The 288,358-nt window shown below is 40.1% G+C and overlaps 1 protein-coding gene across 1 annotated transcript; it reads right to left on the reverse strand.

Annotated features, from left to right (window-relative positions):
• Positions 1 to 30,667: 30,667 nt before the first annotated feature.
• On the reverse strand, positions 30,668 to 239,969 carry LOC122114036 (phenylalanine--tRNA ligase, mitochondrial-like). The gene is made up of 3 exons (XM_042687149.1): positions 239,806 to 239,969; positions 168,558 to 168,709; positions 30,668 to 30,954 (listed from the first exon to the last, which is right to left on the reverse strand). The coding sequence occupies exons 1-3, from the start codon at positions 239,908 to 239,910 to the stop codon at positions 30,816 to 30,818; spliced, it is 396 nt and encodes a 131-aa protein (XP_042543083.1). The 5' UTR covers positions 239,911 to 239,969; the 3' UTR covers positions 30,668 to 30,815.
• Between the last annotated feature and the right edge of the window lie 48,389 nt (positions 239,970 to 288,358).

The following is a 288,358-nucleotide window of genomic DNA, read 5'->3' on the forward strand; positions in this document are numbered from 1 at the left end:
AGCAAGCTACTGTTCCCAACATCCCAGCCCAGAAGGCTGGAGTCTGAGATTTGTGTGCAAGTATTAGGTCCCACTGGCACTGCAGCAGGAAGGTTGCTTGATAGCTGCTTGGGTCCAAAGATTCTTTCCTGGGGAAAGCCAGGATTGTGGAAGACTACGATGGGCCAGGGGAGGGGGGAGGCTCGAATGGGGCCCCTGAGTGATTCATGCTCACTCACTAGCTGCTCCCTTCAGCCCTCTTGCCCATCCACCCCCAGAAGCAGAGGTGTCCACAGCAGCACTGGTGTCCTCTCAGAGCATTTAGCTCAAAATTACATAATCTTTAATTTTCCCCAGGCCTGTGGCCTGTCTGTCTGTGCTCCAGCCACAGTGGCAAGGACAGGATGAATTCATTTGCAAAAGGACAAAACCTCCAGCGGAAAACAAATGCAATGTACCTCAGTAAATGGGAGCAGCTAGAAAAAAAAGAAAAAAAGGCCCAGAATCCATTGGGGACCCGTTGCCATAGGAACTGGCGTTACAGCTTGCTTCCGATAATTAATGGAGGGTTTTGCTATTACAGTGTTCTTGAAACTTCGCTTTCCCCTGTGCTGCACTGCAGAATGCAGCATCCGCTCCCCATTCATAAATATTTCATGACCACCGGCTGCTGCGTCTCATCGCCAGGATAACTCTCAGTCCAATCCACCCCTTGCCAAACCCATGTTGTCCCACAACAGTGCCGCTTCCATTTCTCCCTCTTGCTTCTGCAGTTGTCATTTGTCTGCTTTGAAGTTCTTTGCAGTCCCAAACTAAGTCGGGTGGCTTTCATTGGGAATTTGCATTTTAACTCCGGACATCTATTTCCTGGGCCTGTCTTAAAGGCCAAAACAGGACTTCCTTCCCCAGGGGTATCGCTATGCTCAGGCCCTGCTGGCTTCTCTGTGTTCCCCTTGATGGAGTCCTGAGAGGACACTGGGACTAGTATTTAGATCTGGGAGGAGCTGGCTGAGCCTTGTGTTTCTCACTGTTGAACAGAGATGACACTGCCCTTCAGGGCTGGAGAAAGGCTGACACAGGAGGGCATTTAAGGCGCCCAGCCTGGCCACCTGTAGATGGACCCACATATGGTGGCAGTTGTGTGTTCTCTCAGATTTCTTGGTTTCGGCTGGAAGAATTAACACCCATGTTGTCTTAAATTAACCAATAAAAATTATATATATATATATATATAGGTAGTGAACATAATGTTTTGATAGATACACTATTGAATAGCTAAATCAAGCTAATTTACATATGTATTACACTTTACAGTTTTCCAATATAAAATATACTGTTATTAACCATCCTTACATTTTGAACATACATCTCCTGAATTTATTCCTACTGTCAAATTGAAATTATTTTGTTTGTTCACCAACATCACTGCTTCCCCTAGCCTCTGGTCACTACTACTGTAGTCTCTTTCTATAAGTTCAATTCTGTAGACATATAAATGAGACCACTCCCTTGTGATGCAGAGTTGTCAAATTCATAAACATAAAAGAGGATGATGGCTCCTAGAGCTCTGTAATGAACACAGTGTTTCAGTTTGTGAAGATGAGACAGCTCTAGAAGCATGGTGGACTGGATCTCTAGCCATGTGAATGTGCTTGTTCCCAGCTTGTTCAGGGGGAAAAATTAGATGAGGAAGCTGAGGAGGAACGTGGCTTCTCCACCTGGGGAGAAGTTCTCACCCCACTCCCATGGCCCTGGAGAGCTTGCCTGCTCAGGGGCTTAGCCTCTGGTTTTCCTTGGTTCTGAAGTTGGTTGGGTCTAATCTATGCTAGGGCAGAGAGGCTCTGGTCTAACTTTCCAATCAAATGTCTTTTTCACACTGGGCCATCTGATGCATTTCCAGGTCAGCGCTGCCATCTGAGACCAGCTACCTCCCAGGAAAACATCTGTCCTTCTGGGATAGGTCAGGGAGTAAGGAGCAGGAGAAAGTGGAATGGAGGATCCAAGGAGGGTTGGAAGCAGAGCATGGGAGGTGTCCCAATCGTGGCAGGTGTGAGAGTGAGGAACACCTGACACTGATAGAAGAGCAGCCAGCACAGCCCCTCTCCCTGTGAAGCATGCCTACAAGCTGCTCATTGCGACACCCCGTCTCCTCGCCGGAAAATTCAGGCTCAGTGTGTGGCTGTAAGACTTCACAAGTTTCTGAGGAGTCTGAGTGTCCAGGTTATCAAGAAGAGGGCTAGCATATGCCCAGAAGGATCGCTCCGTTTTCATTCACCTGTTGTTCTGGAAGGATATCATCTTCATCTGTCCTACCATGACGGCTTGGGTAATTTTAATGAATGCAAATTTCTTGACTTGGAGTTTGGAATGCTGGGAAAGCCAGTAGGAAGATGGCAGCATTTGGTGACGGCCTTCTTGCCGCACCATTCCACAGTAGAATAGTGGAAGAGCAAGAGAAGGAGAGGAGGCGGGAGGGACTCAGGCCTGTGAGGAACCTACTCCATTCACAAACGCAGAGCTCTATGACTCATTCACCTCACATTAGGCCACACAATATTACCGCACTGGAAATCAACTTCTAACACATGAATTTGGGAGACACACTCAAACTGCAAGTCCCCAGATAACCCTCCAAGTCATATAGCCTGTGATTTCTTTACACTGTCATTGGCTGAGAGGCATGTGCTTCCCATCTCTTTTAGCCACAGGAGGTGGTCAGGTGTGAAGGATCCCCTGGAGGGAAGGGGGCTGAACCATATCCACTCCTAGACAGAGCAAACCCCTACTCCTCACAAGTGTTGTTGTCTGGGAGAAGCTAGACTGGGTGAGAATGTCCAAAGTGGCCTGGGTGGGCCAGGGATGCTAGAATTCAGTGGGGGGGGGGGAAGACTTTTGGGCTTCTGTTGAAAGAAGCAAACACAAGCAGTGGTAAATGTCACTTGAGAGACTTTCTAGAAAGATGAAATTGATTTTTGGTCAAATGAAGACCACTAACAGGAAGGTATCACAAAGCAGAGCAAATGGCTGGTCATTTAACCATTTCCCTATTGCTCTTGAAATCAAAGCAACTTTCCCTATGTAGAGAAACTGTGTAGAAATCCTCAGCCTGGGAGGCGTGATGCTCAACACTGGAGGACCTCCAATGCTGGAGGACCACCCAATGGGCTGTTTAAACACTACCTCCACTGAGTCTGATTTCAATGGCCTTTAATGGCCTTTAATGGTCATGAGTGGGGGTTGTATGCTAACCAACTGACCAGAGGATGACAATGGTGGACCTCTAGGCTTCAGAGCACAAATCTAAGATGACAGCTGTTTAGGTCCCAAACAATCCCACTCCTTGTTATTTACCCAATGGAGATATTAAAAAGAACTATGTCTGTAACAAGCTGTTCACAGTGTATATGAGCAGACTTGTTCATAACTGCCAAGCCTTGGAAGCCACCATAGTGTCCTTCAGTAGGTGAATGAGGAAATGAACTGTGCCGTTTCAAGAACATTATTCACCACATAAAAAGTGCTATCAAAGTGTGAAATGTATATTAGAAACTTAAAGAAGCCAATCTAAAATAGCTACATACCGTATGAGCTCAACTATATAACATGCCATAAAAGAAAAATGATGGAGATAATTAAGGAGGGGGGGAGGGTGAATAGGCTGAGCACCTGGGACTATTGAGAGCAATGAAACCACTTGGTCTGACCACACAATGGCACATCATTCCACCTTTGTCCAAACTCACAAATGAACTACCCCAAGAGTGAATCCAAGTGTACACTACAAACTGTTTGTGGTAATGACAAGTCAGTGCAGGTTCATCAACTGTAGCAATCTGTTGGAGAATGTCATTGTGGAGGCTGTGCCCATGTGAGGACTGATAGACAGCCATGTCTTCTGCATCATCTCATGCAGGGCCTGCTGCATGTCTGAGACCTGTTATGAAAGGTCAGAGTAAACAGATATGGCCAGCATCTGGCCTCTAGGGATTCTTTTAACTGCAGCAAAGTAGCTCTAGTCCCCTCCAATGCTGCCTCCATCAACCTCCATTCTTGAATCTGCATGTTCTTATGTGATACCCTTATACAGAATTCAGTGACCTCTTTAACTGTAATCAATAGGGCATCCTTCTTCACCTTCTAGAAATGAGGTCCCTCCAGTAGCAAATGCTGAGGTTAGCTGAGTTATGGCATTTACTAGTGTTACCATCTCTGCCCCTTCTACTGGTCCCCTTGTCTGTGATGCATAAACATAATAGTATCCCACCCTCATCAAGATTGTTAACAACGCCTCCTGTATCAACAGCCACTTGAACCTTCCGGCCAAGGTCCCTGGGTGGACTGTCTGAAAAACTCTGGTGTGTGACAGCAGCATTTTACCTCCTTGGTACTGCTGAGGCTTGGCAAGGTCATTTCTGAGCTGAATGGGAATCCTACGGGTGTGGTCTTCCATGGTTCCCATCTGTACTGGTTCCCACTCAGAAGTCCCCGCCCTGCATCTGACTAACTGGAGAAAGCTGTTAAATATGACTTCATTGGCACAGTGGTGAGGAAGGCATCAGAGGCTCCCCTCAAGAGTAGCTTAGGCCATAACAATGGCCATGTTGTCTTGCACAGATTTTACAGACACCCATTCTTCCATCTTCAATGCTGGGGTCAACCTAACCCTCAGCCACCACTTTATCAAATGAATCCAGTGGCAGGAAGTTGGGCCAATGCAGCAGCCAGCCCCTTCCTGCCTCTATTTTTTCTTGGTCACCATGAGGTACCCAGGTCTTCTTTACCAGTGCTCCTGCTTTGATATGCTGTGCTGCCACAAGCCCAAAGCAACAGGACCAAGTGATCATACACTGAACCGTTGGAAACTATGAGCCAAACAAACTTTCCCTCCTTTAAGATGATGGTTCAGGTATTTTGTCATTGTAACAGGAAGCTGACTAGCACAGTAAGAAGTTAAGACATAGGGCAAATTGTTTTTCAAGGCCATTTGTCCCCATTCTTCAAATCATGGATTCAATAATTCTTCTGGGTTGCCTGATTGTAGAGTGGAGTGGCTTCCAAAAGAACACAGCCTCAGGAGGTTACATTTAAACATTAAAAAGAAACATTCTTGTCTGAGTTTTTGAGCAAGGAAGGTTTGTTTTGCAGTCCTTTTCTGTGGAGAATAATTACTAATCATCAACATCATCACTCCTTGTTCTGTGGGTGGACTACTGCTAGGACCACAGGGTGCTGCAGGCCTAACGAGTTGCCCGAGGCTGTGGCCCTCAAGATGTGGAACCCAGCACAAGTTGGAAGTCCCTGGCCTGCCCAGGAGAACCACTGGGTGTTCAAGAGGAAAGAAAGACCTGAGGGCAGTGGCATCCAGAGCTCCAAGGCCAGAATCCCTACAGACTCTGCCTTTGCTTCTGCTCTGCTCAGTTCTTGGTTCCCCAGAAGGCACACAACAACAAGGCTCACAGAAATAGGCTCTTCTCGCTCAGGAAGTTGACAGCTTCAGGAAATCGTTAAAAGAAACAGCCAGTGTTACAATTTTGGCAAAGTTCTAGGCTTCCCCCCTCTCCCCATTTTAACTGTTAAAATTCATCTCTGACATTGCACAAACGAAAGAAATCAACAGCCTCTTATCAGATCCCAAATCTGTCAGCCGATGTCTACCAGCCGCCTAGAGCCAAAAGTCTCTTAGCACATGTGTGCCTTGAGCTGAACAGGGACAGGGACAACAGTGCAGACAGTTTTGCTCTGGCACCTTGGTTCCCAAACATTTGCTCACTTAGTGCTTAGGAGGCAGTGATGCCCCCACCGCCTTCCATCTCCATTCCAGGAGCTCCCAAACTCAATCCAAACATCTCCCTGACAGGCTTCAGCCTCCTCTTTCTGCAGACACCTGCTGCAAGCCCATGGCTACACAGCCAGTGGCCAAACTCCCTACATTTCACTCTTCTACCCATACCCAAGTGGGGTGGAGCCAGGAGTATTGGTGAGAAGCCCCAGATATCTGGCCAGGTTTGGCTGAACCAGGAAGAGGAAGAAGCCCTATATTCCCTAGGGCAGGATGAGCCCAGTGCCATCTTAGGTTGAGAGTTTTTCAGAAATGAGTATGCTGGAGAACACTTACTGGGCTAAATTGCTCCTTGAGCCAGCCCAAGGAGGGTCTGACCCTGAAGAGATCTCCCTGAGACACATGGAAGGAGACACGAGTACCAGAAGGTAACTTTCTTTAGAGCAAGTTTGGGATAATCCATCTGTGTAGCCCTCAGCTTGAAATAGAAGTGGTTCCAATATTAATAAGCATCATTTATGGGACCTCTACCATATGCTAGGTCCTTTATATGTAAATATATCATTTGATGGGTGCAAATTTATTATTCAAGTGAATGGGAAGAAATAGCTGGAAAGTTAAGGAAATTTCCTAAGGTAGCAAGAGTAGTAAAGGTGTCGTATCTTTCCTTTAATAGTTGCACTGATTAATAAACAAATGTGATGAATGAATAAATGAATGGACAAATGAGTAAGTGAATTGAACCTCTCTTTTTCCATCTATCTGCCTATCTGTCTGTCTGCCTGTCTGTCTGTAGATTAGAGGAGTTTGGTCTATTAAGGGGGGGCCCACTACCTTAGCTCAAGTGAGAGCCAAGGTCTCAGGTGAGGGGTGAACGCTCAGGGAGGTACCGAAAGCAGGAATTTCCTCTTCTCTTCCTGTGGCCTTTGAACCCCACGACTACTGTGGGGGGGAGCAGAGCCAGAGTATGGCATCCGAGATGCTGCAGTGTCTCAAGAAAGACAAGGAAAATACCTTAATCCATTTTCTGCTGCTCTAGCAAACTGGTAATTCATGAACAAATGTCAGTTTATTTCATTCACAGTCCGGAAGCTGGGAAGTCCACAATGTTAGCATCTGACAATGGCCTTCATAGTGTATCATAACAGAACAGAAGGACAGGGAAGACAGAGAAGAACTTGAGCTGGATTTCTTTTTATAGGCTCCTAAGTCCACCATAACTAGCCCATTCCCATGATAACTAGCACACTCTCAGGGTAAGCACGTCACCCTAGGATAACTAGCCCACCCAAGATGCTAGCCTGTAACAACACGACTGCAACCATGAAACATGTGACCTTGTCGCATCCTAAAGGTCCTGCCTTGCCATACTCCTCCAAGAGCAACTTAGTCCCAACCAGGAGGCTGAGGTCTGAGGATCCCCATTCAAAGCCAGCCCAAGCAGACTCTTATCTCCAGTTAACCACCAAAAAGCCAGAAGAGGGGCTGTGGATCAAGTGGTAGAAAAAGCTAAGGGAGAGTGCTCTGGTTCTGAGTTCAGGGATGGAGGGCCAGGTATCTAAGCCATAGTACAAGGGATCTCTGTCTAAACCATCAAAAGAAGAGGTCACTCCTAGACATTGGCTGCTTATCCCCACCACACAGAAGAGCTGTCACTTGTAGCTGTGGCAGCATTCTGTCTACTGAGCCTGCCACTACAGTCTCAGAACAAGGGACAGATGCAAGGGCTGTCCTGATTGGCCTGCCAGCCTCTCCAACAGGACTTTTGGCCTTGCCTTTCCTCCCAGGAGAAGACAGTAATCTCTCCCAGGGTAAAACCAACAATGATCTAGGCACCACTCTCTGAAGGACATACTACCTCTCAATGTCATTTCATTGAGGACCAGACATCTCACACAGGAACCTGCAGAGGACAAACCATACCCAAACCATAGCAGCTCCCATTCCACTTTCTAAAGAGGAGTTTAGAAATCCAAGTTGGTGTCAATCCCAGGGAGTTAACAGGGACATCTTAGCCTGACAGCCTCCTACTCAGGAGAGTTGGGAGGAAATATGTCCATTTTACTTCCCTTGGACTTGAATACTCAAAATTTAAATTTGATTCTCTGTCAGTGTGTTTTCTTTGTCTAAAAGTTTTTCCACAAGCTGGGGCCAATGGCTCCTGCCTGTAATCCTAGCTACTCAGGAGACTGAGATCTTTGGATCTTGGTTCAAAGCCAACCCAAGCAGAAAGTCCCTGAGATTCCTATCTCCAATTTACCACCAAAGAGCACGAAGAGGAGCTACAGATCAAGTGGTAGAGCACTAGCTTTGAGCAAAAAAGCTAAGGGAGAGTGCTCTAGTTCTGAGTTCAAGCCCTAGTACTGGCACAAGAAAATAAGTCAGGACAACTCCTTGCAGGGCCTTATAGAATTTAGGATGAGCTACTTAACAGCAGGCAGCATAATCAGCCCCTCCCGCCCATTCCAGGACCGCAGACCCAAACCTCCCTGGTACTCCCACTTTCCAGGGACCCCTCCAGTCCAGCTCCAGTCCCTGGAGCTCATGCATGGAACAGAGTGGGAAGGGAGCGATGTGTAGGAGGCCAGACTTTACACCTTCCTTCAGAGGAGTCATGCTCATCTACTGAAATGCAGTCCATGCCATGTGCCCCTCACCTTTCCACTCCAGGGCGGCTGGAGAAAGTGCCGCCCTCTCAGCTAGCTTAGGGGCCTAGGATGATGACTGAAGGTAATGTGAGACCCTCGAATGAGGATATAAGAACTTGAAAGGGGCAGTTTGCAGAGTGCTATTTTAAGATATTAATGACAGACAGAAACAAGAAAGACAGAGACAGATCAGAGAGGGAGACTGTGTGCTTAATGATATAGGACAGAGGTAAAACCCAAGTAAGTCACTTCTGTGTTCTTTGTTTTTAAGAAACCTTAAATATTAGGAAAGGGAAATTCATAGAGCATCTTGAGGAATTGCATAGGTGCTGTGGTTTGGGTGTTCAAGGCTTCTTCCATAGTCCCTGGTGCTATTGGAAAGTGGTGGTAGAACCTTTAAGAGGCAAGGCTGAGTGACAGGAAGTTAGATCACTGATGAATGTCACCCTTGCATGGGATATCAGGATGATACACTCTCTCTCTCTCCTCTCTCTCTCTCTCTCTCTCTCTCTCTCTCTCTCACACACACACACACACACACACAAACTTCTTCTCCACCCCCCCTTCCCTCTCAATCTCCTACTTCCCTTGATCCCTGGATAACATACAGGTGAGAGGTGAGTAGCTTCCTTTATCACACATTCCCACCATGCACTGCTCCCTCCTCACAGGTCCCAAAGAATGGGCCAACCAACTGTGGATTGACATTTCCAAAGCCATGAGTCAAATAAATCTTTCCTCTCTTTAAGCTGGTTTAGCTCAAGCATGTGTGATAATAATGAAAACCTGATTAACCAACAAGCTTTAACATTAAAAAAAAGTCCCTGCCACCACCTTCCTTTCTCCAAACTCAGGCATACCTCTTCAAGAGGCAGGTCAGCTCTAGAAAAGAAGAGCCATGTGAAATGTCCAATCTGATAGAACCAAGGTAGAGACACAGGATTTTCTGCCTCTGGTGTGGCATAGGGGTGGATATAATTAGGTGTCCACTAAAGACATCCCAGAAGCACCGTGGATGTACTAATGACCAAAGACCAGTTGGAACACCCCATTCCCCCATGGCCAATAGCGCTTTTCTCAGTCCCTTAATTATATCCCAGTTCTGGGGAAGGAACAAGCATCATGAAGCCAAGATGTTCATTTGTTTGGGGGAGAATTGGTGGGACTGGGCTGCCATGATGCTTTTAATGTTCTGAATTGAAGTTCAGAGCTGGAAAATGCATTCTAGAAAATGTGAAAAGGTATATATTTTTACACACCCAGTTTGTGATCCATAAGTCAGATACTATTGGTGATAAATTCTGCTGTTCTGTCTCATTAGTCCAAAACTGGAAAGAAAGTAATCATTGGTTTCTGAATACAAACTACAGACAACACACTTGATAAGAAGCAGCAGCTCCTAAAGTTTTGATCTCACAAAGTCACATCTGATAAAAGACTGTAGCCCAGCTAGGGATTCGGCTCTGAGGCTCCATGAGGCTGGGTTTCAAGGCTGAGAAAAGCCAACAGGGGTGTGGAAATCCAGTTAGAAGGGGTGAAAGAGGCTTCTGAAATTTCTCTGAGCATAGAGAAATGACACATTCCTTGGTCCTGGAATTTGCCTACCCTTAGGCAACAAAGCCCTGCTGGGATTCAGCATGTGAGTTTGAGACCCCCTTGTTCCAAGTGTCTGACAAAAAGAACACCCAAACATCATAATCACCCTTTTATGCCTCCATGAATGTATCCCAATGGGGCCCCATGAGTTTGGGTGGCAGGGACAGTTGACCCTCCATGGGCTGTAAGTAATTAGATGCTATGGAACACACAGGTGGTTTTATTTTGTTAAAGCAAAGTAGAAGCAAATGCACCACAGAGAAAAGATCAAGCCCTGAAGTCATAGAGAAAAAGGAACAGACCAGAATGTTCTGTGTTGTGATTGGCACCCCATCCCTCAAGTTAACAGTTAAATTGTCTTTTAAAGTCATTTTCACTTTTTCCCCCCTGGTTTGAACTAATTCTATCCAGACATCCTGCTCAGATTCAGGACTGTTAACCTGGAAAAGAGGGGAGAGGGAGGTCTCCTTGGTAACTCGTTTGTTCAGGTCTGGAGCTGGAGCTTCAGGTGGATCTGAGCTGAGTACTTCTGAATCTTCGGAATCTCTCATTGCTCTGCTCCCACAGCTTTGCCTGAGGGCATCCAGAAAGGTTTAGAAAGATTAGCACCCAACACCCTGTACTCAGAGGACAACCTATGCCAGAGTGACACGGCCCTGCTTCTCTCCCTCAGGATCTTTAAACTTGCTCACTAACGTCTGCTGCAAATCTGCTACTTTTCTTTTTTTCCTGTTTTATCCTCAAGTCTCTGTCCAGTTCATCATAAACTTCTTGCTAGTAGTATCCCTTGACTCTGAAATTTCCACCTGGAGTTCAGCCCAAACAAACTAATCTATAAGAAATGCTGGGAAGGTGGCTCAGTGGTAGAGCACTTGCCTTGCATGCATGAGGCCCTGGGTTCGATTCCTCAGCACCACATAAGCAAATAGAAAAAAGCTGGGAGTGGGCTGTGGCTCAAGTGGTAGAGCGCTAGCCTTGAGCTGAAGAGCTAAGGGACAGTGTCCAGGCCCAGAGTTCAGGCCCCACAACTGGACCTCCCTCCAAAAAAATTTAAATTAAATTAAATTAAAAAAAAGAAATGCCATTACAGATCAGATAAATTGACATACATCCATGGAAGGGAAGGGAATCACAGAGACAGCAGGACAAAGGGTGAACGAATGCAACAATGATGCTCACTTGACACTATGTTGGAAATGAACTTTACAACTTGGGAGGAGGGAAATAAGAAGGGGTCAGCAGTAGAAAAATGAGGGAAGGCTTAACAGTGTTTAAAAAGAAATGTACTCGTTACCTTACTTATGTAACTGTAACTCCCCTGTTCATCACCTTTAATATGTGTGTGTGTGTGTGTGTGTGTGTGTGTGTGTGTGTGTGTGTGTGTGTGTGTGTGTGTGAAAGAAAGCCATTACATATGAAGATGTTCACTGCAACATTTCTTGTGCTGGTGACAGATGGCCTATGACATATAAAATAACAGGAGAGTGGTTATATAAATTGTGGTATATATAGGCAATATATTATTTCATAGCCAAGAAAATTATAACCAACACTAAGTGCCAACTGAGAAAAACACAGTTCATAAATCATGAGTATTACAAAATACAAAATAACCTTCAGACCTGTGAGAAAATAAACCTTGGTTCCTTGTAAGCTACCAAATTTCAGGCATTTTGTTACAGCAGCACAAATGAATTTAGACAGGTATAAGACAGGAAAAAAAGTTGTAATATGAAATATGAGAGAGATGTTGTTTTTAGTCATGTGCAGTCATAGGGAAAGCTTGGCCATCCACACCAGAAAGGGAGCCCTCACTAGAACTTAACTATGGTGCTTCCACCTGCTAGCATGAAAAGAAATAAATGTCTATGCTTATAAGCCACCTAGAGTATGGTAATATGACAGTTTGAACTAAGACAGCATTTATACTTGGTTCTCTGGGGGAGGGTTTTTTTTATTGAGGGAAGGTTTGTGCTGAGGATTGAACCCCAGGTCTCACATACGCTAAGCACCCACTCTACCACTGTAGTTATTACAAGAGAAATATTTTCAAGCCAGACACTGGTGGCTCACACCTGTAATCCTAACTACTCAGGAGGCTGAGATCTGTGGATCATGGTTCAAAGCCAACCTGGGCAGGAAATTCCATGAGACTCTTCAATTAACTACTCAGAAAGCTGGAAGTGGAGCTGTGGCTCAAGTGGTAGAGTGCTATCCTTGAACAAAAAAGCTCAGGAACAGTACCCAGGCCATGAGTTCAAGCCCAAGACCAGCACCAAAAGCTAAATAAATAAAATATGTATATACATATAATTTTTAGTTAACATTAAGGAACATCAGACTTTTCTTTCATTCTAAAGGATCAGTCCTGATTGTCTTCACATGTCCAAGGGAGGAGAAAAAATAGTTCTGTTCCTCTTGGGGCAGGAAGACAATCTCACCTGACACTGGCCTGTCAGGTTCTACCTCACAGGGAGCACAATGAAGGCTGTACCTTCCCAATCCATCTTCATACTGATAATCAACATTTTATATCCAGCCAAGACCTGTCCTAGGAGCACCAGATTCATGCATTGACTATGCATCTGACTCGAAGACATCTCAAATTTAGTAAGTTCAAGTCAGAGCACAAACTATCTGCTTCCTACTGTAGCAAGCCATGAGCCTCTTCTGGGTGAAGACTCCTCTTTGGCCTATTGAGCCCAAGTTGGCAAGAATTCTGCCAAGCCCCTTTAGCAAGACTCCCTACCCTCTGTCCATTGACCGATGAAGAAAAGTGGTATGCAGGAAGCTGGAACATGTTTTGTTAGGGGAAAGGTCAGTGGAGAGAGGGATATAGATAATGGAGCAGGGCAGGGTAGGAGAAGATTTATATTCAATGTACATATGTAAAAATGGAACCACATAACTTGCGTGCATGGATGGAGTTGGGAAAGATGGAGGAGAAGAATGGAAGAAGGGGACATCAGCCAGGATACACTGTACATATGAACCAATTTGCTGAAACACCTTTGTACAACTCCTTAAAGATAAAGGTAGTATGCACATAAACACACACACACACACACACACACACACACACACACACACACACACACACACAGAGTGTTGTATTGTTCCTCTTTATAGTAAGACACAGTCTTGCAGGCTGGCATCAAATTTTCCATCCTCCTCTCCCGGCCTCTGGAATTCTAGGATTATAATTATGCTCAACATGTATAATTTCAGTATTTTTTAAATGATGGAATATGAGCTCTTTACGTTATTATGTCTTCTGTGCCATTTGGTTGGTTATAATGTCCAAAATTGCTGATATTGTTAAGTAGGACAAGTAGGGGGAAATGGGTGGTGGAGGCGAATGGGTAATCATAAGTTTGAGGACAGTCTGAGTTACATATCAAGATACTATCTAAAAAGCAAAACAACAACAAAGAGCAAATCAGGTTAAGACTGAGCCAATCCAAAGAGACAGCAACAGGGAGCAGGTATGTATTCAGCCTCCTCACCCATAGGAACTGCTTTTTCAGGTATAGGTATTTGCAGCAAATAGGGAGTAAGGAGTTCCTCTCCCCCACATTGGGCCTGTCACCTCTGAACAGATATTGCTTACTCTCCGGGACCTTTCTTTACTCTTAAGATGGAGATAATGTCAGTCTTTGTAATGTAAAACTTGCATTATTGTACCAAAGTCTCAGTGACTGAAGACACTACCCATCTTCTATGGGCTACATTGTGCCTTGCCCCGAAATTCACTTACTGAAGCCCTGACCCTAAGTACTTCAGAACGAAGTCATACTTGGTAACAAGTATGATGGCACACACCTATGCTCCTAGCTATGCAGAAGGTAGAGGTAGGAAGATCACAGTTACCCAAGCAAAAGCACAAGACCCGAAGCACAAGAAACTGAAATGAAAGGATCTGGTGCATGGCCCAAGTAGTAGAGCACCGGACAAGGAAGCGTGAGTCCTTGACTTCACACCCCAATATTGCGGAGTAGGGAGGTATCAGGGAAGAAAATAGAGCAGCTCTCTATTCTTTCCAGAATTTTACTAAACTATTTCGAATATTTAAATACTGTTTTACAAAATACAATCTGAGGTGTTCCAACAAAGTTTCCTCATTTGTACATTTATTCACCAGTGAGTCGCTGTTTGACATATTCATAAGTTTGAGCATATGGTATCTAGATTATTTTATATATGTGTTTAGTCTCATCTCACTGAGTTTTTTATTATTTATATTAAGTCCCCCAAAGATGTCTTCATATAGTATTAAGAAGACATCATGAAGTAATTGAATTGGATAGATCTATAGCTGAATGAAATTGAAAATCACTGGGTTGGGGTCACATTTATTCTAGTCAGAGTTGATATTACAAGTCAACGTGATGGAGTCTAAGCAAGATATATTCCTGATGAGACAGTGTGCATGTTGTGTTTTGTGTTAGTAGATATGTGTGCACAGACTTCTGGACAAAAAATGTTACGGAAGAATTTGAGGGCTCTGGCCAGGGACAGGAACAGCGAGAAGCTGTAATGGTATTTGTCTGGCTTTCCCACAGGGCTTCTGTAAAAAGCACACCCTCGCTGCCTTGAGTGCTCTAAGTTGGGCACAGATTCCTAAGGGCTGTGGCTAGAGGGAACCCTAATATCTTCCAGGATCATATTCTTTGACCCCGGTGTAATTAAACTAGAAACTGACATCTTAAAGATCCTTAAATAGCTACAGTGGGCATTTTTGGCACCACGGATGAACTTTCAATATGAATTGCAGATTAGATCATAATATTGTATCAACATTAAATCTCTAGATTTTAACAACTATACAGAAGTTACATACAAGATTCATCTTGTTTTTAGGAAACACACAGGAGTATCTGGAGGTACGATGGCGCTGTCTGAGAGGGACAGAGACAGGGAGCTACAAGAGGGAGAGGTAAGCTGTGCATGAAGCACAGAGGGGAGATTATATTATTTTTGCAACTTCTCTGAATAGTTAAAATTACATCAAGATAGAACTTTTCTTAAAAACTCTCTAATCCTGGGCACTATCCATCTCATTCCCTCCAATATCCTTTTAGAATGGTCTCCGTTGGGGATAAGAGGCCAGGGTACCCATAGCAGGCCACATTTGTCATCCCCTCCTGAAGGCACGGAGCAGTCACCTGCCATCCAGGGCAGACCATGTCCCTGCAGCTGCCCCGACTTATGGGTGCCATGCCACAGTTACTGGGTTTCTTAGTGGATATAGCCAGGTTTAGATGTTGCAAATTAGAGAGAGCCAAAAGCAAGGGTTAGTGTCCACTAGACAGCTGCTATTGTCGTCTTGTTCACAGTTTAGAAAACTCTAGATAGGAAGAGCAATGAGCCATTGTCCTTGAAGAAAGGGTTTTCAGGTGGTGAAAGAGTAGGAGTGTTTAGAGGCATACAAAATGGCAGGAAAAAGTGACCTTAGTCTGAAAACCCTTTCAAGAGCTAGGTTTGCTGTGACCTGCGTCAGGGCTGTATTTTACAGAAGAGGTCAGGAGTGTCGATATTTCTAAAGCTCCACATGCCGTACTTTAGATATGATCGCTGTCTCAGTCAGGCATTGTCTGTGTACCCTGGCCAAGCTGGACCACCTCCCAGCCACCTTCTGTGTCTGAGACATGTCGCCCTGCTCTGCCCTGCCCTCAGTGGGAGGCAAACCTGGCTGAAAATGTAGACAATTTGAATGCAGGAAGTGCCTACTAGCCTCCCTTGTATCATGGATGAAGCATGACCCAGCCTCCCTCAGTCAGCTGAATTTCTCAGAGTTCAGCCAGCCCCAACCTCTGTCAGGCAGCTGGAGCAGCTGGCTGCAGGGGAGGGAGCCTCTGCCTTCCACCACTGAGCCCACAATATCTGCAGTGTGCAACCAAGTCCTCAAGTGCTTGGTCTAGAAGAAGCTGTTGCTTTCCCGGCCACTCTGCAACATGCCAACATCCTTTTTTATTTGTGTGTGTGTGTGTGTGTGGTGTATGTGTGTGTGGTGTGTGTGTGTGTGTGTGTGTGGTGTGTGTGTGGTGTGTGTGTGGTGTGTGTGTGGTGTGTGTGTGTGTGTGTGTGTGCTGTTACTAGGATTTGAATTCAGAGTCCTGGGCTTACTCACAGCTGATGCACTACCACTTGGGCTATGCTTCTAGTCCAGCATTTTAATGGTTAATTGGAGATGGAATCTTGAAGATTTTTCTGCCTTAACTGGCCTTGATCTCTGATCCTCCAGGTCTCAGCCTCTGAGTAGCTAGGATTACAGAAGTGGTCTACCAGCACTCAGCCACTTTAGCCACATTTTAATTCCAACCTGGTGGCATTATTTTCTTTTTTTTTTTTAAATTAGCTTACTTTGTTGTTGTTATAGAGGTAATGTATAGAGGGATTATAATTACATGAGTTAGGTAATGAGTGCATTTCCTTTTGTACAGTGTCTTCTGATCCCTCACTCTCTCCCAAACCCATTTTCACGATGGTAAACAGCCATCTCCACTAGCTAGTTCTGGAAACTTTTTCCCCTTATTTTGGGCAATACTGGGATTTGAACTCAGAGCTTCATGCTTGCTAGGCAGGCACTCTACCACTTAGCCACACTCTACATCAAGTCCTGGAACCTCTTCATGACCACAAATGGAAACCCAGTGCTTATTAAGCAGACACGTTTCATTTCTTCTCCCCCTACAGCAAGTGAAAACCACTAATTTGTATGATTTTCAGTTCCAGATCTTTTTTTTTTGTCAGTCGTGGGGCCTGAACTCAGGGCCTGGGCGCTGTCCCTCAGCTCTTCAGCTCAAGGCTAGCGCTCTACCACTTGAGCCATAGCGCCACTGCCAGCTTTTTCTGCTTACGTGGTGCTGAGGAATCGAACCCAGGGCCTCATGCATGCAAGGCAAGCACTCTACCACTGAGCCACCTTCCCAGCCCCAGTTCTGAATCTTTTGTATGAGTGGAATTATATGTTCTGTGTCTTGGTTTCTTTCCCTTAATGTAATACTCATCTGTGTTAGAGCATGTATTGGTGCTACATCCTTTTTTACAACTGAATAATATGTGCACATATTATTTTTAAATCCCTTCATCTGTCAATGGACATTGGCTGTCTTGGTTTTGTCAGTTGTAAAGGGAGCTGCTATGAATATTCATATGCAAGTTTGAACTGAATACCATTTTCATCTAGGAATTTTCAGTTCAGAATGGGACTACTGGGTCATATGCTACGTTCTACTTATTGAGGAAATGCCAACTATTTTCCCCAGTATACTCTATACATTTATTTTCTCCTTCAAATAGGCAAAATTTCTTTTGGTTGCTTGCAACAAAGAACCCTTATGAGTATAATAAATTTCTCACCGATTGGGAAGCTGAAGCACAGGAGGATTGAATGGTTTGTCCAAAACTCTTGGTTGGTAGGGAGCTTAATTCTGGCTGCAGATCCTTTGATGGCTTACTTGTGAAACTCTTAATATTCCTCTGCATCTCATTTCTTGTGGGAGATCGTGTGGTGGTTCTCAATAGGGGTCCCTCATGGCCCAGGGATCGTGAATTAGTGTCAGGGCTCTGGGAGCTCTTTGACTATTTCATGAAGTGTAATGGGAATCCCACTTTCCCACAATGAAGCTGCTCATATTACCTAAAATGTCAAGCATCTTTGCTTTGGGCAAGAATTAAATCACCCTGGGGTGCTACTAAGGGTTACCGCCTGCTGATCAGAAGGCTCTGGTTGGCAGTTATATATATCTTTGAATAATTTTTTAAACTGGGGGAATGAATAAATTATTACTTGACAAATGTAGTTGTTTGGCAGGTGAAAATCCATTAAAACCTGAGGTCCTTAGAGAAGAAAAGTACACACCAATTTCTGGTTGGTATAGAAATCACGAAGCAATGGGAACATACATATTCTTGGCTGGGCACCTGGCACTTTGCCTCTGGCCCTAGTTTCTGCCACCAACAGCTCTGACCTGTGCGACCTCCATCAAAAACATCTCTTCACCTCCCATCATCTCTTTTTATCTCTCATTGTCTCTCTTCCTAAAACTTGGTCCAGCCATTACAATGACCCTAGTCTATGCCTTGCCTCTAAGCCTGTGGTCACCCATAATTGCTTTCCTAACATTTAGTTTGAAAAAATGACCAAGGGCTTAACATTATGATTTCTGGTGATGCATCCTATCCCGGAGAACAGTACAGCGAGAAGCCCTATGGGGCTCAGGGGGAGTCTGGACCACGCACTCCACTTCTATGTGTTCAGCACCACAAAGAACATAGACCTTACCATGAGTTATGGGCATAAATAAATTAGCATTTGTAAAGAGCTTTAAAACACTCGAAGGAAAGGCAGTTGGCAGTGAGTAAACATGCTTCCCAATGCCAGCTCCGAGGGCAATGTTTTACATCGTGAATACTAATGTCATGAACTGATTAATCCATACAAGCCTGTCATCACCCTCTTCCTCTTTCCCCAAACCTGTGGCAGAAACACCTCAAGGCATGAACTGTGGGAAGCTCAATGGTGCTTAGTGATGTCCCGTCCTTGGGCCCCAGGCTTGACTCCACTCCCCACCTGTCCGTGGGCTCTGAGACAGAAGCTGTTCTGGCCACACTGTGCTCAGTTTGGACTCTCAACTTGAGCTTGACGAGTTCCCTGAGATGGATTAGCTCCCTCCCAGTGCCCCGAACCACCTTCCATTTGAACAAGCAAACACAAAGTGGAGAAATAGAAATGGCACCAGGCCTGAGATGTGTGTATGGAGCCCAGTATTGGCCGAAAGGACTTGAGGGGTGGATGAGAAATGCTTCTCCCAATAGTAAAAAGAAATTCGTGCCAGGTGCCAGTGGCTCATGCTTGTAATCTCTAGAGACTGAGATCTGAGAATTATTGGTTCAAAGCCAGCTTGGGCAGGACAGCCCATGAAACTCATCACTGATTCACCAGCAACAAGCCAGAAGAAGTACAAGTGTGGCTCAAATCGTAGAGCACCAACCTTAAGTGACTGAGCCAGGTAAGAGTGAGGCCTGAGGGCCTGAAATCAAGCCCCAGTGTGCGCACACACACACACACACACACACACACACACACACACACACACATATACACTTCATGAAGAAGAGCTAAGACCCTTGCTTTCTTCTTTGCAGATTCTGGAGGCTGTTGTGTGAGGATATGCTGCTTGGTGCATCTGCAGCCCCAGTAAGAAAATGAGAGAAGACGTGGTCAACCAGTACAGGGGGCAAAGTCAAAAAATTGAAAGTGCCTGGGTCTCAGCGGCAGTGTGGCCCACAGCACGAGCCCTGGCTCCTTCAGGCTGCCAGCACTAGGAGATAATTGTTTAAACCAGTGTGGGGAGAACATTCTGATTTTTATAGCAAAGCCACCCAAGTGGGCTTCAAAGATTCATCTCTAAAATAGCGGTCATGAACACCATGGTCTCTAAAGTTCCAATCCAGATAGACCTGGTATACTTTCAAGTACCACATTTCTCCAGAACCTTCCAGACCTCACAATCCCTTCAGTGGGGATGGCAGCTCCCCGGAAGTGAGCCCACAGTCAGGTTTTCTTTCTCTGGTTCATTGTCTGAGGTCCTAAATGCTAGCGGTTTTAGCAGCCATTATGTTATTTAATCTTTCTGGCTACCTAGTGTGCTATCCAACAGGTGAGGCTCTGTGAGGTAAAGGGCCCCGTGTCCAAAGTCACTGCTCTTGAACATGCATCTGCCCAAGTCCGTAGCCCAAGCTCCTAAACACTTTGCAAATTGTTTGGAGTTTGGAAAATGCACGTAAGTGACCCTGCTAAGCCCCAGTGCTCACACAAGGCAGGGATTGTACCAGTTCACAGCCCTCCTTCTGGCCCAGGCCAAGTCACCAGCAAACACCACTTAGAGCCTTGCTGGGTTACCAGTTAGTGTCAGCCAGGGTCTAGGCTGGATCAGCACAGCGCGACCATGACCTCAGCAGAGCCAGTCAGCCCTGAGGCACGAGGCAAGGAAGCCAGCACAGTTTAGCTTACCTTGTTCCACGTTCCCTGGTGGGTGGTCTGTGGGGACCAGAAGGTCCATGTGCTGGCTCCGTGGCCTGTTGGGCAGGTGATTAATGCCCACTGACAGGAGTGGTGGCCTGCTGCCTTGGCCAGGGAGTGGTGATTTGCCAGGTGCTATTTCTCTCATCAAAGGGGGTGAGTGGGATAACAAGACCCAAAGTAGTTCCCTCTGGCAGGGGCTGAGGCTTCATTCTATCATTTGAGTCTGAATTACTGCAGGCCAGGTCAGGCTCTGTTAGGAGCCTGCCAGAGGACAAGTGGAAAGAGAAGAGGAGGCGGGGGGAGGAAGGGAAGGATGGGGGCAGGGAAGAAAGAATGAGGAAGAGCGAGAGAGGGAGAGAGGAAGAGAGGGAGAGAAAGAGAGAAGGAAGGGCATGACAGAATGAGAGGGAAGGAATGGAGTTCTGTCCAGCTGCCCGAAGCCAGGGCATTTGAGACAGGCAAAAATGACAGTTCTTTGGGCATTTACTGAGATTACCCTGAATTCTCTGGGCCTTTCGAGACTTCCTTTGCCTGAACCCACCTGAAGATGCAGTGGTAGCAGAGGGCCACAGTAACACCACAGCCACAAAAACACATTTAGTCTTCTGCCAACAGTGTGGAGCAAGAGCCAGCAGGAGTCTGCAGTGCCTTGCTCTGTTCCTTCTATTCCTTCCTGCCACTGAGCAACAAGTTCCTGAGGACTCCAGAGGGCCGTCATCTGAGGATGCACCCAGGTAGGTGAGCCTCTGAGAAACACTCCTATGCAAAGATCACTTGTGGGCAGAACTCTCCACATGGACAGACTCTCCTCAGCTGCTTGCCTCAGTTTGAAACTTACAAGCTTGGAAGACTCCTCTCAATCTCAGCGGTGCATTCTGCAACCTCTTAATACTCTGCTCAGCTGCCCGTGCTGTGTACCCCTCAGGGGCTGCTGGATTGTCCCCGTTCATGCAGGTTACAGGAAGGCTAAGCATCTCTGGGTAGATTTGCTAGACTGACAGCCATCATGGACTAAACACACCCCTGCCTGCTAACCGTGGGCACTCCCTAGGTGGACTGGGCATCTGGGCTGGGAGCCTCTCTGCAGAATCTTAAAAAGAAGAAGTGGCACTTTGCCTCAGATGATGGATTAGGTGCTGCTATGACAAAAAAAAATCTAAGCCTGAAGCCAGCTGGGTGCTAGGGACATGAGAGAATCCATAAATGAGACTCTAGTGGGTGGAATTTCCCTCTTCCCTGTCTGCAAGCTAGAGGCTGAGCCTCAGTGACGGGCAGTCCCACACTGCCTGATTTAAAGGAACACATTATTAGGGCAATGGTCTTTCCAGCTCCATAGGACACATATGGATCATAACAGGTCTTGCTAGATGAAAATTCAGATTTAGCAGCTGGGGGAGAAAAGCAGAGTTCTACACTTCTCATCAGCTCCCTGCTGATCAATGAGCCACTCATTTGATAGTAAGATGTTTCTGCCTTAAGGAGGAGGTCAGGACCCTCCTGTTCCTAGGGAAAGCAAAGGGGCTGCCAGGTCCCTGTGCTAAAGAGCAGAAATCAGAATGTTCCAGTTTAGCAATCACCAAAAGCCACTCTCCGTTACAAATGGATGGTAAGATCTGCTCTAGGCCCTTCTGCTGGCGGCTGCCAGCCAACTCTGAGTGGTCACTGTCCTTGGGGAGAATGGAAGGGTATATGGGCTGCTGGCTTCAGAGTGGTCTCATTGCTCAGAGCCAGCCCAATTTGATCCAATCCCGACTGTGTTTCTCTTGGGAAATACCTTTGGAATGGGATTTTGTTGGGTATTATGGCAAATATATATTTAACCCTTTTCTCACAGCTTCTGCATTGAGATGTAATTCATATGCCATTAAATCAACCTTTCAGTCTACACTGCCGTTTTTTTTTCAGATTGAAAGAGCTGGGCAACTGTCACTATCTATCTAATTCTAGGATATTTTCCCAACATGAGGCATTAAGGAAAATTCTAATTCACTCATGACACATATTGCGTGAGAACTATGAGCCTCTCGTGTCTGAGCTCATGTAAGGCTTTCTGAGCTATCCCATGAGCCTCAGTTTTCATTTGGGGAAACTAAGTCACCAAAGCTCAGAGCTGTTCAAGGTCCCCAGCTAATCCATGGCAGAATCACAGCTCACACCCAATAGCGATATCATTAGCCCTCAGCTGGGCAGTGGGCACTTCTCAGCTATGGGCAGCTGGTCATTAACCTGAACAACTCAGATACATTACCAAGGGAACCAGGCCCATGTTCAAGAGTGCTGTTGGTGTCTCCAGCCCATGACAACTAGGTTCACGGTCTCTTCTTCCTGTGGGAGAGGGCTTTCCTGTGGGGTTGAGAAGCCTGGGCAGAAGCTGTGGCCTCATTTTTGAGGTGGAGGATAGACACAGGATGCTATTCTTTTTGTTGCTGTTCTAGTGCTGGGGACTGAACTCAGGGCCTGGGTACTGTCCATTATCTTTTTCACTCAAGACTGGTACTCTACCACTTGAGCCACAGCTCTCCTTCTGGCTTTTTTGGGGGGAAGGGGGAAGGGTTCATTGGAGATAAGAGTCTCATGGACTTTCCTGCCTGGGTTGACTTTAAACCAGGATCCTCAGATCTCAGTCTCTTGAATAAATATGATTATAAACATGATCCACCAGCACCTGCTGAGGACATGAGTCTCAACAAGATGATAGTCCAGCAGGAGTCGAAGAGCAGCCTGGGTTCATCTAACCTTGCAGCTCTGGCTTGGGACTTTGGAGAAGCCACATGGTTCAAACAGAGGCACCATCTTGGTTGTTGGGTCACCTTTCCCCACTCCTTTCCATGCCTGAGCCACTCAATGTGAGCTGGACCAGAGGATGGGAGACAGGTCCCATTGTTTCTCCCCATCTGTTCTTTGCTTGCTGTTCCACTCTGTGACTTCCTCCTCTTCTTCCTCATCCTCAGGGCTGTTAGAGCACTATACCTAACAGCTCATTAACTCAGAATAAGCTTGTCGCTGGGGTCTTCCCAGAAGCCCTTTCTGCCTATCTCTTCTGGAAGCCCTGCTCCCTTGGCCCTGAGTTGTGGAGCTGTAGTGCTTATTTCATTGTGAGATGTAGCATGAATAATTTCTCTCTCTTTTATTGTGCGTAATTTACATACAGTAAAAGGTGCATATCTTGAAGCTATAGTTAGATGAGTTTTGACAGATGCATTCATCCATGTAAACACATACTCTTCTCAAGATAAAGAACATTTCTTCCTCTTCTCCACCCCTTGTGCCAATTGCAGCTGATTGCTTCCCACTGGCATTTTCTACTATATATTCGTTTTGTGTCTTCTCTAACTCCATTTGTGCTTCTCTCTGATGACTAATAATGTGGACAAGTTTGGGTCTTATTGGTCATTCAAAAATCATTTTTAAATTGTATTTTGTATTGGTTTTATAAAGGTGATATACAGAGGGGTTATAGTTACACGTCAGGTCAAAAATCTTTTTTTAATGAAGAAGTTAGATAAAGTCTGTTGGTTGTTTTGTTGGTTAAGGGCTTGGGTACTGTCCCTGAATCTTTTTCACTCAAGTCTGATGCTCCAACATTTAGAGCCACAGCACCATTTCCAGTTTTTTGGTGGTTAATTGGAGGTAAAAGTCTCACAGACTTTCCTGCCTGGGCTGGCTTCCAACCATGACTCTCAGATCTCAGCCCTCTGACTAGTTAGGGTTACAGGTGTGAGCTCCTGGAAAGTATGCTTTACTTAAAATAGAACAACAAATATAAAAACAAAAATCCTTTAAATTTGTTAATGGAATTATTTGCATTATAGGTCTTCTTTGTATAATCTGGATTTAAGTCATTTGTCAATTATATGTGTTACAAGTATTTTTCCCAGTCTATGGCTTGCCCATTCATTTGTCACTTTTTTCTTCACTAATGCTTTGTCTTCTCAAAAAAAATCCTTGCCTGACATTGGAAAGGTGTTCCCTTCTTTTAAGCTTATAATGTTTTTAGTTTTAATATTAAATTTAGTTCCCTTCTCTTCTTTCACTTTCAGTGCTTTGACTCCCTATTTGTTTATTTGCTTGCTTGTTATACTAGGGCTTGAAATTAGGGCCTCTCAATTTTGCTTGGCTTTGTTTTGTTTTGTTTTCACTCAAGGCTGGCACTCAGCCACTTTAGCCACACCTCCACATCTGGCTTTTTGATGGTTAATTGGAGATGACAGTCTCATGGACTTTCTTGCCCAGGCTGGCCTCCAACTGTGATTCTCAAATCTCGGCCTCCTGAGTAGCTTGGATTACAGGCATGAGCCACCAGTGTCTGGCCTTAGTAATTTAGTATTTGTGATAAAATACAGTTGTCTCTCAGTGTAGCTAGGGTCTTGTTTTTAGGACTATCCTCTTCCCATCTTGGATATCCAACCCAAGGATGCTCAAGTTCCTTATATAAAATGGGTAGTATTTGCATAGAATCACACACGTTCTCCTATGTACTGTCATCTCTAGATACACTGTAATGCATTGTGTATATAGTTATATATATTATATATTACATACTAACTTTATGTAACTATAATAGTATATAGTATATATACATTATAGAATATAATGTGTGTATATATATATAGAGTGTATGATAGATTCTACTGTATTGTTTAGGAAACATTGACAGGAAAAACATTTGTACTTGTTAAGTATAGGCTAATTTTGTTTTAGAATACTTTTACTCCTGTATATCTGAGGATATGGGACCCATGGAAATGGAGGGAAGTCTGTGTAGATGACTTCAAATGATTCACTCTCAATAGCTTAGAAGGCAGGTAAACATCTCACAGATTCCTTTATAGTCTCACATGCCTTGCATTCTGCAGTCCTCTCCTGGCTGGAAGTGAAAGGGGGACCCTGTGGCCAGCAAACCACAACCTGCAGGTAGCCCTGGCAAGCACAGTGTTCTGAGTAGGAACTTCTCCTAGCTAAAGCTGTAGCAGAGACTAGGCTGGGAAGGGGCTGCTGGAAAGGAAACACATCAGCTTCCTGTTCAGATCCATCCTGGTTGCTTCACCAGCCTCAGTGCCTGCCTTTATTTTTCCTAAATGTTCTCTTCATCATTTTGACATGAGAATGGCAAGACCTCCTTACACACACACACACACACACACACACACACACACACACACACACACACACACACACACACACACACACACACACACACACACACACACACACACACCCCTGACTTCAGTTTGAGCTATGAATGGCCCTTACTGCACACACACACACACACACACACACACACACACACACACACACACACACACACACACACACACACACACACACACACACCCCTGACTTCAGTTTGAGCTATGAATGGCCCTTACTGTTTTCTGTGTAGACTGTAAAGGGTGTCAGGTGTCATCAGGCTGGTGAATGCCTTCTTGGTTTAGTTCTCAAGGGATGGTTGACAGAATGGAAAGCCAGAGAGCAGCCTTACAGAGAGGAGCCTTAAATCATAGCTCTACTACCCACCAGTGGGAGGACCGACCCAGGGTCGAGGATAGACCTTAAGTTCCTAAATGGAACTTACATGGACTCTCCCTCCTGAGTTTTGGTGAGTATTAAACACACAATTTTCTTAATTAGTTGGCTGTTCACATTTGAGCAAATGTATAAGGCTTTTCTGAGGTGGTTATCTCCATCTCAGATCTGAGATGAAGTCTGAGTGGATTAAGAATATCTACAGCAGAGCTGGATTTGGACCCACTCTACCGAATACAGCCTGAGCAAGACAGAGCACCAGAGCAGAGCACCTCATCCGAGTGGCTTTGCTCCTTTGAGTAGGGTACTATCTTGCTTTGTTTGGTGGCTTACAAGGAGGCATTTCTAGGTGCAGAAGCCACTTAGAAAGAGTCAAGATGCTCTCGAGTGAGTGACTGCCAAGGTCAGGGGCAAGCTCTCATTCTCACTGGATCTCACAACCTCTGGGGACCTTCCATTGCACCTGTAGGGCCCGATTGCTCAGCTCTGCTGTTTCCTCTGCAACTCAGGAGCTAGCCTTTCCAATTCTGACAGTTTTCTGGCATTTCAATGGACAGTTAGTAACCACTCTGAGGATAAGGAGGTGCTTCCAGTGTTTTCACATGGAGCCCTTGCTGGCCCCACAGCCCCAAATCATAGGCCTTGAACCTCACTGAGTGGCTCCTGTGGTTTGTCTGCCTGCTGTTGCTGCTAGCTTGGAGACTAAAGCCAGGTGCCGGTGGGGATGACACTGGTGGGGATGGTGGTGGCTCACCATCCTTTGCCAGGATTGCCAGGGTGCAGAAGGAAGGGCAAGCGAGTGATGGGAGGAACATGAGGAAAAGGTAAGAGCTGTCAAAGGTCTCTTCTGCAGTCTTGCTCTGCAGCATCTCCTGGGGCATGACCATATCTCACCTGGAAATGGGAAGTTGTGTGAGGCGTGAGGGTAGAATTGAGACAATGCATGGCAACTCTGGCAGGGCTGGGCCATGTTGCCTTGTTCATGGTTCCACCTCTTACAAGGGAATGGTGGCCTCTACTCCTTAATGGGCTGAAGCAATGCAGAGAGCCACACCTGAAGACCGTGAATGAACCCCTGCCTGGTATTCTACTAGCATGTGACTGGTGTTGACAGAGCCTCCACAGCCGCAGCTGCCCAGGGATCCAAGGGGCATTGGTTCTGGGATCCTCCAAGGATATAAGCCCCTGGATGCTCAAGTCCCTTATGTGAAATGCTGTCGTATTTTCATAAACCCCCACACATCATCCTTTATACTTCAAATCATCTGTAGATTACTTATAATACCCAATATAATGCAAGTGCTGTGTGAACAGTTATGGTTTATTGTTTAGGGAATAAAAACCAGGGGGGAAAAAAACCTGTTCCCATTTAGTAAAAATGCAGTGTTTTGTTCCTCAATATTTTCTACCTGTGGATGTGAATGAACAGCTTCTGACCTGAGGACAGAGACACCAACTGTGTGTAACCTGCAGATGGTAAAGGGCCCAGGGCCCTGGTGAGTAGTGAATGGCTGCCTAGAGCTATGTGAGTAGATAGTCGGGGATGGAGAGCTATGGCATGGGAAGTGAGGGTGCACATGTGTGCCATGTGGCATCTGGGTGAGCAGAGCCTGCTGCGGGGCACTGAGAGGCTGCTGATGCGCTCTTTAATCCACTCAGGTATGTTTTAAAGTAATTTTTATTAGCACCTATTGCACAAAGCACTCGCTTTATAAATGAAAATGACAGGGCCTTCCATGGGGAAGGGCCTTCATTTTATTCATTGCTAAGCGACCCTGATGGCTCTGAGATGAATCACTTTAGGGCATAGCATAGGGACAGGTCCAGCAGGCCCCAGAGAGGGAAAAAGCAGAGGGGGAATGATGGCACAAGTGGCTATTGGGCCCCTGGGATTCCCACACCTGCCCCTGCCCAGCTCCAGTGCTCACAATTTATCACTGACATTTGAGTCACTGGCACTGCTGATCTCAGTGTACTGGTGTTTTTCGAAGCTTGCTACAAGAATGAGTAACCTGTGCACTCAATTTCCAGTGCCAGGTTGTGGTCTTGGGGATCATTCTTAAAAGGGATGAAAGCCCTCACACGGAACTGGGTTTCCAGAGACCAGGTATCACGGCACTTCTAATGATCAAGTCACCACTTGCTCAGGACTTCTTTAAGCAGGCCTCTCCGGCTTTCCTTTAGATATTGTCATCTCAACTGGACTCCGATCCTTAAGTGAAGGCTCTGAAGAGCCCAACCACCTAAAGGCATGCTCATGATGTCTGATACAATGTGAAGTTAAGGAAATGCTCCTGAAAAACTCTGATTCTAGATCACACTCTGCACCAGTGGCTATGATGTCCTGAGCAAGTGTCTTGTCCCTTCCAGTTCCGGGCCCTCATGTACAGACAAGAGGACATCCTTGGAATCTGTTCTGGTGCTAAGAGACTCTGTCTTCTAAGTAATCATGAGAAAGGGTCTCTTACTGGGTGCTGTTTCCTCAGTGTGGCACATCAGTCCTCAGCATGGGCATTGTTGGACAAAAGAGGAAACCGAGCCTCTCCAGAGACCATAGTGATGGCTCTGGCATCAGGCCCCAAGTGCATATGGGCTCGCGTTTCTAGAACTGCAAAGTGGCTGCTCACATCATGGATCAAGTTATTCTCCCTTTCTTATCTCATTTCCCTGTGTGAATCCTATGAAGACATCAAGAGCTAGGTGGTGCCTTGGGCTCTCTGATGGCAGAGAAGGTCCACTTCCCACACAGTGCCAGTGGGCCGGAGCCAGGAAGTCAATTTAGACCTGGAAACTAACAAAAGCAGAAGGAAGTCTTGGGGAGGAGAGGGCACAGATCCTGTATCCTACTGATGCTTGTTCTGACAGATACTCTTCATGTGGCAGCCATAGGTTGGAGCAAGAGGCCTGCCCCCACCTTGCTGTGTATTTGAGCACATTCTGTGACTTCCTTAGGTCTCTGCCCTCTCACAGGGTAACTTTAGGTAACAGTTAATTATGCATCATGAAAGGTTGAGAGGAATGATTGAGAAACCAGGCCCCAGAATCACTTATGCCCCTGGCACAAGTATGGCAAGTATTGTTCAGGTTAGCAAATGCATGGTATCCACCAGTCATAGGGCTAAACAGTTGTCTGGAAACAGCCCAAGACTTCAACAGAAATGACTGCCAAAAGAGGAATGGCTAATCGCACTATGTGTTTGCACTCAAGTCACCCACCGCTGGGATCTCAGCAAGGGAGCCCCAGGACCCCAGGCAGGCTTTAGGCTCCAAGCATAGGGTATGGCTTCCCTAATTCACTTGAAAATCCAAGGGCAAAGTGCACATTAATAACTCAGAAGATGCAAGAAGCGATTAAAGTCATTGCTTCCCTTCGGAAAGCAGCTCCCCCACCCCTCCCTGATAATGGCCACCCCTCATCAAATATTTATCCCAGCACTCACAGTCCTCCAGCAGCCTCCAGCATCTTGCCAGAGACCAAATCTGATTATGAAAACTGGTCATGAGTGAAGCAGGCAGACTACAAAGCGCCTGCGATGGGAAGGGGACATCAAAGCCCCAGATTCTCCCTTAAAGGTCGGCTTCCCAAAACAGAGGCCTCCTGCTGGGCCAAGCCTGGAAGGGAGCTGGAGAAACCAGCTCTCTGTGTGCCTCCCAGAGTCGGGGTAGCTCCTGCTTCTTTCTTTCCTTGGCAGTGGAGCTGGGGCAGAAGGCAAGGCACAAGCCCAGGGCCAGAGGGCTGACCCAAAGGCCAGGGTTGATGAAAAGTAAATAAATCCCTTGCCTGGCTCAGAGTGTGACTCCCTTCACTTTCAAGGGAGGCCCTGGCATTTCATTAGTGGCCTCTTTGAAGTCTGCCCTTTGCAAAACAAAGAAGGGAGAAAGGAATGGCAGCTGATACAGAAGTCTTCCTGTCCAGGCCGGCGTATCTTAGAGATAGTGAGGTCTGTTTCCAGCCAAGTGAATACCGCCAAAAAGCAAGTCACAGGCAATTTTGCTTTCCCAGTGTATGCAGTTGTTATTTTTATGCTATATTATCATCTATTAAGTATGCAGAAGTGTTATATTTAAGAAACTCTGTACTTGACCTTAATTAGAAAATATCGCTAGGTCAGCAGCTCAGGAGGCTGAAACCTGAGGATTCTGGTTTGAAGCCAGCCCAGGCAGGAAAGTCAAGAGATTCTTATCTTTAATTAACCATAAAAAAAGCTAGAAGTGGAGGTGTGGCTTTAGTGGTAGAGTTCCAACCTTGAGCAAAAACACTAAGGTACACAGACCAGTAATACAGGTCTTGAGTTCAAGCCCCACTGCTAGTCCATGCATGTGCATGCACGCCTGTGTGCACATACACACACACACACAACTATACCACACCACACCACACAGAATTGCTAAATTGGGCACTAGAGCTTATGCTTGTAATCATAGCTATTCAGGAGGCCAAGACCTGAAGGATTGCAGTTCAAAGCCAGGCCAGGCAGAAATGTGTTTGTGAGATGACTTCTCCATTTAACCAACAAAAAGCCAGGCTAGAGGCTTGGCTCAAGTGGTACAGTACCAGCCATGAGAGAGCAAGCCAAGTGAGAGAACAAGAGGCCTTGAGTTGCAAAGGAAAGAAGGAAGGAAGGAAGGAAGGAAGGAAGGAAGGAAGGAAGGAAGGAAGGAAGGAAGGGAGGGAGGGAGGGAGGGAGGGAGGGAGGGAGGGAGGGAGGGAGGAAGGGAGGGAAACATTTCTAGAACTTGCAAATGACCATCTTTGCGATTGGGAAAATGAGGCTGGTATGACAGACTTGTTCCACATGGCATTGCCACAAAGCTTCAATTTGTAAAGTATCTTCAAGTTTGAAGTATCTTCAAACTACAATAAAACAGAGCCTACAGAAATGAGGTAAGCCTATATGTTTCCAGTTTCTGATGCCCCTTTGTGTGGCTTCACTCAGTACATGGGTAGAAGAGTCTGTCAGGCAAGAAATCATGCCTGGTGCTTAATGCAACCCAGGGACCAATTAACCACACTGGGAGCCAACCAGCAGAGTGTTTCTAAGAGGAATAGGAGGAAACTCTTATATTACTGCTCTCTGCCCCCTTCCCCCAAATGAAAGACAAATGCTGTGTCAACATTTTATCAAGAGTGAGCCTTTATTCCTGAAAGTCCTAAAACCTACACATTTATCAAAAGGTAACTGATGTTCTAATTCCAAACAATGCCTTTTCTGCTTTCAGCAAATGCTGGCACCATGGCCTGGGTGGGGCGGCGATATCAGAAGCGGCCCTCCACGCCCAGCAGCTGCACCACAGCCTCCTGCACAGCCTGGTGGACACTGCTGACCTCTCTCTGGGACAATGTCCTCTCCATGTGGCGGTAGGTGATTCGGTAACAGTGGCTGGTCCTGAGTGTCCTGGAAAGGGAAAGAGAAGCATGTGGGTGATGACCAATGTGGGCGCCAGGACCAGACCAGACTTCCGGGGCTAGTGAGGCTGAACTTGGGTGCAGCACTGACACCCAGCTCAGTGCAGAAGCATCACTTACCAACAAAGATCCACAGCTTAAAAATGTCAGGGTGGGGTGGGTGTTGGTTCAGGGAACCATTAGCTTGGATAATGGAGACTGCTGGCTGGCCCCACTGGGCATCACAGTGCTCAAGGAGCTTCCCATAGATTTGATGTCCTTAGTTAGGGAGTCTTTTTGTATTGTCTTTTAAGGAGTTGCACAAACATTTCAGTTGATAAGTATGCTGCATCTTGGTCAGCATAACCCCTTTTATCGTATTTCCCCGTCTCTCCCAACCCCGCCCATCCCCTCACACTGCCTGGCTCCATTTTCACATGTATTAAGTATTGTGACTGCATTGGACCACCCTTCCCCTCCCCATTGATCCCGTCCCCGCCTCTTGACCTCAAACCTCCCACAACACATGTTCCAGCTTCCTGGTATTCATTTTGTTAAACAGTACGTTAGTTGTCTTAAGGAGTCACAGTCCTGGAATCCTCCCCTGCTGATACCATACTATAGTTAATATATCTGCATGTATAACATGACCCTGTGCATGTTTACAGGTGTAGCATATGAGAGAAAACATATAACCTTTGTCTCTCTGAGTCTGACTTACTTTACTTGGCATAATTTTTTTTTCAGGTTTATGCCCTACAAATGGCATACTATTCTTCTCGATAGATGAACAAAACTTACACACACACACACACATATATATGTATATATATCACACTTTCATGATCTATTTGTCCACTGAAGGCCACTAGGGATGGGGGAGAATCTTATTTGGCAGCCAGAAGGCAGAACCTGGACTTCCTCAGGTGATTCTGATAAGCAGACAAGGTTTGAAACCAATGCCATCACTTCCCTCTACCTTTTCCATGGCGCAAAAAGAGACTGTGTTTGCAGGGCACTTGGCAGCACAGGGGGCCTGAGGCCAGGCTGGGGGAGGGGAATCTCACCCTCAGCATGCCTGTAGGCCACAGGAAACCCTGGAAAGCGTATACCAGAGATGCCGTACACACATGTGTGTCACACATGGGCCATGCGGACAGTGACTTGAGTGTCCTGCTTTATTACAGTGGTGGAGGCCTGGTTGTCATGGTCACCTGGGTAATTCTGGAATGTGTGGGGTGGCAGTGGGAGGGCTGACAATTTGCATGGCAGGGATCTGACACCTGCCTGATCTAGGCACTGACATTTCTCTTCTGAATAATGAAGGCCCAGGCAGTTTCTGAGCCACAGGAACTCCTTGCCAGCTGCTGCAACCTCGGCCTTTGGCCTCAGGTCAAAAAGCTGAAGCAGCTGGACGCCGGTGGCTCACACCTGTAATCCTAGCTACTCAGGAGGCTGAGATCTGAGGATCGCAGTTCAAAGCTAGCCTGGGCAGGAAAGTCTGTGAGACTCTTATCTCCAATAAACCACTAGACACGGGAAGTGGCGATGTGGCTTGAGCTGAGGAGCGCAGGGACAGCACCCAGGCCCTGAGTTCAAGTCCCACGACCAACAACAACAACAAAAAAAGAAGCTGAAGCAGAGCAAGAGACCCAGGCTGAGCTCCTCTGTCTGCCCCCAGCCTGTGCAAGAGAGGCCAGAAATAAGGCAGGCTAGGCCTTGGCTTCTCCAGAGCCCTGTATGAAGAGGTTTCAGGTGGGTTGGCATCTGGGTCACTCCTTCCCTACAGGAACACCTGACAGTCCCATGTTGCCCTCTGAGCCCACAGCCTTCACTTCAGGGCCTCCTCATACTTCCTGAGTCTCACTGGCGTCTCTTTTCCTTCTCTTTCCCAGCCTGGCGTGGCCATCCTGTTCTGCTCTTTCTCACTCTTACCTTGAGCCTGCTTCCAGAAAGCCAGAAGGCCAGGCCCCTGGGATGTAGGAGCTGGGCCGGCAGAAGCCAGCATCTCAGCCCTGTAGCGCCTCAGAGAATCACCCCGAGATGCCCATGACCGCGCTGGCTGGGACAGCCTCATCCCCTCCCAGGCTCAGACACAAACCTGCTCTGGATCCCTCTTTCTTTTCCCCGCCCAGCTCAGGCTATGAACAGACGCTCTTCAAGGGTGGAAGGTCCTGGTCTCCTCAGTCTCAAAGAGTGTTTTACCATGAAAGCCACAGGCTCACAGAGTGGTGACTCTCCCAGCTTATCCATGACTAGGTAAGAAAAAAGGATTTCTTCAATGGAGGGGTGTCCGTGATAGCTAACCCTGCATTTGAATCTTTTTTCTTTCTTTTTGTTGGTACCTGTTTAAACTCAGGGTCTTGAACTCATTGCTTGTTTTTTCTGTTGTTGTTGTTTTTTTTTTTTGCTCAAGGCTAGCACTTTACCACTTGAATAACACCTCTACTTCTAGTTTTTTGCTGGCTAAGAGGCTCATGAACTTTTCTGCTGGAGATGGCTTTGAACAGAGATCCTGAGATCTGCCTCCTGAGTATTTAGGATTACAAATGTGAGCCACTGGCACCTGGCTTTGAAACCTTTTTTTTGGTACTGGGGATCAAACCTGGAAGGTTGAGCCTGCTAGGTGAAGCCTTTTATTAACCCTAATGCTCCTCAGTCTTTCACCTGTCTGACCCCATGCCCCACAGGGAGAGTAGCCCTTCTTATCTACCATACACTGGTCTGAACGCTTTGCACACATTAATTCATTTAAGCAGCAAGCTCCACTGGGTAAACAGCATTATTGTCTTTGTTATGGAGCTGAGGAAAATGGCACAGACAGCATAATGAACTCATCCAAGCTCACATAGCTCATAGGTGCAGTGCTGGATTGAAAGCCAGGCAAAAACCTATAGTGGGGTCTTGAAGTCTTCAAGACCCACTATGTTCAAAACATTAAGCATAGCATTGCCACATGACCCAGCAATTGCTAGGTATGTATATGCATACGCACACACATATGCAAAGTATGTGTATATTGTCAGCATTATACCCACCTTTGGTCCTCAGCTCCTCCCTTACCCGAGTTTCTCTCTGCCCTGGAATTCCCGCTCTGCAGCTGGCCACGTACTCTTTCTCCACCTGAGCACCCACCTACCTCACTTCCTGCCCCCAGACCCTCCTGACACCTGGACAGGAACAGGTGCCATGTGCTCCCTCTTGGGGGAAATATGGTTCCTCTAACAAACCTTGTAATAATCTTTCTCCTATGCCTGCCTACCTCTGTGTGGTCCCTGGGATAGATGTGAAGGATCCTTTCATATAGATGTGTCTATGTACACACACACACACACACACACACACACACACACACACACACACGTATGTATGTATATCCGAAAGAATTGAAAGCAGGTGCCCAAATAAAAACTTGTGCAAGGGGCTGGGAAGATGGCTCAGTGGTAGAGAGCTTGCCTTGCATGCATGAGGCCCTGGGTTCGATTCCTCAGCACCACATAAGCAGAAAAAAAAAGCCAGAAGTGGCGCTGTAGCTCAAGTGGTAGAGTGCTAGCCTTGAGCTGAAGAGCTGAGAGACAGCATCTAGGCCCAGCTGAAAAGCTGAGAGACAGCGCCTAGGCCCAGAGTTCAGGCCCCATGACCGGACCCCCCCCCCCCAAAAAAAAAAAGTGTGCAAGAACTTTCAGGTAACTCTATACACAATCATCAGAAGGTGGAAATACCCATTAACAGCTGAATGGGCATAAAAATGTGGTATTTCCATACACTGGAGCATTATTGGGCCATAAAACAGGAATACAGTACTGAAAAAAATTAGATACAATGTGATGAACTTCAAAACCCTAATAAATAAAGCCAGATACAACAGATCATGTATTACATAATTCTATTTCTAAGAAATCTTCAGAATAGGCAATTTATAGAAAGATTTGTAATTAGCAGGGATGGTGGGAGAAAACAGGAGGCCTTCTTTGGAATGATGACACTGTTTTGGTAGTGCAGTGGTCATGCAGTGTATCCTGTGTGTTACATGACATTCAATTGTACACTTTCAAAATGTATAATTTTATATTACATGAATTTTATTTGAATAAAATTAAACCAGAAACAAAATCTAGGCAATCTGGGTTCAGAGCTGAACAATTGATCATCATACTGAACAGCTACATCAAACACACTTATCTATTCCTCTAACCTCAGTGCTGCTTTTTGGGTCGAGAATGTTCTCCCAAAGGCCCACTTGCTGCAAGCGTTGTCCCCAGCTCAGGGGGAGGAAGTTGGGTCACTGGGGGCATGACCTCAAGGGGGATAATAAACCTCAGCCTCTTCTTCTTCTTCTTCTCTTCATGCCCTGCCACGAGGCAAATGAGCCTCTTGTACCATGTGCTCCGGCCATGAGGTGCTATCAATGCCCAATGCAATAGAGTAAGTAGGTCATGGACTCAAAATTTCTAAACTGTGGTCCCAAATAAGCTTTTCTTTTCTTGTTTTGTGGTACTTGTGGAAGTTGGGGCCTTGCATTTACTAGATAGTTACTTCACTACTTAGACCATGCCTGAACCCATTTTTTTTTCCAAATAGGGTTTCAGCCTCAGACTGCAATCTTCCCACCTATGGCCTCCATATGGCTGTGATTGTAAGCATGAATCAACATTTCCAGCTTGTTTCTTAAGATGGGGGGGAGTCTCACTAACTTTTAGCTGGGCTGGTCTTGAACTTTGATCTCCCTGATCTCTGCCTCTAAGTAGTTGGGATGACAGGCATGGACCACCACACAGGTCTTTCCTGCTTACAGGCCCATTAGAAAGTGGATTGGGGAGTTAGGTAGTTGGGAAAATAAGAGAGTGGAGACTGAGAAATCAGTACAAGCCAGGTGCTGGTGGTTCATCATGCCTGTAATCCTAGCTACTCTGGAAGCTGAGATTTGAAAATCAAGGTTCAAAGATAGCCGAGGAATAAAAGTCTGAGAGACTCTTACTTCCAATTAATCATGTAAAAAGCTGGACGTGGAGCTGTGGCTCAAGTGATAGAGCCTCAGCCTTGAGTAAAAAACCTCAGGCATAGTACCCAGGCCCTGAGGTCAAGCCCCAGTATCAGCACAAACAAACATAACACTTTTCCTTCTACTACATCCTTTGGGCACAGAGATGATGTTGTTTGTCCTGTACCAGGCTGGGCATAACAGACCTGCAAAAGGAATTCTTATTGTTCTGCCTGCTGAGGGCTTAACAAACAGGGCACAAGGCAGCCATAAACATCCACCTACCAGCTTCTGAATGAGTTGTGCTACCCAGCTGTGTGTGTGTGTGTCTCCGCCCACTTCAGTTGTTCTTCCCAGCCTCTCATTCACACCTCTTCTAGGAAGTCCAGTCGTCAAGCCAAGTCCAGAAGCATGACTCAAACCTTTTCTCTGCTCCACTGTGACTACCAAGGCCCGCCCACCTCTACCATCCTTTACAAGTCCAGCTGCTCAAGCAGAAAGAGAGCCAGGACCGCCAGGCAGTCTGTGAGGGGCTGGCAGGATAGAGGGACAAACTTGCAAGGAGGGACCCTGTGTTTTGGCACCTCCTCTTCTCAGTCCTAACTTTAGCCCCCAAACAAGAATGTGTAGGTGTCAAGAACAGTCAGGTCTGGATCAGTGATAAAGATGTTTAAAGGACATCCAGCAATCCCACTACTGGGTATGTATCCAAAGGAAACAAACTCATTATGTGAAAGAGACACCTACATTCTGTTTATTTCAGCACCATTCTCAATAGCCAGTATATGAACTCACCTAAGTTCCCATCAGTGGGTGAATGGGTCAAGAGAATGTGGTAGATGTCTACTTAGTGGAATACTATTCAGTCTCAAAAAAGGAGCAACCTTCTCATTTGTGGCAACATGGATGGATGAATGTGGAGGACTCTGTGCTAAGTGAAATAGAAAGATATGCATCTGTTCTCTTTCTCTCCATGACTGGATTCTAAAAAAGCTGATCTCATAGAGGCAGAGTAGAGGGACAGTATACCAGACTGGGGAGGGCATGATAGAAGAGACTGGTAGACAGATACAAAGTTGTAGTTGGGGTGGTGGGACAAGTTCTGGTATTCCTTGCAGGATGAAGATAGTTAAAAACACACTGTATTAATAATGCACAAACGTTCTCATCACAAAGAAACAGAACCTGACTGCTTTGGTGGAGCTCCTGGATGGCCTGATTTGGTTAAGGTATCTCATATACATACACCAAAACATCACAAGGCATGAATGCGTTCATTTTTATGTGTCAACTTAGTCCTAACTTTAAAAGCTATGTAATAAGCACCATCCTTTCTTGTTTTTCTTCCTATGTGATAAAAGTAACCATCACCAAAACTATAGCAGAATACTAGTGCTCCAAGTTCAGAGCATGCCAATGAGGATCTTTCTTCTTAAAGGACTCAGGGTTATGGAGCTTCATTGGAAGGAAGGAACAGTGGGTCAGAGAGCAAGCAAGGAAGGGAACACTTCTCTTATATAAGCACTCAGTTCACCCTGGCAACCGAACAGGATCTGAACTTGAAATAAAACCCTTTCTTGCCATCCAGCCCAAACCCAGCTCCTACAGCATCCACAATAGTCTGCCTTGCCATCTGTGGCAGAGCAGCTACTTCATGTTCTTGGATGGCGTGGCCAACACCTCCCAGAATAGACCGTGCATGGCCATGGGCACTGCAGACGCCACCTATTCCTTCAGGGATTACTCAAGATGCAGACCCAGGGGAGTTCCACTTACACAGTGACGAAGCTGGGTTTCCCCAGCTGGCTCTTCTGCTCCCCGGCTTGTCTGATGCAGAAGCTCGGTCTGGAGCCCACATCAGCACACCGTGACAAGGTGAGGGGTCAGTTCCATGCACCACTTCTTGAGATGGTGTGGACTTAAAGCAAGAGGCCCAAAGTTAGAAGACACAGGGTGGAGAGGGACTAGTTCCATATTTCTCTTGCCATCAGGAGATGAATGGGGTGAGGTGGAAAGAAGAGAAGCTGGCTGTGGTTAAATCTGGCTCCAATTCCTGCTCCATGCTTCACTCCCTGAGATCTGGAACAGATTATGTAACTTCCTGTGACTCAGTGACCTATAGAGTGAAGCTGACAATACTAACTTTCTAGGGCTTGTGAGAGTCCTCACAAGGGAGGTATTCCTGTGCTAATACAGAGCTCAGCATCTCAGATGACTGCTTCATACAGTCATCATCCCTTGTCAGGAGTGGTAGGGTCATATTAAGAACTGTGGACAGCATCAAACCTGATAGATACTGTATTTTCCCCCCTATTTCAACTGCCTCTGGTGAAATGTAAGGTATAAATTAGGTATATTAAGAGATTAACTAGGGCTGGGAAGGTGGCTCAGTGGTAGAGTGCTTGCCTTGCATGCATGAGGCCCTGGGTTCAGTTCCTCAGCACCACATAAGCAAAAAGAAAAAAAGCCAGAAGTGGTGCTGTGGCTCAAGTGGTAGAGCGCTAGCCTTGAGCTGAAGAGCTGAGGGACAGCGCCCAGGCCCAGAGTTCAGGTTCCACGACCACCCCCTCCCCCCCCAAAAAAGAGATTAACAAGAGCTGGAGGCTGGTGGCTTACATCTGTAATCCTAGCTATTGGGGAAGCTGAGATCTGAAAATCACAGTTCTAAGCCAGCTCAGGCAGAAAATCCATGAAACTTTTATCCCCAATTAACCAGAAAAAGCTGGAAATGGAGGTGTGGTTCAAGTGGTAGAACACCAGCCTTCAGCGAAAAAGCCAAGTGGGAGAGCACGAGGCCCAGAGTTCATATACTCTCACTCAAACAAGAGTAAAATACAATGACAATTATGTAGTTAAACTTGCCAGAGTTGCTATGCTTTAAGCATTGCATCATTGTTAAGTAAAGTCAGGTCTATCAGAACACAAGCACTGTGGGATGCAGTTGTCTGAGAAGGCTGCTCAGTGAGGAGTGGCCTGTATATACAGCCTGCATTCGCTGGACAAAGAATGCCCTGAGTCCTGGGTGGGGCAGAGTGGACGACATGAGATTTCCTTGAGAGTCTCAGAGCAATGTACAATTCAAAACCTATGAATTGTTCAGTTCTGGACTTTTCCATTTCATATTCTTGGACTGTGGTTGTCAACCTCAGTCTGCTGCCTATTCATGTGTCCTACAATCCTCCTGCCCTTGTACGGCTTACTGGATAGAGGAATACACTTTTAAGGGTTGCAGGGGTGGGGTGGGGTAGTCATACTTGCTGTTTTTCTTTTAACCTTCTTAAATGGACTTGGAAAATGTGTCAGTCTGAAGATAGCAAGAGCTTTCTTACTTGGGAGCATTGAAGAATAGTGAGCTTTGGCTGGAAACATTAAGTAGAAAGAAGTCAGGGAGAATGACGGACTTGCACAGAATTGAGGATGATTTAAATAAATATTTGGAACAATGTAAATATTTTTCCCTTGTTACTTTAACTATTTACAAAAATGCCAAAAGGGAAGGGGAGATAATGAGATTTTGACAATAAGACTTAGGGTCTGGTGACTATTAGTGAAATGTTCTTAGGTTTTTTTTTTTTGAGGCAGAATCTCACTATATTATCCTGGAAGTTGTGATGAAGCCCAGGTTGGCCTTAAACTCCAGATTCTCCACTTCAGCCTTCTGATTACAGTTATTTGCCACCATGACTGCTCCTTCTTTTTAAAAAGCAAAGTACTTTTTTTGATTAACACTATAATGTATTAATATCCAGACTATGTACGGAACCCAACAACAACAACAACAAAAGCAACTAATCCAATTAAAAATGGGGCAAATGAAACCAAGTGCAGGTAGCTCACATCTATCATCCTAGCTACTCAGGAGGCTAAGATCAAAGGATTATGGTTCAAAGCCAGTGAGGCAGAAAACTCTATAAGACTCTTATCTCCAATTAACCACCAAAAAGCCAGAAGTGGATGTGTGGCTCACGTGGTAGAATGTTAGCTGCTAGCTTTGAGCAAAACCAACCAACCAACCAACCAACTAGGGACAGTGCTCAGGCCTTGAGTTCAAGCCCTAGGACTGGCACACACATATATACATAGACACATACACACACAAGGGCACCTGATTTGATAAGACATTCCTCTCAACCCTCTCAAGAAGCAAGATAAATAGGTAACAGAAAAATGAGTATCAGTTGTCATGAAGGAAATGTAAATCAACTACAGTGAGATACTACCTCACCCCAGTTACAATGATACTTATTTAAGACAAACAGGGGGACACTCCAAAAAGAAATGTATTCATTACTTGACCTATGTAACTGTAATTACTTTGTACATCAGCTTTATAATAACAATAAAAATAAACAATAAAAATAATAACAATAAAATAACAATATAAACAAAACTGATATTGCTATTTATGTAGCTAAAGATTAGAGAGCCTCGGGGCTGGGAAGGTGGCTCAGTTGTAGAGTGTTTGCTTGCAAGCATGAGGCCCTAGGTTCGATTCCTTAGTACCCCATAAGCAGAAAAAGCCACAAGTGGTGCTGTGGTTCAAGTGGTAGAGCGCTAGTCTTGAGATGAAGAGCCCAGCATTCAGGCCCCACAACTGGCAAAAAAAAAAAAAAGATTGAGAGCCTCTACTATGGACACTGGTGGCTCAAGCCTGTAACCCTAGCTATGCAGGAGGCTGAGATGTGAGGATTGTGATTCAAAGCCAGCCTGGCAGGAAAGTCCATGAGATTCTTATCTCCAGTTAACCATCAGAAAACTGGAAGTGGCTCTGTGGCTCAAGTGACAGAGTGCTCGCCTTGAGCTGAAGAGCTCAGGGATAGCAACGAGGCCCAGAGTTCAAGCCCCACAACTGATAAAAAACAAACAAGCAAACAAACAAACAAAACCCCAAAACAAACCAATCCAAAAGAACAAATGCTAGCAAGACTATATGCTCTGGGGTTTCTGTAAAAGCTGGAGTAGTGGTTTCCCAGGTATGGGAAGTAGAGTCTAGGATTCCAGCCTAAGCCTTGCAGTGACTGGGTAGACTCTGGGACCTGTTTCAATTCCAGCATCCTAAGAGCCAACTGTCCAGCTTCAGGACATAAGCAACCCTCAGCCAGCATTTCTAGACTCACTTACTTGAGATGAAAGGGAAGGCTGAGGCAGGTGGAGGCCCAAGATGAATTTCTGATGCATGATACCAGGAGAGAGGATCAAGCAGCTTCATAGGGCAGAGAGTAGCTTGGCAGGACCCCTAAGAGCCATCTTGTAGCCAGAGATTTTGAACTGTGTAGAAGATACTCTGTGCCCCTTCTGATCTTTTGCCCCCTTCTCCATACACACACACTAGCCCTAAGAGATTCCCAGTTTCATTCTCAGAATGCCTGGCCTAAGGGACTCTTCGGAGCCTGTGTCCCTCCAGTTCACAAGCCAGCAGACAGCAAACTTCAGACTGCTTTTGATTGTTGTTGCTCCAGGCTGATGATTATTTCCCAGAGAGATTTTGTCCTGTGGAGTCAGTTGCAAGAAACTAGACCAAAATGTTGCTCTGGCAATTTCTGCTTTGGGAGAGACAACTCTAGTGTAGGCTGTGACAGAGGCAGGGCCAGGGGCGAGGAGAGGGACACTAGCTGGGTCACTCCTGCCTGCATGGCTCCCACTCAGCTTTAGTTGGCAACTTAAGAGTTCCTTAGAGATACACGATTTGCAAGCATGAAGTCCTTCTAACATCAAATGCTTTGCCAAGTCCATGGGAAGGTTCAAAGCACCCTCTACTCCCTCCAATTTCTAGCACTCGGGGGGGGGGGGGGGGTGGGGGGGGCGGGGGGGGGGCGGAGTTTTGTCCTGACCCCCTGCAGGGTGGGCTGTGGTTCTGAGTCCTCATACCCATGGTATATGGAAATAACTGCTCTGGGGAACTTTTCTTTTGGCCTGTTTCAGAGCGAGGCCTGTACATCTACTTCTCAGCTACAGAATCTTGGGATAATCCTTAATCTCTCTCTCTCTTTTTTTTTTTTTTGCCAGTCATGGGGCCTGAACTCTGGGCCTGGGCGCTGTCCTTCAGCTCTTCAGCTCAAGGCTAGTGCTCTACCACTTGAGCCACAGCACCACTTCTGGCTTTTTCTGCTTATGTGGTGCTGAGGAATCGAACCCAGGGCCTCATGCATGCAAGGCAAGCACTCTACCACTGAGCCACCTTCCCAGCCCTAATCCTTAATCTCTGATCCAGGTTCTCATTCTGTGTTACAGAAGACAGACTCATGACTAGATGAAAAAATTATATAGGAAAGTTGTTTACAACAGTTTAGGCTTTATAGACAACAACTGGTATTGCTATTTATGTAGCTAAAGATTAGAGAACCTATACTTTGGCTTATAAAGACCTGAATGACTATAGAAAAATGGTCTGAGCTTTGATGGATCACTAGAGGTACCCTGAGAACACTTGCTTGGAGAAACAGGCGACAGATATTGCATCCCTCCATTTATATGAGGTGTCTAGGGAAGTTGAGTCAGAGATACAAAGTAGACTAGAGATCACCAGGGTTGGGGGTGGGAGGATGTGATGTTAGTGTTTAATGGGTCTGGTTTCTGTCTAGGGAAATGCGAAGTTCTAGAGAAGGATGGAGGTGATGGTTGCACAACACTGCGATGTACTTAATGCCACTCTTAAGCATGGCTCAAATGGCAAATTTGATGTTATATCTACTTGCTCATAATAAGAAATGAATTCAGTGAGGAATGTAGGCCTAAAAAACCTAGTTGGCTATTAGTAGAAAAGGAAGTTAGGAACTGACATTATACAGAGAAACCAGAGCTAAACACACATACAAGATGATAGCAGGGATACAATGATTGCTTTCTGACCTTCCTCAATGGAGCATCTCATGATCTACTACCTTAGTAATCAAGATGCCTTGCTTACATTTCCTTCTATGCATTTTCTTCTAATCATTTGTATTTCACCCTAGGTCACACTTGGTCGAGATCCAGAGTAGCTAGGAGTATTACATGCCTGTGGTCTAGAGCCCAGAACATCATGGGTGCTGGCCTTGTCTCCACATACCAGCGTATTTCCAGGGTCACCAGTAAGAGAATAGTCTTTTCTCAAATAGGTAAAGAATGATGAAAATACTTAGCTTTATACAGAAACTTCTAGGTTATCATTAATATACTTCACAAAAGTAAATGAGTATTGTTTTATATGACATAGATGATTTTAAATGTTATTTTAATAAATAACTTGCATTATAATTTTGTTCTTTTTTAGGGACAAACTCATGTTTAGATGTAGTGTATTAAACACTTGATGGAGTATATAAAAAATGTCCTCTCATGATATTCTAACAAATTCTTTTTAGTTATTCCATTGTCTTCCAAACCATTCTCTTATGTTTCTAACAAAATTGGTGTGATAGACCCATTTGCACAGATTTCCATAGTTCTACTTTTTGGCTCTGTGGAAAATTTGAGAGATTTTATTTTATTTCTCTGACTTAGATCTTCAGAGTTAAAGTTAGACAAGCTAACTAACTCTCAGTATGTGTGGTTTTAAGGTAGGTACTCACGTGTGTTGGCATTGGTTAAGTTACTAAATGGAAGGTTTGTGGCAGGTGAAGTGTTATGTTTCCAATTTAGTCAATTGATTAGCACTTATTCATTCTGTGCTGAGGTAGGCATTGTGGAAAATACAAACAGATATTTACTTGACCAATACATGAACTTTCATAGTGTCTATTAGGTAAATGACACACTGGTGGTTAGGGGAGAAGTACTCCAAAGTAATAAAAAGACGAACTAGCCTATCATCACATGCCACATAACATTTCAGTCAATGGCAAGCCACATATACCACAATGCTCCTAGAAGACTATATCTCATAATGACAACACAGCCACCTTCATTTGTCGAAGTACACTCTGTGTTGTCTACACAATGACAAAACTGCCTGAGACATATTTCTCAGAATGTAACTGTAACAATAAGTAACATACTTAACTATCACAGTCTACTTGGGTGCCACTCATAGATGCAAAGACAGATAACTGGACAAAGATACAATTTCAAATGATAACTGTAAACAAATCAGAAGTCAGAAAAAAACCCTTGGCCCTGTCGATCATTAAGCTACCATCCTAAACAACTGGAGCCGGGCTTGGTTCCTATAGGAATCATCAGAGAGGGTGGAAGATCTTGTTCTACACATAGGATAATTAAGCTACCATCCTAAACAACTGGAGCCGGGCTTGGTTCCTATAGGAATCATCAGAGAGGGTGGAAGATCTTGTTCTACACATAGGATAAGTGGCAGAAGAAAATGCAGAAACAACCCAAGGAAGAGGAGTGGTCTGATGAACATTACCTCATATCCCAGAACTGCCAGAACACATGTGCAAACAAATATGCTAGCCAGTGGACATAAAAGGCAGAAGGATTTCAGACACAAGAACAATCTGAATAATGCTTAAACAATTAAAATATTCACAAGTATTTACAATGATCACATGAAAGAACATTATGAAAAAGAGCAACAGGTCTGAAAGAGACCTAAGTAAAAATCTATAGAAATAAAATTAGAATTGTAATTAAAAAAATGAGCAGGAGGCATAAATAGCAGGTTAGAAAGAACTGAACAGAGGATCAGTAAACTGGATGTGAGGAACTATTTAGAATCTAGTAGGGAGAAGTACAGAAACAAAAAAAAATTGAAAAAAGCCACAGCCATGTCTAAAATATCAGGACTAGAGAGGCAGAGGCAGGAGAATCATGACTTCAATGGCAGCTTAGGTTACGGTTACATATCTGAGAGAAATTAAGGAACTCATAGAATATGAAGACTATAGCACAGAAGGATACAGTGAAAACAAAAAGGCAGTATCTGTGAAAAAACCCTGCATTGTATATATTGTAATAAAATTATAGAAAACCTACCAAAATGAGATGATTTTGAATATAACTAGAGAGAAAAATGAGAAGTTACAAAGGAAGGACAAGGAAATAGACTTTCTAGTAGCTATAAAAAGGTCAGGTGGTAATGGCATAGCACCAACAAAATGTCACCATATATTATAGCTGGCTGAGCTGTCATTCTGGGATAATGGCAGAATTAAAATAGTTTCAGACAAAGTAAGACAAGAATGACAAAGTTTATAATTCAAATCTCTTCATTGCATAATATATTTCAGGAAGAATAAAACAAAACTCAAAAAAAAAAAAAAAAACCAAAAAAAACAGGGCCCTATGGCATAAGCCTATAATTCTAGCTACTATGGAGACCGAGATCTGAGGAGGAGTCTGCGCAGGAAAGTCTGTAGGATTATCTCCAGTTAACCACCAGAAAGCTCAAAGTGGAAGTGTGGCTCAAATGTAGAGCACCATCCTTGAGTGGAAAAAACTAAGGAATAGCATCCAGACCTTGAGTTCAAACCCTACTAGTATCTCTCTTTCTCTCGCTCTGTCAATCTCTCTCTGTCTCTGTCTCTCTGTCTCTCTCTCACACACACACAGAAGCCAGCAAAAGCTAGCAACAGTAATCCACTGACTTAGATGCGAATCCAGTGAAAACTCGGGATGAGCTAAGGCTGCAGATTTAGATGTCCTTGTTTTCTAGGAACAATATACATTTCTGATGGTATTCCCAGAAGTGTCCTAAGTTGGTGGAAGTAGCTTAGGAAGATGATTTTCTGTCCTATCAGTTTCCCCAAACATTGATTGACCAATAGAACACCCTGTGAAGCAATATAGCTGCAAGGCTGTGAGCCCACGTCTAGGATCAGACACATCTGTTCTCAGCAGGCACTGGGCAAATGACTCTATCTCCCAGTTGTGACACTTTAAATGGAACTAACAAAACTGCTTTATAAAGTCATATATGAGGATACATTCTGAGAATGCATCTTCAGGTGATTTCATCACTGTGTGAACCTACGAGGGTATTAGCCAACTAAGGTGGTTATGTAACATAATCTTATGGGATCATCATATACTGGCCCATGTTTGACAGAGATTTATCACTGTGCAGCCCATGTCTGTATGTGTATGAGAACCTAACATAGTAAACACAAATGCGCAATGAAAGGAGGTTAGTTACTATGGCTAACAATATAAGCTTTGTTAGTTTATTTGTTTAATGAGAAATGTATACTTTTCCAAAAAGTTCTGCATCCCTGGATATACTTAAAAAGAACAAAAAGTTGGTGATGGGTGATGTTTGTAATCCTAGCTATTCAGGAGGCTGAGAGATTGACATCAGAGGATGAGTAGTTTGAAGCCATGCTCTGTAGAAAAGTCTGCAAGACTCCATCTCCAACTAACCAGCAAAATGCCAGACTGGAGGCATGACTGCTGGCTGAGCACCAGCAGTGAACAAGCAAGCTGAGAGAAAGCATGAGGTTCTGAATCCAAGCCACAGTACCAGAAACAAAAAGAACATTGACATTAATGGGAATTTTGGTGCCTTGTACCAAACAGTTTACAAACATACCCATTATGCCTGAGCCCTCTGTGTGCAGGACACCTGAACAGGCTCTTATAGTGCCGTCCAACTGGTTTCAGCTGACTGCTGCTCTTCTCTAGCATGACAGGGAAGTGGCTGGGGAGTCTCCCTTGAAACACTGTGCTGACCATGTTTGATTTGGAAGACAGATCCTGGTTGGTTTTGCATTTGTGAATTACTCTGCAGTCTGGCCACAGGAAAAATCAAAACAGCAGAGAGAGACGACAGAGCTGCTCTTCCCTTTTCAACAGAGGACAAGTCATGAAAGGCAGATGCATAGAGAGGTTCTGGTGGCAAAAGAAAGGTTGGATTGCTGCCAGCTTGTGCCCCAGTCTGTCATTTCTAGCATTCACAAAAGATGTTATTTGCCATGGCCTCTAGGTATATCAGAGGTCTATTCCAACAATAAAACAGGCCAGTGTCCAAGGAGAAAGCTGCTAGAGGCTTCTAATACCTTCTTGGCAGACACTGAGTAGAACACTATGGCTGGAGTAGTAGTTTAAAAAAAAATCCTACATCCTAGAGAAAAAAAGCTTGAGGGACCCTTTTCCTCCTTCTGCCTCAATGCTCTCAAAATATGACTGCAGGGACTTTTAGGTGCTGACATAAAGATCCTACCTTGTCTTGGGCACTTTCACATGGGTATAGCACATATTTCCCAAGCTCTCTTATGTAAACAGCATTATTCCTTAAGTTATAGTCAGAATGGAAGGGGAAACAATGGAAGGGACTGGGAGAAGTGCTTCTCTGCAGAGGCCACTCTATGATGCCACACTCACCCTTCCTAGGGTGGGTCTGGGTGAGAAAGGCACAGGAAATGAGCCATGCATAGGTAAAGGGGGCTTGGGTTTCTGTGACATGGGTTTTCGCTCAGCCACCTGTAATCTTGAGCAAGTGCCTAGCTTCTCTGGATTAGGTGATCAATGCTAAAGACCTCTGGCTCTCTCTTCAACTCTCTAAGCATCAGTGTCCAGCAAGGACAGACCAAAAACACACCTGGGGAAAGTACCTTCTGATGCCTGTTCTGACCTCCCTGGATACAAGTGCTGCTGATAACAGACAAGCAGACCCATCCCTGGCAGACTGGGCTTCATGACAAGTCAGACATTGCTATCGCTGTTCTGAATAAGCAGCCACAAAGCTGCTAATTGGATTCAGCAAGCTGCTGAGTCACTGTCGTGTAAGATCAAGTCCCTCAGAGCTGCAGATGAGGCCCATCCTGTCAGCAGCTGAGAACGTGTCTTTGTGATTCAGAACAACAGGGGTATGCAAGAGCACACCGTAGATCAGCTTCTACAATTTATGACGAGTAATTAAAATCTAACAGACCACAATTAGAAAGCATCCACCACAACCTTATTTTGCTATTTGTCTTTTAATTAAATACATCCCATGATTTAGCTCCAACTCTGTACAGAAAGCCAGCGCCCTGATGTATTGGTTATGACATCTTCTTGGAGAAGGAGGGTAGAGAGCTAAGCTAAGTGTTTCCTATAAATCACTGATCTTTCCCTTCTCGGGATCTTTGCACATCACAAGGGAGATATTAAATGAGGCTGGCCCTTCAAAACATTACCATGGGCACAGGATGTGTTCAGGGGAGCCTTGAAAAGGGAAGCCAGGGCAGAGCCAATGAAAGGAATTATTTTTTTAAATCTTCTTATATTGACAGGGTGATAAACTAGGAGAAATGTACCATTATGCCATATAAAAGAAACATTTACTAGGGCACTCTGGCATAAACTAGGGTGGAAGAAATAATTTCTAAATGGAAAGAAATTCATAGAGTCCCTTTTTGTGTTAGCAAGGGCTTATCACATATAAGCTACTACAAGGAATATCACAAATCAAGCAAAACCTAGGTCACTGTGTGGACTCCTAACCGTGGAACGTGGATGGGCAGTGAGGTTCCTCAGGAAGGCCTGTCTTCCTGTGCACAGCTAAGGGTGCTCCCAGATGGCACAGGCTTACAGTGCAAACAGACAGGCAGAGGACATTTAAATTGTCTGCTGTGTTACTTGGAGTTGGACGTGGGTAGACCTTCCACTCTAGGAGCCCAGGAATGTTTCCTGATTGGAAATGAATTTGTAGACTGTCTTTTGTAGGGTTTCCCACTAGAATGAATGCTGGTGAAGACAAAGTTGAGGATCATGGTTGTCAATAAAGACCTGCTGTCTGGGAATATTCTATTGCCCATCAAGTGCCCAGGACAACCCAATCTGATCATCTTCCTTCTTTATGTCCCGTCCTCACCTCTACCACATCTCCCATCTCATCAGTTCCTGGCTCCTCCACAGGTTCTGCTTGGAAAGTGGTTCCAGGAGAAGAATCCTGCTTTCTCTCTAAGAGCTCCCCACCATCACCATGTGTTGAGACACCTGACACCTGTCTGGGCCCCAAGCACCCATCCCTCACTAACTCAGAGACAGTTATGTTACTAGGGCCCAGCACAAAGCTCTGCTCATAGGAAGATGCAGGTGCTTGCTAGATGGCAAGTGAGCAGCTCTTCATACCATGAGAAAGGCCCCCAAAGGGCAAAATCACCATAACCTCCCCAGGACCTCACCTTCTCAGGAGCTGTTCTTCGGGGCCAGCTGGAGTTCACTGATGGCAGTGCTAAGTGGATCCAGCAACAAACTGTGGGCCCTGTGTATTTCATGTTCTCCTGTTGTACAGATAGAGGAGAAGGAAGCAGTAGCCTACCAACAGTGGTATCTAGCATACAGTTTTGGGACATGGAAGGTAACTTTCTATAGCCTTTTTGCTTTATAAATTTTACAAATGCAGAAGGATATCTTGTTGGAATGAAACTTGGAGAGAAAACACCTGTCTTCTAGGACCTTCAGTTCAGAAGGCTTAGGCAGGCTGGCGTTGGAGGCCTGCTGCAGCACAACTGTGCATCTCCAAGAGCTCATGCTGCTTCCTTGTTCTCACTGGCTGATGAGAATGTGGGTCAGAACCTGGCCAGACCAGGAACCAGCAGCGAAAGGCAACACATGGAGAGGCCCATGGTAGACTTCACCATCTCTAACACCTTCTATCCAGGCTAGGTGGTTCTGATCCTCCCTACTCTCACAGTAGTTCTCTTCCAACCCACATTTGTAAAATTACAAATCTGATAACTTTGCATCCCTGCTTTCAAAAACTTCATTAGGTTGCTAATGTTAAGAAAGAGACAAAGAAGTCTCTGAAGGCCTGGTCCTGGCCCACTGTATCACTCCTAAAGTCCCTTCCCACTCCTGCAATTGGAATCTTTTTTGCCATTTCTCAAGGTCTTCTCTCATGCTGCTCTCTCAGCCCGGATGATGCCCCAAAGGACAGACAGCATAAAGGAGAGGTGAGGAGAAACAAGATGCAGGGTTCAGCCAGGGTTTAAACTCAGGACCTGGGTGCTGTCACTTAAATTTTTTTTTTTTTGGCTCAAGCCTGGCACTTGTGCAACACCCTCCATTTCTGGCTTTTTTACAATTAACTAGAAATAAGAGTCTATTGGATTTTTCTGCCTGTGCTAGCTTTGAGCAATGATTCTCAGATTTCAGCCTCCTGAGTAGCTACTTGAGTCAGGCATAAGCTACCTGAGTCTGGCAGTAAAGATATACTTTGATATTCACCTGTTGATGATTTACTCAATTGTACCTCAGTTTGGCAGAGGAAGAGGTATACTGGTAATTGGTCTCCTCAAAACATCAAAGGCATATGCAAATTAGGAAGTTTTATGAAAAGAATCAGGTTCAGAAGTAGATAAGATACATAATAATAAATCTATATCTATTAGATGTTTTAAATATGAACTGACCCCTAACTAAATTCAATAATTAAAAAAAGAGAGAGGCTTTAGGAATCTAAAAGATGGGTTGATAACTGAGTATATTTTAGTAATCATCAAGAAGAGTTATTTAGTTACGAAGTGAAGGCTCACATTGTCCTCCGACTGTCCAGACTGTATATATAGTTTCACATGTGACTTTCCTCCTCACAGCATCCTACAGGGCATTCTCAGCTGCCTCTCAGAAATCTACTGTATCTCTGACCATTGTAGCATCCAGACTCTAAGCTAGTCCTTGTGATTCTTGCCACACGGCATTCAGTTGGTTTGTGTAATAATGGCTTCTGGCAGTAGGACAGTAGCTTGCTTACTTCAAACTTGTCAAATTCTTTGCACTGATTTAGAACATATTTTGAATACACCCATTTCTTGCTAACTCATCACCATTATCAAGGGTTTAGCTGAATTCTTACAGTGGTCTAATAATTGATCTGCCTTCACTGTTGCCTTCACAGAGTAGCCAAAGTAATGACATAAGTCATATAGTGCCATGTCTGCTTCAAGTTTTGCAAAACCTTCCTACTTAGAGCAAGAAGCAGCATTTAAATACTGAGATCCTGGTTGTCTGCACCTCACCATTACTTCTGACTTCATTTCCTATAACACCAGCACTCTCTCTGGTTGAATTACTGTGGGCTCTTGGTTGGTTCCCATGTCCTCCCATCTATCCTCAAGCTTGTGGCTCACTGCCTCTAAACCTTTGTAACTACTTTTCCCCTTGCCTAGGGGAGAAAAGCTCCTCTAGATTTCCCCAGTGCTCATTCCTTCACCAGCTGCAAGTCTACTCAGTGGTCATCATCTCAATATGCACCAAGTCTTCCCTCAGCATCTCATTTAAAAACTGTACACCCTCCCCATTACAATTCCAAACTCCTACACATTATTTATCTGTAGCTCACCACTGCAATGTAAGTTGTAGGTTTATAGTGCTTTAGCCTCTGTTTTTCTCACTATGAAGCTTCTAAGCCTGTCAAACAGCAGGAGGTTAATAAACAGAAGATTTTTGACACTGATGAGTATTTAGTTGATATGTGCTCTTTTGGGCACTGAGTAGACAAGGATGAAAATGAATTTACATTGGACTTGAACTCAGGGTCTGGGTGCTTGTCCCTGAGCTGTTTTACTGAAGGCTACCACTTGAGCTGTAGTTTCACTTCCAGCTTTTTGGTAGTTATTTGGAGATAATAGTCTCATGGACTTTTCTGCTTGAGCTGGCTTTAAACTGCAACCCTCAGATCTCAGCCTCTCAAGTAGCAAGGATTACAGTCATGAACCATCAACACCTGGAAAACCATTTTCTCCTTAATCAGGAGCAGGAGAAGAATGTCTACTGTCTCCACTTCTAGAGCAGTAAGGCAAGAGAAAATCATAAAGGAGATCCAAATAGGGAAGGAAGAAATAAAACTATCACTATCTGTAGATGACATGGATCTATATTTAAAGAACCGTAGAGACTTTACCCCCCAACTCCTACAGCTGATAAATAACTTTGGCAAAGTAGCAGGGTATAGACTCAATCTACAAAACTCAGTAGCTTTTCTGTATGCCAACAATGAGAAGATCAAGAGTGAAATCAGGAAAGCAATTTCATGTGTAACAGTCTTCAAAAAAAAAATACTCCCAGACATCAACCTAACCAAGAAAGTGAAGGACCTATATAGTGAAAACTATAAAATTTGGAAGAAAGAGCTCGGTCCTAGTGGCATACGACTCTAAATTGTTTTTGAAGAAACTGAGAAAGACATTAGGAGGTCAAAAGACTTTCCATGTCTATGGATTGGCAGATTAATGTCATGAACATGGCAATACTGCTTAAGGCAATCTACACATTCAATGGAATACCCACCAAATTACTAATTTCATTCTTCACTGAGATAGAGAGAACAATCTACAAATTCATATAGGACCACAAAAGGCCATGAATTGCGAAAGCAATCCTGAGGTGGGGCGGGGGGAATCTGTGTTGGAGGTACAACAACAATTTCAGACTTCAAACTTTACTACAGAGCTATAGTAGTAATGGCCACAGCTTAATACTGGCACAAAAACAGGCCCAAGAACCAATGTAGCAGAATAGAAGACCCAGAAATAAACACATAGACCTACAATCATTTAATACTTAATAAGGGAGGCGTTTAAAAATGTAGGATGGAAAAAAGCCTCTTCAATAAATGATGTTGGGAAACAGGATATCCACATGCAGAACACTGAAAGTGGATCCTTACCTGTACTAATAACAGTTCAAAATCAAAGATGTCAATATAAGATTGGAAATCATGAAACTACTACAAGAAGGATAAGGGGGAACACTAGAATTTCTTGGCATAGGCAAGAGCTTTTGGTGTAAAGTTCCAGGGGCTTAGCAAATCAAAGAGAGAACTGACAAATAGGATTGTATTAAACTAAGACATTTCCGAATGGTAAAGGATAAAGTTAATAAGGTAAAAAACAGCCCAAAGTGTGGAAGATCTTTTCCAGCTATACGTCAGACAATGGAGGTTTGATATCCAGAATATACAAAAAGCTAAAAAAAAAATACACCCTTAAAGAATTAATAAACCAATTAATGGGCAATGGAGCAAAATAGAAACTTTTCAGAAGAAGTAAAGATGGACAACAGATATATAAAGAAATTCTTAACATCTCTGGTCATAAGGGAAATGTAAATCAAAACAACTGAGATTTCCACCTTGGTTAGAATGGCTATCACAAGAATACAAACAACAACAGATGCTAGCTAGCATGGATGTGGGGAAAATAAACCTAATACACTTTGGTGGGAATGTAAATTTATTCAACCACTCTGGAAAACAGTTTGGAGATTTCTCAACAAAATTTAAACACAGAACTACCCTATGATCCAACAATACCACTCTTGGGCATTTATCCAAAAGAATACAATCAGAATACAGTAAAGCACAAACCATGTTCATTGCTCCACTATTCACCATAGCCAAGTTATAGAAACAGCACATATGCCGCTCAATGGATGAATGAAGAAAATGTGATCTATCTACACACACACACACACACACACACACACACACACACACACACACACACACACACACACACACACACACACACTGGAATTTTATTCATCCATTTGGAAGAATGATATTACATCATTTGCAAAGAAATAAATAAACCTAGAAAAATTATGTTAAGTGAAGTAAGTCAGGCCCAGAGAGACAATGGACACATGTTTTCACTCATATGTGGAAGCTAGATCTAATTCATAAATATACAAGTAAACACATATGGGGTTATGTACAAGCTTACACAAACATGTTATTTGCAGGGGAGAATTTTTTTTTTTTTTTTTTGAGTCCGGTCGTGGGGCCTGAACTCTGGGCCTGGGCACTGTCCCTCAGCTCTTCAGCTCAAGGCTAGCACTCTACCACTTGAGCCACAGCGCCACTTCCAGCTTTTTGCTTATGTGGTGCTGAGGAATCGAACCCAGGGCCTCAGGCATGCAAGGCAAGCGCTCTACCACTGAGCCACCTTCCCAGCCTGCAGGGGAGAATTTAAATGGTATAATTCCTTAGAAAAACGCACAGTCCAACACAATGTATACTAGGAGACTGGTACTTGAAAGGTGTATGTGTGGAAGTCAAGTGGAGGGAGTTAGAAAAATGAAGAGAGGAAGGGCAGGAGACTATAGTCATAAAATCCAATGCATATCCTCCAAAACTAGGAAAAGCAAGGGAACGGTTTGGGTTCGGAGAGATAGGGGAGAATGATAAGAGGGATGACATCAATAAACACTGTACTTACAAACTGATTTGTTGAAAGGTAACCCCTTTGTACAACTACTTAAAGATAATAAAAATATAATTAAAAAAATCTCTTCCAGCCACCACCTAAGGACCACTTGGCGGTCACTGTCTTTGTTCGCAAGGGCAGGCTCTAGCTGTGTTTAGCAGAAAGTCTGGCTTTGGGCTGGTCTCAGCCATATAAAAAGATAATTATGTGCTAGCTGCCTGGGAATGTAAAGTCTAAAATAGATTAGTGATTAAAATAATGAAAAGAGTCATCTTGGCTGGAAGATATTTTTTGTCTTTTGAATGGAAGAAGAGCCAACATGTAGACTGATGAATGCCTCTCGTAGTCACAGGCAACCAGGCTAAAGCCTGATCCTGTATCACAGGTGTCTAGGGCTCCTTTCAATGGTGGCTGCTTGGACTCCATATAGTTACAGGTCTCACTTTGGTACAAAGATGGCTCTGAAGCCACCTGACCTACTTGTTCTTATTTGCAGCAAATGGACACGATGTAATTTCTTCAGACCTTTTTGTCCTGATGTCTTTGAAAAGAGCTTCTAAAGAATCAATTACAAGAGCCATAAACAAACAGGAATAGGCATCACCTACATGGAAGATGTATGAGAAATCAGATCATTGAAGCCAGCCATACAATTCCATGTATCTACCTAAGTGGTCCACCACAAATTCAGACGTGTCCTGGCCCTCACAAGCAAGGCTTATGCCTGTGCCCCATGCAGAAGGGTAAAGGGGAAGGTCATGGGGGAAGGAGGACAGCTATCCTTTGCCCAGGGAAGTTTGGAAACCACTCCTTAATATTAGATTTCTAGGAACTGGCCTTACGGGCCTTTTTCCATGAGATTTTGGCACCATACCAGCAGAAGTAGAATAGGGCTAAGAATAGTGTCTTTATATTGCCACTGTCTTAACTCAGAGAGTCAGATTTGTGCTCTTTCCTAGGATGTCATTTTGATGGTTTATTTGTAGTTGTTCATTCTGATGTAAGTGATACCATTATTTCCCTAAAACTACAAACACTACAGAGATAGGCAATAATGATACAAGGCTGGGAGACCCATTCATATGGTCACTGCTATTTCCTTTCTTCACTGCCATGTAATTGCTGAACCCAAACAGTTCCTGACCGTGGCATTATCTTTACAACTGCTCATTATGCCATCTATTTACATTTTATGCCCTTTTCTGCACATGTGTTATATTTAGTAGTAAAAAGGAGTAAAGATTTAATGTGCTGACTCCCATGTGGTTTCTGTGGCTGTGTGCCAACCACAGGATTGCTCAGGAGCTCAGGGCACAGAGCTGAGGCCGCTGAGTACTTGCCCTGAGCCTTCATGCATTCAGGATCAAAGACAGAACAATGGTGTCCTTCCTCCACCTCCTAGTAAGCAATTGACTTCTAGATGACATGTTGGTCAGAACACAGGAAAGATGGAAATTCCTGGGCAGGAGGCAGAGGGGTAGGAATCAGACAGAAGTATGTCTGTATCCCAGCCCTGCTACCTACTACTTCCATGAACTGAGCTCTGTAAAGCCTCAATATCTTTTGTATATGAAGACTATGATAGTACTGATCTCAAAGCGGTGCTAGAATGGGCCTTATACCAAGGCTAACATTCTGTAGGTTGTGGCTATCAGTACCCTCAAATTCAATAGCTTCAAAGAATGCAGAGTGGTGTTGGTAAGCATAGGGTAGGTGACTTCTGCAAGCTTGCTTGCTGGCTCTTTTTCAGCTCTATTCCTCTACATAGAGTAGCATAGTTCCCAAAACTGTGTTGAAAGGTCCAGCTTCCTGGCCACAGGAAAACAACTTTCCTGAGCTTTTTTCTTGAGAGCAATGAAACATTACTAGAAGCGCTTAGAGACCTCAAACCTTCCCCTCAAAAATCGCTGATCTTAGGTTACCAGCGATTCCTAAACCAATCCTTCTCAAGTCCTAAGTGCTGTGCACTGATTGCCTTTGACCAGGAGGAGGAATTACAATTAATGTTTTAATGTTGGGCTGCCAGTAGGTAAGGGTGGCAGGATGCTGAGGGAGAATACACAGTAAGGGCTACATAATTTTCCTAATATTTAGCACCAATGAATGAAAAAAATTACTCTGTAACTGTATAAACAACGTGCTTATTAAGTCTCTGTTGAGAATAGGCCTTTGTTTTTTACTTTCTCCAAGAATTGCTATAGTTTAGATCTTAAATGTCTCCTCTAAAGGCTCATATGCTAAAGGGTTGGTCCCCACGTCATGGCAAGGCTAGAATGTTGTAGAAACTTCAAAGAGATGGGGCTTAGTGGGAGATGTTCTGGTCAGTGGGGGTATGCCCTTGAAGGGGATTGTGGGACACCAGTGTCTTCCTTTCTCTTCTGGCTCCAGGCACAAGGTAAATGACTGTCTACTATGTTCTCCTTGCCATCATGTACTGCCGTATAGTCCTAGGATATGGTTAGCTACATGGAATGTAGCTAATGGCCTCCAAATCTGTGAGCCAAAATAAACCTGGTCCTCCTTATAAGTGAATCAGCACAGGTACTTTGTTATCGTCTGGGAAAAGTGACTAGCCAACTTGAAACTCAGCATGCTTTCAGGGTATATACTTTCTAATCCTCCATAGTAGCTACCAACAATCATCTCCTTTACAAAGCCATCCTAGCATGAAAACAACTTCAGTACAGTATGAGCTTTTACTAAGCTGTTTTGATTACTATGGCTTTGTAGTAGAGTTTGAAATTTGCTATTGATATTCCTCCAGCACTGTTCTTTCTGCTAAGGATTGTTTTTGCTACTTAGGGTCTTTTATTGTCCCATATGAATTTTTGGGTTGCTGCTTCTATTTTATTGAAGAATGAGGTTGGGATATTGATACGTATCACATTGAATTTGTAGATAGCCTTTGGCAGTATTGCCATTTTCATGATGTTAATCCTCCCAATCTAGAAGCACGGGAGGTTTTTCCACTTCCTTAGCTCTGCTTTAATTTCTTTTTTCAGGTTTTTAAAGTTTTTATCATAGAGGTCCTTTACTTCTTTAGTTAACTCCTAGGTATTTTATTTTTTGTGGGACTATTACAAAAGGAGTTGCTTTCCTGATTTCAGCTGCACTCTTCTCATTATTGGCATACAGAAAAGCCATTGATTTTTAAGGGTTAATTTTATACCCTGCTACTTTGCCAAAATTTCAAATCAGCTTGAGTAACTTGGGAGTGGAGTTCATGGGATTCTTTAAATACAAGATCATGTCATCTGCAAAGAGGGAGAGTTTTACTTTATCTTTCCCTATTTGGATTCCCCTTTATGTTTATATTTTGTCTTATTGCTCTAGCTAGGCATTCTAATACTAAATTGAAAAGAAGTGGAGAGAGAGAACATCTTTGTCTCATTCCTGAATTTAGAGGAAATGGCTTTAGCTTTTTGCCATTAAGTATAATGCTGGCTGTAGGTTTGTCATACACAGCCTTTATTGTATTGAGGAATGCTCCATTGATTCCTAGTTTTTCCAGAGCTTTCATCATAAAGGGTGTTGGATTTTGTCCAATGCTATTTCTGCACCTATTGAGATAATCATGTGGTTCTTATTCTTGCTGCTCTTGTTGATGTGATGAATTATATTAATTGACTTGCATATATTGAACCAGCTTTGCATCCCTGAAATGAATCCTGTTTGATCATGGTGTATGATTTTTTGATGAGTTAAGTTTTGATTTTGTTAAGTTCTGCATAGATGTTCATCAAATAAATGGGTCTATAGTTCTCTTCCTTTGATGAGTCCCTGCCTGGTTTGGAGATGAGAGTTATGATGGCTTCACAGAGAGTTAGTGAGCTTCCACTTTCAATTTCATTGAGGAATTGGAGGAGTATTGGTACTAGTTTTGAAGGCCTTGTAGAATTCAGCTGTAAATTCATCCCATCCTGGGTTTTTCTTGGGTGGGAGGTCTCTTATTGCTGTTTAAGGCAGGCTTGTTGCTGACTGAATGCTAATAAGAAAGTATCATAACGTCATTACAAAACATGACTTTCACTTTCTAATATTCAAACTGTCCTGTATAGTTGTAAAGAAACAACAAACTAGGAACACCGATGAAGCACTTCTGTAGAGCAAGACAAACACTTTCAGCCACTGCAAGAAGGGTGATGTAAGCTGTTGCTTCATCTGCCATCCTCCAGAGCTCATCGCCAATGTGCCCACCACAAGGAAGGCTGCACATCCAGGGTTAGGGACAAGGTAGAGGAAAGAAGGCTGCTACATCATGAATACCACTAACTCAACAATCACTGAGCAGTCTGTGCTGGGATACTCTGGATGACTGTGGATCCAGTGGAAGGCAAAGTGGAAGAGCAAAACTGAAGAGATTCTAGTCTTAGTGGGATTTGCTTAAATTCTTTCTCCTCAAGTTTAGAGTGAGTTTTATTCCTATCAGAGTGGAGAATTGGTAGATCAATTGGGTTGGGATGCTTGAAGGATATGCTCAGAGGCTGGAGACGGAGAACAGCCACTTCCTGAGTGTCCCAAGAGAATCCTGCTGGGGCCTTTAAAGGACCTGGTTGGTTGAAAAGTGAGCTGGTTAGATGAAAGTTGGCTCTTCTTTTTTTTTTTTTTGGTCCAGTCATGGGGCCTGAACTCTGGGTCTGGACGCTGTCCCTCAGCTCTTCAGCTCAAGGCTAGCGCTCTACCACTTGAGCCACAGGGCCACTTCTGGCTTTTTTCTTTTTGCTTATGTGGTGCTGAGGAATCGAACCCAGGGCCTCAGGCATGTAAGGCAAGCGCTCTACCACTGAGCCACCTTCCCAGCCCGAAAGTTGGCTCTTCTTATACCTAATTCTGCAGGTTGTTGTGCATCCTCTGCCTCTAGGAGGCTCCTGGTAAGGAAAATGTACTTTGAAGCCAAGAAGGGCTAAGTGTACCAGTACTTGTCTTTTCAAAGTCTCTGTGTATAAAATACTAAGGGCGATACAACTGAAACCCTGAAAGCCAAGGTTTCTGTGAAGATGGCCCTCTCCCTGTCTTGGAGACTATCCAGTTGTATTCTGGTCCTCTCTCTCTCTCTCTCTCTCTCTCTCCCCCACCCCTTCCTTCTCTCTCCCCCCTTCCCTCTCTTCCTCCCCCTCTCTCCCCCTCCCTCCCTATCTCTTTCTTTCTCTCTCTCTCGCTCCCTCCCCCTTTCTCTTTGTGCTGGTCCTGGGGGCTTGACTCAGGACCTGGATGGTGTCCTGAGCTTTTTTGCACAAGGTTAGCACTTTACCTCTTGAGCAATAGCTCCACTCACAACTTTTTTGGTACTTAATAGAAGATAAGAGTCTCACGGATTTTCCTGCACAGATTGGCTTTGAACCATGACCCTCAGATCTCAGCCTCCCAAGTAACTAGTCTTCCCCCTCTCATTCTCCTTTTTTCCTTCCGTCTCTCTTTCCCTTTCCCTCTCTTTCTTCCTTTCTTTTTTTCCTTCCTTCTTTCCTTTATTTTTTTTCTTTGTGCTGCTCTTGGGGCTTGAACTCAGGGCCTAGGCATTGATGCTGAGTTTCTTTGCTCAAGCCTAGTGTTCTTCCACTTGAGACACAGCTCCATTTCTCTCTTTTTGGGTGCTTAATTAGATATAAGACTCTTACAGACTTTCCTGCCCTGGACAGCTTCGAACCACAACCCTCAGATCTCAGCCTCCTGAGTAGCTAAGGCATGAACCACCAGCCCTTGGCTATTTGGTCCTTTTTTGAAATCAGGGCAAAGCACTTGCTCAGCTAGCTTAGTGCTTGGTCAGTTGGTGTACTCAGCTGGTACTCTACCACTTAAGCCACACCTCCAACTCATCCTTTTGTTGGTTATTGTCTTTTTTTTCTTTCTTTTTTTACTTTTTTTTTATCGTGAACATACTGTACAGAGGGGTTACAATTACATGGGCAAGATAATGAGTACATTTCTTATCAAGCATTGTAGCCTCCTCCTTTGTTTCCCCTTCCCATCCCTTCCCATCCTCCCCCCATCCCCCCCCACAATCCTCCCCGCTTCCCCCCACAAAGTTATAAAGTTCATTTTCGACATAATGACTTGTACATTTCATTGTTACAATGGGTCCACATGTATCTCTATTTAAACGACTTGTTTTTCCCCTTCCCCTCCACAAATTATACCAACATCAAATACAGTGAAAACAGGGGTTATACTGTGGGGGAGGGACATACAAAGCAACAAAGAAATAATCTTATAAATGTGTTAGAAACAATCGCATAAAATAAAAAAAACATTTGAATACATATCTTAGGGTTCATTTTCCTAATATCACCTTATCTGACCTTTTCTGCTTGACTCATACATATACTAGATATTGCAAATAAGGGAAACCATGGGACCTATGTTTCTTTGGGCTTGGCTTACTTCACTTAATATAATTTTTTCCAAGCCTTTCCATTTCCTAACAAATGGGGCAATGTAATTCTTTCTGAAGGAGGCATAGAATTCCATTGTGTATATATATCACATTTTCTTGATCCATTCATTTACTGAGGGGCATCTGGGTTGGTCCCATATCTTAGCTATAGTCAATAGTGCTGCAATAAACATAGTTGTGCTGGTAGCTTTAGTGTGGTCTTGTTTGTAAACATTTGGGTAAATGCCCAAAAGTGGGATTACTGGGTCATAGGGGAGCTCTATGTGGAATCTTTTGAGGAACCTCCATACTGCTTTCCAAAGTGGTTGAACAAGTTTACACTCCCACCAACAATGAAGTAAGGTTCCCTTCTGTCCACATCCCCTCCAGCATCTGTTGTTGTTAGAGTTCTTGATTATAGTCATTCTAACTGGGGTGAGGTGGTATCTCAATGTTGTTTTGATTTGCATTTCTTTTATGGCTAGGAAGGTTGAGCATTTCTTTATGTGTCTATTGGCCATCCTTCTTTCCTCTTCAGTCTTTAGCTCACTTATTTATTGGGCAGTTGTTTCTTTGAGGATTTGTTGTTGGGGGATTTAATTTTTTGAGTTCCAGGTATATTTTAGATATGAGACCCTTGTCTGTTGTATGGCTAGTGAAGATCTTCTCCCAATCCGTAGGCTTTCTATTGATCTTGCTAGCTATGTCCTTTGCCATGAAGAAGCTCTGCAACTTCATGCAATCCCATTTGTCCAACCTTTCTTTGATTTGTTGTGTTTCTGGGTCTCTATTAAGAAAATTTCGGCCTGTGCTAAGGAGACCTAGGGTTTCTCCTATTCCATCCTGTAATGTTTTCAGTGTCTGCTTTGACTTCGAGGTCTTTGATCCATTTGGAGTTGATTCTGGTGCAGGGTGATGTATAAGGATCTAGCTTTAGTTTTCTACAAGTAGTTAACCAATTTTGCCAGCACCATTTACTGAAGAGGCTGTCTTTCTTCCATTCACTTAACCAAAGAAGTGAAGGACCTCTAGGATGAAAACTTTAAAAACTTGAAAAAGGAAATCAAAACAGAACTTAGAAAGTGGCAAAAACTCCCATGCTCCTGGATTGGAAAGATCAACATCGTGAAAATGGCAATACTTTCCAAGGCTATCTACAAACTCAATGCGATACCTATCAAAATTCCAACCTCATTCTTCAAGGAAATAGAAGAGGCAATCCAAAAATTCATATGGAACAATAAACGACCCGAATAGCAAAAACGATCCTCAACAGAAAGAACACTGCTGGAGGAATATCAATACCAAATTTCAAACTCTACTATAAAGCCATAGTAATCAAAACAGCTTGGTACTGGCACAAGAAGAGACCTCAGGACCAATGGAATATAATTGAAAACCCAGAAATGAACCTACAGACCTATAGCCATCTAATCTTCGATAAGGGAGCTAAAAAAATTGTTGGCTATTTTAGAGTTAGAGTCTTGTAGACTTTTTCACCTGGGCTGGCTGGCTTTGAATTGCAATTATATACATATATATGTATATATATATATATATATATGCATTTTTATATTTATCTCAATCTTCTGAGTATCTAGGATTGCCAACCTGAGTTCCTGTTACCCAGTGCAAGTGCCTTTGTTTTTATAAAAACACACTAGGATAGCCTTCTGCTTCTTCAATCTTCAAAAAATCTCTACCACTTACCTACTTCAAGGAGTGTCATTTTTTAAAAAATCAAGTAAGGACTGCTAGCATGAGAGTTCCAGAATATTAATTGCTATTGGTTTCATTACTGTTTTAATTGATTTGAGTGTGTGTATGTGTGTGTGTGTGTGTGTGTGTGTGTGTGTGTGTGTGTTTTGCTGGAAATAAAACTCAGGGCCTGGTATATTCTGGGGAAATATTCTACCACTGAGCTGCTATACTCCAGCACCAGTTTTCCTACTTTAATAGATTATACTTTCACAGGCATAGTTTACTGTTCTAAAATGAAAAGGCTTGAAGGGGCACTAACCCATGACTTAGGAAGTCTCAAGACTTCTAATGCCTTGAGACATGTGCTCTACCAGTACACAGAGGACAGACACTTGTGTGCTCAGAGGCTTTGCCCTGCCCATCACTGTGGACTTTGAGTGATGATTGAGAACATGGATTTTGCTTTGGGAGAGTTAATGTTTCTAAGTCTTAATTGCTTTGCCTATGAAATGGGTTAGCAATAATCTATCTTGGAAAGTTGTTGAGAAGATTAAAATGATGCAAGCATGTATTTAGCAAAGGGCTAGGATAAAGACCCCAAGGATAGAAGGACTTGGACCTAACTTACCTCTTCTGTCGTTGCTTGAACATGCTGAAGGGAAAGGCAGCAGTGGTATAAGCCATCCCCATTTGGTCAGGTTTGGTAAGGGAACTCACTCATTTCCCTCCTGAATCCAAAGCAAGGATGCTAACAGAAGATCTAGACGAGAAAAGCTTATATATGTCTTGTGGATGCTTCCCACTGAGCTGGTCCCATGTCCTCTGATCAGGCCTTCAGTGAGCTCAAGGAGGCCCGATCCCACAATTCCTTCTATGTAATTTTTCATCTATTTTAAATGTAACAAACTACTGCTTTGATTTTAATTACATTTTCTTTTATGTAAAAATCTGTTCAATAGACCAATGTTCTTACTTAGGTAAAGGTGGAAATACCTGAACTAGAAAATAAGATTCTTGTTTTTATACATATAAAACTAGGTGTAGATCTCATGGGTGTTGTGTTGAGGGCAGACAATCCATGTAAAAAGATGGATCATACACAGTATGAGTCCATGCATCTAACATGACAAAGTTACAGAGATGGAAGTAGACATAAAGATGTAAAATAAATAGTGGGAAAAGGAGGTGGTTATGACTAAAAAAGGTGATTTAAAGAGGTAATTTTCCTGGTGGAACGCTGTGAGCTATGACATCTGCTCTGATGAATTGGTGCTGAGACCCTATGGCTTGTTAAATATTTTGAGTATTACAGCTATTCTTATCAGATTTTATAAGTGGAAACAACAACAAGAACAAGAACAACTTCATGGCTCTTTGGTGAAAGTTTTTATGTTTTCAGGAGTCTTAAACTTGTATTTTTTCTCTAAATGTAGGGTCTGTGATAAGTTTTTTGAATTTAACTGTTGGAAAGAAATCTGTGACTAGCTTCGTGACTTGTAACCAACTCTTCTTGCTGCTACCATATGGTGTTTCCTTTAATAAAAACATTTTGCAGAAATAATGATAAAAATTACTTTAAGCTTTTATAAAAGTTAGAAGTTCTGGCAATAAAAACACCCCTTGTAATGATGTAGATAACTTTGTATCTGGTAAACAGGAAAAACTCTGAGTTCCTTGCCATTTTCTTCTAAAAAACAATGATACACTCTGTTGTCATTCATCATAGGACATATTCAGATTCTCTCATTCATTGACCTCACTTTGATTGCAATAATGCACATTCAGAAATCCTATTCTAGTCATAGATGTTTTGGGCTCCTACTTCCTTTTAGAAGTTGCAATAGAACAATATATTCTTTCTCTTCAGAGTGCTGGCATACACTGTTCAGTTCTGATCAGTTCAGTGACATTCAGCAAGAATAAAAAAAAAAAACTGATCTGACTTAAACAATTTAAAAAGTTTTCTGAAGACATGAGGACCAAAGCAGCTGTTAATACTGCCTTGAAGGATCAGAGCTCCTCTTTTCTCTGTTCCATCAGCTTTTACACACGTTTGTCCCCCTAAGGCCTGCAACATGGCTGCTTCATATCAATACTGCACAGGAAAGATGGAAGAAGGGCTGTCTGGAAAAAGGTCAAAGGACATTGTTCAAGAATTGTACTCATTACCTGACTTATGAAATTGTAGCCCCTCTGTATAGCACCTTAATAATAACAATAAAATTACTCAAAAACTTCTGATTATTCTTACTCACCAAACCTAGGACTTCTGGACATGTCTAAGTCAAGCAAGTGTTATGCATGAGGTCAGTTAATCAAGATGATTCTCCACTCACACTCCACCCAGGAAGAGGGCTCACTTGCCTTCCTATAGGATCTGACTTTCAAAGAATATTCTATTTCTTGTTTCCTCCATTATCTATTAGAGTTGTCACATGGTTTTGAGTGTATACATGAGGTGTTGGTTGTTCAGTTTTACTTTAGTGGGGGAACTCTGTATTCTTCCTTTCTGCTACCTCAATTGCATTATGATGTCTGGATCCGTGCTATTTGCTTTCCTTTCTTTACTTTAATTCATAAGGAAAATGAAAATGGAGTTAAGTTTAAATCAGTGACCTCATTCACAATGATTTGGCTGTGTAGAATGGCAATGGTAAGAAGAGAAAGAGGGATGAGGGAGGTGGAATGCAATTCTTCCTACACTACACAGCCACTGAAGCAATAGATTGGTTTGTTAGATACTTAGCTAGTCTCTTAGATAACTCGCCTTTCTGGATTAAAAAAAGAAGTGTTCTAGCATCTATGATGGTTTTACACTTGTAAGAATTGAATTCATACTGGTCTATTTAAAGAACAGTAGCCATTTCTATTACAGATCGCAAGGGTGCATATAAACAAAACAAAACAAAACAAAATCCAGATCCTTTGAGGTAAAACTAGAGTTCCAAGCTCTTAGTTTTTATTTTAAACTAATACTATCATTTAGACTTTTTAGATTTTTCTATTATTATTATTATTACTACTACTTTAAAGGTGATGTACAAAGGTGTTACAGTTATGTAAGTCAGGTAATGAGCATTTCTTTTGGAACAGTGTCACCTCTTCTCTCATTTTCTCTCAGTTTTTCTCTCCTGATCCCCCTCCCCTACAAGTTGTATAGTTCATTTCAATACAGTGTCTAGTGAGTAACACTGCTGCATTTGTTCACCATTTGTCCCTCCACTTCTGTGCTCCCCTTACTCTCCCCCAAACAGACAAACTTACATACAAGACAAAAGGTACAGAAATCAAAAGCAGCAACGCAGGAGAGATAGAAAAAAGCAAAGTGACAAAAACCCTCTTGTTTCCATTTCTTGGAGTTCAGTTTGAAAAACATCATTTTAATCTACAAAATAACCAGCTGCATGACTGGATTTAGCCCATGTGAACCAAACGTGTTGTGTGTCTTTTCAAAGGCAACAACTTGAGAGGAGGGGGGAGAGGTTGAGAGAAGAACAAGACAACTGTGTCAGCTCTCCAGAGTTGAGAACCTTACACTTGTGCTAGCCAATCTCTAGAGTACCCCTGAAGATCTTTACATTCTAGGTTCCTGCCTTATGTTGTCCCTCCCACATGGACCAGAGCTGGCCCACATGGTCAGCAGAATAGGCAAAGGTGATGGTGTACAACCTCCAAGCTAGGCTTTGAACAACATTGGTAGTTTGACTGCAGTATTATGAGACTAGAGCCAGAATTGGGCGCTAGCTTGCTCATCCACCAGTTGACAGTTAAGTGTCTGCTGGGTTACGCTACTTTGTGTCAGTGTAGTTCACCTACCACTGTTTCCCTTTCTAATTAGTTCAAGACAACATCTTAATATTGAGAATAGTTTCCTACAAAAGAATATCAATGCTGTCAGGACACCCAATCTTCCTTGCTATTTTTAGCAAGTCAACATGAGACCTCACAAAACAATGTCACCTATGATGCCAGCCCACAGGGTGGAGTCCATAGGCTGGGGTGAAAGACACTTGTCAAATGGTGCATTTGAAAGGCTAGTGTATCACTACTATTGATTGCACTCACTGACAGTTACAAGATTCAGCACTGTGCCACAGTGCGCTACCAGAGTCAGGTTGAGTGGCCCTAATCCACAAATCTGAAATTAAAAATGGCCCCAAACCTGAACTTTTTGAGTGCAGACATGATGCCACAAATGTGAGGGTCCTGTTTCATGGACAAAGTAGTATAAAATACTGTTTAAAATTATTTTCAGGTCATGTGTTCATGATATACATGAAATACAATGACTTTCATGTTTAGCTTTGGGTTTCATATTCAAGATATCTTATATGTTTCTGCAAATATTCCATATAGATCTGAAATAATATAACATTGAAGCTGGGCACTGGTGGCTCACACCTATAATCCTAGATTCTCAGGAGGCTAAGACCTGAGGACCACAGTTCGAAATCATTCCAAGTAGATAGTCTGTGAGACTCTTATCCTCAATTAACTACCAAAAACAGCCAGAAGTGGACCTGTGCATTAAGCAATAGAAAGCTATCCTTGAGCACAAAATCTCAGAGACAGTGCCCAGAACCTGAGTTCAGGCTCTAGGATAGGTACACACACACACACACACACACACACACACACACACACACACACACACACACACACACACACACACACACACACACACACACACACACACACACACACACAGACACACACACACACACAAAATAAAACATTCTAAAATATTCATTTCGACATTTTGTTTTTAAATTAATGACCAAAAATATCAGCAAGAATCCCAAACTGAATATACTTATGGTCACAAGTATTTCAGACAAGGGACACACTCAACCGTCCTACAGAAAAAGGTCAGCTGGGGGTGTGGAATATACTATTATCATAGCCACATGACCCTTATGTGCTGGAGTTCTGCCTATTTCATCTGTTCCTCACAACAAGCCCAAGGGAAATGGGAGTCCCATGAGGTCAAGTAACTACAGCAAGAAATCTTGGAGCTGAGGAAGCAAGGATCCAGTCCAGGAGCTGTCCCAACCTCTTAATCAATGAACTTCCCATATTTCCCTTGATGCAGTCCATTGAGGTCATCTGGTGAGGGCCTCCATTAGCTACAGGATTGTAGGAGGAACAGGTGGAAATAGCAGACAGAATCAGAGGATCTGGCATTGAAGCCTAGTTCTACTAACTAGCTCTGTGGCCCTATGTAAGTTACTTAACAGGTGAGGTTAGGTAGATCACAATTATATGATAGGGCAATGCTGTTAAAACATCCCTTGAAGCTAACCTGAAAATATACATTTCTACCTTAAAAAAAAACCTAATGATTAATAGTACTTTTGGATTTTAATACAATCTACAAAGTAACCAGGTAATATGTTTGAGGATAATATAGAATAAATCTTCTAGGAGCCTGCTTAGTTTATTGAATCAGTCTTTTTGTTGTTGTTGTTGTTGCTGTTGGTTGTGGGGCTTGAACTCTGGGCCTAAGCTCTGTCCCTCAGCTCTTCAGCTCAAGGCTAGCACTCTATCACTTGAGCTACCGTGCCACTTCCAGTTTTCTGGTGAGTTTATTGGAGATAAGAGTCTCACGGACTTTCCTGCCTGGGCTAGCTTTGAACCATGATACTCAGATCTCAGCCTCCTGAGGAGCTAGGATTATAGGTATAAACTACCAGCACCTGGCTTCAGTCAGTCTTTTTTAAAAGCAACAACTATAAGAAGAATAATCTATCCTCAGATGCATACACTATACTATACTTACAGAGTTACAGTTCTCTATTCTATCTGTCTGTCTTTCATTTTATATACTGGGTATCCACTTAGCTAGCCTGGTTTTTTTTTTTTTTTTGCTTTTTCCAGGGCTGGGTGTGTATCTCTTTCTGTCTTTCCCTCTCTCTATGGAGACTCTCCAGGTTTCAATGACCTATCTTTACTTCATGTTAGGTTCCCTACGTAGAACATGAACCAAATAGAATACCAATATGAAATGATTATTAAGCCTGAATAAAATAATCTCTGCAGTATAGTTAAAATACTCTCTGGCCCATAATAAGGGCTATGGTTTTGCTTGTGTTGCTGATGCTTGATCCCAGGGTCTTGTGTGTGCTGGAGTGGTTACTGACAATGATAAGATTCACAGCTATACAGTGCCCTTTCAGATTCATACTGTCTATCATGGGTGAGCAGTCCTCATCCATAAAACTGAAGTTCAAAATGCCAGTTCTTTCACAGAGCCACAATCCCAGTGTTAATAAGTGCTATATAACTGTCAGTGGCATCACCATCTCCTGGCTCTTCTTCTCAGAAGAGGAATTCTGGTCTGAAGAGTCAGCTCCCAGAGCCAGCTCAAGAAGAAAGCCTTCTGTATGGGAAGACAATATCCACAGAAGCCTGACTCTCCCTTATGTCCTCCTTGTTTTATCTCATGGTGCCAAGTAGGCATGGGGCCATGGTCTGCTCTTTTTCCTAAGGGAGAAGAGTTGGCCAGGGCCTTATTTCCCAGGAGGATGGGCATTGCAGACCTTTGACAAATGACCTCCAGGTAGGGCCTTGAGGCTGGTTTGAGGGTTCCTGCCCTCCTTTTGCTCTTTATGCATAAATCTGCTGCTCAAACTTGCTAAGATGTAATGGCCATTGTCCACAACTGATCTTGATAATCCCAAGTCTTTTAGCTAGCATGCCAGCTTGTCTTTCTTGGATCCTGTGCTATTTACCTGATAGCTATGGTAGGACTGGTATTTCTTGTGGACTTACAAACCTAGATTTAAACACATCAACTCTGTCAATTCTCAGGATAACTCTAATGACTATGTTATTTTAATATCTATCCAATACATGAAGGAAGTAAAGCTGAGAGGTTAGGTAATTTCCCAGAGATACCAGCAAAAAGGGCAGGCTGGGCATGCATATAGCCCAGGCCTCCTGGTTTCATATACATCAGTGTACAGTAGCTATGGTTCTCTGGCTTGGTTTCATAGCTGTGGGAAAACAAGATGATATAGTACAATGTGGACTCCATGGCCGTGACCATAAATAAACCCAGCTTAGGGCTACAAATCTTCATATATGTTCTTGGGCAGAGGTGATTAAATACTGGAGGATCAGTATTTGAAAATCAAGGAGTGGTGGGGGAGTGGTATGAAAACAAAGTAGTGAAGATCACATCTGGGTCAGGGAAATTCTTTTGGTACTTTAGAAAAAGATAGTAGTTAGGATGGAGGGAAAAAAATATATGACATCTTTTTAGAGTGAAACTCCCTTCCTTGGGCTGTGGTACTGCACAGGTTAAGGAAAATGTATGTGCACCCCCTGCTGAAATCTGAAATGAGTTAGGACCATACCACAAGTGACCGATGGAACTCCAATTTCCTCTGTTGAGAACCAAATCCCATTTTCACTGGTGGGTATTTCATTCATCTTTGGTTTTTTTGGTTTTTTAATTACACTGCAGAAAGTGTGACTGTAATTTCCTCTCCATGTCACCGCAGCAGCATTCATCAAGAAGCTTTTAATTCTACCCAACAATTGCTTCTCTTCCAAGCTCTCATTTTCATCTCTGCACAGGCAGAAGGGCAGCATTTTTTGACCTTAGGGTTAATTATCTGCAAATAAGTTAAAATCACACAAAACCTCATCCTGGGAGCAGTGAAGCCAAGCCTAGTCTTTTACATTGCCGGAGCTTCTGATGGTGACAGTGTGGGAGGTGAGGTCAGCTTGCATCCCACACCTTGCTGGTTCCTCATCCATACTGCAGGATGGGGCTGGAATGGTCTATTTTTCATAGTCTAGCCTAGTAGTTGGCACACAGGAAGAACTTGATAACTGTTCATGCAAAAGATGTGACTGAAGGAGAATGAAAAGAGATCAGGCTTTTGAAATACTCATTTTTTAACAAAAAAGTTATGTTTATGATACAGTCCCTTTCCTTTTTTTTTTGTCCTTTTCTTTTCCCCTTCCCTCCTCTCTTGCTATCCCTTATTTTTTTTTTTTTTTTTCAGTACTGGAGACTGAATACAGGGGCTCCTGCTACCATTTGAACCACATCCTCAGTCCTTTTGCTTTCAGCTTATTTCTCAGAGGATCTCATATTAACTTTACCCAGTCTGCCCTTAAATGGTAAGACTCGTACCACTGCTTCCCAAGAAGCTGGGACTACCACCATACCTGGTTCTATTTCTGGAAATGGGCAATGAGGAGATCCATTAGGGGTTGCCAAAGGCCACATGGGATAGAAGCTCAATGTGCCCTCAGATTTTACCTCTTTCCTCCTAGATACTCCTTGCTGGACAGTACCCATTTTTCCTCCTCCTCAGCAAGAATATCTGCTCTTTTTCCAACTTCTCAAATACTTTTTTGTTGTGTCCACCAGTTCTTTAATCATTTGTACTTTAATTCCATAGCATTTCTGAGGGCCATATATGTGAATGACAACTAACCACTGATAAGTGACTATAAACACTTTTCCAAACCTTAACCTGCTGAATCCACTCATTTTCCATGTAAGGCTGACTTCCATAGAAGGGGATCCCTGCTCTGAAGTGTGTGTGTGGGGGGGGCGCTTTATGTGTCTGTGATGCATACCATATGAACATGCTTGCACACAAGCATATGGAAATGTTTTGGTAGGAAGGGTGACTTAAATTTAACCCTAGTGCTAGGTATGTGTATGTAACGCTGGGATTCACTAGCTTTAAAGCGATCTCTGTCCAACTAGAATTATAGGATGTTGGTGGATTTATTTTCCAAGGATGTTAGAGGTAGTAATGTATTTCCTTACATGAAGAAGCCTGACCATGGGGTCAGAGGAACTAAGTCTCCTTCTATTTGAAAATGCCACACGGCACAGTGGCACACACCTCTCTCATGATATGTATCTTTCCCTCTAGTAGAGTCATTAAGGACTGTTCATCCATTTTTGCATTCTATACAACTAGTGCAGTGGCTAGCCCATGGCAGGAGAAGAGCAGTGTTTGCTCTACTACATGGGAGACATTTAATCCAATGCGGAAAGAAGGACCTACCTGAAAGAAGCAACACAAAATTGGGACCAGAAGACAGAGTCTAGGACAGAGGAAGATCTAGTGAGACACAGTAGGCCCCCAGGAGCAAGAAGCAGCTTTGAAATCCTGTGTCTACAATGTGACTAATGGGACCCCACAGGAGATGAGCAGGAAAGTGGGTGGCAGGGAGTGTGAAACTCCAGGCCTGCCCTCTTGCAGAAGTTTTCCAGGATGTGCTATATGTAGGTCTGATATGACCTGAGCACTTGTGGTCCTGATGACACATGATAGGATTAATCATGTCAGGACAACGAACAGGGAGATGACCTGGCCCTGATTAACAAATGCTGAAGCCATGGGAAGGACTAGAGGCCCTATTTTTATGCTTTTCAATTTTTAGTGGAAAAAGAGGTTAGTGAAGACAGAGATCAAACAGTGCCCCAACCTTAAAGTAAAGTTATATAGTCTAGGATAGAATGTCACTGCAAAGGGACTTTGAGCTTCAAGTACATAGTCTGCTTAGCTTTTGTCCATCTCTTCCCCATATACCATGACACTTCTCATCAGGGATGCTCAGGGAACAGCAACAAAACTTCATTAAAAACCATACTCCTATGTATGAACATAATTAATGCATGGGACTTCTAGCTTCAAATGGAGAGGGCAGGGCCCACAGTTAGAGGAACTGTTAGGCTTCTCACACCCTGTAGGGTCAGGATGAAACTGAGGTCATGAAAGTTCTATAAAAGAGGAAGAAAGAAGCTGGCACCAGTGGCTCACGCCTGTAATCCTAGCAACTCAGGAGGCTGAGATCTGATTGCTGTTCAAAGCCAGACCAGGAAGGAAAGTGTAAGACTCTTATCTCCAATTAACTGGAGTGGTGCTGTGGCTCGAGTGGTAGAGTGCTTGCCTTGAGCTAAAGAGCTCAGAGATAGTGCCAAGGCCCAGAGTTTAAGACCCACAACCAACAAAAAAAAAAAAAAAAAAAAAGAAAAGAGGAAGGAAGAAAGTTAGGGAAAAGAGAAGGAACAGAAGAATGAAGAGAAGAAGGAGATTATCTTCTTCTGGATAGTGGTTGGTGGGGTCTACCCAATCAAACTAATCTCATTTCCCAGGTTCCTTCTGCCTCTTTAAAAATCACCTTGGACCTTGGATTTTCTTCTTCTCATGCCTTTGTGTAAAGGCAATTTTTTTTTTTTTTGGTCGGTCATGGGGCTTGAACTCTGGGCCTGGGCGCTGTCCCTCAGCTCTTCAGCTCAAGGCGAGTGCTTTACTACTTGAGCTACAGCGCCACTGGACCTTGGATTTTCTGAAATGCCCCAAGTCTTTCACTTTCTCCGATGAGTTCACTTCCTTAGACTCATCAGCCTACTTGGGGAGTCACATGATCAGCTCTATGCACATGTTTCAGGTCTCATTGTTTTCTCTGGACACATGAGTGTGTAGTCATTAGCACTGTGGCTTTAAGACCCATGCTATGGGTTTGTATGTCAGCTCTGTCACTTAGCAGCTATGGGATGTTGGCCAACTTACTTAACTGTTCTGGGCTTCTAATTTCTCATCTTTAAGTGATCACTTAGGTCTGGCTGTGAAGATTAACGTTGTTAACCCATAGAAAACTCTGAGAACAGTGTTTGGTAGATAATAAGCACACAATAAAACTGGTAATTATCATTACTGGTACCCAATGATTAGAGGAGGTAAGATTACTGCTAACAAGAGAACCATTTAATAAGAGTGAGTAAGTAAAGACTTAGCTTGTGTCTTCTGAAAGACTGCCAATTCTTGTATAATCTGTCCTTTGTGATAAATATTTTCGTCACTTGGAATAGAAACTTATAGAAGGTTAAATCCTTTCCCTGGCTCTGTGCTTGGACTTCTTTACTGAGTAAAACACATTACTGTCCCCTGACATCTTTGGAAAAAAAAACCTACCAATTCCAGTCGGACAAAGGTCTCTATAATCTAGTGAACCCCTTGTCTACATATAGCTAGTCATCTTTCCCACTAAAATATTTCCCTCTAAGCATGCCAATGGCATACAAAGACTCCTCAAGTGCAGGGACCCCTCCAATGGAGGTCACATTTCCTTCAAACAATACATATTTATAGTCACATTTAGAATGACACATAATATACTTTGCTTCTATTCTTAATTCCTATGAAACAAGACTCCCTTAGTACCATTTCCTTGTAACTACGTATTTAAAGGCTTTCTGTACCTTGTAGGAGACAGCTATTTCTTCTCCATCTACCTAGACTTTTGAGCATGTGCAGAAGTTAACTCCTTGAGCCTTCTTTGTCAGTTACCTGCAGCTCTGAAATTCTCCTGCAAATACCAGTCATCTTGGACTGATGCTTTGTGGGCTTAGAATCTGCTTTTGCTTCAACTTCACCCCTTCACCTCCATGTTTATCCCACCTTACTTAGACGCAGGTGCTCCCATAGGATCTGTCTTTGACCATTTTCTCTTTTCTGTTTATCCTTTTGTTTCATCTAAGGACATGATTCTAATAATCATCATCACAGAGAACACTAAGCTGACCTCTTCTGTGAGCTTACCTTTTTAAATGCCTGCTGAGCACCCCAGAGATTTCATGTGTGCATAATGCTGGCTTAACTTGATTTGAACTGAGCCCCCTTCTTTCCTATTTGCTCTTTACCCCAGTTCCATTACTCTGATCACAACTGACAAACATCAACTGCTCCTAGCAAGTCACTGAACATATTCCAATGCAGTCTCTTTAGCTTTCAGCTTTCACCTCCTACTCAGAAACTCCAATCCATTGCCATTCTCTGCAAAGTCCAGTCTAATCACAGTCCTGCTCCATTTCCCCCTAGGTGAACTCTTTTCCAGAGGTTGGGAAAGTGAGGATCAAAGAGGTTCTAACAGTTAGTTGCAGAGCCAGAAGTTAAATTTGAGTACAACTAGCTCCAATATGCCATACTGTCCTACGGCTGGCTAATTAGCCACACAGACAGATAAGTAGACCAGGCAGATAAGCAAATTAAGAAATAATATGCTATGGGTTGAATCTGAAATGCTCCCCAAAGGCCAAGTATTAAGGTCGTTAGCCTGTGATGTTATTAGAAGGCAGGGTCTGAGAAGAGGTAGTGAGGTTACTGAGGATATGCCCTTGAAAGAGATAGTAGGGTCCCAGATCCCTTCTGCTTCTTTTTTGCTCCCAAACCATCAGAAAGTGAATAGACCTCCTTGATCACATGTTTCCATCATGATATTGTGGGCTGTCACAGGACCAGTGGCAACAGAGCTAAGTGAACATGGACTTAAACCTTTGAAACTGACTGTGACCCCAACAAACCTTTCTTCTTTTCAGTTATTTATCTGAGTTATTTTGTCATAGCAGTGAAAAGCTGATTAGCATATACTAGAGGGTGCTAACTAAGAAAAATGTGACACTGCCACTTAGGTTGGAAAGTTTAAAAGGGTGGACTGCCTTGGTATGATTTTGTAGACCGGGGATTCTTAGAAGAGGGACTGAATATTTTCCCAGTAGGGGACAGCTAGTTGTCTGGAGGTAAGGGGGTGTGTCTGCTAAATACCCAACAATGCACAGGAGCACGGCCTGTTCCAAGATGTTAGCTGTGTTGAGTTGAGAACTCTGCTTCTGAGGGAAACAGGTGGAGGGTACGTGAAGGAACATAGCCATTTTATATTTGAAAAAAAAATGTCTCAAAGGCAAGAAAACAAACGATAAGAGCAGGAGTACAGAGGCACATGTAGGTAACTGGATGCCTGACTTCAAGGGAAGAGAAAGAGGCTGAGGGCAGGACAGACCTCTGCATACAGAATAGTCTGAAGCATTGTGAAATGGTCTAAAAACTCCCCAGGAGAAAATACTGATGAGCATATGGCCAACTTGATGTATACTGACTTCTCTGAACTAGTTCTTGCCCCTCAGTGTTAGGTGTCTGCCCTCAGCCAACCATGATCCTCCCCAGTATCCGCAGTCCATACTCCTGGCCTTGCCTCACTCCCAGAGGTGGGCTGGTCAGGGCACCCTGCCCAAGGAAGGACTGGACAGCTACCTGGACTAAGTGGCACCTCCTGGGCTCATTCATGAGCACAAACTCTTCACTGTGGTTATCCTGAGAGGAAGGTGAGCCAACATACATTCAATGCCAACTCTGAACAACAGCTGCTTGGGGCCTGGCTCTTTCCTGCAGCAGGAAGATTGATTCTGCCTGGGACTAAATTCCTGCTTTGCTTAAGTGCCCTTTCTGTTAAGCTGTGAAACATGGAAATAACAGCCAGCAGCTATCTGCATTGAGTGAGCATTGCAAATGCCCAAAGCCATGGTCACAAGCATGCCAGCCATTGCTGGAGAAGAGAGACATGTCCTGTAACAATATTCAAAGTCACTGGAAGAAGAACTGGTGAGCTCATATGGGGATTGGAGGGAATCACAGCCTCAAAACAGCAGGCTCTGCAATCTGTGACAAAAAGGAAGGCCAGGGAAATGGCAAACAGTGGAAAATTTTGTCAAGAGCTTAGCTCATTTTGGCTATTTTCTGGGGAAACCCAACCTCAGGGGGTTCCCGACAGAGTCTGCCATTTCTAGTCTTCTAACCCAGCCCCCACTATAATGAACTCTGTGTACAAAGCCTCTTTGTGATTTAAACCACTCTGCTGCCAGTTATAGCTATGCACAGTACACAATGTATTTTCCCTGTCCCATACTGCAGGCAGAGAATCATGTGAGTATATTCTCAGCTTTGCCAATAGCAAAAGTCATTCTGAAGATGGCATTCTTTCTAGAATTATTCCCATACCTCCTTACCCTTCCTTATCATGAATAAACAAGCCATTTCAGCTTTAGTAAACCTCAATTCCAAAACAGGCAAAGCAAACACACAAAGCAAATAAAAACTCTCAATAAAGCTGTAATTCTCTGAAATTCCTAATTTCCGTCCAAATATCATTAAGTAAAGCAGCCGAGTCCCTTCAAAGCACATTTGCAAGCCATACCCAGGCCATTCCCAGCTGTTAGATTATTTGAAATATATCCAAATTATTGGATGGAATTGCAAGCCAGGCATAATTCCTCCATTTAAGTTGCCCATGAAACTGTATCCTTGTGACTGGCAACTCCTGCCACCATTGGAAATGAACAAAGAACACAAATGATGAAACATTAATGACCAATCTGCAAATGTTCCTGGACCCCTTCAGTTCACCATGGGTTCCACAATGCAGCATTCACTCATATCTCACTTTATTCTTTCAATTATTTGACTTCCTTAAGTGCCCACAGAAAGCTAAGCTCTGAGCAACCTTTCACCTCCATCTCGGCCCTCTAACACCATCATTCACCTGGCTGCCCTCACTACTGCATTCGCAAACCAACCTTTGCCTTAAACCAGGACGATCATTTAGAAGTCACTCTGCATTGGCAATCCCTGTGTTCCATTTACAATTACACACATGGCAATGAACAAGACAGAAGAGAAGCTCCAGGAAGTTTCCTAGCTATTGCAACACACTGGAGGGAAATGTACTTGAAAGTAAGATCCTGGCATCCTTCAATCTGGAAATCAGACTCACTAAGCCTGTATAATTGATAAATATGTATGATATCAAACATATAAAGAGTGCCCACAAGGACACACACACACACACACACACACACACACACACACACACACACACACACACACACACACACACACACACACTGCAGGCAACACAGTGCTGAGAAGGATCCAGACTCATAGCAGTTCTTGCCACGCAGCTGTGGGTGAATGCACTTTCTTCAGTGATGTGAAACCTACAGGGTAGCACTTCTGATGTTTACTGAATACAGAGTTGCTGACCTGGCCTTTCCAATGGTCTGGTCTCTCAGTATCCCACCATCACCTCTGAAAGTGCTAATGGATATATATGGCACTGCTGCCTTGGAGGAAGTAGCAGATGCCAATGGAAGAGGCAGACAGGAGGGAGACATAAAGGCCAGGCAGAGGAATGGGGTCCAACCTCAGGGAGAAGAGAACTGGAGTTGACCAATGGATGATGGTTCTATTAAATAACACTAATAACAGTAACAACAATCCCAGCCAGCCCTACAGTAGCCACCTTGGCCAGCACTGATCACTAAGCAGTTGCCTAGTTAGTGATCTTAAGATCTAGCCACAGTCTAGAGTATTATCACTCCATTGTACTGACAGTAAACTGAATAAGTAAACTTATTCTTCCTAGGTCATACCATTTGTACCTGTCTTTTACAGCTGGAGTCTGAATGGAGCTGGTTTAACTGAGACAATCACTGTAGTAGATATGGCTACTACCATTACCTCAAGTTCCTGGGAAAAGCTGTGCATACACTGGGCCAGGACCAGCTCTCTCTCAGGCACTGGTATGGAAGCCACGGTAGGAATTTCTGCTCACAGAGAAGACACTGCATTCTGGGGCTATGCAGGGCAGAGGGGACCTCAGCTAGACATAGCTTTCACAATGGCTCTTGAGCTGCTGACATCCTCCATTCATGTACAGCAGTCTTTGACAAATCCACAACCACCTAGGAGTGGGAGGGTAGGGGTATTTGGATCTAGAATCATCACAAGTCAAATAAAAATCTGAGCAGGGACGTTCTGTTTTTGTAGATACCAATAGACTGACTCTAAAATTTATATAGAAATGCAAAGGCGCTAGAATGCTTAAATTAAGTTTGAAAACAAACAAAATATCAGAGTTTGAAAGATATAAAGAAACTGTAATCAAAGTGCCATAGTATTGAAGAAAAGATAGATGCATAGAGAAAATGAATGGAGTCCAAGTATATTTTAGATATGAGACCCTTATCCGTTGTATAGCTAGTGAAGATCTCTCCCAATCTGTTGGCTTTCTATTGATCTTGCTAGCTATGTCCTTTGCCATGCAGAAGCTCTGCAATTTCATGCAGTTCCATTTGTCCAACCTTTCTTTGATTTGTTGTGTTTCTGGGTCTCTATAAAGAAAATTTCGGCCTGTGCCAAGGAGACCTAGGGTTTCTCCTATTCTGTCCTATAATGTTTTCAGGGTGTCTGCTTTGACTCTGAGGTCTTTAATCCATTTGGAGTTGATTCTGGTACAGGGTGATATATAAGGATCTGGCTTTAGTTTTCTACAGGCGATTAACCAATTTTGCCAGCACCATTGCCAGAACTGAAGAGGCTGTCTTTCTTTTTCTTTTTTTAGCTCCCTTATTGAAGATTAGGTGGCTATAGGACTGTGGGTTCATTTCTGGTTTTTCTATTCTATTCCATTGGTCCTGAGGTCTCTTTTTGTGCCAATACCAACCTGTTTTGATTACTATGGCTTTGTAGTAGAGTTTGAAATTTGGTATTGATATTCCTCCAGCACTGTTCCTTCTGTTAAGGATCATTTTTGCTATTTGGGGTCTTTTATTGTTCCATATGAATTTTTGGATTGCCTCTTCTATTTCCTTGAAGAATGAGATTGGCATATTGATAGGTATCGAAATCCCTCAACAACAAATCCTCAAAGAAACAACTGCCCGATAAATAAGTGGGCTAAAGACTTAAAGAGAAGCTTCTCTGAAGAGGAAATAAGAATGGCCAATAGACACATGAAGAAATGCTCAACCTCCCTAGCCATAAAAGAAATGCAAATCAAAACAATATTGAGATTCCGTATCATCCCAGTTAGAATGCTATAATCAAGAACTCTAATAACAACATATGCTGGAGGGGATGTGGCCAGAAGGGAACCCTACTGCATTGTTGGTGGGAGTGTAAACTTGTTCAACCACTTTGGAAAGTAGTATGGAGGTTCCTCAAAAGGCTCCCCTATGACCCAGAAACCCCACTTTTGGGTATTTACCCAAATGATCACAAACAAGACCATATTAAAGCTACCAGCACAACTATGTTTATTGCAGCATTATTTACCATAGCTAAGATATGGAACCAACCCAGATGCCCCTCAGTAGATGAATTGATCAAGAAAATGTGATATATATACACAATGGATCTATGTCTCCATCAGAAAGAATGACATTGCCCCATTTGCTAGGAAATGGAAAGACTTAGAAAAAATTATATTAAGTGAAGTAAGCCAGTTCCAAAGAAACATAGGTCCCATGTTTTCCATTATTTGCAATAACTAGTATATGTCTGGGATAAGTAGAAAAGCTATGTACATATGGCCATATAAAATGAAGTTAAATGAAATGAACCCCAAGATAGGGACACAAGTGGTTTCTTTCTTGCTTGCTGTTGTTTCTAATGTACTTATAAGGTATCATGTGATTTTTTTTTGTTGTTGTTGCTTTGTATATTCCTCCCTTACAGTATAACCCCTGTTTTCACTGTATTTGATGTTGGTATAATTTGGGGAGGGGAAGGGAAAAAACAAACTGTTTATATAGGGATACAGGTTGGGTTGACCCATGTAATAATGAGATGTACAAGACTATGTTGAAAAACGGACTTTACAATTTAGGTGAGGTGGGGGGAGGGAGAGGGGAGTGTAGTTGTGGAGGTGGGAGGGAAGGGATGGTAGGGGAAAAACAAAGGAGGAGGCAGCAATGCTTGATAAGGAATGTACTCATTACCTTGCTCATGTAACTGTAACCCCTCTGTACAGTATTTTCACAATTAAAAAAAACTAAAAAAAAAAAAAAAGAAAATGAATGGAAAGGAAAACCAGAAGTAGAGCTACACCAATATGGTCAATTGAATTTTGACACAAGTAAGCATGCATTTAAATGACAAAGAAGGATATTTTCAATATGGGGTGGGATAACTGAGCAGTTACATGCAAACTCAAGAAAAATCTCACCATAAATCATATCTTGTACCTAAGCATAAATTACCTTAATAAATGTCAAGAAGAAAATCTTTGTGGTCTTTGTCTAAGACAAAATATGATCTAAGAAAGAAAATGAGTAACTGAATTTCAGTGAAATTAAAAATGTGTTCTTTGAAAAATAGGATAAAGAAATGCTACAGATTAAGTGAAAATATCTGTAAATCACAAATCTCATGATAAACTTGTAGTAGAAATATATACTAAAAATTCTTAGAATTAAATAAAAGGAAAGCAAATAATCCAATAAAAATGGACAAAAGACAGGAACAATTCATTAAAGATGTACAGATGCCTAAAAGATACCTGAAAAGATAAGCAACAACATTTGACATTAGCACACTGCAAAGTAAAACCATAACATTCTATCACTTTTCCTAGTAGATGGTTAGAAACAAACAAGCAAGCAAGTACATTTAAAAAACCAATGCTAGGTAGGATGCTGAGAAACTGAACCTCACATTTTGCTAGTAATAATGTCAAATGCATGGTTACTTTGGAAACTTTAAAAAAAAACTTAAATACACGCTTACCATTGACTCTAGTGATCCCCACTCCTCAAAAACATCTGCATGGGAATGTTTATAGGAATTTCTCATACTGTCCCTCAACTGGGAGACAGAAAAACTGGTACATTCACACAGCAGAAAACTAAGCAATAAAAAGGAAGAAATTTCTGGTATCCACAGTAACATGAATGCATCTCTAAGGCCTGATGCTAAATGTACTAAAGAAGACATCTATCTATCTATCTATCTATCTATCTATCTATCTATCTATCTATCTATCTATCTATCTATCTATCTATCTATCTATCTATCTATCTATCTATCTATCTATCTATCTATCTATCTATCTATCTATCTATCTATCTATCTATCTATCTATCTATCTATCTATCTATCTATCTATCTATCTATCTATCTATCTATCTATCTATCTATTCTATTTATATAACATTCTAGCAAAGGCATAAGTATAGTGTCAGAAAACAGATCTTAGGTTGCTACTGGCTAACAGTGAGAGGCAGGTTTGCATAAAGGTTAGGTAAACTTTTATATCATGGCTGCAAGTGAAGTGATTACAGGATGTTTGTAAAAACTTATAGATCTATCCATGAAAAGGAATGCTTTTAACTGTACATAAATATATTTAAGTTTTCAAATGAAAAAAACTAAGGAAGTTAAAGAAAAATTTGAATTCACTGGGGACTTAAGACAAGTCCGCTGCCTGTCCATCCTGTCATTTTATAATAGTATGATTTCCTCCAGATATCTAAACCTTAATATGCAGCCACTCATGGAAGTCCAGAACTAGTCTCTTTTCTTTTCTGTGCACTCCATACAGAATGAAATTCCCCCACTTGATCCTGGCTCTTGATCATTTTCTCTTGATTCCAAGCTCCACGCTAAACTGCTTCATTCATACTGTGGGCTGTAGCTTGGGAAATCTCTCCTCTGTGCAACTCAGGCATCACATTGCCTGCCCCAGGTACTAACGTCCCACTTTGCCTCTTCTGTAACAGGGATAATGTGAAGACACACTGGATCCATAACTGAACACCTACCCTGTGCCAAGTGCAGCCCAGGTACTTTATCCTACATCTGGTACTCCACACAGCCATCCAATGAGATGAATAAGTGCTACAAATTCCCATTATATCCATACAGAGTGCATTCAGAAAAAGGTGCTAACCTTGCCCAATGTGTCAAGTCCAGCAAGTTGTACTGGGGTTAAAACTCAGCTCTCTGCACAACCTCCAGAGCATGCCTGCCACACATAGTTTTTGGTTAGTTGCCTGCTGAATCAATGCATAAATGAATTTCAGAAAGGGCCAGACATATATACTATTGCAGACTTGATTTAGAATTGATCTGTGGAAATTATGGGGAGGCAGACTGTGGCTCAATATGGAGAGTTCCCTAATGAGTTCGATTTGCTATAAAATATTTCAAATGGCTGTACACAGGTGCTGAGGAGGTCAGTCAAGCACATGTGCGGGACACTCAGGTGCTCCCATCAAGGATTGTCCCTAGGACAGCACCTTGCTCCAGCCTTCCTTTCCCCAAAACTTGGGTGTGAATCTGAAGGGTCTCATCTCCTTGGTTTGTGAGACATTCCAGAGATTCGAAGTTTGCTCTCTGGACACCGCACAGACACTGGGATGGTAACTACAAAAGCAAGTGCTGGTTAAAGCACTGGAGTTCCTGTCATTGTTTGCTCCAGTCCCTGCTAGCTTCTCTCCCTCATGGGATCTAGAAGCAGCTTGAACATTTTGAATCTGGCAAGGAGAGCACTGCTAGTTGCTTCTTCCAGTCTCTCCTAGCAGACAGGCCCGTGTCTAGTCCATGCTTAGAAAAAAGGGTCTAAGTTAAACAAGCTGCCTAATCGGGCAGATTCTACATCTGACCAACACAACTCCAAGTGTGCATCAGTGGACAAGTCCACTGAAATTTAAAGCCCTTGCTGGAAGCAGCCCAACATGGCCACTGCACTACATGGTGTTTCCACTATCCTGGGGGATGTGCCTGTCACCAGCAGGACCCCCAACAGAGGCTGCCTGCTGTGGCTGCTTCTGAAATTCATTTCAAGACACATTTTGGCCCAAAGCCCTGGAGCCTCTTTTCAGGAAGAAAGCATGAGGCCTCCCAATTTCATTTTTGCTTACTTACTGCTTGTTCAAAGCACAATCATCTAAGATAAAAATATCACCCTCAGGCAAGGAAAATTTAATTCAAACATTCTTAGGAACAGATTCAACAACCTTTTCCTCACAAACAAAACAAAAAAACAAAGCTGCTTCAATCTTAGTTTTCCTTAGTTACATAAAGAAAGAACAGAAATGGATAGAAGCAAGGAAGATACATGGAAGAACTTCTACCTCCTTGTAGATGTGACGGAGACTCTGGAGCAACAGCTGACAGGCTTCATCTTGAGAAGTGCACTCTCAGCAACAGTGGGCGGGGCTTGCCACCACTAGTCCACATTTAGATGAGGACACAGGCCAGAAGGGGTCCCCAAGTTGTTTAAGGCTACAGGCTATTCCTGTTGTTTTCCAATCTAGCAGCCTTCCCCCAGGACCTACAATCTTACCCACAATGCAACACTTAGTATTTGCATAAATATACTAGCTATCTAGACTAGCTGGGAAGTTGACTTTTGGTACATGAAGAGATGGAATTTATGTAGATATGAGATCAATTTCTTTACTCTTTTTTTGGGTGGATGGGTGCTAGAGATAGAACACAAGGTCTAATATATACTAAGCAAGTCTTTCTACCAATAATACTCTAGCCTTTCTTTTTATATTAAAGCCAGGAGCAATTATTTAGGTCATTCACATTCCATGGTTCCCAAAGTGGCCTCAGAAGTGGCTAACTGTATGTCCAGCTTCTGCTCATAAGAAACTAAAACCCCGCAGCAACATTAGTGGGCACCACAGCTCAAACCTCCATGAGGACCTCTGTTGCTCTGTAGAGTCTCCCCAACCCACCCACCCTCGGAACTTTTCTCTCTGAATGCTAATTTATTGCTCTCCAATTTGCTTATTCTATAGCTTTAGCACAACTGTGGTAGTGTATCAGTTGGTTTTTATTTTATAAAACATCTGTAAAACATGCTATGATCTTTGTTTTGTTGTTGTTGTTTGTTTTTGGTCAGAGGGCTTGAACTCAGGGCCTGGGTACTGTCCCTCAGCTTTTTTGCTCAAGGCTAGTGCTATACTACTTTGAGTCACAGTGTCACTTCTGGTTTTCTGGTGGTTATTTGGAGATATCAGTCTTACAGATTTTCCTTCCCTGACTGGCTCTGAACTGTGATTCTGAGATCTCAGCCTCCTGAGTAGCTAGAATTACAGGTGTGACCCACCAGTGCCTGGCTTGGGAGTTATTTTTTAAGTTATATTTTTGGCTTTACAACTTGCATTCAGAATTTCAAATCTAACCATAGTCACCTACAGAAGAGAGGAGGTGGAAGGGGAGTGAGATGCAGGCTCTTAGGGGCCACATGGCCACAGGTGGCAGTCACCTTTCATGTTAGCGCATTCCTTCTCAAGAGCATCTCTTTGGCACTTAGAATACCACTCAGCTTTGACTTGGGTTGCTGAAGCCAGATCTGGGGTACTTCACCAATCTTCTGTTGTATTATGCTCCCTCCTCATTTAGCTCAGAACAGTGGTCTTTCTGTCTCTGAACATTCTCAGTGTCTTCTTGATTGAAGCCTAAGTTGAGCTGTCTCACTCTCTTCTTCTTAGATTAAGAATAAATATTACTTCCTCTCAAAAGCTTTTCATGACTATCCAGCCAGAAATAGACCCTCTGCCACAGTGCCACATTTTATTTTGGTCACAGCTCACCCAGCATTCAGTGTTCATTATCTCTCTTCCCATTATAAGAAGATATGGTAAACTGTATCCTGTACAGTTCCTCAAAGACTGTTCAGTGGACCTCTGAGGAACCTCAAGACTCTTCTCCAGATATTTATTTATAGGTTGAAACATTTTTACAATACAAAGGTTTATTTTTCATTGGACTGAGACTCACACTGTTGGTGCACAAACAACAGGTGGATGAAACTCCTAATGTCTACTTGGTAGGTAATATAATCAAAGGATTATGTTTGGAGGTCAGTCCTACCACAAAAATTTACCATGCTCCATGTTAACCAATTTGACTAGGCCTTTCATTCCCAGTGATGTAGTGAAGGACAAGCAGGAGGATTGAAGCCCAGGCCAGCTATGGAATAAAGTGAGAGCCTACCTCAAAAATAACAAGATAAAAAGGAGTTGGCTCAAATGGTAGAGCACCTGCTTTTCACAGAAAATAAAGCCTCATGATGTCTTAGCTCAATCAAAACAGTAGTAAAGACTGTTAGTACAGTCATTAACTTTTTAATTATTATAGTTATTTTTACCACCTCATAGTTACTGTGAAAAAAATGCACAATAATTTAAGTTTCACCCAATAAATCTAGGGAAAATATTTTAAAATAGCCATTGAAAAATCAGTAAAATTAAAAAATCACTTATATTCAATCTCAATTCTTTAGCACCTGCATTTAAAAAATATTCTGGGTCATTAGATGAGAAATATGCAGTGCGTTTCTGCACAGTGAATTTGTCACAAAGAAATCTAAGACCATTTCATTTGTAGGTGGAGCTACCAATGATTTTCATGGAGTACCACTTTTATTTGAGAGATATAACCATGATGGCAGAGATTTTCTAATATTGAGCCCACTACCTCAAGAAGTGATAGTATTTAACCCATGTTAAAATTCAAACTTTCTTTTTTTATTTTTCAAAATTCAAACTTTCCAGTAAAAAAAAAAAATCTGAATTTTGGAAAACAAGTATTGAGCAAAACCTTTCACAACAGCAAGGCATTCCTAGTAAGATTTGTAGTACTATTAATGAATTTGATTTTTTTTTTTTAAAAAATCTTGGATAAGAACAATTCCAATATCTAGAAGGCATCCATAACTCAATGAACCTATTTCCAATAAACTGGTACATAGTATCCAAAAATCATACGTAAGTACAAGATCCATTCAAATTGCAAGACTAATGGATTTCTAAAAAATGTTTTTTATGGGGCTGGGAAGGTGGCTCAGTGGTAGAGCGCTTGCCTTGCATGCCTGAGGCCCTGGGTTCGATTCCTCAGCACCACATAAGCAAAAAAGAAAAAAAAAGCTGGAAGTGGCACTGTGGCTCAAGTGGCAGAGCGCTAGCCTTGAGCTGAAGAGCTGAGGGACAGCGCCCAGGCCCAGAGTTCAGGCCCCACAACCGGACCAAAAAAAAAAAAATGTTTTTTATTGAAAAAATAGTGTACAGAAGAGTTACAGTTACAAGGTAATGAGTACATTTTCTATCCAGTATTATTATCTCCTCCTTTGTTTTTCCCCTACCATCCCCTCCCTCCCCACCTCCCCCCTCCAAGTTGTAAAAGTTCGTTTTCAACATAGTGTCTTGTACATCTCATTGTTACCATGGGTAAACCTATATCCTTATTTCAGCATTTTGTTATTTCCCTTCCCCTCCCTAAATTAGAAAAATGTATATACAAGATGCAAGGCATTGAAATCAAATACAGTGAAAACAGGGGTTATACCAGGGGGAAAGAACATACAAAAGAAACAAAAAAATCACATAGTACATGTTAAATACATTAAAAACAATAGCAAGAAAGAAAAAAACAAGTTGTGTCCCTATCTTGGGGTTCATTTCACTTAATATCATCTTTTATGGTCATATGTACATAGCTTTTGACCTTTTCTACTTGTACCAGACATATACTAGTTATTGCAAATAAGGGAAAGCATGGGACCTAATCTCAGAGCCTATTAGGATATTTCTCTCCTTTCAACAATATATCTGTACCAAGGTTGGATTTTCTTCATAGCCCCTACTGCAGTAGCCTCTATGCAGAAGCAAGGCAGGAGGCCAGTGTCTTCTGTACAGGCAGACAGGAAAGAGATGCATAAATAACACCATTGGTATTTATATTAACAACCAAAGGCGTCATTATTATTTAATTAAGAAAATATTTAATTTAGAAAATATTTTGAAAATGTCACTGTGGTAGTTTTCCAAAAATTACTATAGTAGATCTCACTAGATCTAGTACACAAGCTCTCTGGGATCTTAAGAAGATCTTGGCATTATTAAACCTAATTTATTCTTGACATTATTAAGAACACAAGGGGAGAGGCCTAGGTACAGTGGCACATGCCTGTAACAACACCACTCGGGAGGCTGACACAAGGATCTTGAGTTTGAGGCCAGCCTGGGCTAAATGGCAAGACTTTGTCTCAAAAAAATGAGGAAAAAAAATCTAAAACAAAACAAAAAACAAAGTAGACATAGAAATCATCTAGTGGCTTATAAATTCTTATTCTCTGCCTAGCACCTGCCAGGTACTAGATAAATGTTGGACAAATATACTAGACATTCTCTTTAGTATTTGCATTTTGAAACTTCAGGAGTTTCTCCCTAAATATCTTCTGATTAAAATCTAGAAAATCTATTGGTCTTATTTTCTTGGGAGTCATAAAGCCTGGCGCTCAAGTGCTTGTCTAATATCATGCTATTGAGAGGAGGGCCCAGTTGCAAGACACAGAGGTCTCCTTATAAACACTGTGAATGTCAGCAACTACATTTTCCTTTCTTACCTTTTCTAAAAGTAAAATTGAAAAAAAAGTAGAAGCAGTTTAAATGGATTTACTTTAATCCTGGCATTACACCAGGGCTTTTTTTTTTTTCTAATTTTGTGCATTTTGAATGTAGGGTGAACTAGCCATACTGCATGCTAAACAGAAGCTTAACTATTATTTAAACATTCCTCCTTTACAGGAAAGCACGTCAAGTTTTGAGTGACCCTGAAGCTCCTTTCTGGAAGTCTGGAGACACTGTGGTTATGTCAACTTCTGTGGTATACCAGGGAGAGACCACCATGGGTGTGCATCATGCTAACAGAAGCCAATTTGGAAGCTGTGTCGTGTGACAGTAAACACACTGTGCTTTACAAGACTCTTTCATATGGACTGTACCATGAAAAAGTCAACTACAAGTTTTTAGATGTGCTGAATGATATTGCAGAACTTGAATTTGGAATTACTCTGGCTTGCAAATGTATAGTTTCCATCAGTGTCACAGACCAGTGAGTGTCAGCCGCAGCTTTCAGCTGGCCACATCCCCAGAATCTCTCTAGATTCCACATAAAGCTGGTCTTTGTGCTAAAGCCTGAATGTTCACACAGAGGTACTGAGAGCAGTACTCTTATTCTGTCTTCCCTGAGGTTTCCTGGCAGGAGTTCTGTTTCCTAGTTTCATGTTAGTATCTAAGTGCTGTCTATCAGCTACAGACAGCCTTTGTCTTTTAGACACCTCTCACTGAATCAGCAGGTAAGGTTGAGGTGGAAGCAGATCTCAGCTCTGGACTTTAAGGCAGATTAGGAGTTGCTCAGTTCCCATGCAACCAGTCAGGAACATTCCTGTGATCTTCCAAAGTAAGACTGGTGAGACATGGTATCACTTCAGAAGGACCAAAGATTATTAACAAGAAGATTCTAGAAAGAATCTCCCTATTTTTGCAGTACATTAACCCAAATTCAACAAATTGGAATTTAATGAAATCATTTTATTTTCAACTCTAAAATATAGAGCCACACAGCCTTGGGCTGAGTATCAGGCTTCATAGTGTGAGTAGGAATGGCTGTTTTCCATTAGCCACTTAGTGGTGTGTTCATGAGTTGGGGCAGAGGAGAGGAAAGATTATATATAATTTTTGGTTTAGTTGAATAAAAGTCTTTGGTTGTATAAAAAAATGCAGCTTGTGAGGGAGGTGGGGTGGGAAGACATGGTAGGGGAAAAACAAAAGAGGAGGTAACAACGCTGGATAGGAAATGTACTCATTACCTTAAGTCATGTAACTGTAACCCCTTTGTACGCTATTTTTACAATAAAAACATATTTAAAAAATAAAAATAAAAAAATGCAGCTTGCATTATGAATAGTCAGTCACCCTTCAATCCGATTTTCCAAATGTCTTCTGTATGTTGTGGTCCTTTTACCTGTATGAAGTCATCATCAAATGAAGTCACTGGACAGCTCTCAGCAAAAATACTGTCAACACTGGCAAAACAGGACATCTTCAGAAGCAACTATGCAGTGAAAATAGCTGATATTCCCTTCTTCAACATTTACTTAGGTTGCCTTGCTATGGGCTAGACTGAGGGTGTACTTAGATCCACACACTAATATAAAAAAGCATGTTGGGGGAAAAAGTGGGCAAGGATACAGGGGAACTATGACAGATGAATGTGAAAACTGTTTAAATGTGCAGGCTGCATTTTCAAGATCCTAAATCAAATGCCATCACAGACTCTTTACTAGCTATATATGACATTAGGCACAATATTGAACCAGACGTAAAATGGGGAAAAATACAGGTTTGTAATGGATCAAATGAAACCAATGCAGTTAAGCAGTGAGAACAATGTGTGGCACATCCAAGATGCTCAGTAAACAATGAGCGTAACTCTGGTCTGCTGACTCACGTGGCTTCTGCAGGAGGAACCTTTCCTCAATACCACAGTCAGGGTGCTGACCACAAGGATGGATGCCCAGTGGATGTGCACACAAGTCTTTCTAATCTTTCCAGACTTTTTTTTCTTGTTATCTTTGACATTTTCAGTTTATGATGCTTGTTATCAAGGTAGTGTCTTCAGAAAGTTGTGTGTGACTGAGAAAGAGATAGAGATAGAGAGAGAGAGACAGACACAGAGACAGAGAGAGACAGACAGGGGGGAGAGAGAGAAACTTAAGATAGTTTTCTTTTGGTTTTAGGCTATAAATGAAGATTAAGAGGAGTGATGAGTTATAAGAAAACCACATGGGTTATTAACTCTGGCCTAAAGGCCTGGCTTTTCTACCCATTGGCCACCATTGTGAGAATGGCAAAGGGTAAACCCTACCGATGATCTTCCCCAACTCAACCCAGAAGTGGCTCATTTTTCCTCTAGGACCTAGCAAAATTGTCTGCTATGGTCCTCACTCTTATACCCCAACAATATAGTCTCTTGTATTAACAAAGTGCCTTGCTCCTTTTTAACAGTAATAAAACTCTAAATAAACCCAGTGAGCAACATTATGATAAATAGTTCATAAGTAGCATTTTGAAAGTGCAGGGCATACACATATACATAGAAGCACATACACTCTCAATATGCTCTCAACATAGAATTGCATTATTTTCTCCTATTCAAGCTAGCTTCCAAATACATTTTTCTTAACATTAAAATTTTGATCTGTTGTACTGTACACATAAACTGTACAAGGCAATCAAATGTGGATTTTCACATATGGACCAAATTTGGAAAACACAGTAGAGCAAGACAGCAATATGGTCTTCAGCTCTGCTCTCTAGGGTTACCACTCAGCTGGGCAGGGGTCATGCTTCTCCTGGGAAAAGCAGCCAGGCCAGACTAACATCCCAGGTCTGTGACAGCCTGTGCAAATAATACCAAGCTTCCTGTGGCTAGGGGGTGCAGCTCAGGGGTAGAGTGCTTGCCTAGTATAGGAAAAGCCTTGGGTTGGATCCTCAGAAAACAACTAAGGAAGCAAGCCAGCAAACAAAACACAAAGTTGCTGTGAAAGCTATCTTAAAGCACTGCTGCTCAATGGTGTTCTTTCTACTTTCAAAAGTGGTCCTTCACAGAGAAGACCTCCTGTGGTCATGTGGGAATTAGTGTGGCATCATTGATGCTGAATCGGTGTAGGTGTATATGTTCAATGTATGGCCAGGTGACAGACAGCTATTTATAGTGAAAAATAAATGTGGGTTAATTAAATTTATTTTCCTCAGTGTTGATTTCTCTAGATTTCCTCATCATTTGTAAAGTAAGCAAGTATGTTCTACAAAAGAATGAAAGAAAAAAGAAATGGAGGGAAATGATTGCTTTAACCATGTTGGACATTTTTATGGTGTCTTATTATATTTAAAATAACTTAGCAGGTACTTAAGAATTGTTGTGAATATTTATTATCTTTGTTTTAAATGTTATTTAGTTGCTGTACACAGTTATGTAATAAATTTTTCATTCTTTAGTTTTAACAGTAACAGCAAAATTTACAGGTAGTCACATTTTTCCTCTTACTAACATCTCACATTGGTCTGGCACACCTCTCACAACTAGTGAACCATGCTTTAATTAGGTTTTATATACATTTTTCTAATATATCTTTTTGTCTGCTCCAGAATTCCATTCATGAGGTCTTCCAAAACAGGCATGCTTTCAAGATTTCTAAGAAAAATCTTTAAAACAATAGCTAGGAACATTATGCCAAAAGAAGGAAAGCTACCAACATGACTTCCCAATCACTGAAAAGCAGAAATACTGCTGAGGAAATCTGTAAGCATTTGATGATGCACATCAGTTTTCCTCACATGGTAGATGGTCCTGGGGTTCATAATCCAAAACCACTAAGATATCTTGCTCTGTCCTTCATTCAGGTGAACGGGAGGGGAGTAGCATTCCTCCCCTAACTCAAGCCTCTTCCCATCTGGATGGAGGTGCTCCATCTGGCTTCTGTTCCAATCCCCATCCCTACTACCTATGCCTTACAGCTTAGCCAAAACAAGAAAGCAGTTATAGAAGTGAACGTGTTTCTCCTCAAAACACTCTCAATTAAAAAAGCAACCATAAATGTCCAGGGCATTAGTGACATCTGTCATAGTTTTCGCAGTATTTGTCTACTTCACAGCCAGTGAAGAAGTGTCCCATTAAGGCAGATGAGGTCTCATGGCATGTTTTTTTTTTTTTAGTTAATTAACATGCTCACCTTTAAAAGTGAAGGGTTGTATGTGGGAGTGTGTATGGAGAGACTGAGGGGTGCTGTGAGCTCAGCTTCAGCAAGACAGCTACTCTAAGTGTTTCCAGAAGACCAGTATCCATAGATCTTACAGTGACTGGGTAGGCCCTGTTCATCCACATGCCCTTCAGGGTAATTGCAAGTCACAGCTATGGATTCTCACCTGCAGGTGACCACAGGACAAGTGGTAGTTCAATGATCATTTAGCATGTAAGTAACATACACCTAAGTGACACAGACTTATGAAATCACATTCTAACAGATTGAAATTAGCCCAAAATAACAAAACTCAATCCATTGCAAATATAGATTCAGGTTCAAACCTAAATCTACATTTGGAAATCCTATATGCTGCACAAGTCTAAGGGCTGAAAGCTTCTAAATGAAGCCATTACTTTTTGCAATAACTGTTACCATCAAAACAACATACAGAGTCCTTCTACATGGTATTTTAGTACCCTGCAAGACTACTCTCTGCTCTACAAATACACACTTCCAGGCCTGCATGCTTTCACTCTACCCAAAGTATCTTTCTTGCCTGCCCACTTGAACCCTCTTACTCATTCAATTCTCACAGAATTCATTACTTCATTATGGCAACAAGAATTTACAGCTAATGCTGGGTTCCCATGGACAAGCCCTAACCACCTTATACAAATTTTCTTTCAAGCTTGGAATGTGAGGTACTTGGGGCAGGGAATTTGAAAAATGTACGTGTGAACATGGTGGGAGCTCTGGGGTCCAGACTCGAAAATGGAAGGAAACTAAACATCTCTGCATTAGGAGAGCCCTTTCAAGCCAGGTTGACGTATGCTTGTTTGCAGGCCCTTTCCCTTCCTTGGAATTAGGGACCATATTATCATGACCTGCTCCCAAGAACTCCATGTTAAGTGAGAGGGAGACTGATACTGCACAAGTCCATTACTGTGCCCAACAAGTTCTGGGTTCTAGCCTGATCTTCCCACCAAGTATTCGAAGTGAATTGAACAAGTCTGAGGAGTAGGGTTGAAGAAACCATCAAAACTGACTCCACCCAACCCATGGTACTATTCACACCTCCTTCAGGCCACATGGTTATAGGTGTTGAGGTTTGAACCAGCGTCAAGGTTTTAGGATGTGTAGTGGCTTGCTGGAAGCCCTGAATCTCATTCTCAGAAGCTGAACTTGTTTTTCAAAACTATATAAAATGGGAATAATGGCTTTCCCAAGTGGTAATGACAAGCTACTTTTGAGTGGCCACATGGCATGGAATTGACCCATGTTGCTCGCTGTAGATAGGGACCCTCAGGAAACTGCACAGACACACTCATTTCTGAAGCAAATATAGCAACAAGGTGATGCTATCCAGCAGGTCTCTAATAAAAGAAAGCAGGAAAGAGACACATCAAGGAATAGGAGTGAGCATGAACAATCAAGTACTTGAAGCTTCTAGGCTTATTGTGCCTCTGTTAAAACAAAAATAAGACATTTTAGTTCATTAAGGCATGCTGGAGAAAGCTGAGCTGTATTGGCTCAGTTTTTTATTAAGGTTCTGCTAACTGGGCCTCAGAAACAACAGGAACTTCATAAATGGATGGGAAGACCGTGGTTTCTAATATTGCATTCAGTTCTCAATAAGCTGTGTCAAAAAGCCCCGTGGAGCCATGCACTGGTGGCTCACACCTGTAATCCTAGCAACTCAGGAAGCTGAGAAATGAGGACCACGGTTAGAAGCCAGCCTGGGCAGGAAAGTCTCTAAGACTCAGTTCCAATAAATCTCAGAAAAAGCCAGAAGTAGTATGTGGTTCTAATGGTAGAGTGCTAACCTTAAGCAAAAGAAGCTCAGGGACAGAGCGCAAGCCCCAGGACTGGCAAACAAACAAACAGACAAAAAGTCCTCTGGTTGTCTAATCTAGCACCACTTTTGGTAAATCTAAGGCTGGGGATGTAGTAATAGAAGTTATAGGAGTTGCCGCATGCATTTCTCTGTCATGAAAAAGCTTAAAAGTATGGTCTGTTAGCCACTGGCTTGTTCTAGCTAGTAAGATCTCATTCACAGCAAAGTAAACAGACTGTTGGAAACCAACATGCAGCCCTGGGTTTAAAAGACTGTCCTTGGGTGACTGTCAGAACTCCTTCCAGCTAGGTCCAGTGGTCCTCAAATTCCTAAGAAGTCAGCACTACTGAAGCAGGATGTGAGGGAAATTGAATAAATGGGATGCCAGTGACTAGGTTTAATTCAGTAACTGTTGACCACTCATCTACAGTGTGAGAGGAATATGATGGTGATCAACATAAAGATTCAGGCAAGAGATATCTATTGGATAGCTATCTATTGGATGAGGAGACAAATGTGTCTGCTGACCAAAAAAAGCTAAGAGAACTGTTATGAACAGGGGTAAATTGCAAAGTGCAATTGGGGTGCAGAGGTAATGTGAGCCCTAAAGACAAGAGCCATGGCACCTGAGATGAAATGGTATTTCACTGTGTAGCCTAGATTGGCTGGATCTCATAAGCCTCCTGTCTTAGCTCCCTGAGTGCTGGAATTATAGGCATGCACCATAATATCTAGCATTTATATAATAATATTAGAAAAATATCTTCTACTCAACTCTTGCCAGCTGTAGCTAAGTCTTAGGCTAGATTGAGACTCGGCATCTAAAGAACACGTGAAGGCCTCTGTCTTATGTGCAAGCAGTTACTATATCATGATTTTTAAAAAGTTGAGTGCCAGATATAAACAATTTAGCCATTTGCAAAGTAGCTATTACTTTTGCTGCAGTCCGCTTTCGAACCTTGAAACATGGTGTCTGTGTTGGTCAGGAATGGTGAGCTTGCCTGTCTATGGCTTTACCTCTAGTTTCTATATTCACACCAAGGTGAAGACATACCTCGGTTCTTGGTGACAATGCACAGAACAGTTTTGCCAACCTGAGGTGGTCACCTACATTTGCATGCTTCCATTTCCTTGATGTACACTGGGGACAGCAATTGTACCCATGACGTAGGGCTAACAGTGTTCCAGGAGGGAGTAGGTGAAAAGTCAAGCTCAGAAAAGAGAACATGCATCATTGGTGCTAACTATAGCTGTGGCCCCACTGTTACAAACACACCATTTAGTCCACAAAAGGCAATTACCATCAGATGGCCCATGAACAAGTGTCAGTGCCTTGGTTAGACAGTGATAGGATGGAAGTCAATACACAAGTCACAGGGGATGCCTCACTGTGGGAAGAAGGGACATCTGGGACCAGTCAGATCTTAAGTACATGAGCAGAAAATTCCCCACTCCAAAGCTTCTGGAGGACCATGTATGACTTGGTGGAAGACAGCAGAAATGAGCTTCTTGTTGTATGGACAGTGAAGATATTCTCCCAATCTGTGGGCTTTCTATTGATCTTGCTAGCTATGTCCTTTGCCATGCAGAAGCTCTGCAATTTCATGCAATCCCATTTGTCAGACCTTTCTTTGATTTGTTGTGTTTCTGGGTCTCTATTAAGAAAATTTTGGCCTGCACCAAGGAGACCTAGGGTTTCTCCTATTCCATCCTGTAATGTTTTCAGAGTGTCTGCTTTGTCTCTGAAGTCTTTGATCCATTTGGAGTTGATTCTGGTGCAGGGTGATATATAAGGATCTAGCTTTAGCTTTCTACAAGTAGTTAACCAATTTTGCCAGCACCATTTACTAAAGAGGCTGTCTTTTTTCCATTCTAATTTTTATCTCCCTTATCAAAGATTAGATGGCTATAGGTCTGCAGGTGCATTTCTGGGTTTTCAATTCTATTCCGTCCCCCATGGCATAACCCCTACTTTTACTGTATTTGATGTCGGTATAATTTGTGGAGGGGAAGGGAAAAAACAAATCGTTTAACTAGGGATACAGGTGGACCCATCGCAACAATGAGACGTACAAGTCGTTATGTCGAAAATGAACTTTACAACTTTGGTGGGGGGTGGAGAGGAGTGTTGGGTGGAGGGGGGCGGCTAGAGGATGGGATGGGAAGGGGAAACAAAGGAGGAGGCTACAATGCTTGATAAGAAATGTACTCATTATCTTGCCCATGTAATTGTAACTCCTCTGTACAGTATTTTCACAATTAAAAAAAAAAAAGAAACGGGCGTGTCCATGCAGTTTCCTGAGAGTCCCTGTCTATAGCAAGCAGCATGGGCCATCTCCATGCCATGTGACCATACTGGTGCCCTCATAAAAGTAGCTTCTCATTACCAGGTGGGAACTGCCATTACTCCCATTTCACATAGTTTTCAAAAACAAATTCTGCATCTGAGAATGAGATTCAGGGCTTCCCGCGAGTCACTAAGGGTCCTAAAACCTTGATGCTGGCTCAAGGACTTACTTTAAAAGACATTTACATTTTGGATAGTCTGAACCTATTTTGGAAATATCACATTTATTAAACTTTGAGGGTACAATGACAGGTTTTCATCCATGGAAACCCACTCTCTGGACTGCAACTGCACAGAGCTTAATATCTGAAAGTTTGCATCTTTCTGTGTTTTTCTGTGGTCATCTGAGAGCTCATCAGGAAATATTAAAAGTCAGAGTTGCTAACTACATTAGACAGTTATAGATTATACACAAACATGTAGTAGAAACACAGAATTGATGTTTGACTCTAGTAACATTTATGGCTTGAGAGTCCTAACACAGATGAGGTTTCCTGTCCTAGGGCTCCCAGAGGTTTCAAATTCTTTGGAGAAGGAGCATAAACTCCACAGATAAGTTGGCTTTTGATACCACCTGAACTTTATTTTATAAGAACTTAAAGGAAAATAATTAGGTTCTTCTTAGATTCTTGTGAAAGTTTCTGAGCTTGAGAAGACCTCATTCCAAATTGAAGCAGAAGGATTTCACAAACACTGAAAAGTTATAAAAACCCAAACTAGAGCCTATGGGAGTTCTGAACCCATCATATGAATTTTTCTAGTATTTCTAGGTATGACTATGAGATAAGTGATATCCTGGTCCATTCCCAAGACACTGATAGGGAGCCCTGCAAATTAGCCCCTCACTTCCCAGTTCCTAAGCCCAAAATCTTTGGGGATATGGCAGTGCACAGAAGGGCAGGGAACCCTAAATTCATAAAAAAAAATCTTAGCTATAAACCTAAGTACAGGTATCTCTGACAAGCTTTATGTTGTTGCCTTATTTCATTTTTAGGAGCTGTCACACTGGGCATTTTTAAATGAATAAAACCTCCCAAACCCATCTCAGGGATGGTCCAACAGTAGTCAAGATCTCCTATACCTTCTAAAATTTTACTGTAAGAATTACCTTCCCACCAAATTCTGGAAATATGTATAATTCTGATTAGAAAAAGATTCCCATTATCAAAGATAAAAAGAGGATAGATGCAAAGGGTTTTCTGTATTAACTCTCTTTAATAAATACTTGAACTAGCCAGACCATAGATGTTATAAAACCTTCCAGTTAACTGAAGCTAATCAAAACAGACATCATTATCTCTTCAACCATTTCCCATGTGTAAAGTTCTTTTTAAAGTTGAATAAAAGCTACTAGAAATGGGATTTAGTATACATTTCACTAACAGAACATTTTGCAATAATTCAATTTCTGGTATTTTAGTTTAAAAGTATGAGACAATTACTAAGAAGGAAAAATGCTAAAGTACTTTTTACTTTGTTGTTCTTCAATTGCTTAGCCTTTAGAAAGGTGTACTTGTGCGTAGATATATGTATACATGCATATATACACACATAGATACCTGTATATATACACATACATATATCTATGTGCATGCATGTATATATAATTTAAAAGACCTGGCTTTTTGGATATCTTTTAGAAATTACACTCCAAATTCCAATTTGGAGTGATGCTAAGAACAGTACAATAAACCAAGGCAAAGAAAGGCTAGGCTAGGTTAAAAAAATGGCCAATATAAATTTCAAAAAGGCAGAAAAGCACATTAATGCACAGCTATAATTCTGTATCTGACCAGTCACCCATCTATTTTCCATTTACATTATTGCTCCCAAGGTCTATTTTAATATTTATTATATGTGTTAATAAAAATGAGTAATGAAGAGAACCACAACTCAGCCCATGCCATGATTATTAAGGCACAATATAGAAGTTATTAGAACAAAAATTTTTATTTACTCACAATATCTGTGGATTTACAAAGTTAACCACACCCTGCTTTTGACTGCTTTCATTTTAATGATTATTTCTTCTGCATTTCTGGTATTTATCTAGGGACTGCTGAAACTGAAACTGTGGGTCCTTAATATGGATGGACTCTGACACTGATTAACAGACACAGCCTGCTACCTGGCTTATGACCTGCCATTAGGCCTTTATTCTACATCACATACAGCAGTGTGTGACATCCCATTCCCAGAGAGAGGGCAGCACCAAGGTGCCCGCCTAGCTTTATTTCTATCCATAGTCAGGTTGACATGACTCTTGATCTAAGGGCCTCATGCAATGGGCAGTGGTGCCCTGAGGGAGAGATGACTTAGAGGGCTCAGGCAGATAACGGGTTTCCACGTGTTTGACCAACAGTCTCTACAGACAGAGCCACATGTGGGGCTCTTACTCTCCTGGGGCCGCTGGGCTAAATCTGGGTAATCCCGAAGAGTTAGTAGATCTGTGTCTCCCAGAGCCAGTGCCTGTGGCAATTGCATACTTGTTACAAACTGGCAGGCCATTTGTCTGCTGCAGCTCACCAAATCCCACGGATCCTTCTGGGCCCTTTACAGTAAGCTTTTCATACCTTGAACCTTATTTAATGTTTATGTGGAAAAGCAACTGCTACCTGCTGCACTCATAAAAACCTGTGGAAAATTAACAGCTCGTATGAGCTGAAACACAAAAGAAACCTCTTTTAAGGGTACTGGTAAAGGAAATACTATTTCTGAGCAAGGTTCTAAGTAATAGATGTGGTAACAGATGAGTTTACTCTGGAAAGAGGGGTCTCCATGTGCAGCCTGGCTGAACCTTTTGTGATGACTTCATGTTAGTTAGAAGAGTATTTAAGGGGTCAAGAATCTTCATGTCTATCTCCTGATGTATCTGCAAATACATCACTGATTGCTAGTTGACTTGATATAATGAGAACAATTAAAATCAGAAGACCACTGTCATTGTTGTGTACATTTTAAAAAGGTTCTCAAGGTTAAACAAAACCAAGGACATTGATTTTATTCAAATAAAAAATAAAAAGGAATAAATAAAATCACAATGAGGGTCCTTAGGCTGTCATATCAGGACTTAAATCTTAGTAGCAGAAAAATATTAATGTATAAAATATATAAAATTATAAATATTTGTATCTCTGTGACCTAGAGCCAAGTATTTCCAAAGCAAAATTTGCATATGATTATCTCAAGCTACCTCTAGACATGAGAAAAGGGATATTTTGAGGGGGTAACATTGTTCAGTGGTAAGAATGTATACTTAGCAAGCATAAAAAGGAAGAGGAAAAGAAGGAAGAAAAGGAGGAGAGGGAAGAGGAAAAAACAGAAGAAAAGAAACATACACAATGTTGACTTCTGGTAATATGCTAAAATGCTTCCTCTAAAAGCATAGAGTGTATTTGGGGACCAGAGGCCAATCTGATACTGTTAAGGAGGAAGAAAATGGGTTTATGGTTCTGTACACAGTAGAGGTGGATATAAATGCTGTGTAGTTCCCGAACAGCAAAGGTTCTCAAACTCTGTTGACCTAGGAGCTTTAAAAGATGTGCAAGGTGCCGGGCGCTGGTGGCTCACGCCTGTAATCCTAGCTACTCAGGAGGCTGAGATCTGAGGATCGCGGTTCAAAGCCAGCCCGGGCAGGAGAGACCGTGAGACTCCTATCTCCAATAAACCACCACAAAACCGGAAGTGGCGCTGTAGCTCAAGTGGTAGAGTGCTCGCCTTGAGCTGAAGAGCTGAGGGACAGCGCCCAGGCCCAGAGTTCAAGCCCCACGACCGACCAAAAAAAAAAAAAAGATGTGTAAGGTTCCACTCCAGACCTGAGGACTGGTATTAGCAATTATAAAGCTTTCCAGGTAATTAAAAATGTGGCCAAATTGTAGTACTAGGGCTGTGGATACATGCTTTCAAACCCTAATGTGCACACCTATCTCCTGGGTGATTGCCACCTTGCAGACTGTGATAGGAGGTCCACAGTGGGTCCAGGACCCCAACTGATGCTCTATTGGTCCATGCACTGAGAAGCAAAATTATAGGTAATGGCAAACTACCAAAAAATTCTGCATAAGGGAATGATGTAACTAAAGCTAAACTTTGCAGAATTAGTCCAGCATTCTTTAGCATGAGTAGATTGAAAGGGTAGGGAATGAAGTAGGAGATGAGACCACCTAGCAATGTAATGAGAAAGAGCATAACCTGAATGATTCTGGAGATTCAGAATATGATTCAGGATGATATGTAACACTATCATCTTTAATGTTACCACGCAAGGGAACATTGCAATGAAGTGACCTTATAAAGGACCCTATAACAAATACTATAGTCCACTTGCTCTGTGATCCTACCCAGCGGTCTGTTATCACCCAGTACAAGGCCAGTGTGCATGCCAGTACTGGTGAGTTCTCTAATCCTTCCTGAAAAGACCCTTTTATACTTTCTAAATACAGGGGTCATTGCTTGTGCCCTGCTCTACACCCCTGCCCCCCGCATGTAAGACTCTAAGAGCAAATTAGGGAGGAAGGGTCCTAGGGGTGGCTATCTGAAAAATATACTTGTTGGGTGGAGATTTTCAGGTAATTTGCCATTGTGGCATAAGGCTGGCTAATTCAGACTGATATGCTAATCAGGTGGCTTCCCACCTAGTCCCAGGAACTTGGTAGATGGGAGCTGAGGCTCTTAGGGCTGAGTTTCATTTACTTGAAGATCCTGATCCTAATAATCTCTCTGACCTCCAGTATCTTGGGGGAATCCTGGCAAAGCCAATTTTTTTCCTTTGCTTCCAAAGTTTTCAATGTCAGGAAGACATTTCCAAAGCTACTGCCCTTGAGTATAGTGTTTGTCCTTTTGACCCTGGCCATGAGAATCCTGACAGTTACCTTACTACTTGGCTTTGCTTTCTACTTCAATCCAAACTCCATCTTTTACATCCACACTATTCTAGTGAAGGAGCATAACATGAATCTGCTAAGAAGATTCAAATAAAATCTGATGACTTGTTTAATTAAAAAAATAAGTGTTGCTTTTAAGTTGAGGATTTAGCTTGATATTCTTAACAGACCTCTCAGTTTGTACCAAACCAAAGACAGTTCAGAGGGTTCTAATGTCACTCAGCTAAACTTCACCCTGAAATTAGATATTTGAAGTCTGCAAATGAATGTAAAATGGGATTTGTGTAAACACAGTATTGAAATAATGACCTAAAACCACTTCAAAGGCAAATTTTCAATTCTATCTTATGACTTGTCTGGGTTTGTTGAAAGCCATTTCTCCAGTGAACAATGTTCTAGGGAAGTATTGTGTATCTCAGTCTCAGGTAGTGGACAGAATATTGCATTGAATACTTGGTGTTTGAAAGTTGAATTAATCAGTAAACGGGACCCAAATTTCTCATTGTTAAAATAAAGGAATTAGAAACCTTCCCCCCCCCCCCCCCCCCACAGAAAAGGGTCGTGAATGCAGGCCAGGCTGTCCTCAAAATTGTGATCCTCCTGCTTCAGCCTCCCAAATGATGGGTTTACAGGAATGAGCCACCATGCCCAGAAGATTTTTAAATTGTTTTGTTTTGCAGAGCTGGGGATGGAATCTAGGGCCTTATCCATTTTAGGATGTGGCTCAATCTTGGCTAGAAATCTGTTTACCTTTCAGAGAATGGCTTGACTCTAATTGTCCTATCCATTGGTTTTTTCCCTCCCATAACTTCATGTTGTTGTGTGACCAAATGCTAGAGAAAAGCAATGTCAAAGAGGAAGAATTTATTTTGTTCACAGTTTCAGAGGGTTAGTCACTTGACCCCATGTACTTGGGCAGAACATCATGGAGATGGGAATGTGTGTGAAGGCTGTTTACTTCCAGGGAGACAGGAAGTAGAGTGAGGTGGGGAGGGACCCAGGATAAGATAGAGCATCCAAAGACTCATACTCCCAATGATCAACTTTCTCCAACCAGGTGCCATTTCTTAAGGCTTCCAGAACCTTTCAAAACAGTGCCACGAGTAGGAAATAAACCCTTTGGGGAAGACCCTTGATTTCTAAACCCTAATATAATCAATTGAAAAAAAATTCACAGTTCATTCTAATGAATCATCAGTTCAGCCAGTTTCTCTTTATTAGATACAATCTTGCAGTCCATTATAATAAAAGCCCATGTGAGGTTACTGCTATTTTTCAGTGAATTGGTATTTCTGACAATGAATGTGTCAGTTTGGTAAACACACACACACACACACACACACACACACACACACACACACACACACACACACACACACACACACACACACACAAAGGATTAACAAATGCAGAACTGAATACAATTCAGAAAACTGTTTTAAAAACCCTATTTTTTTTTAAAAAAGATCTCTATTAGTTTGAAAATGTTATCTAGCCAGAGATTCACTCTCAAAAGATTTTTGTTGGGTTTGCTAAAATGTTTAAATTTTTATTATTTATTAAGATGGCACTATTGTTCTCTATGGTTTGCTGAGTTCTATCTGTCAGCATGGGATGATCCATTTACAGCAGATGATTCTGCTTCTTGCACACAGAATCTTAATAATGTTTTCCACCGTGGGTTTTTGAAAATTATTGTATTATAAAAATAATATATGCTCATAGTCAAACTTTTAAGTTTTATGGAAGTGAAAGTGAAGACTAGAAGGTATTCCCAATTTCAGTTTTTATTGTAAAGAAAACTGTTAATTTTCTTTGCATCTCTAGATTGCCTATGCACAAACAGGTTTTCATTTCTACAGACAGAAAATACAGACTAATAAAGTACAGAATGGTGCACAACTAGATTCTTTCACTATATCTATCTTCTTTACTTATTGGTTCATAAAGCACTTCATAATAGCTGCTTGTATCCCACAGTATGGGCAGTCTATAATTTAGGTGATCATCCCCATTTAATAGCAGTTTCTGGCATTCTTTACACATTATGATGAATATACACTTGTTTGCATACATGTATTAAGGTATTTGAGGAATAAACAAATTTTGAGCCAAAAAGCATGTGCCTCTTCAGTTCTGATATATATCTTCTGCTTTCCAGAAGACCTGTACTGATTCACACTTCTACAACTAATATGAATGGATAGCACCTGGGACCTCCCTCCACATTTGACAACACTTAGGAGCCATCCTTCGGTATGGATTGGCTCCAAGACCCCCACAGACATCTAAATTCATAGATGCCCAAATCTCTTACATAAAATGGTGCAGATCTATATAAATTTGCATACATTCTATGTATGGCCTCCTACATACTTTAAATCATCTCTAGATGATTTATAACTAACCCAGTGCAAATGTTAGCTAAATAATTTAGGGAATAACAAGAAGAAAAAAAGTGCATCTCAGCACTGATGCAATTCCCCAATCCTCAGGTATTGTGGATCAATGGTTGAGTCATGGATGAAGAACCCACAGATGAGGGCCAAGTTCAGGGGCAAAAGCTTAACAGACCTTTCCACATCCAACAGCCAAACACATGTATTTCTTCAGTCCCGATGTGACAGCCCCATTTCCTTTGGCCACTAGCACTCTGTATTCTGAACTGTCACCAAATGATTCAACTTCCTTATTTTTTTAAAAGAAAATTAGCCTATTACTATGGCCTGAGTTCTTTCTTCCTACCTTACTACTTTGTTACACCTTGAAATCCAATTTTTTGGTACATCTTGAAGAGCAGAGGCCTTAAATTTTTATGTAGATATATTCATCACTTTTCCTTTATAGTACCTGAGTTTCCTACTGGGTTTATTATTCTGAGAAAGGAAGCACTGCTTCTAATTTAATCTCTGTAAATGGTGTAGAGTAGTTGGAGAGGTTGGCTCTATTACTTATATATGGGGTGACCTTCCGCAAGTTATTTATCCTCCTAGAACTTCAATATCCTCATCTGTGAAACTGTGATCATAAAAGCTACCTTAAAGATTATCACTGAGATGCAATAAAACCACGTGGTTGCAACTGAGTAACAGTACATAGAAGTACTCAAGTGAATGGGGGCTTTGTCTCCCTGTACTTGGAATACCAGGATCATGTACCAGTATCAGTGATGAGGGCTGGGCTTGTGGTGAGCTTGTGGTCGGTCCTCAGGAGTGTGGAGGCAATACTGGGAACAGCAGCACCTGGCTGTGACCCACCCTCACAAAGCATGAGTAATGCCTAGCACAGGTCTGTGGCACTTCTTGGGAATCAAAGACATTTTGGTCATTTGGAGATGTGAGCTGAAAAGGATAGAGAAATTCCACTGATGACCATATTAGCACACAGCTCTTCAGAAGTTCAGTGTCTTTAGCTTTGCATTCATGAGAATATCTTCATGAGAAGATATTGTTCAAGAGCAAAAACAAAACAAAAGGAACTGAAACAAGATACAAAAATGTAATGGCAATCTGGGTACCAGTAACTCATACCTACTCCTAGTTACTCAGGAGCCTCAGATCTAAGGATCTCAGTTTGAAGCTAGTCCAGGCTAGAAAGTCCATGAGACTCTTATCTCCACTAAATTACCAGAAAAGTCAGAAGTGGAGCTGTGGCTCATGTGGTAGAGCACTAGTCTTAAGGAAAAAGAAGCTTAGGGACAGAGCCCAGGGCTTAAGTTCCAGTCCCAGGACTGGCATTCAAAAAAAAAAAAAATGTAATGGCACTTCACATAGGAGTCCTCCTTGGTCAATTCAGAACTTGTAACTCCCTTAGGTTATGGAGAAAAATGCATATACCTTTGATAAGAAAAACAGGCTAAGCCAGGTACTGGTGGCTCATGTCTGTAATCCTAGATACTCGGGAAGCTGAGATTTGAGGATTGAGGTTCAAAGCCAGCCCAGGAAGGAAAATCTGTGAGATTCTTATCTTCAATTAACTACCAGAAAACCCAGATATGGTGCTATGGCTCACAGTGGTAGAGTGTTAGCCTTGAGCAACAGTTTAGCTCATTGACAGTAGGGCTATGGCTCTGAGCAAAAGAGCTCAGGGACAACACCCAAGCCCCAAGTTCAAGACCCACAACTGAAAGAAGAAAAAAAAAACCCAAATAGGCTGAATGTTTATACTCAATCATCTGTCTAATTTTTCATGGCTAAAAAAGAAAAAGAAAATCTCCTTCAAAGAACTTAGCTAGTTAAAAAAAAAAATCTTAGTTTAAGCAATTTTCATAGGAAAAATTCAATTCTTCTGTAACTTTTGATTACTGAAATGTACTTTCTATTTAGAAAAATGAAAATGGCTTAGATCTAATATATCATGATGTAACAGACTAACAGTGGCACAAGCTTTTTGGAGAAATTTCAATTTCAATTATTTTCAAGAAGCTAAAAAATACTTGTGAACCAGTATGAACTTAGTGTCCAGGGCTACTATTCAGGTACCACTAACCTTAGCTACTGGATCATCAACTACAGGATTAGCAACCTACCTTAGAGAGACACAGGCTATGTCTTCTCTCCTGGAAAATAGATGGTCTTAATGACTATTCCCAATATCAGAGGACAGGAGAGGACAGCTATGTAACTGCCCAGGTGAGGTGACAAAAATACATAGCTTCCTTTGCTTATGAATCATTAGCCATCCCACAGGGGAAGTACCAATCCTGAGGCCAGAGGAGAAGCCATGTGTTCTGCCCAAATTGCAGGGAGTCCCAGGTGCTAGCTAGTGTTCTTCTCAACCTAAGTTCCCCCAGAGAAGAGGGACAAGAATCCACAGCAGAAGGAAGTAAGTGCTTAACATCTCAGACTTCTGTGGGTTTACTACACAGTAACAGATAACTAGATTTCCACGTGCAAAAGTAAATTATTGGATATTGTTGTGCCCAATATGCTTGTTACTCTTCATTTTGCAAAACAGATTAAATATGGTTTCTCCTCGTAGGGTCTAACATGAAACACCAGAATCGAGAAGAGATAATTTACTATAGATTAATCAGAATCTATATGAATTCTCATTTATGATGGTAAAAACAAAAAGGGAGTGGAGTTGGGGTGGTTAGGGTTAGTACATAAGGGTTGGAGAGTGGTGGTAGCAATGTAGTTGCTTTTATAGCAAGTTGTTAAACATTGAAGCCCACATACAAGAACATAAATGCAGAATACATATAGTATGTGACATGTTCACAGAGCTCAAAAATCAATATATTAGTACATAGTATATAATATGAAAGTAATATATTTTATGCTGGCATTGATTATAGATTTTTTTATACTTTATAAAAACAATTTATCATTTCTCAGCTAGTGTGGGTGTTTCTATTTCTAGACACTAAGCAATAGTAAAAATTGAAATCCCATTAGCTTCTGCCTGTATTTTTTACCATAAAGTTTTCAACCGTCTCAAATCAAAGGCAATTCTGAGGTTAACTTTAGAGTGCCCAGCCTGGTGTGTAGTGGTGTGTGAATATTTCATCAATGGTTCTTGAGGGACAGAAAGGGGAAACCTAAGGCCCAAAGAATGCAGACAGCTTGCCTCAGGAAACACCAAGGACTCTTTACTTTTGAAAGCTGAGGCTGATACAAGTTTTAAACAACCCAAGAAGGTTATGGAGACAAATGTAAATCTGAACCCGTGAGTCTTGACTGAGAGCCCACCAAGCCCAAGTGCTAAGCTAGTCACTGGCACCCAGCTAAGTCACTGCAATTTTTAATGGATATATAATACTCCAACATGGTGATATACTCAGTAAGCTGCTCAGGCATTCTTCTTTTAGGGCATTTGTGTATGAAAAACTGAGTGAAAGTAAAAGTGCCACTTAAGTTGAAGGTAGAACATGGTATCTTTTTAACAGAGTAGTTTCAGCCCTGACCTAATGTGCCACCAGCCTTAGAGTGAGGTACAGATGAGGAAAGAAGACTTTTAAGAAAGGCCATGACAAAGTCTGTTTTCGTTCTTTGATCTGCTGAGGGACAGTCAGCAGTTTGTTAGCAGATAGATCTAGCAAAGTTAAAGGGGAAAGATGATTTGAATGTCTTGGGGAATCCCTACCTTGCATGGTGAATGTTTCATAAACTGCTGCAGGCTAGAGCAGTTTTCTCCCTTTTCCTCTGTGTGTGTGTGTGTGTGTGTGTGTGTGTGTGTGTGTGTGTGTGTGTGTGTGTGTGTGTGTGTGTGTGTGTGTGTGTGTGTTCTGGGGTTGGTTTCCTTGATGATGAACTGGAAGAGCATCTTCATTTCTAATTGTGAACCAAACCGAATCTCAACTTTTCACATCACATTTACACAACATCCAAGCATATACAAGTGCGCTGAGCACAATCACTAGCTCTAAGAATTTCCTGGGGAACAAACAGTATCAGGGACCCCCACTGTGTGGAAGTCAATCTCATCATGCAGCATGAAGAGAAAATCACTATACATATACCTGATTGCAGCTGCTTCCATACTAAGTTGGAGGTTGGAATCCAGCTTTATAGGGAGAGCTATTATTTAGGGAAATATTTCAGTGATTTTTGTTGTTAGGAAAAGTAAAGCTGTCTCAGGGTCTGAGTATTTGAAACAGAAGCAGCCAAACTTTCCTACATAACTGAGCAAAAGGGAGCCATTGTAGGAAACTGTTCTGGAGGAATCAAAACAAAGAAACAGGAGTTTTAGGGAGATCAGACACTAAGTGTGAGCCAGGAAAAGCCAGTCTTTCCTCTGAAAAGAGGCTGTGTCCTGAGGTTACCCTAGCTACAGGGTAAAGATGGTCAAGGAAAGTGTTGATGGTGACAAATCACTGACAAGCTGTCAAATCTGCCATGTAAAAACTCAACTGCAAATACTTTCCACAATTTCCAATCCTTTGAAAGCCACTAAGCTGTTTAAGGGACGCTGGGGAGAGAGACAGGCTGAAGTGATAAGTGATGTATACAGAAATCAACAACTAGGGGGACAATAGGAGAGGGCCAACCAACAACTAGGGAGACAAAGAGAGGGCCAGACCCAAGAATGTAGGGCTGGGGAGCAAAGGACAAAATTAGCTGGGAGTAGTATGGGAAAGTACCCCAGGGCATGCTGGGGAATGACAATTTACTGTTTTCATCTGGATTTTGAAGGAAATGGTGAGGGAAGGCTGGTGACTCCAGGGAACATCTTGGTGATAGCTGCATTGTGGAGGCCCAAGTCAGGCACTGGAGGACTTAGTTTTAACACCTTGAGTAGGTATGGTCTCCAAGAAGGCAGGAGTTCACCCCTAAGAAGTATAGCCTGAAGGAAACATTAAAGAGAAAACCGCCTGCTTTGTCACCTCTGTCTTTTGGGCTTCAACAGAAGGTCAGTTACAGCATGTCATCTTTCCACTAACAAAATAATCTGTCAGGGTATTTCCTAAGGACAAGCCTCTGGCAGGATGTTCCTAGAACTTAGCTCACTATTCCAACCACAAATCGATGTGTTTGAGACATTCTTTCTGATCCAAGGGGTGCCACTTCTGGATACAGACGAGGCTGTGGCCCAGTACAATGGGTTATCAAACAGACAGTAGGCAGTGAAGTGCAAGGCAGACAGTCCATTTCTGACATCTGATAGAACTTATAGACAAGTCCTTGGAAATTTCAGAGCTTATTCCAAAATTCTGGAGAACGATGGGTTGAAAACAGAACATTCTCTTTGTAACTCACAGAAACGAGGCCACTCCTCTCTCAGATATTATTTATTTAGACACTAAGAGGTTATCTGTGGTCGCAGTTTAGGCACAAAACAGACACATGGCTATAAAAGTGCCTTCTCAGTGTGAACCTGGCACCTCTAAGAGATGCCAAGGCCTGTGGGCTGATCGCTGCTGGCAGGTACCCTCTGCAGAATGGAGAGCCAACTTCCCAAGGCGCCTGTCTCAGATTTCCCATCTCCCTCCCATCCTATGTCCTCTGAAGTCTGTAAAGGATAGTGACCATAAGAGATGATGGAAATGCTGTTTTATACATTTGTTAAGTCTATAAAACAGACATTTTTTGTTGTCAGAAAACAATTTATCTGCAATCAGATCTCCAGAAACAGAGGCATTTATGTGGAATACAGTAAGAACAAGGGATGCAAGAGGTGAGATACATAGCACATTTAAGATACTGGCTTCTTTGAGAAAAAGAGTTTCACAAACTTCCATTCTACTCATTCAAAAGTCTGACAACTTTCCTACTGAAACTTCTCATATGAATTCCTGATCTCTACTATTGCCATCTGGTTTTACCTGAAACTCAGCTCAAAATCTAAAAGGTGCTGGGCATGGTGACTCATGCTTGTAATCCTAGCTAAGGAGGCCAAGGTCTCAAGATTTCAGTTTGAAGCCATCCCAGGCAGGAAAGCTCGTAAGACTCTCCAATTAATCACCAAAAAGCTAGAAGTCTAGCTATGACTCAAGTGACAGAGTACAAGCATTAAGTGAAAGAGCACCTAGCCTGAGTTCAAGTCCTAGTACCAGCATAAAACAAAAGCAAAAAACCCCAAACCAAACCAAACCCAAACCTCTAAGATGCTTCAGCTCCTTGGTTCCCCTTGAATTACTTTTCTCTTTGTTTAACTTTCCTATTTTTTACATCCATTTCTTGCAGTTCTCACTGTCACTGTGAGAATCTATGCACTCATTGGAGTGACCTGAGAAATCTCTCAGGGAGTCTTCACAGGTTCATTCCAGGCTCATTTACTGTGCAACTTCTTGTGCGAGGCAGGCACAGGACAAAATGGCTACCCATGAGAATTTCTCAATCATGTGACTTAAGAAACATATTTCAGTTCTGGTAGAATGGCAAAAATTCTAAATATAACCTAAAAGTAATAAAAGTGAGGGAAGGGGTGGGGTGGGAGGAGTGTGTAAGAATGTTAAAACAGGGGGCTGGGAAGGTGGCTCAGTGGTAGAGCGCTTGTCTTGCATGCCTGAGGCCCTGGGTTCGATTCCTCAGCACCACATAAGCAAAAAGAAAAAAGCTGGAAGTGGCGTTGTGGCTCAAGTGGTAGAGTGCTAGCCTTGAGCTGAAGAGCTGAGGGACAATGCTCAGGCCCAGAGTTCAGGACCCACAACCGGACCCCCCCACAAAAAAAAAAAGAATGTTAAAAGGGTGGTATTCATTAGGAGACAGTATATTCATAAACTGCTCTGCTGAATGCCAACTTCTTCGTATACCTACCAAAAGAAAATATTTTTTTTAAAAAAAGAAACATATTACAAGTAACTACAAGCAAGACTAAAAGACATTAGTCTTTGGGTAATGGCCTCTCAATTGGGTACCTCTAAGATAGGATCCACTCTGTCAGTCCTTACTGAAGCCAGGTTACTTCACAAAGCAGTTTCAAAAGCCCACTGTCCCTAACAAGGATCTACCTACTACCTGTAGGATGTGCTCCTGTACAGTTGATGGCTGTTCTACTATGCACTGGTAGTTAGAAAGTAGTACAGTTTGGCTAACTGAATTTCATTATGTTGGTTTTCACCAAGTTTTTAAGCTATTGTGGAGCAAGTTAGAAGCAGGGCAAGGCATTAGTGCCTTGTAACAGAGAAAGGATGGAAGAGAGCACAGTGGAAAGGGAATCAGAAGATGAAGAAAGGCTAAACACAAAGGTTACTTAAGTTCACAGGTCTCTATATGTCCGTCCTTTTGAATTATGGTTAATTCTAGTGGCAGCTTATAAAGCATGCCCATATAAAAACAAAGCAAAACACATGGGTTAAGCAAAACTATTTTAATTCACAGATTGATATAAAAGCAAATCATCTTCAGCTATATGAAGTTCATTATGCCAGGGTGATTTAAAATTTAGAATATTTAAAATAATGATAAAAATTACATATCAAGAACAGTTTTAGATTTATGTCTCCGAATTTGAGACCAATTTCTGAAGTAATTCTTTCAGTTAATAACCATCTCTTTGTTGTCCTAGGAATCACTGTATTTTTTTTTTCTCAAATTGAAACTTTTTTTGTTGTTTTTTTTTTTGGTCTGGTTGTGGGGGTCTGAACTCTGGGCCTGGGCACTGTCCCTCAGCTCTTCAGCTCAAGGCTAGCGCCTACCACTTGAGCCACAGTGCTACTTCTGGCTTTTTTTTTTTTTTTTTTTGCTTATGTGGTGTTGAGGAATCGAACCCAGGGCCTCAGGCATACAAGGTAAGCGCTCTACCACTGAGCCACCTTCCCAGCTCCTCAAATGGAAATTTTTTGTACTAGGTAAATATTGAGATAACATTTAAGGTGGTTCAAGTTTGTCTATATCGACTGCATGAAACAGGACTATCGCAGAGTGAAGAAGGAAAAATCTTGTCAGCATGAGATGAGGTGAATGTTGAAGGTCAACTGTAAGATTTGATCTTCCCAATATAAAATAAAATCATAGACTAAGACCTATTAAGTTTGGGAGAACTTAATAGATAATTGAATATAACTCCATATAGAATTTTAAAATTGCTTCATGACTTTTCCATAAAAAATCCTACTTGCAATCATGTAATATATTGTCACAAGGCAAGTGGCATACATTACCTCAATCTGACATTGTAAATGTCCTGACAGCTAGTTCTTCTCTCTGCAATAGTCTTATTAGGATGTTACTGAGAATTAAAGCAGGTTACAAACTAGGACAAAACAGGCATGTGTGACAAAATATATTGTTAGTCTCATGAGTTAAAAATGGATGATTATGTCAAGCACCAGTGATTCACACCTATAATCCTAGTTACTTGGGAGGCTGGTATCTTAGAATCAGGGTTTGAAGTCAGCATCAACAGACTCCTATCTTCAATTAACCTGCCAAAAGTCAGAACTGGAGACATGGCTTAAACGATAGAGCATGAAAGTTAAAAACAAAAACAAAAAACAAAACACCTAGCCAAGAGCAGGAGGCCCTAGTACTGGCACAAAAAATATGAAAGATTACATAAATTGTCATCCAGTTCAATATGATCCACTGTATCAAGCAAACAAAATGAAACTGAAGGCTAGGACCTAATCTGAGACTGTAGGAAAGAGAGAAAAAAGGACCAAGTAAAATCATCAATAAAAGACAGGGACAGAGGCTCTCATTCATCTGAAGTCCAGATGAAGTACACTTCTTTGATAACTGAAGCTTACATCTTTAGGTGCTGTTAAGAGCTGCTGCACAGACATAAGCTGTATTCAATTAAATATGTCACAAAGTTGAGTGAGGTTGTGTTGACTGCTATTTTATTATTGTTCATATGAACAGTTGTCTTTATTTTCATTTATACTTTAAATGCTTCCTTCATTCAATAAAAAAGTGAAATTTCCCTCAGGTAGGAGAAAAAGAATGTTTCTCAGCACAAGTTCAATATAACATATGCCATAATTGTGGCCAAGATGTTGTTCAATACAGGGGAGAGGAGATTAAGAAAACATTTTGTGTGACATGCAAAAAGGAAATGAAAGTGAATTTCTCATTGGGTATGTTAACCAACAAAAACATTGTGAAGACAGTGTGCCTGCTTGTATATTAGTCTAGATTCATTCCTCTCTGAACTTTCTATTGTCCTGTTTGGCTAAGGATTAACCACCCCAGGCACTTATTCTAAACTTTTCCTAATGCTTTCTAAGTTATTCTTTAAAAATGAAATATGAGAAGCTTAGAAACATGAATCTAAACCAAAGTCATGCTATGTGATTACTACATTAGTTCTGTGATTTATCCTAATATAACAGGATGCTTTTAAACATTGTTTTTGGTATATACATAACTAAATAGTTACTGTGGACAACACTATGTTAATATAAAAACATATTCATATAGATGTATATGGCTTTATCATCACAATAATTCTGGTAGGTTTTATTGAGTACAATTTGTCACTCCTCTTAGAATTTCTTCTTTTGAAGAGCCACATAGGCTGAAGACACATAATAATCAAGACCTTATGCTGACTGAGAGCATATGTGTTATTACCATCTAGTCTCTCTTTCTCTCTCTGTCCCTATCCAACAATAAGTATGTTATACTTTTTAAAAGATGACTAAATAGGTGGATATATACAAGTTCATCAAATACCCTTCTTCAGTAAATATTTACTGAGCACCAATGTTGTGGAATATTTTTATTGTCTTTTCTCCTAAAAATATAGATTAGGGAACTTTTCCTCCTTGTGCTGTGCTATGGACTATGTAAGATAAACTCTACCATGGAGCTATACATTTAGCCCTAGAAAACATTAAAATTCCTTATAAAGACTAGGGACAACAACAACAACAAAACACCAAGCCAGGCACCAATGGTTCATGCCTATAACCCTAGCTATTCAGGAAGCTGAGATCCAAAGATCACAGTTTGAAGCCAGCTGGGCAAGAAAGTCTGTGGGACTTTTATCTCCAATTAAGCACCAAAAATGTTGAAAGTAGAGCTTGTGGCTCAAGTAGTTAAGCTCTAGTTTTGAGCAAAAAAGCTCAGGGACAGGGTCTAGGCCTGGATTTCAAGCCCGACAACAGCACAAGAAAGAAAGAAAGAGAAAGAAAAGAAAGAAGCTGTGAGCACTGAGATAGATTGGGGAGGGGAGAGAGAGATAGATAGATAGATAGATGGATAGATAGATAGATAGAGAGAGAGAGAGAGAGAGAGAGAGAGAGAGAGAGAGAGAGAGAGAGAGAGAGAGAAGTTGCTCTGGTCCAGCTTGCCTACTAACCATTTGTTGTGACTCTACATATTTTCCTTGTCTCTGTTGGTCTCAAGATTTCATTTACATAGTGAAGGAACTAGACTAAACAATTTCTTTAAAAAAATCCCCATGAGTACAAAATGCCACCATTCCAAATACGGAAGTGTTTTATAATGTTAGAAAGTGGCAAAAATAGTTTTCCCTAAAGAACTGAACAATGCTGATTTCATGTAGATTATGAGTGTTCCTATGTGAGAAGGTGGCTACCTGCCAACAGTCACTACTGAAGAGTTAAGAGTCTAGGCTAAAAGAAATTAAGAACACACAGAACTGTCATGAAAAAATGCAATGACCATAAACATTTTGCAAACATAAAAGACAACTACCAAAGTAGTTATCTACTTATCTACTGTTGCTGGGAAACAAGAAATCCCAAGCCTATGGCTTCAATGTGGGTCCAAAACCTCCCATCCAGCCACCAGTATCCTGTAGAACTGGCTGACTAGAACCAATATCTGACCAATAGCTTTAAATCTTAGTATTTCCACCAAATACATCTGTTACAGGAAGTTAATTAACTGAATGAGAATATCTAGATGTGAGAGAAGTTTGCTATTTAGGTCGTTACCCATATTAGGTTCAGAGGCAAAAAAAATGAGGTATAAATGAATCAAGATGCAACATTTTTTTGATTTGTGACATCTGCTTTCTTATTTCTTCTTCTTCTTTTTTTTTTTTTGGACAAAATGTACTGACAGAAAATAGTCACTTTTAAACTGACAAAGGAAAAAAAGGAGGGCATATCCCCAGGGCAAGTGATTTTTAAGTGAATGACTGTAATACATAACTGAACCTTGGGCTCACTTCATCATTTTGGTTGGGTTGAAAACCTATATGATGATTCTTATTGATGACTTACTTAAAGAGATAAAATAATTAAAGACCACAAGCTTACTCTTTCTATTTTCTGGATAGAGATAAAGATGTATTAGTTGCTACAATATCTCCCATAATCCAAACATACTGAAGGGTTGAAAGAGCTGGGGAGACCATCATGTTGACAGGTCCGTGTACTAAATCACTTATTTCCAAAGCTCTGACTCTACACTGCCTATAATGAGTGACACTGGCTTGGTAGTGAAGCAGAGTCATTTCTTGGAAAGTCCCCATGTTTCTTCTCCCTGCCACTCATTTTCACAGAGTTGGCATAAATTCAACTAGCATAAGCTTAGCTGAATTCTACATGAATGACAGTGGACTCAAGATTCTTTGCTGTGCAAGTCCCACTGAAAAAAGAAAATGATTACAATTGTATCCTTGCTAACATGGATCGTATCTTGCTTCCCCACATGCATCTTCCAGTGTAGGCAGGCCCAATCATGAGGCCTTCTTACTGCAGTGCTCCAAGAAGAAGATAAGAGAAAGCACAGGTAAAGTTGGGTGCTGGTGGCTCACGTCTGCAGTCCTAGCTACTCAGGAGGCTGAGATCTGAGGATCACAGTTCAAAGCCAGCTGGAACAAGAAAGTCCATGAGACTCTTATCTCCAAATAACTACCAGAAAACCGGAAGTGGTGCTGTGGCCCAAGTGGTAGTGCACTAGTCTTGAGGGAAGTGGTGCTGTGGCTCAAGTGGTAGTTCACTAACCTTGAGCTGAAGAGCATAGGGACAGTGCCCAAGCCCAGAGTTCAAGCCCCACAAATAATAATAAAAAAAAGCACAGGTAGATATGGTAGATATAGCTCCTCCAGATAGCAGGAATAGGGAAGAAGAGGGTAGAGGGAGAAGCAGTTTACTTCAGTTGCATAATCATAATGGATAAGCAACTACTGAATAAGCACCAGGCATAATGCATTCAGCAAAATGAGACATGGCCTCTGCCCTTATGGTTATAAATTTATTTGGAAACTAGAACCTTCATGATTCTAATCATCATGAGTGTAAGCAAAGGATAATTCTTTAATAAGCTCGTGTTTCATCTCTTGACTGGGAAGCTCAACTTGGGTACTGGGAAGATGTACTTGGTGGTAGACTGACTTGATATTAAAGTGTAAAGGTAGATGAGATAAATTTCCTTCACAGTTACAAGTTCTTCAGGTTTTCAGTAATATTAATTACTCACACCTTTCCCTGATAAATGGTTACAAATTCGGTGTCACAGCAGGAGCACCTCCAGGGACACATTAATTGCAGTGGCCTATCTCATTCCATTACTATATGATAAAAAGATGTTTTTGCTCCAAAGGCAAAATATGGTATCTCCAAACTCCAGGGCAAGAACTGAATTGTTAGTGGCAACCAAACTTAGCTTCTGTCATGAATCACTGTGGCCTCATTCTGACAGGAGTAGTTGCAGCCCAGTCCCAGATTGTACTGAGCAATCACTCAGCTAAGAGTGAAACCACAGATCTATTTTAAAGTGTGTATGTGTGTGTGTGTAAAATCTTTATATTTTTCCTGTTTTCAGAGCTTCAATTAAATCTTTGCTTTGCCTAAAATTTTTGTAAAGTTAATTTCCTGAAATTATGTAGCCCTAATATCTTGACCATTAATGATGTAAGTCATTTATTTCTATGGCCAAAGTTTGAGTAAAACCTAGAAAAGGGATTTTTAGAAGAGTCTGAATTCAAAGGAAGCAGCCATGCCTTAGAGTCAAAAGGCTCTGTCATGGCAACTGTCTCATAATTGGACTGGATAGTCAGGTTGTGACCAGGGGATGCTGAGTTAGGGCAGCTATTCTAGATGGAGTCCAAAGGTGGCTTCTGGGAACAGTGGTTAAGCCTAAGTGGCTTTGCACTTTGGATTTGGTGAAGAAAACTCGAACCTCCTGTGCATTTCCCAGAGTTCAATGCTGTCTTCTCTTTCTCTCTAATTTCCCCACTGAAGGAGTGTTGCTGTTTTCCAACTCCATTTTCACTTAGCTACATACTGTCCCCTGAGTTCATTTGCTTTTCCTCCTTCATATTTTTCCCAACTGCTACTTTCTCTTGAGCAAGTAGAACTTATTTCTAGAGTAGAAACATGATTTCTTTGTGGAAAAGTAGGGCAAATGCTTTCCTTTAATCACATTTCTCATGATGATCAGAATTATATATTTCTTTCCCTGTGGTGATCTCAGTGATTTCTGGCTTTTATTCTTGGATAAAAGTGGACAGTTCAAATGACACTACCTCTCAATGTGCTATGATTTCTCCCATGGGTGTCTCTGCAATGTCTTTGGTAGAGTCAGCTACCTAACTCAGAAGAGCTCTTTTTGAAGAGTGTTCACTACCTGTAAACTTTTGAAAAGGTGGCACATATGTCTGGTTCTTTGAGGAAGTCTTTCGTACTTGTTCAAGAACACGCTTCCAAGCTGGATGACCAGGAGAAATAATACTCAAACTCACATTGTGCTGGTTGGAAAAAGGGAGTAGGAAGAGAAGGAGCTGCTATGATCTCAGCTATGGTCTGTAGAGAAATCATCCATATCACTGTGATCTGGGAATTAAGGCTTCCTTGTGTAACTTCAAGGAGTTTCTGAAGTCTGAGAGAACTGGAGAGAGCCCCAGTCCAATGCTGGCTGAGAATTCTTCTGGCCATACCTCATCAGTCCAGTATATCAAAAGCTCATTAGCCAACCACTTTCAATAACAAACTCATCCAATTCTGGGGACAGGAAGAGACAGAGTGGGAGTAGTTCTTGCATCATGTTCTGAAAGCTCGGCCATGGAGCCTCATTTTGCTTTCTGAGGAACTCATGGATGCTGAAACTTCCTCCTCCTCAGCTGTTGGACAGCAACAGGCCTTAAATTGGTTAAATTTAACTATAATAAACATGCTGTAAATGAATTCTATTTAACTCTAACAGCCACCTCAGGGTTTGTCTTGAGATGGAATAATTTTAGTTTATGCTACCCTAAGTCCCCTAACTAAGGCAAAGAGTAATTACCTAAGGATTTACAATAATGAGTTCACTGACACTCATTATTTATTATAGTGTGAGAACACTCCAATCTTTTATATAGTTAGGCACAGACTGAAGACATCTGAATGCATAGTCTTGGGCAGGCATAATAAAGATACTAAAAATAAAAAGTGTTCCAGGTACCTATGAATTCAGCAAAATTAGCTGATTGCACCCTTCATCAAGAATTAGTCCCAGGAGAAGCCTTAGACCATCTACTAAATATACTGCGTACTATACTGTCTATTAAATATACAGACAATGTAAATCAGATGATAAAGTTTTCAGAAAATAAACCAAATGGAAACACAAAGTGTGTTTATTAACAAAAAAAAGTAACCAGCACTAGTACTTGAAGTGCTAAGGAGGAGTCTTATTTATCCATGAAAGCTAGAGGAATAGTTTGTTTCTGAAACTGTCTACAAGTATTAACAACTTATCCAATATGCCATTTCTTATAAAGAATATGTTATATATTTCATTTATTCTGAATAATCTCCCCATTAAAACAAATTCGCATTTATTCAGTCATCTCTTACACATCTATGTATCAATCAGGGACTACATGCTGTAAGTATAAGGACCAACAAGACATGGTCTCTATTATCTGGACTCTAACAGTTTCCCCATAGCCCTGTGAATAGGTGATTTCCTCCAGTATAATATGTGCAATGATGAGTGGGATAGACTCCCTGTTGTATATGCTATTGACTGGAATTGATTTACAGTAAGTGGAAAAACTCACATATAACTTAGATAATGACCAAACCACCAATGGCAACCTCTGAATGCCCTTTGTACACTTGCATTGTACAAATGCCGCATTTGGGGCATGATCATCCACGCATAGGCACATATAACATTAACATTCTGCATTTACTTTTCATGTGAGTGTTTATATTTTCTCACATTCTAAGAGGGGTTTAAAGGAGCTTATGACAGAAAACATTGAATAAAATGCTTTAATGTAAATAAAGGATCAACACAGCAGGGTTATACTGACACTATTCCAAGTCTCTGAGCCAAACTCAATTCTGCCTACATCTTTCCCTTTCCCTTTCAGAGGTCATGAACCATGAACCATGCAAGCAGGTAACATAAGAGCTCTGAGATTAGCGTGAGGTAGAGGGATCCTTAAGTCAACTTGGACTATTCTCCTTCATCAGCTCTTTCATTCACGCCAGTCAAGATTGCCCTCAGCACCAATGCTTTTGTTCTGTTTCTCTTGGACTTGAGCTCACATGGAGCTGAGGTGACAGGAAGGGCAGAATTTGGAAACACTAGTCATGATTACAAAATTAATGTATCACCACAGTATGAAAGTCAGCATTAGTACTTCTGAGACCAGGATAAAGGCATGCAAAGGGCAAGCACAGGTGCTGACAAGCAGCCAGGGAGCCTCTCTCCTCAGTAAAGGAGAAGGAAAATCACCAGGCGCAAAAATTATTTTAATTTAAAAAATGTTTTTATGTTATACTTTAAGTAGTTGTATAAAGGGATTTCAACTGTGAAATTTCTTAAGATTAAATTTACCAGGCTTGCTGACTTTATTTTATTTATATATTTTTTGTGCCAGTATTGAGGTTTGAACTCAGGGTCTTGAACTCTAGTGTGATTTTTCACTCAAGGCTGGCACTCTACCACTTGAGTCACACAACCATTTCCAGCTTTTTGCTGGTTAATTGGAGTCTCCCAGATGTTATTTCCTGGGCTGGCCTTGACTGCAACCCTCAGATCTCATCATCCTGGTAGCCAGGTAAGTGACTTTCTCCTAACCATGAACTCATACATTCTTCACAAATGGTCTCATAGAAGGGTCACAGTGATGTAGTGGCCAACAAATTTATGAACATACATGCAGTGACATGCTATGGCTGTTTCTCACAGAATCTGTTGATGGAAGCCAAGTGAATCACGTTTGAGAACTCATGAGGGATGGAAATGCTACTTACTAAAGACCTCAATACCACAGCATGGGGCTGGGAAGGTGGCTCAGTGGTAGAGTGCTTGCCTTGCATGCATGAAGTCCTGGGTTCGATTCCTCAGCACCACAGAAGCAAAAAGAAAAAGGCCGGAAGTGGCGCTGTGGCTCAAGTGGTAGAGCGCTAGCCTTGAGCTGAAGAGCTGAGGGACAGCGCCCAGGCCCAGAGTTCAGGCCCCACGATCAGACCCCCACCCCCCAAAAAAATAACACAGCATGTTTGGTGTTAAGAAAATAATGCTAGCTGGGTGCTGGTGGCTCACGCCTCTAATCCTAGCTACTCAGGAGGCTGAGATCTGAGGATCGAGGTTCAAAGCGAGCCCGGGCAAGAAAGTCTGTGAAACTCTTATCTCCAATAAACCACCAGAAAACCGGAAGTGGCGCTGTAGCTCAAGTGGTAGAGCGCTAGCCTTGAGCTGAAGAGTTGAGGGACAGTGCTCAGGCCCAGAATTCAAGCCCCACGACTGACAAAAAAAAAAAAAAAATGCTTTCCTATCCCAGGATTCTTTTCTTTGGAGAAAAGGAATTGACATTTGTTTGTGTTTTCAGGCACTGAAGAAGGTATGTTATTAGAATATAACTACCTTGAAAATTATATATTCTTGTTATCACTGAGTGAAAACAACTGAGGCCCAGGGAAATTAAGTAAACTAATAAAGGTTCCATGGAGAAGAAGAGGCAAAACCAGAATTCAAACTTGAATGTCTTCAAAGCCATCCATCTGTGCCTGAGCTGTTTCTACACAAAGAGTAACAGATGAAATGTTTTGTCTGAATCAAGAGTGAAAACCATCTAAAAAAAATCCATATAGTTAAACACATTTCAGGGATCCTCTTCCCACTGGTTTCCCTGGCTGTTTGATTGAAATAACAATTGGTCAGCTCCTTCTGTGTCCTGTGTTCATCTGGGGAACCCTAACACTGTCCTGGATATCAACTGAGCTACAACATGCATGCTATCTGTTGCTACACAAGAGTGAAAAATAAATGACATATTTGCTTCTGTTGCTGTTTATAAATACAAACGGAAAACAAACTTCACCCTATATAAACAAGTCATCACTGTTTAGAAGTAAAATTCAACAGAACCGAAGCTACAGAACCCAAGATCATCCCTTAGGAGCAAAAGCCAAATCTACAAATCTCTCATTTGTTTTCCTAGATGCTAGTTACGGTAGGTGTACAGAGACTTCTGAAGGATCCAGGAAAAGAAACAGCAAGCAGGAGCACTCTGATTGTGGGCATTATAAAACAAGGGCTGGGAAACAATCAGGTGAGAGACTGTGGGGACACTGGGTAGCTTAGGAAACCCACATACCACAGCAACCTGCCACATTAACACTAGAAAGTATTTCTCTTGTTTGAAGAGTCAGTCACCAATAGCCAAATATTTTCAGAGGAAATAGCATCTGTCTTTCCCAACCCACGATAGGTAAGGTGAATTTTCCTACTGCACACACTGCCACAAAGAAACATTGGCTGGAAGTTGCCAGTATCTTCACCCCACTGGCTGTTTCCACATCTTGTTGAATGACAGATTTTGGAAGCACAGTTTGAAGGTTTGTCACACTCTGATATTCTGTGATGCTATGAATTTAGCTGCTGGCTCTAAATTTTGTATTTGGTAAGGTTTTTGTTTTTATTTAAGGGGTAATTTGTAATGCCATGTCACACTTTTTTTTTCTTTTCCATATTGTGATTTTGTTGGATATGATCCTTATGACATTTGAATTATTTTGTCTCTCTGTCTTTCTTTGCATTGTCAGTGTCTAGCACTGTGTATGCCTGGTACATAGCAACCTGTTATGTGCTAAATGGTCATTAGGTTGATCTCTTTCTCTTTGCAACTTGCATGTTTCCTGGAGTTCTGGTGCTATAGAGAAGAGGTCTCAATACAGTCCTTGTAGAATCAGACTGTTTGGTCTCTTGATGTGAACTTATGAGGGTACCTAGGTGGTTTCTCTTCCAACTCAAAGCACTTTTGGTGTACTGCAGTAGTCATTGACTAGCAAATGTTTGTATCTTGTTTTATATAAACAACAAAGTAAGTAAACAAAGAAAAATGTGATGACGTTTAATTGTGCTCATTTTCAGTAAGAAATAGACATAAGTATTCAGTAAAAACTAGACATAAATCATTAGTTTCTTTTTGTACAACCCACCTATCTTAGTAGACGAGTACAAGTAGAAAAGAACCAGTATGGCAGGTAAGTTGAATGAAATGAAGAAAGCACCATAGCTTTTCAAGTATAGTACCCTAGACCTCTTGTGGTCATGAATCTCTCCTTTCCTCTTTCTAGCTCCTACTATACAGGTCACTATGCACCTCCCGGTGCCACTGTCTCTCCAAACCTCTGTTGACATTTAGACACATCACCAGCTACTTCCACTCAAGAAAGACCAGAAGTGCCAGAAAAGGAAATAGGAAGCTGTCACCTGCTGCCATGTTGCCACCCAGTGGCTAGGTAATGACTAGGTAATGACTTTACCCACTTGAGATCTTCTAGGATCACATTGTGAAAAAAAAAATTAAATTAATTAAAATTTAAAAATTAACAGTAAATAATTAAAACTCAAAGGAAAACACTAAAAAAAAAAGAGGTACAATTTCCATTATCTTCCAAATGCATTTCACTTCCCCAGGTTTACAGAAACTTCTTATTATGTACTTTTTTTCTCCTAGTCATGACATGGCACTCTAGGAAATTTGGTTCTGGCTCAGCCTGCCCATGAGGGAAATGGGAATGTAATGAAACTACACAGTTTACTGCCTTCTCAGTAGCAGATGGGAAATAGCTCTTATCCCCTTACTTCTGTATCTCAACAGTGTCCTCCCTATGCCCCTCAGAAGGATGCAAGTACTGAGTTTCTAAGAAATCATTTCCATTTTAAAGACAGTTGTATTATGGCCCTGCGTGCTTGCCCAGTCAGCATTCTTGCAGCTGTGCTCCACAGGCTCACACAGTGGTCATATTTTTTATCCCAGTTATTCATGAGACTCAGATCTGAGGGTCATGGTTCAAAGCCATCCTAAGCAGACAACACCATAAGACTTTTATATCCAATGCACCAGAAAAAAGCTGGAAGTGGAGCTATGGCTCATGTGAAGAGCACTAGTCTTGAGCAAAAACACTAAGGAACAGTGCTCAGGCCCTGAGTTCAAGCCTTAGTATGGGCACAAAAAATAAAAAAAAAGGTAAAAAAAGACAAATATGGTAGTAGGCTGACAACCTAGAGGGGCTTAAGGAGCCATGGCTTGTACATACCAACATATCTACCATGCTCTCTTCCCCTGTGCCATTCATCAGCTGAGAGGTTCCAGATGGCAGGCACCAGGGATGGAGTCTCCAAGAAGATTCGTCTCAACTGGATGAATCTTGGGAACATCTTTAGGACAACAACCTGAGTGACTATCTGGCTGTTTAAGCACATTCAATGATGGGCACCTGCTCCTTCACAAACAGCTTTTTCCTTAGAAAGCTCTCTATTGGAATGGAAAGCAATCTCTTCTAGGAGTGGAATTGTCCAGCCCGTGGGCCATCTAAAGCCTGTGAAATAATTTGGTACATGATAGGTCATTCATATAAGCTTTTCATATGCTTCTAATTGGCTGCCTGGGGCCATCTGCTTGTATTAATAATCTTGTATGGCCTGAGAATGATGTTATATTCAAATGTATTTTGGCAGAAAAAAGGTTCTCCACCATTTGATCCCTTTCCTCCTGTTGGTCTTAGTTCTGGCCCTGAAACAATAAGCAGACTAGGTAGGTACTGTGGCTCATGCTTGTAATCTTAGCTACTCAGGAGGCTGAGATCTGAGAATTGAGGCTTGAAGCCAGGCTGGACACATTCTTATCTCCAATTAACTTGCAAAAAAAAAGTAGAGATGTGACTCAGGTGGCAGAGCAATAGCCTTGAGTAAAAACACTTAGGGAGGGTAGGAACCTTGAGTTCAAGCCCCAGTCCATACCTAAACAAACAAAACACCAAAAATCCCAAGCAGACATCTTCCTCATCATGAATTGTCTCTTTAAAACCAAACCAAACAAAACAATGCCAAGACAAACAAAACAAACCTAGTACCCTGGTATAAGAAAGGACACAGGAAAATAAGAACCAGCAGAAACAAATTATTAAGGATACAGTATCTGAATCTGAAGAGAAGTGAGAACGCTCTCAATCCCTTCTTTGTCTACATGCTCTGGAGCTGCTAAAGGGATCTGTTATAAAACCCCTCTGTGAGGGTTCCCTTCTCTAAGGAAGCTTTCACCTTGGATCTCAAGGTCCAGAGATGTCTAAGATGAGGCCCCATCTTCAATACATGAGGCTCTACAAACAACAGACAAATCTGGAAACAAGCATAAACAGAGTATTTGCAATGGAGGAATTGTAGCTACTTTGTGTTGTTGACAGGATGCTTTATCATGAATCAATTATTCATTGAAAATTGAGTGGAGGAAATCAAGGGAAGTCAATATTGGGATCTAGATATGGCAAGGAAATCAGGAGGGATGTGGGCAGATGGCCCAGACCTGGGAGTACCCATGGCAGGGAGAGAAAGCTTTGCTCCCAAGCCCTGACCCTTGGATCCTGAGCCTCGGTGCAGCCCGGATGCCCAGAGGACATTTCCTCAGTGGGACTAAGGGGAGGGTCCACTTGCCTCTTAGTACTCAGATTGTCTTTGTCTTCCAACCCTTTTGCTCTTCAGACACAGGGGAGCTCCTATTTTCAGCATAAAATTAGCATAGAGATGAAACCATTTCAGGAAATTTGGAGTGAATTGACACAGGAGACATTAACTTTTCTGTTTCTAAAATGAAAAAAAAAGTTTTCCTATTTCCTTAAAACCCCAAAGCTGCTACTCAGTGTTCAGACTGTGTTTCCATGGCCAAACTGCCAGCAACGGGCAGAGCTCAAGGGACTATGGGAGTGGTGGTAGAGAAGGGAATAAGAGGGGCTGAGAGGGGCTTGGGGTAAAGGGAGGAAAAAGAGAGGCTGAGAGGCCAGAAGGGGGGAAAAGAGCAACTGAGAGCTGAGGGTGAAGAGAAGGGAAGGGAAGGAGGCATAGTTTGGCTGCGGATGGGCGGGAGCTACAGAGTATTAAAAGAGGGCCAGAGGAACAGCGGGGGGAGGGGGGGGTGGAAAGGGGAGAAATAGGAGACTAGAAGGTCAGGAGGGAAGAGAGGAGGTTGTGGAAAGCAGGAGGGAACAGAAGAGGAAAAAGGGGCTGAGAAGAGCTAAGAAGGACTAGGGACAGTGAGAGGAAGAAAACTGAGGAGCCAAGGGGTGGAGGAGAACAAAGGAATACAGAGGGCAGGCAGCTTGGAGGGGCTGAGGAGGGAAGAGGGGTGCCAAGGAGGACTAAGGAGGGTGGAAGAAGATGAGGGCTGAGGAAGGCAGGAGCTATGGGCTGTCTAGAGTCATCTTTGGTGGAGACAGTCTGCGCTTTGCACTTACAGTAACATGCCTACATGGCCTAGGTGCAAATGCCCTGGGCAGTTACTGGGCAGGACTAGGCCAAGTCAGCGTCTATGTGCTCCTCCCAAACCATTTCAGACATCTTCATAGTCCCTTTGTCAGGTTTGCCTCATCTCTTCTGCCACTGGAAAAAAGCTTCTGAGCTGGGCTGGGAGGAATGCCACATTTGCCTCGCACCCTGCTACCACTTCTTCCTCACCAGCTTCTGCCTTTTTAAAGCTTTCTCACATCTCTCCTCTCCCCTCTTCTAAGCACTCCAGTTCTCCCCACTGGAGTGGATTGCTTCTGCTCTCACAGAAACATTCTCTGGGTTGTTAGTGACACCAGATGCTAGAAAAGGCTATCTGCTGGGGGCCAATGCCAATGTCAGAACTCTCCAATTCAGGTAGCATAGAGTGGCTTTGAGTAAAGCTGATTCTCCACAGCAATCAACTCCCTCTGAAGGAGTAGAGGAAGAATATGTTTTTGGAAGTTCAGTCATTTGACTCCACTGCTAAATGGTTTAAAAAGAGCTGAAAAGTAAAGTGTTTTAACTGTGCCAAGCTGGCTAAAGATACACCCTACACTAAATGGCTATTCAATTCCTCACCAGGGGTGGGGGTGTTTCTATGAAAGGATTAAATACTAGTTATTGCATATGTAGCCGATAATTTTCACATACCATAAAGTCTTACTATTGTGTACTATATTAGTGTAGGCATGGTGAAGAACTAGGTGTACAATAACCCACTTTTAGAGTTGTATCTAACTAAAACAAAGTATTTCCTAAATTAAATGGCAACATGTAGAATAGCAGGGGATACCAGACTTAGAAGCACCAGAACTATATCTAAGCTGATATAACAGGATTTGTTAAGTACTTACTCTGTGCCAAACATTATTCTAAGAGTTTGATGTAAATTAACTCATTTAATCCTTATAATCCTCAAATGAGATGAGGAGGAAAATATGTCTATTTTGCAGAGAAGAATATTTGAGCACAAAAAAAGCCACAAACTACTCAGGGTTACAAAGAACCAGCCAGGGGAAGACTCAAGTCAAACCCAGAATCTTCGCTCTGGCCACTACACATACCAGTCATACTTATTGATGAGTATGAAAAATGACCACTTAACCTCATTTTCTTAGATAACTACAGTTTTGATACCTGAGGAGAATTACATCTCCACATCTGGATGGGAGACACCTATTCCTGAGTTAGTTCACATGGTAAAAGCCAACAATGGGTGTGACTTGGGTAAGCAATGCTCCTTCAAGCTGCTACCCAGAAGGCAAATGCCAGTGCAATGGGAAGCTTTGGAAATGGGGAGTGTAATGATTCCTCTGATGTTGCTGTTTGAGTAGGTGTAACATATAGCACAGGGATATTATGAAGATGACTGTCAGATTTCATAAACTCACACTCTGGCACTCTCAAGGAAGTCCCTGCAAAGCTAAAGTAATAATATGCATATAGGTCTGAAATAATAATATTGTTTGCAGTGCGCTGTAAGGATGGGGAAAATATAACAAATAAAAAGTAATAAAAAGATCGACAGACCTGAAAAGAGGGCTGCAAAAAGCTTTGTAAACTAAAAAAAAAAAAATGATATGTAGCTATAAGAAGTCCATGAAAATTACAATGACTTATTTAGATCTATGTCAAAGATACGCTCAGGAAGAAAATCTAAGCAAACTAACAAAAATATTTTTTTCGTTTTTATTCAATGCAAAAGATGCATTGAATAAAAAGATGCATTTAGTTTAACAAGAGGACTCCTCAAGAGGTGAGTTCAATAGCTTTCACAGTAAAAGAATTCTGAGAGGAATGAATAAGAGCCACCAGATAGTATGGGAAGATTTGTGCTAGGGAAATAGGAACTTACCTCCACCCGCCATCACCAGTACCCATATCCAATGATGGCCTTCACACTGTTTTGCTTCCCTGCTCAGACCTTATCTCCGTCAAAGGTTCTCCAATACCAAACAACTCCCCTTTGCACCATGACCCAGACTCCTGTTCATTCATATTTAGGAGAATCCTTGCACTTACTTCAAGGAGAGAACAGAAGCACCCCAGTGGAAAATCTAAGGCCTTTGGCTGCCTAATGGAGAGGCTTGCAGCCCTATTCTGCCTGCCCACCCTTCTTGCTTGCCTCTGTCTTTGACTCTCAGGAAGGCTGCACTGTAGTGTACGTGTGCATGGTGTGCATCAACCCTCCCATGCAACCTCTCCTATTCCCACCTTCTCTACCTTTCACCATTTTTTTTTTTTTGGATATCTAGCTCAGACTGGCCTTGAACTTGTGATCCTTTCTAAGTGCTGGGATTACAGGCTATGTGCTTTCACTTACTTTTTTTTGGAGGGAGGGCCCGGTCGTGGGGCCTGAACTCTGGGCCTGGGCGCTGTCCCTCAGCTCTTCAGCTCGAGGCTAGCACTCTACCACTTGAGCCACAGCGCCACTTCCGGCTTTTTCTGCTTAGGTGGTGCTGAGGAATTGAACCCAGGGCCTCATGCATGCAAGGCAAGCAACCTACCACTGAACCACCTTCCCAGCCCACTATCATTTACTTTAAAACCACACTGATGTTTATCATATTTTTGTGTATCACCTTTTGACCCACCTTCCCCATCTCTCCCCTCCAAGTTTACCTATATTTTCTCTCTCTCTCCTGTGTGTGTACGCGCGCGCGTGTGTACGCGCGCTTGTGTGTGTACGCGTGCGCGCGCATGTGTGTGTGTGTGTGTGTGTGTGTGTGTGTGTGTGTGTGTGTGTGTGTGTGTGTGTACTGGAGCTTGAACTGAAGAGCTTGGGTGCTGCTCCTTAGCTATTCTGCTCAAAGCTGGTGCTCTATCACTTGAGCCACAGCTCCACTTTGGACTTTTTGCTGGTTAACTGGAGATAAGAGTTTCACAGACTTTTCTAGCCTGGGCTGGCTTTGAAGGGTAATCGTTAGATTTCAGCCTTCTGAGTAGCTAGAATTTCAGGCATAAGCTACCAGTGTCCAGTTTTTCTCTCTTCTCTCCTTTTTCTCTCCCCTTCCTTCTTTGTCTCCCTCTCCTGGCCTTCTCAATCCCCCATCCTGGGGTTTGGACTCAGAGCTTGGGCACTGTTACCTTTTTTGTTCAAGGCTAGCACTCTACCAGTTGAGCCACAGCTCCACTTTCAGCTTTTTGGAGGTTAACTGGAGATAAGAATCTCACAGACCTTCTTCCTACTTGGGCTGGCTTTGAACCTGATCCTCAGATCTCAACTTTGTAAACAGGATTACAGGCATAAATCATTGGCACCTGTCTACTCTCCTCTCTTGAGATGACAATCACTACCTCCATTTCCTCTCCTTCCACTTTTTTCTAGGTTCACTCTAATTCTGCTTTCACCTCTTCAACAATGATCATTTCCAAGTATAGCATAGTGCTAAACACAATGACTTTCTCTTCACCATTCCATCTTTTGGTTGTTGGCTTTTTTCATCATCTTGAACTTTCCTTTCCTCCAGGTTTCTACGACTCATAAGCCTTGCCTCTGTCATACCTCCTGGGCTCTCCCATATTGGATTCAGGTTCACTATGTTCTACCTGAAACTAAGTGCTCAAGTTCCTCAAGATTCATCCCAGACCCTGTGCTCCATTCTCCCTGTCCTTTATGCATTCAGCTGCAGAAACATTCCACATGAAAATGGTCTGTACAACTTGTTCCAATTAATTTTAAACTACCTGTACATAGGATTTGCCATAGGATTTGCTTTAAGCCTCAAGTTCTACACGTTCCAATTCCTATCTTAGCTAGTTGTGTCCTTTTTAACAATGCCAGACAGCATTGTCAATTCAGTTCCACTAGCTAATATTTGGTATCATTCCTTATATTCAATCAAATGGCAAATTCTAGATATGCTTAGACTTTATTTGACCATGGGATCTATTGATTTAGTTCCATCCCTCAACACAGCCTTATTCTGCACCACTATCATGTCTTGCATCTTTGTAGTGACTTTCTCCTGGAACAGTGCCCCCTCTCATTCTCTACAGAGCAGCAAGAACCATCATTTTGAAAACTAAATCTGATTAGTCACCCCTGCTATAGTCTAGGTAAGTATTCTCGAAATGCTCCTGTGTTAAAAGCTTGGTCCCTCAGCCTTAGTCCTATTGGGGGTAGTAGAACCTTTAAGAGGTGAAGCTTACTAGAAGGAACTCAGGTAACTGGGGTGTGTCCTTCCAAGGGGATTGTGGGACTCTAGCCTCGTCTTCTCTGATTCTCATGAGCTGAGCAGTTTCTTCCATATGTTCCTAATATGATATATTGCCTCAGCACAGGCACAAAAGTAATGGGACTATGCAAAAACAAACCTTTTCTTCTTTGAGCTGATTATTTCATGTATCTGCTTCAAACATTTCAGGATTTCCTGTCATCTAGATAAAGTAGCATCAAGATAAAGTGGCAGATCTTTACTGAGCCTTAAGGTCCAGCTTGGCCTGACCTTATTACCCCCCCACCCCCCCTTTCAGCCTTCTCTCCATGATAATCTCTTCCAGCCACACTGGTCTTCTTTCTAGGCCTATGATGGATCAAGATTTCTTCCTGCCAGAGGTAGTTCCTCAGATTACCTCTCTCTCCTACCTTACACTCAACCTGGACTCCACTGTTTCCTGTTCTTGAAGCATATAGTAACAACATTTCCCCAACTGTATTTCACATCTGCAGGTGCTACTTGATAAAATTAGGTTTCTCTCTCAAGTACTGACTATAAGCTCTTAGGGAATATTAGCATGTCTGTCATTGCTTTGCAGTTGACTTACAGTCCCTGGCACCCCATAGACAATCAAATAAACACATGAATGGACTAACGAATGAAGGTAACACCAGATTGTACAATAGGGAACATGGGACAGCTTTCTCTTTGTGCTCTGACTCTGGGCACAAAACCAGGGCCACCAGCAGGACTACTATCAGAAGTGATACTTCAGCCGGGCGCCGGTGGCTCAGGCCTGTAATCCTAGCTACTCAGAAGGGTGAGATCTGAGGATCCAGGTTCAAAGCCCAGGCAGGAATGTCCATGAGACTCTCATCTCCAATAAACCACTAGAAAACCGGAAGTGGTGCTGTGGCTCAAGCGGTAGAGTGCTTGCCTTGAGCTGAAGAACACAGGGGCAGCGCCCAAGCCCAGAGTTCAAGCCCCACAACTGACCAAAAAAATAAAAAAAGAAGTGATACTTCAAGACACAAACTAAGAAAGGGAATGCAAAAGAGAAAGGCGGCGAGGCAGAATTTCCAGCCTGCTTTAAAATGTAAATACCCCTGGGATGAGGCATTTCCCTCAAGGAGTTCACTACACTAACATAGAAAAGACCTATTAAAAACCACAACAGGATTCAGCAGTAATAAAACTGTGGCTTCCACATACATACCCTGCTATATTTATATATTAGCTCTTTGGCTCCTTGTTCCCGACTCCTCCAACTAGACTATAAATGACTTGGCGATTTCCTGCTGGTACATAGCATTTAAGTGACCTCAAGGTCCAGCATACCAGCATAACTCAGGCAATCATAAGTGTTTTTGACGAATGACACATAGGCAGAAAAATAAGTGAATGGATAAATGCAAAGACAGGCATTAAAAGCAAGCGTGGCCAGGTATCAGTGGCTTATGTCTATAATTCTAGTTACCCAGAAAGTTGAGATTTGAGAATCACAGTTCAGAGCCAGCCTGGGCAGACAAATACTAAAACTCTTATCTCTAATTAGCCAGCAAAAAAAAAAAAAAAAAGCTGTAAGTGGAGGCATGAGTCAAGTGGTAGAGTATCAGCAGTGAGCAAGAAAGCCAAGGGAGAACAAAGCAAATGTAGTTCACCTTGCAACTGTGTGGATGGACAAGCTGAAGTAGCATTTACTAAGTCTTTTTCACTACCCCACCTCCTCAACTCCAATGGAGAGGCATGAGTAACTAAAGGGACTGGAAACCAGAAGACGGTTTTGTAAAGAGCTTGTTTAACTGATTTCCTCAAAGGATGGAGCAGCCTTTTCATTGTCCTTGAGCAGAAATGTGAGTTCTCTTCTTTTTGTCCCTAGTTACCAACTGAACAGAAGTCTAGTCCCAGCTCTTACATTAACTTATTGTATTAGTCTTGTCAGGAAAAGGCTTGTCTCTCTGGACTTAAAATGAGACAGTAGGACTAGGTAACTTCACAGTCTTTCTCTTGGCTCTAATACTTGGTGAATTCATAATTATCCATGTGAATAAGGAGAGAAAGCTGGGGACATCTTGTGCCTAAACAATTACATTAATTACAATGGATGAATCTAACTAAAAAAAACCCTACATATTTTAAATCACTTCAGGCATTGCTAATAAGGATCATAAAGAATAAAGAACACCTGATACAATACATGTACATTTCACAGAAGTCCCCCAATACCTTTCAAAGTGGTACAGGCAAGAAGCATGAAGCTGGAGTTTAGGAACAGCACTGTTGGGTCACCTGGCTATAGAGGAGACAGTAATTCAAATAAAATATAACAAATCAGAAATTAGATATGAACATATATCAAATATTATTTATTAGAGTCTATAGAAAAGTGGATTAAATGATTTGAAATGAATTACCTAATAACTTGGTTTTATCTTGGGGAAAAATACTTCCTTTTTCCTAATATTTACCTTTTTTTTTTTTCGGTCGTGGGGCTTGAATTCTGGGCCTGGGCACTGTCCCCGAGCTCTTCAGCTCAAGGCTAGCACTCTACCACTTGAGCCACAGCACCACTTCTGGTTTTCTGGTAGTTAATTGGAGATAAGAGTCTCACGGATTTTCCTGCCTGGGCTGCTTTGAACCGTAATCCTTATATCTCAGCCTCCTGAGTAGTTAGCATTACAAATGTGAGCCACCTGTGCCTGGCTAATATTTATCTTTTTGAAAATTTCTATGACTAAAACTCAGCATCACATAAAAGGTCAGAAGTGGTACTGCAGCTCAAGTGGTAGAGTACTAGCTTTCGGCGCAAAAGCTCAGGGACAGTGCCCAGGCCCTAAGTTCAAGCCCCAGGACTGGCAAAGAAAAAAATTTTGCTCTAAGCTACAGAAACAACAAAGCTTTTCTCAAAAAATACTGTTCCCCAAATCTGTAGCTCCTAAGAGTTACACTCTATACTCATTAAAGGTGTTACTGTCTAGAGACTGCTTCAGTTTGTCAGCTTCCCTGTGTTGTCTGAGAACACTGTTCCTGAAACAACACTAAAGCTGGGCTGGGCGCTGCCGGCCCATACCTGTAATCCTGGCTACTTAGGCTGAAATGTTTCAAAGCCAGCCCTGGCAGAAAACTCCATGACTCTTACCTCCAATAAATGACAGCCTTTTATATACATATAAAAAAAAATTTCTATGACTAAAACCCGGTCATATATATATTTACTAATAATCTCATATTGGAAAAATTCAGTTTTTACTTTTGTTTTCTGTGGGTTTTTTTTTTTTTGGTGGTACTGAGTTTTGAATTCAGGACTTCATTCTTGCCAGGCAAGCATTCTACTGTTGAGTATTCTTCCATCAGAAAATTTCAGTTCTTCAATGGAAAGTTTTTGCTAGTTTTCCTCTAGTTTATACAGTAAATACCACTGTGGCTATTGACATGATACTGTATATTATGCATTTTTTAAGAGGGAGAGTACATGTAGATAGATACTATAGTTAATGTGGGGAGGGTATGTGTGTATAAACCTGGGTATGTTAACTAGATACATATACTTTTGATGGGCTTAGATCCCAGAAGGATACATACAGCAGACTCATCACTAACATGTTACTGTGGATTAATTACTGGGGATGAAACTTTAGAAAGATATGTAAATGCGGGATGGGAACTTGGCTCAAGTGGTAGAGTGCTTGCCTTGCATGAATGAGTCCCTGGGTTTGATTCCTCAGCATCACATAAGCAGAAAAAAAGGTGGAAGTGGTGCTGTGGCTCAAGTGGTATAGCGCTAGCCTTGAGCTGAAGAGCTGAGGGGCAGCACCCAGGCCCAGAGTTCAGCCCCAGGACGGACAAAAAAAAAAAAAAAAAAAAAGAAAGATAGTAAATGCTTTTGAATATCTACCAAGCAACAACAACAATAACAATAATAATAGAAATGATAACCACCAACATCTACTGAGCTACTACTTTGGACCAGACTAAGTGCCCTTCATGTACTTTATTTCTACTCTTCCTTCAAGTGGGAGAAAGGCATTATGTATATTATCTCTCATTGCATAGAGGTTGAACTTCAGTGAAGTCACTTGTCTAGAGCAATGTGGCAGGAAGGTAGTTAAGAGAGTCTTAAATCTGGGCAGCCTGCCTTCTGAGCACACATACTGAGCCAGCTCAGTACTGCTTGTTCACAAACTAAATGTGGATTGAAAAGTAAAAGCTATAAAACTGACCATCAGTTATCAAAAGTTTTTCTGTGCTATCTTTCAGTACTCTGCTTTCAAGAACTATTCATGGAATCCAGACCCCACAAAGTTTGTAGCTGTGAACCTCAATGGATCATTGATAAGGTCTATGAAACCAGAGCCTTACTGAGAACAGGGGATGCTAGAGTAGGTTTTTAGGACCAGTATCTGAGTTGCCACCTTCTAATAGCCTAATGGTTTAAATGCTGGGTCCTGGATCAAGTAGATGTCAGTAATGGTAGAAACAAGAGGGCAGAAATTTGCATATTTCCTAGCCCTAAATTTTCTCTCCCATTTCCTAGTTTGAACCTGACTAGGAAGTATGCTCAGTGTGGCAGTGTGGCTCAGTGGGAAGAAGTGCTGCCACTGCAGCAAGCCATCCTTAACCTTATTTACACAGGACTATTTTTTTTTTTTTTTGTCGGTCATGGAGCTTGAACTCTGGGCGTGGGTGCTGTCCCTTAGCTTTTCAGCTCAAGGCTAGTACTCTACCACAGCACTACCTCCGGTTTTCTGATGGTTTATTGGAGATAAGAGTCTCATTGACTTCCCTGCCTGGGCTGGCTTTGAAACGTAATCCTCAGATCTCAGTCTCCTGAGTAGCTAGGATCACAGGTGTGAGCCACTGGCACCTGGCTCTTCCAGGGCTATTTAAGCTCATGGACCTTCAGTTATATAAAGGCTTCTCCCTTAAAAGATAGAGGGGTTAATCTCCCAGGTTGTGAGGATCTAGTAGACAAATAATCATGAAGAACAAGTTCTGTATGTTTTAATTACCATCCCACAAAAGAGAATAAAAATGATATCTGAAAAGAATTCTCAAGTTTTTCCATATTAAAATTGTGTGTATTAATATACACACATACACAGATATGTACATACACACATATGTCTTACATGGCTCTTGTACTCCAGGATGTCCTTGAACTAGTAATTCTCCTGTCTCATCTTTCCGAGGGCTGGGATTACAGGTGTGAACTACCACACCTAGCTACAAACATACATTTGCATACACATTACATAGGTACATGTAAAATTTAGTATCTGTAAAGAATCTCTGTAAGATTAAAGTAATATTAAAGTATCTGTCAAAACTCAGTAGTAGAACATTCACCTGATTACCAATGTGTACGTAAGATTGGTATTTCACAGATATTTTATTCTCATTAGGGAACATCACATGGATGCTTAAACAGTGACATCAGAGAAGTGGGAAGAGAAACATGCTACTGGTCTAGAGTTTATTTAAACATGTCAGTGCTTGGAAGGTGAGAATGAACTAGAAGTTAAGAAACAGTGAACTATGATGAGGCTCAAACACATTATGACCTAGCTTATTTCCTCTTACCTACAAACACCTTCAGTGGACAGGGCTCCTGACAAGAGGAAAGACTGGAATGAGCTCTACAGAGACAGGGGGACAGGACTCAAGTGTCCAGGACAGGGAAGAGCAGTGATTCTCTTCATTGATGCAACTGAGAGCTGCAGAGCAGGGTTATAAAAGTAAAAACCTGCAACCCCAGGGCTGTCCTCTTTTGCATTTGTCATTTTGTTTGAAGGGGAATGGAGAATCTTCAAGAAAAACAGACAGACTCAGAGAAACAAAAAGTGTATGTTTTATCTCATCTGTGGAAGTTAGACCTAAAATATGAATATATATGAAGATACAGCACTATACAAATACATGATCAAGCTGACTATGATAAACACCGGGGTGGGCTTCCATGGGGTAACCCCTTTGAACAATAATGAATAATTAAAATTATTATAAGGAAGCTGAAATATGTCTTACCTGAGAGGGATTTCAGGGTAAGGAAAGGGGGGCAGACTTACGGAAAGGGAAATGGTGAGTAAATATAATATGCACATGTGAAAATGGAAACTGGAAACAAGAAAACAGGTAGGGGGAAAATAATGGAAGAAGTGACTGGTCACACATAGTACACATCAATGGACCTCTTAAATTGAAATCCCTAGTTGAAGATAATAAAACATTTCTTTCTTTTTTTTTTTGGGTCCGGTCGTGGGGCCTGAACTCTGGGCCTGGGCACTGCCCCTCAGCTCTTCAGCTCAAGGCTAGCGCTCTACCACTTGAGCCACAGTGCCACTTCCGGTTTTTTTCTTGTTGCTTATGTGGTGCTGAGGAATTGAACCCAGGGCTTCATGCATGCAAAGCAAGCACTCTACCACTGAGCCACCTTCCCAGCCCAATAAATCATTTCTTAAAAAGGAAAATGGATGTGTTGGGCTTTTTTCCCCTGGTCTTAAGGACTACTATAACCACTGTTAAGATAACTTATTCCTGAACAACTTTAAAGAACTAACAAATTTTCTAAAATTTCTTAATTTATGACAGGTTGGGTAAACTAAATATGTTGGAAATTTGGTTTATAAATGCTGAGAGTCAGAAAAGGGGGAAAGAAACAGACAGCTGACTTTTAAAAATGTTTAATTAGCCAAAGGGTCTGCAGGGAGCTTATGTTCAGATCTAGTGATACTTCTCACTCACTGATGATGTCATGGATTTGTCAGAGACCTCATGGTACTACAGACACTACCAACACCAACCAAACAACCGCACCACCTGGCTCAGTGTTAGTGCTATGAAACACTGAACCCGAGTTCAAGCCACAGCAAACAAAAGGTAGCTTGTTTCTTTTTTATCCACCCTGTTTGCTTTGTTTTGTTTAGTGGCCTATCCTAGGAAGTGTCCCCTTATACATCCTAAGTACACATAAGTGCTGAATGGAAAATGAAAGAGTGAATGGAGGCTGGGAATATCTTAATTTTGTGATTATAATAGCACAAATTCCTGGGATTCAATTCATTTCTCTCTTCTTGACCTCTGAAATGAGATCTCTCCTTCTCTGATTTGTATGGTTGCCTCTTGCTTCTTCTATTGTCCTCGACAAAATGAATAGTACAAAGATAAGGGTTAAGCCTGTATCACTGAATCCACAAAAGCTGGCCCAAAGGCTTCCAAATAGGTAATCAAGCCGGGCGCCAGTGGCTCACGCCTGTAATCCTAGATACTCAGGAGGCTGAGATCCAAAGATCACAGTTCAAAGCCAGCCCAAGCAGGAAAGTCCATGAGACTCATCTCCAAATAACCACTAGAAAAGCAGAAGTGGCACTGTGGCTCAAGTGGTAGAGCACTCACCTTGAGCTGAAGAGTACAGGGACAGCACCCAAGCCCAGAGTTCAAGCCCCACTACCAACCAAAAAAAAAAAAAATAAATAAATAGATGATCAGTAAATATTAATGGATCTGAATCAGTTAAATGGCTTTTCTTGTGTGGAAAAGTAATAAATTTCTTCTTATTTAACTAATGTGAGCTAAAAAAGAAAACAAAAAACACACAAAAATCTTTTTTTTTCTTCTCTAATCTATTTTGGAGTAGTAGGGTTTGTTTAATAAAAAAAGATCACTTGCATTATTGAGCAGAAGATTACAGTATATCAATATTCTCTTTGAAAAACAAACTCATAATTTGTCTATAATACAAAGTAGTAAAGGTTGACTATTCTTAATTCACAAATGTAAAATGGTTGTGTGCTGGTTGCCTATATCTGTAAGCCTAGATATTCTGAAACTAATATTGAGAGGGTCATGATTTGAGGTAAGCCCAAGCAAAAATGTTCACCAGACCCTTTCTCAATGGAAGGGACATGAAGGAGCATACTTTCATCCAAGCATGAATGTGAAAACCTGAAAAAGGTGGACTGCAAGAAAAGTGGGAGAGGTATAGATCAGTGGGAGAGTGCTAGTACTGCCCCCCAAAAAAAAAAAATCCAAAATCTTCCAAAACATTTTGAGTTAGCAACAGTATGTCACAAATTCAGAATTCTACACCTGACCACACGAGAGGAGATGCAGTCAAAACAGAAGCAAACTAAAAACACTATAGAAAATTATCTTCAGACTTTGCACATAAGGTATAAATAAAGCATAAATTACTTTTTTGCTGAGATTTGGGCCCCTATTCAAGAGATCTCATTATACATACATGCAAATATTTCAAAATTCAAAATACTTCTGGCCCCAAATATTTCATTAAAGATATTCAATCTTTATTATAAAATAAAAGAGATATATCAATAAGACACAGGTTCATCAATGTCTGAGGTTCTGCCAAAAATGAAAAGCACTTTCAAATCAATTTTTCAAAAAACACACACTTGATGTTAATATATATGTGTGTATATATATGAATAGACCTTCTAATTAATAGGCATTCCTTGTCTGAAGTGAGATAAAAATAAAATGGCATATTGCATTGAACAAGTGGCATATGGCATGCTTTATAAATATGCATACTTTGTTTCTTCCCTTTCTCTCTCATATACACAAATCCCAAAGTGCCTTTCAAGACACTGACCTCTTGCCCTTAGGAGTGCTAAATGGGCCCCTTTGGGTTCTTGGGCACAATAATTTTCCTAAAGACTATCTGAGGGAAGCCTGTTGATCACTACTAGCAAGAAGGACACAATGTTCTGGATACTCAGAATTTGGCCAGAAGCCTTCCTTGTCCCTTCCATTAGCACTAAAGAGCTCCTGACCACACTAACACCGCTCTAAATCTGGCCACTGGCTGTGTCTCAGTCAGATGCCCACCAAGGCCCCCTAAACACCAATGAGCACTCTTCAAAGGTCTCTGTCTACACATTTCCTTCAGTGTCTTCCTTTCAGAGGGTGTTAGCAACTGAGAAATGGAAGGGGTGAAAATCACCTGGCAATTCTGAAAGACCATTGCAGCCTCACACTGGTATTTTGTTTGTTTTAAAACTTTATTGTCAAGGTGATGTACAGAAGGGTTACAGTTACATAAAGCAGTGGGTACATTTCTTGACAAACCTGTTATCCCCTCCCTCATTTTTCTCCTTCTTTCCTTCCCTCCATTCCCCTCTAAGTTGTACAGGTCATTTCCAACATAGTGTCTTCTGAGTATCGCTGTTGCAATGGTTCCCCCTTGGTCCTTTTACTCATCATCTTTTTGTTCCCTTTCCCTTCCCTAACTCAGAGAAACATATATACAATACCCAGGGTACCAAAAACCTCTTGTGTCCATGTCTTAGCGTTCATTTTGCCTAGCATCATCCTATATGATCAATATGTACATAGCTATGAGCTATTCTGCTCATCTGCTAAGATTGTCCTAGACATGTACTAATTATTACAGATAAGGGAAACCATGGGACCTATGTTTCTTTGGGTCTGGCTTACTTCATTTAATATGATTATTTTCCCCAAGTTCTTCCATTTTCTTTCAAATAGGGAAGTGTCATTCTTTCTGATGGAAGTATAGAATTCATATATATATATATATATATATATATATATATATATATATATCACATATTCTTGATACAATCATTTACTGAGGGGCATCTGGATTGGTTCCATATCATAACAATGGTAAATAATGCTGTGATAAACATAGTTTGCTGGTAGCTTTAGTATGGCCTTGCTGTGGTCATCTGGATAAATGCCCAGAAATGAGATTGCTGGATCACAGGGGAGCTCTATGTTTAGTCTTTTGAGGAACCTCCCTACTGCTTTCTAGCATGGTTGAACAAGTTTACACTCCCACCCAACAGTCAAACTGTTTTTCTTATTCCAGTGCAGGATATGAACTCATTCTTGAAAGAAAGAGGAAGAAGGGAAATACTCCAGGAAGACAGAACAGACATAATAGTTCTATGGTGTATTTATTCCTTTCTCAAATTTAGTTCTCATTTTTATCTAAGTTATACTTGTACATAGTTGCAGGGTCAAAAAGAACTATTTCTAAAAGACAGAGGATCCTGTTCCTTTTGCCAAGAGTCAGCATCCCAGAGGCAATTTGTGTTCAGTAGGTATTGCTGCATCTTGACTTGAGACATTTTTTATTGCTATTTCTTGATTTTGTTTTTCTCATTTTAGACATTACATTGTGCTTTCCTTAACAAAGGGAATGCATTCCAAGAAAGCTATTTTGTTGTGTAACTAATATGGTTATGACATCACTAGGCAACATGACCCATGGGACCACTGATTGGGATATTACATGTCCTGTGAGGGTATATATTACCTCTTCATGAAGAAGAAAGTCACTTAGCTTTCTATATCTCATTCCTCCTACCCTTACCATCCCACGCACACATCCCACCTTCGCAGTGAAGGTATATTGGATTTCTGTTGGACTCCTTTTGTTAGTTCACCACTGAGTCACAGCAGACAGAATTCCTTTCCCTTTCTTTGCCAACTCTTTGCCTCCCCTAGCTGTAATCAGGGGTACTTGTGTCACTTGCTTTGCTCCCCCACTGGGAGGCAGGTGGGGGGTATGAGTGCCTACTGCCTGGGTTCTAATTTCAGTCTAGCCATGTCCTAGCTTTGTCATTTGGGGTAATTATCAAGTCTCAAATGTATCAATTCCTTCATCTGAAAGAAGAGGCTAATGATTGCCTAACTGACAGGGCTACTAATAGGATTTTATTGTTAACATATTATATGCTTGGAATTATGCCTGGCACACAGTTGAATACTCAATTAATGTAAGTGCTGGGGATTGTTATTGCATTTTTAATTATTTTTTCCTACTTGGGTCTTAGGTCTTGCTGGTGCCTTCTGACCTCCTGTGGTCTGCACAAATCCTGCTCTGGACCATTGTTTCTGCCTTTCTTTGGGTCTTACCTTGGGACCTGGTCCTAGATTACTTTTCACTGAACATCTGGTTTTTGTCTTCTCTAGAGGACAGAACTCCAGACTTCAAGATGAACATTTGTTGCTTCATGGTCTGAGTTCTCTCTTTTGCCACCCAGCACTGGAGAGAACATCTGGGGTTCTGGTCCTCAGACACTTTTTCAATGGACAGTTCTATATTAATTTGGATTTCAGCTTTCCGAGGTTGCTAAATTATGCTGTGAATGTCATCTACCCCTCATTTAAACACTAATTCATTTAGTGTGTGTGGGGGTATTGGTTGTGGGGCTTGAACTCAGGGCTTGGGCACTGTCCCTGAGCATTTTTGCTCAAGGCTAGTACTCTAGCCTTTGAGGCAAAGCACCATTTCCGGGTTTCTGGTGGTTCATTGAAGATAAGAATCTCATGGACTTTCCTGCCCAAGCTGGCTTTGAACTGCAAATTCTTGATTATAGGATTATAGGTGTGAGCCACCAGTGCCAGCTAAGCACTAATTTATGCATGAAAAAAACCAGCTTCTGCTACTGTAATAATAAATGAAGATAATAAAGGTTTATGCTTGTGTTCAATCTGCCATCTCTAATTGAAGTCTATCAACTTTACTTCTGTCTGAGGTGCCTGGAGAGCACAAGTAAGTTGTTCAAGCTTTCAAAGTCTGATCCCAATGTCTACCCCTTCCCTCAGAAAACAATACCTCTTTAGGGTATCTTCCAGTAGACACTGTCTACTGGAGATGTATCCTACTTTGAAATCAGGGCTGGGGTAAATCATCAGACCTTCAAGACATGCAAGTCTTTCAGACTACTTGGCTACATTACTCTATTCCCTACCTTCCTGAATGCCTTGGTATTTTTGACTATAAATTCTACCCAAACCCAGGTTTCAGACTCCTGTCTTTCCTTTAAAAGGGTTTCTAACAGTGAAAATAAAAGTACAACTCTTTGTCTTCAGGACCCACTGAGAAATCTAATAAGGCTTCTCAGAAAAAGTCTGAATTTATTTATTTATTTCCAAGATAATCAACAAAAGGCATACAATAGGACTCACTTACCAACAGTTATTGACTTTATCTCATGAGCAGCCTACATTTCATCTTGTCTAGAACAGCCCAGTGGCTTAGACTACAGGGGCTGAGGTTCAAATCCCAACTTTGTCCACTTAATATTTGTGTGCACTTTGGACAAGTTACTTAAGTTCTTTAAGCCTAGATTTCTCAGGTATATAACAATAGCAACTCATTTTTATGGATTTGTTAATCTATTTAAATGAGATACTCTATGTAAACAATTAAGCATATCCGATCTGGTGCCAGTCAGGGTGAACAGCACAGGTATACTGTATGGTGTTACGGGGACTGAAACCCAGCAGTGAGCACACACAGCTCCCAATTGCACCTAAATCTCTGGGGTCCCTAGATGATGGCTTCAAGGTTTCCAGGGTTGCTTCCAACCATTCATTTTCCAAGTAATAATATTGGGAACAGAGACTCTGGTTATGTAAAAGTTTAAAAGAGCGAGATGATGCAAGCTACTTTAAGGATACCGGAGATAAATGGTCTATTTATATTTTTATGGTGAAGACATAAATAGAAAAAAACACAGCACCCAAAGAAATGTTTCTTAAAATATACATACAGCATGGGTGAGAGAGAGATGCATAGAACAAACAGATGCTAACTAAATACCTTGTCACCATCAGCCATAACTCTGCAAGACTCATGAATCTAAGGAGACTTATCAGAAACCATTGTGATTGCAAAAATTAACCCTCTGACAGACTAGGGTATGGAGTGTTTTGGTGACATTAAAAAAATAAGCCATTTTGTAAAAAGTTTATCAAAATTTAAGGAGAAGCTCCTATATCCTAGCTTTGACAACTGATCCACAGATACTATAAATATACAAGACAATGTTCTTTATATGGCATTTATATAATAACTATTAAGCACCTAACAGGTTCTAAGCATAGTCTATGTTCAGGACATAGAATGAGCTGTGGGGGCAAAATTCTCATCTCTCTATGGAATGTTTGTTACTGAAGTAGAGGAACCAAACATGCTCATATACAATGTTCTGTGTTCTGATTTAATTGCAAGCTTTTTTTTTTTTTTTTTGATGGTCTTAGGGCTTGAACTCAGGGCCCAGGCTCTGTCCCTCTCTGTGCTCCAGGCTAGCACTCTACCACTTGCGCCAGAGCACTACGTCCAGCCTTTCTGAGTAGTTTATTGGAGATAAGAGTCTCTCGGAGCTTCCTGCCCAAGCTGGCTTCTAACTATGATACTCAGATCTCAGCCTGCTAAGTAGATAGGATTACAGGCATGAGCCACCAGCACCCAGCTAACTGCCAACTTTTATAAAGAAAATTACTATGGGTCCAATGGTAAACACCTATAATCTCAGCACTCAGCAGCAAGAGAATCTCAAGTTCCAGACCAGCCTGGACTACATATATGAGGCCTTGTGTTAATGGAACAAAACAAAAACCAGAAAAGAAAAAAATATAGTAATAGATGCATAATTAAGAGAAATACAGACATCTCGGTAAAAAAAAATTAATCTAGGCTCTGGATTTGAATTATTTGAAGAGTAGAGTGGGGGCGGGGGGAAGCAAGGCAAGAGAACAAAGAAAACACCAGGAAGGAGGCGAAAGAGTTCTGGAGCTAACAAAATAGGAATCACAGAAGGACATCTACTTGGGTCCAAACGTTCTGCCCTGTAGTCAGTAGGCCAGGAGACACAGGGAGAGGGAGACCACCTCTGGGTCCCACGCAGGGCACACAACGCCCTATGCACACAGCATGCAGGTATGAAAATAACAGCTGCACAAGAGAAACATGATGGCACAGAGAACTGAAGCACAGATGGGGAACAGAGGTCACAACACAGGGACTGGAGGAAGTTTACATATTTTTGCCAGCATGTGTGAGCAGTTGAGGGACTCTATTTAGGATGTCAGTCCTGTTTCTGACATTTGCCAAAAGAGGTTGGCTGGCTGTGATGGGTTATCAGGTTATAACATTTAACCTGGGTTATTCACTCCAATTTGGTATATATGGTTTTCTTGAAAGGAACTTCTTTGATGTTACCTAAGGTTTGTCAGACTACAAACAAGTAACGGTTTATTTGTGACAGTACTGGGTCTTGAACTTAGGACATGGGCATCGTCCCTTAGCTTTTTTGCTCAATCCTGGTGCTCTACCACTTGAGCCACAGCTCTACTTCTGAGTAGCGAGGAATACAGGCATTAGCCACTGGCACTGGGCTAACAACAGCTTGTTTGTTTACAGTGAGAAATGTATCAGTGAAAACAGAAGGCAGCATGGATAGCACTTTCTATAAATTAATTCACTTAATTCTTACAACAACCTAAACAATGTAGAATATGGTATAAACCTCCACTTTTCAGGCAAGAAATTGAGGCACAGAGAGATTAAAGTACCAGAATGTGAGTGACATTGATACTTTATGGCTTAACCATCACCCTACATGTTGGCTGCAGGAGCTGAAAACAGGGACAGGAGGTGAGGAGAGAGAATCTAGAAGGGTATCTGGGTCACTGAATATGTAGTATTCATTGATCATTCTGTGCAAGTTAAAGCATATCTGCATTCCACCTGGGTTTAATCTTTGTCCTCCAACCTGACCCTTTGGTAGGTACACATCATTGATTTTTTGTTTTTCTTTTGAGCCTGTTTTTGTTCTTCATAAAGGACAAGCTTCTCTTTCTGAATAAAGAAGGCAGTGACTTGGGACAGTGTGATGGAATGAGTTTGACATTCTCCATGATGACACAGAAATCATAGGGGGGGGGTCAGTCCCCCAACTTTTGGATAATACTAGTCAATATATATGCAGGAAGGCATCCCCTCTGTCCAGGCGGGTAACGTGTGTGCATGTCCTTCCTTTCCTAACTTACAATTTCATTTCCATTTTAATTTGCAAATATATTTGTTTGTGTTAAACTCTAGTTGTAATTCTGTCTTCCTCTCATCTCAGTCTAGTTTTTGTACAAAAACATCAACAAATACATTTTTATTATCCACATTGTGTCAAGCACTATGCTATGTGATGAATAAGATATTGTTTCATAACAGAGAGGGAGGTGGGAAGGAATAAGAAAGAGAAAGAGGAGAAAGGAAGGGAAGGAAGAAGGGAGGGAAGGGAGAGAAAGGGGAAGAAAATACTAAAAGGCAAAAAGTCAGTCTATCTCACTACTTGAAATGGAAGAAAGGTGAGCTCCCCTGGCAAAATAGTAGCCAGTAAACGTGGATAAGTCTATCCTCATCAGCCACAGATGATGAATGCAGTAAACAAATGTAACTAAAGATACATTCAGGCTACTGTTCTCACCTTCCTGCTTCTAAGTCACAAGCTAGTCAGGGTGAATACAAAGCAAAGAAGGTGAGGAGGGGGCACATCTCACTCCACTACGTCCACTCTGGTGAAAATATTTATAAGATGCTTAACAAAACCTAAAAGTCACACTATAGAATCTCACTTGAAACTCTATTGGACATTCGGTTTCAAATCTCTTGTCTTTTCTGGAGCACATGGCCTACTGACATCCAAAGCTATACGACAAAGAGCCAAGAATGGCCATGCTGGAAGTAGGCAAGACTGTAGCATTGCTGATCCCTCATAGGACAGGTAAGTGGAAGGGGTCCATAGAAGCTGAGTCACTTCCAAGAGTCACACTGCTGATTAGTGGGACAGGCACTGCAGCCTGGGCAGTTCCCAGGATCTGTCAATCGCTGTTCCTTCTCTGGCATCAGCTCAGTCCTGCCTTTTTATCCTACTAGAAAATTTATTCTCTTCATCAGCCAAAAACCATGAGACTTACCCTGAAAAAATCAACTTGAGCCTCAAACAGGATGGACTGGTAACCTCACCTCCAAACTCCACTAAATGGAATTGAAACACACACACACACACACAAACTGCTAACATGTCTCACTCTTTCAATGGAGTGTGAGACAACCAATTGCCATGTGACACTAAAAATGGCAAAGCTGAGAAGAGTCTTTGTGGGAAAGCATGGTTTATTTATCCGGCAGTCTCTGGAAACATATGAGGCCTATGCAATTGATTTGAACAGTTCACCCATGCCAATCTCGTGAAGCACTAAGTCAATGCAGCTGAGTACCAGACAACACACAAATAAAGACAAAGGTAGGATTCAAGAGAACCACATTTCCTCCCCATCCTCCCCACAGGCAGGCCATGCTATAGCCCCACAAAGTGAGAGCCATTTCATTGCTCTCACTCTCACTCTCATACACACACACACACACACACACACACACACACACCCTCTCTTGGAGGATGGACAGGCAGAAAAATGACTCTGTGGCACAGAACAAAGGAATATCTGCTCACCTGCTTTTTTATTCTTGTCATTCTGTAATGAATTTGTAAAACCCAGCCTGAGTGTAGGGACGGAGCAGGAGCCTGGCACTCATCTCTGGTCCCTTAGGGTCTGTTAATCGTTTTATATTCTCTTCCAAGGCAATATTCAAATCAACCACACTGTTCAATTTACTTTGCTTTTGACTCTAATTGAATAAATCTAAAGGAACAACAGACGCACTGGCCCAGAGTCATGGCCAAAGTCCTCCTTGGACACTTGGAGCACATTCTGATTGTTTTAATTCTGACTGCAGTCAGGTAAAAGCACTCTGTCCAGTCCCTAACTTTGCCCCAGAGACACGACTGCCACTCATTTGTAGCTTTGCAGGATAATCTGAGAAGAATTTAAGCATCCTTGAAGATAGGGAGGATCTTCATCTCCTCATTGGACAGACAGGTTTAAATGTGAAGATATTCAGTAAAATTCAATTTGTTGTCTAAGTATCATTTCTTCAGAAACAACAGGCTGAGGCTGCTGTGGGAAGATTGTTTAGTCAACTTTCTAGGTTGCATCTAGGCAAGTCCTCCAGAGTCCTGAGTGCATAGTTGTTCCCATTTGTAAACCTATTCAGAGAAGAACTGCAGTAGTAAGTTATCACTCTAGTTTCTCTCAGTTCTTTTGTAGAAGACAAAAGTAGTAAGAATATAGGGCCTGGGAGTAGGAATATAGGATGAAGCTTTAGCAACATGGTAAGATAAGGAAGCAGCCAATGATACTGAATTTAGAGCAGGCAAATAAGTTTAGAGCCTCTGAGTTTGGTGCTATGAGAAACATCATCAGAGTAAGAATGTTTTCAAGGGAATTCCGTAGCTGCAATGCTGAGAAAGCTTTTTAAAATCACCCAAGCAGATCTGGAGGACTCCTTTTATCTATCTCTGAAGATAGGAGTGAAAAGGAACCAACCCATGAAAGTAAGGAAGGAATATGCCCAGCAGTGGCTGCATTTTTGTCAAGCGCAGATGGGGAGATTCCTATTCTAAAAGACATATGAAGATGTCCACCTCACCCTTGTGTGGCCTCATGGCAGGGGTCACCCTAACTAGCATTTCCACTTATCAGTGTGCACTTCTACCCAGCATTATCAGGATTGGGAAATGCATTTTTATGGGCACAGTAACTGCACCAACAAACATTCATGTCTCCTCTATAGATACCAAGTGGTCTTTGCTACCACACACTTGACTCCTCAATCTCCCTACAAGTGTTTTATTCTTTCTTAGAATAATAAAAAGCAAATTCAGCTATTACTTGGGCTTGGAGGCTGTGCTAGGGAGCCCATGCTTGATGACTGGTTCCTAACTGCTGGGGATAAGAAACATCTGGTTACCAATGGCAGCTTCTCCAATCCACTTTGTACCAGAACATTTCTAAATGCCCGATTTTTAAATATAAGGGCAGCACTTGGTAAGTTACCTTAGCATTCCTGCTAATACCATCAATCATGCCCCAAATAGCCAGGAAATGTTTACCAAGTAAATGAATAAACACCAACATAGCTATCAGGAATAAGCCTCACGTTTATTAAATACCTTATAGCCTGCACAAACCAGCTCCTTTTGAGATTTTCCCCTCTTATATTCGTTTTATGCCCCTCTGATCTTACATCTTGTTCTAATCACAGCTTCCAGTGAAACACGTGTAAGGTAATTACTCCTCAGTGCACTGTGGTAGGGCTCATTGATTACAAATCATTTTCAGAGGGAACACCATAACAAGGGTTTTTGATCAAAGCTGGATTATTATTTCAGTTCTTTGTCTCACCCACATATGTTTGCTCCGTCTGCCTGGAAGAAAATTTGTGTGTGTGTGTGTGTGTGTGTGTGTGTGTGTAGATAAAGAACTGAAATTGAGTTTTGTTTTTGTCTTTTTAAAATTTTTGGTTTTTAGAATGGAACTATTTCCTTAATCTCAAGTTAATATTTCTGGAAAATAATTCCTAACCAAGCTTCTTCCTGGGGCTCATGCTCTGAGCCCAGAGGTCACTTTGTTTGGACTCATCTCTTTGAGGTAAAGCTATATTCATGTCAAGACATGAGCTGCAGGGTGAGACTCAGACCTAAGTGAACCCAGGAAGAACATGCTTCCCAAGGAGAACACACCTCATTATGGCTGCCCACCTCTGGGCTTTCAGGACCCAGGGAATCTTTTAGGACAATGTGGGCTGCAGAGGGTTTATGGCCTCCAAAGAGTTGACTCACAGGGCCTGTCTTTCCAGCAGGCTGGGTTCTAAAATGATGAACATCTAGAGCAGCACAAAGCATGTCATATATGGCCTTCTATTCAGGTGTTTATAGCTGCACAAAGTCTTCTTAGCTGGTACTGAAGGGTAGCCTCCAAGGTCTGTGACAGAAGCTGGGGTAAAGCACAGAGGAGGAAGGTTGGTAGATTTTTTTTCTGAACACTTAAAAAAAATCATCTCCTATTCTTCTTCCTGTAGTGCTGGGTTAGATTTCCACACTTAGGAGGAAGACAGGATGTGCTATAATGTCAGTTCTCAGTTCCTGCTTTACATGGGGAAGGAATAACAAGACATTCCAGAAGGCTTTAGAGAATTTTTTTTTTCAGAATAACAGTTTTACATTGGAGGAAGTTATCAGTCCTTAATTCAAGTGATCAAAAGACTTAAGTAATGGATAAGTAACTTTTTAAAAAGACATTATCAGGGAAAGAACATACAGAAGAATACTTTTCAGACTATCCAGACCAATGGAGCTACCATTCTACATTTTCAATGCTCTACAGCAATTAATTTATCCCTCACTAGACAAGAAACAGCATCTCTGTAAAATGTGCAGAACATGTGTATTATAATATAGCAACATATATGCACATATGGGCATACACATATGGAGTATATACACATGCAAATCTATCTACCTGTATATAGGACTGGTGTAAATTCAGGCTCATTTTTTCCTTCCTTCTTTCCTTCTCTTCCTCTCTCTTTTTCTTTCTTCCCCTTACTCCACTCCATCTTCCTCTTTTTCTTTTTTGTGCTTTAACTTGTGGCTTGGGCTTTAACTCAGGGCCTGGGTACCACCCTTAGCTTTTCCCACTCAAGGCCAGTGGCCTATCATTTGAACCAAATCTCTACTGTGGCTTTTTGCTAGGTAGTTGGAGATAGTCTCACAGACTTTTCTTCCCAGCATGACTTCAAACTATTATCTTTAAGACTTAGCCTCCTATGTAACTAAGATTATAGGAGGTGTGAACGACCAGTACCTGATCTTTTTCACTCAGCAAATATTTGATTCCCCAGAACAAGGATGAAAGGAGTTAAGAAAGACAGAAAAAGAAAGAAAGAAAGAAGTTGAGAAAGAAAGAAAAAAGGAAGGAAAGAAAGAAGTAAAGGAAGAAGGAAAGCAAGCAAGAAGTCAAAGGGGGGAGAGAACAAGGGAAGGAGAGAGGGAAGGAAGAAAGATGGGACAGAGAGAGAAGGAGGAAGGAAAGGAGGAAGGGAGACAGAGAGACTGTTTTCTAAGACAGTAGCTTTGCATCATATTTGAAGGTGCTTTCCAGTGGCTGCTACATATGACATCTTTGCTACTTTATGCTTTTTATGGGTGTGTAACTTACGGTTAACCATTTCCAATAAGAGTGTACCCTCTATTAGTCCACTGTCCAATCCTGACTTTCCTTATCTGCTCTTGTTGGTAAGGGAATGCAACTGGAAGGAGGCTTTTCTTATGACAGGTAAGGAAATTCACTGGGTAACTCTGCAAAGAACAGCCCTCCATCAGAGAATCCTGTGGAACTGAATGGAGGGTAAACCTTCCCACACTCTCATTCCATGATGACACATCTCTGTGTATGAGGGAAATGAATGGTGTTGGAAACAGGGTAGCCATCTATACAGCTGTTCATTTTCCTCTCCAAACTCCTTTCCCCATGGGAGAAGGTGTTCTAACTCCAGCCTTTATAAGAGAAGCAGGACAGTGGGGGCTCCGGTGTGAAACCTCTGCACTTAGTATAGCAACTGTGTAAACAAGCCAAGTCTCAGGTTTATCTCACTGACCAGAAGAAAGAAAATCTTTTACTGGCAGTGAGGCCAGCTCTCACCTTCCTGGTGTTCTGCAGGAGATAAAGTAAGTCAAGCTGATGCCCTTTTAGTTCCATCATGACTACTAAATAGTCAGGTGACCCTGCCTGGTGGCAGGGTTAACATACTCCTTATTGTACCAGTACATAACATAGCAAAGAACAGGCATTAAATGGCACACCTGTGTGTATTTGTGTACACACATTCACACGCCTGAGAAAAAAAGTGCCTTCATATGGTATCAGCAAAAACAGACTTGGAAAATTTTTATGAAAAAGGTCAATATTACCTTAGGAATATACTCTAACTTAGTCTAAAGGGATGTGATGGTGTGTGCTTGTCATCATAGCATTTGGGAATACAAGCAGAAGAACATTAAGTTTGTGGCCAGCCTGAGCTATAGGGCAAACCCATTTTTAAATACCTATCTACCTAACTCAACAAAAACAACTCAGTCCAATAATGAATCTGATATAGCAAAATGGAGCCTAACTTGAAAAAAAAATTATTCAGAAATCCACATGTAAAGTGAGAATTTATAGAAGGGGAAGTACGGGAACCACTTAGAGCACTAATGCCCACGAATGGGGGAAAGAAAACAGGTGAGAAGTGCAAAAAACATCCTGATAGGAGACAGCCTATTAATCCCAGCATTCCATAAATACTCAGTTACAAGGAATTTGCCAGAAGTTCCTTGTAACTGAGTGGGGTGACTGAGAATCCAGAAACACACAGGTTATCAAGCTGATAATGCAGCTCTAGCTGCACACTAAATACCATAGACTATGGTTTAAATAGTACTTCAAAGATCTAGGCATTAGCCTAGGACCTGGAAAAGCACAGGGTAGCTGCTCATTTGTGACACAGGGCCCTGACCAATACTTCAGCAGTGACAGTTGGTTTTTAAGGAGGACTTCCCTGGTTGGTCCACAGGCATCATAAATACATTTAAGACACTACATTTCTAAAGCTTTCCCAAAGGCACTGTTCTTACCTGATTTATTTCTAAGTAAAGAACCAAATATAGATTAAGGAAGAGAGAAAATCAGGTCTGGTTCCTGAATTCACAAGGGAACATGGCATTTCTTGGCACCATAAAACTTCCCACAGGGCATTTATGCAAATGGCCAAAGGAAGAAAACCATTTCCCTTTATATAAGCAAATCTACTTCAAATTCTTGAAAATCTCTAGGAGTTTTAAAAAAACTTGTCTGACAGGGTTCCCAGACAATGCACATCTTTAGGAATTCTCTATGAATAGGGGTAAACATTAAAACATTACATACGCAAAAATAATCATAGAGAACAATCTGGTTCTGGTTAAATTTAATTCCCTTGATAAGACAGGAAATGAAAAGCTGGGTGCTGGGAATCTAGTATTCTCTTTAAATATGGTCATTTTCTTATCCACATCCAGTGTTAAGAGTTCACTTATGGTTTAAAATTTTAGAATATTCATTAGATATTGCCAAATAGAAATGCTGACTAAAAGATCAAATAAAACCCGTGTCACATTTCTTTAAAACCCCAGCCCAAAGGAAATAGTTGCTTTTATGAAAATGAGCATAGTAATGCTATTTTAAAACATGTGCAGGAATTGAGTTGCTTGGGGAATTATTTTACCACAGAGCAGATCATGGCCAAATAGTGGTATCTCCTAAAATGACATGTCAATTTCTGGGTGTTCACTTGCTGTATGATGAATGGCTCACTGAACTGTGGATCCAGAAATCAGAAGCATTGCCTATCTTCTACATGGTCCTTCTGCTGATTGAACTCTAGGAAGTGGACTTGGGCTTGAATTAAAATTGAGAAAAAAAGACAGGGCCTACTTTGGCTGCAAAGGTCACCAACCACTGCCCAGCACATACAGGTACCAGCCATGGATGCCAATCTTGCCATTTCTCATGCACTATACTGTGTGTCTCCCTTCTCCTCTCTCCTTTCCATCAGCTACACAGTGTCATCTACAGCCTACAGCATGTACTATCCTTCCAAATATACATAACAAATACACATTTCCTGAAACAGTTATGAGAACTCCCTTCACAGATCTCTAACCTAGCATACCTGTATTCTCTAGCATTCTCTCATCCTACTTTACCATTTTTTTCCTTTTCCTATACAGAACAATTAGAACATCAAAAAGTACTGTTAGTGTTAATCAACTGGAAGACTATTTTGGCTATGAGCACTACACAAATCAATATAACACACAGAACTGTCCCCTGGAGGATATTTAATACTTGTCCTTATTTACAACTGGTTCTTCACAGAAAAACTCACTATTACAATAGTATCATCACCATCATTTACAATAGCTATTGCTTTTTATATATTTGTTTAGTGCCAGATACTGATATTTATTGTTTTGTGCCTTTTAAGATTGCTTCACGGTTAAACCTATCTGATTAAACCTATTTGAAAGACAAAGAAATGGAGGAATTAGGAATAATGACACTCAAAGTCCAATAGCCAAGAAGTGACAAAGCCAGGACCAGGACTCAAGGTGGCCTCCAAAATCCATGCTGTATCCACCACTGTGAAAAGGTTTTCAAAATCCTGTGCAACAACAGATTCCATTTCTTCCAGACAGGACTAGGAAATGGCATGGGCTACTCTGGTATGAAACAGGGTAAAGGCCAACTCTGGACAAGAACAGGTGTACAAGTATATCAAACCACAGATAACTAGGCCTGATATACAAGCTACGGTTGGAAGTATCTTTTAAAAAATATCCAAAATAATTGGTTTCATGTCTTCTGTAAAAGATACACTTAGCCTAAGCAATTCATCTTATAAATAGTATCAAGAAGGTGAATTAACTGTTTAGAATACTGAAGTTTGATCCTCTCAGCTTATAATAGCTGAGAGGTGAATTCAAAATGGAATTGGAAATGAGTAAAAATGTTAGAGCTGACAATACAAAAATATTCAAAATAATTTAAAAAATCCCTATGCCTTAAATACTGTAAAAGACAAGAAAAGGTGGGCTTAGAGATTTATTACAAACATGAGAAAAACGGGCTAGTATTCCATGTATATAAATAGCTTATAGTAATTGATATAAAATGTTAGTACTTAAAAACCAAACAGAAAAGTGGAAAGAAAAGATTTGAGCAATTATAAGAGAAATGGAAATGATTAACAAATGCATAAAAAGATTCTATTTCACTAGTCATAAAAAATGCTCTGATAAATATATGCAAATGAATAAAACTTCTCCATGTCAGAACAGCATTAAAATACTATGTGATACCAGCAAAATCCTTTTAATATATATGTATGTTTCTCTAATACATAAAAAAGACTAAAAAAAGACCGTAAAAACGTGAACTGTGCTTATCTCTGGGTGTAAAATTAGAATTATAAAGATTTTAAATTATATACCTTATATTTTTCTTTTCTAAACTAAAAGCACATTAATTCTAACAATAAAATGCAATATTTTCTATATGTAAGAAAGAAAGAGAAGGAAAGAAAAAATACAAAAAGAATCATTCACTTTAAAGTGGTCAGAGCCAATTAAAAGTTGGGAGTGATAAGTGGTTACTGCCTAGAATATATAAATAACTCTTACAGATCACACATACACACACACATACACACACGTGCATGCATGCACACACAGAGCTTAACAGCTCATCAAAAAAAGACAACCCAATTAAATAGTAAGTAAGAGCCTTGAATGGCCATCTTCAAAGCAGACATATAAATGGCCAACAAACACATGAAAGACGTTGAACATCATTTAATCACAGGGTAATGCAAATATAAACTACAAAGAGATATTCCTAATTTCTACAAATATGAAAGAAAGGGATGGAGGGAAGGAAGGAAAGGAGGGAGAAATGAAAGGTAGGCAGGCAGAAAGACAAGAAGAAAGAAATGACCAGAAGGAAAGGAAGTAAGGAAGAAAGAGAGACAGGCAAGGGTTATTAAGGATATAGAGTCGAACTCTAATGTAAAATCATTCAGATACATATCTGAATGTATATATCTGTTGTATGAAACAATAAAACAACAGGAAGGCTTAAGTATTAATGTTTGCTATACTATAGAGGAAGACTGAAAATATCATACTATATGAAAGAAGCCAGAAAAAAAGATCACCTATATGATTTTATTTTATATAGAATATCTAGAGTAAGGAAATCTATATGTAGAGCACAACACACTATATTCATAGGTAGAACACAACACACTACCACACCAGATTGTGGGGTAGTAATCAGAGGGAACCTGGTTGTACAACACTGTGAATGTACTAAACACACTGACTTGCTCATTTGAAAATGGTAAATTTGTTTTTGTTGTTATTGAATAAATTTCACTTTAAGAAGAAAAAGAACAATCCAGTGCCAGTGGCTCAAACTCTATAACCTAGCTACTTAGGAGCCTGAGAAATGCAATGTAAAAATTGTGATTCTGAGGCAGTCAGGGAGACTTATTTCCAAAAAGTCAGAAGTGAAAGTATGACTTTAATGGTAGAGAGCACTAGCCATGAGACAAAATGATGAGTGAGAGCTTAAGGTCTTGGAGTTCAAGCTCTAGTCAGCATCTGCAGAGAAAGGTAAGGAAAGGAAAGTGAAGGAAAGGGAGGAATTAACTGGAGTGAGAGTTTGTAATGTAGACTTGCAAAACTTTCTCTAGGGTCTGTGACTGTGGATGCAGGGGTAACGTGCAGTAGAATAAGTTCTATCTATGTCTCCTCCTCACACCTACTATGGGTCTCTTGGCTCTCTTTTCCCACAGAATACACCCATGCCATATTTTAACAGTTTCACTTTTTTAATAGGAAGGGTGGTAACATGTTTTACCAATCAATAATGGGGCTTGACCTACAGGCCTGAAGCAACCTCTCTTGACTTTTTCTACTCAAGGCTGGTGTTCTATAACTTGAACAACACCTCTGGCTTTTTTCATGTGATTTGAATATAAGTCTCTGATATTTATTTGCCCAGCTGGCTCACAACCACAATTCTCACATCTCAGCCTCCGGAATAGCAAGGATTACAGGCATAAGACACTGGCCCTGGGGAAATTGGTTTTATTTATTTATTTTTATTATTAATAAGTTTTTTAAATTGTGAAACTACCATACAGAAAGTTTACAATTACATGAGCAAGGTAATGAGCACATTTCTTATCAAGCATTGTTGCCTCCTCCTTTGTTTCCCCTTACCATCCCTGCCCTCCGCCCCCGCCCCCCCGAAATTGGTTTTAAAAATATGCAAAGGTTCAAGTAATAAAGAGATGTGAAGTTTTGAAATTATTCAGGAAGATGTAGATAAAAAAATACAAAGTAGCAAGCATGCAGGATAAACAGTTAAAAAGCGCTAACACAATCAGAAGGACCATAGTTAATAAATGAATAGATTATAATTACTTAGGCTAATTTATATAAAGTAGTATAACAGTGTAATTATAATCCATAAATGCATGCCTGGCCATGCACTATAGGGTCTGGTTTCTCCTGTATACTTGGTTCAGCCCCTGGCCATACAGGACATAATGACAGGGAGGAAGGTTTCCACTCAGAAAGGAGATTGGTGAAGCAGGCACCATCTGGGATCTGAGACATTTGTTCCTTGAGAAATTAACCTTACTATGAAGGTTAAAGGGACCTTGAGGTTTGGTTTTCTATTATCTATTAGAATTTTTCCATCTTGGATATCTATGCTGATCTCTTTACTTATGCTATACTAAGAATAGCTTCTATTGAGACTAGTCTCCTCAAGAATTTGATCTGTTTAATATTGCCAGGTATATTCCTGAATCAGGTATGGCATAATAGTATTTGGATTCATATTTAAATACATCCTCTAAGCAGTAAAAAGGGTATGGTGTTCAACTGGACAAGCTTTCAGTCATTCAGCCTAGGTTAAAAATATTCAAACTCCAATGAACTCATCTGTTTTTCCTGAAATGTATCTCTTGACACATTCTTCTCCTGACCTGCTTCCTCAGCTGAGCAGAGGTCAGGTCTAATTTCAAGAACCATGTCTACTTTTATTGTATTTCGTTTTGGTTCCCAGGAGTGGATACATCTTTTGGAGGTGACAATTCCACACAGCAGGGGAACATATTCCCTCATCATATAAAACAGAACGGAAGTATATGCAATTTTAAGAAGGTTTTTTTTTCTTTTCCCTCATTTGTGCCATTTTAAGAAATGCTGATCCAAGTTTGGTTCAAATTCCATTCACATTTTCAGGTCTTCATTTGCACACATTTTTCTTAAGTTAGAAACACTGGCTCTACTTTATGAAATAAATTTAATAAGGCTTGTCTTAAGTGGGCCATCTCAGTGCTGGGGAGCTCTGGTCTTTAATATATATACCTGAATAAAAATTCTTCCTTAGAGCCAGGCTGTGAGATCCTAGGACCTCAGTTCAAAACTAGCTTGGGCAGGAAAGTCAGTGAGAATCTTATCTCCAATTAACCACCAAAAAGCTAGAAGTGGAAGTGGTAGAACACTAGCCTAGAGCAAAAGAGCTCAAGGATAATAGTGTCTGGGCCCTGAGTTTAAGCTCCAGGACTGGCACCTGCGCACATGCGCACATGAGCATACACGCAAATGTGCACACACACAGATACATACACACAAAGTTTTCCTTAGAATGAGCACTCAAGGAGACCTATCCACAGTCTGCTCCCATCCTGTAAATGATGAATACAATGATAGAAAATAAACACTGGGAAATCACAGAAAGTGAAAGTTCCCTACAGCAATATTCCATGTAACAATTGGTGGCACAGAGCCATAAAGAAGCCAGGTCTACATCCCAGAGTCAGGACCTTTTTGTTCGTTCGTTCCTTCCTTCCTTCCTTCCTTCCTTCCTTCCTTCCTTCCTTCCTTCCTTCCTTCCTTCCTTCCTTCCTTCCTTCCTTCCTTCCTTCCTTCCTCCCTCCCTCCCTCCCTCCCTTCCTCCCTCCCTCCCTCCTTCCCTTCCTTCCTCCCTCCCTCCCTTCCTCTCTCCCTTTTTTCCTCCCTCCCTCTCTCCTCCAATGTTTCTTTGCTCTTTCTTGTAATTCTCAGCCCCCTAAACTTTGTGGAAGTGAAGGGAGAAACTGAAGAAATATAATGATCCAAAGTATTCCTATCAGTACAGAAGTCTTCCACTATAGTTTGAATGTGTCTACAAATGTTCATGCACAGGGTATAGAGGAGCACTCCTGTAAAGCCAAATGCTAGGGAGGCAGAGGCAGGAGATTGTAGACTCCAAGACTACCCAGAGTTACATAAAGGGTTCCAGGACAGCCTGTGATACACAGCAGAAACCTGCCTGAAATAAATAGAAAAACAAACAAAATACAACAAAAGTTCAAATGTTAGAAACTTAATCCCTAAATTTGTATTTGATGTGGGGCCTTTCAGAATTAACCAGGATTAGATGAGGTCATGAGAGTGGAGCTCCAGGATGGCATCAGAAGCTTTCAGAGAAGAGGGAAAGACTGGAGCTGACATGCTTGCTCTATGATATTATAACACAGCACAAGTCCCTTGACAGATTCCTAGCCTCCAGAACTGTAGGAAACAAACCTCTGTCCTAAAGTACCTAATCTCAGGTCTTCCATTTTAGCAGCAGAAAATAGACTAGGACAAGCTTTAGCTCTTTCCAATTTTATTCCCCTCCATACTTTCATTATTACCGTATGGTGGGCCCCCATCTATTTTTGTCTTACACATGCTGCCCAATCTCTTTGGAACTTCTTGACTTCTTCCATATTGAATTCCTATTTGCCTTTCAAGATTCACCTGTTATAGTTATTTGAAATTAATCTTAAGAAAGGGCTTTCCCCTATCTGAAATAATGGTATATTTCTCATTTAAGACACTTTCCACATTAGCTTGCAAATATTTGTGTCTGTCTAGTTGAAGACTATGAGCTCCTTGAGAATAAATACTCCTTCTTTAAAAAAATCTTTTTTATATCTACCACAGACAGCATATACTTAACCTATAGACTTTGTTCAGTAGATGCTCACTGAAATGGATGGGCCACAGACTAACATTATATGGATTCTTAGTTCTTGTAGCTAAGGGGAATGATCTGTTTTAAACTCTTCTTGAACCACCACAACCTCAATCCCATGTGGCTTTAGAGTTCATTAACAAAAAAGTTGACCACTTCAGCCTGCCCATTTCCATAGCAAGAGTCTGTAATGGCACATGTCTTAGAACTCATTGGCCTTAAGTGATAGAGAACCATATCAAACTAATTAACTCAATAGGATGATTATTGATGGCTTGGGGAATCTGAGGAAGGACTAGACACCTAAGTAGGGAGGGCTGTGTGCTGATAGGCCCTGACATAGTGGAACCTGGGATGCTGACATGCCTATACTCCCCATCTCCCCTCACAGTTCCTTGTTTCCTCCTCTTTTCTCTCATGGCTAGAGATGGCTCTTGGTTTTCACTTCTGCCACTGGAAGAAGAACCCAATCTCTTTGGGTTTTAGTCTAAATATTACAAAGAGAAGACTTTTTTTTTTGTTTTGTGCCAGTCCTAGAGCTTGAACTCAGATCCTGGGTGCTGTCCCATAACATTTTTGCTCAAGGCTGGTGCTCTTCTACTTGAGCTATAGCCCTAATCCTGGCTTTTTGGTGGTTAACTGGAAATAAAAGTGTCACAGACTTTCTTGTCTGATCTGGCTTCCAACTGAGTTCCTGAGATCTCAGCCTCCTTGGTAGCTAGTATTACAAGCATCAGCTTACCAGTGCCCAGCCAGAGAGAAGTTTTAAATGCTTGCTTTTCTAGAAAGTTAGTCAAAAGGCAAAGTTCTGCTCTACTAATATACAGGCTCTCCCACTAAGTATATATACATGAGGGAAGAAGCTGCTCTAGCAAAGGATGTTAGCAGTCTATGTCAGAAGGCCTCTTCTGAACTACTTGAAAAAGGATGACTTGTGTGTGCATAGTGGTTGGAAATATCACATATAAGAAACCAAAGGTATTTCTACCTTTCCCATAAAGACATGCTTTTCTTTTCCATGTTCCTTCAAAAATTTTGCTTGCTTTTCATCTGGATTGAAATACATATTTACTTAAAACTAACAAATAAACATACAAACATTATAATCTGACTCACGTGTAGCTTGGAACCAGGGAAATTGCCATATTTAATGAATGCCGGGATAAATAATTATTCTGGTAAAATTTTCTGTAAATGTCTACAGTACAGCTGTTATCTCGTCTATATATAGGTTATCTGCTTAATTCTGGCTATTAGTTTCCTTGCTTGTCTTACTATTGTCAATTTCCTTCAGGAAGAAGCAAAGTCAAGAAAATAGCCAAACGTAGAATCTAAAAACTATTGGAGGGGTTTCTTTCTCCCCCAAGAATTGTAATGCAAAGATGATTCATCTTGTAAAATAGTTATGGAAACCTAAGATTATATGACAACTGTCCTTTTAATTATATGCCCATCTGAAAGATTTTGCCTATGCTGAGCCTCAGTCAGGACTGAAGTAAAATAAGCCTTTATTCACCTGTGTTCACCTGGTGGGGAGCCTATGGGAGACAGTAAGATGGAACTTAGAGCTCAGCTGCTTGACAAAGTGACACCAGAGGGAAAAGGCACAGATCTACATAGATCTGGATAGGATACCAGAAGGGATCCTACTAGTGTGCCCCATGGACCCAATGAGAGTCACCATTACATGCAGAAGAGATATTCTTGTTTGACAAATCCTCTAGAGTTTCCAGAAATATTTATGGGAACTCTATAGGAAACAGATTCTTGTGACTTGGTAAGTTATAACACATGATGGAAATCTCAGCATGAATATAAGGTATGCTCGTTGTTACCAACTGTCTGGTGACGTCTGAGATGGAACTCAATTCCCAAGTAGCTGACTAATGCCTTTTATGTGTCACAGGTGGCTCCCAGTGAAAAGTAGGGAACCTGTATATGTCCCACTTTGTCTCAAAATATCCTGCTCTTTTTCCTGTAAATACCATAGGACATTCTATCTTGATTTTTCTCACTAGACATCCAACTAAATTCCAATCATAACAAAGATTTCCCTGGCTCCAAAGTACATGTGGATAAGTAGGTCACTGGGAAGCCATGAAGAGAAAACAGAAAACAAGTGGAGGCCCTTGAAAAGACATGTTGGTTCTTGGACTTCCTTTTTTAAAATTTTATTATATATTTTTTAATTGTGAAAATACCATACAGAGGGGTTACAATTACACGAACAAGGTAATAAGTACATTTCCTATCAAGCATTGTTGCCTCCTCCTTTGTTTCCCCTTACCATCCCTTTCCTTCCTCCTCCACTGCCCCCTCCTTACCCACTGTGCCAAAATTGTAAAGTTCCTTTTTCAACATATTGTCTTGTACATCTCATTGTTGCAATGGGTCCACCTGTATCCCTATTTAAACGATTTGTTTTTTCCCTTCCCCTCCACAAACTATACCAACATCAAATACAGTGAAAATGGGGGTTATACCGTGGGGAGGGACATACAAAGCACTAAAAAAAATCTTATAAATATGTTAGAAGCAATAGCAAGAAAGAAAAACCATTTGAGTCCTTATCTTGGGGTTCATTTTGCCTAACATCAACTTATCTGACCTTTTCTGCTTGTCTCAGACATATACTAGTTATTGCAAATAAAGGAAACCATGGGACCTATGTTTCTTTGGGCTTGGCTTACTTCACTTAATATGATTTTTTCCAAGTCTTTCCATTTCCTAACAAATGGGTTCTTGGACTTTCTAACCAGCCTCCTTCTCCCATCCCAAACTCAGCCTCATTTCAGTCTCTAAGCTCAATCTGCATACTAAGGAGATGAGCAGGAGCGCCATCCAGTCTTTTTTTTTTTTTAAATTTTTTATTGTGAAAATACCACACAGAGGGGTTACAATTACATGGGCAAGGTAATGAGTACATTTCTTATCAGGCATTGTTGCCTCCTCCTTTGTTTCTCCTTCCCATCCCTTCTCATTTCCCCTCCCTCCCCCCGCCTGGCCAAAGTTGTACAGTTCATCTTTCAACATAACGACTTGTACATCTCATTGTTGCAATGGGTCCACCTGTATCCCTATTTAAACGGTTTGTTTTTGCCCTTCCCCTCCACAAATTATACTAACATCAAATACAATGAAAGAGGGGGTTATATACCGTGGGGGAGGGACATACAAAGCAACATAGAAATCATCTTATAAATATGTTAGAAACAATAGCAAGAAAGAAAAAAAAAATCTGAGTCCTTATCTTGGGGTTCATTTTGCTTAACATCAACTTATCTGACCATTTCTGCTTGTCTCAGACATATACTAGTTATTGCAAATAAGGGATACCATGGGACCTATGTTTCTTTGGGCCTGGCTTACTTCACTTCATATAATTTTTTCCAAGTCTTTCCATTTCCTAACAAATGGGACAATGTCATTCTTTCTGATGGAGGCATAGAATTCCATTGTGTATATACCACATTTTCTTGATCCATTCATATACTAAGGGGCATCGGGGTTGGTTCCATATCTTAGCTATGGTAAATAATGCTGCAATAAACATAGTTGTGCTGGTAGCTTTAGTATGGCCTTGTTTGTGATCATTTGGGTAAATGACCAAAAGTGGGATTGCTGGAGGATGGCCAATAGACACATGAAGAAATGCTCAACTTCTCTAGGGATAAAATAAATGCAAATCCACTCAGTCTTAAGGATAATTCTGTTGTAATGTCAGAATTCCAATCCTAGGAATTAACCTGGCTTCTGCATTGCTCTGTCTTACAAAAGGATTTCACCAGCGGCTGAATTACTGAATCTGAAGCCCAATTTCTCTGTGACCCCTTGTCTGCCCATTACTTCTACAGTTTTGCTGACTTCTTGGCCATATACCAAACACCCCTAAGAAGACAATTGTGGGTGCCATGTGTACCATCAGCTACCATCTGTGCACACTATCAGTCCACATTTTGGAATTACTCTCATCCCTATAGGTACTTTTCCTCTGCCATCCTTGATGTACCTTCCTGGCTGCCACCTCAGCCTCTCTTATGACCAGTTCAGGGAAAATAATCAGCCCAACACTCTTAAGGGCTCCCTAACCTACATGGTTATCTGAGTTGTGCCCCTGATCTTGTTTCATGCTGAAGCCCAGCTTGTTGTATGTTGCACAGGAGGACTAGAGAGGTGAGGCCTAAGTTCTGTCAGACCCATTTTTGCTGTTCAGGAAATTGTTCAAGGGTGACCTGAACAGATAGTAGGTCTCACCTGCATATATTTGAGAGTATTAATTACTTTACATGCATATTTGGATAGTGAACTCTAGATTCATTATTAGGATTAATTGTTCTTCTGGGGTTTCATCTAAATTCACAAACCTCTCAGATCCTAAGGTCAATTCATTATTGCCTGTGATGGTTGTGGCATATTCAAGTCTGAGATATCTATGTGATAGGAGGGACAGATCATTGATGAATTAGACAGTGGTGAAGACAGGGACAGGAAGACTCTCACTGCTGGCTAAGAACATCAAACTTGGGGAATACTCATAGAAAGTAAGTCATTTTGTAAACTGAGGTACAAATTAAAAAACCCAAGTCAGGTGCTGGTGCCTCATACCTGTAATCCTAGCTACATAGGAAGCTGAGATCTGAGGATCGCAATTCAAAGCCAGCCTGAGCAAGAAAAGTCCGTGAGACTCTGAACTCCAATAAACTACCAGAAAACCGGAAGTGGCGCTGTGGCTCAACTGGTAAAGCACTAGCCTTGAGTGGAAGAGCTCAGAGACAGCGCCCAGTCTGAGAGTTCAAGCCCCAGGAATGGCCAAATCAAATCAAATCAAATAAAAACCCAAACAACTTAATATCTCATTCATCATTGTCCAGAATTATAGAGTAAGCACTTCCCCTCTCCCTCCAAATTCTGCTGGTGATCCTGTGAGTCGTTTTCCTTCCTAGGTAATTCTTGGTGTGCATATTACCTTGCTTTCATCTGACCAGCTATCAGGAAAGGGACATGGAACATAAAGGATGTAAGTTACTCTTATGTAGAAAAAAGCATCTGAGACTGGTAATTTACTTGCTTATTTTTTAATTAGTGTACATTACTTGTCCAAGAGGGTTTTGTGTTGTTTCTACAGACATGTACCACATACTTTGAATTATTAGCTCCTTTGATTATGTCGTTAACTCCTCTTCTTCCCTCTTTTTCAGGCAATATTTAGTGGGTTTTCTTATATTATCTTCATAATACATATATGCATATGTGTATATGTATAAGGTACTTTTGATCAATTCACTCTAGTACTTTTTTATTTCCTCCTCCTCCTCTCACTGATATGCTCCCCCCAGTCACCCATTTATACTCATCATCATCATCATCATCATCATCACCACCACCACCACCATCACCACCACCACCATCATCATTATTATTTCAGGTCTATATTCCACAAATGAGTAAATACATGATATTTGGATTTTTGAACATGGCCTATTTTCCTCAACATGACAATCTCCACTTCCATCTATTTTCCAACAAATGACATATTCTATTCCGTTATGGCTAAGAATACTCTGTATGTGTACATAATACTTTATTATGCATACACACTTCATTTTTTTCAGTCCATTCATTATAAGTTGGGCACGTAGCTGATTCTGGACTTGATTACTGTGAATTTGGCTATTGCTTCTCTAAACATGATTGTGCGGGCATCTCTCTTTTCTGTGGAGTTGTGCTCCTTTGGATATATGCCCAAGAGTAGAATAGTAGAGTCATAAAAAAATAAATAATGTAACAAGTAAATGGCCAAATGACTACCAGAAGTACACTATCAGAAGTACAAATGATTAATAAATGCTTGAATAAACATTTAACATCCCTAGCCATAATGGAAATGCAAGTCCAAACTATGCTGAGATTCCATCTCACCCCAGTCAGAGTGGCAGTCAACAAGCAAACAAGCAACAACAAGTGCTGAACGAGGATGCAGAGGGAAAGCACCCCTCATGCACTGTTTGTGGGGATATAAACCAGTATAACCACTATGGAAATCAGCATGGAGATTCATCAAAAAGCTAAAAATAGGTCTACCTATAACGCTAGGTAATTCATTTTTTAAAAAATTTATTTGGCTCATGGCTTTGTAGGCTGGGGATCTCTAGATGGGATGGCTAAATCTAGTGAATGCTGTGTACTGTTCCATGCATGACAGAAAACTGGAGAGGAAGAAGGAACATGAGGAAGGATCACATGGCAAGCCAGGAAGCAAGGGAAAGCTGAGGAGTCTAGACTTGCTTCACAATAACCTACTATTGCTATAAAGAACTTGACCGCCAGATAGTATTCCATCTACTTATGAGGGCTCTAGCCTATGACCCAAAATACCTTCCACAAGACACATCTTCAACTCTGTTGCATAAAGGAATCTCCCATGAGATTTTTTTTTATTGTAAAGGTGATGTACAGAGGGGTTACAGTTATGTAACTAAGGAAATGAGTACAATTCTTGTCGAACAGTGTTAAGACCTCCCTCATCTTCTCCTGCTTTCTCTCCCTCCCACCCCCCCACCCCCGCAAGTTGTGAAGTTCATTTCCAATACTGTCTTGTGAGTATTGCTGTTGTATTGGTTCACACTTTGTCCTTTTTCTGTGTCCTTTATTCTATGATTCTTTTTCCTGTCCCTAAATCAGATAAGCTTATATATAAGACAGAGGGTATCAAAAGAAAACAGTGACAACAAATAAACCAAAGGAAAAAAAAAACAAAGAAATAACTGCAAACAGCACACTAAAAACCACCACCACCTCAAAACCCTCTTGTTTCTGTATCTTGGAGTTCATTTCAATTAATATCATTTCATATGGTCGTATGTACACAGCTACTGAGCTATTGTAATCCTCTGCTAGAACTACCCTAGGCATATACTAATTATTACAAATGAGAGAAACCATGGAGCCTATGTTTCTTTGGGTCTGGCTTACTTCACTTAATGTGATTTTCCTCCCAGGTCTTTCCATTTCTTTATGAATGGGGTGATGAGACTTGGTAGGTATAAATCATAATCAAAGCAGAGCATCTTGCATCTTGGAAAAATGGCATATGATCTCCATACTTGCAAAAGGTACATGAGATGCTAAGAAAATATCAAAAAACGACGTGAAAACTGCCAACTGGAAGCCAAAGAAGAAAGGGTGGCTTTGTTATGAACTTTCCAAAGGTGTAGCCTACCAAATCACTACAAATGCAGCTGATTATGTACTTGGCTTCTTTCCTGGCCTCACTCTGGGCCAGCAGGGAAGAGGCACATCTCTGCTAGAAGAAGAGATGCTTCTCCTGGGGACCAGTCCATGTAATGTTGAATATAATCCCAAAGTATCCTTCAGAAAATGATGATGTGGTAGGAGACCAGGCAGAATAAGAGGTTCAGGGCATAAGCTTACTTTAATTGTCTAACACTGGTAGCAAATAGGCCTGCTGTATAAATAGTACTGAGAAGCCCTTCTCTCTTGAAAGCTGCAGAAAGAAGGCTTGGGGAAAGACAGAAAACAGAAAAAAACTAAAATCTAGGTTAAAAATAGTTCTTTAGAATTGCTTTCTAGGCTGTGTGAACTACAACAAAGTTCTACTTCTGCTACCAGCATTGCAATAAAAACGAAAAAAGAAGGGGAGAGAGACAGGAGAGTTCAAAAGCAGATCTAGCTGCCTTTGGTCATCTCCTTGGTCCTGCAGGCTGCTAATTTCAAGGGAATCTCTGAGAAGCTCCCTGAATTCAGGATGCTGTTGAGATTAGTTGCTGCTGGCTTTCTAACTTAAAAGATTGGGAGATCTTTAAGTTCAGATAACTGCATTTATTTGGCTGCATGAAAAGAAAGAAGACTGGAAGCTGTGTGCCAGTGGCTCATGTCTGTAATCCTAGCTACTCAGGAGGCTGAGATCTGAGGATCAAGGTTCAAAGCCAGCCGGGCAGGAAAGTCCGTGAGACTATCTCCAATAAACCACTAGAAAACCGGAAGAGGCGCTGTGGCTCAAGTGGTAGAGCGCTCTCGCCTTGAGCTGAAGAGCTGAGGGACAGTGCCCAGGCCCAGAGTTCAAGCCCTACAACCAACGGAAAAAAAAAAAAAAAAGAAAGAAAGAAGACTGGAAATAATTTAGAAACCAGAACCAGCATCCCACATGACACAGTACATAGCGTTTTCTCAATCCAGGACTAAGGGGACCAATCACATTGGCTGTGTAGATCTGCTGATCAGTATCAATGTCACTTTGCAAGGTGTGTTAATTTTTTTTTCAGATTAAATATTTCCTCCCTAAGTCATAGGAAGAACACACATTTTTTCTTCTGAGTCTCATTCTGCTTCCCCTCATTACCAGAACTTCCAGTCATATGTACTGAGCTGCCAGATCCAAGATCCTTGGGCTGTACAGAGGTGCTTCTTTATTTTAACACACAAGTAAGCATGGTATCTCACACCTGTAAATTTCATCAAGCTGATCATACACACATACACATACATACACACACATGCACAGACACATACACAATATATAGACATTAGATATATTTTAGACGTAACATCCATATATGTGACAGAATATGTGATCTTTGTCCTGAGGCTGACTTACTTTGCTGACTATGTTTCCACATCCACTCATTTCCCTGCAAATGACATAGTTTCATTTTTCTCTGGGACCCTTTGGACAATTAACACACAGAATAACAAACAATAACATTAGAAAGTTGAAGTGTGTCCAGATTAGGATATAAGTAGGAGTGAGGGGGTAGGGGAAGTAAACAGAGCAGAGGAAGGAGGGTGAATAGTCATAATGATCTATGTACTATGTGAAAATGGAACAAAGATACTCCATGTCACTGATGCCGTGAGAGGTGATTTTTGAATAATTGTTCTCAACTTTCATTTAAAATAGTCTTCTTAGAAGGACTTCAATAAGTTCACCTCTCATCCTTTAGTATGGAGCTGTGTGTACAGACCGAATAATAGAAGTATTTCTGATACAATCCAATGCAATTTTATATTTTAATGGCTTCTGTGTGTTTGGTCTTTCCGGGTAGGTTTCCCTACCACACAATATCTCTACTTCCCATGCTAGCCAGTGTTTTCCTCCATCAATATCTTCTACAGTCAAAAATGTTCAGGTTCACCCCTTCCACATCTACCACTCCCTACCTACCCCATACCCAGTGCAATGGAACTTCCACTTCCTAGGTTCTTAAAACTCTCTACAACCTTGTACATTCTGTTATTTCCAGTCTGCAAGGGGTTACCTTACTATTAACACAAGGAATGAGAGTATAAGGGCTAGAACTAAGGCCATATCAGTAAGCAAGAAACTATAAGCTAAAACTAAGAATAAATCCTGATTCTTCATCCAGAAGCTTTCCGGTATACTAACAAGAATGGAAAAGGAAAATACAAATCACATGCCTTTGGCATACTAGGTTGTACTTAACAATTCATTTTGTTCTAATATTTTATGTCCTATATACAAGTAAAATCAAGACTCAGTTTCCTATGGAGACTCATGGAAATTTCTCTTCTAGACAAAAACCCAGAGCTAAATTGGCACTCTATAGTGTCAGGAACCCAAAATACCCCACACATTCTCTTTTCTGTAAAAGTGGGAGACAGATATTGTCTGCAAGCTCCAAAATATATTTACAGGCCAAAAGCAGCAGAGATAAAGTAGAAGCCAAATGGGAGGAACTGAATGGGAGGAACTGAAGGAAAGAAGCATAGAGTGACACACTTCAGAAGTCCCTAGCAAAAATACATTTTTGTTCAGAGCTAGGGATTATGATCTGAAGTGCAAGGCAAGTCTCTACCAGTGAGTACTGATATTGGTGTAAGTAAGGGGAGATTTTCTATAGATTGCCAGGGAAGCACACTAGACCAAAGAGATGAGCCAATTTTAAAGACAGAGTTGGTTTCTTAAGCCTTAGGCCTAAGGTTGTAAAAACAAGGTAATATGAGCCTACTGCCCATTACTCACACCTGTAATCCTAGTTAGGAGGCTGAGATCTGAGGATTGTGGTTTGAAGGCAGCCAGGTCAGGAAAGTCTATGAAAATTTTATCTCCAATTAACCACCAAAAGTAAGAGTGAAGCAATGGTAGAGAGCTACCCTTGAGTGAAAAAGCTGAGTGAAAACTCAGTTCCTGAGTTCAAGCCACAGTAGTTGAACAAAACAACAACAATAACAAAAAGGATAATGGCCTCCCTTCCAGGCCAGCTTCCAACCATTCTTACCAACCTGTACAAATAGCAGGTCCAGGAAACACAATACATTCTAACACAAGTGACCCAAAGGCAATCATATGAATACTATTCATATTCAACTAGAAGAGTGAAAAAGAAAATGAGGCCAGTAGTAGAAAACTTACTAGCAGGAATACCACAGAAAAATGTTGCCATTGAAATTCCTAGCTACTATGCAACGATTTGTTAAAACTAAGTGAAGCAATATTTCTACGAAGGATTATACAATAGCATTTTGGAAAGACAAAAGAGGAAATTTTCAATGTGCATGGAGTTAGCAGGGTTAGTTTCTACTAGTCCTTGAGTAACTTTGTTAGTAGATAATAAACTTGAATCAGTCATCTAGATAACTGTGGAACTTGAGACAAAGAGCAGTGCACTGAGGGTCTTTATCTAGGGTAAGAAGACTTAAAAAGCAAAGAAAGGAGGCAAAAAGGAAAAAAAAAAAAAGGATGACAGGATAAAATGAGGAGATCCTACCCTGACGGTGTGACCTACCTGTTTATGTCAAGAGGGCAGATAGTCAGCCCAGACTTGGTGATTGCTCCTCCTTCAAGAGGTGGTAATAAAAGAGACATTTAAGCTAACAAGTCAGATCACACTACTCCCTTCTCCTTTTCTCATATAACCCTAATTATACTAGGGTTGCAGACTTGGCTCACTCTTGTCCTCCCTGACCCACAAACACATCTCTGCCCCATTGAAGTCTCTTTTCAGCCTGTAGATAGTACATGCCATAGTCCCCAAAGATTGACACCTGCCTTCTGGGTGTTCCTTCCTTATTCCTTCACTATGCAGCAGACATTTTCCATGCCCCAACAAGCCTGGCTGGGTTCTAAGTGAAATCAGCCTATGATGACATCCAATGTATTTTCCCCTCATTGTACTTCAAATGCACGTGATTATTCAATATCTGATCTGCCCATAAGACTGTACATACTACAAGTTGGTAGATCTTATCTGATTAGAGCACAGTTAAGTCCTAGGAAATGCTGTAGGTTGGGTCACAAGGGAATTGTTTACAAAATATTCTCCAAGAAACTAATGAAGCAGCTCCCTTCCTCACATCCCCATATTCTTCTTTCTGGGCCTAGTCTCCTGTCTCTTTCTTTCATACCCAGGATGTGATATGGTAAGAAACTACTTCGAAAAACAATACCAAAATATGAACCATCTTTAGAATAGTCTGAGTAATACACTTCACTAAGACAGAAAAAAATGCACTTTAGAATGTTTCAAAGATGACTGATATAAGAGCTTTCTCATAAGTTAATATGTTCACTTGGAATTCAGAAGACATTGTTTCAGATGCCTTGGGTTATAGCAAAAATTTATTGTATGTTTCTATAGGCTATTTGTCACACAGATAGTAAAGGATGAAATCAGAAAGCTTTTCACTTACTTTGGATGCTCAAATGTGTCTATGAGATCAACCTTTTCCACCAGGTCTCCTCCGATTGTTCGGACTAAATCATAGAAATCGTTCTCTGCGTAATTCTCAGAGGGCAACCAGAATGAAATGTCATTTGTCACAGCAGGGTATTTGCTAAGAGGCTAAGAAAACAAGAGAAGAAAAAAATTATGTGGACTTGTTGGATGGATGAGAATATGTTTTTCATATAAGGCTTCAATTGGCTAATTAGGAAATGCTGATAAAACATTTAATATTTGAATTTCAAGAACAAAATGTACATAAAGATAAATCAATATTCAGAATCAGCAAACTCCATTATGAATGCTATACTTACCACTTTGTGTATAACAATAGCATATATTAAACTTAGTTTGCCATTAAAGTTCAGTTTAGTATAAAGCAATTTAAATAGATCATATTTCACTTTCTCCCATTCACTAGAGTACTAGAGGAGAAAGTTCAGACTTAATTAATAGGCGATTCATTAGCTTCTTGTGATACTTAAAGGAAGCCATCTTAATTGAGAAATAAGTAAAGACTTGTCAAACTGCTATTTCAATTAGTAAAGTCATTGTTTATTAGTGATTTTAATAATGAAAATAAGGGAATGGGTTGATAAATGATCATTTAGTTTTTCTTAAAAGTTATGCCTTAAGAATATTGTAAGCACAAATGTACTCATTTACCCCCATTTGATTCCACTTTTCCCTTAATTATTGCTCAGTAGTTCATCCTTGTCTTGGATCCACACGTGAAATTAAGAGGTTTAGAACATATTGCATTTATATACATGCCTATGTATCACATACATATTTTGGTCAGTAAGTTAATACCAAAATGAGACATATTCATTATGAAACTAAGAAATTCTAAGAGACTCTTAGCTAGATAAATTTTTAGAAGGAAAAATTTATGCAGTGGTTCATGATAAATCTGATATCACTAGAAATTCTTGATGAGCCATTGAAATCAAAGTATAAAACTTTTAAATTGCAAAAGTTCTGAAAAACTAAATATTCATACACAAACACTTGCTGAAACTAAAGCACCAATTTTCAAACAAATGCATCAATTTAGAATGCAGTTTTCTTTTTTTTTTTTTTTTAGTACAGGAGTTTGATGCTTGCCAGACAAGTTCTTCATTACCTGACCAAACCTCCAGCTCCTTTTGCTTTTAGTTATTTATTTTTTAAACATGTGGTCTCAATTTTGCCAGGGGCCCAACTCTGCCCATGATCATAGACCTATGCCTTCTATAATTGGAATTAAAGACTTGCCCTACCAAGACTGATTTGTTCTTTGGGATAAGATCTTGCTAACTCCTATCTTTTCCCATCCCCCCCCAGGTTGGTCTTGAACCTCAATCCTCCTACCTACACCTCCAAAGTAGTGGGATTACAGATGTGAACTACCATGCCTAGTCTTAGACATATATTTTAAGCAAGTATGACAAAACTGTTGTCTAGGAATTTTTGACAAAATCCTTTATCCCTGAAACATATCTCATGCTTTTCTTCTAGAAAAATCAGTACACTGTGATCAGTGGGTTAATGAATAACAAGAGATAGCATTATAATCTCTGTAAATAGAGCTCTTCCATTTGATGATATCCCTTTGCTCCTTGGGAACACAGGGATTTAGGGAAATTAATAAAACACTAAGATTGTCAAGACCTAGCATGAAATATCCTCTTCCATGAATTACCTTTCATGAATCCTAGCTGAGGCACCGAACTCCTGAGCTCTGATGGGAGGCAAAGACACATAGGAATGAAGGTGTCTCAATGAAGCATCTGGCAGTAACTCAGGGACAACAGGATGTGGTCAGCCAGAAAAGATCTTCCCAGATAGTTTTAAAATATATACTGTGTTTAATAAAGACAGTTCCCCAAAACCATGCAGTTTAAAAGAAAACCTTAGGGAACTCATTGGCTTACAGTCAATTTAAAGCTAACAAATGTAACAAATCTATAGTAATTGTTTAAGTAAAGGAAGCATTCACTCCACTGATTGGAAAGTCGGATGTGTCACACACCCTAATGGCCCTTGCTCTTGAGTAGAAGAAATCTAACTTTGTTGGGAAAATAAGAAAGTAATTACAGATGCATGGTTACTGATTCAAACTGTCAGGGACTTAATTACTAAGAGGGTTGGGGATGTAGCTTGGTGGTAGAGCACTTGCCTAGCAAGCATAAGACCCTGGATTCAGTTCCCAGAACCGCACAAAAGATGAAAATAATGTTAAAAACCATTCAGCAGAATTGGGTGCTGGTGGCTCACACTTGTAATCCTACGTACTCAGAAGGCTGAGATATGAAAAATTGTTGTTTGAAGCTAGGAAGAATGTGGAAACCAAATATTCCCTCAAGGATACTCCCTCAATGACCTAACTTCCCAGTACAGACCCGACCTCCAAGAGGTTCCATCATATTTCAGCAGCAGCATCAGTTGGGAATCAAGCCCGTACTACATGGCCTTTGAGGAGCACTAACTCCAAACCATAGCATTTCCTTTTCACTTTTGCCAGTGAATATTCTTCCCTAATAGTTTTCTAGGAGGATGTAAACTTCTTAGTCCTTCCTCCTCTCCCTTTCCTCCTTCCCTCCCCTCCCTCCTTTCATTCCTTCTCCCTCCACTCTCTTCCTCCCCACCCTTTCTTTCCTCCCTCTCCTTCGTTCCTTCCTCCCTCCTTCCTTTTCCCTCCCTCCCTCCTTCCTCTTCCCTCCCTCCCTCCCTCCCTCCTTCCTTCCTTCCTTCCCTCTCTTCCTTCCTCCCTTCCTAGTTTTCTGCTTATACATGGTTTGAACTCAGGGCCTGAGCCCTTAACTCTTTTTATTCAAGGCTAGCACTCTACCACTTGAGCCACAGTTCCATTTCTGGCTTTTTGGTGGTGAATTGGAGATAAGACTTTCTTTACTGGGCTGGCTTGGAACTGTGATCCTCGAATTTCAATTTCCTTAGTAAGTAGGTTTACAGGTGTGAGCCACTGGAGCCTGACTTGAACTCTTGGTATTTCTTTCTTTCTTTTTTTTTTAATTTGGAGGGGAAAAACTGGGAGAAAATGAGGGAAAGGATGAGACTGTTCCAAAATAAATGCACTCATCTGACTTACGCAACTCGAACTGCTCTGTACATCACTTTCACAATAAAATTAAAAACATTTTTATTATCTTTAAGTAGTCCTTCCTACTTATGATAACCTGGGAGTGCACAAAATTATTGACTTTTATTTTTTCACCTCAGCATTTTGGAATTTTTCCTGGTACCTATTAGTAATGATGACAAGTCTGCTGCCAGTCAGTGCTATTTCCTAGAGGTAATCTGTCTCTTCATGGCAGTTTGGAAGTACTATGTCTTTATCTTTGAGGCTCTGCAGTTTTTCACTGATGAGGCCAAATACGCATTTATCTTTATTCTGCTCAGTATGCACAGTATGTTTTCAGTTGGGAGCGGGTGGCAGTTCAGGTCTTGTTCCTATTTTGAGAAATGACCAGCTCTCACTTCTCAGCCATTACTTTCATTCTCTGTTATGTTTTCTTTTGCTTTTGGTCAGTCATGGGGCTTGTATTCTGGGCCTGGGGACTGTCCCTCAGTTCTTTAGCTCAAGGCAAGCACTCTCTCACTTGAGCCACAGTGCCACTTCCGGCTTTTTCTGCTTTATGTGGTGCTAAGGAATCGAACCCAGGGCCTCATGTATGCAAGACAAGCACTCTACCACTGAGCTACCTTCCCAGCCCATATTACTTTCATTCTCTTCTGAAAGTGTAATACTACATATTGTAGAGCATCTCAATCTGTCTTCTACTTCTGTTAAGTGACCTTATTAGGTTTATACTTTTTTGTGTTTTTCCTGCATCACACCAGAGAAATTTTTATTGTTTCTTATCTACTCCTTCCTTAAAATGAGACTAGGTTATTTTATTTCAACCTATTACTTGTTTCTGAGGTTCCAATAGTTTTCCGTCCACATTTACTTAATAGTTCATTTCTGCCTGGTATTGACTCTTATTCACAATGTGCTGCTGGATTTGTTTGTTTTATAGGTTAATTCCTCCACTGATCTCCTCAAGGGCCTGAGGACTGCTTTCGATTTATTTTAATCTCTGGTGCATTTAGATTCTGATTGTTGATGATGACTGTGACTTAAACCTAGAAGGCATGCACAGGTTCTTCTCCTCTGGGAGGTAACAGTGAATGTCCCTCCCTTCTCTAGAGGTACTTGCTTCTTCCACCTGAACCCCTGGCCCTAAATAGAGGTGACAGTGGTGACCCAGTTTTTTCCCAATGTTGGCTGCTGTGAGGCTGGAATGACTGATGCCGTGCCTTGTAAGGAGGCCATGTCTCTGCCCAGCTTTCTTCCTGTGATTGATGCTTATAGATGTTGCTTATAGCTAAAGGTGAGTTCCAGCAGTGAGCTTCCCTTCTAGCTCACATAGACCTGACCACTGGCCGTTTTCACGCAGAGAACAGCTTCTGACCCAGTAGATCATGGTGGGCTCTTTCAGTTCTGACTCTATAAAGGACTAAGCCAGGCTCCCCTTTGTTACAGTCCTGGAACCCACAGCACTTCAGTATCACACTTAATCATAGGGATGAGGAGGAGATAGGACAGTTAGAAGGAGGTATGATTATTACTTTTCCATTCTCATATTTTTAGGTTGTATCTATCAAGATCAACCTGACTCTTCCTTTATATCATGGCTCTAATTTGTGGAGAAGGAGAAAACAGACCTCTGAAACTATGACGCAAGATTCAAAGCCTTGTTCCTGAATTTTCACAAATAAAGATATTTTACACAGAACTAGGATTCACAAACCCAGCAAAAGTCGTTTCAGTGAGTCAAAATTAACACTAGTCTATGAGCTAAAATAAAAATTGTATCAAGTAGTTCAAATAGACAGCTTACATAACTCTATTGAATCAAAAATAACAAATATATTGCATTAATAAGTCATGTTGACCCAGAGGTACCTCTACATTTCACATGGAAAAGGGTATATTTTATGATGATAAAGCCATACAGAGAGTATTATTTGTCTTGTGGTAGCTACTTACATTGTAATAACATTCATTTAAATTTAGAGGATCATTTAATGAGCTAGGCTTATAAACCCCTTTGCAACCCTGGAAAACTCTGAGGGTGCATCTAGCTAATCCCCACCTCATAGTAGGCTTCTGAGCAGGAAACTGACATTGAACTGCAGAAATCAGCCAATCCTTTTTCTTTTTGATTTATTTATTTGTTCATTTCCTTATTTATTATTCTTTTTTAGTACTAGGGGTTGAGTTCAGAGCATTGTGTTTGTTACTTGAGCCATTCCCCCAGCCCTTTTCTTCTTTTATTTTTGAAAATTTTATTGTAAAGGTGATGTACAGAGGGGTTACAGTTTCGTAAGTCAGGTACTGAGTACATTTCTTTTTGAGCAGTGCCACCCCCTCCCCAATTTTCTCCCAGTTTTCCCCTTCCTTCCCTCCTACCTTCCAAGATGTATAGTTCACATTCACAATGTCCTGTCCAGTGAATATCACTGCTGAATTAGTTCACCCTTTGTTCCATCATTACTGTGCTTCCCCTTTTCCCTCCCCAAATCAGATAAACTTACATACAAGACAAAAGATACAGAAATAAGACACAGTGACCAAAGGGTAAAAACAGAAAAAAAAACACACACAAAAAAATAAAATAAAAATCTCTTGTTTCCATTTCCTTAAGTTCATTTGGATAAGCATCACTTCATATGATCATATGTACGTAGCTATTGAGCCCTTGTGATCCTGCCCTAGGAATAGCCTCCTTTGTTCTCACTTTGTGAATGTTTAGAGTCTTGTTTATCATATGTAATTATTTGTCTTTCAATATCCATTGCATTTACTTGTAGATTTTTAGGCACATTCTAGTTGTTACACATGAGGGAAACCATGCAGCCTATGTTTCTTCGGGTCTGGCTTACTTTGCTTAGTACAATTTTTTCCAAGTCATTCCATTTCCTTATGAAAGGGTAATGTCATTCTTTCTGATGAAAGCATAGGATTCCATTGTGTATATATACCACATTTTCTTGATCCATTCATACACTGAGGGGCCTCTGGGTTGATTCCATATCTGGGCTATGGTAAACAATGCTACAATGAACATGGTGATATTAGTGGCTTTTGTGATGAATTAGGTGCCCAGAAGGGGGATTGTTGGGTCATAGGGAAGCTCTATGTTGAGTCTTTTGAGGAACCTCCATACTGCTCCAGAGTGGTGGAACAAGTTTACATTCCCACCAACAGTGTAATAGCATTCCCTTTTGGCCACACCCCCACCAGCATCTGTTAGTGTTAGTTTTCTTGATAATGGCCATTCTAACTGGGGTGAAGTGGAATCTCAATGTTATTTTGCTTTGTGTTTCTTTAAAATTTTTTTATTATTATCTTTAAGTAGTTGTACAAACAAGTTCCCATTCTACAAAACAGTATATGAATACAAAGTGTCTGACAGCATTGTCACCCATTCCTTCTCTCACTTTTTTTTTTAAAAGTTGAGATTAGGTGATTACATAAATTTCACAGTATTGTGGAATAGTGATACTTACTTAAAGTCACAAACACATTTTAACCTTCATAAGACACATTGTCACTATCATGGTCTATACAGTTTGAGAATTCTATGAACTTTGACAATACAAATTATTTTTTCCACATCAGGTTATGTTTACATTTCTTTCCTTTTGCTTAACATAAGCTGTTCCCTCTTTCTCTCTCATTCCTCCCTTCCCATTGCTGTCTTTGGGTTGCTTAGTTCTTTTTCTTCCTGTCCAGTGCAGCTGATGGGTTCCTTTGTTGTATGTTGTTCCATTTCCCACTTATTCTATGTCCTCCTCCTGTCTTCCCTCCGTTGTCTACATATATCTACCATATATATGGTCAAGAATATGGAGTCATTTAGTAATGATATGACAAAATGAGTGGCTGTTCTTTGTTTCTTGAGTCCTGTTTACTTTATCATATCTTCTTGCATTTTGGCTTTATCCAAAATCTCAATGACATACTTTACTGAAATAGAAAAAACAGTCCAAAAATTCATATGGAACTCAAAAGTTGTAGAATAGCCAAAGCAATTCTAGGCAAAAGAAAGAATGCAGGATGGATCACGATACCAGATTTCAAGCTCTACTGTTTAGAGCCATAATAACAAAGACTGCTTGGTACTGGCACAAAAAGAGACCCGAAGATCTGAAGACCAATGGAACAAACTGGAGGACCCAGAAATAAAGCTGCATACGTACAGTCAGTTGACATTTGACAAAGGTGCCAAAGATATACAGTGGAAGAATCATAACCTCTTCAACTACTGGTGCTGGGAAAACTAGGTGGCCACATGCAGAAAACTAAAAGTGGACCCTAGCCTGTCACCATGCACTAACATCAACTCAAAATGCTTTGCATTTCTTTTATGGCCAAAGATGTCGAACATCTCTTCATTGGCCATTCCTATTTCTTCTTCAGAGAAGTTGCTTTTTTAAAGTCTTTATCTCATTACTTAATGGGGTGATTGTTTCTTTGAGGATTTGTTTTTGAGGGGTTGAATTTTTTGAGCTCTGAGTATATTTTAGATACAAGGCTCTTTGTCTGATGTATAGCTAGTAAAGATCTCTTATTTGTGGGCTTTCTATTTATCTTGCTAGCTATGCCCTTTGCCTTGTAAAAACTCTTCAGTTTGATGCAATTCTGTGTCCAGTCTTTCTTTGATTTGTTGTGATTCTGGATCTTTATTTAGGAAGTTTTGACCTATGTCAAGGAGCCTAGTGTTTCCCCTACCCCTACCTGTAATATTTTCAGAGTAATCTTATAAATATTCTTGTAATATTTTCTGGTCTTTTATACATTTGGAATTGATTCTGGTGCAAGGTGATATAGAAGGCTCTAACTTAAGTTTTCTGCCGGTGTATAGCCAATTCTGGCAGCACCATTTGTTGAAGAGGCTGTCTTTTTTCCATCCTGCATTTTTGGCTCCCTTATCAAATATTTGATGGCTATAGTTCTGTAGGGTCATTTCTGTGTCTTCTATTCTATTCCATTGGTCTTCAGGCCTATCATTTTGCCAGTATCAAGCTGTTTTTATTACTATGATAGCCCTTTTCTTTTTAGTGTTTTTAGATAGGGCCTCATATCTTTCTCTAAGTTTGCCTGAGATTGACATCCTTCTACCTTGTCTAACTTCTTTTGAACCGCTGATAATGCAGCATAATTTCTTTCCCCCAAGATCAGAAACCTCTTGAATCTTTGTTTCATTTTTTTCACCCAGTAATATGGTTTGAACAGGACCTTGAACTTGCTAGGTAAGCACTCTATTACTTGAACCATAACTCTAGCTCAACAATCTCTTGGCAAAAGAATTTAGTGTATTGGACAATGGCAAGCCTCAAGGAGTAACTAACAAGAATAAGCCAGATTAGGATTGGATTCCAGTTCTGCACTACCAGCTCTGATGTAGAATGGTTTCATCTCAGTGTTCTGGCAACCTTGCATTCATCCTCATAGGCCCAGTGATTGGGTCTGACTGCAGGTCTTCTGCATCTCCACAGACTGCTTGTGACATTTTCATGTTCAGAACTGCTGGTAGCTTTTAGGAGGCCTGCTCCTGCCCCTCCCCTGTCCCCCTGTGAGACTGTCATAAGAAGCAGTTTCTCATCATCTGCAGGGAAAACAAAACATGCAGATGAAGTTAAAGCTTGGGGGTGATATGTAGTCAGCCAAAGGAATGTTAGATTGCCAACAGGCAGAGAAGCTGGAAGAAAAGCTGGTGTGATGATCTCAGACTTTCAGCCTTGAGAGCTGTAAGACAATATAGCTCTCACAGGTTAGTCACCTTGTATGGGGTGGGTGATTACAATAGACCTAACAAACCCACATACTCTCCTTTTGCTTTGGTGTAGCCCCTTTTCAGTGTGTAAGAGCTGGAACCTTAGGTTTCTCCTCCTTCTGTTGCTATCTATGTAAGTAATAAACTACCTAAATCTAAAGGTGGCTCATTGTACCTTGACCAGTCAGATGGGTAAGGCTCTGATCTTGTTGAGGGTTGATACCTGATTGAGGTCAACTTGGTGCAGATTCTTCAGAGAGCACCTGCTTCAGCACTCATGACACAGCTGCCATGAAGTCATTCATGAACACACGCATACTTTAACAAACACATATATGTGATGGTTGACCATGATCCAGTTATCTGAAATATTTGCAATGTAAATATTTGCAGGACCTTTTGAGGTTAAATGCCTCATAAGCTGTCTTCTTTCCATTCCATCCCTGCCCCTCCTTGAATATCTAAAATATTCTCAAGATTGTCTTTCATGGTCAGCTGGTGACATGGCATAGCACAATATACTTTTATCCCAGGGAAGTGTGCTTTTACATGAGACATATTTTGCAAGCTCCCCCTCTCTTTTCTAATGTTTCTAAGACAAGATAACAGATTATGCACATTTTTCTGTACTAGTCAATCATCATTAAGTCAGTCTTCATCTTTGTTTTGTTCCCTTTAGGCTAAGTTATCTTATTTGTTTTTAATTTGGAGAAGTGTGTCAAACAGGGAGGGACTCTGCTTCCCTTACTCTTCAGAGTTCTAAAAGTATTCAAGATGCTTTTTGGTCAGCTTTTAATGTTGGCTAAGTTTAGTTAAGGGATGACTGTATACTGCTTTTCTTCCTTGATCAGCCTTAAAATCCTTGATTTTTTTTATCTTCCTCCCTTCCTCCCTCCCTCTCTCTCTCTCTCTTTCTTTCGTCAGTCATGGGGCTTGAACTCTGGGCCTGGGTGCTGTCTCTCAGGCTCTTCAGCACAAGGCAAGTGTTCTACCACTTGAGTCATAGAGCCACTTCTGGTTTTTTGGTGGTTTATTGGAGATAAAGAGTCTCACAAACTTTCCTGCCCAGGCTGGCTTTGAATTGCAATCCTCAGATCTCAACCTCCTGAGTAGCTAGGATAACAAGCATGGGCCACTAGCGCCCAGTTTTATTTCTTTTTAACTCAGGACCCTTACTTAGCTTTTTCTGCTCAAGGCTAGCTTTCTACCACAACTTCACTTCTGACTTTGCCATTTATTTAATTAGCGCTAAGGGTGTCTTCCATTTATCTTTCTAGGCTGGCTTTGAACTGCAATCCTCAGATCTCAGCATCCTAAGTAGACAACTGGTTTTATTCTTAACAATACTTATAATTCCCGGGGTGTGCTGCCAGGGACTGTGCTAAGGTATTTGATGTACAGCATCTCATCAACACATAGAATCATCCTAGAAAATAGCCAATACTACTGTACTGTTTTGCTCCTGAGGAAAATGAAGATTAGAGTCCCTAACTAATCCACCTACAGTCAAAAGGCCATCAAGTGTAGAACAATGATCTAAACTAGTGCCAGTCTACTTGTGTCAGGTGGTGTTTATTAATCCTATGCTATAAGAACTCCTATTTAAAACTAAGGGTTTTGTCTTAGTTGTGATATAACAAAAATACTACAGACCAGGGGCCTAAACACCAAGCACTGATTTGCCACAGTTTGGGAGGATTCTGTTCAATATGCCCATGTGGTCAGGGATCCTCTATGTTCTCGCATGGTTACAAGGGGGACAGAAATGAGGAAGAGCACAAGCTGTAAGTTTGTATGTGCAAGCTCTTATGCCTCTTCTCTCCCTATACTTACTCCTGTTCCTGACATCTCTGCTCCATGACCTGATAACCTCCAAAGACATGACCTGCTAATAGCAGTCATCTAGGGGTTAGGATTTCAAGATAGCATTTGGTGGGGATTTTAACATTTGGCCCACTAGACTCACAGGAAATGGCTTGATTTCTACTACTGTTTCCAGAAGTAGTCTATTGAGCCTAATTAACAATTATGTAAATAAGACCAAATCTAACATTTATCCCTATGGTGCCTTCCATGACATTTCCTTTTCCAATGATTCATTTAGCTCTTAGACTAATTATCTTGATACATAAAGACCTTTATTCTGTTTACAGTCCATGTGATTGTGTTTGTACCTAAATTAACTTAAAAATCATACCTATAAAAACAGTATGCACTGTAAACACTTTGTTTTACATCCAAATGTTTGACAGCCCTTTAATTCCATCTCTTCCTTTTGGCAACCAAAAACCACTTATTAAATCTGGCTGGTAGGTTTGGTGCATTATGAATTCATGTTAAGTCATGATTCCATGCTGTCTCAATCATTATTGAGATTTTCTTACTTTGTTCCAGTATTTTGCTTTTAGTTTTAGTTAATTTTGCTGAGTGCTAGGCCCACACTGTGTTGGTCAGAGGAGGGCACAGCTCCTATCCAGACAACATGTGTTCTGTTTCTTCACCAAGAGGCTGTGTGAGACTCACAAGTTCTAAACATTCTTCTCAACTTTAACAGGAAGTTTCCCACATTTGTTTTTAACTTTTGTTTTAACTTTTGATGAAATGTTTGTTCCCTGTTGAAGAGTCTCAGAAAAAGAAGTGTTTCCATACTGGAGTCATGTGGAACAATAATTTTGGAACCTTATATTCAATTAATTATTAATGTCTTTATATTGTAAACTTCAACTCTAATGAACTCTCAAGGGCAGAAATAGAATTTCAAACCATTCTGAGTGCTCTTGAGTTTACTTTGTTGAAGACAAATCATGTTCAACTGTGCATGGAAATGAAGAGCACAGGGCTATCCTTGTGAGTAAGGTATGGATGACACAGCAGAAGGTGGCTTCATACCCTCTGTGGGTTTTCTGGAATCTGGAACAAGCTTTTAAGGCCTCTGCCTGAAGGTAAGTTCTTTAACTTAATAAAAAGAAGGAAGAAAGAAAAAAAATGGAGCCTCTTTGTTAAAATAAAGAATCCCATATGACTTTGGAAACCCCAGAGCTTTCTTTCCTTTGCTGCCTTACAATATCTGACTAAATATTTACATAGGATAAAGGTGCCAAACATTGAGTTTGGAGTGACAAAAATGATCTAAAACTGATTGGAAATACATGTCTGTGAATAATCTAAAAAAACCACTGAATTTCTGAGTTTACAATGGGCAAATTGTATAGTTTATGCACTATATTTAAATAAAAATTTTTATAAGAGCTAGGCACCAGTGGCTCATGCCTGAAATCCCAGCTATGCAGGAGGCTGAGATTAGAGGATCATGGTTCAAAGAAAGCCCAGGCAGGAAAGCTTGTAAGACTCTTATCGCCAATGAACCAGCAAAAGGCCAGAAGTGTGGTTGTGGTTCAAGTGGTAAAGGGCTAGTCTTGAACAAAAAAACTCATAGCACCCAGGTCCTGAGTTCAAGTCCCACAATTGACAAAAAAAATTATGAAAACAATAAACATGGGAAGTTCAAAGAAGATGGTAGAAAGGTAACAGGGAACCAACTAAGCTCTCTGTGCAGAAGCAGAGTCTTAGGGACCCACCAATCTTTCCATGTCTAGAAGGCCAAGTAAGCTATAATTATACAGAAGTTTAAACCAATGAAGAAAATTATAAACTGCCTGCATAAGAAGACAGAATTGTTTGCCAGCAGAGGCAGCAGCACCAATAGTAGTAATGCTGTGGCAGGGGTGGTGGCCAAGCCTGTGGACATTCTATGTACCTCCAATGAGAATTGAAAAACCAGGAATGGTTTGCCCAGCAACATTTGGATGCAGATACAATTCATCACATCAGCTCAAGGTCAGCCAACCACCTTGGAATTACAAAAACAAAAGTCTCTAAAATCTCATTTGCAAAAAAACCTGGACAAATTGTAAAAGCTTAGGGCAATTTCAGGCTTGGCTAAGATGAGGGTCTCTGGAGCTAGACCCCTGCTTATCCCACCCCAGAAAGCCACTGATTCCAGATATATCCTAGTACCACCCACAGCCAAGTGCCTTGCAAAGATTCTAGGTGGCACATAACAGTGATGTCCTTCCTGTTCAAGCAACTCCCCCTCCTATTATGTTAGGTTAAGAGGAGACCTGAAAAGGCTCCAAGTTAGTAGGGAAGAACTTTGTTCTGGCCATGCAAACAAAGTTCACCTTAAGTTATAAGTAAGGTTCAGACAGGCCTAAGTGGGGAATCTAGGTAACAGCCATATCCCCATATCAAGAAGGCTTCTGAATACAACTATACCATAAGAAAAGCTGAGTCCCATAAGGAAATCAAAGTCTCCACTAAGAGACTGAATTAGCAGACATCAGGAGACACAACGTCCTCCAAACAAATTGGAGAACCAGTTCTTTCCTTCCTTCCTTTTATTCTATCTATATATTTTTCTTTCTCTTTTTCACTGGTACTGTTTAGTCTTAGATATACAGTCTACAGAAATTACTAAGCCTCTTTTTTAGCTGTGTGCATATTTAACTCTGGCAATATTTTGATTGCTCCATTTTCTATTTCTCTATTTTTCTTAGTAATGTATATTACTATTATTAATCTATAATTAAAAATTTAATTTGGGTCCTAGTATTTTTCCTTCTATTCCTTTCCTTTCTTTATTCCTCTATTCTTTTTTTTTTTTTTTTCGGGTCTGGTTATGGGGCTTGAACTCTGGGCCTGAGCACTGTCCCTCAGCTCTTCAGCTCAAGGCTAGCACTCTACCTCTTGAGCCACAACATCACTTCCGGCTTTTTTTTTTCTTTTTGCTTATGTGGTGCTGAGGAATCGAACCCAGGGTCTCAGACATGCAAGGCAAGCACTCTACCACTGAGCCACCTTCCCAGCCCCTATTCCTCTATTCTTATTTACTTCTTCTATTTTTCATTATGTTTCAACATTTATTTTAACTTTACTTTAATTTGTTTTCTTCTATTTCTGATCTTTTTCTTCTTCTTTTGCTTTTGTCTGTTGATGCCTAATTGTTTGTCTGTATGTTACATTGTATTTGTTTCCATTTTGACTATCTAATTGGCTCATTCTGTTATCCTTTTGGTCCTGATAATTTTATTGCTAACAATAGATTGGCACACATGCTAAAACTACATATAATCTCCTTTTCTGAACCACAATACCTCTCCTCAAACAAACAAAAGGAGAGTTAGATAGTGGAATATCTATTTATGATTTTGAACCTGTAAAGGCTGAGCAATTACAGGGCTCTAGGTTGTTTTATTTTCCTTGAAATTGTGTTCTTTTGTGGTCTTGGATTTGCTTTTGTCTCCAAATAGGCAGAATAAACCATAGAAACACAGGGAAAAGGACAAGGCAAGTGACCTCAACTCCCACACAAAATAACCAGGAAATGGAACAGTCAATGAAAGATCTAGAAAATCATTCTCAAATGCTATAAAAACACTGTTAATAAATATGTTGAATGGAAAGTCTGTATAGGGCTACGTGTGAGTGTGATGAGACCAACAAGTTATTAGAAGATTTTGTCGAATCCACAAACAGAAAGCTAAGTGAATTCCCAGAAAAGGAAAGGGAGTCCAATGAAGAAACTAGTCACTCAGCTAAAGGATATGAAAGAAGAAAAATCAAACAAGGAGGTAACAAAGTACATACAAGACTTAAAACTAATCTTCAATAGAGACTAAAGCCATCAAACATAGTTCATTAGAAGGCAGGGGAATAAAACAACGAAGTAGAAAGTCTTGACAGCAGCTTGGAAAACATAGAAGACTGAATCTCTGGAATTGAAGATGAATTAGATATTAATGAGAAAGGACAGGTAATTATTCAGAACAAATCCACATGACAAAAAGTCCTTACAAGAGTCTCAGGGAACAATGAGAAAAACTATTTAAGACTAATAGGAATTAAGAAAAGTCAAGAGAAGGAGGCTAAAATGATAGGAAATACATTTAATGTAATTCTAGAGAAGAACTTCCTAAACATCCAACAGGATAGGCACAATCAGACACAAGAAGTCTTTAGAACCCCAAGCAGACCAGATCAGACCAGAAAATCCCATTGCTATATTGTAATCTGCACAGGATTAATAGAGAACAAGGAAAAGATCCATAAAGCTGTCAGAGAGAAAAGATTACCTATAAAAGAAAATGAATCAGAATAACTATAGACTTAAAAAAAGGAGAGCCTGGAATGAGGTATGCCATTCCTTAAAGGAAAACAACTACCAACCAAGAATAGTATACCCAGCAAAGCTCTCCTTCATACCAGAGGGACAAATAAAAGTCTTTCACAACAACAACAGAAAAATTGAAACAATTTATCTCTATCAAACAAGCATTACAGAAGATACTAAAATGTATTACATATAGAAAACTAACAAGAACATGGTATTGGCAGAGAAATGGCCCCTTACCAGAAAAGCAGATATGTATAGTAAGAAATGAGGAGGCACAGCACCTAAGAAGGTGGATAACATGGCAGGAACTATTAAACACTTCTCAGTCCAAACTCTCAATAAATCTCCAATTCAATGACATAGACTGACTAGCTGGATCAAAAAGCAAGATCCATCCATCTGCTCTCTTCAAGAGACACATATTTCTCACAAAACAAAGATATTCTGAAAGAGACAGACTGGAATGAAATCTATTAAATAAATGGCTCCCATAAACAGGCCTTTATAAACAGGTAATAGTAATATCATATCAATATAGACTGCAAGTTAAAATTCATGAGGACAAAAACGAAGGAGGACGTAACAATGCTCCATAGGAAATGTACTCACTACTTTACTCATGTAACTGTAATCTCTCTGTACAGAATTTTTACAATAAAAACATATAAAAATTATTGAGAAGAGACAAAGAAGGACATTACATACTAATAAAGGATCTCTCCTACAGGATATAACAATTTTAAATATCTATATATCTATACATCAAATGACAGGGCACCCAAAGTCATCAAAGAAATACTGCTTACCCTAAAAACACGTACAGATTCAAACACATTGATCATTGAGGTAACACATCACTGTCGCCTCTGATAGATCAAACCAGCAAAAATTGAACAGAGAAATCTTAGAACTAAATAACTTTTCTGACCAACTATTAATAGACATTTACAGGGAAACATCCAAATATACCTTCTTATTAGCACAAGGAACATTCTCTAAAATGGAACATAGTTTAGGCCACAAAGCAAATCTGTGCAAATTCATAAACACTGAAATCATTGCTTGCATTCTGTCACACCATAACTGAAAAAAATTAGAGCTCAACACCAAAAGCCACCATAGAACATTCTTTATAGAACAGTCTCATGGAGACTGAACAACACATGGTTGAATGAACAGTGGGTCACTAAAGAGATCAGGAATGAAAATCAAACATTTATGTAATTTATCAAAAAAAAAACTCACAAAATACTAGCTTCTCTGGGACACAGCAAAGGCAGTACTCAGAGGAAAATTTATAGCTCTGAGTGCCTACATCAATAAATTGGAGAAATCTCAAATCAACAATTTAACGATGCAACTTAAATTCCTTGAAATAGAGAAACAAGCCAAATCCCAAACCAGTAGAGAAAAACAAAATAATCAAAATTAAATCAGAAATAAATGAGGGGAGGGAAGGGATGGCAGGAGAAAAACAGAGGAGGAGGTAACAATGTTCGATAGAAAATGTACTCATTACCTTAGTCATGTAACTGTAACCCCTCTGTATAGAATCTTTATAATAAAAATATATATTCTTAAAAAAAGTAATGAATGAATTATAGACCAAAAATATCATAGAAAGAACTATCAAAAAAGTTGGTTCTTTGAAAAAATTTACAAAATCGACAGACTCATCAAATCTGGCTAACAAAGAAGAGAACACACCCAAATGAATAAAATTACAAACAAAAACGGGAACATCATGACAAAAACAAGAAAGATCTAAAACATTATAAGGGAATACTTTGCAAACCTTTATGCTAATAAAATCGAGAATCTGGAAAAAATGGAAGAATTGTTAGCAAATCTTGATATACCCAAACTAAACCAAGAAGATTTAAATCAACTAAATAGACCCATAACAAGTAATGAAGCAGAAATGGCAAAAAAAAAAAAAAGGCCTTCCATCCAAGAAAAGCCCAGGACCAGATGGATTCTATAATTCCTTCAAAGGAGAATTCACTCTAATATTTCTCAAACTTTTCAGTGAAATTAAAAGCAAAAGATAACTGCCAAACTCATCCTGTAGAGCATTAATCTTATCCCCGAAGCAGATAGGGACTCATTAAAGAGAACTACAGACCGATCTCTTTGAAGAACTTTGATATAAAACTTCTCAATAAAATTCTGGCCAATCAAATTCAACAACTAACTCATTACCTTGCTCATGTAACTGTAACCCCTCTGTACAGTATTTTTACAATAAAAAAGTACAAAAAAAAACACAACAGAAATCATACACTATGATCAAATGAGACTCATTCCAGGAATGCAAATCTGGTTCAATTAATCTAATTCAACATATCAACAGAAGCAAGGACAAGAACTACTTGATCAACTCAATAGATGAAGAAAAAGCATTTGACAAGATTCAACACCAGTTTATAATAAAAGCCCTGGAAAAGCTAGGACTCCATGGAACTTTCCTCAATATAATAAAGGCTATAATGACAAAACTACAGCCAGTATTACACTTAATGATGAAAATTGGGAATGACAACAAGGATGACTGCTCTCTTCACTCCTCTCCAAGATAGTACTGCAATTCCTAGCAAACAAAAACAAAAAAAACCATAAAGGGGATCTAAATAGGGAAAGAAGAGGGAAACCTATTCCTCTTTGCAGATGACAGGATCCTGTATTTAAAGAACCCTACCAAGTTACTTAAGCTAATCTAAAACTTTGGCAAAGTAGCAGGAAATGAAGTTTACCCACAAAAATCAGTAGCTCCTCTGCTTGCTCACAATTACAAAATCCATACTGAAATGAAGGCAGCAACTCCATTTGTCATAGCCTAAAAACAACAACAACAAACTCGTAAGAATGAACTTAACATAAGATGTGAAGGACCTGGGGCTGGGAAGGTGGCTCAGTGGTAGAGGGCTTGCCTTCCATGCCTGAGGCCCTGGATTCGATTCCTCAGCACCACATAAGCAAAAAGAAAAAAGCCGGAAGTGGCGCTGTGGCTCAAGTGGTAGAGCGCTAGCCTTGAGCTGAAGAGCTGAGGGACAGCGCCCAGGCCCAGAGTTCAGGCCCCACGACCGGACCCAAAAAAAAAAAAAAAAAGATGTGAAGGACCTGTATGAGAAAAATTAAAGCAAATTTAAAGAGGTAGAAAAACCTCCCATGCTCCAGGATTGGGAAGATTAACATTGTGAAAATGGTAATACTGAAAAAAACCTTATCTATAAATTCAATGCAATGCCATTTAAAATCCCCACCACATTCTAGAATGATATAGAATATGTAATCCAAAATTCCTATGCAATAATAGCAAACCCTGAATAGCAAAAACAATCCTTAGCAGGAAGAATAGTGCTGGAGGAATATCAATACCAAGCTTCAAACTCTATGACAAAGATGTAGTATTAAAACATCTTGGTACTTGCCAAAGAATAGGCCTGAGGACCACTGCAATACAACAGAAAACTCAGAAATGAACTCACACACACCTATAGCCACCTAATATTTGATATAGGAGCCAGAAGCACAGGATGGAAGAAAGACAGCGTTCTCAACAAATGGTGCTGGCAGAACTGGTTATACACATGTAGAAAACTAAACTTAGAACCTCATATATCACCCTGTACCAGAATCAACTCTAAATGGATCAAAGACCTTAATGTAATACCAGATACCTTGAAAATTTTACAGAAAAGGATGGAGAAACACTAAGGCTTCTTGACACAGGTCAAAATTTCCTAAATAAAGATCCAGAATCACAACAAATCAAAGACTGGAAACATGGAATTGCATCAAATTGAAGAGTTTTTATAGGGCAAAGGACATAGCTAGCAAGATAGCCCACAGAATGGGAGAAGATCTTTACTAGCTATACATCAGACAAGGGCCTCATATCTAAAATATATTCAGAGCTCAAAAAATTCAACCCCTGAAAAACAAATCCTCAAAGAAACAATCACCCATTAATTAATGGGATAAAGACTTCAAAAAAGCGACTTCTCTGAAGAAGAAATAGGAATACCCAATAGACACATGAAGAGATGTTCGACATCTTTGGCCATAAAAGAAATACAAAGCAAAATAACATTGAGATTCCACTTCACCCCAATTAGAATGGCCATTATCAAGAAAACTACCACTAATAGATGCTGGTGGGGGTGTGGCCAAAAGGGAATGCTACTACACTGTTGGTGGGAATGTAAACTTGTTCAACCTCTCTGGAAAGCAGTATGGAGGTTCCTCAAAAAACTCAACATAGAGCTTCCCTATGACCCAACAATCCCCCTTCTGGGCACCTAATTCATCACAAAAGCCACTAGTATCACCATGTTCATTGCAGCATTGTTTACCATAGCCCAGAAATTGAATCAACCCAGAGGCCCCTCAGTGTATGAATGGATCAAGAAAATGTGGTATATATACACAATGGAATCCTATGCTTTCATGAGAAAGAATGACATTACCCTATTTATAAGGAAATGGAATGACTTGGAAAAAACTGTACTAAGCAAAGTAAGCCAGACCCGAAGAAACATAGACTGCATGATTTCCCTCAAGGGTAACAACTAGAATGTGCCTAAAAATCTACAAGTAAATGCAATGGATAGTGAAAGACAAATAAATACACATGATAAACAGGACTCTAAACATTCACAAAGTGAGAACAAAGGAGGCTATTCCTAGGAGAGGATCACAAGGGCTCAATAGCTATGTACATATGCAGAGAGGATCACAAGGGCTCAATAGCTATGTACATATGCTCATATGAAATGATGCTTATCACAATGAACTCCAACAAAGGGAAATAGGCAGGTATTTATTACACCATTTGCAGTTTATTTTTGTTCTTTCTTTTGTTCTTACAGTTTTTTCTTTGGGACATTCCCTTCCATTGTTGTTTCGTATTTCTCTACCCTTTGTTTTGTATGTAAGTTTATTTGATTTGGGGAGAAGGTGTAGCACAGAAACATGGGGACAAAGGGTAACCCAATTCAGCAATGAAATCCACTATACACTACATTAGAAATGAAATATACAACTTTGTGTATGTGGGGGGGGGGGCGTTGGTAGAGGAAAACTGGATAACTGGGACAGAATGAGGGAGTGAAACTGTTATAAAGGAAATGTATTCTTTCCCTGACTCATTTAACTGTAACCCCTCAGTATACCACCTTGACAATAAAATAAAAAAAAAACAACAAGAAAACAATAAACATATAGTAACAGAAGTCCTCTAAAACTAAGCACTTCCCTTTACTATTACACAATACAATAATAATTTCTCACTCATGTCATGTTTAGAATTTATCAAAGATTTCATCCTTTCATCTCTCTTCATTTCTTTTTATATAAGATAATTTAGTTTCCCTACAAGAAACATTACTTTCATTTAATTTTTTTCCTCTCAAAGATAAAATATTTGTGCTTTGCCTAGTTATTTAAACCTTTGATTGAATTTCTTGTGTATATCTTCATGTCTTATACTATCATTGTATATTAGGTGAATTTTTCCCAGCTCATCATGCTTACTATGAGACATATAGATGTCTTTTATCTTCCTCATTTAAAGTGAGAGGAGGTCCTAGGTAAAAAAAGACATAACAAAGAAGCTGAGAGTATAAGGGAAAGCCAGGTCTGTGAACCCTTGTTTTATATTGTCCTCACCAAAACTCATATTAAGGCTTAATTAGCCAATGAGGTCATATTGAGAGGTGATCTGACAGTTCCAGGCTTCACAAAAATGAACAAAACAAAAATGAACTGAAGGAATTTAAGCCACACAATTTCCAATAGCTTGTTTAGAATTGGACTGAAGCTTCTCTCCATAGGATAGATTTCTTTGGATCTGACCTTCCATCTTTCTTCCTCGAACTCCTCCTTCTACCACATTGCTCTGGTAGGGTCAGACTCTATGTCTCTACTATAATGTTTCTTCCTGACCTGCACAGAACCAAAGAATTCGCATATTTCAGTTGCCTTTCTGCAATGAACCCTTTCCCTACAGTGGATAGGACTTAAGTATCTGCAAGGTAAGTGGGTTCAGCCAACTTACCTTTTAAAATATTTGATTTTCTATTTCTGGAAAATAGTTTAATATTAGCTGTCAACAGTAGGGTAGAAATGGAGAGTGAACAAAATGGATAAGTATGACCACCCAAATTTTTAGAAGAAAATAAACATTTCAGCTGCTCTGTGGAAAGTCAGGTCCCCCCAGAGGTAAGGGAGTGTGATGGAGAAGAAAAATGCATGCAAGTGAAAAGACAGGGACAGGTCACCATTCTTTATCAGCATCCACTGTACTATTATGTTATATAATTTAAACAATATATAGTTTGTAAGTACTAATATTACTTAGAAAAGAAAAATCAAAGGAAAAATATATAAATACTTAGCCACCTAGAGGAATGAAGGAAAGTATTTGCTACCAGTTATGTAACTGTGTTTTCTTTGAAATATAAGTTTTCTGTGCTTAAAATAAAATTCTAGTTATTAATATCAGATCTATACCAAAGAACAAGACAATGAGTTCAAGTTTTCCACTTTAGGAGGAAATGTGAAACATTATTATTATTATTTTTTTTTTTTTTTTTGGGTCCGGTCGTGGGGCCTGAACTCTGGGCCTGGGCACTGTCCCTCATCTCTTCAGCTCGAGGCTAGTGCTCTACCACTTGAGCCACAGCACCACTTCCAGCTTTTTTTTCTTTTTGTTTATGTGGTGCTGAGGAATCGAACCCAGGGCCTCATGCATGCAAGACAAGTGCTCTACCACTGAGCCACTTTCCCACCCTGAAACATTTTTTTTTCACCAAATCCAACCAAATCCAGCCCCCATCTATAAGAAAGTTCATTAGGTACATGTGATACTATGTGACTGCTGGCTCTTTATGCCTAGTTTTGTGCATCTGCAAAAAGTTGCTTTATGTATCACATGCTGCTGTCTAATCAAAAACGTCTCATAGAGTAGCAAGAAGGGTATCTTGAAGGACCTGAGCCACTGTCAAGCAAACTGAAGTGCTGAGTTTAATCAAGTTAGGCAGAGGAAGCCTGAGAGAAACAATTACTGAGGCTTGTCCTTCCTAAATAATAAATTAAAAAGACCAAGTATTGACCAATTTTGGATTCTCCTGGTTAGTTCCAGGATTGCCATTTTTCCTTCAAAGGAAAGAAGAGACCCCTGCAGAGGCATTTGGTGAACAACTTCATGTTCTTACTCTTCCAGAGTGCTTAGGTTTCACCTTTTCTCGGATCACAATTTTTGCCTCTTCAATGACTCCAGGTATCTTGTTAGTTTAAGAATTTTAACTATCTGGGACTGGGTACAATGGCTGCAGTCTAGCTACTTGAGAGGTTAAGATTGGGGAATCAATTTGTAGACAGCCAGAGCCAAACACTATTTCATGAAACCTCATCTCAATCAATGTCTTGGATACAGTTATACGCCTACTATTTATTCTTAGTATCACAGGGAAACACCAGTAGAAGGACTCAGCCCAGGCTAGCCAAGGTATACATTCTACCTTGAAAATAACCAGTAAAAAAGGGACTAGAGTGAGGCTCTAATTTCAATCCTGAGTATTTCCAAAATAATAAAAAAAAAGAGTTTTAACTCTGGAATCAGTAAAAGAGCTTTTTAGAATTACCTCAAATAAACCCTGGGTCATTTCACTAAGGCTCTGAGCAAGCCAGCTAACAACTAAGAGAAACATATAAGCCCACGTCCAATAATGATTAAATTTCCTTCTATAAAATGAGTAACGATGTTTCTGAAAACAGGGATCAACCAGGAAGCCACACTTTTGAGATTTCTTCTGTTCTCCCAAACCTTTAATATGTGTAGGTTACCTGCAGGTGATGCAAAAGGCTTTTAAATTTTCATTTCCCAAAGTCACTGCTCAGAAAGGCAGATGGTGCCATCCAGATTTTGCGGATGGAGCAAAGTGAAGTGTGGAAGCTACTGTGCTCCAAAGTAGAGGGTAAAGAGAGGAGAGGAGGCGCTGATGGCAGCATCTCACTCCCAGTCTCTCAGCTCCATAATCTACAGCAGACCCACAAAATCCTGCATACTGGAGGTGATCTTGAATACCTCAAACTCACAGTGGTACTGCCTCCTCTCCTGTCTCTCAGGACCCTCAAGCAGTATACACAGTAAGCTCCTCCATGGAATCAAAATGATACCCTTCCTCATCCAATGATGAGTTAAATGGGATAAAATATACAGATATTCCTTCATTTCCAGTGGGTATTATATCTTAATGACCTCACTGTTAACTGAAAATTTCTGAGATTGAAAAAACAACCCATACACAGAACCTACTGTATTTAAGCTTAGTGGCACAGTATGTAGATTCATGGTGGTCATCTCGGGGCTGACTGGGATTTGTGACTCAATGCCCTGCCCAGCTTTGCTAGTTCGTAAAGAGATCCAAATTCCAAACGTAAAAGCCTACTTTCTGCTGAATTCTACCTACAACTTTTACATCATTCTAATGATAAGCCAAAACCATGCAAGTTGGGGGACAGTCTGCACTAAAGACCCTTATAAATTAGAAAACATCTTATAAGATGTGATAATTATCTTGATCATTTTGTAAACTTTTTGAAAACAGTCACCAGATTAACAACATAATACTAGCTTTCATTTAGTGCTTGCCCAAGGCCAAGCCATTAAATCTTCACCTTCAAATGGAGTCTTTGTGTGAGGTCACTAACCATTTAGCTTCAGATCTCCTTAGATTTCTTATCTTGGACAGATCCTTAATCCCTCAGTCCCTATCTCCAGTCTTCATCTACAGGATTGTCATAGGATTAACTGCTGTATTTCTCACTGGTGGGTGGCCCAATCACTACTGAGCTCAGAGCCAATACTTCTCCCAACTCTTCACTTTGTTCTGGTCTGTAATCTACAGCAAATCTGTAATCTACATTGCTGTTCACTGTTTCAAGAGAGGGACCAAACTATTCTTTTTCTGATTAAGCAAGATGCAGGCATACAATGGAAATAACCATAACTAAGGACTGTATTAGAAAGCCTGGGACTTCACTTCTGGCTGCCTGCCTTTGCCAACCTTAATATGGATATGTTACCAGGGAAGCTGGTTCTGAGGACACAGAAGCAGGAAAATGACCTCAGAAAAACACTGATAGCAGAGAAAATCTGCAAGAAAAGCACCTTGACTAGAGGTAGAGCTGGAAAATGTTTCCCCCTTAGGTACATATATCAGAGGATTAAGGGATAGATCTCTGTGGCACAAGGGATGAAGGGATTATGAAATGGCAACTTTGAAATGCTGAGGGTAGTCAGCATTACTAGAAGTAGTTTTTAGACTACTTCTAGTGCAACACTGGGCTGAGGTGAAGAAGCATGACACAAAAAATTCCAGGCTCAGGGCAGCATGGGACAAGGACCTTGGGCTTGTTCTGAGCTGATGTAGCTATTTACCAATGTGGACATTACCGATCTTGTGCCTCTAAGTACAAAGTCCATCTTCCTCTGCCATGTGCATAAGTTGAGTTGGGGTTCTGTAGGCTGTTTCTCCCTTGCCAAAGGCTCCATCCAGTTTTGCCAAGTGGCCCTTGAAAGAATCTGCAGGATAGATATAGGGAAAGAGGTGCCTGCCTCTCTCCTCTGCTTGTTGTCTGTTTCTGTTAGAGTCTCTAAAGTATCATTTCTGCCACTGACAGGGTCAGTGTAACCAGTAGATGCAGTTTAATCCATGCTATAATTTCTCTGGTGCACACAGAACTGGTTTTAACCACATATGTCAGCAACACAGCTGCTGCTGCTCCACTCTCTGAGTGGGTCCTAGTGCCATGGGTCCCTCTTACAAGAGTGAGAAAGAGACCTGACACTTATTGCTCCTCAGAAATGTAGCCTGCTTTGAGGGGGCTCAGTACCGAACTGCTCAAGTGCATTAATTGCAACGTCTCCTGGTTCACTTCGTGCTGGAGAGGAACTACTTCCTGTACTTGCTGTCCCAGTGATTCCCCTGCTCTACTTTGACTTCAGTTCCCAGCTCCAGAGGCTATCTCTTTAGATTAACAAACACTGATATGAGTTTCTGTCTCCTTAGACCCTGATTGATGCACCTGAGGAGGAGAGAATGGGATTGACCAAGTGACTGTGGTCTCTATGCCTGTTATCATGATAGATTCTAACCAAACACACAAATAAGATCCAGAAAAAAAGATCCACAACAAAAATAAAAAAGAAATAAAAATAAAATAAAAAAGAAAGAACTGACAGAAAATGGTATTGATAAGCTAATATGGGAATAGTTGATTCCATCACAAATCCTCTGTCACTTAAGGTAATGCCTGACTCCCTCCCTCCTTCGTTTTCTCCTTCCTTTTCTATCTTCTCTCCCTTCCTCCCTCCCTTTCTTTTTCCCTCTTGCCCTCACCATCTCTCTTGCAGTACTGGGAATTAAACTTGGGAACCCACTATACCAATTGAATGACACCCCTAATCTATCTCTTTTTCTTACAATATTTAACAAACACTCTCAGGTACCATACCCTACACTGAAGTGCCCTACCCTGCAAAGGGCAGGACAAGAGACCTATAAGCCCCATTTTCCTTCACACCCTCCTCAGATAAAACTCAGTGGTGACAAAAGACTCCATTATAGAGTGAGACTCCCAGGCTCAAATTGGAGGCTTATGCCACTTATGACTGCCACATGGCACTAATGCACTCCCACAGACCCTCAGCCAGGAAATTAGCTATTGCAAATCCAGCCATCTGTTACTCTGTAGGGTCATTGTTATGTGTATGATCAATAGCCCCAGGAAAGAATATGCAGATCTGTACTCTTACAAGCCCAGGATTCTTCACTGGTCTTGACCCTACTGTCTCTCCACTGCTTCACGCTGTCATGAGACGCTTAGCTTGAACCTGACTAAAATGGAAGCAAACATTTTCCTATAGGTTACTTTTCAATAACTTCCTATCTAAATAAAGTGAGCAATCAAAATGGTTTGCAATGCCTCACTGCAATCATCATTTGACAGATATGACATAATTTGAAGATAGCCTTTGTTCTCAGGAACCTGGATTTGACAACCCAGATAGGATATAATTTCTTCTTGGCACAGTTTTCAAGGCTCTGGATATCTTTCTTTCTTTCTTTGGAGAGGGAGGTTGAGAAGGATATGAAGAAAGAAAGAAAACTGCCACCTGATTTCAGATGGAGAGTTGAATCTGAGTAATTTTTTTCTCCAGCTTTCCTTCTCTGCATCCATTTTCTTCCTGTTACCACCTGATACCTGAGTTAACATAGATAACGCAGATAACCTGAGTATGAAAGGGGGGGAGGATGGAACACAGTTTATGCATGGTAGGGTCATGGTAAACTTCCCAGAGAAATGACAGAGGTCAGAGCTCCAGTTGTGCAATCAGTTAGCACGCGGTACTTATAAGAAATGACAGAGGAGAGTTCCGGGAAGATGGCAGAGGAGAAGCTGGAATCTGAACAAGCTCTTGCATAGAAAACAGTTTCAGAGTTCCAGTGAACAGTCCCAAGCCAGAGAATCACACCAAGTGTGCCATCACAGGACAGTTAGTCAAGAGAGGGGAAGCCAAGCAGACACATCTGAGCTCCTGCCAGCAGCTGCCACTGCGGCGGCAGGGTCGCGGTGGCGACCACCTCCGCGGGGGCATACCTGAGACACAGTCCGGGACGAAGGAGCCAGACGCAGCGGACAAGCGGAATCTACTCAACACCAGCAAGAACCGACAAGGAGCGGACAACTTCATCCTGCACTTTGCAGACCAGAGACGACCCAGGATCCAAGACTCCGCGTGAGTAGAAGCCCCACTTCCTCACTCCTTCTCAGGGAGCAGAGGAGGGAAGGCCACCCCTCCCCCCCCAGCACCGGTGATCTCCATCTTGGATACTGACAAAGCTCGGAGGAGCGGCTAGCTCCAGCTCAGGCCTTGGAATAAAACGAGTCATTTAGCAGGTCACAAGAACTTAACGGCGAAGTGACCTCACAGACTCAGTTCCATCCAGGGAAAAGTCACCCAGCTCAGGCGCCAGCCATTGGAGTGGCTCTCCTCACCAGGTAACCAGAGCCAGAGGCTGCCCCTCCCTCTAGCAGCCACCACAATCAATTGAAAAACAGAAACCCTGAGAATGGCTCCAGGCTGGGTGCTGTGAGTTTTTTTCACAAAATAGCCCCAGGGAAAAGCTACTGTTTGTTGAAAGGCCTCAACTCTACCCAGAACCTAGCCTCATCACTGCATCCCCCTCTTTTGTGATTCTCAAAGCAGATCACCCTCCCAGTAAACTACCCTGGGAGGGGGATCTCAAAATCTTGGGTAAAGCAGAGCATTTTTCTGCCTGTTCCAACAAACTGACTTAAGAAACCAATCAAGCCACAGGACCTCAAGCTGACCAGAGACTCCAACCAGACTCTGGTTACAGACAAAAGGGAGTAGATACAGGACTCTTCCCACCCCTCCCAAAAAAAAAAAAAAAAAAAAAAAAAAAAAAATCAAAGAACTTTTTTTTTCTTCTTCTTCTTTTTTTTTTTTTCGTTTTTTGTTACCTTATATATAAAAAAAAATTTTTTTTCCTTTTCTAAAACTTTTATTAATCTTTAATTTTTGCCTCTTCTGAAAAAATAATTGTTTTCCAGTAACTTTTTTTTTTCTCCTCTTATAATTTTTATTTTAGGAATACGTGAATGTGTGTTTTCCTTTCTTTTCTTGTCTTCTTTCTCTTTTTCTTTCATTCTTAATTATCTTTTTGTTTTTTGTCTAGCTCTACTGAACTTCTGATCTTTTCTTCTCACTTTCCTATCCTTTCCACCTTTTCCTCTTTTGTTCTTCTTTATGTGACTTAACTCTTGTCCTCCACATCCTCAGATAAACCAGTAGTTAACTAGTAGACCCTATCCCCCATTGTGTACACACTTAATCCACAAACTTATTACTCAATTCAAAACCTCTGAGACTTAAATTCATTAATAGCAGTACTACCTCTTTATACCTATATAATATTTTAAGCATTTTTTTAAAGTTTTTCACAGCTCCTCTAAGTCCCTCCCTTTCTCTCAACATATTCATATTCCTCTATAAATAGATGGTCTTTTAATATCTATAATAACATTAATTTTTACGTTTCTATTTTTTTTCTGGTCTCTTCATTCCCCTTTCCCTTTCTTCTGTTCCTCTCTCTCTCTACTTGCATCCTACCCAACCTATTTCCTGCATTGTGATTAGGACATAGTTAACTCTCCCTGTGCCTCCCCACATCAATCTATTCCTATTTTTTACCCACATCTCTCCCTAACCCTAATAATTTCTGGTTTTCCAAATTCTTCTCTGTGGTTCGAAGTCCTTTAACATATAGTTGTTTGATGTCGAATAGATGTATCTGTTGAAGTAGATTGTATCTGTAGACTATTGACTGTACAAATGCAAACTTTGGTTGATGGTTGCCTTAAGATAGTGTTCTAGCACAAAACTGGTGCTATCTTCATCTCAAATGGGCAGAGTAAGCCGGAAAAACACAAGAAAAATGGCAAATTCGAGTATCTCAATTCCCAATCTTGATAATCAGGGGTTAGAAGAGATAATGAATAATCCAGAGGAGAGTTCCCAAATAGCTCTACAAACACTGCTGGCAAACATGATAAATGAGAAGTTTGACAACATACAAAGGACTCTGTATGAGCGTGATAGGGAGAGAGAGGAGGCATCCCAGAAGTTTATACAGGAATATCATAAGCGTGAGGAAGCTACTCAAAAACTGATACAGGATTTGCGTGAACAACTTGAGAATACTCAAAGAGAAAGGGAGGAATGGCGTGAGCAGGCTGAAAACACTCAAAGAGATCTGCAGGAATCCCACGAACGGGAGGAAGCTAATCAAAGAGTAATACAGGAATTGAGAGACCAGGTAGAGAACACACAAAGATCACTAAAGGCATTCATGGAATCCATTAACAAAGAGCTGAAGGAAGTCAGGGAGACCACAAAGGGAATGCTGAATGGAACCCAACAGAAGGAATGGGAGCCCAAAGAAACCATAACCAATCAACTAAGTGATTTGAGGACAAACACTGAACACCAAATTAAGGAAGTAAAGAAATTCATACAAGACCTAAAACAGAGCTTCAACAAAGAACTTGAAGCCATCAAAGCTGACCAACTAGAAGGAAAAGAGATAAAAAACAAAGTAGAGAGTCTTGACAGCAGGTTAGACCATGCAGAAGATCGAATCTCAGGGATTGAAGACAGCCTAGATATTATAGAGAAAGAACATACAACCATACAAGACAAGTCCAAGAAATATGATAGATCTATCCAACACCTGGAAGACACCATCAGAAGGCCTAATCTAAGGATAATGGGTGTAGAGGAGCACCTAGAAACAGAAGTTAATGGTCTAGGAAATTTGTTTAACAGGATCCTAGCAGAGAACTTCCCAAACATGCAAAAAGATAGGCCTGTCCAGATACAAGAAGCCTTTAGAACCCCAAATAGACCAGACCAGAATAGGACATCCCACCGCCACATTATAATCCACACAGGATCAACTCAGAACAAGGAAAAGATCCTTAAAGCTGTCAAGGAGAAAAGGGTAATCACCTATAAAGGGAAACCAATTAGAATCACCTCAGATTTCTCAGCAGAGACAATCAAAGCAAGAAGAGCCTGGAATGATGTATGCCATGCCCTAAAAACAAACAACTATCAACCAAGAATACTGTACCCAGCTAAACTCTCTTTCATAACTGAAGGCCAAATAAAAACCTTCCATAGCAAAGAAAAATTGAAACAATACATCTCCACCAAACCAGCCCTACAAAAGATTTTTAAAGATGTCCTACACATAGAAAACCAACAAGACTGCAATAAAGGCCAAGAAACTGCACCCAAACTGAGAATCCAAGAACCATAGGAAGAACCCAGTTTTCGCAGCCCCCAAGAAGGTAGATAACATGGCAGGAACTCCCAAATACCTCTCAGTCCTATCTCTTAATGTTAACGGACTGAACTCTCCAATTAAGCGACATAGACTGTCTAGTTGGATTAAAAAACAAGACCCTTCTATCTGCTGCCTTCAGGAGTCACATCTTGCCGGTAAAAACAAACACATTTTCAATGTTAAAGGCTGGAACAAAATCTACCAAGCAAACGGACCCCATAAACAGGCGGGAGTTGCAATCCTAATATCAGATAAAATAGACTTCAAATTAAAATTCATGAAAAGAGATAAAGAAGGTCGCTACATACTAATTAAAGGATCTCTCCTTCAGGAGGATATTACAATTCTAAATATCTATTCGCCAAACAATGGAGCACCCAAATTTATCAAAGAAACACTACTTTCCCTCAAATCCCATATAGATCCAAAGACATTAATTGTTGGGGATTTTAACACACCACTCTCCCCACTAGATAGATCAACTCGGCAAAAACTCAACAGAGAAACCACAGATCTAAACAGCTGCATAAATCAACTAGACTTAACAGACATCTACCGAACATTTCACCCAGCAGCATCAGAATACACGTTTTTCTCAGCAGCACATGGAACGTTTTCTAAAATAGACCACATTTTAGGCCACAAAGCAAACTTGTCTAAATTCAGAAACATTGAAGTTATACCTTGCATTCTCTCTGACCACAAGGGAATAAAATTAGAACTCAACACCAAAAGCCACCAAAGAAAGTCCGGTAACACATGGAGGCTGAACAACACACTGCTGAATCATGAGTGGGTCATGGAAGAGATTGGAAAGGAAATTCAAATGTTCATGCTATTCAACAAAAATGAACACACAAATTACCAGCTCCTCTGGGACACAGCAAAGGCAGTACTCAGAGGCAAGTTTATAGCTCTGAGCTCCTACATCAACAAATTGGAGAGATCTGAAACTAACAATTTAATGACACATCTAAACCTCCTTGAAAAAGAGCAGCAAGATAAACCCCAATCCAGTAGATGGAAAGAAATAATCAAAATTAAATATTTTGCTTTAATGTGGCTCAAATCTTTAAGAGATCCAACCTCTTATATTACTTGTAATATTTTAACTCTGTTAAGCCAGTTACATGGGAATATTCTGCTGTCACAGCATTCCACAGGCAGAATCCACAGGTTCATGAGTTCTTGGTCAGCTGGGACTACATAGCAAGACACCTTGTCTTGAAAATAAATGGGTGGGTAGGTAGGTAGGTTGGTAGGTCCATTGGAAACAGTAGTGAGGTCTCTCTAAATTTTTTTGTTGCTTTGTATGTCCCTCCCCCACAGTGTAACCCCTGCTTTCACTATATTTGATGTCAGTATAACATGTGGAGGAGATGGGGACAAACAAGTCGTTTAAGGATTCAGGTGGACCTGTTGCAACAATGAGAAGTACAAAATGTCATGTCAAAACCAGCTTTACAATGTCGGTGTGTGTGTGGGGGGTATGATTGGGTGGGGGGGGAGGGGGGAGGCTGGGAAGGGAGGTGAAGGGTAAACAAAGGAGGAGGCTGCAATGCTTGGTAAGAAATGTATGCATTATCCTGCCCATGTAATTGTAACCCCTCTGTACAGTATGTTCTCAAATAAAATAAAATAAAATTAAAAAAAATTAAAAAAAAATTTAATTAAAAAAAAATTTAATTAAAAATTAAAAAAAAAAAGAAATGACAGAGGTCTAAGGCTCGAGACTTGAGCCCCCTGTAAGCTGATAAACTTGTTCTCACTCACTGTCAAGAGCTTCTGTGCTGCCCATCCTACCTTGCTTGTTCTGTGCACTGCTAATGAACCAGAACCATGCCAGTGCTCTGAAAGGCTTTGGCTGGATCATCCTTTCTGGGAATGTGACAAGATGAGGCAGAAAGCTGAAATGGGGGGAGGAAGAGGGCTAGCTGAGGATAGGGTAATGAAGAGTCATTGATATAAAGTTACTGTGGGCCCTGAGCAGGAGCTGTGTGGGTAGGAGTGATGGATGGGGCTGTGAGTGTCAGTTTCTGTGTCTGCCATGTCCTTTTTCTGAGCTTTTCTCACTGGCCAAGAGTGCTAACTATCATAAAGGGAAGAAAAACACAAGCAGTATTTGCCATCAACAGACACATTCAAATTGGCTATTAAAGGCAGGTGGCAGAGCCATGCATGGTGGTGCATGCTTGTCATTTCAGTATTCAGGAGACTCAGGCAAAATTGGCTGATGAAAGGATCAGGCTATTTTAGGGTTGGCACATTGGTGAGTCTTCCACTGTGAGACCTCACTACTGTTTCCAATGGACCTACCAACCTACCTACCTACCCACCCATTTATTTTCAAGACAAGGTGTCTTGCTATGCAGTCCCAGCTGACCAAGAACTCATGAACCTGTGGATTCTGCCTGTGGAATGCTGTGACAGCAGAATATTCCCATGTAACTGGCTTAACAGAGTTAAAATATTACAAGTAATATAAGAGGTTGGATCTCTTAAAGTTTTGAGCCACATTAAAGCAAAAATGCCACAAATGCTATCGAATATATTATCTAAAAACACTGGTATCATCAAGTCATATTAGCCAGTCTTTTCTTTTTTCTTAATTTGGCAATTAGTTATTGAACACAATATGCAAAAAAATGCATGAGAGGTACAAAAGACACACTAAAATTAAGAAAATACTCATTTTCACAAGAAACTGACAAACTGATAGGGGGTAAATATGGATGATATTAATTAAGGCATGAGTGGGAGAGTATTATCTGCAAGGCAAGAGAACTTTGGATCTAGCAAAGATATTCTATCAGCAAAACCTGGAGATACTACCTAAAGAACAGGAGCAAAGATGAACTATGCTTAGTTTGCTGAATTTAAAGTACAACCAGGACATCTATGTATACATAGCTATGGGGCACCTGGATTGCATATCATGAGAGAAAAGTCATAACTTGTGTTTCTGTGGCCTCCAAGAAAAGTTGTAACTTGTAACTTGTCAATATAGCAAAGTTTTTTTGATCATATCCAATCCCTGAATTTTCTACTCTCCCCTTGATGCTTGGCTTTGGGTCTCTTAGTGTAACTTTTGGATATCCTAACTTCATTTAATATGATATTCTTCTCATCAAATTCTAGGAAATTTATTTTTAACTGTCATGCACACATACACACACACACACACACACACACACACACACACACACACACACACACACAATCCCCAAACAGGATGGGGGTTTCTTATCCAAGCTTCACTGTCATTAACACTAGGAAGTCCCCTCATCCATTCCCTAAGTTTTGTTAAAAAGAAGTCTGGGCTGATTGTCAAGTATATACTTGCCTTTGTACTTGTTCTCTTAGGTCTATGTTTTATTTTTTTTAATAGGTGGTTGCTATGCATAATGTAGTGATATCAAAATAAATCTTATCAAAATAAATCTGATCCTGATGACTGGTTAGTAATTCCTCATAATTCATCCTATTCCCCAAGAATTTGACTCTGGGTTTATACTGTGCAAGGCAGTGAGTTAGCTGTAGCAAATTTTAAATGAATACAATAGGAACTTAAAATTCACAGAAGGTTAAGGTTATGGGGATCACATTCAAAGCCAGGATGGTAAGAAAAGTGCATGAAATTCTTATCTCCAACTAACAGGCCCCAAGTTCAAGCCCCAGGACTGGCATAATAGATAAACAAACAAACAAATAGGTTAAGGAGAAAGGTAATCTAGAAATGCTCATAACATGGTAAGCTATACATAAAAGTAAGGCAAATACCCTATGACCCCTGTAAATCAAAGTTGGACCAGGTCAGCACAATTTCTAAAGTCGTGCAGCTGCTGATTGATAATAAAATCGAATGGAACGAGTATATATACCTGGGCTGAGGGGTAAAAGATACATGTGAATAGTGGATTTATCCCATCTCTCATCAGCAGATTGCATGCTGAAAGTATTTTTTTCAGAGGTAGGATGGCTCTAAATAAACGCTCTCCCTTGGTCCCTCCCCACCAATGGCATCAAAATGTGCTGGATGACACCAATGTGCAGACTGTGGATAGGAGCACAGGAATATGGAGCATGTGTTGGGATATAGAAGTTCTTGATTGTGCTTTTTGGATGCCCAAGATCCTAACTAACTAAATTCACATCTCCAGTAGGGGCACATAGCCTCAATCTCTTCTGAAAGTTTCTGGGGGAACCTGATGCACCAGGAGCCTGTTCAAGACTAATAAAAGCAACACATTCCTCTCACGGTATACAGGGATGATGATCATTCCTCCTTGTTACGCCTGCCTGCACTGGGAGCAGGGCAGTAGTAGTGTCTGCTTTGAATGTAACATTCACTGTGTCCTCCTAATATTAGGGGTATGGAGTGGAAGAGCATATTTTCATTCTGAGACATAATTTTCAAAAGCAGCATTAGAGAGTCCCATCTCACAAAGGTAAAACCACAGCTTGGAGGAGGAGTGATTTGCCCTAAAATCTGCTAAGGTTAGAACCTGTCACAGGATGTGAGCCTGTCTGCTTGGCATCAGTTTTTGCTTCTAATTGCTAAGACTTGCCAGCTAGTTTATATGTATGGAATATTCAAATTTTCAAATGTACTCTGCATATATATAAGGCTATTTGATACATATTTATCCATAAAATGAGAAAAATAATAATTGAGTTGGAAATGATTTGTCAAAAAGGGGATATTTTTGGTATATCTTTTCATAAAATATTTTCCCAATACCAGCATCCAGACTGGGAACAGTGGCCCACTGGCATCCTCACATCCAGGGCATCCCAGCATGCCCCACTCATCTAACTCTTCAGCAGCCACTGCAGGACTGCTGCAGTTGAGCACATCTGCAGAGGTGACCATGGTCGCTTACAAATTGAGCAGGCTCAGAAAAACATAACACTGCTAAGCAAAGCCACAGGGCTTTTGCTGCTCCCAATAGATTCTTCTATTGTTACAGTGGGATTACTTCCAAAGACTAGTTTTGGAACCCAGACTTCTACTAAACACGCACAATGCTGAATACTAATCCCAGAACTAATAAGAGTTAATATTTATGGAGCTCCTACATTTTGCTAAATGCTGTCCCAGTGCTTTCCACAAAGCCTCACTCCAAGCCCTCACTACAGATATGAACACGGAGGCAGAGAGGCTGAGAAATTTACTGCGGTTACAGTTAGACTGCAGGGGAGTTGGGGTGAGCACTGGGCAACTGGCCCAAGGTCCTGGGTTCTTCACCAGCCCCTGACTATGCCAGGGAGCTCCTCACCCTACAATGGGGCTGTGCTCCTGAGTCCCATCAGAAGTTGGGAGTACTGAAAGTTGCCAAGTGCCTGTGGTTCACACATATAATCCTAGCTACTTGGTAGGATGAGTTGAGGATCCCAGTTCAAAGCCAGCCCAAGCAAGAAAGTCCGTGAGACTCTTATCTCCAATTAACTACCAGAAAACTGGAGGTGGTGCTGTGTTTAAGTGGTAGAGCTGAAGAGGTCAGGGACAGTGCCCAGGCCCAGAGTTCAAGCTTCACGACCTTCTCACACCTCCACCCCCGCCCCCCCCAAATGCCCTGGAGACTAGGGATGTAGCAAGTAGGGCAAGTGTCTAAGAAGCACAAGGGCCTGAGTTCAATCCCAGTGCCACCAAATGGAAAAATGCGTTGGATATAACCAATTTACAGAATATTATAGCTTGGCTTAGTTACTTTATACATGCTCAGAACACATACAGTAGCCTACAGTAGGATAAAGTTGTCCCCCACAAAGTGCTTTATAATGAAGTGGTGAATAACTCATTCTCATACAGAGATAGCATTTTGTAGACATGATGGAATAAAACATATAAGAAATAATACCTGAAGGAGGCTGGCAACACAGTCCACTGTACCATGCCCACTATTTCTCCTGATTATACAGCAGACTAGGAGCTGTGGTTTGTTGCTATAGCTCATCTTTTCAAAAGACAAGCTGACTGGATATTGCTGGTCTGGGAAGGTATTCAAACTAAAATTTCAAGAGCTGGGATGTAGCAGAATATGTAGCTCAATGGTAGTGAACTGGCTAGTGCTCTACCATTTGAGCTACAGCTCTACTTTAGGCTTCTTTAGTAGTTTATTGGAGATAAGAGTCTCAAAGACTTTCCTGTCCAGGCTGGCTTCAAACTGCATTCCTCAGGTTTCAGCCTTTGGAGAAGCTAGTATTATATGCATAAGCCCGCAGTGCCCAGCTTCTTATGTGGTATTTTCATGTTTACTTTGTAACACATTCCCCAAGACAAACTTCATGGATTAGGAATCACCATGTTCTCATTATATAGATAAGAAAAATTAGGACTAAAACAAGTGAAAACAATTGACAAAGGTTAAAGCATTATGAAGTATGAGGTAATATATTAGCCAATGTTACTACAAATACAGCCTTGAGTGTAGCCAAATAATAATGTTCCAATTAAATACTGATTTACCATATTGATATTATAAACATTTTGTTTTCCTGGTTTAAAAATTATTATGGTATCTTAGGGTTCATTTTCCTAACATCACCTTATCTGACCTTTTCTGCTTGACTCATACATATACTAGATATTGCAAATAAGGGAAACCATGGGACCTATGTTTCTTTGGGCTTGGCTTACTTCACTTAATATAATTTTTTCCAAGTCTTTCCATTTCCTAACATATGGGGCAATGTCATTCTTTCTGACAGAAACATAGAATTCCATTGTGTATTTAAATGTTTTTTTTCTTTCATGCATTTGTTTCTAACACATTTATAAGATTATTTCTTTGTTGCTTTGTATGTCCCTCCCCCACAGTATAACCCCTGCTTTCACTGTATTTGATGTCGGTATAATTTGTGGAGGGGAAGGGGAAAAACAAGTCTTTTAAATAAGGATACAGGTGGACCCGTTGCAACAATGAGAAGTACAAGTTGTCATGTCGAAAATGAACTTTACAACTTTAGTGGGGGTGGGAGGGAGGATTAGGTGGGAGTGTAGGGGGAGGCTGGAAAGGGATGGGAAGGGGAAACAAAGGAGGAGGCTACAATGCTTGATAAGAAATGTATTCATTATCTTGCCCATGTAATTGTAACCCCTCTGTACAGTATTTTCACAATAAAAAATAAATTAAAAAAATTATTATCATATAATTTTTCAAAAGGTTTTTCATGTAGTGGCGTACCATATAGTTACCAATATGACACATATTTTAAATAATGTCATTTCTCAATCATTTCAGCCTTACACTGTAACAAGGCTTCAAAAAAAAGGTACCTTATCTGTATTAGAATTGCTAGAATTAATACACTGTACTAACCTCTTTACTATAGAACAATAGCAATCAAACTTAAAGATGAATCAATGTCACTCTTCTACAGTAATTGAAGAGGAAGAAATACTTTCAAACTCCTTTTACAAGAACAGAATTGTCCTAAAAACCAAAGGATTGGTATGGACGCTACAAAAAGGAAACTACAGGTCAGTATCTCTCATGAACATGGATGCAAAAATTCTAAACAAAATATCAGTAAAACAAATTTCATAGCACATTAAAATACTCTGAAGGTGGCTCAGTGGTACAGTGTTTGCCTTGCATGCATGAGGCCCTGGGTTTGATTCCTCAGCACCACGTAAGCAAAAAAAGCCGGAAGTGGTGCTGTGGCTCAAGTGGTGGAGCGCTAGCCTTGAGCTGAAGAGCTGAGGGACAGCGCCCAGGCCCAGAGTCCAGGCCAGTGTCTGACAGGAACAAACAAACAAACAAACAAACAAACCTGTGAAGGTGATTAATTGGGATTTTTCTCTGGGATACAATAGTGGTTCAGCATCTATAAATATGAGACACTGCATTAACGGAAGAATTTTAAAAAAATCATCTGATTATCTCAAACAATGCAGAAAAAGTATTTGACAAAATAGTCATCCTTCAGGATGAAGCACTATAAATTAGCTATACAAGAAAGAAATACACCTCACGGCATACATGCCACGTATACTTTCCATATATAAAACCTCAACTAATATCATACTCAACAATAAAAAGCCAAAAGCTTTTTCTCTGAGAGAAAAGGGCACCCTTTCTTCTTACCTTCAAAAAAGTACCACAGGTCCTAGCAAAAGTAATTAAGTAAAGGAAAACAAATGATATCAGAATTGGACAGAATGAATTTAAATTGTTGGCAGATGGAAGGACCTTATACAAAGAGAGATCCTAAAAATGCCACTAAAAATCTACTAGAACCATTTGGTAGATTCAGTGAAGTTGACGGATACAAAACTAGCGTACACCAATCAGTTTTTTATACTAATAAGGAACTACCAAAAAATTAAGAAAACAATCCAATTTATACCTTAAAAAAGTTCAAAAGGAATAATAGGAGTTAATCAAACCAAGCAGGTGAAAATCTTTACACTGAAAACTATAAAACACTAATGAAATAAATATAGACATAAATGGAAAGTTTCCTACTTATACATACTAGAATTAAAATTGTTAAACTGTTTATATTACCAAGTGACCTATGAAGTCAATGCAATACCTATAAATATTCCAATAGCATTCATTTTAAAGAAATAGAAAAAATACTTAAATTCATATGCAAACACAAAAGACCACATAGACAAAGCATTTTTGAATAAAAGAACAAAGCTAGAGGCATCGTGCCACCTGATTTCAAATTGCATTATAAAGCTATATTAATCTCACCAGTATGATACATGTATAGAAAACTTGCGTAGAGGGGGTGAGGGGAGGATGGGAAGGGTTGGGAAGGGGAAACAAAGGAGGAGGCTTGATAAGAAATGTACTCATTATCTTGCCCATGTAATTGTAATCCCTCTGTACAGTATTTTCACAATAAAAATAAAAAAAAAAGAAAACTTGTATAATAGACTAGTTGAATAAAGAGATCAGAAAGAAACATATACACATATACACAAAAATGTATACAAATATGGATATATTTGTATACACACACACACACACACACACACACACACACACACACACACACACACACACACACACACACACATATATTTGACTAATATTTGACAAGGGTGGCAAACATTCATGACAAAGAAAGCTTGTTTTATGCTATGTGCAAAAATCAATTCAAAATGGATTCAAGATTTAACTATAAGCTCTGAAACCATAAATCTCCTACAAGAGAACTGGAATCAAACTGCAACACAGGGTCTTGGCAATGATACTTTGGATAGGACACCAAAAGTATAATCATAATTAAAAACCTGCACAGGCCAGGTGCGAGGGGCTCATGCTGGTAATTCTAGCTACTCAGGAGGCTGAGATGTGAAGATCACAGTTCAAGGTCAGACTGGGCAGGAAAGTCCCTGAGACTCTTATCTCCAATAAACCACTTAGAAAACCAGAAGTGATATGGTAGTTCAAGTGTTAGAGTGCTAGCCTTGAGCTGAAGAGCTAAGGGACAGCGCCTGTCCCAGAGTTCAAGCCCCACAACCGACAAAATAAATAAATAAATAAAATAAAAATAAAAATAAACAAAACACAAAACTGAACAGCAAAGAAAAAAAAACAACAAAACCAAAACAGCAACCTATGAAATCAGAGAAAATATTCATATATTATTGTTAAACTAAAATTGTATAGATGAAGGGACCTTTTAGTTTACTGAGCCATTGCGTTTTGTAGTCACAAGAAGAAAAGATCAGGTTCTCAGACACATTCCCCTAAGAAGCAGTAGCAGTTGGAAAAGGAACTCTGGACCGGAGCTAAAAGCACTGCAAGCTACCCTGGCTAAAAGTAAGAGGAGCAGGATAATGACAAGTAGGTTTTGGATGGGAGGATAGTCTATAAAGAGAAATTCTCTGTTCAACCAGGTGTGAGTGGCTCACTCAGGAGGCTGCGCTCTGTAGATCACAGTTAGAAGCCAGAATGGTTAGGAAAGTTCATGAGATTTGTATCTCCAATTAACTATTAAAAAGCCACTAAGTGGAGCTGTGTCTCAAAGTGGCTGGGTACTAGCTTTGAACAAAGAAGTTCAGGTCTTGGGTTCAAGCCCCAGGACTGGCACACCAAAAAAAAAAAAAAAAGAGAGAGACATTATTGATTGCTTCTAGTTGGTTGCTTCTAGTCTAGTTTGAAAAGTTCGTATAGTGATCTTGGTAGTCATGACAGGGTTCAAGTCAAGGTTTCAGCATAAAAAGTCCAGTAGTGGCTGTGAACTCCCTAACATCCATTATCTGCTCTCCATTTCATTCTCTGGTCTTTATAATAATTTAATTTAGGAAATCTGAATATTGTCCTTTTCCTTTTCTTTTATTATCATATATCTCCTAAAGTGTTATTGTGTAAAATAATAGGCGCTCATACAACTCAATAGTAAAAAAGAATTCACAGAACTCAAAATTGGGTAAAGGAACTATACAGATACTTTGCCAAAGACACACAAATGGCCAGTGGGTACGTATATGAGACTATAGACCTGTAGTATAGCATAACATTATTAATCATCAGGAACTGGAGCAAAGATGCAGTGACAGTACCTCACACCTGTTATAATAGTTATTATCAGAAGAGGAGAAAAAAGAGAAGAGATAATAAGTGTTGGAGACAGTGTGGAATAAAGAGAAACATTGTTCAATGTTGGTAGAAGTATAAACTGGTACTGCCATTATGAAAAACTATATGAAAGAACATCCAAAATTGCAAAGAGCAACACAGATCCTTGATTTTAATTTATGCACTTAAAAGTCTAACTTTGCAGAGCCGGCAAACAGGCTAAATGACCCAACAATTCCACTTGTGAGTATGTATCCAAATCAGGATCTAGAAGAGACAGCATCTATCCATTACAACATTATTCGTTATAGTAAAGCTATGGAAATAATCTAAGAATCATCAATGGAGGATACACAGAAAATGCTTTATATTTGTATACAATGGAACATCATGTAGCCACCAAAGAAAGAAATCTTACTAATTGTGATTAACATGGATGAAATTGAAGGACATTATGTAAGTGAAATAAGCCAGACACAGAAAGACAAACAGTGCAGACTCACTCAGATATGGAATCTAAAAACAGTTTAATTCACAGCAGCAAAAAGTAGAAAAGCAGTCTCAAGTGCATAAGTATGGGCAGGAACAAATGGGGGGGGGGCGGGATATGGCCCCCAAATACAGACTTTCAATTATGAGTAAGTTGGGGGGGGGCAGTTTCTAATGTACAGATAGTGACTGTAGTTAATAACAAAGTATTGTTTGCTTAAAATGTTGTTCTTTTTTTTTTTTAAAAAAAGCACATTCTAAGTGCCCTACTCTTCCCTCACAGACAAAAATGGTAACTAGGAGTGGAGGTGTATGTGTTAAATCATCATACTTACATTTTAAATAGATTTGTATTTCAATTAAATATTTTAAAATCAACATAATATGTAGCAGAAATAGGTAAGGTTTATATTTTTACTCTACAGGATAGTATTTATTTGCTTCACATAATTCTGTTTTGTTTTTATGTACAGTGATTCTTAAAAATCTCTAGTACTATGCTTTGGCATGACAAAGAACATGTAAAGAAGGATATTAGAGTAATAAAAATAAAGCATTTTTCTTCTCTATGCTGCTCCTGTCATCTAGTTTCTGCATAACCTAATTCTTATTCTGATCAGATAAGAAGGAACTGAAAATCAGGGTTTTATTAACACTTGTGCTATCTCCCCACTCTTGGGCACATGCACAAACACGGCCCTCTGGTTTCTAATTATGTACCTCACAGATGAGATTCCCTAGCAGCTCTCCACGCACATGATATATAAAGTAGCTTTTGTTTTCAGAGATTTATGTCAAAGACCTCTTCATTAAATGCTTATTGAGGGCAGATAGATTTCTATGGAAGGCTAGGGGAAAACCCCCAAACATGCTGATAAAATAGCCATCAAAGAAATATGCCAGACAGGCCCCAACATGGTCTTTTCCCAAAGGATATATTTAAAACACACACACACACACACACACACACACACACACACACACACACACACACACACACACACACACACACACACACACACACACACACACACACACAGTGAAGGGGATACAGTGAAGCAAAGATGAGGGAGGAAAGGCTTACTTCAAAAGGTTTTAAAAATATATGAAATTCCTGTGCAGAATAGGAAAATGGATAGCTGGGGTTTATTGAAAAGTCAAACTAAGAGGTCTAATTACTTGTTATTTTTGTTTTGTGTTTTTGATAGTAGAATGCAGGGAACTGGAACTAATAATGTTGTAAAAATAACCCAATTATTTCAGAAACTGGTGAATTCTGGATATCTGTCTTGAAGTGCAGATGAATGAGTGTGTGAAAGTGAAAGAACAAGGGAAAAGGAGAATTCTGATCAGGAAGTGGCATTCAAGGCTAAAAGCGAGGGGCTGCCACATGCTCAGGGGGAAAGCAGCCTGGCCTGCTAAGGGGAAGAAGGTAAGGAAGAGGAAGAGGAAGAGGGAATGAGGGGAGGAGGAAAGAGAAGGTGAGGGATGTTATGTCTACTTGAGCAGGTGTGTGTTAGGAAAGAGGAAGGTGAAAACTGGAAATGGTGCCTGTTTTCCATCAGAAATAGAAACAACTTCTGGAGAACTGCCTTTTTGCCTTTGAATTTCACTAAGAATTGGATTAAAACAAAACATACCTAGTCCTAATACAGAAGCAATAATTTCTCAGGAAGTGCAAATTTCTCAGTTTGGTGACACAAAGGAGAATTCATCTGGAAAAAAAAAAACAAAAACAAAACTGGATGGGTTTTAATGGATTCTGTGGTCCTGGGAGGGAGGGAAGGAGGAATGGAGGGAGGGAGAACTCAACATAGCTTCCATCTCATCCCCCACTTAGCCACATGCCTGAGCCTGGTACAAATAGAATGTAGAGTTATTTGTGTACACCTGTGAAGAGTATGACCCCAACAGACTGAGTTCAACCTTGGCTCCACTATGTACTGTAAGTTATGTGGAACTGGTCCTGTTATGTAACCTTGTATTTGTAGTTACCTCAGGTATAAAAATAGGAATATTAATAGTACAGTATTCAGGCACAAGATGTTTTACTTTTTGATTTTCTTTTTTTTTGGTGTCAGTACTGAGGCTTGAACTCAGGGCCTCATGTTCTCATTTGGCTTTTTCACTCAAGGCTGGCATTAAACCACAGAAGCAACACCTCTATGGCTTTTTGATGGTTAATTGGAAATAAGTGTTTCTCAGATTTGTATGTCTAGGCTGGCTCTGAACCTTGATCCTCATCCCAGCCTCCTGAGTAGCTAGGATTACAGGCATGAACCTCCACCACCTAGAGGCATTAGAATCTTTATGTAAAATGCTTGGAAAAACATGTAGAACTAAGGTTTACAGAGCTGTATAAACAAACGACTATAATTGTAAACATGGAAGAAGTGAGCTGGTTTCTGTTAGTGAACCATTTGATTTTATAATAATTTAAAATGCATTCATGTTTTTTAATTTAAAAGTTTTTTATTGTAAAAATACTGTACAGAGGGGTTACAGTTACATTAGCAAGGTAATGAGTACATTTCCTATCAAGCATTGTTGCCTCCTCTTTTGTTTTGTTTTTCCCCTACCATGCCTTCCCTCTCACCTCTACAACTACACTCGCCCCCTACCCCATCCCACCCCCGCCTAAATTGTAAACTTTGTTTTTCAACATAGTGTCTTGTACATCTCACTATTATAATACAGGAGTTATACTGTGGGGGAGGAACAAAGCAACAACAACAAAAAATCACATGGTACATAAATACATTAGAAACAACAGCAAGAAATAAAAAACCACTGTGTCCCTATCTTGGGGTTCATTTCGCTTAACTTCATCTTATATGGTTATATATACATAGCTTTTGACCTTTTCTGCTTGTCCCAGAAATATACTAGTTATTGCAAATAAGGGAAACCATGGGCTATGTTTCTTTGGGCCTGGCTTACTTCATTTAATATAATTTTTTCCAAGTCTTTCCATTTCCTAACAAATGGGGCAATGCCATTCTTTCTGATGGAGGCATGGAATTCCATTGTGTGTGTGTGTATGTGTGTATCTACATATAAATATATGTATATACATATACATCACATTTTCTTGATCCATTCATCTACTGAGGGGCATCTGGGTTGGTTCCATATCTTAGCTATGGTAAATAATGCTGCAATAAACATAGTTGTGATGGTAGCTTTAGTATGGTCTTATTTGTGATCATTTGGGTAAATGCCCAAAATTGCGATTGCTGGGTCATAGGGGAGTTCTATGTGGAGTCTTTTTGACGAACATCCATACTGCTTTCCAAAGTGGTTGAACAAGTTTACACTCCCACCTACAGTGCAGTAGGGTTCCTTTCTGGCTACATCCCCTCCAGCATCTGTTGTTATTAGAGTTCTTGGTTATGGCCATTCTAACTGGGGTGAGGTAGAATCTCAATGTTGTTTTGATGGCTAGAGAGGTTGAGCATTTCTTCATGTGTCAACTGGCCATTCTTATTTCCTCTTGAAAGAAGTTTCTCTTTAAGTCTTTAGCCCACTTATTTATCGGGCAGTTGTTTCTTTGAGGGTTTGTTGTTAGGGGATTTAATTTTTTGAGTTCCAAGTATATTTTAGATATGAGACTCTTAACTGTTATATGGCTAGTGAAGAGCTTCTCCCAATCTGGGTGCTTTCTATTGATCTTGCTAGCTATGTCCTTTGCCATGCAGAAGCTCTGCAGCTTCATGCAGTCCCATTTGTCCAACTTTTCTTTGATTTGTTGTGTTTCTGAGTCTCTATTATGAAAATTTCAGCCTGTGTTGAGGAGATCTAGGTGTCTCCTATTCCATCCTGTAATGTTTTCAGGGTGTCTGCTTTGACTTCGAGGTCTTTGATCAATTTGGAGTTGATTCTGGTGCAGGGTGATATATAAGGATCTAACTTTAGTTTTCTACAGGTGATTAGCCAATTTTGCCAGCACCATTTACTGAAGAGGCTGTCTTTCTTCCATTATATTTAAAATGCAATCTTTTTCTTTGGGGGGGGGGAGGAGACTCTGGGTTTACATAGAAGTGAATTCGACTGGAAATAGAGTCATCTTAACTCATTTTATAAATAGGAAAACTTTGGCACTAAGTGGCCATACGTAAGCAGGCATAACTCTCCCACAACTCCTACAAAACACCACTCTCTCCTGCAGTACCCATAGGTGTTCGTTAAACTTAAAGTCCGTCTGTAGGTAATAAACTTGAAGTCTGCCTAGAGCTGTAATCAAGAAGAAAATGATTTTCTTTTGGCTGAAGGCATTGTTCAAATAGTAGAGAATATGCCCGGCAAACTTAACACCTTGAGTCAAGCATGCCCACTCCCTGCCCCCCAAAGTTCCTTATTTTGGTTTCATACATGCCAGAGAAGAACAATAGTTATATTTGATATCCAAAATGATTTTGTTTTCACAATTACATTTTAGGCATGGAAAAACTCACCCACTGGGGAAATGTTTGTTTATACAGAGTATATTGGTGGTTCAAACATGAATGAGGGTTGGAAATCAGCAGAAACGGCAGCACAATTATTTTCTACAGACCCTTGGGCTTTGGCTGAACTCTATTTAAATATTCCTCAAAAGGTTCCATGTGAGCTCCACAATTTACCCTGCCTTGAAAATACTCAATGGTTAAAACTAAGTCAATGTAGTCCATCATGGGCTCTGCAAGTCTGAATACTGTTGTGTGGACAAAAATACCAGGAACGTCATTTTTCTGTCTTAGGCTTTTCAATTAACATACAGTACTGTCTTATTTGGTGGAAAGACAGTGCAGTTTTTTTTTTTTTAACTTTGCAAAGGTCATTTTCTTTTTCATCTGGTGAAATTTGAATAATAGCCCAGTTGTGGAAAGTTTTATATCAGTATGCACAGAAAGGGAGTTACCCAGTAGCCAAAGCTCTGCCACAAGTTGTCTGATTGAACCATATGAATATACTAAGTGACTGTTTGGATGCCCAAAGAAGCTATTTCTTTCATGCCTTCAGGAGAAACACTTCTATGCAGGACACCTCACCATGTCTTTCTTTCTTTTCTCTCCTCCAGGAGATCAGCAAAGCAGCTGTCAACTGGTGGATGCTTCCAAAACTTGGAACAAATAACAAGCACATCCCATCCCCTGCACACACCTGGCTGGAAATTGCCTGTATGAGATGCTGAGAATTACTGTGCTCTGTGGGAGCAACAGAGTGTTGCTGGCAACACACAGGCAGCTTCTTCCCAACAGCACTGGCACGTGATTGATTTGGATTTTTAACAAAAAACAAAACATAACATTTAAAAGTTTTCTGAAATCCACTTTCTGCCTACTATAGCCTCCCTTAATTTCTTCATGTATGTGTATTGTTTTTCACTTTGAACTTCCTTATGTATTCTTAGTCAAGAGAGCACAGAGTACATATCCTGATACTGTCTCCCTTCTGTCTGGGATGCTCTCTAAGATCAGGGCCATTCCCAGCACTGGACACTCATGAGTATCTCAGGAAATGGAAGGTGAAGAGCTGATGCTGCTCTCCTTCATTCTGTACCTTTAAAAGCTGCAAACCTTGCCAAGGGCAACTGAGGTCTTTGAAGGGGTAGCAGGGACGATGGCTTTCTGCATACTTGGCCATGCTGCTATGAATTCTAATCTTTTACTTAATTTTATGCACTCTAAGGGATAAACTTCCAGAACTAATCAACAAACAACTCTCCCAGTGGTTCTGCTTATCCTTCATATGAGACAATCATGACTTTTGGCAACCTATGCTTTCAACTAATTACATATTTTGACATATAGCTATTTATACCCACAGTTGGTAACAAAAGGTTGAAACCAGAATCTCATGTGGAAGTAAGAAGACCCCTGCCCCAGAAGAGAAAGAGCAAAGCTCTTGCTAAGAATGACTTCCCAACCTTCATATGATGCCTGATGAGCACAGGAGCATAATGATAATTCATACATTGACAGTACTAGCCAGCTCTTTACCACCCCCTCCTTTCACAAAGTGACAGTAATTCCTGTAAGTAGTACAGGTATTACCCCAACTCAAACAGACAAACCAAGGCTTCTGTGGCTGTAACCACATGGTGGTCAATGCTATCCACCTGGGTATCCTGGCTTTAGAGGGTTGCAATGGTTTAAACAGGGGTACTTTGCATCTGTGTGATGATCTTTTTGATTAACCAGAATATGGCATAGTAAATTCATTTTGGAACTTTACTTTCTTCAAATGAAAAATGGATAAACATTTTTTTTCCCTGTGGGTCCTAGATACAAGTTAAAAAGCAGCCAATAAGGGAGCTATAGCCTATATAACATGCAGATTGCTGGTATACTGATAAGCCAAAACCTGCCTGATAATGAAGTAGGGGCCATAGGGCTACAATAGAAAGAATAAGAACAAAAGAATGAGGAAATAAGGACAGAGCACTAAATCTTCCTTAAAAGAAACAGAAAGGAGACCCTCCAATCAGAAAACCAATTCTCCCCATTTAACCCAAGGCCAATCTCTATAACTCAGAAGATGGTGTAAGTTGTCTGAGAGAGGCCTTGGCAGGTCTATACCATGTACTCTCTTTCCCTGCCATATTTTTTCCTAACAATTTTTCCTCTTGCCTGAATTCTTCTCGGGCAAGATACAGGGCTGAGGTCAACTTAGGTACCCTAAATTCCAGTGAGTTCACTGTGAATTTAGGATTAAGTACGTTTTCTTCTAATTTACATTCTTTGAAAGGTAAAAAAATATTCTGACCAAAGTAGATAAAACTAAAGGCAAAAAAAAAACCATAGTCACAACAAAGGACAGGAAAAGCACTGGATCCCACATGGGATGGTAGTGTTACTTTAGAAAGTTATTTTGGATAGAATTGCAGAGATGTGTAAGTCTTAATATTACCTCATTGATAAATTGCCATGGTGATTACTTATGTGTTTACAAAATACTCATTAAAAAATCACCAATGATCCAACAGGACAGAGGTGCTAGTCACAGATTGCCAGGTGCATACATTCCAAATAATCACATCAACTAACTTTTAATGGACAAAAGAAAACTATTAGATCAGGGAAAAAATAAACTGGTCTTTCCATTAAATCCAGTGTTATACATTAAACTCTTGTATTGGCCACAAAGTAAAAAAACTCAAAATGTTATGATACAGTTACCTTTAGTTTTATATAGTAACTCCTATGATAAGGCAGGGGGAGATTTTATGTGCAAAGCTCTTAATATACCCATTGAAGTATGCATTCACTTGATATACTAACATGACATTTATAGCTATAGTAGCTAAGATTTATTTAATGTTTTCTTTAGGTAGGGCACTGTGCTAAGAGATTTCAGTTGTATTTAAACTCCTTAATCCTCACAACTACCTGATCCTACAGGTAGGAATTAATTTCTTATTTTGCAGATGAGAATACAAGCCCCAAGCAATCTTAAATTCAGTAAGGCAGCAGAGTTGGGACTTGAATTCAGTAACCTATTACCACCATTGTTCTTATCTTTGTATTTTCTCTTTTAAATAACTATTTGATTTTATTATAAATAAAAAAGGTATTAAAGTCTATTCCCACCCATGCCTGCCAAGGCTTCTTTATGGGCATTTGAGTCTGGAACAGTGCACAGATTGTGCACCATAAAGGTCAGTATGGTTGAGCAGAACCTCATTGCTATGTGGAGTTCCCACCCCAGGGTGGTTAGGGCAATGGCTCAGTTGAGAGAGTGTTCCTAGCTGCTCTGACTGTGTGAGAGAGCAGGATGGGATGTGGTGCTCAAGCGGAAAACTTGTTATTGGGCCCTAGAATTACACTGGTACCTAGGAAGGAGCTGCTAGTGCTGAAGACAGAGGACTTAACTCCTACTCATTCTTAGACCAATGAAATGGAAATACTATCAAACTTCATGAAGCAGCAGCTGAAATTAATGTTGCAAATAGACCTATATAGACATTCAATATATGTATTTTTGATCCCACTTTCTGGCTCCATGCTTATCAGAGACACGAAGTCTTTCTCCCTCATAGTTCAGAAGGAGCAGTTTTAAGGAAAAAGTGAGCAAAATCAAAATGATTGTGGGGAGAGAAACAAAAATATATAAAATCATATAAAGTTCAATATCCCCTCCCCCCAAGCTCATCATTTCCTTTGTCCTGCCCTAGCCATAGATCCAGGTTTATTTTTTTTTGACAAGGAGCTATATTTCCATTTAATGGAAAATGGTATTTAGCAACCAAGATACAGGCACCAAGGCTGTTCACGGCTACTGTGGCTTTTAGACCCTCAAAGTGGGCAGAACTAAGAAGGAGTAACACATATACAAACATTTTTTCCTTTTGTTTTGAACGGGGACTTGCTATAAAGCCCAGGCTGGCCTGAGACTGGAGATCCCCTGTCTGGGGCTTGTGAGTACTGGGATCACAGGTGTGTGTCATGCTCCAATTTTTTATTCAAAGATATTATGAGTTTATAAAAAAATCTCTGATTCTAATCTTACAACCAGGAATTATGTTTGACTATTTCTATATCTGTAATTCCCATCTCAAATAATAAGAAACTCACTCCTATTGTTCTCAATATAGTTATTATGCTTTTCCTCAAATTAGAATAGTTTATTATTTATTCTAATGGTTTCTGAAGTGATGATTCATAACATTGTAAGAAAAATCCTTGTAACAAGAGTTTTATATTTTAAATGATACTGTATTTTGGAAAGTTGTGTACAAAAATCTACAGATGGGCCAAGTACCAGTGGTTGACACTTGTAATTCTAGCCTCTCAGGAGGCTGAGATCTGAACATCATGGTTTGAAGCCAGCCCAGGAAGGAATGTTCATGAGATTCTTATCTCCAATAAATCACCAAAGAGCCCAAAGTGGAGCTGTGAATAAAGTGGTAGAGTGCTAGCCTTGAACATAAAAGCCTGAGTTTTTATGGACAGTGCCAGACCCTGAATTCAGGCCCTAGGACCAACACACACACACACACACACACACACACACACACACACACACACACACACACACACACACACACACTACAGATAATTAAATGTGCAAAACGTAAGTATATATTGCTATGATTTTTATTCATCTAGATACTCTTATAACCCAGCCATCTGTCAAGATATAGAGTATTAAGCTGAGAAGGTGGCTCAGTGGTAGAGCGTTTGCCTTGCATGCCTGAGGCCCTGGGTTCGATTCCTCAGCACCACATAAGCAAAAAGAAAAGAGCTGGAAGTGGTGTTGTGGCTCAAGTGGTAGAGCGCTAGCCTTAAGCTGAAGAGCTGAGGGACAGCGCCCAGGACCAGAGTTCAGGCCCACGACCTGACCCCCCACCCCCACCCCCCCAAAAAAAGATATAGAGTATTTCCAAGGACCTGAGAAAAATTAAAAAATTGGCTAAGAACCATGGAAGCATGTGACAAGAACAAAGGAGATAACTGAGCACAGGATCCAGATCACAACAGATATTCTTATTAGAGGCTTGCTGAGGCAACAGACCAATAGAGAACTTGAGTACTATGTGATGTTAAAAGGTGGGCCTAAGGAAAGCAGAGACAAGAGAATCTCGGGTATTTAAAGAAAAACACCCTAGATAAAATGTTTAGGAGGCTGCATTATAGTTCTAGAATTACAAATGTAATCCTAGCTACTCAGGAGGCTGAGACTTGGAGATCATTCTTAAAAGCCAAGGCAGAAAAACTTCAGAGACTTGACCTCCAAAATAACCAGTAAGCAAACAAACAAAAACAGACAAAAAAGAACAAACAAAACATGCTTAAAGCATGACTCAAGTGAGAGAACTGAGCAAGTAAGCCCACTAGGAAGGCCCAGAGTTCAAATTTCAGTACCGGAAAAAAATACATATACATATATATGCATAAATATGTATATATATATATATATATATATATATCTTGATCTCATATATATATGAATGAGATCAAGATTCCCCACAAATATTAAGGAGATCAAGATCCCTTTGGAAGCCACAAGGAATTATTGAGAAATGGTCAAAATATGATAGTAATAATGTATTTTGGGGATTGTTGGAAATGGCAAGAACCAGATTAAAAGGAACCTAGTAAGTTCTTACTACAACAGTGTGGCCATGGGTTCTCAAACACTCAAACATATAAGAATCACTGGGAGTATGTTAAGAAAATGATTTCTGAATGCCATCCCCCAAACTCTCCCTTGGTAGATTTACTAGAGAGAGAAATATAGAAAAAAGATGTAGAGAAGTCAGAAGAGGAAAGATTCACACTACATGACAGATCTTCCCAATGATAAGATAAAGTGGGTAAAGGCTAGAGTAGGAAGGAGCTAGGAGGATGTAGCACAAACCCAGAACTCAAAGTGGATCTTTCATTTATAGAGGGGCTATTTATTTTTAAGGCATGTTCAACATGGAGCCAACAGGTCTAAGCAAGGAAATGATTAATTGGATACAAAAGGTCTGACAAAGCAGACAGAAATGAAAGGGTAAAAAAGTACAGGTTAGTACTTGGAGAGAACTACTGAAGCACTCAGCCATAGGCTCAGTCTGGCCTGGTGGAGCAGAGTGTGGCTTGAGTAATATAGCAGAATGGGCAAGAAACAGTGGATAGATAAGAAGCCAGAGAACTTGGTAGAAACAGCACAGAGGTGGTAGGACACACAGCAGGATGGAGAGTCAGATGTTATAATCTGGGTGGATCAACTGTGATTGTGAAATAAATTTGTAAACTTAATTAGAAATGCATTTTCTTGATGTATAAAAGGTTATGTAGGGGCTGGGAAGGTGGCTCAAAGGCCCTGGGTTCGATTCCTTAGCACCACATAAATAGAAAAAGCCAGACATTGCACTGTGGCTCAAATGGTAGATAGAGCACTAGCCTTGAGCTTAAGAACTGAGGGACAGTGCCCAGGCCCAGAGTTCAAGCCCCATGACCGACCAAAAAAAAAGTTTATGTAACTGTGTAATTGGCTGGAGGGCAAAAGACCCACCCAAGGACTGGTATCACTAGGCCACCAGTGAGGGTATGGAGAGTGGCGAGAAATGTCACCACCAGAGGGCTCTGAAGAAATTGTGTCATTTGTGCAAATGCCAAATACGGGCAATACAACAAAAAGCCTGTCCATGCCTTCTTTCCAGATGTTTTTCTTTTATCTACTCATCTATTCATATCTATCTATAATGTACTTATCTATCCATTTATTTACTGGGACCAGGGGTTGAGTTGTATATGCTGAGTATGTGCTCTACCCCTAGGTTACACTCCCAGTCCCACTACCTTTAATCTGATTTTTTTTTTTTTTTTTTGGGTCCAGTCGTGGAGCCTGAACTCTGGGCTTGGGCGCTGTCCCTGAGCTCTTCAGCTCAAGGCTAGCACTCTGTCACTTGAGCCACAGTGCCACTTTCAGCCTTTTCTGCTTATGTGGTGCTGATGAATCAAACCCAGGGCTTCATGCATACAAGGCAAGCACTTTACCACTGAGCCACCTTCCCAGCCCTAAACTGATATTTTTTAAAAAAATTATACTTATTCATGGGGTATTGTGTGATGCTTTGATACATGCATACATTGTGAAATGTTTAAATTATGTAAAAGAGGGAAGACTTCTCTGTGCTTCTGTGAGACTCTCTTTTATATGATTCCACAACCTTGACCATTAAATTATCTATTATTATTTAATCGCTAAGTAAACATTGAAATCACTTAGAAATGAAAGTATTAGACCCATAAGTCACAAAGTTGGCATAAATTAAGCCAGGCCAAAATGAAATTGACATCTGTTTTTACTCATGCAGCTCATAGTGCATAGTTTTATACATTCTATAGGCTCTCCTCTGATTACAATAAAATTAATTAGTCAATAAATAAAGTTTGATACTCTACCTCATTTATTCAGGCCCAAGTTCAATTTACATACTAATGGTTACACATTTGTCTTTAATAGATGCAATATGTGGAAGTAAGTATAATAAATGAATAACCATTTGAGTGTAAAGTTACCAAGTCTTCATGAAAAATCTGAAAATGGAACAGTCAGTAAGTCTATTTATTTTTGCTATACTAGGAAATATAGCTAACCTCAGGATGAGAAAATAAATGAAAATGATCTCAGAGTGGCACAGCAATGGAAGTGGTTCAGTGCTTCTTCCTCAGAGAAATGAGTGGAAGCTGATAGGGAGAAGAGCCCAGCTGTCAGACTTGGTTGCTGAGGCTTACAGCTGGAGATGTCTGCATAGCTACTATAAGCATGCAGGGAAGGAGCCTGCTGCCAGGGCCTGCCAAGGATCTTCTTCCTCTCAGCTCTAGAACAGATTAAACTACCTGGTTTTCTCTGTGATATGGAGGCTCCATACCTAAAGGTACCAATACACGAAGTGGAATCAATCTATCAACAAGAACGTGTTTCAGATTCTCTCTTTCCTTACAAAAGTTAAATGGCACAATATGATTTATATGGAGAAGGTATGCAGTTAACAAGGTGTTAATTGGGAAACTGGGTGAGAAGAAAACTGACAAAACAACCACCTCCACCACCACCACCACCCAGAAATCTGAACTGGGAAGAGGACAAACTGAATTGCTTTTAGAAGATACAAATGTTATGGCAGTACAATATTACAAATGCAAAGTAAGTACAGAAGAGTGAAATAAAGGTAAGAGGTTACAGTTTGTCACCACCCCTGAATGTGAAGGCATACTGTAATATCCAAGATGTCAAAACTTTCAGAAATAATTCAAGTGAACTCTCACTATCCTCTTCTCACTATCTTACCTTTCTACCAAAATAAACTCAAAGAGATTATTTCAGTTAAATGTAAATAGCAGTTACTACAGTATCTTATTCTAATTTGTATTCCTTATTTTCAGTCCTCAGTTGAGAAACATTTACTGTTTAATATATAGAAATATTTAAGAGAAGGGACTGCTCAAAACTCAGAACAACTGTGGTTTTAAACTTCAAAAGAAATGTTAAATTGAGCTTCCTTGATGATTAGCATTCCTGTAACTATCCTTAGGCCAGGTTCAGGGGACTAGAGCAGTCCCAGCCAGTAGTAGAGTGAGCTAGACAGGATGTGGAGAACTGGATGCCTGCTATGTAATTCCCGCCCCACCCCACTTTTTAACACCCTCCCTGATTTTCTCCCACTTTTCCCCCTCACAACACTCCCCTCCCACCTAAATTGTAAAGTTCATTTCCAACATAGTAAATGAGTATCATTGCTGAGCTGGTTCACCCTTTGTCCTCCGATTTCTGTGATTCCCCTTCCCCTCCCCAAATCAGGTAAACTTATATATAAGGCAAAAGATACATCAATCAAAAAGCAATGACAAAAGGGAATATACCAAAGAAGTTTAAGAAAGAAGAAATAACTGCAAACAACACAGTAAGATCACAATCCCTCTTCTTGACTACCCCACTAATCATGTGAATCACTTTTGTGGAACAGTCCTTACACCTGACTGCTTGATCTTTTTTTCACTGTCTTCCTACCAGCAATTCCCCTGTACCAACTTGTGCTAGTACCTGTTTACCAACATCACTATTGGAAGTGACATGCACACCCTTAGACATAGCCCTCTTGGACCATCCTTTTAAAAGGATGGTCTTAGTTCTCATCCTCTCAGTTCTTACTTGCTCTCCACAATTAACAGCCACCTGGGTCTAGCCTTATCTGCAGCCAAAGGCTCAACTAAGGACTTTGCCGCTTAAAACAAACAAAACAAAGACAATAACAACAATAACAAAGCATCAATTTTTACCCTAATACATTCATTTGGACAGATTTGGATGCAACATTTGTCTGTTTCTCATTCACTCAGTTCCCTTAGACAGATGCAAGGAAATCATCTGCACCAAGTTTTTCTTTACCTATGGTGATAAATGTTAGACTGGCCCAATCTATCCTTGTTTGCACCCTTAGAGGCAACATAATTATTAACAGTGCAAAGACTCCCTTTTGGCTATATTGGGGTTTAAATTCAGAGCCTTATACTTCAGGCAGTAGTGTTCCCACTTGAGACACATTCCATCCCTTTTTGTGTTTTGTTATCATTTTTGCCTGGGGCTGAACTCAGACAGTGATTCTCCTCAAGTAGCTGGGATTATAGGCATGCAACACTGCACCCAGATCTAACAGTGACCCTTTAATTTTCAATGACAGCTGGATATCAATTAGACGGTAACTTGAGTCAATGTCCTTTTGTATCACATCAGGCCCCCAAAGCCTTTCAATGTTGTCTCCTAAATGTCTAGTGCTAATTTCTTTCTATATCTCTTATTTATTTTTTCTTCAGCTTTAGGCCTTGAATAGCCACATAGCCCCAATCAATTCTCCAAATTATTAGTGCTAAGATTTGTCTAATATGGAAATCCGATCACGAAATGGAGTGTGTTGCTGTTTCCAGAGACAATCCACACACAGCCAGGGCTTTATCTCCGGTTCCCAGATGCCTATTTCCCACCCTCCCTCAGAACACTCCTTTCATAGGAAGTTTGGCTGTATCTTGTCATCAGGCTTTTATCACACTTCACTTTCCTTCCCATTTTTGGCCTGACAGGAACTTCTTACTCTCTGTATATGCATTAGTAAGCCTGATGCCCAGCACAAGAGTAGATGCTTAGAGTAACAGATAATGTTACTTGTGCTTGGTATCAATCCTGCCAAATTGCACATGCAACATTTGTAGTCTCAGAAACTCGCAGGGAAATAGCTCCCATTGTGTGTTCCATGAAGCTTGGGACTGTTTCTTCCTTGCTGTGCTAACAACCTAACCTGAATCAGAACCACATTGTGGAGCATAAACAGAATGAGGGAAAATGTCAATTGGAAAAACACAGCAAGAAAGACAGAGAGAACGATGGAAGGACAAAGACAGGCATAGAAAGAACCAGAAAAAGACTAATGCTTTGCACTGTTGGCATCATTAGCCAACACAGAGAGGGTTTCTTCAATATCCCAGGTCTTTTATCAACACCCACTCTCCACTGTAGAGGCAGCCGCCATGGGAATGCCCATGGGGAGGAAATGGTCCAGATACTTTTACCTATAAGGAAAGTTGCTAGGAAGGAGAACTGACTGTACCCCTTGTGGGCTTAAGAATTAATAGTTCTACAGGAGGTGTAAAAGTTAAAGATTAGTAGTTCTACTTCCTGATGACATATTATCAGCTTCTGGTTCTTCTGATCTTGAATTTGAAACTAGTTTTGTGATCTTCCTATCATTTGGCATGATTTTTACAGAAGAATTAGGGCCCAGAAACAGTCATGATTTTGTTTCTTAACCACTTTGTTCTTTTTCTAAGCTGGCAAGATTATGGCAAAATGAATGTTAGGAATAACAGTGAAATGTGAGGTTGACTAGCAGAGAAGACAAGTTAATACAACTTACTCTTACAGGATCAGAGAACATAAAATAGCCTGTGACTAGAAACAGTGACAGAGAAGCTAGGACGAAAGAGCTAGTAACTAATCAAAATAGATCTACTAACCAAATGTTCTTAATCCCAGATCCATTCTTTCCCATCACATATACTCAAAAATGGTAGGAGAGGTAAATCTGCTTGCCTTGTCATATGAAAAAATAAATACATGAATAATTTTAAAAGAACACTAGAATCAATATTTCTCCTCCAGAAACTTAAATGCAGAAGAGGTAGGTTGATGATATGAAGCCAACAAATAAGATATGTATCCAGAAAATGGAGATAACAAAAATAGACATCAAAAACATATATAGATAGTAATTACCTTGTAGCCAATAATGGTCTAAATACGTTATGTAGAGTTTTTGACTATGATACGTTATAATGTGACCTATATTGTTAAATAGCAATACGGCAAAATTTGTGAATGATTTTCTTAATAGATATGTAAAAGTGAGAAAAAAACATAGAAACCCAAATTAAAACTGGACAAATACTTGAACAGATATTACTGCAAAAATATACAAATGACCAATAAGTACATGCCCTTATTATTGACAAAATGCAATTCAAAATTACAATGAGATCTTATTTCATATTCACTGGATGGCTAATGTTATCAGAAAAGATCTTAAAAAAAAAGATTTGGGTTGGAATTCAAACCCTACTATTACCACCACCAAAAAAAATAGGAGTGAAAAATAGAGGCTTGTGTTGTTGATAAGAATGTAAAATAATGTTGCCACTATGAAAAATGGTTCTTCATAAGAATTAAAAGCAGAATAACCATATACTTCAGTAATTCTATGTATATGCTCAAAAGAGCGGAAAGAAGAGTCTCAGAGACATATTCTTATGTGGTAAACATATAAAAGAGATGCATATCTTGACTTAAATATCATATAACACATACCTATATCTATAAATGCCATATAGTATCATATAAATATGTACAATTATAAAAATAAGAGTAGATAGCTGTATATCAGGATTATAACAGTATTATTTACCATAGTTACAAGAGGTACATAAATAAACAAAGCATGGTGCATACATACAATGGAGTACGATTTGACCTTACAAAAGGAAAAACTGACACACACTACAACATGGATGAACTTAGAAGACATTATGTGAAGAAAGTCAGTCAAGACACAAAAAGTCAAACACTATCAATTACTTGTCATATGCAAAATACCTCTGACACTTGAAGATTTGTGTTGGAGCACATGCTACTAAAATGTTAACTACATAAAACAAATAGAAGAATCTTTCTGTATTGCCTTTAAAGGCAAGACACTAGCTATCTACATATGGGAGGACATGTGAACAAGGAATCTTCATGTCACAGAACTCTTCTACAACAGCAACACTCACAGGCTTACCATTCTGACATTTAGAAATCAACAGCAGCACTGTTACTCTTTCATTCTTTGCTTATCAGTGGCTCCAGATCTCTTTTATATCTGTTTTGGTCACACTATGTTAAAATTCACTATACAGGCAATTGAGGTGATCATTTCATGAGATTTTGGGAACGTGAAGGCAGTGCTAAGTACGGGTTATGGTAGTTTTTGTAACGTATCCTTTGTAACAAAGCATGCTGGGGTTATCTTTCCCCAGAGGTATGATTCTTCTCAAATGCTACAATGATTTACTTGAAGTACTCTTGGTAGACCTTGGCCTGAGTCTGAGAATGAATCCTGGGAGATGACATTATATTTTGATTTTTGAGTTAAATCAACGTAAGTTAACACGTTTAATGTTTTCAGGTTAGAAGCTTACTTATTTTGGGGTCTAAGACTGCTCAAATGGAGTATGCTTCTGGAAAATTCATACTTTTTGTGTTCTTTTGTGGCCATGTGTAACTTAGGCTGAAGTAGTCATGTTTCTTATTATTACATTTGAACCATGAAAGCTAAAGATTTTATTCTATTCTGAAAAACTGCAACCGATCACACTTATTCTTGGATATTGTAAAACTGTGAATCTGAGGCAGTATTGCTGAATTATAAAAAGATCAGTGTTTGATACATTCTGATAATAAAAGCATTATAGTTTAAAAAAAATCACATATTACATGATCTCATTTATATTAGAGTCATGCTTAGCATGTATAAGATACTGGGCTCAATCTTCAGTACCAAAAAGAAAAAATTAAAAACACAAAAGAAAAAAAATTGAAGACTGAAAACACATTTTCAGACACTCAATATTTGAGAGTTTACCACTTAAAATTCCATGTACAAGCCTCCAGATTTCTTTCAAAAGAAGGAGGAGGAGGAAACTGTAAGAGGTTTGACATGCAGAAATGGTGGGCAAAAAAATCTGATTAACATTAGTAAGTGTGCTTAACTCTTAGTTAATTTAAAATTGTGATTTTTAAATGTCAGAATAAAAAGAATATAGAATTAACAACTTTATAGCAATACATCTAAAAGCATAGATGAAAAGAACAAATTACTAGAAAAAAAATTAATTGAACTGACCCCAAATAAAATATATATGCTAACGTGTGTGTGAGTGTGTGTGTGTGTGTGTGTGTGTCTGTGTGTGTGTCTGTGTTGTGTGTAGGTTCTGGGGTTTGAATTCAGGTCATCACACATACTTGGCTGGCTTTTTACCATTTGAGCCACACTTCCCAACCCATTCTTTATTTTGGAGATGAAGTCTCATGAATTTTTCTGCTGCTGCTGGCTTCAAAATCTGATCCTCTGAATTTCAGTCTCCTGAGTAACTAAGATGATAGGTAAGCCACTGGCACCCAGAAAGTTCAAAATTTGAATAGACTTAAGTTGCTGAATAGCTTTAAACTATTCAAAAAAGCTTTTAAGACTATTAAGTACTTAATAGGTCAAGAATTTCTAAAACTATTAAAAATTTAATTTCTGATTAAAATCTTCCAACAAAGAAACTTCTACCCCAATGACCTCACTGATAAATTTGATCAAATTTATCAGAAATAACAAACCTTCAAAATACCCTTCTAGAGACTACAAAAGGGAAATACTTCCAAACTAGTTTTATTAAAATAGCCAAATATTAACACTAAAACCTGAGAGGAATATGATGAGACAGAAAATTACAGGCTAATAAATCTCTGAACAAAGACTTAGAAATCCTAAACAAATATTAGCAGATCAAACACACAACTATATAAAAAGATAATATATTATAACCAAGATATTTATACATATATATATACACACATACATTTTTTAAGGAATAGAAGATTAGTTTAACATTCAAAACAACCAAATATCACCATAGTAACAGAATAAAGCTGAAAAAATCACAAGAACACCTCAAAATATATTGAAGGGGTTGATACATTTTAACATGCATTAATGATGTAAATTCTTAGCAAACTAGTAATAGAAGGAAACATCCTTAATTTGATAAAATGCTCTACAGAAAACTTCAGCAACCACTTTAAATAAATACCCATTTCAAAACTTTTGAGATCAGACATTTAATTAGATTTTAATTTTATATTACCATAGTTCAATTAGTTCAATCTCCTCAATTCAATTTATTCCAATGAGAATCTTTTTTTCTTTTCAAAAGCAGTAAGCTAGTAAATTCCCTTTTGCATTTATCTACAACCCCCCTTGGAATTCATCTCTGAATAATGAGATCTTTGGGGTCAACTTTCATTTTTATCATGTAGATACCCAATTATCCCTGAACCACTTGCTAAAAGATACTTCATCTTGCTTCTGCTCACAGTGCCAGTATTTCCGTAAGTCATGCATAGTGGGGACAGGTATGCTTCTTGGCTTTTCCTTCATTCCATGGTGACTATGGTGACTATGTGCTTATCAGTGAATCACCTCCACAGTCTCACAATTGTTGTGGGATTTGAAAAAAAGCCTTAGCATCTGATTAATCCTTTCACTTGTTTTTTTTTTTTTGGGGGGGGGGGGGTTTGTGGGAGAGAGGGGAGGCTACTATTTTCTCACTGCATCTACATAGAAATATTAAAATTTGCTCATGAAGTTCCTCCCACAATATTCTGGATTTTTCCTTTTTAAGTGCTATGGCTAAGCGATTTAAATTTTTTTAAATTTCTTTTTCTGACACATACAAATTCAGCAATAGCATAAGAATAAATATCCAAAGGAAGTGATTGGTGATCTCCGAGGAAGACAGCAGGAAGGGGAACAACACCTGGGGAACAGAGGGTCTGAAACTACATTTCTAGAGTTTTTATTCTTTAAAACAATCTGTAGTACAAATCCATAGCAAAATGGCAGGCTCTATCTTGTTATTACTCAACAAATCTAGAAACACAAGTTTAGGATTCTTCATCTTTGAAAAAAGGATTAAAAAGAAATATAAAATTGATTCCTGGTAGTAGTTACCCAGGAGTTCCAACTCTATCAGATGAACTCTTCCAACGGCTATCTCTTTATAATTTACTATTCTGTGAAGTTATATCTTATCATTTATACATTTAATTAGGGACTGGGAAAATAAAAATTTTTTTCACACTGAAAAAAAAACATTTAATTCACTAACTAGCCAAGAGACAAAGAATAATTAGGCTATCTACTATGACTTACTGCTTTCTTAAACCTTCATTTTCTGCACACAAGATTACACACAAAAGTGTCAACATAAATGCACAATTTGAAAAACTGTGCCAAAATGTAGTTGCAAATTCTTGTTCCTCTGTCAAAACACAGGCAGCCTGTGAGACCTACATGTTAGAGAAACCCTAATGTTCATCTCAGTCTCTGGTAGAGGAGAAGAATGTCTCAATTCAAACAGTGAATAGATCTGTTTGCTCTTTTCTATAGGAAAACATACAGTCACTTAAGAGTTACTCTTACTTTTCTTGACTAATTAGTTCTAGTAAGGTAAATTACTTTGATTAGTGGTCCTGCATCAATAATACGAACTTTTCTACTCTAGTTGACTCAGGAACTGGGCATTCTGTCTCTTAGCTTTTTTGTTCAAGGCTGGTGTTATATCTCTTGAGTCACAGTCACAACTCCACTTCTAGTTTTTTTGGCTTGTTTTGTAGTGGTTAGTTGGAGATAAGAACCTTGTAAACATCCCTGACAAGACTGGCATTGAAGCTCCATCCTCCTATCTTGGCCTCCTGAGGAACTAGGATTACTTGTGTGTGTGTGGTGGTGGTGGTGGGGGTGCTCCATTCATTAGTGTCTTGAAAAATCTGGACTCTCATTCCTAGATTGGGTTGTCTTGAAATTAGCATTTCAGTACTCTTTTCATTTTTGGCCAATAAGTCAGATGAGTGCTTCAGAATGACACTGATTTCTGTGCTGTCTTTTAAACAGAAATAAAAGTTGCATAACCAAATACTTCCCAGTTTTCCATGGAAGTAGGCATGACCAGTTCTAGGCAAAGGGACAGTTTGTGTTTGGACTAAAGGTCAAAGGGCTAAACTTAAGGGAATTTCAAATACTAGTCAGAAAAAAATAAAAGATTTTAGGCCAGAATAGCTTCCATAATTTCATAAACAACAGTCTATTTTTTCTTTTAAGGATTCAGTAAAAAGTCCCATTTTGTTGACATAGCCTAACTATATAATCTGGTGCTGTTGCCTGTGCAATAATGCATAAGCACAAGCACTCGGTCTAAATACCAGGAAAGAACAGGCCATCCTCATAGACCTCCTATGTCATCCTGAAGGTGAGACTTAGCAACATCTGGGAGGACACACTGAAGAAAGCAAGTAAAAGTTGTTTCTTGTTTCTGTTGTTGTACAACATAACATTTGATACTCCTGCCATCATCTTTCAGTCCTGAGGGAATAAGTGCGAAGAGTTCTCGAGTAGCACTGAAAGTTTACTACTTATATTCTTATTTATTCCATTTTTTAACTGAGTCCTCTCCTGGTTAACGTCAAAAGCATTCCTACAACTATGTTAACATAATTCTTTTTTTTTTAAATTTTATTTTATTTGTGAACATACTGCACAGAGGGGTTAAAATTACATGGGCAGGATAATGAGTACATTTTTTACCAAGTATTGCAGCCTCCTCCTCTGTTTACCCTTCACATCCCCTCTCAGCCTCCCCCCTCCCCCCCCAGTCCCAATCCTTCCCCTTCCCCCCCCCCCCCCCCCCCCGCCCCGCACCGACCTTGTAAAGCTCATTTTGGACATGACAACTTGTACTTCTCATTGTTGCAACAGGTCCACCTGTATCCTTAAATGACTTGTTTTTCCCCATCTCCACAAGTTATACTGACATCAAATATAGTGAAAGCAGGGGTTATACTGTGGGGGAGGGACATACAAAGCAACAAAGAAATAATCTTATAAATGCGTTAGAAACACATGCATGAAAGAAAAAAACATTAAAATACATATCTAAGGGTTCATTTTCCTAACATCACATTATCTGACCTTTTCCGCTTGACTCATACATATACTAGATATTGCAAATAAGGGAAACCATGGGGCCTATGTTTCTTTGGGCCTGGCTTACTTCGCTTAATATAATTTTTTCCAAGTCTTTCCATTTCCTAACAAATGGGGCAATGTCATTCTTTCTGATGGAGGCATAGAATTCCATTGTGTATATATACCACATTTTCTTGATCCATTCATCTACTGAGGGGCATCTGGGTTGGTTTCATATCTTAGCTATGGTAAATAATGCTGCAATAAACATAGTTGTGATGGTAGCTTTAGTGTGGTCTTGTTTGTAAACATTTGGGTAAATGCCCAAAAGTGGGATTGCTGGGTCATAGGGGAGTTCTATGTGGAGTCTTTTGAGGAACCTCCATACTGCTTTCCAAAGTGGTTGAACAAGTTTACATTCCGACCAACAATGAAGTAAGGTTCCCTTCTGTCCACATCCCCTCCAGCATCTGTTGTTAGAGCTCTTGATTTTTGCCATTCTAACTGGAGTGAGGTGGTATCTCAATGTTGTTTTGATTTGCATTTCTTTTATGGCTAGGGATGTTGAGCATTTCTTTATGTGTCTATTGGCCATCCTTCTTTCTTCTTCAGAGAAGTTTCTCTTTAAGTCTTTCACCCACTTGTTTATTGGCCAGTTGTTTCTTTGAGGATTTGTTGTTGGGGGATTTAATTTTTTGAGTTCCAGGTATATTTTAGATATGAGACCCTTGTCCGTTGTATGGCTAGTAAAGATCTTCTCCCAATCCGTGGGCTTTCTATTGATCTTGCTAGCTATGTCCTTTGCCATGCAGAAGCTCTGCAACTTTATGCAATCCCATTTGTCCAACCTTTCTTTGATTTGTTGTGTTTCTGGGTCTTTATTCAGAAAATTTCGGCCTGAGCCAGGAGACCTAGGCTTTCTCCTATTCCATCCTGTAATGTTTTCAGAGTGTCTGCTTTGAGTTCAAGGCCTTTGATCCATTTGGAGTTGATTCTGGTGCAGGGTGATATATAAGGATCTAGTTTTAGTTTTCTACAAGTAGTTAACCAATTTTGCCAGCACCATTTACTGAAGAGGCTGTCTTTGTTCCAGTCTATTGTTTTAGCTCCCTTATCAAAGATTAGATGGCTATAGGTCTGTAGGTTCATTTCTGGGTTTTCAATTCTATTCCATTGGTCCTGAGGTCTGTTCTTAGGCCAATACCAAGCTGTTTTGATTACTATGGCTTTATAGTAGAGTTTGAAATTTGGTATTGATATTCCTCCAGCAGTGTTCTTTCCGTTGAGGAGCGTTTTTGCTATTCTTAACATGATTCTGTATCAATTCCTTTTCTATATTTTTACCAGGAAAAAGCACTTATCTTCCCAAAAGCACTGACCTTCCCATCAGCACTTAATTACATGATATGTTCTATATTTCTATGTCAGTTCCTGCCTAATCTGATGATCTCTGCCTAAAACCTTTTGGCTTTATGACCCATCAGTTATGATTGCCCAGTTTAGATGTTTCTGACAGTATTTTATTTATTTATTTATTTATTTTAACACTAGTAATACCTGAATTTCTTCTAGATTGACAGATGATTCCTAAAATACATTGCCCATAATTTGTCAGTTTTATAGATACTGGAAAGACTCAAGGTTTAACATGTTGTCTATCAACAGGAAGTTCTTGTACAGTTCCATTGGGTTGAAAGCCAACAAAACATAATTAGGATATCACATGTGAATACATATAAAGGTCACAAAAAACACATCATTGCAATGCAAGAAAATGGTGCTGGATGATACCAAGAAATCTCTTGAATTTTAAGTACTTTAATAAACAAGAAGAAACTGTGGCTGCAATTTTCTAATTACGTAAACCATAACATAAATAGTCAAATCTACAGGCTTCTGACAACAGTCTCCAATGTAAATGGAGTCTCAGTACATCACACAGAATAGACTATGGGCCAATGCAAGATTCTAGTCTCATAAGACACAGGTTATAGAACATCAATGGTGGTGAAGCTAGCTGCAGAAGGCAGCTGAGGACACAAAAGACCAAGAATCATGAGGAATAAAGATTCTCTTCTCAATAGTCTGCTCAGAAGTAGTTATGAGGGTGGCCATGGTGGTAGTAAGAAGGGTATTGGTGAGGTGCAAATAATTATTAACATGGATAGAACACAGTGCAATAGGCATTGTTATAAATGCTTCAGGTGAGCAGTATAAAGATTCCCAGTACAAATATGTCTGCAAACTTACCACAGCATCTCTTCTGATTTGTAAGTCAATGATGCTTACTGCCCACATAAAAGGTCTATGTGTGATTATCTTCCCATTTCTTTCTATGCTTCTTTCTATTGGTTTCTTCTAGCATGAGCATCTCCTTCTCAGCAAAAGAAACCATGTAATACACTTTGAATTTTGGTAGGATGGAGACAACACACATAGAAAATGTTTTAAAAAGTAAAATCTAATTTCATTGCAACACAAGCTTGTAGGATTCTTACAGCTGGATAGATTTACAAGAGAATGGAATGAGGAAACACCAAAATCCTGCACTAAGTCTCTATCAGACACCATTTATGATAATGACAGCAAAACCAGATCTAGGAGCTCTTCCAAGCCAGGGAGATTATCAAGTAATCAGGCTCAAGCTCTAATACAATTCTGGAGAGACAAAGAAGGATTTAGAAAATTAACTAGCAAAAAGGGATTAAGAAGGAAAGAAAATTTTTGACCTCCACATTCATTGGTCAGTACCAGTGAAATTTTACAACTACCTATATGTGGCTTCACCATTAATTCATATTATTTTTTAAATGTCACTTGAGAAATTTGTCTCTACCTCCAGATTAGAAGTAACTTGAAGTAAGGAATTATGATTTTCACTTTACTGATTGCAGCATCTAGCATAGTATCTCTGTACCAGCAATAACAGAACTTACAGAAGATCTCTGGTTCTCTTGCTCTGTCAATTACTAGTAGTATTGCTATGGTATTTACTTGGTGGCACCAAGATTCAGTTTCATCAACTATAAAATAGATCTATAGTAACCACCCCATCCATTGTTATAAATAAAAGCTCTGATGATAGACAAAGTATTTACTTCAGTGTTTCACATATAGCATCCAACAAGTGGCCAGGCATCAACAAACTGATATCCAGATGAGTGGTATGCTGAACTGTGATTACAAAAAGGCATACATAAATAAGTGGAAAGAATCAGCCCGTATCTTAAGAAGCATCCTGTGATCAAACAATCATGAGTGCAGCCAAAGAAAGGGCACACATAAACTCTGACAATTTCCCTTGTACATCTAGGCATGGCTGAGCAGATATGACTAAGCTAATATGAGAAACTCAGAGTCACTGTCTTGCTGATGACTATCAAATTCTTTGTCATTCTATCTTATTTCATTAATGCTACTTCAATTTTTTTCTTTCACAAATTACTTAAAGTGCACAAGTATATCTCTGATGACAGTGCAATTCCCATAGTCCCTTCATCTGGACAGTTATAAATATGAAGGAAAAGGGAGAAGGAGGAAGGGAAGGAGGGAGGAAAAGAGGAAAGAAGGGAAGAAGTTAGGCAATTCACAACATTTAATTATGTGTAAAGTATTGGAACATTGTTTGACATTCAAGTTAACAAAGTTAGGACAAGACCAAAGCAGGGAATTTCAAGATTAAGCATAAAAGATATAAAAAATAACAGCTCTGCATAATGCTAAACTGGAGAATACACTCGATGAAGTAAGTTTTATTACCTGCACAGAGAATCTGACCTCACTTTACAGATGAGGTACCAGAGGAGGTAATGGCAAGTTTAATGATTTTGCCCATCATTACTTCAGGTACAAGTGTATTTGTGAACCAGCACCATTAGCCAACTTAACAAATGGCCCAGAAAAAATAAACTAGATACTATATTGAGTAAGACTCATAGGTGACTGGTCTACACATTAGAACTATTAATATATGTAGCTTACTCCTATAAATTTATAAAGTAGGTGATTTAAACTCAATGATTTCCTTTTCTGTAACTTATACACCAATTACAGGTTTGTAAGGAAAATTTAATTCTTTGGATCTGAATAAATAATCTATGAATATAAAGTCAGGATAAAGTTTAGGAAATAGCTCCTAGAAACCCTGATTGAGAAAACCCACATATATTACTACAAAGGGGACTACATAGCTAGTTTCTTCATTTGTAAATGAGAAAAATAATAGTAACAATCAGAGAATAGTGAGAAGGTACACAAAGCCTTCCAAACAATGTCCAATGCATTCGTGCTCAAACACTCCTGTTGCAGGAGTATCTGAGACAGATTCTAGGAGAAAGTAGCCAATATATCTGAATTATTGGTGAGCCACTAAGGACAAACATATAGTTAATAGTGCTTAAGTAAATGTATAACTGTAATGTACAATGTCAAGTATTTTTCATATAACAAATATTTCTCTATGTAGGCCTAAATATTGAAGTCACAATTTATAGACTTTTGAAGAATGAATAAAAGTTGATTATTGAACATTCTGTTCAATGCATTGAAATTGAGCGTTAAGATAAATAGGAGTATGTATAACAAAGGCCCAAATACAGTTTTGTTTTTTTTTCCTTCAGTTGTGGAGCTTGAACTCTGGGCCTGGGAGCTGTTCCTCAGCTCTTCAGCTCAAGGCAAGCCCTCTACCACTTGAACCACAGTGCCACTTCTGGTTTTCTGGTAGTTTATTAGAGATAAGAGTCTCATGGACTTTCCTGCCTGGGCTGGCTTTGAACCGCAATCCTCAGATCTCAGCCATCTTAGTAGCTAGGATTATAGGTGTGAGCCACTGACACCTGGCTTGAGATGAACTCTTGTACAACAAACTCTTGGATATAACAAGGAAACACTTCAATGACAAAATAATCATACTGTGTTTCTACTTGTCTCAAGCATGATCCAGGTGGGCTAAGACAGCCAGAACAAGAAAAGCTTTTGAGATACATAAAATAAAAAACAAAAATTAAAATAAAAGAATTAGCCTAATACCAGCAGCTCACATCTGTAATCCTAGCTATTCAGGAGGCTGAGATCTGAGGCCCAATACTGGCAAAAAGTAAAAAATAAATTACATAATAACTTGAATTTCCTACTTACTAAAGCTGAACAATAGCTTTTGAGGTAGTCAACAAAAAAATCATATAGATGAAGCCTCAAGGTGTTAAATTGAGAGACTGATCCTAGTCCCAAGTAGACCATCTGCACAGCTGAAAGGGTGGGTTTACAAGAGCATGAAGACTGTAGAAGGTATTACCCCAGATGCCAAGAGAGTCTGAAGCAAAACTTGGGAGGGCCTGAAAGGAGCTGAAGGAAAAGGAATATTCCATTACTTCTGTACAACTGGGTTCTCAAAAAGCTGTTTGAGTTCCCAAGCAAGAATACACATAAGCTTAGGACTGCCAGCAAGCTTTGGCCCTTTTGTGACAATACTCTCTCCCACCAGCGTCTTCTTGAGATTATAGAACAAATGGTTTAAGTTAACAAAACAAGTCCCTTAGTCCCCTCTTACATACATAAACATGACCACCCTGTGCAAATAGTAAAAATTTGCTAATACCAACAGCATTATTTGTCCCAACAACAAAACTGTTATATCTAAAAACAAGCAGTTTGCATGCTGAAACTGAACATAAAATGAAATAGTTGGCAGGAGAAATAACATTCTCCCAATATGACCACATCCCTGGACTCTGTAAATAAGTTATCTTATACTCAAAAAGGTCTTCACAGATGTCATTAAGAAAGGGTCTTCATTGGGGAGATTATCACGAATTATCTCAATAGTACCCAGTTGGTCACAAAAGTCCTTGTTGGAGGGAGGTGACATTCAGACTGGTGAGGGGATCTAACAAGAAGGTGAAGGGAAACAGGGACACAGAATGCACAGCTGTGAGCCAAGGAAAAAGGACAGCCTCTAGAGCTGATAAAGGCATGCAGTCTCCTTTCAAGCCTCCAGAAGGAACATCCCTGCTGATACCTTACTTAATGTCAGTTAGACTAATTTCCTGCCTTCCATAATTGCGAAGTACTAAATTCATATTGTTTTAAGCAATTGAGTTTATCTAATTTGTCATAGCAGCAATCAGAAACTAACATATATTTTGGTATCTAGAAGTAAGGTCCTGCTCGTCACAAATTTCTAAAAATGTGGAAATGGTCTTATGACTGGATAATATAAAAGAATTTTGAACACAAACACATAAAAGGGATAGTTTACATTGAAAACATTTTGTAGAAATTTGGATGTTAAGACTCCGAAAGGCTAAGGAGGAAGTAAGAAGCATGACAGAGAAACTCTATACTATCTGAGAATTTCTAACACATTATAAACATAGTAGTGGTCAAATTATGGGTCGTCCAAAGACTTGCTTATACGGACTTTGAAGAAAAGGAGGAACAGGCTCCTGGAAACTGAACAAGAGATCCTTGTTACATGGAACAGAATTGTTGCAAGAGAGACAAAATGAGAAATTTTTAAATGGTTGAAAACATTAGCCTATACAGTTAACTCCCAGGTAGGACAATAGACAGAAAATTCTAGAGATGGTCGAACTGTTAAAAACCAGGGCAGAAAAAGAAAGGCAATGAAATGATAGGTTTAAGTGCTGAAAGAGGAAACTAAAAACTAGAAATTGGGATTGGGAATGTGGCTTAGTAGTAGAGTACTTGACTAGCAGGCATGAAGCCCTGGGTTTGATTCCTCAGTACCACACACACAGAAAAGGCCAGAAGCAGTGCTATGGTTCACTCGGTAGAGCATTAACCTTGAACAAAAGAAGTTCAGGGACAGTGCCTAGGCCCTGAGTTCAAGTCCCAGGACTGGCAAAAAGAAAAAAAAAAGGAATCTAGAAATTTAGAGAGCTACATCCACAGAAAACATTCCCATAAAAACATATATGAAACAAAGGTGTTTCCAGACAAATAAAAGCTGAAAAAGATTCATCCTATAAGAATGAGGAAGTTTGTTGGGCACCAGTGGCTCACGCCCATAAACCTAGCTACACAGGAGGCTGACATCTGACAATCAGGGTTTAAAGCTAGCCCAGGCAGGAAAGTCTGTGAGACTCAGCTCCAATAAACCAACAGAAAACCGGAAATGGCGTGGTGGCTCAAGTGATAGAGCACTTGCCTTGAATTGAAGAGCTCAGGGAGAGCTCCCAGGCCCAGAGTTCAAGCCCCACGACTGACCAAAAAAAAAAAAAAAAAAAGGAAGTTCTTCAGAATAAAGGAAATGATCACTGAGAAAACCAAGATCTACTGAAAAGAATGGGTAAATAGCAAGGGTAATACAGCAATAAAGTAAATAACTTTTTAAAAACACAATTAACTTTTTGAAGCAAATGTTGAAATAAATTATTATATTATATATAATATGTGTGAAAATAAAATCTGACAAGAGCACAAAAATAGAGGTAGATAAAACTATATCATTATAAATTTGTTAAATATTACATGAAGTTGTATATTTGATAATATTGGTGTGATGAATTAATTATATATATATACATATATATCTGATATACAGTAACCAGTAAAAATCAGATTAAGCGGTAAAATTAAATAGCAACAGAAGAAATAAAACAGAAGCCTAACCCAAAAAGAATAAACCTCACTTCCTAAAAAAAGAATAAAGAATAGATGGGGAAATTGGGAAAAGAAATACAAAGATGATGAATTAATACCAATCATATCGGTCTGAAATGTAAGTATATTCAACATTTTAAAAAGAAGATAGACATTTTACAACTTTGTTTTAAAAAGCCTCTATATTATATGTATACAAAAGATAAGCTTTTAAATAGAATGAAATTAAAATGGTAAAGTCATATAGTACATTATAAATAAAAACCATAAGCCAGTGTCTTTTAGTATTAGAAAGGATAAATTTAATAGTATTAAGAAATACTATTAAATGACCATGAATAAAACCAAAAGCTGGCTCTCTGCTTAGAAGATTGATAATTCTCTTTCCTCATGCACAGAATTTCTCTCCAGAAATTTCTCTTAAGAATCCTTTGAATATTTATGGACCTGGCATAAATGAATGTATATATGTATCTATGTATGTATGTAGGTACTCTGAGCTTACTCTGAGCTTCTTTTGCTCAAGACTATGCTTTAGCACTTGAACCACTGTGCCACTTCTGGCTTTTACTGAGTGGTTTATTGGAGATAACAGTCTCACAGATTTTCCTGCCCTGGCTGGCTTTGAACCATAATGCTCAGATTTGAGCCTCCTAAGTAGCTAAGATTACAGGCATGATCTACCAGCATCCAGTTGGACTCTATTTTAAAGGAGCTATTTAAAAAGATTTTAAAACTTAACAATATCTTTTGGAGCACTGGATTGTTTCCATCCCAGATAATCATTTTGATTGTTATTTAGTTAACTTTTACAAGACATCTTACCTGAAACTTCACCTTCTGATTGATGTCTGACACGCGGAACTGCTTGAGAAAGCGTTCATCCTCACTCCAGAAGAGCCGGATGTCAGGGATGTCATAAAGAATCATGGCCAATCTTTCTAAGCCTAAGCCAAATGCCCAGCCAATTCGATCTTGAGCACCAGCTGCAATCAGGAAACAGAAGAAAACTACTTATGAAAGTATAAACACTAGATAGGTAGCACAGCCTTCCCTGGTCATTCATTACCAGTGAGCATGACTGATGTCCTAATAGTGGGAAAGTGAAGAGGAGCAGCTGTGGATATATCCAAATAGGTGTCAATCTTATCCCTTTCTTGTTCTCTTGTCTTTCCCCTTACTTTTGTCTCCTTTATTTTCCTCAGGGAAGCCCTCTGGAGTCCTACTATTTGGAATTGTATCTTTTATTTCTGAAATAAAGCCCAGGCTCTTTTTAGCCTGGTTCTTGCCTATGAGTTAGGACTTTTCTATAATTTATGCTTGCTCTGAGTCAAACACTTAGCCCACTAAATCTACCATTTTCAGAAGAGAAAGGAAAATAGCCTCTGTCCCTAATGGGGGCAAGTATAGGGAGTAAGCAAACTATCTATCTAGTATCTAGTCTATCTAGTATCATTTATTGTAATAGTAAAGTGTCCCATTCTTATTACATCAGGGATATGAATTCTAAAGGTATACTTCACATACAGTAGACAGAGTAAATGAGAAGATACAAAGAACTATGTCGAGGAAGGCAAGGAAGTGATTCACACTGCCTGAAAGCTTGTAAGAAGAGTTCATGAACTCCAAGATACAGGAACAAGAGGTTCTTATTATGTCTTGTATATAGGTTTTTTTTTTGTATTTTCCATTTCTCTTAGTTTTCTGTACCTTGTGTCTTGTATATAAGATTATTCAGTCTGCGGAGGGCAAAGAGAATCACAGAAACAGCAGGACAAAGGATGAAGTAATGCAACATTGATACTTGCTTGTCACTATGTTGGATATGAACCTTAAAACTAGGGGAGGAGGGGTGAAGGGAGGGGTAAATGGGAGAAAATGAGAGATCGGTAAACTATATTTAAAACCAATGTACTCATTACCTTGTTATGTAACTGTAACCCCCCTGCTCATCTCCTTTTCAATAAAAAAACTAGTATTTTACATTAAAACAAAACAAAAAAAAAAAGAGTTCATAACACAAACATCATTTCACTGTATCCTGGAAGATGAAAAGGGTCCTAAAGCAGGGTGAGATAGGCCCCAGAATCCCATCTCAGGCACATGGCCTGTAGAAACCCTTGCCTGTGTGTGTGGTGGGACCCATGAACAGGATGAGATTTCACCATTTTGGCTGGTGGAGAAGGAGGTCACTACTGTCTGGGAAGCAGGAAGGGCCACATTGAGAGACCACAGAAGGCTGAAAAAGACACCAGCAACCAGCTGGCAATCATTCTCATAATTATTAAGAAATGAATTCTCACATTAGCCGGCTGGGCTGAGGACACTGAGCTCATGATAAGAACATAGCCCTCCTGATTTCAATCTGGCACTGTCAGCATAGAGAGGCTGAGGAGTGGCATCTGGACATTGATGGCAAGACCCAGCAAGTGAGACCCTGGGAACACAGAGGAGGAGTCTACTTGCTCTAGCCACTGCTGCCACCATTATGGAAACAACAAAGAATGCAGGCTTTTTAACTACAAAGAATGTAGGCTTCATCCAAAGACTCAGTAGGTAAACGAGTATCAAGTATTCAAAATGCCATCACAAAAACAAAATGATAGACAGGAGAAGAGCCTAGTTAGTGGGAGAATGGTGTCTACAAGGAAAAGTGAGTTGCCAACTCAGTGTGTTCTTAAGGAACATTGATCCTTCAAGTGAGGACTAAGGGGGACATTTAACCCCAAGACCAACGGAATCACAGAACAATGTCACCAGCTCCTAAACAAGTAGTCAGATGCCTGCCAGCATAAGAGGGGCAATATTTTAAAAGAATTCATAATGATGCATGCAAATCTTAGAGAGGCTGGTGACCAACTAAAGACTTGAATGCTGACAATACTGATACAATATTTTGTACTATTAAAGGAAGAATTATTTTGAGGAATCATTCTTAATCCTAGTAATCTCCTTGGTTCCAATAGTCCCACTTATTGCTCTTATATTGTGTATTTTTATAAAAATGCCAACAGCAATACCACTGAAGTTCCATAAAAATAAACATACATATTATCTGTTCATTTCAATGGGGGGATTTATCCTAATAAAATCAACAAAAGCAAAAAGATAAAGTAAGGTATCTGGAGCAATATAATTTTAAAAGGAAATATATGGAAACATTCAAAATTAAGAACAGTTTATAATATATGCTATAGTAGATTCTAATGCTCTCAGAAGTTACATAAATGTTAAATGATAGAAAAAATAAAATTCACAAAATGAATCTTTACTATGTTATTGCTTAATATGAGTAGAAATGAGGGTCAAAGGTAAACTCTAAAGTTCAAAGATTCCAATATGCTGAAATTAAAAAAGAACTTTATTAATTTCTTTTCCATACTAGGGTTTGAGCTCAGAGACTCATGCTTGCTAGGCTTGTTAGGCTGTGTCATGCCTCCACATTTTCCATTGGTTTATTTTAGAATAGGGTCTCACTTCCTACTTAGGAACATGCCTAAGCTGAAATTATACTTTTAGCTTCTTGTCATAGCTGGGATCACAGGTGCCCAAAACCCAGTCCAATTATTCTCAGTACAGAGGAGTCTCATGAATTTTCCTGCTGGGGCTGGCCTCTAACTACAACCCTCTGATCTCAGCCTCCCACATAACTTAGGATGGCAAGTGCATATCACTGCACCCAGTTATGGATTGAAAACAGGTCTCAGGAGCTTTTTGGTCTAGCCTAGCCTTCAGCCTTGATCCCCCCCATTCTCAACCTCTCAATTAGCTAGGATTATAGGCATAAACCAAGGGTGCTAGACTAACAACTTCATTTTTCAAACTGACAAAAGTCATACTAAGTTACAATATACTTGAGGTCTCATGTGTATACTCTACTAACTAAAGCCACTTGTTACACTGTTAGTGGTGAAATCATCTAAAACTCTTTTAAGTTATTTTCAAAGACATTCTTATTAGTAATATTTACCATGTTACACATGAGTCATCACAATGAGTTTCTCTCAGCTAGTTGAAATCTTGTATCCTTCCTTTGACTAACAACTCTAAAACATCATTCTCTAACTCATTTCAAGTAACAAAATAATAAACAAGGTAAGTGGGAGAGTTGTCTAATGCAGGCTTCTTTCCTAATCATTAAATATTTCATATTTATTGCCAAATATTAGATAAAAGTATCTAGGAAGCAGTATCTGTAACTGAAAGAGCAGCAGGTTTGGGGGTGTTTGATTTTACTTAACATCTATTAATTGTGTTTTTTTTTTGCTCCTTTCATCCATCCCTCCTGACTAATCTCCCCATCCCTCAAAAGGTAATAAAGAGTCCTTAAATGTAGGCAAGAGAAAGAACAATAATTTAATGTTAAAAATGGGCAAAGAATATGAAAACATTCAAAGACAAAGAAAAATAGTCCTTAAACAAATAAAAAATTTAATTTTTAAAAATGCAGATAAAACTGAACCAAGTAACAATTTCTTTTTCTATGGCAAATATAGTAACATCTGACCACACACTTGGTGGCAATGCTAAGGGAACAAGAACAAGCTCACACATTGCTGGTGGGATGCATGTGGGTTTGAAATCTTCTGACCTAAGGAATATAATACATCAGTAACTATCCAAATTACAAATGCACACCATCTGTTACTTTAACTTCTAGAATGTATCATGGAAAATTGTAAATTTATCAGGTTAATTATTAGTGTACTGTTTACAATTCAAAAGGTTATATACAACCCACATGTTTATCCATGGAGAATTGGGTAAATAAATCACACTATGTCTACACAATGGGGTATCATTATAGCAACCTCTGATAAACTACAAGAACTAGAAGCAGCCATTCTGTTTTTTTAATTGAGGGTGGCTAGGACAGAACAGGATAAATGGGGGACAGAGATAGGGGAGGCTTTACAACATGTGCCTATATAAATAAGAAATGAAAAGAAGTACCTCAGATACTGGATGGCTCTTCCTTATCTGAAATGGCTTTGGACCATTAGTGTTTTGGATTTTGTACTTTTGGATTTCCACATGAAACATAGTTAATTTCTTTTCTGACTCATCCTTCTAAGAAGGTATGAGAACAACACTGGTACTAGTCTTTCAGTAAAGTTGCATGACTAGTAGACATGAACTTCTTTGTCTCTCCCTCATGGTCAGTTTCCATTTTCCTCTCTCGATATTAAAAGCCATTACAATTGTAACCTTGGAAATTAGTGGGGATGTGAGGTACCTGCAAATTGCTTAATTCTCTTCATCTTGAATCCTGGTGAGTTGAAATGTTTCAACCAACACAACTGCCTACAATTGTGTGATGATTCACACAATCTGATGGGGGAAAAAAAAAACAACTTGTCTGTGACCATCAAATACAACAGAAGATTACAAGATAGGACCTGGTATCCAGCTGCTGATCAGTAATAATGTTTGCCTCCAAAACACTTTTGTCCCTTCTTGACTTACAGATTGCCCACTACAATATGAGAATAGCAGCAAGAGCTTCTAATAAGGAGTACTTGGCCTTCTGCAGGAAGCCTCTGGAAACAAACCAACCCACGGCTTTAAAACAGTGCTGCTGAGTCTAGGAAACACACAAGACCTTAAAACAGTGCTGCTGAGTCTAGGAAACATAAAAGGCTTTTTTCTTCCAGAACAACCAAGTTGCTTTTAATGTTAAGGATGCCACTGCATATTTGATCATAATAATTCACTTTTTACTTTGACCCCATGGATGGTGAAAGCCAAATGTGCAGGTCACCTCTTAACTGCCCATTCTCTAGGCTCTTGCCCTAGTTTAATTTTCTTATTCTAATTTTCTCTTTATCTTGGTTATCTAAACTATTTATTTTATTGCTTTGTACTTGCTTAAAAAGACAACTTAATACTTATGGAAGAAAGTAAGCCATTAAATGAAAAGTTAAGCAACCTTTCAGAGTAGTAAGTATGACTAAGATGATAAAATAACACCTAACAAGCAGGAGTGGCACATATCAAGTCCCAGAATTAGAAGGAAAAAAGAAGGGAGGGGGGGAGCCACAAATAAATGTCTAAAGACCATGTCATCAGAACTAGTTATGAATTTCAGGTCTTTATCCTTCCATTTCCTTAGGAATGGAACAATGTTATTCTTTCTGATAGAAGCACAGAATTCCATGTGTATATATACCACCTTTTCTTGATCCATTCGTCCACTGAGGGGCATCTGGTTGATTCCATATCTTAGCTATGGTAAACAATGGCTTCAGTGTGGACTGGTTTGTCATTAATTGGATAGATGCCTAGAAGTTGGATTGCTGGATTATAGGGAATCTCTATGCTGAGTCTTTTGAGGAACCTCCATACTGCTTTCCAGAGAGGCTGAACAAGTTTACATTCTTACCAACAGTGTAGTAACAATCCCTTTTAGTCACCCTCCCACCAGCATCTGTTATTTCTTGATAATAGCCATTCTAACTGGGGTGAGGTGGAATCTGAATGTTCTTTTGATTTGCATTCTTTTAGGGTCAGAGATGTGGAGCATCTCTTCATATGTCTATTGGCCATACTCACTATTTCTTCTGAGAATCTCTCTTTAAGTCTTTAGCCTATTTATTAATTGGGTTGTTGTGAAAAATATGTCTATAAACCTACAAGCAAACCCAATGGACAGTAAAAGACAAATAATTACACCTGGACATGATTAATTAAACAGCATTCTAAACATTCACACAGTGAGAACAAAGGAGTATATTCTTAGGAGATGATCACAGGGCTCAATAACTATGTGCATATGATCATATAAAATGATGCTTATCTAAATGAACTTCAAGAAATGGGAGAGGTTTTTTTTATGTACTGTTTGTGGTTATTTTGTTTTCTTTTTGTCTTTCCTTTTTCTTTGGTGCTGCTTTTGATTTTTGTATCCTTTGTCTTGTATATATGTTTACCTAATTTGGGGAGGGGAAAGGGAGCACAGAAACATGGAGACAAAGGGTGAATTAATTCAGCAGTGAAACCCACTAGACAGTATTTTGAAAATGAACTATACAACTGTGGGGGGAGGGAGACCAGGGGAGGAAAAACGGGAGAGAATGAGGTAGGAAGTGACATTGTTCAAAAGGAAATGTACTCATTACTTGAATCATGTAACTGTAAACTCTCTGTACATTATTTTTACAATAAAACTTAAAAAATAAAATAACTTTCAGGTCTTTGGTATAATTCAGCAGATGTTCAAGGGTTGCTAGGGTAAAAAGGTAAGGGTTTCCCCTCATTTTAGTACCAAAGGGCCCCAATTAACTAGAACCATCACAACAGAGAGCTCTGATTAAACAGAATAGTCAAGATGGAAAGCCGTTGGGTATGCTGATGAATGTAATTACACACTGTACTGAGCATGCAATAAAAGAAAATTGGTGTTTATTGTTATTGAAAATCTGCCTAAAAAGGTCAGCTGTGTATATTAGAAAAAAAATGTGGGAGAAGAGTCCAAAGATAGTAAAATTTAAGAAAGTACAGGTGCAAGAGAAGAGTAACCACAGAGAAGACAGGAAGAAGTCACTGAAAGTTTATGAAACAAAATGAATCTTCAAGCCTAAACAATTCTATCCACAGGTGTCCCTCTGGAACAGCCTGTCCTCCAGGCCTGACACTACAGGTGTGGAGAGAGAAGCACCAGTAAAGGGAGCCCAAAGCAAGGAGGTTCACATGAAGTCCTGTTCCAAAGGGAGCATGGCTATGCTGGATATGGGGCCTGGGACAGAGCTAAGGGCCCTATGGAAAGAACAGAAATGGATATTCTGCTCACCATCACACCTTAGAAGGCACAGAACATCTGTGTAGTCAGTGGAAGGCATTAGGGTTATGATCAAGAAACTTTTCACAAGGCAACCCCATAGATATTAGTCTTTTACTATATCACACTGAAAAGGTGCTCATCACCAAACTGAGAATGGACTGAGAACAGCAACATGATAGTTATGAAATTGAGGTGAATGTACAACAGCCCAAGTCTATAGTAGTTCCTGACAGGTACAGAATGCATGCCTTCATCTAAAGGTTGTATGGGCCACTACACCACTCTACTGCTGCCAGTGCTGGAAGACTGGAAGGCAAATAATTTAGGGAAAAGTTATATTAGAAGCGTCCTATTTGTAGCTGATAATCTGACCTTAGTTGGCACAGAGGAAAGGGGAAAGAAAAGCAGGAGAAAACTGTTAGAAAAGAAGTCCACTCCACAAAAAAAAAAAAAACACTCCACATAGAACTCCCCTATGACCCAGCAATCCCACTTTTGGGCATTTACCCAGATGATCATAAACAAGGCCATACTAAATCTACCAGCACAACTGTTTGTCACAGCATTATTTAACATAGCTAAGATATGGAACCAACCCAAAGGCCCCTCAGTAGATGAATGGATCAAGAAAATGTGACACACACACACACACACACACACACACACACACACACACACACACACACACACACACACACACACACACACACACACACACACACACACACACACACACACACACAGGAATTCTATGCCTCCATCAGAAAGAACAACATTACCCCATTTGTTAGGAAATGGAAAGACTTGGAAAAAATTATAAGTGCAGTAAGCCAGGCACAAAGAAACATAGGTCCCATGGTTTCCCTTATTTGCAATAACTAGTACATGTGTAGGACAAGCAGAAAAGGCCAAAAGCTATGTATATATGACCATATAAGATGATGTTAAGCGAAATGAACCACAAGATAGGGACACAAGTGGTTGTTTCTTTCTTGCTATTTTTTTCTAATGAATTTATAATGTACCATGTGATTTTTTTTTGTTTTTGTTTTTGTATGTTCCTCCCCCCATGGTATAACCCCTGTTTTCAGTATATTTGATGTCAGTACCCTGCATCTTATATATACACTTCTCTAATTCGGGGAGGGGAAGGGAAAAAACAAAATGCTGAAATAAGGATACAGGTTGACCCATTGTAACAATAAGATGTACAAAACAATATGTTGAAAATGAACTTTACAACTTTGGTGGGAGAGGGTGTAGTTGTGGAGGGATGGTAGGGGGAAAACAAAGGAGGAGGCAACAATGCTCAATAGGAAATGTACTCATTACCTTGCTCATGGAACTGTAACCCCTCTGTACAGCATTTTTACAGTAAAAAAAGATATAAAAAAAAGAAATACTCATTATCTTACTTATGGAAATGTAACCCCTCTGTACATCACCTTTACAATAAAAAAAAAAGAGCGAGAGAACACAGCTTTTCAGACTAATTCTTCTGGAAGGGCTAGAATGACTATATTGGAAAGCAGGTAGTATTTAAAGGAAATTAGATGGAACTACTAGTATCTATTTGGATGTTACTACAATAAGAAGGTCACACCCATTCTCTTCAGAAAAGCCAGAAAGGACATTCACTCTTTATATATAATTGTTTTTTTTGGGGGGAGGGCAAGACGGGGCTGAGATTAGCGGTCCCAGGGTTTGAACACAAGGCATTAGGCTTGCTTGCTCTCTTGCCCTTTGCTACATGAGCAACACCCGCAGACATGCTTTTTTCTGGTTATTTTGGAGATAGAGTATAGTGAACTTTTCTGCTTAAGCACTCTGGTTTCAAACAGTGATCATCTACCTCTCAACCTTTTAAGTTCATAGGAACACAAGCATGAGCCATCACCCTCCAGCTTGATCTATAATTCTTGATTGATGACGTATTTAACCCTTTAAAGACTGAGTAAAATCCTCATTAAAAGCATAATTTAAACCACGCAGCCTATAGAATCTCAAAGACAGCAAGCTTTAGGGATGAAATGTAGTATTTTATCTGATTTTTACTATTGATAATTGGTGAATGTGTTAGAATACTAACATACTAATATTCTGTTTCCTTGGTTTCCTTTTAGAGTTCTGCCTTCTTAGCCTTCATCATGCTAATAAATGGCTTAGTATATTCTTAGTTCACTTATGAAGAAAGGGAATATCCAAGAGACACTCCTGGTTTTTCCAGAGGTTATAATAGGATAATGAAAAAGAAACAAACTAAAAAAAAAAAAACTAAAGAGTCTTAAGGTAAAATACAATTACTGCAGGGCTTACTAGAAGAAAACCACAGACCATATTCCTATGAACATAGATGCCCAAGTCTTCAACAAATTACTAGCAAACCAAATTCAGCAGCATATTAACAGGATTATGTACCATGATCAAATGGGATTTATTCTAAGAATTCAACCCAGGGTAGTGTGAAATATGAAACAAAATCAATGTAACATACTACATTAATAGAATAAGGGAGAAAACTATCTGATAATCTCAACTGAAGTATTAGAGCATTTGACAAAAGGCAACACCTTTTTATGACAAAAGTGTTCATGCTATACTTCAAGGGACTCTATTAGTATATGGCACATGACAAGAATTGAGTAAACATTCCCTCATTCCCCCTTTTTCCCCTGTCTCTGTCCCAAAGTCCTTCTCTTTTTCTTTCCTTTCCCTCCCTCCCTCTCTCTTTTGTCTCTCTCTCTCTCTCTTTCTCCTCTCTGTCTCTGTCTCTCTTTCGCAGGGTCTCACTAGGTATAACTCATGCTAGCCTCAAACTTGTTATGATCCTGCCTCTGCCTCCCAAGTGACAAAATTACAGAGTGTAATTCCAGCCTCAGTTTTATCTATATTATCTTCTTGATTTTAATCTTTAAAATATGGGGATGGCAGACTAGTCAAGTATGTAAAATGCACAACTGGATGCCATTTGGACTTTAAATATATATCCACTCCAGAATCATGTTGAATAGTAAATTAAAGGGGCTAATATATCCACACAGCCATGTCAAAACATCAGAAAGTGTTATTTTTATCTGTAAGCCTTCTACTTTAGATTTCCTAAATTTCAGACTGATTTACTGTATTCTTTGAAAGCTGGTAAAATGGCCTGCAACAGGAGGCGCTACAATTTCTTAGTAGACATCACTACTAAATGTTAGGTTTGGTCACTACAAAAGTGTCCTTCATGCTGGATTTGACTGTAATTCATACAGACCAACTGAGTGAAATGAAAGGATTAGACTTCACAATAGTATTAGATAACAGTTTATATTTCCCTTGGTAATTCATTACGAAGACATTCATACCAGTATTCTAGTAAGCAAGGCCAGTTGAGCTACATCAATCCTGGTTTCTTACCATGGACATGATTCCCAATTCCTTACTTTCCAGCTACAACTGTTGAACAATTTCCTCAGAGACTTAATACCAGATGATTGACTTCTCAAGTTCAGCCCAAAGATCGATCTCCTGCCTTAAAATGTTCTCTAGTGCTATATATCCTTGGCCCCATACACTTATGTCAATACGTCCTTTGCACTATCCAAAGTCAGACTTTACTTTTAAAATAAGTTTTGCCCAGCAGGAAGCAGTCTGTGGATTAGGTTCTGCAGGCTCCAATGGCAGCAATATTCAATACAATGTTTGCTAGACTGCATTGTAATCCACTCATAGGGAAACCAATTTTAATAGTTACCTTTATGAGCCCACTTTGCTTGGCTCATTCCTTTTCCTTGCTAGGTCCTAAACTTTGGGTTTTCTGAATTTATAAAAACAACAGTTTTAGGGGGACATGCAAGTCAATAGCACATGCAGGGAATCCCAGTGGCCGTGTTCAGTGAGAATTCCCTTTATACATAGATGTTTCCAGTTTCTCTTGGAGATATGGATATAAGAGTTTTCATTCATCCTTTGGACCTCCTGCCTTTAATCTGGGTGTAGTAGACAGCATTGATAGCCTGCACGGCAGCCATCCTCCTTTTCTTCAGTAAAGTATTTTAACCATCAAGGGTTGGCTTTTCTAATGCCAAAAACTTCCCTCAGTCAGGAGTGTGGCTATCATTTTTTATGCTTACTGATATATTTGTAAATATTTCAAAAATATAACCTGTTTTCCATTAAAGCTATACTTATTAATATAGTTATAAAAATTTATGTTGATATTTATTTATAAGTATATTGGGCTGACATTGGGGTATTTGTAAATATTTATGACCTATCATAATGAGGTAGTGGGTCATTTGACAGTTGGGTACATACATGTGCTCCTTTATTCCTTAACGTTTTGTCTGCATTTCCTAAGAACAAAGATATTCTTTTATGTACCCACAGCATAACAATCAAAGTCAGGAATTTCACATTGGTGTAATAGTTTCACCTAGTCTCTAATCCATCCTGACAATCTGTCAGTTGTCTTGGTCACCTCTAGAAGCATCTCTCATTCAGTTCAGAATCGGATTGATGATCACAGTGTACACATCTGGACATTATATCCTTTCAACCTTTGTTAAACCTAGAACCAGTTCTTTCTTCCTGGTTTTGCACGACACAGGTATTTTAGAGAATCCAGGCCAGTGGTTTTATAGAATGTGCTTGATTTTTGTGTATTTGTGTGTGTGTGTGTGTGTGTGTGTGTGTACGCGCGCGCACGCGTGCGTGCAAGCTGATATTGTACTGGGCTTTGAACTTAGGGCCTGGGTACTGTCTTTTAGCTTGTCATTCAAAGCTGGTGCTATTTGAGCTACAGCTCCATTGTCCCATGTTTCTTCACAATTGGACTAAGACTGTGGAACCCAGCTGGAATAGTACAAAAGTAATGACATCCCTCACCCTTATCACATCTGAGATTCCTTATACTCTCTGACCAGTGTTTAAGTCTCTCTCAATCTCAGAACATCATATATAGCATTTATTGTCCCTCCCCTAAACTTAGTGATTTAAAGTAACTTTTCATTTAGCTTAATATGGGGTTGATTCTTGAAGCTTAACTAGAAGATTCTTCAGTTTTCAATTGGGTCCATGCATGCATATGTGTTCAGCTGGACCCACTCATATGAGTGATATTGGCCAGGTTGGTTTTGTTATGTCACTGAGAAACTGGATTGGCCTCATTCACATGGCAGTTGCAGAGTGCTAATTACATTAAGAGGATACGTCCCAGCATGCAAAAAATTCACGAATGTCTGCATTGTGTATATTCTTTTCATAACTGTCCAGTCACAGGGCCAAGTCAAATTTAAGAGGTGGAAAAATACTGTCCCCATCCAGTAAGAAGCTTGTAGAAAGTTACTGTAACAATATTGGAGAAAGGAACTGTAACAATATTGGAGAAAGGAACAATTACCTATTTACCATGAGTCAAAAGTTATGATCTTGTTAATCTGCACATCACTAGTACTAGCTCCATTTTATAAATAAGAATATCAGTTTCGAGAGCTTTTCACTGATTTGTGCAAGTGTACATGACTATCCAGAAGTGATTTAGGCTGCAACCAATAGAGAACCCAGTTAAGGGGGGCCTAAATCATAGACATTTGTTTTCTATAACAAGGATTCTGGAGGTTTAGTATCAAAGATGCCATCAGTCACCCTTATCTTTCTCCTTCACCTTCTTTGGCAGGTCACTTCCACAACAATCTCATGATTGTAACATGGCTTGTTGTCCACTCACCAAACAGAAGGCAAGATAAAAGCAAGAACAATTCCCATGAGCATTATTTTCATGACTGTTAGTTTTATAAGGAAAAAAAAAATCTTACCCAAGGTCTTCAAACTTCTCCTTCTTTGCTGTGTGCCAATCCTGGAGCTTGAATTCAGTGCCTGGGCACTGTCCCTGACCTTCTTTGCTAAAGCTAACTCTACCACTTGAACCACAGCTCTTTGTGCCAGGGCTGGCTTTGAACTGTGATCTCTCAAATCTCAGCCTCCTGAGTAGCTGGGATTACAGGTGTGAGCCACCAGTGCCTGGCTATCATTACCCACAGATGCATTTCTTGCTCACCCTAAACTTAAGAAATGGGAGAAATATGACTTCCTAATTCCTCAAACTACAGTGAGCAACAGTTAGTAAGTGCCAGGTGCAGGAAGTGAACCAAGCAGGGGTGACTCCATAATTTATGCCCTGGAGAAATGAACATTTTTCAAAATACAGCCAGACATATAAATATATGATAAGTTCCATAAGAACTTGAAATGAGGCTATGTGGAGCTACAGAGGAAGAAGAATTCATTTTAAAGTAGGCTGAATAAAAATGTTTGGAAAGGTAAAGGTCCTATAAAGTTATGATCTTAAAGGACATACAGGGTCTTAAAAGGTAAAAGCTTCTGAAAGACTGTCCAGTAAGAGTTGGAAAACTAAAAGAAAACAGATAGAAACGTGGTACTAAAGATGAACTAACCAAACTATACACAGTATGGGGTAATTTAGAAAATTTTGAAAATATGGAGCATTTGCAAGCCTATCTGAGTGCTGGTGGCTCATACCTATAATCTTAGCTACTCAGGAGGCTGAGATCTGAAGATCATGGTTTGAAGCCAGCTTGGGTAGGGAAGTCCAGGAGACCCTGAACTCCAATTAACCATCAGAAAATGGAAATGGAGCCATGGCTCAAGTGGTAGAGTGCTAGCCTTGACCAAAAGGAGCTCAGAGATAACCAGGCCCAGAGTTCAAGCCCCAGGACCCCCCAGTTCGACTAGACCAAAACATACTTTTTAAATATTCACGTTTTTTTCCCTCAAATGTCAATCTAAGATCCTAGAACTCTAGAGAATTATTATTGCACATTGCAAATAGCAGCTTTCATTCAGCAAAAGTCAAAATTCTCAAAAATTTAATAGCTTTAAACATTTCTCACTTTTGAGAGAGAAGGTTGTTTCGTTTTTGACAAGGTCTCACTATGTAGCCCAAGCTGGCCTAGATTCTCCCTTTCCATTTCCCAAGTAGCTAGGAACGAATTTATTTTGTTTGATTGTTTATCTCTTGTGTATGCTATGGGTTTTTTGTTTTTTGTTTTTTTGTCAGTTGTGGGACTTGAACTCTGAGCCTGAGCCCTGTCTCTAAGCTCTTCAGCTCAAGTGCTCTACCACTTGAGCCATAACATCACTTCCAGTTTTCAGTGGTTGACTGGAGATAAGAATCTCATGGACATTCTGCCTAGGCTGGCTTTGAACCGAGATCCTCAGATCTCAGCCTTCTGAATAGCTAGGATAATAGGCATAAGCCACCGGTGCCTGGATTGTGTTTTGTTTCAAATGGTTTAAACTGCATACAGGAGCTTCAGTTAATAAATCTCAACTTGAAGTTCAGACTTAAAAAAACTGAATATTTTTAGTTCCCTAAGATATCAATTAATTAAACTATCACTTTCAACTAAATATGGATTCTTCATATAAAAATTTTCACAAGTGAGTCATATCAATCAAAAGTGTAAGGAAACACTTTCCAACACTGTACAGAGTTGCTAAAGCTGGGAAATATTTCCATTTAAATATATTGCTACATTTCCTTATTAAGAAGATTTCAAAACCAGGCCACAGGCAGAAAGCTAGCTAGATTTCAGTGAGTTCATTATAGTGAAAATATGTCCTTCAGGAAAAACAGAGAAGAAATGGAGAAGATTCCGTAAATCCCCTTGGTCCAAACTATAGGAACACTTTGAATTTAGGAGACCTAGCTGCCTTTGGACAACAGGATTAACGCAGTCCTTCTGAAAGAGACTACAACCTTTTATTGCTCTGCTTTCATTCATCACACACAGATTCATAAGGTCAGCTTAGTACTTGGCCTGGCCATTTTCTGATCAGAGGAAAAGCACAAACTGATATACTTGAATTATGTGTGCGTGTGTGTATACCTACACACATACACACATATATGTGTGCATATACATTACATATATACATATATGTGACATATGAGACAGGATAGAATAACTGTATGGAGAACATTAAAGCTTGCTAATACAACTTTTAAATATTTTTAACCCATTGCGAAAATTCCTTAAGTGTAAGTTATATGTATTTAAGTCTCTCTGCTAACCTGGAATAATCATGGCTTTTATATCTCTACTAGGAAAATTGCCTTCCCAAATGAAAGTTAATAGTGCTCTATTTCTTGTCATACTGTTATAATTTTTTAACCAGGAAAGGAACTTAATTTAGAGTAAGTAATGTCACTGTCATCTAAATATATGAATGATAAAAGGAATGTCAACTGTTCTAATTCCATAATTCCCAAGTAATGACAATTAATGAAACATTCTTTACCAGTGGGAGTTGTTTTAAGCAGTAGATAAAGGAGTCACTGAGCCTTTTAAGATTTATTCTTATAACCAAATTGCATCTCTTCATCATTATCCAAAATATAATTAAAAGATGGCATTTAAAAACAAACCAAAAAAAATCAAACTGCATCCCACTCCCAAAGGAAATGCAAGTGAATAACAATGCAAGCCCTCCACCCAAGTGCTAAGAGGAATTTCAGAGAAAAATCTTATCTCTAATATAGTCTATTCATGTGCTGTAGCTGTACCCTGGAGCATCAATCTAACCTGTCAATACAGGAAGTGCTGGATAATATTATTATTGAATGTTATTGGATAGATACTAATTCTGTTGTTTCACTTCTGTAAAATATACTTTGACCTTTCCAAAAGGAAAACAAATCAATAGGAGTATCTTGTAAAGACTTCTATTTTCTCACTGGGTTCGCTTCATCATTCTAAAATTTGTTCAGTTACATTTGTTGGTCCTTCTTGATAGACAATCTGCTTCTGTAACTATCTACACCAAGAAAAAAAAAGACATTCAATGTTAGCCTAAATATAAAACTCAGTGGCCTCTATAAACACTTGATCAAAACCAATACTATTGTTATCATTATAATCAATACACAAAATTTTTTTTTAGCAAAAGCTAAACATCTTGATCTAATTTATCCCAAATATCTTAAGGATACATAGCCAACTTTCTTGGAAAACTCTGTGAACCCTCTCTTTTCCCCTCCTTAGTTTTAAGTTTACCCCTCTAGTTTCTCTTCCCTTCACCAACACAATTATTTTTGTTAGTTTGTTTTTTAATAGAAAACTCTCTAACAGAGTGCTTCCTAGAAAAGCACACACCCTAATAAAGCTGAAGTAATCAGAGTTGATTGAAGGAATGTGATCATTGTCACCCTCAAATTTTCCAGGGCATACACCATTTAATTGTGTCCAACTATTTACAACCAAACCTGAAAACACATGGATCATGTCCTAACACAGTCTCAACGACTCTTGACATTCACTCAATAACATTACTCAATACTCAATCTGGGTTTCCCATTACAGGAAAGCCAAGGATACAACAAGAATTTAAATTATAACAGTACTGTTAGTAAACAATACCAGTAATAGTTTTGGTAATAGTAATGGTATTACAAATGTAACAAACTGGCTGGGAACCAGTGGCTCATGCCTATAATACCCGTTACTCACGAAGTTGACATTGGAGGATGTCAAAATACATTGCTTAACAACTACCTCTACGTTATATGACTAAAAACTCAAAATTAATTGCGTTCTTTGAGAAAGGTAACCTCTTTTAAGATGTTCCAGATAAACTGCATTTAGGAAAGAGAGGAAGCAGCTGTTGTTGCTGCTTCATGAGACATGAGAACTTCATGAGACACCTGGCATGTTTCTCCTTACATTTGGAATCCTAAGGACTATTCCTCACTCAAATTGAAAATCTCTTAAGGCCAATAATCAGTGTTCCCACTGCCAGGATGAAGCTGGAAAATAGTCTGTTGGAAGAAGACTTGTATGTTTGCTGTTAGCTGATGGCACCTAAGTAAACGGGGGGCTTTCTGCAAGAGCTTCCAAAGAGGCATCCTAAAGTAGATGAGCTGACCTGTAGCAGAAAGAGCCTAGAGGCATACCAAGAAAAGCACAGAGACCCTAGTTAGGACCAAACCATCACATGCACACAGGATATCCCCATTCCTGGATCGTTTAAGTCTTTAGGGAAATCTCTAAGGAATTCATGTGGCCACCACACAGGAAAAAACAACTATTCTACCATTTGCTACTCCTTGCCTTACTTTTTTCTTCTCTGCCCAACCCCTTTGTTCTTGGCTCTACTATCACAATGCTTCTAGCTTCCACAGATATGCTCCTTCCCCTGTTGCTGAGAGAAGCAAAATAGTTTAAGTTGAACAAAGTAAGAAGCTTTGTCATAAGACTAGACTGAATTTCAAAAAAACCAGAAGGGTTATAGAATCCTTTCAAACTTCATTTCAGATGAGAAACAATTTAAAAGAACTGGTTGAAGGACATGGTGTGAAAATAACACTATTCTAAAAGTTGACCTCGGCTGGGAAGGTAGCGCTTCCCTCACATACGTGAAGCCCTGGGTTCGATTCCTCAGCACCACGTAAGCAAAAAAAAGGCCCAAGTGGTATGGCGCTAGCCTTGAGCTGAAGGACAGTGCCCAGGCCCAGACCAAAAAAAAAAAAAGTCCCTTTAAAAGTTGACCTCTACAACGTCTAATATACTGCAATGGTCTTAAATGTTTCACTTTAGCATTGCTTCTCCTATTTCTTTGAAACAATGAAGTCATTTAGATTTAAGGGGTTTATCTGTTAGTGTAGTAATTGCCCATCCTACCCTCACTATAAATCAGCCTTGACATACTGTATAATAGAGAACTTCAAAGACTTCCATAACCTCTGAATGGTCTCCTTTAGTTCTCTCTTCTTTGCTGCTTCTTTCTGCCTCATACCCAGTCTTGTTGCCTCATAACTCATGGTTTGAAATAGTTAGATATTTTATTCCAGGCCTAAATTAGAGTAGCTCATGTTAAACTGAGTAGAGGTTATGGAGAAAGGAAAAGACATAGAAGATTGTGGGTTAAATAGGTATCATTTCTCCGTTGTTGTTCTTTTCTCCAATGTTTAGTCTCACCAAAAATTCAAGGACATAACTCAGTGTCCCCAAGAAAGTCCAATATATCTTTTAGCCATGAGAATGAAATGTTAAGAAAGAAAACAGATGGAGGGGAAAACTTAAAAGGACATTGGAATCAAGTTAGATAAAAATAAGGTATCAGTTGGCAAAGCCAAAAACATATTTCCGCCAATTTCAGCACATGAAGCTTCTATAACAAAATGTGTTAATCAGGCAACCCATATTTGTGAGTTTAATCTGTAAAACAATGGTCTAAACTCTGTCAAGTCACACCTTGTCCAGTGAGAAGACTACTGAGAGTAAATACTATGTGAAAACCATATCCTGCCTTATTCTCATTCCAAGTCACAAAAACAGTCTCATGACCCATGTGACTCAGTCTTGTTATTAGTATCTAAACAAGAAAGACAAAAGCCCCCATAAGGAGACCTCTAGCTTTTCTTCCCTGCTGCAAGGACCATGGTGGCCTCTAGTTCCATATGTTATCATTGTTAGGGAACTCCACACTGGTGTCTTGTTGATTCAATGACTTTAAATCACTTAGATTTTAGAGTGTTTATCTGTTAGCAAGCTATGACCTAACCTATTCTGACTATTAATCAGCTTTCACATTCTGGTACAACAGAGGCATCTGAAGTCACAGAAGAGGTGCATTAGCTCTAAGTGGTACCAAACTCTTCATGTTGCTGCCACTTTTGTCCTTACCCTTTAAAAAATTATTTGGCTAATTCAATATAAACTGTTCAATTAATATCTGGAGAATGAGGTTTACAGAGACTCAACCACTAATAAATCTTACTAAGGAGATAATGTTCTTCAGCTGTGTAAAGGCTCAGTAAGTAAACATTTGGTTCAAATGTAAGAAACCCCTGAATACATTGAAACAGGTTACCCAGTTATGCTGTGCAATCAGAAGTTTTAGAAGTCTACAAAAATTGAAAATCATTCATACTCGTCTATATCAGAAATTCAGTTAGCTCCTTGCCTATCCAGAGCAATTATGTCTTGGTTAGAGTACCAAAAAGAGTTTTTATAGTTTTATAATACATTGTTTAAGCAGTAATTTTTCTCTTCTAGGAAGAAAATAAAAGATCTGGTATGTACTCATCCAATAGATATTTAGGGAATATTACCTATGGTAATATTGTACCAGGTGCAAGGATACAGCAAAGAATAAACAGACCCGGCCCTATTCAAAAATTCATACTCAAGTGGTTTCATAAGATAGCCCCATGTTGTTGCAGTTGTTTGGTAAGCAAGACCCATATCATATATTGAACATGGCTCCTCCACATCAATGGCAACTGCCAATTATTATTCCAAATACAAATTGTTATCAAATGCCAGACAAGTTTCTACTGTCTCTCAGTTAAAAACCAAAGGTTTAGGGGCTGGGAAGGTGGTTCAGTGGTAGAGTGCTTGCCTTGCATGCATGAGGCCCTGGGTTGGATTCCTCAGCACCACATAAGCAAAAAGAAAAGAAACCGGAAGTAGCGCTGTGGCTCAAGTGGTAGAGCGCTAGCCTTGAGCTGAAGAGTTGAGGGACAGCACCCAGGCCCAGCGCCCAGGCCCCAAGACTGGAGCCCCCCCCCAAAAAAAAAAAAAAAAGTTTAGACAAAAGCTCAAGGAAATCACCAGAATTTTCAAGCCTCTATAACTTAGGCATTTCAACAATTAGTATTTTTTTTTTTTTTTTGGCTGGTCATGGGGCTTGAACTCTAGGCCTGGGTGCTGTCCCTCAGCTCTTCAGCTGAAGGCTAGCATTCTACCACTTGAGCCACAGCACCACTTCCAGCTTTTTCTGTTTATATGGTGCTGAGGAATCGAATCCAGGGCTTCATGCATGTGAGGCAAGCACTCTACCACTGAGCCACCTTCCCAGTCCAACAATTAGCATCATAAAAGTTCAAAAAGAAAAAAGAAAAGTAAGCAAAACAGAATAACAAAGTAATCACAAAGGAGAAGGAAGGACTTCTGAGAATTCTTACTACTATGAGCAAAAGCTACCAAGAATCAGAACTCATCATTAGTATGGATTTTCTCTGCACAGAGGTAGTTACAAGCAATAGCTCTTGGTCAATATCACCTGTCCAAAGGCCTATTTTAATTCCTGGGTGGGGTTTAGAGGTGTAGCAGCCAAATCTATCATTTAGCAACCAAACAAAACCCAACAGAACATCCAAATATTCCTATTCACTAATGTACATACATGTCAATAGTCTCCATTTTCCATTTTAATAAGTTCATCCTGAATTTTAATCAATATTTTACTTCCTTTGGGGACTATGCTTCTCTGACAACTTATGCTCCCCATGTTATCTATTCTGAGGTATTTGAAGGATAATGTGAAAAATATAGCCTGGTCATTTTTCACTCATCAGATTGGCAAATATTTCAGTTTGACAATGAAAAATGTTGGCAAGAAGGTGGACAAACATGACTTTCATAAATTGCTGTCAGGGAAAGGGAAGATGCACAGCAGGCTGTAGCTGCACCTATAAAGTATTCCTTTGGAAGAAGACTTTCTCTGTACTTTGTGGAGTGCTTGACATTTTTCTCAATACTTTCTTTTTTTTTTTTGGTGGGTCGTGGGGCCTGAACTCTAGGCCTCGGTGCACCTCTCTCAGCTCTTCAGCTCAAGGTAGCATTCTACCACTTGAGCCATAGCACCACTTCTGGCTTTTTCTGCTTACGTGGTGCTGAGGAATCAAACCCAGGGCCTCATGCATGCAAGGGAAGTACTCCACCACTGAGCCAACTTCCCAGCCCCTCTTAATACTTTTTAAATATGTTCTACAGCTGGGTGCAGTGGGTCAAGTCTGTAATCCTTACTACTTTGGAGAATGTAAGCCATATGTATAATTTTAACTTTCTCGTAGCCATGATATATAAGTGAAAAGAATAAATTAATTATTTCACCTACTCTGAGTAAAATAGTGATTTCTGCCCTGTTATCAATATAAAACTTTTAAGTGATTGTGCATTCCTTTTTTGAACAAAATCTTTCAAACTCACCTTACAGTAAAAGTCTCAATGTGAACTAGTCCCATTCCAAGTCTTCTTAAGCAACTGGTTATTGGGCTCAGTAAGGCAATGGAAGGCACTAAAGAAATGCTTGATATATTTCCACATGTGTTGTGATTTTTTATGCCTTTGTTCTTTTTTTTTTTTTTTGGGTCCGGTCGTGGGGCCTGAACTCTGGGCCTGGGTGCTGTCCCTCAGCTCTTCAGCTCAAGGCTAGCGCTCTACCACTTGAGCCACAGCGCCACTTCTGGCTTTTTTCTTTTTGTTTATGTGGTGCTGAGGAATCGAACCCAGGGCCTCAGGCATGCAAGGCAAGCGCTCTACCACTGAGCCACCTTCCCAGCCCAATATGCCTTTTGTTCTTTTTTCCAAACCTATTTACTTTCATTCTTGGGTTTCCAACTCAGGCAGTTTCCACACCTCCCAAACAGTGCCAATATAGAGACCCACATTTCCACAGCTGCTGTGCAAACCACCATCAAAGCATCCTACAGAGCACACTGGTCTCCAATGCTACAAATCTATGTTCGCCATAACGAAATCCTACCACACCCTACTCATTTTTGTACCTTAATCAGACTGCAAAATTCCTTTTTAAGTAGTTATACAAAGGAGTTTCAATTCCACAAGTCAGATTATGAGTCCATGCATCTTAATCAACTCAGCTCTTCCATTGTTCCCCCATATTTCCTAGTCTCGTTCACATGCTCAAATTACCTAGTCCAACTTTTATATAATGCACATTGAATATAATGACTACATTTTCTCATCCTTTCTCACTGCATTTGCATGCCTCTGTTCTCTTCATTATCTCCCAACTTGTGACAAAACATGTTTCAGCTTTGTGGTATTTACTTCGTTAAACAGTCAGTTGTTCAGAGAAGTTACACCAATGGACCCCCCCTCTGAATATGCCATCCTTTAGTCAATTTGTTTGTGTATACATGCATACAACCCTGTATATATTTTCATGTATGCTTGTAATTTAGATTTAATTTCCACAGGAGAGAAAACATGTGTGACTTGTCTCTCAGATTTATGTCACTTAACATAATTTTTTTTTAGTTCCATCCATTTCCCTGCAAATGACATAAAATTATTTTTTCTGGAAGATGAGTAAAATCCCTGTATGTGTGCACCTGTGTGTGCGTGCATGTGTGTCACATTTTCTTGACCCACTCATCCATCCTAGTGTTTCTGGGCTATTTCTATAACTTGGTTATTGTGAATAGTGCAGCAAGTACAAGTATCTTTTCTGTATCCTGACTTGCAGTATTCCAGACAGGTGTGCAAGAGTGATATCATTGAATTATATGGGTAGTTCTATGTTTAGTTCTTTGGGGAATCTCCAAATTGCCTTCCAAAGTAGTTGTACTAGTTTACCTTTCTACCAACAGTATAATAGGGTTTCTTCTTCCCCCATATTGCAAAATGTTCTTCACAGTATTGGACAAATAAGTATTTGTAAAGTTTAATAGATTCAGAGCAATACAAGCACCACTAAAATCAGTTTTCAATTTCACTGCTGGATTCCTGAGTGAACATTTTATAGCCTTGGTTAATCAAGAAATGTAAAGTTATGTTGTAAACATACACAGTCCTTTTATAATTCTCTTTCAATTATATCAAGAATTTCATTCTATCTATGATTAGAGATAGAACACAACAACAACAAAAATAAATTTCAGAGTTTCAAGGGATCTTAGACATGATCTAATTATTTTACAAATGAGAAGAAAACAGATGAAGAATTTGAGTGATGAATAAAACTATAAAATTAGTGAATGTTTAATAGCACTGTAGTCAGATGCTTTCACTACCAGTCTGCTATTTTGGTTATGCCAATTATGCATGTTTATTCAAGTAATATTTATAATCAAAGACTACTTAAACATGAGAGAAAGCCCACACTCCTGAGAACTTTGTTGCTGCTGCTGCTGCTATTGCTGCTTATCATTCCCTTCCAGGAAAGAGTGGCAGGGATTTTCTTCTAAGTATATATCCTGGAGCTACACTCTCTAGCCATGAAATGTGTATGAAAATGGCATAAGTCATTTCAAGGATGAAGCACTTCAGGGCTTACCCTAGGACTTTTAGAGATGGTGTTGTCACAGGCTGGAATGAGCCTATGATACTAGCTGGCCTTTCCTCACCCTCTAGCATTTGCAAGAGCAAGATATAAACTCCTGTTGTGCTAAGTGAGTACCATTATGAGATTTTGGGTTTTTCTTTCCCTCTGTAACAGTTTATGCTTAATTAGCCAGACACAGAAAACACTGAGAGCAAACTAAATATTATATATATATATATAAATAAAATGTAATGTTATATATAATTTAAATATATATATATGTGTGTGTGTGTGTGTGTGTGTGTGTGTGCGTGTATTTGTAACTCCAAGTTTAATACTGCCAATTATTATGACTCAAGTTACTAAGTCTAAATCTACTTGAAAACAGTTTTCTGCTACTATTCTTGTTTTAAATGGCATGCTACAGTATATATTACATTTAAAACATTTCAGGTCTAAAATCTAGTTAAAGTCACAAAACTGTTAAAATAAATATACAGACAAAACTGGATGCTGAGTAAGGGTTTTGACACCAATTGCTTCTTTTGAAACCAGCAATATCCCAAGGCAGTGAGTGTGCGAATGTCACTCTCTGAGTATGGGAGCTACAGTTATCTTCCCATGTGGTAACTTCACCTCAGGAGAATGCCCTAGTGAAATTCTACCTGTCTTGGCTTTAATTCATCATCTGAGTGACAGTGTTGCCACATCTTGTTTCTAAAACTATGAAACTGTCATCAGCAATGACAGAGGTATCTCTTTCAATTTTAATATTTGCAAATTCTTTCCTTCTCTATACATATATGACACTGTAAACCTTAATTAAAAACTTCACATGCTATTTGGGGGAAGATTAATGATGTACTAGTGGAATCTCGTAAGGGTACACATAGGGCTGTCAACCTAAGACTGTACTGGAACATTTGTAAAGAACTGGTGTCAATTTGTGAAAAAATTACTCACACCACAATGATTCTGACAACTGAAAGCATAATTACTTTAAGTTTAGCAAGAAACTTCCGGCCAACTGTGGGATAAATTCCCTCAGCCCAGAATGTCCAAAGTTTAAATTCATATTGAAAAACTTTCAGACATTTTGAATAGATTTTCATAGAGGTTTAGACTTTTAAATATGCCCAAGCCACTCTAAATAATGGATTAAATAATACAATTTACAATTACTATTACCGAAAGCACAAGACAAGACTACTTATATTTCTAAGATGATTAAGAATTTTCTCTCTTTAATGTGGCTCTAAAGTACATAGCCTTCCATTAAAAATGTGTACTTAGTTGGAAAGAGTTTCACTATAAAAGCACACAACTGGTTTTAACCAGAGGCCTGGCAAATTACTTGTGCTTCATTTAAGAGTTTGACTGAAACAAAAATTTGGTTAAATGTTTTGTGAATAGGCAATATACAGAGTATTATTTTTTTTTGGGGGGGGGGCCGGTCGTGGGGCCTGAACTCTGGGCTTGGGCGCTGTCCCTCAACTCTTCAGCTCAAGGCTAGTGCTCTACCTCTTTGAGCCACAGCGCCACTTCTGGCTTTTTTCTTTTTGCTTATGTGGTGCTGAGGAATCGAACCCAGGGCCTCGTGCATGCAAGGCAAGCGCTCTACCACTGAGCCACCTTCCCAGCCCCTACAGAGTATTTTGTAAAGAAAAAAAATTACAATGTACCTGGAATGTTCCTAGATTTGCTTTATCTTGTATTTTTCCTATTGTGGTTTTCACATTAATTGTCTGTTTCCTCACTGACTACATTGTGCATTTTCATTTTGTATACCATGGAAGAACACAGATAACCCAAAGCAGGGATAAAACGGCTCATTCATCTTAACCAAGAAATTCTTAAAACTTTAAAATATTCCTTGTAAATATCACTCTTTTAAAACTCTTCGAATGTGTAATGGGGTATAATATCTTTCTTACCCTCAACCTCGAAGGACCCTGACCCAGGCTAAGTGCTGACTTAGTAAAACTCCAAGAACTTTACATTTCTTTTTCTATGGCTGAGAATTGCAAAAAAGACTAGCAAACAAAACTGCTTAATAATCAGTAATTTACTAGGACAATCTTATTAACTCAGGACCTTTCTAGATACACAGAGGAGGCTCTGGAATAGAAGGCCATCAAGCAAAACCAAGAGGAGTGGAAAGTGAAGGAAGTAACACCTAGAACAAAGACAGATGCATCCTATATGGAATTTTAGCTATGTACACACAAAAAGGCTTGTACTGCTTCTTTCCTGTATATCTAAATCACTCTTCAATCTCTGACCAAATTCACCTCCTCAGTGAGGCTTCCCATGACCTTCTGAATTACTATGAACTCTCTTCCAGTGCACAGTACTTCCTTGCTCTATGTACTGTTTCTTTTGTAATACTCAAGTAATCATTCCACAATACTATTGAGACCTTCCTCTGTCCCAGCTCCAGGTTAATCATGTTAATATATATTATAATATAATATAATATAAACTCTATTCCATTTCTGAGCATTCTCGTCTTAGCTAGAGAGCTCATTGTCCACTAAATGGGATACTCAGAAACTCTGCATTCCATTCTCTATCTCATTTCTCATTAAAGGAGTCATTAAAAATCTCACTCATTTTGTCTTCTAGATTCTATTTTGAATCTAGTTTCTTTCCACTCCAATAGCTATTGCTTACTCCTCCTGTCTATCTTTTCCCCAAGTAATTAGTCCCATAACCTCTCCACAATCTTCTAGTCTTTGTCCTCAACTACTACACATAACTCAGACAAACAAACAAACAAAAAAAGGAGCATAGTACTTTTTTCTTTCCCCCAGCATGTCTAATGATTATATATCAGCCTATTTCCTCCCCTTAGCTCCCATATCCTTCTACATGAATGTCGTGTTTCACTATATTACACTATTTACAGTTTTCTATATACATTCTACTTTGTTTGGCCACCCAGTAATACTACAGTTCCCAATGCCTACTATGTGCTTAATATATACGTTGCTGAAAAGAATGAGTAAATAAAGGTTGTCGTGTTGTGTTTTGTTTTGTATTTCCTAGCCCTTCTGCTTAGACTGATTTTTTTGGTCTACAATTTTCAATGTCTTTGTCAGACTTGCACACCAAATGCCTAGCACATCATTTACAAACTAGTAAATAGTAAATGTTTTTTTCAGGATGGATGAACAAATGATTCATGGACAAACCATATACCTTAGGTAAGGACACAAAATAGAATACAAGGAGGTAGAAACTAATGCTTTTTCCTTTCTTCCCTCTGGAACTTTATGGTGCATATCTTAAGAAGTAACACCCAAATAAGTTACAATAGTGAAGGCAAGAAGGAGACAGGACCTTCGTGCTTTATTTTGCTTTTATTTCAGTGGATACTGATTGACATAGCAAAAATGTAACATTATGTAATGGAAGTAGAATAGCATTGAGAGTCAGAAGCCCTAAAGTAAATTCTAGCACTGTTTCCAACTGTAATTAACTGTGTAATCTGGAACATCTACACATGTGAGCAAATTGCAGTAGCCTATCCTTTCTTTTTCTTTTTTCTTTTTCATTGAGTTTCTAACTCTTGAAACTAGAGTGCGAGCATTTCATCTGTTGTCCCTTTTTGGTTGCATTATTTTGTGGGTAAACCAAACAATGTTACAAGTAAAGTCTATTTTGATTATAGCATACAACTTGGCTAAAGTCTCAGTTGTTCACTGAGAAATCTGAAAGTCATTGAACTAATATAGGCAAAAGATCTGGTTAATGAATATGTATGCATGGAGGAGGGCTGCCTTTAGTCAATACAAGGTTCTCAGTATGCAGCTGGATAATGACAAGCCTATTTAACTTCTAGATCTCTATAAGCTGGAAGAAATAGTTAACAAAACAGATGTATAAATCAAGGCTCAATGGACTAATGAAACTGCAAAGGATAAGTTTTATAAGGAAGACAGAAGAAAGGCTCATAGATCTCTGAAATGACCCTACCCTTATTTTCCCCCTCAATAAATTTGAAAATATTAGTTATCAGGAAATAACTGTTTTTCCCTGTTTTTTTTAGGGCTTATTGTGAAATTTTTATATAATTAATAGCTTTTATTCAACTTCATGGGCAAATATTACTCTTTCTTTTCAGATATTATTTAATTGCAACTGTTCCAACAATTATTTGGGAAAGTTGTGACTAATTAGCTATTTTGATTATGATGTATTCAAGAGCCTTGAGGCCTTTAGGCATGTACACCTGAAAATTAAAATTTATTAACATTAATATAATTAAATCAAAATGATTTTATGTAGCTACATGATTTATATTTACCCAAGAAGTTCTTTACGTATAATTCATAGGCTATTTCTCACAAGCACAACTGCTTTTATTCTCCTTACTTTCATCAGTAAGAAGTATTTCTGCAAGAAGTGTTTCTCAAATCCCTGCTCATGTATAAAACCTTCATTGTGGCATCTATTATTCTTTCTTGTTATTGCTTCTTTCCCTCTACCTTCCCGCTCACTTGCTGGATCAACTAAAAGTTGAGCCAGTTTCGAGTACAGCTCCAAGTACAAGTGTAGCACCAAGTTTTCCTTTTCCAGCTGAGGCCGCTGAGGCCTTAGAATGAAGGAGTATCAGTCCCCAGGGTTCAGGGAGCAGCACTAATTGATTTTCATGTCCTCAAAACCCCAAGAAGGGGGCTGGGATGGTGGCTCAGTGGTAGAGCGCTTGCCTTGCATGCCTGAGGCCCTGGGTTCAATTTCTTAGCACCACATAAGCAGAAAAAAGTGGGAATTGGCACTGTGGCTCAAGTGGTAGGGCACTAGCCTTGAACTGAAGAGCTGAGGGACAGCGCTGAGGCCCAGAGTTCAAGCCCCACGACTAACAAGAGAAAAAAAAATACTTGGGCTGGGATTGTAGTTCAGCTTATTTGTAGGGAGGTTGGTTTCCAACCCCTTTGAGTGTGCTCTAGTGGGAGTTGCCTTTTTAATTAAAAAAATTTTTTTTGGTGGGATGGGGGATTGAACTCAAGTCTTGCTTGCTCATGGCTGGCACTCAACCACTTGAGCCACACCTGAATTTTTGCTGGTTAAGTGGAGCTGGAGTCTTGCAGACTTTTCTGCCTCGGCTGGCTTTGGACCTTTGTCTTCCAGGTGGCAACCTCCTGAGTAGCTAGGATTACAGGTGTGAGGCACCAGCACTTGGCAACCTCCTCAATTTTTAAAAATTGGTTGGAAGAGCAATCAAATTCCCTTTAGTCTTTATTGCCAATGTCAACCTGATGTCACTTGGAAGCATGATTTGTTGCATGTTTCTAACACTACAACATATTCATGTTCATAAAAATGAATATGAGAGGGGCTGGGAAGATGGCTCAGTGTAGAGTGCTTGCCTTGCATGCATGAGGCTCTGGGTTCAATTCCTCAATACCACATAAGCAGAAAAACCTGGAAGCAGCACTGTAGCTCAACTAGTAGAGTGCTAGCCTTGAGCTGAAGAGCTCAGAGACAGCACCCAGGCCCAGAGTTCAGGCCCCACGAACAACAAAAACAAAAATAAAACCCAAAGAAAAAGGAGAATTCATATTAGGCTTTACCCCAACGGTGAGCTCCAACTGCATTTAGGAAAGCCCTACACAAACAAGCCGGTTACTATACACATGCCCAGCGACCAAAAGGCAGCAGCTAATTTCTCACCTGCCTATTATTTTTTATGAGATCAACTACCCTGGCAATGAATTTCCCAAGGACAAGGGGATGGTACTTGGAATCCATTCATATATATGAAGTTCCTCACACTGTTTACTCATTGACATATTCATTTGCTCATTCAGCAGATATTGCTTAGTGTACTACACTCTCTACTAGGCACAAGGTTATGAATATGGAAAAGACACGGGCTCTGCAATCAGCTTTAAACTCCTTCAGCTATTCAGAAAGATATATAAGGTCCCAGGCACTGCTTAAAGGGCTTTAGAGACCTAAAGATTAGAGCAAAAGTAAGATTCAGAGGCCAAGAATGGAGAAATAGCACCAGGTCTTCAGCAGTAAAAGGGTTGGTATCCTACAATGAGGAGGCAAAAGAAACTAGCATATTTGCTAATGTGATCACCTAAGTCATTTGCCATGTCTGAAGGGAGAATGAAAACTTTCTACTCTACAGATAGCCATAGAGACCAAGTTCATAAAACTATTTGAAAACTGAGCCAACGTTTCATAAAAAGAAAAGGGAGCAGCTGGTGATACAAGAATTGATGTCGTGATCAGATCAAAGCTTGACGACATTCTAGCCATGATGGAGAGACCAGGAAGATCAGCCCATCTGGGTTTAGTCTTTGTGGAAAATTAGATCTTCTCAAGGAAGAAAGTCTGATTCTACCAATCAATCCCTAAAGAAGCCAAAGCCACACAAAGGCCCAGAACTTATCAATACAAGGAAGGAAAAAAAAAAAAACACTCTATTGGTGCTTAAGTTACATGATTCTTCAACTTCAATATGTTTTCTAAGCTGTATATCTGAATTTCTTATTTCTGATAATTCTCTTTTAAGTTATCTAAATTCCATAATGCATTTAAAAATATACATGATGGATTTGGAAAGAATGGAAAAACAGAAACAGAAGCAAATCCCATCCCCTAAAAAAACCCAACCCAAAACCCTACCTTTTGTAAAAATCTTGTACTTAACTACTATTCTTGCCATCTATGTAGATGATGATCTGTTCAGCCCCCAAGTCCAGAGCTCACCAAATGTAAAGATAAATTTACAGCTAACACCACCATACAAAGGTCTACATTAAATTAGGAAACAAAATTGTGATACCTAATGCACTTTGAAAACAAGAAAACTACAGAATGGAGGGAATGTGGCCTAAAGGGAACGCTACTGCATTGTTGGTGGGAGTACAAGTTGTTCAACCACTTTGGAAAGCAGTATGGATGTTTCCCCAAAAGACTCCACATGGAGTCCCCCTATGACCCAGTAGTCCTACTTTTGGGCATTTATGATCACAAAGTCATACCAAAGTCAGCATAACCATGTTTATCGCAGCATTATTCACCATAGCTAATATATGGAACCAACCCAGATGTCCCTCAGTAGATGAATGGATCAACAAAATGTGACATACACACACAATGAAATTCTATGCCTCCATCAGAAAGAATGACATTGCCCATTTGTTAGGAAATGGAAAGACTTGGAAAATTATATTAAGTGAAGTCCCATGGTTTCCCTTATTTGCAGTAACTAGTACATGTCTAGGACAAGGGAAAAAGGTCAAAGCTATGTACATATGACCATATAAGATTATGTTAAGAGAAATGAACCCCAAGCCAGGGACACAAGTGGTTTTTTTCTTTCTTGCTATTGTTTTTAACACACGATGTGATTCTTTTGTTTCTTTTGCATGTTTTTCCCCCATGGTATAGGTATAACCCCTGTTTTCACTGTATCCCGCATCGTGTGTGCGTGCGTGCGTGCGTGCGTGCGTGCGTGTGTGTGTGTGTGTGTGTGTGTGTGTGTATTTATAATTTGGAGAGAGGACAGGATATAACAAAATGCTTAAATAAGGATACAGGTTGACCCACTGTAACAATGAGATGTACAAGACACTATGTTGAAAACGAACTTTACAGTTGTAGGGCGGTGGGGTGGGGGAGGAATTGGGAGGAAAGGGACTGTCGGGGAAAAATAGGAAATGTACTCATTACCCTACTCATGAAATGTACTCATTACCCTACTCATATAACTGTAACCACACTGTACAGTATTTTTACAATGAAAAAATATATATGGGGAAAAAGCAACAAAACACACACAACAAAAACAAAAAAGACTGAGAAATTATGTGCATATATAAAAATATAGAGAGATACACTTAAATTGTACATTGGTATATACATATGCTGTGCTGCAGGTAATGTTCTCCCAGTAATTTAGCTTTTTAAAAAACAATATACTCTAGTAGATATCCACAGATATCCACACAAAGAGCCTGCCCACTCTCTGTTCCCTGATGTTGCAAGGCATTCCAATCTAGCCTCATGTTTGACTTATATCTTAACATACTCTTCTCACTCATCCAGTGCACCCTGAAAAAAGTTACTCAGGAGATTGAGTTTCATAGCTTATGCTTAAGGACCTTTTTCCTCTGGCTTTCTAATCTGTCCCTCATTTTCTCAGCTGCAACTGAATTGGAAAACCTGGATCCAACTATGTTCTACCAGGATCAGTTCATTACCCTAGTATACTAACTGATTTCTGTATAACATTTTCTTCAGCTGCAGAGTATAGGCAAAGTACCATTCATAAGACATAGATCTAGCTGGCGGCCTCAGTGGGCCATCCTAGAGCTCAAGCTACTGAAATTACAAAAGAACCAGGTAGCTGGGTAATTCTAGCTCTGAAAGAAAAGCGTCCATGGCAATTTTGATTAGGTGAAATTAAATCTTGGCCACAAAGTTATTGATTTATACTTAATATTCTTTTCTATCCCCTAGGGTTAAATTTTTTTTTTCCATTCCTTCTAGCAAAGGTGGGAAACTATGGCCTTCCAGGTCAAGTATGACTGTATCCATTCATGTTCTTGCTATATGTGCTGCTTCACGCTAAATGGAAGAACTGTGTAGGGACAAGAACCAGCTGGAGACCAGCCCACAGAGATAACAATATTTACTATGACGCCCTTCACAGAAAATGTCTGTTGATTCCTTCCTAAATATTGTTGCTTCTTTCTGCAAAAGGCTTCTCAGATCTAAATACCCCACTGCCTGCAATGATAACACTACGGCTTATGTTCTGCACTTTACTGTGTAGGACTTCCCAGTCTAGCCCATTCAGCATCTTCCTGCCTGACAATCTTCCTGACTTCACTGCTGAATCATCTCAGCACATGCCTGTCGTTAGTGTAATAGCTAATTTCCTAACTTTCCCGCAGGTTCCTTAATGCAGACTTTCACTAGTTCTTGACCTTGGCCTCACTCAACTGATATCCTCACTGCTTTGGGCACCTTTTCTCCCCACTGCCTTGCCACCTTCTCTTGATTCTCTGTCCTGCCCCTGCATCTTTTACTTCTACAGATCTCCCCTGCATTCCACAAATTCCCTATCCGCCTCTCCACATTCTCCTTGGGGTTTAGTCTGGAATGCCAAGAGCTGCTTACTATCATTTCTCACTATATTATTTTTTCTTCTTATGGATACCAGGGGTAACAAAAAATAAATTAGGACCAGGACCAGGACTATAGGAAAGATCTGCTGAGAATCATTTGGGGATGATCTCCTCTTAGATGTGGTACCAGAACGACATTAGATCTCAATGTGGTGACCACCTACATTTCAGTAAAAAAAAAAAAAAAAATTATAGCTCAGTGCACATTGCATGTATGGTTTATCACAGGCTCAACTATGTTCAAGACAACTAACATATTTTGCCTTTTATCTTGTCAAAGATTAATGAGTCCCTTTTGGGATATGTGAGCTATACTGCAGTGCTAGGTAATTAGAGGAACTGGAGGGTATAAGTGTACACCCTGCTTTACTAAAAGCGAACAACTGTTTAGTTTCCAAATCAGCACATAGAAAAAGAGTCCTAACCATTTGCTTACCAAAGCTCACTGAATTAAGGAAGAAAAAGGAAGCTCTTCTAGCAGGCATCTGCTTGGGTCCAGGTACTCATTTGTATGATCAAGTCTTTACAGACTGGACATTAATAAATAGGTTTTATACATTTATAGTTTTCTGAACTTCTGTATACAGAGCTCCTAAGAAAGTGAGGCTGGGATCTTCCTCCTTGGCTTCCTTCTCTTCCTTTGTTTCTGTACCCTCTCTCTTTCTCTCTCTCCCCCTTCCTCTCTTTTTCTCTCTCCCCATCTCTCTCTCCCTCCTTCCTCTCTCTCTCTCCCTCTTTCTCTCTCGTCCTCTCCCCTGTGCCACTATGATATGACTACCTAACACCACACACTCTGCCCTCCCATCCAGGAGGTCATTGCTTACCAAGAAATTGAGAAATTAATCTGATCTAGAAATTATGAGCTCTGCCTCCCTGAAAAGCCATTAGCATTGACAATACCTCTGCCTTCCCTTTATATTCTCTTAAAACCACAAGTCAGGTCTTCTACCCCAGCCTACCAATTATTTACTCTTGTCTGGGAACTTTCACTTTTAACTACTTTTCAAACACAAATTAAAGTACTAAAAGTTAATCGCTGAAAAGAGATGAAAAGAATATGGTTCAAACCCATTAAAAGTCAAGAGGTACTAAATGACAAGCTTTAAAAGACTTCTTTTCCTTTCTCCTCCTCCTTGTCCTTGTCGTCGTCCTCCTCCTGCTCTTTGTGTGTAGATAGGTACAACATATGTAGGAGGTAGTATCTCAAATGGATTAGGAACACAAAAAGTTGTGTGCTTAGTTCCTAGGTACTAGTCACTACAAAAGACCCAACAGTGGGAAGACTACTCAGGTATGGCAGTTAACTCTTTAACTGAGATTGTCAACCACAGTGTTAATGTGTTAGGAGCCATTCTTTGCTGCCACATTCTGATATCTCTGACATTGGAAGGCAGTGAATATCATATTCACAATGAAGGCAGGTGGCAGAAAGGGGTTGGCAAGGTTAGGTGTTTGTGTGAATCAGTTTTTAGAAAGATCTGAAACTCTGGACAACAGTGAACATGCCCTCAAATGTGCAAAACTGGAAAAAAATCATCCCATGTTAGAAAATCAAAGCCACTTACAGAAAAGGGCAGTCTTTAGCTTTTTGACCTCCTGAAGTAGAAAATCCTCAATCTCTGATAACAACACTGAAGATTTTTTGTTATAGTCAAATTTTCCCCTGCTAGCTTATTGTTCATGGACTTCAGAGTGACTTTCCATCTGCTTTCAGGAATGCCTTAATGACCAAATGCCTTAATGGCCAATACTGCAGCACACAGTATTTATTGCCAGTTGCCATATCTGTTGGCTTAATCTGTTCTATCTTCCCCATGCAGAACCTTGCCAGCCAAAAGCATCATTAGTAACATTAAACACTGGTAAATGTCAATCTTCTCTGAGCTAATTCACAGTCAGAGAAATCTGAGGCTGTGGTGAGAGGAGACTAGCAATGAGCCAAGGAAAGTTATTTGTGCATCACAAACCACAACATGGGAATGGAGTGAGCTGGTAAAATGGTAATATAGTAGGACACTGGCACATGAATACTTGGCTTAACTACTTTCTCTGGTTGGTTCCATGTCTATACTTTGGAGACCTATGTGAATATTCATGTAGTCAATTAGCAATGGGGCATTTTCCAATTCTTGAAAATTACTTCCAGGTAGGAGGTTGGGCTTGTCCTTCTTTCAGTTTGCCTAGTATTCTCATCTGTAGAGAAGGTCTAACAGAATGATACTCTTGAACACTTTTCCTGCCCAGTGGAAGAAGTAGGGTTCCCGAAGGATCTTCATTTCTGCACAAGAAGGATCTAACCTATTGGACATTATCTATTAAAAGACATAAAATTCAACCTTGGATATCTGCATCTTTTCCCATGCTCTCTACCACAAATGATGAATTCTCATGTCTCTACCTTCTGAGTATTGGTACTACGATGTGCAGCACCATACCCAGCTGCAGTCCCACATTTTTAGAGGAACTATCTACTTACATTCAAAGTACAGGAAATACTTCAACAAAACTAAGTTCTTCATATAAATTGTCTCTGTTTACAATAGTTTTAAATGTTTTACTAAATTTAGATAGTGAATTATGTAAGTTTTCTCAATTGCATTCCGCTATACTTCAGAATAGAATTTTATCCAATTAAATAGCAAAGTTCTGTCAAAAAAATTCTTTACTGAAGAGCTATTCTAAAGCAAAATTACAAAAGTTAGAAATGAAATTTGATGTGGCCACCACTAGATCCTCATCATATTATTTGTTGCTTCTGTGAGGATACTGCAGTATGCCCTAGTTTGCAGGTCTTGGTTAAGGACTGCAATTGTCTAAAAGCTTTCTAATGCTTAACTCTTGGGTGCCTCATTGATTGAATATGTGTACTTATGATTTCCAACAAATTTTGGAAAAAGAAAGCCAAAATGTAAAGGGCTATATACCTAATATCATGTTTGCACAGGGTGAGATAGATACATATCCAAAGGTGTTCTATACTTCTGACTTTTCTCTATCAACAGGCAGCAGGGAAAGCAAGTATACTCTTACCATATTAAGTACTTTCTTATATTTAACTAAAGTTAAGTTGTTATATAGAAATTTTGTAGTGCTAGGTGCCAGTGGCTCACGCATGTAATCCTAGCTACTCAGGAGGCTGACATCTGAAGATCACAGTTCAAAGCCAGCCAGGGCAAGAAAGTCTATGAGACTATTATCTCCAATAAACCAACAGAAAACGGGAAGTGGTGCTGTGGTACAAGTGATAGAGAACTAGCCTTGAGCTGAAGAGCAGAGGGACAGTGCCCAGGCCCAGAGTTCAAGGCCCACAACTTACAAAACAAAAAAATAAAATAAAATAAAATAAATTGTAGTTCCAGTACTCTGTATGATTATGTAAATTTTGCCAATTCTTAGAACTAGTTTCTAATTATAGTGGGAGAACAGCATAGTTACTTGGCTACATTGTGAAATATATGAATTCTGAAATACATTTATATATTTAATATTTTACTAAACCTACATTATGTTTTAAAATGCTAATTGTAGTCATAATAAGTTCCAGGAATTTCTTCTCAATTTTCCTTGATTTATTAAAGATGTTTCATAACAACTCAATTGATAAATGGGATAAAGACTTAAAGACTTCACAGGGCTGGGAAGGTGTCTCAGTGGTAGAGTGCTTGCCTTGCATGCATGAGGCCCTGGGTTCAATTCCTCAGCACATAAGCAGAAAAAAAAAAAAGCTGGAAGTGGCACTGTGGCTCAAGTGGTAGAGCACTAGCCTTGAGCTGAAGAGCTGAGGGACAGTGCCCAAGCCCACAGTTCAGGCCCCACGACTGGCCAAAAAAAAGACTTCTTAGAAGTAGTAGTAAGAATAGCCAATAGACACATGAATTTCTGGCCATAAAAGAAACAGAAATCAAAATAACATTGAGATTTTACCTCGCCCCAGTTAGAATGGCCATGATCAAGAAAACTAACAATAACAGATGCTGACAAGCATGTGGCGGAAAAGGAACACTATTATACTGCTGGTGGGAGTGCAAACTTTGTCAAACACTCTGCAAAGCAGTATGGGAGGTTCCTCAAAAAACTAAACATAAAGCTATGACCCAGCAATTCCACTCCAGGACATTTGTCCAAAAGACCACAAACCAGGTCACATTAAAGCCATCAATACAAGCATGTTCATTGCAGCATTGTTTACCATAGGCCATGATATGGAATCAACCTAGATGCTTCTCAGTGGATGAATGAATCAAGAAACTGTGGTATATATACACAATGGAATTCTAGGCTTCCATCAAAAAGAATGATTCTATACCATGTATAAGGAAAAATTATATATACATGGAAAAAATCATATTAAGCAAAGTAAGCCAGACCCAAAACAACATAGGTTGTACAATTTCCTTCATTTGTAGTAATTAGAATGTTCCTATAAATCTACAAGTACATCCAATGGATAGTAAAAGACAGATAATTACACCTGGACATGGTAAATTCATTCAGACAGTGAGACCAAAGGAAGACATGAAATGATGTCTATTAAAATGAACTCCAAAAAAAGGAAACAAGAAGCTTTTTGTCATTTTGTTCCTGGATTTTTTGTTATTTTTTGTTTTCTCCTTTGTCACTGTTTTTGATTTTGGAACCTTTTATCTTGTATGTAAGTTTATCTGTTTGGGGGAGGGTAAGGAGGATCATAGAAATGGTGGGACAAAGGGTGAATGAATGCAGCAGTGATACTAGACATTAGTGGCGCTGTAGCTCAAGTGGTAGAGCGCTAGCCTTGAGCTGAAGAGCTGAGGGACAGCGCCCAGGCCCAGAGTTAAGGCCCCACGACCGGGCCCCCCCCCCCCCCCGAAAAAAAGAAGTCCATCAAGTAGGCCCTGACTTACTCTAATACAATCAGTAATTAATCTTTATCTACAAAGTGAGAAACTCAAAAATTCAATGCATAAGCGAACACTGGTGGCTCACGCCTGTAATCCTAGCTACTCAGGAGGATAAGATCTGAGGATCATGGTTCAAAGTCAGCCCAAGCAGGAATGTCCTTGAGACTCTTACCTCTGATAAACCACCAGAAAACCAGAAGTGGCACTGTGGCTAAAGTGGTAGAGTGCTCCTCTTGAGCTGAAGAGCACAGGGACAGCGCCCAAGGCCAGAGTTCAAGCCCCACAACCAACAACAACAACAAAAAAAAAATTCAATGCATATTTTACAAAATTTAGAAAAGTGAGGAAGCAGTAGGTTGGGAAGGATGGGTGAGAATGTTAAAAGGAGTGACACTGATGAAGATGTATTATATTCATCAACTGTTTTGTCAAATGGCAAGTACTTTGATAACATATTATCTTTAAGAAGTTGTACAAAGGAATTACATATACCTATATAAAATTTTTTTTAAGTGAGAAACTCAAGATGATGCTAATTTGGGAGGAAAAAAGCATGAGCTGGACATTCCCCCTATCAGTTAATGACTGCTGGGAGAATACAGTCAAAATACTAGAAATAACACATTCTCTCTCCAGCTGCAAGGCAGATGTTAAGCACTATAGATAGGCTTTGTCTTTTTCAATGCCCTCAGTGGGAAGACCTATAAAATGGGTATTAATTTCTTGCCCTTTGCATTTCTTGGGCACAAAGCTAATGGACTAAAGTACCACTTACAGACGCTGAGCTTTAGATACTGCCAAGTGGCCAAAATAACTTATGACATATTTTCAGTTGGTGTGCTATGCCTTACAACTTTAGCCCCTCCTTTTCATAAAGATAGCCTAGTTTACCTTAGCTTAACTAACTTTATTTCACAATATGCTATGCTAACCTCTTAACCCCATCTGTAACTCAATTAAGTCCAAACCAATTACTTCTCTTAGGAATTTGGATTATGAATGAAATGTCACAAAGACAGAAAACATTCTATTCCAGGTCATTCCAATGATACCTAATTGAACTGGATGTTCTACATAACCAGCCTCAACTCCCAGTTTGGAGGATTACTCAGTGTCTTTTTACTCCATTTCCTCCCTTCTTTTCCAAGGTAACTTACACAAAAGTGATCTCTAAGGCTTACAGCTAAAGCACCCTGAATCCCTCCAAAACCTAGGTCTGTCTGATTCCAAAGACTGTGCCCTTAACCATGTCAATCAAGTATCTTCTTCAACCACCCTGGTGTCAAAAAGGATAGTACCCAGCCTTGTTCTGATGGAGACACCAGAAGAACATAGCACAGGTCTCTGCAAAAACCTCCATGTAAAGGACTGTCTTAGGCCCCACCTTGGGCTCATTAATCTGCCTTTATTTCCTTTGGGTTATCCAAGGAAGACCCTACTTTTCTCCTCAGGTCTTATATAGGCTCCAAAGGGATCACAAGCAGCTATTAGCAGCAGCCTTGAGAAAAAACAGTATTTCTATGAATAGTTTCCTAGCTTCTGCATCAGCTTTTCTCTCAAGATGCTAAAGAAAATGCATTACCCAAGTTACCAGAATACCTCACTGTACCACACATTCTTTTCCAAGCTAAAGAAAGCAAAGGTTTCCAGGGAGGGAGCACAACTGAATAATAGTGAATTGGATTAGAGTTTCTAAATGATGTTTAAGTGGCAGAACTGCTGATGGGAAGAACCATATAACAATTATATCTTCACAAAACAACACATTTGCAAAGGACACTGCCCCCATAACTGCTGCCTCAGCTTGGTACAACTGGCACTTACTTCTGCTAAAATTTCAGATGGCCCTTATATTAATTTATGCAGAGAGAAGAGAAAAGGAATTAAAAAGGAAGTAATCACAAGAGGAAAGTTGGAAAGCAACACCAAAAGAACAGGAAATGTAGGCCATAGCTATCCCTAAAGTTTAAGTAGTTAATGACTACTGTTTGAGTCAGACTTGGTTTAAAAAAGTAAAAGAGCAACATATGATCTCATCAAAGATATTCTGGCACTCAGAACTGGATAAAATGGCTTTGCACCAGTTTTCTATTTCTGCCTGCAATGACATCAACAAGCCAAAGGGAAGAAAACTGGGATAAAATGATCCCAAAGTTGAAACTACAGCAAGCAATATGAACTCTATAGCAAACTCATAGGAACTTTGAACTTTCTAAATGGAAAGAATGCAAAGCAGCAATCCACTGAACTCATGGATGCATACTGAAGCCCAGAGAAACTAGATGAATTACATCAATACTGATTCTAGAATCAATTAGATTAGAATCGATTAGAAATCAACATCAGAAATCAAGCCTTTTGATGTCATCCTTATCATTCTTCCCTTTTAATCCCATTGAACATCTAATCTTATTCTTGGGCTGAAGGTCAGTGAAGTACAGTACTAATCTCAGGAATTAAAGTATTAAAACCACCAGGGGGCACACCTAGCAGACTTGCTTCTGTTCTACTCTCAAGATACTTTTTTTTTCTGACAAAAGGTATTGCTTCCAATCTCTTAGATTCCTTGTGGTCTACTGTGGCAGAAACCAGATTAGACAGGTACTAATTAGAAGGAGGACAGAACATTAATGGAATGTCCACCTCACCCAAGGCCTCGTCAATAAGCAACAGATCGATGTGGAGGTGGGAGGGAAGGGATGGTAGGGGGAAAACAAAGGAGGAGGCAACAATGCTCAATAGGAAATGTACTCATTACCTTGGTCATGTAACTGTAACCCCTCTGTACAACATTTTTACAATGAAAAAACGTACAAAAAAAGAGATAGATCGAAAGGTAATAGCCACATTTTAGTTCCTAGCATTCTGGTTTATTTAGGTCATCAGTTCTCTCAATTTAATCAAGGGATCTTCTTAACTCAGCAATTTTTGACTTCTTCATATTGCTTTCCTACTGTGAAGAGGCAGAATTCAACATAAAAAGGGACCAACCATTTGTGATTGTTAAAGTGTTAACTGTTTCTAGGGAGATTGGAGGATTTAGTCACAGGTAAGATAAAGCAAACTCCATTCCCTGTAGAAACTAAACATATAAGAAAAATACATGGATTAACATGGACTCAACAATTGAGCTTAGCAGTCTCATGAGTTACTGATAGCTATTCACTGTGCTGATGTTAGGGGCACCGCAAGGAACAGATTCCTCCCAAGCATCTGAAAATCTAGAGGAGAAACACAAAGGAAGAAGGAGCCAAATAGCTACTTCGTATAAAGTAAAAATAAGCTCTATAAGACTTCTTGTTGTCAAACAGTTGACTTGGCTGATCTCATTCACCTTGGCATTTCTCTTCCTGCTGATACTCCTGAACAATGACTTAAAAAAAAATGAAACAAAAGCCTAATGACAAGAGAGAAAAATAAGTACACTGAAAATTCCATCCTCTGATTTTATCTTCTAGGATAATATAGAATCCACTATTTTATAAACAAAGGTAGTCATGTTTCTAATTTAGAACTCTGAAATAAAAAAATAATAATTTCCTATATTTAAGGTATGTCCTAGATTCCATTTAGTGAAACTAAAAGTACCATAAATTGCCTTGCTCAACAAATAGGTAAATCCTAAGTACCTCCAGTGTCTTGTATCCCCCAGAGTTGTGTCACAGCAGATAAGCAGAAATCTGTAGAGGTGATATTTACCTCTTAAAACTGGCTCTAGAGGTGTATAATAAGCTACAATCACTGGATTACAGCAGCCTAGGGAAAGAGAGCTAAGACTATTTGTGTTCACAATGAACAATAATGTAAAATATTTAATTGCGTTCAGATGCTCTAGCTCCTATTACAATGAAAGGTTAATGAATTACTAATTTAGAGTACAAGAGAATAAATTAAGGAATAGTATTTTAAAAAGAGACAGCTGAAAACTGTACTTAAAGTGAAATTGTGAATAACAAAATGACCGTGTCTAGCTCCAAAGCAGAACACTAAGGAAAATATTTACAATATAATTAGGAAAATGTAAGAAGTTTGAATGATTCCACTGGCATTCATTTTTCATGTTAATACATTTTTAAGACATAATAATAGTTAATATAGGCATTTTAAATGAAGGAATGAGATAATGTTTGGTGAAACATTTTGATTTCTATTATTAAACAAAATAAACACACAATGTTCCTTGTACTTGTTTCTTGACATTTAATACATGACAACCAGTCATTTCTGATACTTACTGGCTTGTCCTTCATCCCACATGAAACATCACTCTCAACAGGGCTGGCAACAAAGATCTGTTTCAGTAACTGCTCCATCCTCAGCAGTATTGCAATGATGCTGGTCATTGGCCTGCTCCCAAGAGAATGGACCACTTCTCTAGGACTTTGGAAATAAGTGACCAACTTTTTCTTTCCTTAGGTGGACTAAACCATTTCATATAACACTATTAGCTATATTTTAAACTAATCATCGTCTTATAGTAAATCATCATCATAGTAAATTATGTTCTAGAGAGTAACCCCACCATTGTGTGTGTGTGTGTGTGTGTGTGTGTGTGTTACACTGCTGATATTAGGGCTTGGACTAAGAGCATTATCCTTTAGGTTAGCCACAGCTCCACTTCCAGCATTTCTGATGGTTGGTTAGAGATAAGAGTCTGGGGGATGGAGGGGCTTATGGGCCTGGGCTGGCTTTGAAACATGATCCTTACATTTTAGCCTCCTGAGCAGCTAGGATTATAGAAGTGAACCATCATTTCCAGGCAAACAATTTTCATGCCATTTTAACACAAAAAATTTAGTTTACATCTCAGTACTATCCTATAGGGATGAGGAAGTTATTCTTAAACTGATTTTTCTATTGAATGCAAATCATTGTCACAAGATTAGAGTTTATTAGCATCTACTTATGAGCTAAACAAGTACCACTCCAAAACTCATATATTGAGGTCTTACCCATCTCCTGCCCTTCATAACTTGGTATCTAACTATTTATGGAGATAGGAACTGTTAAACATAATTCATTAAAATGAGACCATTATGGTAAGCCCTAATTAAATTTGACTGGTAAGTGAACATTAGGACAAAGATAGACACAAAGGACAAAGAAAACAGATGACCATCTACAACCAAGGAAAGGTATCAGGACAAAACAGCCCTGTCCACACCTTGATGTTGGCATTCTTGAGTCCTAAACTGGCTCCAGTGGTTCTATCTGTTGTTGGGGTATTCTTTGCAGATTAACACAAACATATACTCCTAACTCTTGCATTCTCTTGCAGATGACCAGCTTTTGAGTGGAGTATATTCCCTAATGTCCTAAAACTTTTGCCTATCTTGTTAACAAGCAATGAATCATAGGCCTCATTTTAAGTATACTTATGTTGACTCCTATGTCAGCCAGCACCAAAATCATTATCTATATACAACAAAGTGACAAATGACACATTTGAGCAATATGCTGTACTACCCAGCAGAGAAAAATTCAACATGTTCAAAAACTGAGTATTAAATCTCTTTGCTTAATTAAAAAAAAAGATAAGGAAAAGAAATGTATAGTTTATATAGTTAAAATGATTGGGAAGAAAGTTAGCAGAAGAATTATTTGGGAGAGAAGAATAGGCCATCTTAACATAGCAATTTCAGGTGAGTTTAATGAGACAAGGTTTTTGCCAATGCAAACACTGAAGAGTTGGTTGGCTATTTCAGTAAAGCCTCACAATGTTGCAGTATTTTAATAAAATATTGCAGTCTAGTCCTTGTATTTCTCCATCCTGCACAATGAGCAACCAGTCAATTAGGGTGATCCATGAGTTGTAATGCATTTACTATTCCTGTTTACAGCATGATAATTTAAATAAAAAAAAACTCTCTTAGATTCCAAACTGTTCTATTATGGTCTATTTTTGGTTACTTCAAGTAGGAAGATAATTAGTGTGGATCAAGGCAATCATGAGATGCATGAACTACCACCTCAGAATAACTGCTTTAATTTTCTATAGAACTGAACCAATGATCTTCTGACCCAAATAAAAGAGCAAATTTGGAGGAGACAACGCAAAGGATTAAAACTGCATGTTCCATTAAGAACCCTTTTACCCCAAATAGCATGGTTCCATTTTCTCTGCTACCTCCAGAATCTTTTTTTGCACAGTTTCATGTTTCTATTAGCCTACAACCCAGAAGCACTGGCAGAACAGAGTCAGCATTCCCATTTCCAATTCACTTTTAATTATAGAAAACCATTGGCACAATATCAATGCCTCATGTACAATTTCTTCTGGTTCCACTGGGAGCAGAGGGTCATACCAAGGAAAGAGAATAACAGAAAAAAACAATAAAGTTTGAGAATTATGACAATGCAAAAAAGGAAAGGTGAAACAAAGGGAGGAAACAATGACAGATTTATAGCTTCTAGCTGGCTCAGGATCTTGATTCAAAAGAAAAAAATGTGCATTCCAATTTAAGATGGCTATGATTTTCACTGGGTTTAACCCCAGTCACACTGTTGACCTCTATGGTTTCTATAGCTGGAAAAGAATTTTATTATTTGAGAAGACTGAACTTAGAGGCAATGAGAGGTAGGGAGAGAAAAACAACCAAGTTCTGTTCTGTAAGTTAACTGTGTCACCTGAATGCAAAATACACAGCTAGTCATTTCAGGGAATGTACTCTGAAGAGAGCAATTACCCCTGCAGCACATGCATTTGTTTAAAAGAGTCAAAGTAGAGATTAATCTGAGCTATAGTAAGCTTGTAGTAGAGTCATTTCCCAGTATTTTTCCCCATCTAGGTTTATTTGGCTATGTTGGGACAATAAGACATTTTGAACTAGCTGTAAGGGAAAAGTTGAGAAGAAGAAAAGGGAAATTATAAGACTTCTCATCACACACTATGTTTGAAGTTTGATTCACCAAACATGAGAATTCATGAACGCAGTATGGAAAGGGAGATACAGGAAAGTTAAAGAGGAGAATATTCAAAAGATATAACCAATGACCCAAAGTAGGAAAGGTGGGCAGAGTAGAAAGAGAAGAGGATTAGCAGGCTTGAGTAATGATGGGGGTTTTGTCCAACCACTAGGAAAATGCCTTCCTCCAATATAAGAAAGAAGTCTCTAGAATACAAACCAAAATTTCCTGATCATATTAGTACTGAGGAGATACAAAGGCAAGTAGAACATTTCTAGGAACAATAAAACTACAAAGATTCTAACCTGAAAAGGTCACTGAGAAGTAAGGCAGCATACAGTACCAGACAACACAGACTGGGTCTCCAAGTGGGCTGCAACCACAGTGGGCTTCCTGAACTTTCCGAGATTCATTTGTCAAATCCTAACAGTTGGAATGTAGTGTCACCAATGTTTCTTCTTTGCTTTAAAGATATTGTACTACCAAAATCTAGGATTTTACTTCGCAAAAACACACCTGCCTCAAACTATAATCATTAAACTCTTGAATGTGTAACCTAAATTCAGCCATCCTCCAAAGGCTACCTGAAAAAGAAAAAAAAAGAGAAGAGAACAAGAATTATACAAATCATGTAAGGAGCACTGAAATGCCCTCAGCAGTAGAGTAAGATGAACTTCTTGACAAATCCAATACTTAGGGCTTCCAGTCAGTCATTCAGTGTCATTGTGTCAGATACTGGCCAGTTTATCTTCAGACTTCAATAGCACTGCTACTAATGCAAGGGAGAAGATAAAAGAAAATGCCAGTAAAATTTGTGAGTCTTTAGTGTGTTATAACAAAAATTGTTAGAAATTATCTTAAATGTTTATGAGCATCTGCTGTATACTAGATACTCGGAATACTATTTTTTTACCCTTGAAACAAGTCTATGAATAGCTAATATTGTTCATAGATGAAGATACTAAAACTAAGAGACATCAAGTACTCTGAAAGGTGTAGCTAGTTAACTGCAAATCAGAACCTGATTCCTGTGGCTTGATACCTGCTAGAAATATCAATTCCCCTATAGAAACTATGGCTTGGACCACCAATCCTTCCTTTTGAAAGTCAACCTAGCACAACCTTCATCTAACCACACAACAAAAGGCTCTGTCAGATCCTCCTTTCATCTAAAATAGTATTTTTAAATGGTTCCATGTATTAAAAGATATGAAAATTCCTACTTTCAAAAGTGAACATGTGTGCAGATGTAGCAATAACCCTGCCTCCTGTATAATTAACATAAAATAATAAAAAAGTATTAAAATTTAATGGGTAAGAGGTAAGATGGTGAGCAAATGAGAATTAAAAGCAACTCTCCAGTAGAATAGTCACCCCTTAAACACCAGGGATACATTGGCAAACCTCTAATGAATACCTGAAACTAAAGATGGTACCTCAGCCACAACACACTAGGTTTATTTCTTACATAATACAAACCTATGATCAAATAAAATGTATATTAAGAGATCAATAATATTAACATATGCAACAAATATAGCAATATAACATAAAGAAGATTTAGAGTGGCATATGTCTATAATTCCAGCACTTGGTACAAGCAGGAGGATCTAGAGTTCCAAGCCAGACTGAGCTACACAGAGAGGTATTTGTTTGGTCCAAAGTTGATTGAGGATAACAAACAACAGAAAAGCAAGACCACAGATAAAAGAGAATAACCACAATGCAATATATGGCTTGTTTCTATATAAGAAGCATACAGAATAAAGGTTCACAAGAGGAAAGATCAAAAAGCGTACTTTCAGATGACTGAGATCATATCACAGGAAGACTGAGAGAAAGACACTGAGGACATCCAAAAGCATACATTTAAAAGTGCAAGCTCAACAGGGAGCTGGTGGCTCATGCCCTTAATCCTAGCTACTCAGGAGGCTGAGATCTGAGGATCACAGTTCAAATCCAGCCTAGGCAGGAAAGTCTGTGAGACTCTGCTCTCCAATTAACCACCAGAAAACTGGAAGTGGTGCGTGGCTCAAGTGGTAATGTGCTAACCTTGAGGTAAAAAGCTGACGGACAGCACCCAGGCTCAGAGTTCAAGCCCCACAACCAACCAAAAAAAAAAAAAAAAAAGTGCAAGATCCAAGTTGAAGAAGTGGACAGAGGCATGGTCAAGTTAAGCCAATGCAGCACAACCTGTGTATTACTGAGCAAATTACCCATACAAAGGTTACAGGAGGAAAAGAGTACTCTGATTTAGTAAGGCACAATATACCAAGTTAAACAATCTTTTCAGGCTTTTCACAAGAAAAATTACAAGGCACAGAACATAATGAATTTTTTAAAGTTATCTTTTGAGGGTTATGCAATTATTTTTAAATTTCAATTTTTATGTTCAAGTAGTAGTACAAAGGAGCTGCCATTCAAAGAAGTAGTACATGAATACAATGAATCTTGATCATAATTGTTATATGTATAACTGACAATTCTATAACCTTTGCATATAAAGAGTTGCTACAGATCAATAAAAATGAATTCCCTAAAAAATATTATAAATACTGAAGTCAGAATGAGCAGAACTCATTTCAAAAATAAACTCAAATAACAATTTGTAGAAGCTATGTAAACAATCATATACAGAATTTTATCTTCTTTGTACAACCATTTGAAAATATATGATTTAATCTTCAAATGGTTGTCTATACATGATATATAATCTATTAAAATGTCAATTTATATGTTCAGTGCATCCTGATCAGTCTTAAAAGTTGAAAATACCAGCATTGATGTAATTTTGTTCACTTATAAAATTTTGAAAAGATAAAAATAAAATTTTATATGTGTACCGGTGGCTCACATTGTAATCCTAGATACTCAGAAGGCTGAAATCTAAGAACAGAAGTTTGAAGTTAGCCTGGGGAGGAAAGTCTATGAAAAAGAGAGAGACTATTATCTCCAATTAATCACCAAAAACCAAAAAAGGAAGGAAGGAAGGAAGGAAGGAAGGAAGGAAGGAAGGAAGGAAGGAAGGAAGGAAGGAAGGAAGGAAGGAAGGAAGGAAGGAAGGGAGCAAGCGAGGGAGGGAGGGAGGGAGGGAGGAAGGAAGGGAGGGAGGGAGGGAGGGAGGGGAGGGGAGGAGGGAGACAAAGAGAGAGAGAGAGAGAGAGAGAGAGAGAGAGAGAGAGAGAGAGAGAGAGGGTGAGTTGGGCACTGGTAGCTCACGCCTATAATCCTAGCTACTCAAGACTGAGCTCTGAAGATCATAGTTCAATGCCAGCCTGGAAAGTCCGTGAAACACTTATCTCCCATTATCCATCATAAAACTGGAAGTGGCTCTATGGTTCAAAGTGGTAGAGCACTACCCTTTAGTTACAAAAGCTAAGGGAAAGTACCCAAGCCAAAGCCCCATGACTGACCTCCCCCTGCCCCCCCCAAGAAAAACAAAAGCTAAAAGTGGAGCTGTGGCTCAAGTGGTAGAGGTCCAGGACAAAGAAAAACCTCAGGGACTGTGCCCAGGTCCTAAGTTGAAGTCTCAGGACTGGCATAGTGTGTGTGTGTGTGTGTGTGTGTGTGTGTGTGTGTGTGTGTGTGTGTGTGTGTGTGTGTGTGTGTGTGTGTGTGTGTGTGTGTGTGTGTGTGTGTACAGACATATATATATGTATGTATCTGTATGTATGTGTGTATGTATGTATGCATATGTGTATATACACACACATATATAATTCTACTTTCAAATTTCTTTCCAAAGCTTTTGTTCTTTATAGAGACCCAGGCTTGCCTATAACTGTTTCTCAGGAGACTGGATATGTCCTTTCCTTAGTCTTGCCATTTAGTGAATTTCAACTATGTCTTCACGTTTCTTCCATTTCTTCCGATTGTTACTCTTTCAAAGAAGCCTTTGTTAGCTCTCCCAAACAGAATCAACCTAGTGTCCCTAGGAACCATCTCTAGGCTTTGCACTGTTCCTGCTGTACCCTTGTAGGCATGCCCAGCCTCCATATCTACCTCTTGAACAAGGAGGTGCTATACTATAGAACTTCGGCTTACTCATGTTAATATGTTCATTACATAGTGAATAACTATACCATAACATAGTAGAAGTTTGATGAATATTTCTTTAGTAGAAAACAAATTAAAATTCAGAGGGAATAAGCCAACTGCCAACACTGGCATTTGCAGATCTAGCACACTATTAACACATAGCAGATAGTTAATAAATATTTGCTATGATTACATTGCTGGTAGAATTTAAAACCTGAACTTAAAATAAACTGAGAAAATGTCCATTTTAACAAAATCAGAAGTAAATACTAATATATCAATATTTACATAATACATTTTGCTATATTTGTCTACCCTTAAACTTATCTATGGAGTCAGACATGAACTATCTTATAAATCTTTACTTCAACTCCCTGAGGTAAACGCTATGGAAATTTTGCTAATCACTGCAATAGCGTTCCTTCTGATTTGTAATTAAACTTGAGATATCATAAAAGTAAAATTAGTTCCATCACATTTGGTAAATACAAAATCAGTAGGCATCAAAGTGTTTAGTCAAAAAGACATAAGAAATTGTGATGGAA

Source organism: Dipodomys spectabilis, unplaced genomic scaffold (genome assembly GCF_019054845.1).
Source record: "Dipodomys spectabilis isolate Male_0828 unplaced genomic scaffold, ASM1905484v1 ptg000104l, whole genome shotgun sequence".
Classification (NCBI taxonomy): domain Eukaryota; kingdom Metazoa; phylum Chordata; class Mammalia; order Rodentia; family Heteromyidae; genus Dipodomys; species Dipodomys spectabilis.

Bases quoted from the DNA above. Each gene is read 5' to 3' on its own strand.
- LOC122114036 (XM_042687149.1), bottom strand. From the start codon at position 239,910: ATGATTCTTTATGACATCCCTGACATCCGGCTCTTCTGGAGTGAGGAT. The intron at 168,710-239,805 runs GTAAGATGTCTT...TTGTTTTCTTAG, and splicing joins ATCAGAAGGTGAAGTTTCAG to CCTCTTAGCAAATACCCTGC. The intron at 30,955-168,557 runs GTAAGTGAAAAG...TTCCCTTTCCAG, and splicing joins GACACATTTGAGCATCCAAA to GACACTCAGGACCAGCCACT.